The sequence below is a fragment of the Hippocampus guttulatus genome, chromosome 8 (assembly GCF_054856545.1).
Source record: "Hippocampus guttulatus isolate MCC_2025c chromosome 8, RoL_Hgut_1.0, whole genome shotgun sequence".
In the NCBI taxonomy this organism is placed as follows: Eukaryota; Metazoa; Chordata; class Actinopteri; order Syngnathiformes; family Syngnathidae; genus Hippocampus; species Hippocampus guttulatus.
Window position 1 is genome coordinate 22798387 of NC_141268.1, and position 255990 is coordinate 23054376.

At 52.2% G+C, this 255990-nt stretch overlaps 10 protein-coding genes and 1 non-coding gene across 18 annotated transcripts; 4 read left to right on the forward strand and 7 right to left on the reverse strand.

Moving 5' to 3' along the window:
• Positions 1-36474: 36474 nt before the first annotated feature.
• On the reverse strand, positions 36475-44043 carry itih3a.1 (inter-alpha-trypsin inhibitor heavy chain 3a, tandem duplicate 1). The gene is made up of 22 exons (XM_086118645.1): positions 43880-44043; positions 43748-43777; positions 43414-43437; positions 43154-43308; positions 42762-42866; positions 42524-42686; positions 42333-42443; positions 41860-41988; positions 41649-41765; positions 40862-41030; positions 40665-40790; positions 40390-40571; positions 39329-39514; positions 39030-39169; positions 38583-38743; positions 38407-38433; positions 38221-38280; positions 38031-38144; positions 37692-37896; positions 37364-37536; positions 36843-36954; positions 36475-36760 (listed from the first exon to the last, which is right to left on the reverse strand). The coding sequence occupies exons 1-22, from the start codon at positions 43994-43996 to the stop codon at positions 36622-36624; spliced, it is 2745 nt and encodes a 914-aa protein (XP_085974771.1). The 5' UTR covers positions 43997-44043; the 3' UTR covers positions 36475-36621.
• A 785-nt stretch (positions 44044-44828) lies between these two features.
• On the reverse strand, positions 44829-47151 carry mustn1b (musculoskeletal, embryonic nuclear protein 1b). Its single transcript, XM_086118647.1, has 3 exons — positions 46455-47151; positions 46254-46377; positions 44829-45752 (listed from the first exon to the last, which is right to left on the reverse strand). Exons 1-3 carry the CDS (start codon positions 46461-46463, stop codon positions 45640-45642), a joined length of 246 nt encoding a protein of 81 aa, XP_085974773.1. The 5' UTR covers positions 46464-47151; the 3' UTR covers positions 44829-45639.
• Positions 47152-47277: 126 nt separating this feature from the next.
• Positions 47278-54084, reverse strand: stimate (STIM activating enhance). The gene is made up of 8 exons (XM_086118646.1): positions 53234-54084; positions 52092-52140; positions 51464-51559; positions 51233-51354; positions 50430-50542; positions 49396-49473; positions 49141-49284; positions 47278-48475 (listed from the first exon to the last, which is right to left on the reverse strand). The coding sequence occupies exons 1-8, from the start codon at positions 53418-53420 to the stop codon at positions 48362-48364; spliced, it is 903 nt and encodes a 300-aa protein (XP_085974772.1). The 5' UTR covers positions 53421-54084; the 3' UTR covers positions 47278-48361.
• A 74-nt stretch (positions 54085-54158) lies between these two features.
• On the reverse strand, positions 54159-70590 carry sfmbt1 (Scm like with four mbt domains 1). 4 transcript variants are annotated; one of them, XM_086117662.1, is made up of 22 exons: positions 68765-68835; positions 66457-66550; positions 64693-64754; positions 64522-64616; positions 62946-63189; positions 62705-62793; positions 62230-62482; positions 61338-61435; positions 60770-60871; positions 60498-60657; positions 60319-60401; positions 59521-59647; positions 59176-59289; positions 58709-58751; positions 58559-58623; positions 58334-58473; positions 57781-57890; positions 57462-57637; positions 56506-56687; positions 56062-56286; positions 55796-55924; positions 54159-55712 (listed from the first exon to the last, which is right to left on the reverse strand). In XM_086117662.1, exons 3-22 carry the CDS (start codon positions 64715-64717, stop codon positions 55572-55574), a joined length of 2601 nt encoding a protein of 866 aa, XP_085973788.1. In that variant the 5' UTR covers positions 64718-64754; positions 66457-66550; positions 68765-68835; the 3' UTR covers positions 54159-55571. The 4 variants fall into 4 exon arrangements, with proteins under 4 accessions (XP_085973788.1, XP_085973789.1, XP_085973790.1 ...); XM_086117663.1 differs by lacking the exons at positions 66457-66550; positions 68765-68835 and adding an exon at positions 70295-70590; XM_086117664.1 differs by lacking the exon at positions 66457-66550 and having other exon boundaries at positions 56506-56684; positions 68765-68873.
• A 302-nt stretch (positions 70591-70892) lies between these two features.
• LOC147201894 (protein kinase C delta type-like) lies at positions 70893-80254 on the reverse strand. The gene is made up of 17 exons (XM_086117665.1): positions 80040-80254; positions 77473-77603; positions 76638-76910; positions 75829-75997; positions 75657-75688; positions 75460-75545; positions 75065-75194; positions 74858-74958; positions 74704-74785; positions 74490-74611; positions 74203-74376; positions 73980-74071; positions 73839-73901; positions 73579-73717; positions 73206-73394; positions 71976-72104; positions 70893-71857 (listed from the first exon to the last, which is right to left on the reverse strand). Exons 2-17 carry the CDS (start codon positions 77579-77581, stop codon positions 71699-71701), a joined length of 2049 nt encoding a protein of 682 aa, XP_085973791.1. The 5' UTR covers positions 77582-77603; positions 80040-80254; the 3' UTR covers positions 70893-71698.
• A 4044-nt stretch (positions 80255-84298) lies between these two features.
• fgd5a (FYVE, RhoGEF and PH domain containing 5a) lies at positions 84299-105945 on the reverse strand. 4 transcript variants are annotated; one of them, XM_086117657.1, is made up of 21 exons: positions 105817-105945; positions 101424-104016; positions 96913-97015; positions 96346-96404; positions 96030-96060; positions 94310-94461; positions 94054-94210; positions 92605-92695; positions 92434-92484; positions 92141-92199; positions 91462-91533; positions 91312-91380; positions 89843-89926; positions 89019-89098; positions 88629-88725; positions 88322-88459; positions 88067-88169; positions 87854-87990; positions 86851-86952; positions 85980-86268; positions 84299-85792 (listed from the first exon to the last, which is right to left on the reverse strand). In XM_086117657.1, exons 1-20 carry the CDS (start codon positions 105824-105826, stop codon positions 85993-85995), a joined length of 4464 nt encoding a protein of 1487 aa, XP_085973783.1. In that variant the 5' UTR covers positions 105827-105945; the 3' UTR covers positions 84299-85792; positions 85980-85992. The 4 variants fall into 4 exon arrangements, with proteins under 4 accessions (XP_085973783.1, XP_085973784.1, XP_085973782.1 ...); XM_086117658.1 differs by having other exon boundaries at positions 86114-86268; positions 86824-86952; XM_086117656.1 differs by having other exon boundaries at positions 86824-86952.
• Positions 87706-87777, forward strand: trnae-cuc (transfer RNA glutamic acid (anticodon CUC)). Its single transcript has one exon. It is a non-coding gene; the product is annotated as a tRNA-Glu (tRNA).
• Positions 105946-117653: 11708 nt separating the features above from the next.
• tmf1 (TATA element modulatory factor 1) lies at positions 117654-125910 on the forward strand. 2 transcript variants are annotated; one of them, XM_086118152.1, is made up of 17 exons: positions 117654-118190; positions 118263-119638; positions 119760-119863; positions 120188-120314; positions 120461-120566; positions 120849-120991; positions 121605-121771; positions 122043-122199; positions 122475-122567; positions 122663-122819; positions 123186-123378; positions 123747-123816; positions 123887-123979; positions 124063-124176; positions 124632-124790; positions 124928-125053; positions 125132-125910. In XM_086118152.1, the coding sequence occupies exons 1-17, from the start codon at positions 118055-118057 to the stop codon at positions 125270-125272; spliced, it is 3462 nt and encodes a 1153-aa protein (XP_085974278.1). In that variant the 5' UTR covers positions 117654-118054; the 3' UTR covers positions 125273-125910. The 2 variants fall into 2 exon arrangements, with proteins under 2 accessions (XP_085974278.1, XP_085974279.1); XM_086118153.1 differs by having other exon boundaries at positions 124069-124176.
• A 535-nt stretch (positions 125911-126445) lies between these two features.
• On the forward strand, positions 126446-133373 carry eogt (EGF domain-specific O-linked N-acetylglucosamine (GlcNAc) transferase). The gene is made up of 16 exons (XM_086118496.1): positions 126446-126520; positions 127737-128000; positions 128068-128171; positions 128284-128392; positions 128524-128618; positions 128695-128799; positions 129109-129215; positions 129451-129554; positions 130254-130346; positions 130720-130791; positions 130931-131017; positions 131413-131481; positions 131949-132010; positions 132146-132265; positions 132406-132508; positions 132594-133373. The coding sequence occupies exons 2-16, from the start codon at positions 127800-127802 to the stop codon at positions 132738-132740; spliced, it is 1578 nt and encodes a 525-aa protein (XP_085974622.1). The 5' UTR covers positions 126446-126520; positions 127737-127799; the 3' UTR covers positions 132741-133373.
• A 2093-nt stretch (positions 133374-135466) lies between these two features.
• On the forward strand, positions 135467-151447 carry tafa4b (TAFA chemokine like family member 4b). The gene is made up of 6 exons (XM_086117882.1): positions 135467-135472; positions 140398-140529; positions 141008-141123; positions 143093-143248; positions 148039-148163; positions 150984-151447. Exons 3-6 carry the CDS (start codon positions 141009-141011, stop codon positions 150993-150995), a joined length of 408 nt encoding a protein of 135 aa, XP_085974008.1. The 5' UTR covers positions 135467-135472; positions 140398-140529; position 141008; the 3' UTR covers positions 150996-151447.
• Positions 151448-168308: 16861 nt separating this feature from the next.
• Positions 168309-234139, reverse strand: tafa1b (TAFA chemokine like family member 1b). Its single transcript, XM_086118553.1, has 6 exons — positions 233578-234139; positions 231524-231648; positions 180787-180927; positions 174559-174683; positions 172878-172969; positions 168309-169594 (listed from the first exon to the last, which is right to left on the reverse strand). The coding sequence occupies exons 2-5, from the start codon at positions 231645-231647 to the stop codon at positions 172943-172945; spliced, it is 417 nt and encodes a 138-aa protein (XP_085974679.1). The 5' UTR covers position 231648; positions 233578-234139; the 3' UTR covers positions 168309-169594; positions 172878-172942.
• Between the last annotated feature and the right edge of the window lie 21851 nt (positions 234140-255990).

Here is a 255990-nt window from a genome sequence, read left to right on the forward strand (position 1 = left end):
TTGCTCTGACGATTGACCCGAAACGAACGAGCCGTGACTTGTGATCGCAAATGGAAGCGATGGCGCCAGCGCTGTGAATGTCTTGAGGCTTCTTGAAACCTTGCATGTCTGAAGCGAAACAAAAAAACCTTTGCACCGTTTCTGAAACCTCTCAAAGGTCGACCTCGAAAAGTCGATCCGCATTTCTGAGGCGAAATCAAAGGTCAGAACTTCATCGCGCTGACTTTCTTTCTTTCTCATTGGATGATACTTTGATGCCGAGGGGAAGAGAGAAATGCGTCTTTTCCGGTAATGGAAACTAAGACGACAAGTTGGCCCTCCTTTGCTTGGATGCCCCCCCCGCCCCCCCAAGTACGAATCCAGATCTCATCGCTCGCAAACAAAGGTGTTTTGGCAAAGCAGGAGGAAGCCGGCGTAAGCGGACAAAACCCACGCGGGCGAGCGGAGGAACGGGCTCGCTTCGAGCGGGAAGGCGGACGCGCCGGCCGGGCGGGCGCCCGATTGGCCTTTTTTCCAGCGAAAGTCGCAACCGGTAACGCGCGGCCGCCACCATACAAGCTCCGGCGCAATTTCTGCCGCCGGGGGTCACGCGCCCCGCCGCTTTGCCCTCTCCCAACTCTCAGCCGGGCCCTTTCCGCTGCCGCGCCGTCAGCCCGACACTAATCCGGTTCAAATGTAGAGCGACTTAGGCCCTCATTCCTCACTTAAAGCGTATCAAATGTATCAAAGCAGAGGCTCAGCGGCGTCCCCGGTTACAGCGGGTTCGGGCCGGGGTCAGGCGAGGCCACGCGCTCCGCTCGATGAGCGCAGCCGGATCGTCTCTCCGGGTACTCGCGCGAGCGAGTCGGCGAACGTCCGCGCCGCTGCGACGCGATTGTAAATGGTGGGTTCGTACGTCGGCTCGTGGCCGGAAGGGAATCCGCGTACGAGCGCGTGCGCGGCTCCGGCGGAGCCACGAAGTCTCAAAAGCGTCAACACCCAGAAGGGAAAATATGTGAAAGGTTGTCTGTGGGCTAAAGACAAATAATACAAGTCAGTGTCTGCGACAACATTTCTTCTCCGCTCGGGTCGGATGCCCCAGAGGAGCCTTTGATGGCCTCCAAAAGCATTTCGCCCAACAGCCTTGTTGTGCTTCTTTGCACGGCGCCCGTCCATTCCCAGAATCCACGCGCAGGAATTTCGCAAGCCGCATACGAGGAGCGCGGGCCTTTCATCAAGCGCCTCTTACCGTGAACAATCGGCAAGACGGTAGACTCAAGACCGACAAATGCGTGATTATTTCTTTCATTTCTGCTTCAATTGCTCTTTTAGCCTTGGAAAAACGGATCACTGAGCCCCCCCAGGGAGATTCTCAGCGTTGGCGATATAAACCCATTCTTTTTAGCCCTTGGCCCCTCCTCACCCGTCTCACTTTATCGACGGTCCTGGCCAACGCGTGGGAATCAACCGCAAGCCCGGCTCCCGATACGCCACCTAACGTGTCTGCGGGTCGCGTCCCGGGAGACTCGGCACTCTCGCCGCCGCCACCCGTGAGCGAAAGGCAACGATTCCATCCAGGCAAAAGCCCGAAAAAGCAAACAAACGAGAAGGACGGCGCCCGCATTTCAAGCTCATCAAGTGCTCCGTCGCGGAGGAGGCCTCTGAGGGTCCCCGAGGGCCGTCGGAGCAGAAGGGATGGCCGGGCCCATCGCTCCGCCCCGCCCCGCCCCGCCCCACCCGCCGCTCAAGTGTCACTTTGACCCCGATCTGGGAAGCCCCTCTTATCTGATCTCTCGGGGGCTCCCTCGGGGAGCCGCCAAGCGCTCGCAGCGCCGGGGAGCCCCAGCCAAGCCAAGCCAAGCCAAGCCGACGCCAAGCCGACGGTTACGGGAGGCGCCTGACCTCATGCCACGGAGGAAAGTGCGGCAACGACCTTTTTGCGGGCAGGGATGATGCAAAATGTCCAGCGCTCAAACGAAGCCTGCCACTCTGCCGCGGACCGCCGCTTCCCGGACAGCGAACGGCCATCGCAGAAGCCCGGCCGGCAACAGAAAGGAGAAGCGTCGCGAACGTCCGCGCTGCGATTCACACTTTTCCGCGGGCTTCTCATCACCGATCTTGCGGCCCTCCGCACGCAAACTGCATCGTCGATTACGGTCCTACTCGAAGGGCTGAGCTCCATTTGGGGACGAACCAAAGTGAGGCGTGCGGGGATGAATAGGGGGGGGGATCGATCCGGAAGGTCCCGGAGCGCGCCGATGTGATCGAGGCGGCAAAAAAGTTAGCGAGACCAAAAAAAACCCACAAAATACCACCGTTTTCAAACGATTTCTTAGTTTGAACGGCACGCCGATGACCGACAGCGGAAACCGCGGACCACGGGATCACTTTTCAAACACGCATTCACACACGCGCGCCCCCAACATCAACGAAACCAGTTGGGAGTTGGTGCAAAAAAGGGAAAGCGTCGCCTACCTTGGTCGAGACCTGACGCGCAGGCGTGGGACTTTTGTCCAATGTGGTCAAAGTCACCTTTTGACCGCATTGAAATATGAGCACAAATTTCAGTTCTAAAGCTGTTGCGTTTTGAAGAAAAAAAAAAAGAAAAGAAAAAATGGAAGCATGAAAACAAATTGCGGTCCTCCAAACCTTTGCCGGCGCCCCCTCTGTGTCCGTCCATATGCTGAGAGCACTTTTCATTTCCTTTCTCGAGCTGTTTATTAAACGTTAGTCTCCTGAAGATGTGCAGCCATGTTGGATTTGACTGGAAAAAAAGAAAAAAGAAAAGAAAAAGAACGCGATGACGTGTCGACAGCAACGTTTCCTGATAGACGGTCGGCATTGTTGTTGTCATTTTCTTGGCACGGCTACGCCGGCTCATACGCGTGTGACTTTGTGGCTCATCTGTCCCGCTTCCCTGTCATTGCATTCACCTCTTGGGGCACTCGCCGTTGTTCGAATGGAGCCCGGAATCGTCGGCCGGCTCATTTGCGCGTCGTTCTCGGCTGCGCGTCAGGATGGAAATGGGCCCGAAGCGACATTTCTGGCTGTAGCGGTGGAAGGGACGACTCTGAATGGTTGGATGGCAAAGTCGGTCGGCCAGCGGGGGATTTTCACGAGATGTTTCGGAGCTTCCAGCGCTCGGCGCTGTTGGTTTGCCGCACGTTGAAATTGAGAAGGGATTTGGATGTCCTGCTTGGGTCGTTTGGATCAAGAGAATCAACATGTTGAATTCATACCAGATTTGAATTTGGCCGGCTTTTTTTTTTTGTTTTGTTTTTTGCGAGGGCTGCCGTATTCGATTGCATTCTACTTGAACAAGTGCAGCCGATAAGATATCCTTTATTTGTTTACAGTCTACAGCAGCGAGATTGTGGGTAGGAAGAAGAAAAACAAAGTCTTCGCATTCACAAAATAAATGATCAAGTATGACCCGAGAACCTGTGACTTCATATTTCCCTTGGTACAGTGGAAACTTGTTAGTACCCCCCCCCCCCCGCCCCCCCCCCCCCACCTCATGACCTACTGCATCGATCCCGTCACATCCCACACGGCTGCTTTTTAGGCAGGCGTGTTCTTAAGTGCAGAGACAAGGGAGTTGTGTCCCGCGGCCCATCCGTTGGCCGGTTCCTAATCCAGTTAGCGCTGGGGGTCTGGCGTTTCCCGACTTGGCAGGGCCGCATGCGGTAAATGAGGTTTGGACTTGCCCCGGGCGTGCAAACTTGAATGGAGCCGGGCCAAGTGAACAACAACGGAGAGGGCGGGCAAAGCCGGGCCGGGAAGAGTTTACCTGCACGGCGTGCGACGTCAAGGCCCGAGGCCTTAAGTGAGGACTTAACGCGCCAAACTAAGCCGGGAGATGCAAAAGCGGCAAATTCAGAGCCAAACAAGAAGGAAGGAAACGCATGAAGGCGCCGCCTCCGCTTTGGAGTCACTTCCGCCGTTCCGCAGCCGTGAGAAGACTCATGAATGTATTTTCAAGGCAAGCGCGTGTACGAAAGCCGGAAGGCGGCTACGGAATAGCTCCGCTCGAAGCCCGTCACGCGAGGAGCGGGCCGGCTCCGCCCCTTCCCGCTGGGGTCCTCGCCGCGAGCGCCGGACTCCAACACATGCGCACGTTCAAATGAGAAAGAAAAGATTGTGGCAGTGTCACGCCATTCGGGCGATCGGCTCCTCCGCGTCCATCGGAGCTGTCAATCTGAGGACGTTTGACGTTGCCTCCCCTCTCACGCCCGAGCCACCTTCGGAGGTCTGGAATATTTGGTTCAGTCGGTTGCCATGGGAAACAGACAGATGTTGGCCTCTGATTAGCCACCGACGGTCAAATGAAATCAGAAGAAGCGAGATAAAAATCGCGCGGTGACACAGACTGGAGAGCGGGGGGGGGGGGGGGGGGGCTGCAAAGTGAACAGTGGCGGGAGGGGGGGGGGGGACGGGAGAGTCACACTACTAAACTCAATCTTAATGCCGCGAAAGAGCACATTTGAAATCTCTCAAGCATATTCAAAGCATGAGTTTTGGTGTCCCCCCCCCCCACCACACCAAAACGGCAAAAGATCAAACGTCGTAAAAGCGAAGAATCTTCAAAACCATGGGCCCCAAACGGCGAATAGGCAGATGTCGACTGTTGTTTTAAATTGTGATACCACCCGATACGACAACATGAGGATGCCAGAGCATTTTTTTTACCGATTTTGAATGATGTGCATGACAAGCCTCAATCATCTAACAAAAGAAATGGCGGGAGCGACATGATTTTTGTGCACAACATGAATTCTTGCATTTAACTTTGGTTTGCTCTCCGGTCGTCTTGAATTATGATTTTGATGCAAGAGAAGAAAGAAAAAAATCTCACTATGTGGTTATCTTGTTGCTTGCGCCAAAGCCTTTTCACTGATTGTAAAAAACAACAACAACAAAAAAAAAAGATGTATTAAGAGCTCGGATGTTGTTTTTTTTTGTAATGCATCTTGTTAGGAAGTGCGCGGTCCTACGTGGGCCCCCGCAAGCGCCGATGAAAAACGGTGGCCCCCTGCAGCCGCCCATCTCCGCCCCGCCCAACACACGAATTTGTGGCGAAGCGGGGCGGGTGGCCAGAGTGATGCGCAGGCTCCCACCCGTGCATTCAAATGGCTTTGCAAAGAGCGCTTCGATTTGATTCTGCCCCCCCCCCCCCCACCCCGTCCCACAAGCACCTCGTGACTTTCAAAGTCGCATGTCCGGCCAGTGAAACGACACGAAAAGGCTCGCCCTCGAGGCCCTCGCGCGAATGCAACTCGAGCTCACAGCGACCGATCAGAGTGGCAACGAGCCGAAGTCCTTTGTGAAAAGAACCCGGGGAGCTCGGCCCCGCCCCGCTCCGCCCCGCCGCGCTCTATTTTTCAATCAACTCCAGCAATCAGATCAGCGCCGCTTTAAAAGGGCGACTTGATGGCAGCGGGGCCACATTAGCCGGCGGTGTCGTCGCGATCCGATTAGACGGAGACAGTGACGCTTTCCAGTCCAAGGAGTCAGGTAATGCGCACAAATAGCGCGGCTCGCAAGTCAGACTCCAAACAGGCAAACGGAAAGCGGATGAACTCGGTTCACTCCCAGCCTCATCTGCTCTCATTGGATGGGGAGCTCTCATGGAGAACCCTTGCGAAATGACAGCCTGGCACAGAGTCACTGGCTGCAATGGTGGCAAAAAAACAAAACAAAAAAGAAAATGGACTTTGCGGCCGTTTGTCGATACAATGAGAATATTTTGGAACAGAAAGCAGAGAGACGGGGGGGGGGGGGGGGGGGGGAATCGAAATCGAAGCAAAAAGACGATCGCCGGAGATGAGTCTCCACCTTGAGCAGCCGTTAGCTGAGAAAAGCTTTGCTGTGCCGTGCGTTGCGCCAAACAACATTTGTGCAACGCCGCGCTCGCTGACGCCTTCTGACCGGCGGATGACGGACTGCGCATCAGCTCCTTAATTTGGGGCAGAGAAAAGCCTCTCGTCTCTGCCAAGGTAGATTACTGGAAGAGCAGCCTTTTCATCTTTGGATCTTTTTTTTTTTTTTTTTTTTAACGGCTGCATCTGTTCATTTGCATGTGTCGGAGATTTTTAGGGAGGGAGGAGGGACCGCAGATCCTCAAACCTGAGCGAGATTAGCGCTGACCCCATTGCTGTTGATGTGTCTTGTGACGCATCAGAAAGGCTCAACGCGCAGGTGCGGATGAGGCACGACAGAAAGTTATCATGGCCCTCTTGCCCCCCCCCCCCCACCCCCTCGCAATGACAAACAAACCGCGCTACGTGCCGGATGCCGTTGGCCCGGACCGTCTCTCGGGCCTCGGCCTGTCAAACCTCCTCTGGGGCCGCCTCGCCGCTGCAGATACGGTCGATGCGGGCGGGCGGGCGAACGGGCACTTTGTCCAGATCAGCCGCGAGATGAGATGAGACGAGAGGCGGAAGGGGAAAGCATTGTTCTTGCCGTGGCGTTAAGCCCTCGGGCGATTACCCTGTCAGGAGGCAGAAACTCGGCGCCGCAGCCGACTGCCACAAACTTGCGCTAAATCCCGAGTGATCGCGAAAGAGGACGCTTTTACACTTGGGAATCCTCCCATCTCTTAATGCCGAGGATCTTCTCGCCTCTCCCTCATCTTATCCGGCGCCGCTCCGCTCCTGCGCCGGCGGCGTCAGCCCCCCTAAGCTCGCGCCGCGGGGATAAGACTCAACGCCTTGTCAGGCCCGATCAACGTGATTCGGCAACGGCGGTCCGAGAGGCGGCCCGCGTCGCCAAGCTGCCCCCCCTGCTCTCTCACTCACGCACGTTCAAGCGCAGCTCAGAGGTGACGCGCGCTTTGCGGCGATGCGACGACCTCTCGCGCCGGGGCGCTATCTCCGCCGTTTCCTCCGACGGTTTTTCGTCTTACCCTCGCCGAAAAACACACCCCGGGACACTTGAGCGAGTTCCTCCAGCGGTCCGCTTGACGAGGCGTCCCGCGAAGGTGACGCGGGAGCCGAGCGCGCGGCCTCGATGGCGTCGGCGCCACGGCGCGTGCTACGGCGGCGGCTCTTTGATCGCACTTCTTTTCACGCCGCGTTCGGTGACGGAGAGGCAAAGCGATTGAAGGCGAGAAGACAAACAATCCCAACGTTTCCCGTGCTCCAACTGCATGATGACGTCCTCCCCCAGGCTTGATTTCCTGCTCGCGTTTGATTGGATGATAATAATAAGGCCGCGCTCGTATATCATCGGCTCTTCTCTCCCTCTCTTTTGGTTTTACGAGTGACACTTGGGAATAAAGCGGAGTGTAAATCTCTGGCGGTAATAAAGCCGCTCTGGTCAACGTTTACCGGCGAATGCTCCGTCGTCCCTCCCTCATCACCGACGTGGACTTTCTCCAAGAAACTGCCTTTCCTTTCTTTGGGAGTCACCTCTCAGTGTCAGCTCTCGCTCCGGTTTGAAGGACGCCTAAAATTGATGAAGCAACCGAAAAGGGAGCCGGATGAATCAAAAGAACGCGCCCTGAATGTCCAGCTCACGCGGACAAACGCGGACTTCATTTGCCTGACCGCATCCCCGGAAGGGCGATAGGGAACCATGGCGAGGAGCCCGCGGGCCGGTATGACCGAGCGGCGCTCCCGTCCGATCCGCAATCAACTCAGGCTTTGCCGACCGCAATCGGCCAGCGGGTGCGGGAACGCGTGCAAAGCGCTCCAACCGCTGTTAAAGAGGCTCGTCAATGCCCAAAATGACCCGAGCGGAGCCACTCGAGTCTTCCGAATCCAGACACGACCGCTGGCTCGGCTTTGGAGCGGTCTCGCTCGTGAACCAAACCAGGAACCGGGCAGTAAACCGGGTTGGAGGTAGTCCAAAACGAAGATGCAGTCCAACGGTTTGAGACGAAGGCCTTGACATCTTTCCTGGCCTGGGAGAATTTGTCCCAAAGCCTCCGTGGGCGACCCGCTTCCCCCTTGCCGGCAAAATAGTTGTTTGGAGACAACGTTCTTTTTTGTCCGCTGCGCCGTAATTACCCCGCTTTCATCTGCCCCCCTGTTCCCCTTGACCCCGTACTCCGGGGTCAGCGGCCAGGATATCCACCAATAATGTGCCTTTTAGAGCAGATGAAGAGGGGCATTCATGCCAGGGCAGACAGGAGCGTCATCGCTCCGTCGCACTTTGTCCCCCGTCTGCCCCGGCTCCCGAGCGAATAGCCAAAGCGCTCGCCCGACTCCTGACATCAAAGACCTGCACGTGGACCGCGGCGGCCTCGCCCCGCCGCTTCACACAGGGGGACTCTGTCGCCGGCGTGCCCGCCTGTAAAAAGCCCCTCATTGCACCATATCGCAACGCACTCCGCGCCCACTCGAGAGTCAACAATTGTTTTCAGTAAGGCCATAAAACCGGGAACGTTTTGCATCTCCAAATTTTCTGCCGTCGCCCGATTGTTGTTTGGTTGACTTTTTTTTCTCCAGCGATGAAGAGCTCAAACCCGGCGCTTGACTCGTTCCAACTTTTTCCCACTGGTGCGAAACTTCCCACTTGAAATGATTCCGATGTTTTGAGATGGAGGAAGTAAAAGCAAAACGTCGGTGGAAAGATACTCGCAGCTACACCTTGAAGAAATCCAAATCAAACCAAACTTGCCATTGGTGCCAAACGGAATGGGTGGATGAATGTGAAAAAAAAGTCCTTTGGGTGAACCGCAACAGAGATTTGCAATCGGGGCCTTTTGCTGGACCAACATCAGTGACCTACAAAATGTTCTTGCGGATGAAAACAACAAGAACGGCGATTGACGCCCTCCTTTCCCCCCCCCCCCCCCCCCTCCCTTCATTAAATAAATGCAAGAGACTGACTTTAGGCATCACTTTGAATAATTGCGAAAAGTGACACTCGGGTCAAACTTGTGTGTGGGCCGCTAATGCCGCAATGCCGTTTGGGCATCAACCAGGATGCCTGCAGCCTCCCAGCTTTGAGTTTTACGGTGATCAATAGTTGGATTAATCGCGAAAAGCATGGCAGGGGGAGGAGGAGCATGAGGAGAATGCGTGTGTGTGTGTGTGTGTTGACCTTCCGAGCCCCAGGCTTGGGCGGCCTTCAGGGGGCGGGGGTGAAGATGCCGCTCACAGCTAAGCAAAGGCGAGCTGGAGCAGAAAAGGCTGCAGAAGGAGGCTCCGGCCGCGAGCCCTCCCCGCTCACCTGGCGGCGGAAGGGGGCGGCGCGCCGTCAGATTAGGATCTGAGACGGGGAGATAACGGCTTTATTGCCCCCTGGACGGGGACGCCGGAGCCGGGCGAGCGGGAGGGCAGGCCCGACGCCGCCGCTGGCCGCCTGTGTTTGCTCTGACCTGGGGAGGGAGACGGAAGCAAGCCGGCGGCGTCTTCTTGATGATAGAGCGGCCCGGGGTGGGGAGGGGGGGGGGCTTCAAATCCCAGCCGTCGTAGCGATGCCTCCATCGCACGCCAACACAAACGGGCCATGGAGGAATCGCGCGCATCAATGCGGCACCTCGCTTCAGCAAGTACTTGTCGGTGATAAGCTTCACGACGACATTTATTGGGGGGGAGGGAGGGGAAAAAATGGAGGCTTTTCCATGGATTCATCTCCGCTAATTTCACGAGCACAGCGGCGCCATTGGAAATTGGATAAGCCTGATGTCATTATCGCTAAACGGAGAATAAGGTGGCAAATGTAGATGTATTTCACGGCCCTGTGATCTTCTGTCGGCGAATTCCGCGCACGTAGCGCCGCGCCTGTATTAGCGTTGCGTGTCTGGCCCAGGCGCCGGAGGAGAGATAAGGGGAGCGGATATGAGAAATATGAAAAATAGCGCCGCGATAGGATGATCAGGGAGAATGAGCAACACGGACCGCCGTGACAAATGGGACGCGGAGCCAAAGAGGAGAGCCATGCAAAAAGCACATTAGCGCCAAGGACGGGCTGAGATGAGACGGACTGTTCGGAGGACAAATATTGGAGCAGGCGCCTCCAATATGGAGTCCTCCTTCATGTTCACGTTCGGGCACGCAATCCCGAACGCCGCACCTTTTTTGCCAGCGCTACGCCACCCCTTTGGGTCCGTCATCAACTATGGAGCGAATGAGAGCGCGCCAAGGACGACTGGCTAAGGAAGCTCGTTCCTTCATCACCGCTCAACGTCGAGCGCGGCGACATTTGCGGCCACGCCAAAAACACAAGCGCGAATCTTTTTTGTCCGACCGTGAACCGTCTCAAACATCAAGAGGGATGCTCAAACAAAGTCGCGGCCGTCACTAAATGGTGACAATGAACGTTTTCTTGGACGGAGATTTAGATAAGCCGGGGGGGGGGGGGGGGGGTCCAGACTCTTTCCTTCGAGGGCCGCCTACAGAAAAAGATAGAAGGATGAAAGGGCGAGTCTTTCCAACGAGTCCGTTTTTTGAAAGGCGCTCAAGTCGGTCCAGAAAGCAGTTTGAGATTGTTTGGATCGTTCAGCTGCTTTCTGTTCAAGGTGTGAAGGCCAATCGGTGAGGACGTTTTGGGGGGTGGCCAACAGCCCTCTCCCCCTGAGCGGTATCCATAGCACAAAGAGAAAAGAAAAGAAGCGAAAAGAAAAGGCCGTCTTTTCGTCAAGCACGTGCGCGTTGGTCCCCGACGCACCCTTGGAGAGCTTTTGGGGCCCCGCGGAGCGGCACGCGAGCGGCCCTCCGTCAGCTGTGTTTGCTCAGAGGTAGGCGAGGGGCGCCGTGCATCTCGCTGGAAAGAGAGCAGAGAGGGGGAAATGGAGGCAAATGGCAGAAAGGAATCGGGGGGGGGGGGGGCTACTCTGTGCAAAGGCCAAGGCCCGGAGAGCAGAGAAAAGAGCAGGCGCAAACCAGCTTTGTGCAGGGGACAGGGAGAGGGGAGGGGGGACTTGGAACAATGCCCCTCCTTCAACTGCAGGTGCACGGGCTAAGGCTCCGTGTGTCTGCGTGCGCGTGCGCGTGCGCGGGCGGGCGCTTTCTTTTCCGTGTCAATTGCGCTGATCTGTTGTCTTTTCTCTGCTGCCAGTTGAACACGCGGCTGATTAACATGTGGCCCTCTTGTGCGCGTGTGTGCAGAATGACGCAGCCAGCCGCTTTGCTCGTGCAAGAAGAGTCACGACGCGGCCGTAAGTTGATTTGCACTTGTATGGAGCACAGAGCAATGGTTAACAGGTCCCAAGAAAGGCTTTGTGTGCTCCATGTGCGACAATTGCCGGCGCACGGCGGCGTCAGCCACCCGCTAGATTCGATTGCATACTCGCAGGATTAGGCGCTTTGGCATGGAACAACAGTCACGCAGGATCACAGCGCCACTCCCCAAATTTGGATCACCCACTGTTCAAGGCTCACGGGGGGTGCCGGAGCCTATCCCCAGCTGTCTTCGGGCAGCAGGCAAGGGACATCCTGAACCGGTTGCCAGCCAATTGGAGGGCACACAGAGACAAACAACCATCCGCGCTCACGCTCACACCTAGGGACAATTCAGAGTGTTCAATCAGCCTGCCATGCATGTTTTTGGAATGCGGGAGGAAACCGGAGTAACCCACGCAGGCCCGTGGAGAACATGCAAACTCCACGCAGGAAGGCCGGCGCTGGGATCGAACTACAACCTCTGCACTGTGAGGTCAACGTGCGTCAAACGATCAAAATATTTAATCGAGATTAAAACGCAACTGTCATAATTAACTCAAGTAACTCATAGTTAATCATTACTACTCACACATTTTTTATTGTTTCTGAATTTCCTTTTATATTTTTTTGTCCTATTTTTTTTTAATGCTCTCATCAACATGGAATCATGGATCCGTTTTCTATGTGCAAAATGCAAACATTTACTGAAATAACAATTTTGATTTTCAATTTCACATGAACATTTTTCACTTGGAGCAGTTATTCACACAATCTTACTGTCCATCAACAACAATGAAAAACACAACAGCTCCTTTAACAGCTCTTTTTAGGGAATCAAAACAGAGCAATCTAAAATTATAAAGTGCACATCTAAGTTCAAGTAGTACTCAGCCTATAGTGGATTTAAGCCATGGTTGCGTACTTCGTTTTTCTCAAGTTTGCTTTGAACACAGCAGTCAGGCTATTTTGATTCTGTTGGTCGTTCTTGCGCGGAAGTCTCTCTACGGTTTTGTGCAGACATCATTTCGGATGACTACACTTGGTTCCAGGCACAACACTGGAGACGTTTTATTTTCAGTGTGGTTGCTACGACTGCACCGCTGACTGATTTGCAAAAAAATGTTTGCACCAACAGGCGTCTGTGGAAAACAGCGTTGAAGTTCGCCTCATGAAAAGGGGGGCAAAAACAAATGTATATTTCCTTGCGAGGTGAGCAGGCCTTCCTTGATTGCATTTCACTCGAAAACAACAGTGGCGACTGAACCTATTAAGATCGGCGTCCTGCCGGCGAGGATCTGCTCCCCACCACGCTGCGCCGTTGCTCTCTCCGCCGGCGGGCCCTGTTTGGACAAGTGGTTCCTATCCACGGCTGACGTGAGCCCCGGCTGGCAGGAGGAGGAAGGGCCCGAGATCGGCCTCGGGCTGCCCGCGAATGTCACCCGCTGGCTTTTGCCAAGTGCTCCTCGCAAAGCAAACAGGAGGACTGGAATTTGGGCGCATGGGTGGTGCGGATCCATCGCACTTCACGGGGAGGGCGTCCCGTCCCGTTCCGTCCCGCGTGCACGCCCATCTGCACACCTCAATCCGTGTCCCTCTTCACAAATAATGGAAGGGAGCGAGTGAGGGAGGAAGGGAAAGCGAGAATAGAGGCGCGAGATGGGGAACGCTGATATGGACGCGACAAAGATGATGACTGAAACACATCTTTGCTCTCCGTCCCTCTTCGCCGATATGACCGCCTGCCTGCTTAATTAAAAGGGCAGCACGTGCTAAGTATTATTCCAGCCGAGATGGCTATCTCCGGTCCATGTAATAAGATCTTCGGCAGGCTTACAGCTACATTTTCCAGCAAATTTCCTTCCTATTTTTTCCTCTCCGCCGATGCGTTTTGCGTTGACACCGCCGTCTCGTGGCGCGCCTTATTTGCCAGCGTGACTCTTCGGCACGTTCGCTCCGCTCCTCCGGTGTGCTCCCGGAGAGGCGCGCGGCCGGCACGAATCGCTTCGGACGCGGCGAGATGAGCTTTTACAACTCGGACGTACTCGAGACGCCACGAAGAGCGTCAAGTAGTGCAAAGGCTTCGCGCGTTCTCGCTCGGTCGCCGAACGCGTTTTGGGATATCGGTGGCAAATAGGCCGCGTCGCCCCGTCCCCAACTGCTCAATATCCTGACGACGATTCGCGTCTGTGGCTCCTGCTTCAAATCCAGAGACGGTGTCTGGTTTTGGCGTCGGGCTGGCTGTCTGCTATTAAATGCTCCACATCGCCACAACCTGAAGAGCGGAACAGGAAAAAATGCCCAAGAAAAATTCTCTTCATCAGGTCGAGGCAACTTTAATTTTCAGTCAAATCACGGAGGACAACTCCTAATTGGTTGGGGGCGGGGGGGGGCACAGACAATAACAATACAAAAAAATAAACAAACAAACAACCACAGAGGACAGCAATGATGACATATTTACAGCATTGTGGGGCATCAGTGATTTGAAAATCAATAAATTGGCACACGAGAGAAGAAATCCAACGTGCAGATTGACACGAGACGCACAAGCGCGACTACCGAAGGACCAGCAGACAACTTCAAAAGCCGAGATGAAAGCCCCGTTTCTCATGAGGCAAACCCACATTTCCATACATGTGACACACTCACAGTACACGGCTCCACCGTGGGCGCCCCCCCCCGCCCCCCCCCCCACAAACAGTTTTTTCTTTTTTTGCATCCACTCCAAATCAGTGGCTTTGGACTCCCATTCAATCATCTGCTAAATTAGTTTAATCCTACGACAAATCTGTCGCTCTCCTGGGACGCTTCCAGAGGTGTCAATCTGAGATAAGGTCGGCGTGACAATAAAGCCACCGAAAAAGCAAGATGGGGGTGGGGCCGCTTCGGGCGGGACCCCTTTCACGCCATTTCATCGAACTGTTAGAGAAAAAGACCGAGATGACGAGGGCATGTCGCGTTCCAGGCAATGATTTCTCTACCGAATGCAGATTTCATGTCTTGGTGTAGACAAGCCATCAAACAATTGCTTTTGAATCTCCCTATTTTTTCATGCGGGGAAAAAGGCAGTGAACAAGTCAAGATGCAATTATTTTGGGGGAGTCCAAGTTGACGTCGCCTTGATGTGATTGGCATGGTTTTTATGTTCAGCAGGAGCCGCTCGCTTCATCCAGGCGGGCTCGGCAGCGCGCTTCTGCCCTCTGTTGACCGACAACGGGACTGCGTGCGATGACGTGTCGGGGGGGGGGGGGGCGATTGGGAGACGTCGCGGAATTGACGGCCGGCCCGGCGGCATTCGTGAGACTCAGAGAGCCACGCCTCGTAACCAAAATGTCGTTCCCGAGATTGCAAATCGGGGAGTGAGAGCGGCGAACAAACAGTGAAGGCCTTACACGGCGGGGGACACATGCGGACTTTAGAATTGCTCTGCATATCAATGAGCCGAAGTACCGTTGGATGTCATTCTCCCCCCCCCCCCCCCATGCTTTCAAGATAGCGCCTTTTAATTAAAATGTACACGCAGGCGGCTTTCAGAAGTTACAAGCCACTCAGATCGCCGAGGCTACCCCGGAGTTGCTTTTTTTTTTCTCTTTTACTCCATGAGCAAAAAGTGTGAGCGCTCAAAATGAATCTCACTCGTTTGAAAGTGTTCAACGAGCCATTTCCAACTCGTCAACTCTCAGCTCGAGAGGCACATTTTATTTTTGATTTTTTTTTTTTAAACGGACAATATTTTTATATTTCAGATGCAGCAGCACTTTTTTTTAAAAACGCAATTTGTACCGTTGTGGTTTCTCCTCGTTTTTCTTTGAGTATCGGTCGTTTTACTCTTTGGCACACGCACCCCAAACACTGGCTAATTCCAAGCCGCTGGATCCATGTCCCAAACGTTCCCAAAAAACAGCAGCCCGGACCAGCACAAAGTGGGGAGAGCGAAATCCGTCGAGCATTCAAACAAGCGCCCGACCCGAAAAGAAACAAAACCAGCTCAAAGGGAAACTTCAAAATGTTCTTTGAGGAAGATGAGATCACAGGCAGCAATTATATAATTCTTGTCAACTGATGGTGCCGATAGCCAGAGTGGAATGTGCGCACGCGCGCGGGGGCACAAGCGGCCCAACTCGAAGGAGAATAGCTCCCTTGACTGCATTTTAAACACTGGGAATTTATCGGCAGTGGGGGTGGGGTCACGTGGATGTCAAATACTGTACACACGGTCGGTGTGTGTGTGTGTGTGTGTGTGTGTGTGTGTGTGTGTGTTATCATGGGCCCTGACCATCAGGCCCAAGATGAAAGCAATTCTGATATCCTCCTTGGCATTGTTTATTAGGAGGCCGATTCTTGATCAGCGCTCGGAAAAAAATAAAATAAAAAAATCAGTGCCGCTACTCCGACTTTACAAAACCCCGTTGACAACACCAGTGAAACAAAAGGTCCCGGGCTGAGGTCGCGAGCGTGCACGCGCGAGCGGCGGGGCCAGGGGGTCTGCTGCGAGGTTCCCAGGGAGCCTCGCCGGTCTGATGGAGGCACTTTGTCTGAAGCCGCTCAGACTACGGCAGACTCCAGAGGAGATGCCTATCAGCTGCTGGCTGTGCTGCGGCCCCGAGGAGAGAGAGAGAGAGAGAGAGAGAGAGAGAAACGGGAGGGCAACAGCGGGACACGTGAAATGAAAAGAGAAGCGGCGTCAACAGAGGAATCCCAACAAACGGCTGCTTTCTACAGACAAAGAGGATGTCTCGCACCCAACCCTTCCCGTCGAGTTTGGTGGAGTTTTCAAACAAATGTTTGCAGTATTCGCCGGAGCTGATTTGAAAACCGTCCAGAAATCACCAAATACATTCACGGAATAGAAAAGCCAGTCGGGCTCGGGGCTCTGCAGATTCGGCTCGGTTTGTTGAGCTTTCAAAGCAAACGCGCCGAAGCTGCATTTCGCGGTTACGCCGCACGCAAATCCAAATTAAAAACCATGCCCCCCCCCCACCCCCCGCCCCCATTCAAGAACGATTCAAATTAAATTGACCACACGGTTGTTCAGTCATTTCAAGAGAGCTACTTTTTTTTTGGGGGGGGGGGGGGGGCTTTCGCTTTTGAATGTCTTTGAATGTTTTGGTGCTCAAATGTCTTTTATGTCCGTTTGTTCCCGATTGCGCTCCGAATGTCTTCACGCGGGTTCATGCGTTGAGACGTTGCGTCAAGCACATCGAGTTGAAATAAAGTAAAACTATCGCGGTCGATCGCGACACGGGCCAACGGCCGATTGCGATGCGTTTCCCCATAAGTAAATTGGACGAACTCTGGAGTGGCGCGAGGTCGGCGACACAGTGCGGGGTCAACGAGGGGCGCGGCCTCCTCCGGCCAATGTCAATGCCGCCTAACGATCAATTACAGTCGACGCAAAGTTGCAATGCAGACAATGTCGGCTATCGTCAGGTGCCGCGCAACGAGAGGAGGCACAAAAATCTGATGCAAGCGCCAACGTGCAATTTCTTTCCCTCTAATCTCGCTGATTAACCGAGCTAGGATGCGGGGGTGGGGGTGGGGGCTTGACAGCAACAGAGGTACAATGTACACCGTGGGCTGGATGGCGACTTCTTAGTTACAGTGTGAGGGAGGAGGGGAGGAGGAGGGGGGGGGCGATGATGCTGGAAGGGCTCGCACTGCGACCCGAGGATCTCCACGGCCTCAGCCAGCGGAAAATTAGATTACAACGCCGGGAGCGGGGAGTGACAGAGGATGGGGCGTCGAGAAGTCTAAATATGGAGAGCTCAGAGCACCCGTAATCACTTTATACAAGTTGGACGAGCAGAGAGACTTATCTCCTCCTCGCTGTCCAGATTGCCTCTGCTGGTGTCAAGCTTGCGCGTGGGTGCCACAAATCCTCTCCAACAGTTGCACCTCCGTGGTGTCCTTTTACAGAGAGAGAGAAAAAAAAAAAAACCCAGACAGGCGGATTCGATGCAGTCGCAGCCCAAAGCGGCCGGCGAGCCAATGGGAGCGCGACATTTCAGGACGGAAACGCCGCATGTGTCAAGATGATGGGATGGAAAACTGCTGTCAACCGTCATGTTGTTTGACTTTTTAACAAAAGCGAACGGCCAACACACACGTTGGATTGATCAATCGTCGTCGGGCTTTAGCTTCTGGTTTAAATCAGAAACTCAGCATTTAGTTGGCGCATGCAACAAAAGAAGAAACGTGACAGTGGCTGGGAACCAACGCTGGCGAGAATGGAAAAGAGCAGATGCGGCGACTGGGGGGTGGGGGTGTGGGCTGATGACAAGAGACAGAGCACAAAATTGAAGTGCATGAAACATGACACAAACGGACACAAGTATTTAGCTAATGATTTATTATTCAAGAGAGCAGAAGGCCGTTGGCGGCGCAATCCGCCGGCCTAGCCCGGGTTCCGGCCCTATTGTGGCGAGATCGGGGAGGCAGATAAGCGGGGCTCTAATGGTAGTCAGATGGCAGGTGGGCCGGCCGAATCCGGGGTTAATCACCGCTAAGTGCTGCGGAGAAGGGAGGACGCGGGGCCTGGCCGAGGGCAGCGCCAGGCCACCCGAGCGGGCCCGGGTAAGGTGACTCACCTCGGCCGGCCGCCCGAACCGGCCGCAACCCCCCCCCCCCCCCCTCGCTAGCGGCCGCAGGCATTTCGCCGACGCCCAAACGTCGCCGGCCTCTTTTGTGCGCGTGCCATTCCGCCCCATTGCCCGGTGCGCTTGCGAGCTTGCCGGTCACTTCCACGGGTGCAGCGAAAGCGGGTCAACTTTCATCCGAGGTGGAAAAGCAGCACGCCAACTTTTGGGTGCTTGTCATTCAGGGGTGGGCAGAAGATGCGCGGCGCCGGGCGTGAGGACTGGAAATTCAACGGTGCGCCGCAGCTCCGGCCTTTGCACGCCGACGATATCAATTCCGAGTCCAGACAGCCGCCGCTATGACGGCTTCGAAACAAAAGCTAAGTCGGGCAGTGTTATCCGTGCGCAGTGTGACTCTTCTTCTCTTTTCTCGCAGGTGTGGAAGGGGGGGGGGGGAGGCGGATGAGCTCAGAGAGGTAAGGTGGTTTTATTTTGAAACTGACCCACGCGCCGTTTGTCATAGCAGCCTATGAACAAAGGTGGCGGCGGCCATTCGCCATCGGACATGCGTGTCGTCACAGAAGGGCCGCCGGCAAGACCTCAGTCCCACCCCCCTCCTCTTTATCGCTATGACACGGCTTGGATGCAGCATCAAACTATGCCCTTAGGCGAAAGCTATCCAAGGTGCCCAAAAAGTTTGGGTACCGGACCGCTGCCTCGAAAAGTAAGCAAGCAAACCGATCACGATGTCCCAAGTCGGAGGTGTTCTCAGATTTTTTTTTCCCACCGGGGCCAGCCGGTACGGTTGTCTTGTTGTAATTCGCAAATAGCAACTGAAAACGGGGTCTTGAACGAGAAAAAAGTTGAGGACGCTTTATGAAGACGACAGAGCGGACGGATGCGGCGCGAGTCGGCACCAAATGGCAACCGCTGGCGCGCCGAATGTTGACGTGCGGGCCCGTTTATAGGAAACACTTGCCATCCGATCCGTCGGAGAGCCAGCAAACTTCAATAAGTTCAATAGCTCTGCATTAAGCTGGTTTGAGATGATGTCTGAGAAGGGGGGGCTGGGGGGGGGGGGCTGGCTGCGGGTGAAGCGAGCTGCCTCTGCTGCCAGAGCATGAAATGCAGGCTGCCGTGTGCCTAAATAGCGGATGACAAACCCATAACGAAGGCGGTAATTGGAACAACATTTCAAGCGGAGCGCGCACGTAGCGCTCCGCTATCCCCGCCACCATCGGGCCCCTGCCCTAAATCATTCCCAAACATCCAGCAAATCAAAACAAAAGCATGAGGGGAAGAAGCAGAAATGTAGCCAGCAGTGATTGGAGGCGGCGCGGAGGTGGGCTCTAACGAGAAACAGCCCGACGCTCGGGCTTCTTCGAGCCGGAAGGCCGGCGCTGCGGTGGCACTCCCGCACGCTCCGACTCTTGCGTTTGGACACCAAAAAAAAAAAAAAAAACGAAGGAACAAAGATCCCAACGGCATCCGGTCTCATCATCCCTTTGCCTTGGTTTGAAAAAGCGTCGCTCACGTCGAAAAGGAAAGCCACCGCCTTTGTCTTTGCAACTGCTCTTGAAGCAAGCCCCCGAAAATACCATCGATCCCGAGACGCGATGATCCTCGTGATCGTAATATTCGGCGCGACACTCAAGCGCCGAGATATGCAAGCGCCGGAGTCCGACGCCTCGCCACCCTGTGAGATTTGCCATATTTTTGCGGTTGAAGGAAAGCTTCGCCGAAGGTCCCCGGGATTCGAAGCAAAGGTCGCTCCTCAAAATGACGGCGGCGGCGCGCCTCGCATCAGGTCGCCAAAGCGCTCCTCCGATCAGAAAGCCTCATTTCGGGCCTCGATACGCAGGCCGGTAATGGCGAGCGCATTTTCAAAGCTCCGCAAACCGTTTGGCGCGCCGCTCCGCCGATTTACTTTTTGCCCTTCGTCTCATAGAACGCATTTGTTGCCAACAAATAAACAAGGGCGGCGGGAGTCCTCTGGTATTAGAATAATAAAACAAGGTCGCGTCGAAAGGCGAGGCCGGGGGGGGCTAAATCACCCGCTTGCAGTAAAGGCGTCGAGAGGAACATCTATCAGCGAGCCGCGCGGCTCTGACAGTATAATAAGCTAGCGAGAGCTGCGGTGTGCGCTGAAAACAGATGAAGAGAGACACTTTGGAAACAGAGAAAGTGGACATGGTGGGGGGAGGGGGGGGGGGGTAAAGCCACTGAGCCTGTCGACTCACATTGGTTTTCTGGTCACCCAAGGCAAAATGGCTTTTCATTTGACACTTCTCCAATGCCGCCGAGGAGTGCCACGTTTTCCTGGGCCCGATCCGAAGCTTTTTGCTGACGTATTTTTCTTCATGTATGGCCCCTCCCGCAAATATTAGAAGTCGTACAACCCCAGCAGCATCCAACACTCCCTCATCAAACTTTTGCGTGGCCTCGCAACACGCTGCGTGTTTTGTTCAAAAGTTAAAAGCCACATAACGGAGTAGACTCGCTTACACACGCGCGTGTACACACACGAACTCACACATGCACACGAGCGCACACGCTTACACACTCGCATTGAGCATGCATGGGCTCAATGTCAATCAAGTAGGTGTCTAATTAAAAGGAACAGGGGAAAGCTGCTGCTGGGGACAGCAATCGCTATCAGACAGCCATTTTCATATGAATGGCCTTTTTTTAATTAAACTCAAGCGCTAATAAGCCTCGGTATCCAGCCTCGTGTAGCGGTTGAACAGACAAAGCGCCCGAAAGAAAACAGGCACGCGCGCGTGCGCTTTGCTCACGCAGAATGTGGGAGGGGGGGGGGGGGTGAGCGCTAAAGACAGAAGGGTGAATAATGAGGAGTCCGAAGCGGGGGCCGCGCCGCGCCTTTGAACCTGTTGGCTTCCCTTTGTTTGGGCCGGAAAAGTTTCTTTGGCGTCGAGCAACAGAGAAGCAGACGGGAGTTCCCGTGGCCACGAAGCGGAGAGACGTGAACGGCGAGCGACATCGAGCCGTCCGCATCTTGCCTTTTGCTGGTCGAAGGCTTGCGCGGCGGACTTGACCGCCGAGCTTTCCGCCCCGCTCGCTAATTCTCCCGCCCGCTGACTCGTAGCCTATGGTGACCCCCCCCCCGCAAATATTGGCCAACTACAACAATAACAATAACACGGCGTGGCCAGGAGCAAAATAAGCGCGCATCAAACGCTCTGTGAAGGTGGAGCGCCAGCTTGCAAAGAAAGGGCCCAATTTGCGCATGACATGCCTCATGACCCAAAGTGAGAAAGAAACCACTCCGAAGCATTCTTTAAACTTGCGTAATGGAGACGCTGCGGGCAAGTGGGCAAATTTACCATGCAAAGAATCTCCATTCCGCATGCGGCACTTCAAAGACGAACGGAGCGGCGCTGCGGGGAGCCGCTGGGCACGTGGAGCAGTGGGAGGGGGAGGGAGAGGGGGGGGGGGGTACGAACCCCATTATTTGTCTCCCATCGTGACAAAAATTGGCATGCAGTGTTCAAATTGAGAGCTTTATCTGATCTAGGGCAGACGAGCACTTCAGTCCACGCCGCTGACTTCTGGGATGTCTTCGATACAGAGGGCGAGGCTCAACGCTGCGGCGGCGAGTTTGTGCAAGAGCCAAACGCCGAGGAGGCCGCTGGAGACGTTTTACCACGTACGTTTAACCCGACAGAGAGCAAAAGGTAGGGCCGGGGGATGAAAGGTGGTCAGGCGGAGGTCCTTGTTACGCGGTGGGCAAGGAGAGAGGGCGTGGCCACCGATCGGGAAACGGCCCGACGCGCGCCGGACACCGGAGGGCGTGGCCACGGTTCGGTGGACGGCAGCTCAGGAAAAAGGCCACAAGTGTCACACTTCCTCCCGTGCGCGCCTGATCGATGGGCCCCGCCCTGATGGGGGTGGAAATCGGGTCCAGGGCGCAAAGGGGTGGCGTCCACAAGGGGGAGCCTCATGACCTCCATTTGTGGGTGGCGCCGCGACGCCTTTTCCGGAGGGGGAATCCGAGTGACCTCCCAACGCGTTGCCCGGCACGCCGGCATTTTCTCCGCCGGCGAGCCCCTGCGGCGACGCGCGAGCGCGCGGGTCGGAAGGCGCACGCCGACGGGATGTGCCGATGACGTGCGAGCGTGCGCCCCGGGGTGGGTCGATGTCAACGTCCGAGTCATGCGGGTGAACGGAGAGGAGTGCGATTGCGGGCGATCGTCGTCGTCATCATCATCATCATCATCATCGGGTCCATGAAATGAGGCTGCGAGCTCCTGGACGATACCCGATAGCAATCATTTGTCACGGCTCGGAGGAGAACCTCGCAGTCACGCGTGAAAAAGTACCACAAGGCAGCGTCCGCTCGGCCGAATTGGAAGCTGAATGGACTTGGACTTTTGAAGCCAGATAGCGAATCTTTTTGTCTCCAGCTGACACAGCCTGAAAAGATGCAAAGTGGAATTCCGGCATGAAGGACCTAAAAGAGGGAACGTGTCCACAAGACAAATTCAGGAGCAGAATGCAGATAGCAAAGCCGTTGGATGAAAGACGCTTGCCCAAATGTGATTGTTGTGGTCGTTCACACACACACAAACACGCTCACGGGAGGGGGCGAGGTGAGGGAAGGTGGAGGGGGGGGGGGGGCGTGTCATTCACCTTTTGAAACAATGCCGGAGACACGGCACAGACATGACACGCCATTTCGCCAAGTCAAGTCAAGTCAGTATTTATAGAGCACTTTCAAACAGCCATCGCTGCATACAAAGTGCTGTACATGGAGCAATTTAACATGCACAATAAACAGTAAGACAAATCGGTAATAAAGGCGGTAGAAAGCACCAAACAGTAAAACCAAGAACAAATCTAAGTCATGCTGAGTCGAATGCCAAAGAATACGAGTTTTGAGGAGGGTTTTGAAGATGGGCAGTGAGGAGGCTTGCCGAATGTTCAGTGGGAGGTCATTCCAGAGAGAGGGACCGGCAACAGAAAAGGCTCGATCCCCTCTGAGCCTCAGTTTAGTTCTTGGTACTTCTAATAAGGTCTGGTCCACAGACCTGAGGCGCCGGGCAGGTGTGTAGGGGCGGATGAGCTCAGAGAGGTAAGGTGGCGCGAGATTATTCAGAGATTTGAAAACAAATAAGAGGATCTTGAAAATAACTCTAAAATGAATGGGGAGCCAGTGAAGGGATGCCAGAGTAGGAGTTATGCGCTCCCTCTTACGAGTACCAGTCAAGAGGCGAGCGGCGGCATTCTGGACCAGCTGAAGGCGCTTAATGGAGGACTGGCTGACTCCAAAGTAAAGGGCATTGCAGTAATCGAGCCGGGATGTGACAAAGGCATGAATTACTGTCTCAAAGTGTTCATGTGAGAGGAGAGGTTTTATTTTGGCCAGCTGTCTAAGGTGAAAGAAGCTGGATTTAACAACGGCACCAATTTGCCGATCGAGTTTGAAATCACTGTCCAGTTTAAGGCCCAAGTTTGAGACTGTTGACTTAAGATAAGGAGACAGGGGGCCCAAGTCTACAGGATGGAATGTACAAGGGCCACTGGGTCCAAACAATATCACCTCTGTCTTCTTTTCATTGAATCTCAAGAAATTTTGTGCCATCCAGGTTTTGATTTCTTCCAGACAGGATAGGAGTGGCCTTAATGAGAAGGCGTCTTTCTTGCTCAGTGGCACATAGATCTGGCAGTCATCTGCATAGCAGTGGAAGGGAGTACCATGTTTCCTTAAGATGGAACCCAATGGGAGCAGATACAGCGAGAACAGCAGAGGCCCCAGAATTGAGCCCTGTGGAACACCACATGACAGGGGAGCAGTGCGTGACTCAGAGCAGCCAAGGCTGACACAGAAGGTTCTGTCAGCTAAATAGGACCTAAACCACTCAAGAGCACTGCCGCCAATGCCCACCAAGTGCTGCAAACGAGTCAGCAGAATACTGTGATCCACTGTATCAAATGCTGCAGTTAAGTCCAATAAAACTAGACACACGTGGTCTCCAGAGTCATTTGCCAGGAGGATGTCATTAGAAACGCGTAACAGGGCTGACTCCGTGCTATGCATCGTCTTGAAACCTTGATTGTGATGATCCCACCAGGCCTTGATTGCAAGGCTCTTCCGGTTCCGGTTCGTGTCTGGAGGGCTTCCCCCCCCCCCCCCCCCCCAACCCCGGTCTCCCCTTCGGGAGCCGAAACGCACGCCAGGGTCGGCCGAGTGACGCGACAGTTCTGGGACCTTCCGCTCCCCCCCGCCCCCCGCCGATCAGGTCCTTGTTGGCTGCGTGTTTTCGGGTCATTGTCTTGGGGATGCATTTTTTTTTGCCGGACCAAATGATTTGTCGAGCTGACAATTCTGTCTCGAGTTGGGTCACCGACCAAAGACGAGCGCGCGCGCCCGCTCCGTCAGCAGCCCCGACATGACCTCGGAGATGAGCCGGTGGCCAGATTGGATCGTGATCGAGATGCCAGAGCTCAGAAACGACACGCGACGACAGTACGCCTTTCTCCCAAAGCAGCCGCGTGAAGCCGAGATGCCGGCCAGGCGCTAATTCACAACGGTTACGCTCGTCGCTTCTGTGCTTTGCACCGAGGGCCCGAACGCGAGCCTTGCGGGCCGCCGGCATCCAATCAAAGCCGTATTTGCGCTTTGTTTAATGACGCCGCCAAAGTCATTTCCCCTCCCCATTTATTCATTTGAATCCATACTCGAGCCGTGTCCGTTGCTCCGCTCCCTCTTAAGACCCCCGACTGGGGGGGAACTCGATGTCCAGGACAAATTGAAAAATCCGGCACGTATCAACGTTTCTGCTGTGAAAACAAATCAGAACGAAATTGTCAGACTCTTTGAAGACGACGACAAGAAGAAAAAAAAAATCCCTGTTCATTTCGGTTCGCTTAAATACACGTCGCCCGCACCCCAGCAATCAGCCCGGCATTTCCTGCGAGCGCTGGCGTTGCCCAAAGGCAGATCATCAAAGCACATTTCAAAAAGAAGTCCATTTTGTGACTTGCGCGCTTCTCTTTCAGTCCACGCAAGATAACCCAACATGAATTGCTGCCGCGCCGCGTTCTTCTCTCCACCTGTCCAGTTGGTCGGAAGTGGGCGAAAAATGGACACATGAAAGCGGTGTGTGTGTGTGTGTGTGCGTGTGATGACGATTGTTAAGTGTGCTTGACAGACAGCCAAGAGACAGACCCCCAAATCGAGCCAAAACAAAGCAGTCTGGATGCTGTGCGCAGTTGTGCAGATGTGTGTGCGTGCGTGCGTGTCGAGGTGCGGCAGGGATGGGAGGTGTCAACATTTTGCCACGGTGCCCATTTGCATACTAACCATTTGTCAATGCGCAACAAAGAAAAGGCAGACGTGCAGCAACAAAACTCAGCTTGATGAGAGAACAATGGTGGCTTGATGCGGATTATTCGGTGGGCGCAAACGTTGATGCTTGCTCGCCCACTTTTTTCAGGTCCTTTGAAAAAGTCAAATTCAGCTCACGAGCGCAACTTTGTGCGACTGGATGGGCGCAAGGTCGCGAGGGGGGGGGGGGGGGGGCCCGAACGCCCGTCCGGTCATAACTGAGGCAAGTATTGGGGTGAGGGGCCATTCGGGGACAAAACCATCGAAGCTCGGAATCCGATATCAAAAGACGTCATCGAGACTGAACCGACTCCGTCATCGCGTGAGCTTGGGCGATGCCGATCAATGTTTTTCGGGACGTATCCGTCTCACGTTTGACGTTTTGCGGGCGAGTCGTCGGACCGCACTCGCCCGTTGAAACCGCGCTCATCGACCTTGAAAAGAATTTCGGCCATCGCCGCCAAAGGCGCTTGCCGTGAATCATCCGCGGCTCGCAGCGGGAATCTGATTGGAGGGCCCTCGATCGCTCACGCGGCGTGACTCGCCGAGGGCACCAAACGCGCCGCGGCAAAGTACGAACGGCGCAACTCGAGTTGCCTGCGACCATGAAAGTAACTTGTTGGCTGCGATCTCACCGACTGACTTTGGAAAGCGAGTCACGAGGAAATGATTTTTCAGGGTAAGCCAAGCAAGACTGAAACTGAGCTTCGTCACCACCAAACGGCGCGAGTCAACATTGTCCCAAACGCCCTCCCAAGATAAAACCAAGGGGCCCCCCCATCCGGGGCAGCCGTTGACTTGACTTCTAGACACGCCCATCCGGTGTCTGGGGAGAATAAGGAGACCGCACCAACGCCCCTCCCAAATACGTCACGGGCCACATGCCGCAGAGGCATCTCGCGGGCGTCCGATCCTTCGCCGAATGGGACGACGGGAAGAGCATGCGCGCGCGCGGCTGGCAGAGGGGCCGGCGCAGCGGAGGAGTGCTGATCCCAGGGCGAATTAGAAGGCGCGAGCGCAGACACGGACGCGTGATGGATGGTGGAGATACAGGCGGCGGAAGCCGGGCCTTATCTGGGCAGCGCAAGCGAGACCTGCCCGGGTGATGGGTGGCCTGTCAGCGCCTTGTTTATGGCCACCACCCATCCTTCATCCCTCGGAAGCCCCAAAAGCTCAAATCACTCCAAACTTCCTCACCAGTCCTTGTCTCGACATCAGCCATTTTTTTTTTTTTTTTTTTTTGCTAGCTGTTGTTGTTTTGGTCTTTTCTTTGACAAACACGGTCGTTCGTCTCGGGCCGAGTTGGCGCGAGATGAACAGTCCCAAACTTCCGCAAGAGTTGATCCTTCTCGCCGGTGAGCGGCAAAGATGACACGGTAGCCATATTTGGAGCCGCGACGCCAATGACGCACGCCAAGAAAGCGGAGAAGCGAAGGAGAGCCCGCCGAGGGGATGACGAGCCTCATTGCGAGCGTATCCCCAACGAGTTGCACGCTTCCAATTAGCGGGCCGCGGGTTTATCTGTCCGCAATGGCTGATTGCCGTTTTTAATCATTTTCTTCCTCCCTGTGATTTGCTCTCCCTCTATCAGTCTTTGGCGCTCTTATCGTCTCGCCTCCGCCTCCCGCCTTACTTCTCGCCCCGGCCGCCGTTTCGCCGGCTTCCGATGAAGCCGCGCTCCGACAAACGTGAGGCAGGTCCGGGTGCGCGAGCAAAACTTCGATGAGCCCGTTGCCAATCTTGCCGATTGGCTCGGAAAGTTTGACAGTAACTACGCAGGCGCGGGGCTGCGTGCCAGCTATTTATTTCTTGGCCCGGAGCGCGGGGGGGGGGGGGGGGGGGGATTGATGGTTTTGTCGCCGAGGCCACAAAGGTGAAGAAAACCCACCAAATATCCATCGCCATTCTGGATGCAAAATCCAAAACGGAGAACCCAATGTCGAAAAAAGGAAATACCTTCGAAAAATGATCGGACCGTACGTTAAAATGAATAAATAAATAACTGAAAAAATAGGGCTCGGGCGGGATAATTGTCTGCACTTGCTCGACATTTAGTTTGTCTATGCATGTTCCAGCAGAGTGTCTGTTCTATACGGAGCGGCGTCGGACACCGAAATAAGTTGATGACGCCGGCTCGTGGTACACGCGGCGAATCGACCACCTGCTTCGAAGCGCTGGTGTCATTTTCTCAAATGCGGGTGCGGCATTTCCATCACTCGGGTAAAGGTCAGTCTTTGTCTCATCGCTGCATAAAAGCTGGTTGAAGTATTTAACCCCGCCCCCCAATTGGGGCCGCCGTCATCCCGCCCGGCACCTCGGCGGGACACCCGGCGTAGCGATGCGGCCAGCCGAGCGGCGCGGAAGAGCGGGTTGTCGTGAGCCGCCTCCTCTTGGGCGGCCAATAACTCATCTTGCGGGCAAGGACGGGCGGGCCCTTATCTCGGCGGCCCTCCGCACGCCTGCACGCCGGCCGCTCCGTCTCGGAAAAGGATTTTCCGCGGCCGGGCGCCTGACTTCCAGATGGGGGGGGGGGGGTTAAGGTGACAGAGTAGGCCCGTCACTTCGGGTTGTCTCTCTGGATTTATGTTTGGCTGTGCAGAGTAACGTCAAGGTGCGCGCACATCTGCCGTCTACGCACGCGTTTTTATCCCAGATTAATAGAAGCCGGTCGCGCCGGCTCATCTTCAAATATCTCATCTCATAAGGCCAAGTATTCGTCTCCCGTAAGTTCTTTAAACGTGTGAAGGGCATCTTTACAGTTGCATCTGAGCTTTGCCCCTCCCTCTTCCGCCTGCACGCACACACGCGCACGCACACACACACACATATATATATATATATATCTCCACCCTTCTATCCCGTCCACACCGCCTCTCTGTGTCATCCGGGCCTATCAATCAAAAATGTATTAAGTCCGGAGTCGGGGCCGATCAAAGGCAGAATTCCTGGGAGGAGAGCAGATAAGGCCTATCTCATTAATAAGTGCTTTAGCATGGTGGAAGCCTGCGCGCCTCGCCACACCCTGCCTGCCTCCCTTTGATATCTAATTATCCATCCGTTTCAGTCTGTCAGAGGAGCAGAGGAAAGATTCACAGTGTCATCGCGAGCAAATACGGTTGCGGGAGTGGATCGTGGGGCTGCGACCCCCCCCCCCCCCCAAAAAAAAAAATCGAGATGCGCAAAGACTGGCACGTGTAAACAAATGCAAACGAGCGAGCGGGCTTTCAGCCTCCAGATGAGCCGTCATGCGGGTCGAGAGCAAAATGAGCTCTTGATCCCATGTACACCCCAACACCAGACCGCGGCGAAAAGTGGGGGAAGGCAACAGAAAGAAATGCAACCGTAGCTCACAGAACGCTGCCTCGGAGCAAATACCGGGGGGGGGAGAGGCGGAAGAATCGTGGGGAAGCTGGCAGAAAGGAGGGAACTCGCGGAGAAAGTCCAGGGCGTTCTTTCGCCTTCTCTTCTGGGAAAGACGAGCACGGGAAGATAAGGCCAAAAAGCTCCGTCGGTGTGTTGCGGAACAATCCGGTCTGTGTCTCCTCCGCTAACTCCCTTTCGGTCTAATGGCACAACTCGGATTTCCAACGATGCCTCTCGTGAGAGGGCTCGTCATCCGTATCGGCGCGGCGCGCCGCAGCGCTTGTCCGGACGTGAATCCGGCCGGAGTAGGCAGACCAGAACAAAAAATGTACGCAAACGTGGACATGACCACACACATGAATAAATAAAAAAAACGCCCTTTCAAGAGCAAACCTTGCAACCGGCGTCATTTATTGAGACGCAGAATTCCAATTCAAAGGCGCATTAAAGGGGAGCTTTTGCCCAGCCGTCCCAACCTCGCTCTGTAATCTTCCGGCGCGCAGCGGGGAGAGGAGAGCCACACAAACCGAGGATTTAGACCGAGAACAAAAGGCAGACCCGAATGCTTCAGACAGACTCCAAAGTTGTCCTTTTCTTTTCGACGGACGGACGGAAAGCCTTCATCGCGTTGGAAGGAGGCTTGCTTGAAGAGGAGAAAGGAGGCGTGTCAAAGATAGGAGTCCCAATGTTGCCAAAGACGATCATAGGGCAGCCTTGTTTCAAGGGATTAAAAGAACAACAACATCCTAATTAATTTAGGAGTGAAGCGCTAACAAGTCTCAAGAGAATTGAAGGCAAAATGACTTTCTTTGTTGTGCTCAACAAGCCTTGAATTTTCACAGACTTTCTTCGGCAGTTGCTTTGGATTTGGAACTCTCTGCACCACCTCTCGTCTCGCTCTGACCCGCCACGAAGCTGCCTGGCAGGGGGGGGGGGGGGGGGGGGGGGGGTTGGTGCTCGAAGAACTGCCCGCTGCCAGGCGCCCTCACCTCAAGGCCTTTTGGGGGAGTGAAGAATCCGAACGGACGAGAATAGTGAGCCCGGGAAAGACGCCTTTCAGTCATGGCACCGCAAGACGACAGGAAAGCACATGGCAGGACGTGACACGAGACCGATTCCCAAAAGACGCGTGGAAGTGTGATTCCAGAGGGACAACGGAAAGGTTTTGACCGCCACGGACATTTGTCGAAGACGGCATGGGCAAAAAGTTCCAAATTGGGCATCCCGAGTGGCAGGGCACGGCGCCCTCATGGCGGCGGCCGGATGGACGGAGACCTCGGCGCGTTTGTATCGGCGCATGTGTCGGGGCTCCGATTGCGACAAAAAAGGTGATCCATTGAAGGATTTTTCGGTTTGTTTTTCATGTGCCATACGAAACCCCTCCAGCAGTTTTTCCGCACGACTCGAAGAAGACGGACCACGCGCGGCACAACGACGGCCGCCCGCGGCCGCCGAAGCTGCTCTGTCCACCCGAGGCCTCGCCGATCCGGCGTCGCGGGGTGCCGGAGAGGACTCGGCGACCTACGAGCGGATGAAAGCGAAGACGACCCGCAAGGGACCAAGCTCTTCTAAGGCCTGCCTGGGTGGCACGGCCCGCGGCCCCCACGTCGACGGGTCTGCTTGTGATTTAGTTTTTCTTTTCTGTTCCCGGGATACGCCGGCTAACGCGGTTTTGGAAGGGGGTGACGGCGAGGTCAGGGGCGGTGGGGGCAGGGGGGGGGGGGGGGGGCTCCTCCGCTCCACCGTGCCCCGAGGAGGAATCCTGGGGAGGGACAGCGGAGCGGTAGTCCAGGGAGGGAGGGAGGGGGGGAACCCCTCTGGGACCGCCGACCCCTCCCCGATGCAAAATAAACAAACAGAGTGGTCCTCTGATCTAATCTGGCCAAAGTAAAACCCTCCAAACACAGCCCCCCCCAAAGCAGCTACCACGCCGACTGGACAGCGGACCGTCTCGGGTCCCAAAGACAAAGGCTACAACATGGAGCCGCTTGACGGATAGCGCTCGGCTTTGAAACCGGTGCTGCCCGGTCTTTTTGTGAGCCCAGATCTACTTTTCGAGCGCGCGACCTCCCGCGACCCCCCCGCGAGCTACCGGTCCATCGCGACCGACTGGTTGGGCAGCCCCGGTGTCGAGGAATGTTTCCAGATGAGATGAAAACTACTGCTGTAAATTCCGAACAGATTCATTAACTGAAGTCAGTCGTGTTTGTTTGTGTAACGCAGAGGAACAGAGCCGGGCGGGCTTCTCGCCCCGAAACATCCCATCTGTGTGTGTGTGTGTTTCACAGCGTTTTGGGCGGCTGCGACATCAGACTAAAGTCGACTGAGTGGCATCCCCGCACGATGCCAAACAATTGGCCTTCTCATGGCGGCGCCACCTTCTGGCGGCTGACCGACGAGGGTGAGATTAGAGGCATCGGGGTCACGCTCAGGTTATCGCAACCGCTGCACAACTAAACCAAAACAGATGGAGAGCGTATTCCCGCAGCACGACTCCACTACATGGCCCGTGGGCCCGCTATCTTCGAGCCCGCTATTCTGCTTCACTGGGCTGCAAGAATGTCCGATTGAGCTCTGATTTGGAATTCCGGCTCGCGTTGCTTTCATGGCCGTTGTGACGATCATCTCATATCTTTCGCTGAGTGTTTTTTTTTTTTTTGGGGGGGGGGGGGGGAGTACATTCAAATATGAGACCTGCACACGCGCACGCCGAAGAGTCCCATAGCAAGCCACTCGGCAGTATTCCCAAAACAACCAAAACATTGCACTCACTTTGCAACAACTTGCTCGAAGCTGAAACGAAAAACCAACAAAAGAAACCAATGTTGAAATAGGAACGGGTAATACGCAAACCCAAGATGCCGCCAAATAATCCACAGCAGGGGGGGCCCCGTGAGCACCGGGTGGGGTCCGCAGCCCGCGGAACCGGTCTAAAAATAGCTCACAAGGGACGGAACATTGTGATTTGGCGGAACGTCTCCGAAGAAAGCGTGCGTAAACGTCAACGCTGGGATCGCGTCGCACGCTGCTCTCGTCCTTTTCCGAACCGTGTGAGAAATCCCAAACACCATCGGTGCCCGAAATGGATGGAAAGGCACCCGTAGCGCGCAGGTAGCCCCTTGGCGTTCATCAGCACGCCATCGGGAGCTCTCCGTTTGGAAAAGTTTGCAGAGGCCCGTTTGACACCGCGCAGAAGGACAAACGCCGCTCCGGCGAGTTTGGGCTGAAGCGCAACGCTCCCGTCCGTCGCGAGCGTGTCCGCGCTTGGCGTCTAGTCTTAGATGACGTCGTCGTCCTCGCCTGCTCGAAGGCGCGGCTTCTTTTGCTCGGGAGACTGCGATGACAAGTTGACGAGCGGCGGCGCGGCGCGGGGACGCCCGACGCTCATCGCGCCGGAAAAACGAACAAAGCGAGCGACGAGCAAACGGAACGCAAGCGATCCGCGGGTGGAAATACGGACGGCGTCTTATCACAGATGCTAATCGTTTCCGTGTGGGAAGGGAAGGGAAGGACAGGCGGCGGGGGCGGAGGTGGGGGGGGGGGGGGAGAGGAACTTGAGAATATCCCGCATGCGCCTTTGGCCCGCGCCTGACTTCAGAGCTAAGCCCCCTCTCAAGAGAGGGTCAACACCGGGTTCAACTTTTCACCTCGGCCGCACGAGAGAAGACGCGAAATACCCGGGATTACGCCGTGGCCCGCTGCAATATTGTCTGGCCCGAACGAAGAGTGTCTTTGCGTCCGGGCAAATGGACCACCTGCCTCAATATCGTTCTATTTTGGAAAAAAATACAACGCCTTGCTTTGTTTCCACCATTTGAAAAATCCCCGAAAGTTCGAGGGAGGTCAAGCGCGCGGCGGCCGGCAATCGCCGTGTTCATAAAAGCTGCGCGGCAAAAGTAGAAAATGAACAGCGGAATGCGCGCCGCGCATCGTTTTCCCTTCGGCTCGGAAAGCTTCGCTTCCCTTATGGTGGAAGACGAGCGGCGCGGAACCGGCAGCGCCTGCGCCCGCGACCAAACTGCCACGCCGCCTGCCGGGGCCCCGGGACCGAAGCGAGCCGTCGATGCCGCAGAGATGGCTTTCTCACGAGACAACGGTGCCATGCGGACAGGTCGGGCCAAAAATTCATTGGCGGCGGCCCGCCAGGGGTAAATCCGCGCAGGCGTCATAACGTCTCCTCGCCGCCGATCGCAAAATGCGAACTCTCGGCCCTTGCGACGCGGCCGATGGGAAGGGCGTCAAGTCAAACCATGAATGCGTGACAATCGGAGGAGTGGCAAACTGGCAGCATTCTCATGAAAGTGCGAGACACTTCGGCGTCATGGGTGGTTTTTGAAAACCAAAGCAACCAAACAAGCAGACGAGGCCCGCGCCCCCTCAGTCATGTCTTTCCAAAGAATTGCCGACACATCACACCTTCTGCCGAGGGAGGGGAAGCTTTTCGACGTGGCTCTGCGCCGGCCGTTTGCATTTGGGCGGCACGGAGTGCTCAGACCACACCGAGCGACGGATCGCTCGAATCAGGACGCATCTAGTATTCATGAACGTTATTCGAGGCGGCGAATCATTCCATTTCATATTCACACTGAACATGGTGTCAAAGAAAAATAATTACAAACCGAATAATATACTGGACGAATGGGATTAGGAATGGACAGATTATCGGATGGGCCGACATTTGACATTTCAATTAACGCAAATGGGCAGCGGCAAGGGGGGGGGGCAGTTGATACAAGATCATCTTGGAATTGGATAAACCTCGGGGAAATATTGTTTCCTTTCAATCTCCAGTTGACTTTCTGCTGAGCCCGGGGACTCTCTCAGCGTTTTGTTTCTGTGACAATGAAAACAAAGCGAAGTGAAACGTTCCCATTTCAGTTCTAGCGACATTTCGGACATCCGTATTTACTGCAGAGATTTTTCGGGACCCATCGGGATTTCTGTGTGAACGTTTTCATATTTTTCATTTGAAAACAAAGATGTCTATTGTCGGAGCCAAACACACACAAAAAAACCTTTGGGGGGGGAAAAAAAACTGTTGAATAAAAAATGTTGAAAGGCATTTACGTCAAGCGTCGGAGTTTGGACGGATCCAAATCTTGACAGCTATTTTCCTTTTGACTGCAAACGAATACCGGCTCCAAATATCGCTTGCCAGCCAACTCGACTACTACTAATTGCCATCGGCACTGAAAAAACAAAACAAAACAAACAAACAAACCAAAAGCGAAAATCGGTGTGGCTCTAAACGCTATAATGGAAAGGATGGCAGTTGGCGTCCAGTTTACTTGTCTCAAAATGTATTGATTTTCACCGAGAATTTTAAGAGGTACGGATGAAATTCTCCCCACAATTCACGTCGCGGCTCGAGCGCAGCAAAACAATGCAATTATTGCGTGATCTTGTTCATTCCGGGTGCCAAAAGAATGAAGTCGACGTGCGGTTGTGCCCTCCGACGGCTCTCTGGCGCCCTCTGCTGGAGAGAGAGGAGACGTTCGTTTTAACGTCTCCTCACCTTCCTTCGGCCCGGGCCACTTTTTTTTTTCTTCCCCCAAAGCTTCCTCCAACCCCGGCTGACCTAATGTTTCTAACCTTAGGGGGGATCAGGGGGATTGAACGGCGGAGATGTTAATGTCAGCCATGTGTGAAGAAGTCGCTCGAGCATTTGCAGCAAATACAGTGGGGCCCTCTCAAAGTATTGCCGACACCCTGAGCCATGCACATCTGGCGTTAATCACGAACACACACACACAGACAGGCAAACACTGTGCAAAGATCCCCTTAAGAAAATCCCTCTCAACTCCTGAACTTCAAACTTGACTCGGGTCAGCACACGTGCTCTGGATCTTGTCACACCACAGCAAAGTCATCAGAGCCCGCAAGGTCGACACAGCACTGGTTGCACACGCGTGCAGTGGGAGAGAAGATACTCGCTCCATAAGAAACAATCCAAAAATTGAGCTAGCACGCAGTTGACGACCGCAGCATGTTAGGCGCTAGCCTCCCGTCTCCCGGAATAAGAAGAGATCAGAATTTATCGAGTCCACCCGTCGGCTACTCGTTGTCACTCAGGCTGCAGGTAGGCCGGAGCGCCTGGACACGCTAATCGTTAGTCCGCCCTTCTGTCGGATATCAAACCAAGTCAAGGAAAACGGGGGATGTGGAGCGCAGGATTGAAACTCCAATTTCGATTGGAAAACGTTCATCCCAAAGGAGCCGTTGAGTTTCTTCTCGACTTTCGGAGCTTTCAGGGCCAGCGCGCGCGTGTCCGTTTGAGGCCTCCCGGCCGATTTGACAGCAAGTTTGTCGCTAACCGCGAGTCCACCGCGGCGCCCACCGCCAAACTTGAATGGCCTCCGCTTTTGGAGGTCATTTGAGGTAGAGGACAAACTTTCTGGATATATTTGCCTCAAAGTAAACTTGGAATGTGAGCGGATAGCACAGGCAAGGATGGAGGCTTCGGCCCAGTGAGAAGAAGCAATGCTTTTCAAGGTTGCAATTTTCAAAGCTTTTCTTTTTTTTTAAGACAGACGCACGTTACGCGACACTAAATGTCGCCATTTTCGAAACCGTCATTACAGTACGATAAAAACAAACAAACAAACACCGTCCCACATACGTCACCTGGAGTATTTCAGAGTCGACACTGATAACGTGTCACGAACTTGGAGAGTAAAGAATAAAAAGCATCAAACTCACCAGAGATGTTGATGATTGTGCACCTTTGCACTTGTTGAATTTGAGCTTGCTCGCTTTTCCAACTCATGTTGACGTTGTTGCGGTCCAGGACGTTGACCCGGTGAGGGGCATTTCAAATGTGATTGATGAAAGAAGCAGCCAGCACCATGCACAGCGCTACACCGGGGCGCGCGGGGGGGGGGGGGGGGGGGGGGGAAGACAACAACCCTTCAGAAATCTGTCTCGCCCCCCTTCAGCCAGGCCCCAGCAATTTATGGACTTCTTTCGGTTTTTCAAGTTCACAAGTAGGCAACGCAATTGGCCATTCCGACACAATTGGCGTTTCCGTGTTCGTGCAGCAGCGGCGTCCCACTTGGCGTGTGTTTGTTTGTGAGGGCGGGGTGACAAAAATTGCGGATTTAGGAGCGCGTTCGGAAATATCCCCCGCCCACGCACTTATTCGCTTGGACTGTTCGGGAACTTGGAGCTTTGCCCCGATTTGTCCTTCGGCTCTGCACCAAAAACGGCGCGGGGCACTCGGCGCTCCCGACGGGGAACCCCGTGTGCGCTCGAACCCCTTGGACACCCCCACCCCTTTTCTCTGCGTCGCGTAATGGCGTCCGAATAATTTTCTGACCCCACCTGAGGTTTGAGTTCGCTTCAAGTGCTCGCTTTGTTATATGGGCAAATAAACAACAACCCAGTCTCCAGGGGGGGGGGGGGGGGGGGTAAAGAAGAATTGGGCAATTGGAGAAAATGAGGCCGGCCCAACTCCCGGAAGAACACCAGCCGCAGCTCGTAAATGCGGAGGCTTCAAAATAGAGTGCAGCAATTTAGTATTCTCCAATAACAACACGAGGGGGGGGGGGGGGGGGGTAGGACAGGGGTACATTTTGGGCATTTCTGTCACACTGAGCATGTCCGAGTGCTTGATGTTTCAGTACCTTTTGCACAACTTCCTGTTTTATGGAGGTGGTAAAAAGTAACACTTCCAACGGGCGTTTGAGCCATGAATCGCCCAACACATTTCCCGGTTTCAAGTCAAACCGTCCTCATCTTGCTCTTCCTGTTTTGGCGTGCCAAGAGGTGGAGATCAATCTACCGTGGCGAGGCCGAGTCCCCCAGTGCTCTGCGAGCGGCGCAGCGCCAGCGATCATGCTTCATAGTGTTTCTGAACCGTCAAGACTTATTCCGCGCATCTGTTTAAGCTGTGTGATATCGACTTGAATATTCTACATTCCCTTCATTGCTGTGATTTGACATTTCGGACTCTGCCTGACATCTCGTACAATCTGCCGGTGTCTGCGCAGAAGAGGCTCTTCCCGGAGGAACTGGAGAAGAAAGGCAGCCGCCCCACGCCCATATGATGCAATCGGTGACCGGAAACATTTGGATTTGAAGAATTTTGGTCGGTCCGGCGTCTCATCTCATCGTCTGTGCGAGTGAGTGACAACGGCTTTATTCTGTTGGCTCGCTTGCTCGATCATATCGTGAAAAATAAAGCAACCACAAAGCATTGCAAATTTGATTTCTTCTCATCACAAACGGAATGAGATGGTTCGGCGTCTTAAACGGTTTTAAAGAGGCCGGACACGATGTAGTCCGAGGCCTCCCCGTCAATGAGGCCTGTCCCGTTCCGATGGATGAACCAGCAGGGCACGTTCTCGCCGGTCTTCACGTCGCCTCGGAAGTCTCTTTGCCAGCCCCTGCGAGGAGCGGGAAAACGCCGCGCTGAACAAAATGGCCGAAAGGGCAGCGCTCGTTTTCCGACGCCCGGCCGGGTCTGACCTGGTCACGTTCAGCTCTCGTCCCTTCACGTGCATGGTGGCGTCGGGTTTCTCCGGGACTTCTCCCGGACGCAAGTTGGAGACCTCGTACTCAATCCCGTGGTAGAACTGACCTGGAAAGGCAACCGCCAATCATTTGGAGGACTGTCTCGGCGCAAGCTTTTGCTGCTTCTTCCCGTCACTTTTGGGGTATAGCGTTACTCCCCCCCCCCCACCCCCCTCCGTCTGTCTAAATCCAAGGCCAAATCCATTCATCTTTCCGGCGCTCGTCCCCAATTGGATGACAGGTGAGTCGCGCACCTCACGCCGCCGGACACTCGACGTGCACGCTTTGGCAACGTGCGCCCGAGCACGCAGCCGAACGGATAAACTGCAAAAAGCGCCCGCCCTTCGCCCGAACAGAAACCGAGGTGGATGGTCACGGCGGCGGAACGGACACCATGACGATCGCTTCGTTTCCGTCGTGTGGCTCCGCCTCTCGATCGGGCGGTGGACTCGATGAGCGCGCGCGCGGTGCTCTACCTAGCAGACCGTGCACAGAAGGCGACAGCAGGTGGGTGTCCAGCGTGTAGAAGCCCAAATAATCCCGGTGGTACGGGTGCTTCTTCCACACTTTGTGCAGCAGGATCACAAACTTGACAGAATCTTTGAGGGTGACTGTCAGGCTGCGGTCTTTGGTCAAGAGAATATCCATCCTAGGGAGACAAGGAGAGACGGCACAAAGAGGATATCGGTTGCGTTTGGGGCGGGGGGGGGGGGGGGACAGGACGGCAGAGCTTCCACCGCTGCGCTTGCGCGATGGAGATGAGGACGCCCGAGGCACTTTGCCCTCGGGCGCACAAGCACTCACCCGTCTCCTTTGACGGAAGTTGCGTTGGACCACCGCAACTTGAGCCGACGAGTGCCGTCTTGGAAGACGGTGATGCCGTTGGTGCTCACCTCCATTTTCACCCCTAAATTTCGGTGAATGATGCCAAAGCGCCAAAAGTAGGTGTAGGTTTTCCCGTCGGCGGGGATTTGCTTGTCTCCGATGATCTGGCCGTTCACCAAAATCCCTGAGGAAAACCGAGACAAGGTTGCCGCGGTCGGCGTGGGGCCGCGGGCACCGGGACAAAGTTGAGGGGACGACGACGGTCGGGCAGAATTCATCCGCGTCGGGAACCGGATTTGTCCGCGCGCTTGCTCTGACCTGACTTGCTGTCTTTGACCAGGGTGAAAATAGTTCCCGGCTTGTCATTGATGTTGAAGCACAGGGCGTCGTCTTTGTCTGGGAGCTCGATCATGAAATGGGGATCTCCGTCCACTGCAAAAACCAACCCCCAAATGTCATGCCATTGATCAAATGGGAACCCCCTTTGGTAAAAATGGAGAGTACTGACCAAAATATGAGGGTGGAGCGTAGGCGTTGTGGGAAGGGACCATCCTATGATGATAACGTGCTGAGGTACAGCCCGGGAAAAAAAACGGTACGGCGGTTACATGCATTGTTTTCATTGTCTTCACAAACGCACAACACTGATGTCTGCCATTTGGGAAATTTGGGAAAAGAAAAACAAAGGTCTTACAGTCTCGTTCTGCTTGTTGTCTTTCCTCTGTGGGAGACAAAAGAGGAGAGCGAATCAATTGGGGAGACCTTGAGCGGCGCTTCCAGCGGATCTAACGATCGAAAGCTGGTTCGAATGAGCTCAAGAGATTTGTTGGGAAAAAGACATCACGAAATAAAGAAGCCTCCAGGTCTTACCCTCAGTCAGTTTGTCAGCGATGAGGGGGCTGTCTGGTCCCTTCTCGGTCTCGGGCTTGGTGACCACCATGGAGGTGAGAGGGGTGACAAAACTGTAGCGCAGGGACATGTCCAAGGCCTTGGCCGTGGCATTGACTTTCTCATCCGGGCTACCGCTCTTGCTGGAAGAAAGAACATGTCGAGGGGGCTTTCCTGCCAGGTTCCGAGATGCTGTCGGGAGTTTTTCCACGACATCCTCCTCGCTGAGACCACGCGTGCCTTCTTTTGGGGGACCTGACCTGAGTGCAGCGACCGATACGGCGTCGCTGCAGTCAGGTCAAGTCCCCCAAAAGAAAAGGCGCTTTCTCGTAAGAGCACTTTTGTCCTCTCTGGAGGAAATCAAAGCCTGTCTGGAAGTCGACTTTGCGAATTTGTCCAAAAGAAAGCAGAAGAGCGCAATCGACTGACCTCTTCTCCAGGAGCTGCTGGATGGTCAGGTAAGCCCACAGACGCTCTGTGAAATCCCCAAAAATGTACTCTTCATCGGGGTAAGTCGTGGCCCAATCCAGAGCGGCGCTCTTGCCCTGCACCTGGAAGTTGTCCTCAAACTGGAGGGAGGGAAAACAATTAGAGGAAGCGCGACCTGCCGCGGACCGCATTGAAATACGCAATATGGGGCGCGGCGGCGAACCCGAGCCAATTCCCTCAGTCAGCCCGCGAGGTTGCGTAGGGCTACGGCGTTCAACGAACGTTAGACGAGGTCTCACCCCCTGGCCGACCACTTCCACCAGGAAGTTGTCCAGGTTATTGTCCAGCAGCCGACCGGCCACCACAATCTCAGAGCCGTTAAACAACTGGCTGAAGTGGTTGGAGGTCAGGAAGTCCACTGCGTTGTCAGGGTAACGTAAATCCACTTCGGAAAGCAGCGGGCTGGACACCTCTTCGTAGAAACCCTGCAACGAATTCACCCACGCGCTTATTTGTCCGCCCCGGGGGGCAGCCGATGTCTATGATTACACGCTATTATTATTTCAACGCAACCGAACCAGATGTTAACGTGTCCGTTCATGCTTGGAGTTACGAGAGCCCCCGAGATGCCGCTTTTCATGTTAGCCTCGGTTGCTCCGAGTCCCTCTCTGCCACACTGCCTGCCCAATGGTGTTCCACAAGGTTCTATTTCAGACCCCCCATCGGTCTCACTGGATTTTCCGGCCCTGGACTCCATCTTAGGAAAACATAGTACTTCCTTTCTCGACTGTGCCGGATGACAGTCGGGTCTCTGTCCCGCCGAGGAAAAAAAAGGTCTGGGTTCTCCTCAAGACCGGTTTGGGAAATCAAAGCGTGGATGTCACAGATTTTCTTGAAATGTCCACGAAACCAAACACAAGTTATGGCGTTTGGGGCCATTGGCCCAAGAGGGAGCACGTCACCCTGATTCTGGCTTCCCACGACTCCGATTTTAGCGTCCGTTTTATGAAAGCTCAATTTATTTTTTCAGATCTTGCAATGGTCTGCCCCCAGCGTAGCTCCCCAAGCACCTCCACCCCTGCCGCACCCGCCCGGTGCCTCAGGTCCGCGGACCGCTATTAGTGAGAACTAAGCGGGGCCTCAGAGGGGGTGGAGCCTTTCCCGCCGCCGCTCCTTCCCATTGGAATGACCTTCCGTTAAATGCGAGGCAAGCCCCCTCGCTGTGCGTTTTTCAAAGTCGTTTGAAGACCCCTCTTTGTTCCTTGACTTTTGACCCCGGATGAGACTGACACGGATCTTTTGTCTGCGTGCGTGTGTATGGATGGATGGATAGAGTGGCATGATATGGTATGGCGGAGACCTTCAGCTGAAGAGCTGCATCTGAGCCTTCAAAGATTCTGCGAGCCAATCCCTTGTTTTTTTGACTCAGCACACTCAAGAAGCCGTAGTCCACATCGTTTCCAAATCCAAGAGAGAAAAGTGTCATGTTGCCAGCATTGGCGGAGGCCATATTCTCCTGGATCTTTTTCGGATCGGTCTCACCTGCGGAAGACAGAAGCGGGCGCCCAGACTTTATCGAAGCAGGAAACGAGAGCCCGCCCATCGGGAGACGCAAAGCCGCGCGCGCGCGCTAACCGGTATTGGGCATGCCGTCAGTGAGTAAAAGGATCATATTGATGCTTCTCTCCGGGATCCTCTTCTCTGCTCTGTCCGTCAGCAGCATCTTGACACCTCTTAGCAATGCGCCATTGATGTCGGTGCCTGGAAAGACAACAGACGATGAGGGAAGCCTTTGCGGGTCCATCATCGATTGCGGCTCTTCCGTTCCGTACCCCCTGAGGCGTATAACCCCTTGACGTATGCCATGGCCTGGGTCACATTCTCCTTTGTCGCTTTGGTCAGCGTTTCCTTCCACCAAATGATTTCGTCATCAAACGGGACGATGGCAAAATAGTCGTCCTCTTTCAGATCTTGAAGGATGGCTTGCATTGCCTCCAGGGTCTGGAAAGAAAACATTTGCGCATCGTATGCAGAAAGCAAAACCTCCTCAATCCTTGTTTGTTTGTTTTGTTTTGTTTTTCTGTTCCCCCCGCTGTCTGCGGTCGTTCTCACTCGAATCGGTCTCCCGCGGCGCCGCGGGCGGTGTTCTCTTTTTCGAAAGAATGGAAGCAAGACTACAACCTGTCGGGATGTAGACCGGGGAGCGCATCTTAAAGATACGTCTCGGTAGCATGCCTGCGGGGGGGAGAGAGCGCCGGTGGCTGGCTCGCTCACCGGGGGCCCAGATTCTGGGCCCGTCCGGCGGTCCAATACTCCATCCGACTTTTGCGTGTGCCGTGTGATTCTTCCTACCGCAGTATAATCTTATCATCATTGATATTTTTCAACAATGCTAACATAATAATAACAGCGAAAACAACAATGATAGCAATACAAATAGCTGGGTCGCGATTGGCGCGGTCGATTCCTCAAAATGTTCCGCACAATGATGACAATGTGCTTCTTGTTTCCATTTGAACCTTCCTCTTCTTTCTTCCTTGTATTTACGTACGCGCGCCAGTATTTGACCGAAACCGTCAGCTCATGCAAAGTGACACAAATGTTCCGACAATCTCTTACCTGGTGCATTTTATTTCCAGACATTGAGCCGCTACGATCAATCACAAAAACCACATTTGTTGGGACTCTCGGCAGACCGGGCGGGGCAAAGAAGTGCACAAAGTATCCGTTGACAATCTGGAGGTGGAGGGGGGCAGAAGAGGTCCGTAAGTCCAATGACAAGCAAACAAGCCAAGCCAAACGATCCCTCAAAAAGAAGTTCACAGAAGACCTGAATGTCCCCGAGGCTGGAGGTGCGTTTCACATCGTACGTGATGACGAAATCTCCGTCGATCAGTGTTCCATCACAGCCCGGACATTTTCTCTGCTGATCCAGACTGGGCGAGAAGGCGACGTGTGCCTAAAAGTAGGACCAAATCTCAACATCAACCAACTCCAAAATGACGAGCGGTGAGGAAGGCGTCCCTCTGAGGCTCGTTGCCATTGAGAGTTTGCGATATTAAGGGTGACCAAGGCCGCGCTATGCTGCGCGATTAAAAACAAACACGTGGACTCTGATAGTTTCAGATCGGAACGGGGCCTCTGCCGAAGGCGGATGCAAATCCGATATGTAGCAGATAGCCACCAAGCCAGCGCAACGTCACACGGCATATCAACTACGTCGAGGCAAGCTTGACGTCTTACAAATACTGCGTATGGGTGATGTAAAAAGAAAAATCCCATTTTGAGGGTCGCAAAACGTACCTTCTTCTCGGTGACGGTTTTCTCCACCAGGGGGAGCAGCTCATTGGAGAGGAACGTGGCGTGGGTCTCGACGTAAGCGATGCCTTGAGGCTCGTAGATGTTTGCGACGATCTGATTCAAAGACGTAAAGCGATTGTCACGCTTGATTCGGCAGCGGTTGCGGGGGATGGCTCAAGGAAGATGAGCCTGACCTGAAACTCCTGGACAAGTTGTTTGGGTTTCACCCGGGTCAGGATCTCGTACTGGCCCAGTTTCCGCTGAAGCAGCTCCTCGTGGGTCAAAACGAAAGTCACGTTACTTTTGGCCGCGATGTTGACAGACACCGAAAACGTCTCCATCTTCCTGCCGGAAGCCCTGCGTAGGAGCGCCACAAATCAGTCGTGGGCGACGCGATCGGGGAAAACCTTTCGTTTGCCCTCGCCGACTTACTTGACCAGCCCGGCCGTCTGTCCTGAGGAAACGGCCTTTTCGTACTGTTTCTTGGCTGTCTCTTTCTCCTTCACCTCTCCCACGTACACTAGACCATCGATTTCCCTGAGAAAGGTGAAGAAAGCGTCAGACCGAAGCGTCCCGGCTCGCGGCGGACATGAAGTGCGTTCCCGGTCACGTAACAGGAAAGCAAGGCTCGGGCTGGTTTGGCATCGTGCGCCGAACCGTGACCTATGACCCGGGGTCCGTAGCGCACCCCGATTTTAGGCCTGCCACGACACCCCGAGCGATCAAACATTTCGACCACGGCGCCCCTGAAAGGGGGGCTGGGTTCACCGGAACGACACGGGGTTTGACACGGCTCCTCTGAGATGGCGTCGCAAGGGCCATACATGGAGAAGTTGGTGATGAAGGCCGTTTTAGGGAGCTGCACTTCAAAGAAGATTTCCTGCGAGACGTTGGCTTTGTTCAGAGCCGTGGAGGTCATGACGGTGTGAGCGAAACGAGACGTCACGGCGCAGTCCACCTTCACGCTGAGCACCTCCGCCTGAGATGGAGAAATGATCACGTCGGGGACAGAAATACTCTTTCAACGAGATCCGTACGCATCGGGACAATACAGCGGATGAATCCTAGCGGATCCTTTGCTCACCGTGACAGCCTGCGCACTTCTTTTCTGGAAGGAAAAAAAAATGTGACGGTTTGAGAAGCAATGGCTCGATGGGGCACATGTGAATTGCAAATGGTTTTAAATGACATTTTTGTCTTGCACTCTATGTATGTTGTTCTAGTAAAATGAGTCAACCTGCTTTTATTTCAGTGCTTTGTTTGGAAATGTCTTCATAACACAAGCCAGTGCTATGTTTTTATTGATTTGAAATGCCCCCTCCCCAAAAGAAAATGCAGCGGAATCACAAACGACTCACTGTAAGCTCGGTTAAACTACTTGGTCAATGTACCACTGTGCACTAATTTCTGCCAAATACCTGCAGAGGCCTGGCAGAATGTCTTGCCTCCTACAAAAACAAACACAGCAGAGAAAGACGCAGGATCGAAATCAGAAAACATTGCTGCAAGGCGGCAAAATTGCTCAAATAGGTCAGAAGTCCGAACGTTACCTCTGCGCCTCCATCCGGCCCGGGGATGACCAAAGCGCCCTGAGCCGGGCCGGGCAGCCGCAGGCAGGCGGCGCCCCACAGTAGCAGCAGCAGTCCGACAGTCCGTGTTCCAGACATGACCAAAGCTCAACTGAACACCGGAGCGCTTCACCGGTGAGATTGGGGCTCTGGCCAAAGGGAGGGACAGAGTGCTGACCAATCCTGGTGCCTGGAAAAAAATAATATCAAATAAAAATCTAGCGCCAAATGACTCCACTGCCAAATGTTTTTTGCTGACGGGACAGTGGATTCCCATGAAACCACATTGCTGTTTAACTTCTGTACGCGCACATTTGCTATGCTAGGTGTGTTGAATGTCTTTTGAATGCTTTTCCGGCTAGATAGAAATCCAGCTTCTTTCATCTTCGGCAGCTGGCTAAAGTTAAGGCTCGCCTTTCTCATCAGCACTTTGAAACAGTCATTCGTGCCTTCGTCACATCCCGGCTGGATGACCGTCATGCATTTGACTTTGGAGTCGGCCAATCCTCCATGTAGCGTCTCCAGTTGGTCCAGAATGCTGCCGCTGGCCTCTTGACCGGTACTCCGGCATCCCTTCACTGGCTCCCTACACATTTTAGAGTTCTTTTCAAGATCCTGATTTGTTTTCAAATCTTGAAATGGCCTGGCCCCACTTTGCCTTGCGGAGCTCCCCCACCCCCCCGACACACTTGCCCGGTCGGTGCCTCAGGTCTGACCTCTTTACCTTTGCCGCCTGTTTGAGACAAACATTTCTGAAAAGGCACAGCTGCACTTAGTAACCTACTGTGTTACACAAAAAAAAAAAACAAGTGTCCATTTGGAGTTTGTGTTCGGCGGAAGGCTCGATCCATCCAAGTTCACAATTTGAGAGTATCTTGAGTCAATGAGTGATATTTAGGACAGCAGTAAGGGGGAAAAAAAACCACACGAGTTTTAAGTAATGGCAGCAATTTTTTAATTGAGTCATGCGGAAAAAAGTATGAACAGAAAACAAGTCGTCACTTCTCAGCATTGAGTGGGAGCGCAACAGTCTGTCTCATTTCATGTCATGTGCTTTATTGTCCCCACAGGGAAATTCATCACGGACACTCGACCGGTTCTGCAGTTTGCATTTGGCAGCATCATCCAAGAAACAGGTTGCACCCACATTAGGGAAAGAAAAAAAAAAAAAGCACGATGCTGGGTAAGTGAAGTCTTTCGGTTGAGTGCAAATTAGCCTACATATTTGCCTTGATGATCTTAACTCATTCAATACTAGCCAATTCTGAAAAGACGTTTAAAAACGTCTTTGGGAGTGAATGAGTTAATAGATGGAGAAACAGGAAGACCGTTGGGAAAGGTTGAGCTGGCTCAGAGAATCTTCGGCCAGCCCACACTCGTGCCGGTTGGGTCAGACGGCATTTTTCGAGCCAGTCTCATCATGGATTTGGATGATTGCTAAGGGCCAGCGTTTTCAGGGCATGCGGATTCATCCGAGTCCTCAGAAAGACAGATCGGTTGCGATTGCGTACCGTGCACATTTGACTCATTCGTCAAGGTTGAGACCTTGTGCAAATTGCAAAGTACAACTCTTTGAATAAACCCCCGCTGTGTCAACACTGACTCCCTTTTAGGTTTACTGTACGCCCACAGGTTCTGGGAAATGGTGGGGGGGGGGGGGGGGGTGGAGTTTGGAAATCTATTGAAAAGCGGCGACTTGACTGTACGGCGCATTTTCCGAACCGAATCCTGCAAACGAGGCGCTACTTGTTGAACACGCTGGCTCCCGGGCCTTTGGCAGCGGGTTTGTCCAGGGACGTCTCGGCCCCCGTCCTGACGTTGCTAAACACCGATGGCGCGACTTTGCCCATGCGCTCTGAAACAAGAGCGACAGATATCGAGGTGAGAGAGTCAAGCAAAAGCCGGCGAAACGGCATTCTGTAACGGAAACATCAAATCAAGCGTGAGCTCGTTTCCCGTTTGAGTTTCAGTGTCAGCTGTGAGTGGTTTGGGGTTTTGTCTCCGGTGAAAATGATTTCAATCGACAGCAGCGCTCCGAAAGACTCAGCGCGGTTGAATCGGGCCGAACGTGCCCTCGATACCGAATGAGTGCCGCATTCTGGATCGTTTGATTTGCCCTCGGACGCGACGTCAACGGTCTGACGACCGAGCCGTCCGGAGGGGCGCAGAAGAGGTCCGGAAGTCCAGCGACGAGCACGCCGTGGCTATCCAAACAATCGGCGGGAGGTCGCTCAAAGCAGCTGACGCACCGATGCCCAAGTGCCATCCTGGGCGGAGATCGTCCAATCGAAGAGGGAGACTCGCCGGATGGGAAAAAGGCTGATCGGGAGCGGACGGAACAACCCGCGTGACTTACCGCATTCGGCCATGACCTCGTAGGTCTTACTCTTGACTTCGCCCTTCAGGCCCAGTTTGCTGCGGGCTCCTTTCAGGTCCTCCTCCTTCATGGGCGGACGCTTCTTCTTTTTCACGTCGCCTGGCTTGGATGGACACAAGAGCGCTCGCTAGCCAGCCAGAGGAGACGAAAAGACGAAGAGTCCCTTTGACACAACTTTACCTGTGACATGTTGCTGCCGCTTGCAGAGTCCCTTTCTTTGCGCTGGCTCCGCTCCGCGCCCGGGGTGCGTCTCGTACCTCCGGCCAGCCTGGCGCGATGCGCGTATATATACGGGCTTTATTTTTAGACCGGCGACAGACCCGGCCAGTGACTCGGGGGGAGCCTCCGCTCACCGCCGCCTGTCGTCAGCGTCTATTATTAGCCGTGATGCGAGGGCCGGAGCAGCCACGCCGCCGCGAGCTGGCGGACCAAACTAAAAGTTGCTCTTCCCTCACCGAGCGCTTTCTACGGCAGCCGTTTCAAACGGGGCCGATCATCCACTATCAAATGAATTGCTCCAGACGCCAGCCCGATTCGAGCCAAGTTGAGGCACCGACACGATTCAAAGGAGACATCAACAATTTCATTGCTAGCAAAGACAAGAGAGCTCATGTTGAAAGCCATCAACGGGATTGTCGCGAGCAAGGAAACATCAACTCTAAATTAAACACGACTCCCCAAAAAGCTGGGAAAGGGTCACGTTTACCGCCGTGCGCCTTCACCTTCTCCTTTCACAGCGTTCGAAAAGCCTTTGGGAACGGTGGACGCGAGAATCGCGGAAGCTGCCTGGCCGGAATGCTTTGCCCTACTCGCTTCGACTGTTCGACGGCCTCCGTATTTGACGCCGCAGCGTGCGGCCCGCAGGCCTTTGCAACGGGAGACGGGTCTGGACCGCGGACGGTCTCGTCGCCGCGGTCTTTTGCGAGCAGGCCGCGCGCAGAACCCGCTTTGGCCTCGTCGTGCTGAAAGAAGCGGGGGGGGGGGGGCATGAAAAAGACCTCGCTTGGATGGCGGCGCGCGTTGCCCTGCATCACATTCTTTATTGGTAAATCGTCCCCAATGACCTTCCCCTCTCCTTCTGAATCCGTTTTGCCAAACAACAGACAAGGGTGGAGACAAACACGGCGCGGATTTCCCTCCTTTCGAATCAAAGGTATTTGACGTGCCAGCCTGGAATCCGCATCGTCGCCGTCACAGGAAACATTTTGAACCCAACCACTTTGAAAGGGTTGCGTCACTCGCACCGAGTGCAGACAGTTGCACGGGCGCACCCACACACAGGGAAATATTGGACCCAAACACCCCCTCTACCGACAGTTTGGTCCACAGTCACCAAACAGTCTTGAGGTCTATGCGCATCACATTCTTGGAATCAGAACGCCCCATCACGCCTGAACATCCGGAGCTCCACCAACATCCAAAGTCCCATCAAATAGAACAAACAAACAAAACAGCTGCTGGTCATGTCACTCGGGCACGCGGATGTGCCAAAGAAAAAAGAGAAACACTGCGGTGAGTTGTGCAAGGGAAGGACGGGACAAAGATCACTTCTCGCGCCATCAGACAGCGACTGACAAACAAGAGTGGAGCTGCAGTCCTGAAAGACACGCTGCGGCGGAAGGGGGCGCTAGTTAAGGACTTTGGCTTTTTTTTTTCTTCTTTCTTTAAGCTTAATTCTGCTGCATACCGCTATCGGCACGCGCTAACTCGAACACGAGCGTCATTTACAGGAGCGTGGAATGGTGCCCAAGGCTCCTCCGAGCCTGACGAGTGACCAGCAGAGCCCGTGCGCAGGTCCAAGGCGGCGCATCGTCAAATAAAATCCCATTCGACGAGGAGGAAGAAAGCGTTCGCATGGTGGCCGGACGCTGCCGTCACGCGCTCCATTTTCCTGCTCGACTCACACGGCCCTCACTCGGGGGGGGGGGGGGGGGGGGGGGGGGTGACGTGTCAAAGTGCAACAAGTGAGAACCGAGCCAAGTGCGCTTTAACCCGCAGGAGTCCTTTCGGCCATGAAAAGGGGTTTTCCTATGCTTGAAAGGGTTTTTGAGGAGGTCGCCGGGGCGCCCTTTCGCCGAGGCGCTCGGTCACACGGGGATCCCCATGCGCAACTTCTTCTTCTTAACCGCCTTCAGGCCCGCGAGGCGGCGAACGTCGTCCTCGTCCGACTCGTCCATCTCATCGTCTGCTGAGAAAAGGATCTTAAAAAAAAAAAAAAGTGGAATGCGAGTTCAGGCTGACGTGAAAGATTTGCAGAAGCTCGCGCGTGACCAAAATGAGTGACATTCCAAAGTTCGATGCGTCAAGATATTTACGATATAAGATATACGCACTTTGTCATCTGTTAAGACCGAGTATGTTATTGTGTACACGGTTCCGATATTTAAACCTTTTTATGCAGCATTCGGCGCCAACCTGAACACTTGGCAGTCACCTTTGCTGTCCGTACCGGCGCGTCCATTTTAGTTTTGTTTTGGGGTTTTTTTGAACACATATTTGGCCCATGCATCGCGACGAGTTCATGAAAACCAGCTCGGCGGTCACTTCCTCCTGCAAAGCCATCTCCAAATAAAGCTTCCCGCTACGTGTTCGTGACAACCTTTGGGGTGGACGAATTGCACTGCGCGAGGGGACGACGCAAGTAAAATGACATCGAGTACGTGAGCGGCGGTCGATGACGTCTCCTCAATTTGACCCCTTCCAAGCGTAAAAGAAGACGGAAAGATCCCCAAACGGGGGCGCGGCGCGCTACGCCGCAAACGACCCAACCGCCGCCAATGTCCATTTCGGATATGAGCCGAGGCGGCGAAAGGGATCTCGTTCAAGTGTCGGGACGTCGCGAGGAGGCGCAGCGGGGGACACTCACCTCCGACTCCGAGTCGTCGTGGGACAAAGCCCGCCGGTAGCGCACCTTGCCGTTACCCCGCGAGTCCTCTTCTCTCTCCTCCAGCTTGGCCTTGGTCCGGTGCTTCTTCATGAGGAAATTGTCCACCACCCAAAACATGAGGGCCTGCGGACGACGAGGCCGAGCTTCAGCGGGCGCTCGCTACATTTGCCGCCAAACGGGCGCGGCGCCGCTTCTTTGAAATATCCGCCACAACGGGAGAAGCGCCGCACTTACGTTGACGAAAAAGGGAACGATGAGCATGACGATGGCCAGTTCCAAGTCGGGATTCTCGATGGGGTTGAGGAGCGCCAGCTGCAAGGCACATTTTGCACATTACGCACACACGGGGAAAACGCGTCCGGCCGGGATTTTGCGACGGCTGCCCTCAGAGGGACCAACGTGAACGACGCTCGACGCGACGCTCGACTTTTCTTCAACGTGGCGCGGCTGGCACCTTTGGTCGGGCCTCGCGCTCGACGCGCCGGCTCGCAGCTGTGATTCGAACCGAGAACCTTGGTACTGCGCGACACGAGCTTCAGAACGCGACTCCGAGTGGCGCCCGGACAGCCCTCGACTGTTAAGCGCGTCAGGCGGCAAGCGCGAGAAGGTGGATGCTGCGTGACCCAAAAACTGGTTTTGAACTCCGAGCGCGAGTGAGAACGAGAATGAGAACGGCCACTCGACTCTGACTGAAGCGCTTTGTTTGAGGAGGCCCGCCTCGCGCCGAGAGCTCTCGCCGCTGGAAAAAGTGGCGTCTCTGTGCGCTCGGTCAAAGGCCGCTCTGTAGCGCTGCGAGCGAAACCCAAGAACATTCGGCCATTTTGCCCCCAGAAATGGAAAGCTCCGGGCTTCGGTCCCAAAATGGAAGGGGTTCTTCCTCGGGCCGGCGACGCCACACCCCTTCCCTTTTCTCGACAAGCGGGTCAGCGTCTGCGCAATGGTGCAAATAAATCCGCAGGAGCGACGACGTAACCTCGGGGGCAGGGGCACCACATGCAGGGGGGTGGAAGGTGCACGCGATGATGATTCTGAGGGCTCACGAACGACAGGGTAGAGAGCCGGGGGGGGGGGTTCCGGCGCGGGGCTCCCAATCCTGCTCCTGGCTGCAGGTCATAAAAGGAGAAGCTGAAAAGCCAACGCGCAGCCCAACGGCCCGCCTGGCTCGGAAAAGAGCGACGGCGCGTCCCGGCGACTTGACGAGCGGGTGCCCGGGGGGCATCGGCAACAAATGACTCTTCACAACTATTTCCGATGCGACCGAGACTGACCTTCTTCCACTGGGGAATGAGGAGGACCAGCATGATGAGCACTTTCTCAAACATCATGATGAGGATGTAGAGAAGACACTGGCCCAACCACGCCGTGCACTGCACAGGCTCTCCTAAACAGCGCACGGAAGGACATGACAAACAACAAGGTGAAGTTATCAGCCAGGCGATTGGATTTATTATTATTTTTTTAATCGCACAGTTTGCCGGCGCTCGTTGTCGCGGCATACGCAGGAAGCCAACGATTACGTTTTCCAGGTTTGGTCACAGGACGCCGCGCGTACAGCGCATTGGGGCTACAAACTTCCATCGACATGACCAGAAAATTCGCAGCTCATCACAAATCGACGCTAATCAAGTCATGATGACAGGAAGTGTTTATTTGTCTGAAACACACCCTGAGGCCCGACGTAAGCGTTAAGAGAGGTGCATGCAAAATAGGAAAGCGAAGAGCGTCCGCTCCCTTCGTAAACGACGGAATGAAGACGTCGAGGGAAGAAAATGCTTCCGATCGTCTTTCTTCTTATTTTGATGGAAACAATCCCGATCGAAAAATTCCGACACATGTTGTTTTCACGCCTTTGTCGTCATTGGCATTTGTTGGCGCTCGGACTTTCTGGGAGAGCTCCGCTGAAATTTCGAAATCCTAAAGTCGACGCGTGGTCATAAAGGAGACCGACACGCCGACAGCGGAGAAGAGACGAGCCTTGTCGCGCTCGTTGCCGCCCCCCTTTGGTCATTAGCGGCATAAACAGAGCGTGCCGGGTGACACGCGCGCCGGCGCACAGACGCGGAGAGCTCACCGTATTCTCCGAAGCGGAGAGACTCCCATTGCCTCCACTCCACGACCGCGCTGACGGCTCGCACGCCGGCGTAGATGAACAGCATGCCCAGCGAGGCGTCCAACAGGAAGTTAATGAGGTATCTAGGAAAGGAGAATGAGTCGCCGTGCGCCCGCCGGCTCGGAGGACCTTCGACGTCGGCTCGATCGACGCGCGGCGGCGCCAGCGGCTCAAATGAAAAGTGTGACTCACAGTGAGCAGGGGTCCTCCTCGGTCAGGTCTGACAGGTAAACATTAGCAAAGTGGATGAAGAGCATCCCGATCGCCTGTTTGGAAGTATCCAGGAACCTGCCATGGGAAGACGATCACATCGAGTCGTCACGTACTTCTTGGTTCGGGCACGTGGTTCTCGGTAGGACACGCCTTCTTGCATCAAAGCCCGATGGAACGACATTCTACACGTCGCATGGTCATCATCGATCGCGGGGCACACGTGGCCCGGGCGCACTCACCATCGCGCCCGGGGACAATTTCAGAGCGTTCAATCAACCTACTCTGCCCGTATTTGGAATGCTGGTGGGAGAGCATGCCGACTCCACGCAGGAAGGCCAGAGCAGGATTCAAACCCGCGACCTCCGCACAGTGAGGCGGACGTGCTAAACGGTCGCCCGCCCCGCATGCCCCCACCCCACCCAAGTTTGAGAGATTATTTTCTCAACTCTCCCTTTTTCAATCCGCCAGAAAAGTGCACCCGCATCCAAGATTTGGTCAAAACAACAAAACGATCGTCCTGCCTCGACCCCTCGTGGCATTCACAATCATGCTGTGCGTGCGGCCTCACGTGAAGACGGCAGAGGGATGGCGATTGTCAACAACTTACCAGATCCTCCAGGGTCTCCTTTCGTGTTTGGGCTCCCGCAAGCGTTTCACTGTGCCGGAATGAGAGAGGATGCCGTTAGTGTGACGATGCAACGGATCAAACGTGCGTGCGTTCGCGCCACGGCCCGCTGGAATTCATGAAAGGCTTTGCCTCACGAGGGGGCCGCGAGTGCGCGGCTGAGATCAGACGGGAGGCGGGGTACGCCCCGGACCGGTCGCCAGCCAATTGCCGGACACGCACAAAGACCAAGATCAGGGAAAATCTCACAGCTGAATGCAGAAGCCCCGCCTGTAACGAATTCCAACGGGTCAATGCAGTCCGACTGGTTTTATGCAAGAGAGTGCGCAGCCGGCAGCGAATGGGCGTCCCACCAAAATATGGTTTCCGCCGCTGGCAACGGCGGCCGTCTTGCCATAAAAACGCCCCCCCCCCCCCCCCGAGTGTTTTTGTCTTTCATGTGGGCAAGCTGCGGGACGTTACATCATGCTGTGGGCAAGAAACGCAACTTCACACTGAACACACCCAGCACACTCCCTGGTTGGGATGTGTGAATATTACGGGTGACCTCACGCAGACGGGCACAGACACACTCAAATGTCTGCTCACACAGTTTGGAGGGAGGGGGGAGGAAAAAAAAAAACATCGACAAGAGGCGACGCCGTGACGGGACACGCTCAATGAGGTCACAAAGCTGTCAGTGCCGTGCCAGACGCTGACCCAACGGGGTCCACTGTCACCTAAACGATAGCAAACTACCATCATTTGTAATTTGACCTAGCCTTCCACAGAATGTTTTTTTTTTTTCTTGCATCCATCTGTCAGGCAACGGTCGACTTCTCTGTTATCTAACTAGGAAGCCTCCGGTTGCTGGAGCGTTTTGATGCATCGATGAACGGCCCGGACGGGCTCTTTGGACGGTACATCGTGCTGTCGCCTGCTCAGTCAGGCTTTCACGGAAGCTTTTCTCGCGGGGATGATAAAACCATATCTGGCAGGCGCACGTGAATCTTTTCACATTGGAAGCGTTTCCCAGCTCATCGAGAAGACAGCTCGTCCCAAGAGAGGATGGATCTCATTTCCCCCTCGAAAATCGGGGGCGGGCCAGGGTGGCGCGTGAGTCCGACGCGCGTGTCCATACTCACGCATGAGGATGCTGAACGCCATCACGGCGAGGAGTCCTTGAAGGAAGATGCCGAACGAGTCCATTAGAGCGCCGTTCTCGCATCCGCCGCTATCAATGGCGGGGGTCGGGCCCGAGGACGCGTTGCCGAGGGACCAAGCGGGCGGCCCCGCCGCGTCCCCCGGCTTGGAGAGCCCACTCTCAGCCATGGTGTGAAAAATACGGAGCGGACGCAGGGGCGGCAGCTCGGACGGTCGCTTCCTGCGGCTGCGGCAGATGTTGGTCAGCTAATCGATGGAGAGAGCGGCACGACCTTGCGGGAGAGATGGAGACCTCTCATGCTTCATCCCCACCTCCGCGCATGGATGAAGTACCTCGAAGATCAAAGAGGGGGCGGAAACTTTTGAATAAACGCCGTCGCGCGACATCGACGCCAACTTCCAAAGGTTCGGCGGGTGACGATGAACATCCGCTGACTCGGGTCAGCAAGTCGACCGAGTCACCGCGCTGAACCCGAGTACAGCAATTTGGATGCAAAAAGCATGATTTCGTTTCACCAAAACGCCCATTCAACAAAAGAGCGCCACGCACGGAGAATTAATCGATAGCAAAAACAAAACGAATGATGCTGCTGTACTAGCTTAAGCACTTAGCTTCCAAGCTAACTATTCGGCACCGCCAAGCTATAAGAACAAAGGCCGTTTCTTGCCGTAGACGTCGAAGGCATTTAAGCGGCCACGCCGTCGTCTCGACGCCGGCTAAAGTGCTCGTCCCGTGGCTTCTAAAAACCCGACCGAGATGAAAAATTGCAGGTCATGACTCGCTTGCATCGCGCAGGTTCCTCACACAGCTTTCCGTGTTGACAGACGCTTGAGTCACGTGACACACCGCGAAATGTACTCTGGGAAATGAAGTGCGGAAAAGCAGGCCAACAACGACATCGAATGCATTGTTTTGTTGTTTTTTAATACTTATGCTCAAACTGCAGGGTATTGAGTGCAACAATTGATGCACGAGAGAACATAAAAATCGACATCCATTTTTTTTCTTGTTTCAAAAACACAAACAGCCCATGGCAGTCGATCACGCTATAAGGCCAGGTGAAATGAAGGGTTTTCTTTTTGTTACAATGCACCGCATTGCTCTTTAAATCTGGCGGTTTATTTGCTGTTCGCAGTGAGTTCATTGAAAAAAAAAATGGTGGCGCGAAAAGCATGAATACTGCTCCGAAGAAATTGTTTTGAAAGAGTAAACTACTGTCGTCTGTGCAAATATAGTGAATATTTAAGATAAGATAGGAAAACCTTTATTAGTCTCGCAATGGAGAAATTCCCAATTCACAGCAGCAAAGTTATGAAAGGAAGAAGTAGAACAACAAAATATAGGAGCTGCTGGAAAGGCAGCCACTCACGAGGCGCCATTTTGAAGTAGAGCATTTCCACATTGCTATTAGTATTTATCTTAATCATTTCTCATGCAATGACCCTGTCGCACTCCGGATATTTGTGGACAAACATGAAGCCACGTCAATATTGCGATACGGTGCATGATAGTACTTGTGCCTGCATTCGTGGCCATGTATCAGAAGGCAACTAGAAAACAATTAGCTCTGTCCTCGCTAAAATCAAGCCATGAAATAATTCCTTGCCCGCGATCAATGTACCGGAGCTGACCCGAATGCTTTGTATTGGTACATTTAGTTTCATCACTGTGACAGAATGCAATTTCGGTGTCGAAGGGTCTTGCGCCGTGCGAACTTTTCAAAGGAAGCAGATTTGGCTGTTTTCGAGCGCTTAGAGCCGTACGTGAGACTGACTTTTTTAACGCTTGAACTGGACTGGTGAAAGCCAGCGTAGCGGATTAGGGGGCAAAACAATGTCTGCCACGACACAACAACATCAAATATTTACAAGTTCTTGTGAAGCAATAGTTAGACAATAACTAAATCAAAGTGGAGGGACGGGGGGATTTGGAGCACTTAAAAGACATAAATACACTAAAATCCCTTCTCTGAAACTTAAAATGTAAAATTAAGTTTCACACCTTCAAAAATCATCTTGTATTCCAAACACTCTTAATTTATCAGAGGCTTCCGGGCAACCCTTAGTGGCCCGAAGAGAGCCTGTTGTGCATTTCATGAACCCGTTGCAGCTCTCTCTCTTTTGCACTTTTTTTTTTTTTAAACACCCAGAAGTCTCACCGTTGATGTTGCTCTTTCCATCCCTCTTCAATTGTGGTCGTGTTCTGGTGTCAAGGTGCTGTCCAGTGTAAGCAAGGTCAAAATGGGACATGACCGTGTTTTTTTTTTTTTTTTGGAAGGTCAGAATAAATAGTTTGCTTGTTTGCTTCTTGTCCTTCGGCTACGTGGCAAACTGTTGATAAAACGCCAGTTTGACCCTCTCAATGTGATGGCACAGCTTGATGGCCGGCCCCAACTTCAGGTCCATGCACTCCTGCACCGTCGGCAGATTGAGCAGGAGAAGAGCCTGTCCGTCGATCTCCTGCGGGCGCGAGTCGGAGCGTTGTTACGGCAGATCGGATTTACACTTGTGCGTGCGCACGCGTGTCGCCGTCTATCTCTTACTTGGTCCATGAAAATGCGCGCGAGAGGCGCGCAGTCAGTCGTCCTGATGAAACGAACCACGTCGGTCACACTCCACTCCAGGGGGCTGGTGTCCAAGCGCAACTTTTGAGGAGGTTCTGCCTTTGACGTCTGCGGAAGAAGATCAATCCGAGACACGTGGTCATCCGAAAACTCCCGCTTAAATGGTCATCTCACAATTAGTAGGTCTGCTAAACAAAACGTTATGATGATTTTTTTTTTTTTGTTTCGTTTTTCAAAACAACGACCTTTGGTGACGGAGGGTGGTTCTCATCGTCGGAGAAAGAGGGCGAGCGAGGTTTCCGCCGCCGCCGCGTGGGCCGCGGCGTCACGGGCGGGGACGGGGACGGCGAGGGGGGCTGAGACTTCTCCACCGATTGTTCCGAATCATCTTGGAGATCATCTTGCGCTTCGGAGCCAGAGTCTTCACTCAGGGAGTCGTCTTCATCGAGGTCTTCCTCTTCGCCGCTGCCCTGCGAGCCGCAGACGACAAGGTCAGTGAGGGAAGGTGATTTGAAAACCAAGAATAGGATCTTCAAAAGAACTTCATCATCTATCGGGAGTTGACTTCTTGTTTCACTCTGATTTCAATGGCACTCATTGATGTTTTGCGTACGGCCCTTTGTTCCGCCGCTCTTGAAATCAAGCCGAGGCGAGCGGCGGAGGCCGGGCGCGGCGGGAGGAAAAGTTACCTGCGGAGAGCCGGCGGGTGTGTTATCGACGGACGTCGACGAGCGTCTCTTTTTATGGACAAAGAGCTGTTTCCTTCTCTTCCTCCTCCTCCCTCTTCTCTTCACTGCGGCCTCGAGGTTTGTGTGGCCTCCGGGCGGGCGGCCCACACGTTTGCTCTTCTTCTTCCCGTAGTAATACGCTGCTGGGAAGACACCAGACCACTGCCGCATGCATTCCTGACTTCCGATTGCCACCGTTGAGCATTTCAATGAAATTGCGGAACAAAGGCATCTGACATCAATGTGATCAGGAGATGAGCGCTCATGCGAAACCAAGTGCAGTGGAACCTCCAACTTTCAACAATGCCGTTATTGAGGACGGATGAATGGATGTTTTCTACACCGACGGTATATAGCCAGATATAAACAGAACTTTCTCACACACACACACACTTAAAAGACACACTATTTAGTGCAGTGGTTCTTAAACTGGGTTCGATCAGACCCCAAGAGTTCGGTGAATCCGTCTCAGGGGTTCGACGGAGCTTCTGCCATGGAGGTTATAAGACGTACCTGACTCAACATGTCAACGAGTTATGACACGCCCACTTGGCCATCACATTTACATTGCTTGTCCAACCAGTGCCGCGAAAAATTTTGTTCGCTCAGTGTGACTGTCGTGATAGAACGTCGTGTGATTTATTTATTTAGAATGTTTTAATACATGCTAACGATGGTGAGCAAAAAAAGTGAACCTAGCATATGCGCACGTTGGGAGCGAGGGCGGGCCTTTTGAATCCTCCCTGAACTAAACTCTCACGAGGCACGCCGACGTCTGCCTTGAAGTCACGCGTGCCAACAGTTCCGACTGCGAATGCAATTTCCACACCGAATGTTCAATTCCCGACGTCAGGGGCACAACGAGACTCGACGTCAAGGCCCGAGCACGTCTCCGGCCGCGTGGCCAATCCACTTACTGTATTTGGTCTTGGTGAGGACGGAGCAATTTTCCGAGCAGTGCTCCAGAACCATGCGAGGCCCGAAGAGGTTGGGACAGCACTCTAACTTGATGCAGGTCTTCCGGCAGAAGTCGGCCACGCGGTCGGCCGTGCGCACTATTTCCACCGTGGCTCGGTAGCTCTTTCCCTTGTATCTGAAACATAGGAGAAGCGCGGGTTGGCTCGCGCTTGTCCTTCGGGTCGCGGCAGCGTTGCGCGTGAGTTCTACGAGCCCAGCCGCCAGCCCTTGCGCCGTCGCGGGCCGGGGAGCTGTCCGCAACACGGCGTTTCCTCTCACTTGGCTTTGAGAGTCTCTCCGTTGCCTTGCCAGCGACTCTCCTGATCCAGCTGCAATTCCCTCAGCACGCGGCTCGGCTTGTACGCGGAGTTGATCAGAAGAGTCAAAACCTGCGCAGACAGTCAAGACCACGCAACACTTGGCGGTTATTCGCAAGTGGGCGGCTTTCGTCTTGATCGGTCTCCTCTGCTGCGGGCGCTGCCAAGGAGGCACAGATTTGCGCTTTTGTTGACCGGCCATTTGGTACTTGGTTGAAGAACGGCAACCCGATGGAGCGAGCAAGTGCCCTCGCCGACGAATTCACCCGGAGTACATTGCGGACAACTCAGAAATATGAGCGGTGATTCCCAACAACTGTGCCACAGCACATTTCGAATCCTACCGACTTTCCAAATCTTTTTTGGAGGCTTCCCGATGCCTCATTCAAATTCCCCGAGACAATGTCGCCCAGCTCGATGTGAGCTCTCACCCGGAAAATATCAAAAATGGAAGCATGAAATATTTCAGCGTGTGTCGCGACGCCGGCTAATATGTATGCGTGAAAAGAAATGACCTCTTTGATCACAAGGACACAGTTTCCGGGCCCAATGAACTGCGGCAGCTCAGCGATGCGGCCCTTATTCAGGTACGGCCCGGAGAAACAGCGATGGTTAAAGTAGATCTTGGGACAGCAGTATTTCCCATTTCCCTGGCCTGCAACGAGGAGAAGAACACAAGGCGTGCGCACGATGAGACCGGGCAACGCGGCGCCGAGACTTGTCGAGCTCTTTTCACTGACCGGCCTCTGGCTGATTCGCCATCTGCGGCTTCACCGCGTCGGGCGGTGACGACTTTGGCGGAGCTCTGCCGCAAAGCGACGCAAAACGAGTTCAAACGGGAAGGCCCGATTCGGCTGGAGAAATTCCTCCACGGCCATATTCGTACTCACTGTTTCTCCGGCTGCACCACGGCGATCTTTCTCTCATTTTCGACTGGAAGACAAGGAAAGGTTTGTTCAAAAGACATCTTTGCACCTCAAACACTGCACGCTTGACTCGATGGCGTCACTTCCATGCGACTCTTCTTATTCTTATGCGCGGCCGCAGGTTACTCTTTCTTGTGAGAGAGATGCTGATCTCGGTGCACTTTTTTTTTTTCTGGTCAAATGTCGCTGAAGTACATTGCTGCAATTAACACAGCTAGATATACAGGTATGTATACTTATATCTATCTCCATCCATCCATCCATCCAACACTCGGTTATCTCAAACCGCTTATCCTGCCTGACAAGGTCGTGGGCGTGCCGGAGTTCAAGGTCGAACGGAACGCAAGATCAATCGCCGCAGTTGTGGATGCAATTTGCGTAAAATGACGGTCGAAGCGCAGCCGCACATTGGCCGGCGAAGGGATGCCGACCTGCGAGCTTGATGGGGTGCACGAGCGGATAGCCGTTTGTCTCACACCAGCTGACGGGGAAGATGTCCAGAGAGTCCACGTGAACCGTCAGCTCAGGCATGGGATGTTTCAGACCTGAAGAAACGGCACCAAAAGGTATGAAAACAGCCTTTGCAAAGCCGAGCGAGCAGTTTGCCCCAATCGACGGCTCTCGGATGTTTTGAGCCGCAGTTCTGTTCTCCTCCAGAAGGGGGCTGGGCTTCAAAGCTCATCATTTAAGGTTGCCGGACGCGGCACGTGTTCACGCAGACTCATCAAGGCATCGACTCGAAGGGCAGGAAGCGTTCTTCGGATCCTGGCTCTCACCTTCCAGGCTGAGCCAGATGTATTGGCCTTTCACCCTGGTGACCGTTGCCACGTGAATGTTCTCCGGTGACAGCGGGTTGACGGCCTCCAGTTTCATGGACTCTTTAAAGCTGTGCTCGCACGTTTCCTGGCCGTGTCGAGAGAAACCAAAAAGCCGCCTTAGGCAAGGGTTGGTAACCCACCGCCCAAAAAATGACAAGATATCCCCCATAAAAAGTGACTAGCGCACTGGCCACAACACAATCAGATAACATGCATGGGGGCGGGGGCCGCACTGCCTTCAACATTTTCAATGGTGGGATGTCATGAATGACACTGCAGATTTGATGTTGTCGGTACGATGTAACATTTCTGAATCCTGTCCACGATTGTGAAGGTACTACATGTAAAAAGTAAAAAGAAAATTAAGGTTTTGCGCCAAGCCACTGTGGCCTTTTCGGATTTCTCCGTCCGGGTCATCATTCCAGCCAGCATACGGGGATGTACGCGCCTGAATCTTTTGACCCGCCAACAATGTGGATTTGTCCAGCAAATATGTGAGCGGTTCACAGCAGGCGAATTTATGGTGGTGGTGGCGGTGGGATCAAGACCGTTTGGTTACACCAAAGAAACGGATTCTTATTTGCGCACGTCTACACCCGAAAGAATCTTTGCAGATCGGGACGCTTGGCAGCACGCAGCCAGCTGCATTTTGCGCTCGTGACTTCCATTTTTATTTCTGCGAACATCTCATTCAGCGGGAGCGGCGAGCACGACTTTGATTGGGACCGGCGGATGCGAAAGGGGATTCGGACTTACGGCGGGGAAGCAGTGCTGAGGAGCCGCCGCGGCCTCACATCGTTTGAGGTAATCGGCCCAGTCAAAGTCCGGACCCTGGTACCCTACGCGCGGCAGAAGGGAAGCAAAAAGGCGAATCCCCACGAAAAAGCACGAGTTACTGGAGGTGACGGCGCGGGACAAAAGGGGAGCCAACTAACCTGGTGGCGGGCTGAGAGGGAGTCCATTTTTAAGACTCCATTGAGCGGGAAAGATCCCGGGACTGTCCCTGTGGCACAGGAAGGAGCGCCCGGAGGCGTCCGACTCCTCCGTTCCGCAAAGGTCGTCCATGCTCACCAGGAAGTAGTGCTCGTCGAACACCTGGAGGGGGCCAAAACAACCAACGGGCTTTGAAAAGCTTTTCTCGTCTGGCGAAAGTCCGCGTCGAGCTAAACATGAGGCGGGAGAGCGATTTGCGAGACGGCTCCGTTACCTTGGCGACAGTGGCCGGCCTGATCGAGATGGGCGCGGCGGGGTCCGCGGCTTCCAACTTCATCCCTTCTTTGAAACAATGCGGAGCCACTCCGGGCTGCTCCTGACAACCACACAAGCGCACATTTCGGCTCACGAAAGCCAAACCAACAAAGCGAACCAAGTGTCGCGCTCTAAATGCCAAGTCGAGTGTCCTCTTTTTGTTACTCTCTCGCCGTCGCTTGCTCACGTCCACGACGGTGGGAGGCACATTTTTGTTTGAGAAAAAGGTTGCCGCGTTACGAGAATAAAGTCACATTTTTTTTCGGGATCAAGTCGCAGCATTCTGATTTTAAAGGCCAACATTTAACAAGGGGCGGAGGTCGTAGTTCAACAAGTGCATTTCAAAAATACAACTTTATTCTCGCAATATGACACCTTTTATTCTGGAAAATACCCCCCCCCACCCCCCAAAATGTCCTGAATGGAAGATGTGGAATGATATGAAACAATCTGTCGCCAATTCTATCCAAAACTCTTGCAGAAGGCCAACGCGCGGAAAAGCAATGAAAGGTTGACGCTGTCGGCACCTTGTTGAGCTCCGCGCTCAGAGCTTCGTCCTGAGGAAGCGCGCTGATCCTCCGCCTCACCTCCTCCCATTCTTCTTCTGTTCGCAGGGTCAACAGGTCTGAAATAGGCACAAATACATCAACTCCAGAGAGCAAAGTGCTGAGCAAGTGTCATTGATATCATTTCGAACGGCGGTCCCCAAGCCCCGGTGCGCGGCCCATTTGGGATGTGTTCGGGCGTATGCTAATCGGTCCATTTCTTTGTCGTTCGGCGTGCAACTTGATTTTATTCTACATTTGTTTGTACAGTAGAATAACACTGAAAGAAATGAGAAGACAAATCTTCTTTCTGTTCATAAAAAGGTGAACGTCTCTCTCCAATTGTCTTTTGTTGGCAGTAGCGGCGCTTTCAAACCGGCAGCGACAACAGCGCTTGCCGGTCCGCAAACAGCATGCGCTTGAGTCAACTGCTCCGTGACACAAACAAGGTTGAGGACCAGTGATTTAGAACGCAGACGTCAATCGCCAAACCGAACCCAACAGAGTCAACTCAAAACATTGAGCGGAGGACTGCTCCGAGCGCGTACTTCTACTAAGTATGTGTCTTCAACCCTTGCTTTTTTTCTCCCCTGCCTTGTAAGCCTCATCTATGGTCGCCCCCCCCCCCCCACACACACACACACACTTTTTTTACAAGTTGTCTTTTTATCAATTCACGACTAGAACGTCACCGAACGGAGTCCAAAGCCCCGCCTTTTGTTTGTGGACAGTGTCAATTCAGCCTTCAGGCATTAGTGGCCTCGGTTACCTTTGGCAGATCTACAAAATAGGAGCGCCTCGAATCTCCTTTCGTCTCCATGCGTACGCACACCCACAGGACCGTCAAAGGCAGAGCGAGGGCCGATCCACTGACCGGAAGGAGGCCCGAGGGCGCGGCCGTGCTCTCGAGCCCAGCCGGGCGGGCGGAGACGCGGGTGGAGGTAGAAGAGCCAAAGGGTGGCGGGCGTGTCCGGGAGGCCCTCCGTGCCGGCCAGCCGGAGTTTCAGCCTCCCGCCGACGTTCTCCTCCACCTCGGCGGCCCAGGCCAGCCCCGGGTCAACGGCGTCCTGCAGCTCCACGTAGCGGCCGGCGCCGAGTAGCTCCACCGGGTCTCGACCGCGCTGAGGCTGAGGGGAAAAAGTGTCAGCTGCCATTTTCCCTGCTATTTTGCCACAGATGAATGCAGCCCTCCAGTTGAAAGCAATTGCCCACAGGTCGGCAAGCTTGTCCGCTCGTCACTTGCAGTCAAACGCGCTTCGGCGCGGGCGCGGGGCAGGCGAGCCAAAGGCGGCTCGGGGCTCCGCCCAGCTCATGTTGAAGAGCGGCAGGCTGCGCTTCCCTTGCCTTACCAATTCCAGCAGGTGGGCGGGCGCGCTGCACTCCTCAGCCAGGACCTTGTCAAGTAAAGCCTCCCAGTCTTGGTGCCTCTCGCGCACACCTGTGATGGATCACGCGCACAAAAACAAACAAACAAAAAAAACATTAGGACCCGACTGACAAGGTTTGGACTCGCTCTCGTCAGGAGGGAAAATCAAAGAGCGCTTCAGGTAATGGATGGATGGAGGGACGAAGGTTGTAAGCGGGCCTCACCATCAGGGGCTCTCATGATCTTGCCGTGCCGCCGGCTCCAGCCAAGCGGGTGCAGGTCGGCCGTCATGGTGTCGCACCAAAAGTCGGCGCTGCGGTTGTCCCGGTAGCCTTCGTAGCGGAGCAGCAGCAGCTGGCCGCACGTGGCGATGATGCCGGCCACCCAGTAAGGACCGTCGGCCTCCGAGCGCACGCGCACCTCCAGCTTCATGCCTGGGGTCAAGCCCGTCTGCAGACCCTGGTCCACCTGAGACGGGCGGGGACAAATCGTGAACAACGCTGGACATTGGCGGGAGCTCGGTCTGCGAGGGGGGGGAGACGACCAAACGTAGCTTCCTGGAGAGGTGCTATTTTGCTCCTCGAGCTCTGCCAAGCTGCCCCGAAGCAAGGCGCTCCTCAGAGGGCACGACGCCGTCTGCTCATGCTGCCCGAGAGCTGAGCGTCCACGCTCGGGGAGCAAAAATCACCGACTCGGAAGGCTAATGACTTGGCCTTCGGAGACAATGAGCGAGTCTTTCTCCGGTTGCCTCGGAGCAGGCGAGAGAGGGCGCTTGACCCGTGAACGGAAAAGAAGGGGACGGACGGCACCCTCGAGGTGATGAAGGGACATTCCGATTCGGCACGAAATAACATTCCTTACTTTCACTTGCGCGGCAGTGAAAGTAAGGAATGTTATTCTGAGGCCCTTTTCTCTCACAGTGTCATTTGAGATTTCCAAACGCTCATACGCGGGGTTTTCAGATACGTATTCGGACCTTCCGACTTGCGTTAGCGCCGGTGCGCCAGAGAGACTGCGAGCGACTTGGCTTGGAAAGCCCCCCTTTCAAAGGGCTCCCCGTGCTCCCCGTCTTGTCGCGCACTCGACGGACAATTGAGCGCGCGACGCCAACAACTGTCCTGCCGGTCACATTTGTCCTCAACTACGATTAAACTCGACTCGGGATTCGTCGCCAGGAACAAAGCGCTCCGTCTCCCTCGTTAGCGGATGACCCGCCGGTGTGGTGCTGCGTCTCGATTGAACGGATGCCGTTTCTTAGTAACCGATTCCACCGCGGAGTTTAAAAATATATTGCCATGCCAACACGGCCGAGAGCATTTTGCTTCGGAGCAAACCCCGCACACGTCACCCCGACGTGCCCGGCGAATTTGAGTTTTGGGCTGCCGCGCTCACTTTGCTTCGTGATCGAGAGTGGCGGAAGGGAGGGCGGCGAGCTGCTGGAATACGCGGCGCGAGGTCTTCACCGCCACACGGTGGCTTCTTGTCTTCATTGCATGGCCTTCGTGAGTGTGCGCGTGTTTTTGTCCAGTCAGATTTCACCTTCTATGCGTTGCAGTGTACTTTGCCCGCTCACTGTCTTAGCGACGCGGTCTGCGTTTTTCTGGCCCCTGTTCGGTACAATCTATGTTCGTGCCTCCGATCGGTTGAGCTTAAAATAACAACCGCGCATACTACGGACGGACGGACGGACGGACAGACAGGATCGCTGAATAAAGAGATGGCTTTCATTTGAAAAGAAAGGAACGACTTCTTTTGAAAAATGTTCATCTTCAGTTTGAGAGGAAGTGAGTGAGGGCTCACGTGTTTAAAGGCGTGATGAGGCACCGATGCAGTGCCAGTCTCCTCCAAATATTCATCCCAGTTGAAGTCGGATGCATCCTGTGCGCGGTCTCCATCTGGACTCAAATGCGCTCAAAGATGATCTTCCTCTTTTCATTCCGCTGTTTACGAGAGAAAACCTCAAAATCTTACCGGACTCGGGCGACTCCTGGTTCATGCTGATGTGATGTCCTCTTCAACCGAGACCAGGCTCTCTGGAGAAGAATAGAAGAGGATTGCCATCTGTCAAATGAATGAGGTCAGGACCTAGAACCAATCTCCACCCCCGCCCCCCCCCCCCCCCCCACAAAAAAGTCACAGATTCCTTATTCAGATGGAATGTGACGTCGTCAACATTGCGCCAAACCAGCAACACAATGACAAGTGGCAAGTGTGCAACTTGGAACCTTAAACACGTTTTCCATTTTGAGGGCTTGTCAGGAAAAAAATGAAGCAGTGAAAACGAGAAATGCATCGCCGTCGACGACCGCCAAGCACGCCACTTATCCCCCGATCGTTGAGGGTAGATGTCGCCGAACAGTCAACGGAGCAATCAAGTTTCCATTCGGGCCGAGATACATATTATGGTGAAGCGGTTGTGAAATTGCGAAATGTTCACTCGAGGCCAAACTCGACTTTGAAACATGCTTTCCAAATTCCAATATGGAATGGCCCTTGAAATGAACATTTCAAAGCGAGCGTTAATGCGGACACAGATCAAGCGTTGACACATCTGCAGCATTGGGCGACACACACACACACACGAAATTGAGTTCATTCAACGAGGGCCGCAGCGTGAATGAGGGGAGCGCTGGGCGGGACGGCGGCAGCAAACGGGATGCGGCCCGTCACGGCAGCTCCATTCAGGCGACCCGTCAGCCTCGTCTTTGTCACGCGGGACGTCTCTATTAAAAGCGGGCGCCCCGCATCACACGCATCCCCGCCCCCCTCAGCCACCCCGCTGCCACGGTGACCCCCCGCGCCCCGTCGGGATCTGCGCCGCCTTTCGCGCTTGACCCCGCCCTCTGTCTTTCCAGCCCCCCCCCCGGCAGCACATGCATAGACACCGGAGGATCTCATTGTCTCTGGGGTCACGCTCTCCAACGCAAGAGTGGGGAAAAAAAAGGGGCAAGGGAACAGAACTCAAGTTGACAGCCTCCCACTCTGACGACTGATACCGATCTCAGTAAGGGAAGAAAAGAGACTTCCGCACACATGCTGCTCCCATTTTCTCTGAAACTGAAAAATTGGCAGTGCTGCAAAAAACAAAACAAAAAACCCCAACAACTTTGCACTATGTTCTCATCCATCCATGATCTGAAGCGCTTTTACCGCCGGAGGGTCGCGGGCGTGCTGGAGCCTCTCCCAGGCGTCTTCGGGCAGCAGGTGGGGAGCACCAGCCAATCGCAGGGCACACACAAAGACGAACGAGCATTCGCGCTCGCCGTCACACCGCTTTAGAGTGTTCCATTCACCTGCCGTGCGTGTTTTTGGAATGCGGGAGGTAATCGGCGAAAACCCATACGGGCACGGGGGAGAACATGCGAAAACGACACACGGGAAGGCCGGGGGACGGCTTCGAAACCGCGTCCTCTGCACTGCGAGGCGGACGGGCTAACCAGTCGACCGCTGGGCCGCCGCAAAACGCCACGCGCATCATGAATCAATCAATCGAGCAAATATAAAAAGTGTCAAATATTAGCCGGTGGGATTTTTTTTCCCCCCACATAGAAAATCAAATCAATCTATTTCATCTACTCCTATAGTAGCGTTTTTTTAAAATTTCTTTCAAGCATTCTTCATGTAGCCTTCTTCAGCCCTTTGCAGAGCAGTGCCACTTTGGCTTGCACACACTCACACAGAGAGAGAGAGAGAGAGAGAGAGAGAGAGAGAGAGAGAGGAAGAAAAACAACTTGCCTTCTTTCATATACAGCCCGGAAAATGGTGTGCATGGAGCATGACTACCAGCAGTCTCCCCATCTCAATCCCTCTACACTACCTGAGACTGAGCCTGAAAGAAAAAATAAAATAAAATAAAAAGCAAAGGCAGCCGCAAAGACGCACTTCTTTTCCCTTCTTGACTTTTGGCTTGATGTTGAACATCTGACGCGCTTAGCGAATGTTAGAATCAAATTCTCATTGGCACTTGGCATGCGATGAAGCACTTCTGCAGAGTTTCTAAACCTCCGAGATTGCTGGGCAGGAAGCGCGGCATGCCAAGCGCTACCATTACTGACGGCCGCAGCCTTTATGGCAAAGAAAATGAAACTAAAATCATCTCATTACCATCACGTTTCATCGGTGGTCGGACAACTGCTGCCGTTAGCCCTGCTCCAATGTCAACATGTCCTCTTTTTTTTTTTTTTTAAGTGAGTGCCCACTTGTTTCCTCTTTTCATTGACACGTCATTCTTTACAAGAAACCCAATGTAGCTCATTTCGGAATGAAAAATCTTTGCATGTCCATCACTTTGACCTTCCCACTCGAATATCACTCCATTAAAAAAAAAAAAAAAAAAAAAAAGAATCTACGTTGTCATCTGCGTGTTTAGAATAGAAGGGCGATTTTGACATCATAGCTAACGCGTTAATCAACAGAATGCCGATAATTCTTGACTTTCTTTTTGATTTCTTACGTCTTGTGGGTATTTTGCTCGAGGACACCTACGGCAAAAAAAAAAAAAAAAATGGGTTGATCGTCAGATAAAAATTCTGACGGTAGATCGTCTCTGGCTGCTTGCTTTTACCCCCCACTTTGGGCTATGTGTGATATCGACAATATTTAGGGATGTTGGGATATTTATATTCGACCTCACAGTGCAGCAGTGGTGGGTTCGATCCCGGCTTCGGCCTTCCTGTGTGGAGTTTGCGTGTTCTCCCCGGGCCTGCATGGATTTTCTCCCACATTCCAAAAACATGCATGGCAGGTTGATTAAACACTCCAAATTGTGCCACGGTGTGAGTGTGACCGCGCGTGTTTGTTCATCTCCGTGTGTCCCTGGCAACCGGTTCAGGGTGTCCCCCGCCTACTGTCCCGAGACGGCTGGGATAGGCTCCAGCGCATCCCTCCCCCACCTCCCGCGCGATCCTTGTGAGGATGAAGCGGATTGGAAAATGGAATCTTTATATTTGGGATGGGATATTTCAACAATAACAACAAATTATTCTAGCCCCGGGAAGTGTTGTGAATTGTGGGGGGAAAAAGTGATGATATCCCTTTTAGTTCCCAAGGAAGGCACTATTTTGCACCACTTCCTTCCACAGAGAAATGCGCTCAGAAATAAAACAAGCGTGCGTATCACAATCCAACCCGAAATTCGCGAGAGGACAATGGAAATGTTTACAACCTTGTGGGTGCCAATACATTGAGAAACAATTCGACATTAACGGCTGCGAGTTGCGTTAGCTTGAGGGGGAAATAGACGTGCACAAGCGGTACACACACACTTGTCGGACTCCTGGGTGTCATTTGATGAGCGTTGGTCCACGAAAAGGACGGAATGACATCCTCGATTTGCAAAAATGTGAGGCTCGTACTTCCTTTTGGGAAATGATTTGAACGGACCAAAAAGTTTTATTTCACGACGTTTTCCCCACTCTGCCCTTCAGTCAGGTTGCGCCCTGGGGGAGGGAAGTTGGAGGCCGCAAGGCGGGTGCGTTGCAGTCAAGTCAACAGGGCAACCCGAACATTATCCGCCACTTTGCAAGCGCCGACGTGACATGTGGAAGAAAAACGAGGTGATTTGCCGAACACTGGCTCGGCTCGCGCGACATGTCGCGTATTAGGGAAATCCCCGTTGGAGCTATTCTTGTGCAAATGTCCCTTTTCGCTGTCTTCGGGAGGGTGCACCGTTCCCCTTTTGCGCCGCCGTAACTTTCCCACTGACGCGTGCACGGCGCATGGCTGCTCACGGACGTCTCCGACCTCGCCTCGGCGAGATGAGTAGACGTGTGCGCGGAAGCGCGAGCGTTTTACATGTGCGTACACACTCGTGGAAGGAGCGAGTCAAGTTACCGCACGTCACGGGCTCCCGCAGCAATAAGAGCGAGCAGCCGAGCACGGGCTGACGAGCAATAAGGAGGCGCTTTACACGACCGAGCGGGACTCGTCTTTTTGAGAGGCAGGAAAAAAGGCGAGTGCCGCACCGCGGCGCTAAACGCTGTCGGCAAAATGCAACAAACTGTGCGCAGTACGTGAATATTTGGTCGCCGAATTCGTCTCTTACCGTTAAGTAGTTTTTCCAAGTCGCTTTTTTAGATGCCGATCCTCTCGCAGCCTGCCAGCTCGCTAGCAGTTGTGAAACCTGCGCGAGTCACACACTCGCATCCGGTCTTTGACTGTCAAAATAAAAGTAACGTGCGTGCTTAAGTCAGCTGCCGCCGATTTATTGTAGGGGATACTTCCGGGACGACTCGCGTGACGTCCTGCTCTCTTGACGCACTTCTGGTCCCCGACCTCGTTCCAATATGGCACGAGCGGCGGATGCGCATGCGCACTCTGATACGCCTGCGAGCCCGGCTACATCACGCCGACTTCCATCTTCACGCACAATAAAATGATCACACAACCGCAATCCCCGGCCACATCTGGAGCACTGGCACAAATGAAAGGGACGGACGTAAAATAAATCAATGACCGAGGCTTTATGTTCTTTCTCGTGCTGAGAGAAGTACTCCCGTCAACCACGAGTACCTTTATTCCCCAGCGGAATCCCGGTAATGATTGAGGTGTATGTAATAAATTAGCCATAGAATCGACCTACTTTCGAGAACAAGAAAAGCATGTCGTTTCGGTTCGAAACGTGCCCCATAATCGCTCCGTTTCTGTCACCTCACCACGTGATCGCGAGTTTCTATTTCCGACACTATTGGACGAACTAGCCAAATGTCGCGCAAGAGGAAAGCTGTACGTGACCAACGAGTGGAAATTAACCCAAAGTAGCTCGTTATCAATGGCAAATGTTGCACTTGTGCTGCACAAAGATCTCAAGTCGGGCGGGGTGGGCGAAGGGGAGGGGAGAGAACAGACGTGCGGGAGGGAGAGACTGCTGGAAATGGTGCACGGCCGCCGCCAATACAGCGCTCCAAGTTCACTCGTTCTGCGTCACAAAATGGACTTTCTTTGTTCGCGACATACACGCAAAGCAGATTATTTGGATGTGTGTAAATTTACGGCGGAAACTGGTTTTGTTGTTCACTTGGACCACGCAAGGCCGCCATCGCTCCCTCCCGATCCCCCTCAATTGAATAACCCCGAAGGATGCCGATTACAAACCAAAAAAAAGGGTGGGGGGTGACTCCATATCGCATTTATCACCCGCTGAGATGGAAGCGCAATATTGTCATAAACTCGAGCTTACTGCAGCAAAAACGATCCCATTTTGCACCATGGGGACAAACAACGACAGGGCCTTGAAGAATTCATTCCCCAATTCACTCATTTTGCGAAGAGTGTTTTGGTGAAAACTACTACGAGGGGCAGTGATTTGAACTGCCATTTTAACGCAAAAGGAAGTCATCGACTTGATTTATTTTAAGACGGGTGGGGGTGGTCACCTGACATTTGTTCGCGGTAACTTCCAATTCAAATCAATGAAGCAAGAAAGGTAAATGCGCGAAAAGACGGATGAAATCAAATCGAGTTTGACAAGTTTGGCTTTTCCCTCGCATGGCCATATCTTTTCATTTCCACCCGCACGCCAGACGATCGCGCGTTGCCGACGACGGAGGACGGGTCACTGCAGGAATGTGCTCACCTGTCATCGATTTCACCTTGAGCCGGCGGGTGCAGTCGCAGCGCCCGACCGCTGGGTGGCAGCAGAGCGCGTAAAGGCAACAACGTCAAAACCCGTTCGGGAGTTGGGGATGATCTTGCCTCTCCGAATACGGTGAAGGATCTGAAACGTGTCCTCCTAGTAGGCCTTTTACCCGTTCCCCGCAGCCCAAGATCGCTATCAAAATCTCATGGCAGTTGGCTTGACTTCTCTCTAAAGACGTCTTTTTTGTCGTCCTCTCACGTTACAACAGGCTGGCAACTTCTCTCTAAGTGAGAAGTAGAAAGTTATCTACATTATTTTCAAAAGCAGGGAGCCACGTTGAAGTTGTGTGAAAATGAAATACTGTACTTTGGTGCAGAAACCCGAAACATAGACTTAAAGGGTAAGTCAAAACTTTTCTTGAACTCTTCAAGTTGCTTACCTGGCTTCCCCTTTAAGTACAATGACGAAGTCGAGTTTAGTTCCCAACATTGACAAAACAAACAAACAAAAAAACCTTCAAGATGGCGCCCAAACAACTGACAGTCTGCGAACAACACCGATTGAGTCAAGGAGAAAATACGATCCAGGAAACGGATGGATAAAAGGAATGTTTATTTATAATCAGACGTCAGAGTATCATTGAAGAAAAAGTACAGCCATAACTCAAAGGTAAACACATTAATCTCCATATTTGCTTGGTGAGAACGTTCCAAGTTACCGACGCACTTTAAATGCTCATTCCAACACAAAACAGGACAATACAAACAAATATTGACTGCGGGTACTACTTCTCCAAGGCTGATTTTAACCACCGGGTGTGCTTAGAGTTCTAAGTGTGCAGATTTAAGACAGCGGAAAACTGACCAAGAATAAAAGAATCTTTTATTTGTTTCGGAGGACATTCGTGCATTTACGGTGAGACGTTTGCCTACAGCATCTCCAGTGTTATAGTCAGAGTAGGAAGTCAGCATGTTTCAAGAGATTTATGTAATGTGCTTTTTTTTTTTTCAATGAAATCATCTGGGGAAGGATTATCCATTAGCGACTGGAGTAGTACTTTTATTTTGATCAATAATAACGGCATATTCACAGGATGTGGTAGAAATGAAAAGTGTGACTATTTGTCAATTTCAGGAAACGGTACCGGTACATCGATGATCGGGTTAGAAGGAATTGTATGGTTAAAACGATCAGACAAATGTTACCAAAAAACCCCAAAACAAACCCTTCACATTTGATGATAGTTACAACGGTGTGTAAAGTATGTCCCTTCATTACACGTGACAGGCCTGAGTTCTTTTCCTCCGAGTGAGGTATTCGGGAACCATGAAAACAAAGCAAAAAAAAAAAAAAACAGAGTGTAAGTCAGTGACGAGGTCCCGGTGCAGCTGGTTTGGCTTTTCATTTGCTTATCAGATGTTCCAGTTTGGGGTTGACAAAGGAAAAGCCAGAAAAAGCCGACTGGTCCATGGAGTCGATGAGGTTCTTGTCAACGTGGGAGAGTCGCGGCTTTTCGCTCAGGAACTCTCTGTCAAAGTTGCTGCAGTCACTGGGGGATTTCTGTGGACGGCGGGAGAGTCAGAAAGTGAGTCGAGAATACACAGGTACGAGCCGGGGCCACCGTACGGGGGCGCGGCGCAAAATGAGTCGAGAACATCGCAACGCTCGGTTCCCCCACCACTTTGGGCTTGAAAGGGGGCTCCACTTCTCTCCTCTCCAGAGCTCTCCAGTTCACGCTTTTGAAGAAGGGCTGCGCCCGGATGTCTCCCACCACGCCGAGTCTGCGAGTGGGATCTCGCTCAAACAACTGCAAAAAGGAGGGAGGAGAACAAGACGACCGTTAAGACAGTGCAACGCAATCTCGCAGAACGTGACGGGTTGGGACCACTGGACCAGAGAAGAGGCCAAAGAACTTGTTCGCCGTCCGGGGGGCACATGTTTTCCGAGTCAAACCTCTGTTCAACCTTCCCTTTGTATGGGTCACCTGTCACCCTACGCTCCGGCCGGGGCGTCGTGCTCAATTCACATTTTCAGGCCCGCAGAGCTCTGGCTGCGTTCCACTCGCACAGAAGAAGAAGTGTAGGTAAGTGCGGTCCAGCCGGCAGGGGCTCATCTCTTTTTTTTATCCTCTCTTCTCGACAGAGGAGCCGTGCGAGAGGAGAGGAGGTCGAAGCATTCGAGGGAAATGCGGCGAGGCTTTTCGATCGCCTAAAAGCGGACGTGGCGTCATTGGCGCGCTGAAATAAACAAAGGGTCTCCTCTGTCCGTCGCGGTGGCTGAAGGACTACTTTCACCCTTGGCGCCCACTTTGCGCTTCATGTTTCAAGTGGGAATGAATTCAAGTCAAATATAACGCCGAGATCGTCGATTCCAAACGGCTCTGACAATTGTCAAGTCTCCGCACGAAGCGCCGTCTTCCGCCCGCGCCGAGCACATTTTGGGCTTTTGAATGACGTCGAGGTTCGATGTCACTGTGGTCACAATTCCGTTCTGGGGAGAGGTTCACACGGCGGGCAAATCCGACCCAGATCAGATGTTTTTGTTTTTTTTTTGCCCCTATGTAACCGGCATCTGAATTATTTTATTTTTTTTAATGACAGTGAACGCATCACTTCGGATGTTTTCACATCCAACCTGGGCCACTTTCGCCGAGGTTGGGGGATGGATGGATTGATATTGCTCGTTTTAAAGCAAGTTGGCAGACTCTTTGCGTTTTCAGTCGGAGGTCCACTATTACACGTCACCATCATCGGTGGCGGTAAAGAAACCAGGAAACACACCTAAGTCCTTTATGGTTCGGCTAAGCTGAAGTCTGACAAGACCTGCCGCCACTTTGCGGTGCATTCTTCCCGAATGGCAGCCCTTTTGCGCAAGGCCCATTGAAAGAGAAGGCGTGGAGTCCAATCACCAGTTCCAGCAACTTCCTAGCCTCCTTGGGAATCCAGCGAGGGTAGTGAGGGGTGTCCGACCGGATGGACTCAAACAGCTCATCTTCATCATCGCCTTGGAAAGGCGACTGGCCAATCAGCATTTCGTAGACCAGCACACCAAAAGACCACCAGTCCACCGAGAAGGTATACTTCTGCCCTAAGAGAATCTGCCGGGGGAGATGGAAGAGCGAGACCACTTAGGAGGAAGCACGTCGGTTCCCGAGCCCGCGAGAGGGGAACCTCGAGCGGACCAGTGCCCGTTGGGTTTTTGCCACGCCGCAAATATCGCCGGTGTTAAGAGGCCCGTCGCGGGCTGCGGGCAAAGGCTTTGGTCTCGGCGAGCTTCGATACCTCGGGGGCAATGTAGTCCGGTGTCCCGCAGAAGGTGGAGGCTCGGGCGTCTCCAAACACGTTCTCCTTACACATGCCGAAGTCTGCAATTTTGATGTGCCCGTCCTTGTCCAGCATCACGTTGTCCAGCTTCAGATCCCTGCGGATGACGACAAGACCCGTCGGCGTGAGGCCGAGGCTCAGCTGCCCTCGCCCGGCATCCGCCTCGGACGTAAACGGGCCGCTCGTTCCATTTGCCGTGGCCCTCGACGAGTGTTGACCTGTAGATGATGCCCTTGGAGTGGAGGAACTGCAGGCCCACGACGATCTCGGCGGCGTAGAATCTGAAGCACGGTGATGAGGACGCGTGGGTGATTTGAAGCACGGCGCACGAGCCCGGAACCGACGGATTCCCCACTCACGTGGCCCGGGTGGGCGAGAAGCAGCCTTTGTCTTGGATGTGGAACATCAAGTCGCCGCCGTTGAGATACTCCATCACAAAGAAGAGGTGCTCCTGGGCACACGGCACCACCTCATCAACTTAAGAGGCATGGGAAAGCGTGCGCCGAGGGACCGGGCGCGGCCGAAAAGGACGGCGAGGGGCCGCCGGGGACGATGTGCGACGTCGCGCTCGGCGTTGCTCACTTTGGACTGGAAGGTGGAATACAGGTGGGTGAGGAAGGGGTTCTCCCAGGCGAGGGCGAGGACTCTCTTCTCCACCATCGTACACTCTACGTCATCATCCATGAGAACCACATCCTTCTTGAGAACCTTCACGGCGTAGAACTGGTCCCGGCCCTTCAGCTCAGCCAAAAGCACCTGAGGGGTCGTAGCCGTAAAAACCGCCGAGATGAGACGAGCGTCGGAAGGCGCCACCTCCTGCCGGCGGAAGCGCGCTCCCCCGCTGTCGGTCGATTCGTCGGCCCACCCACCTTGCCGAAGCTGCCTTTGCCCAGGACCTTGTGGAAGACCAGGTGGTCGACGGTCAGCTGCGACCGCTTAACAGAAGGCGCGGCAGAGCTCGGGCCCTCGCTCGCTTTGCCATTCTTGTCGGCTGCGAGAGTTTGCGCGTCACAATATTAAAAAATAAATCAAGACATGCATGTGAACCTTTAGCAGTCTTAAATCGCAATGACAACATCTTACCGGCAGGGTCTGCCGCTGCGCGGACGTCTTGGTAAATCCCAATATCTGCCGTGCCGGAGCTATCCGACTTCTTCAGGGATCTCTAGGATGTCAAGTAGTTGTCATGGCCGGCCGGCACAAAAGAGCGAGCCATCGATGATCCGTTCGTACAAACCTGCGAGACTTGTGAGAGCGCTTCGGCCAGTAGCTTCTGGTTGATCCCGCACAGATTGGCCACTTTTTTCTGACAGTAACTGTGGACGCTCATGCCGCAATCTGACGTGAAAAGCACAAAAGAGGGATGGCTGCCGTCGCAAGCGTGGAGGAAAATGTCGTCCTTCTCCATCAAAACGTGGCAAGACAACGGTTGAGCGGAAGCCACCTTCACACTTCAGGCCCTGCCGGTAGAGACCCCACAGCAGGCTGCCGCAGTGGTCGCAGAATGTGGGGCTTCTGTAGTTATTGTACTTGAAGCGATGCGGCATGTCAATCTTGAAGCGCTCCTTCTGGAACTATACGCAGATACGCCGTGTTCAATGTTTCACGACATCGGCGGAATGCGACTCCCCGATCGTTTACAGAAACCCTCGCAACCTTCACCCGCAATCACATCGTCTTGTTCATTCCTAATTCGTTTCTGGCACAATCAACAGTCATTCAAATGAGGAAAAAACAGTTTGATACATACACATAAACAGAGCTATATGAAAAATATAGCGATATCGATATAGATATCTATAGACAGGCAGACCGACCGACACGACTTTCACTACTCACCATCGTGTCCCGACTGTTTGCTGCGGTTCCGGTGCACCTGCCGATAATCTTGTCAATGCATTTCTTGTGAATTGCTGCATTGCATTCTGGGTGAAACAAAAGAACGTGTCCCAATTTGAAGGTATTGGGAAGTCAAATTGCAAAGAAGATCAACTAGTGTCATTGTGAAAAACGGTAGGGGGGGGGGGGGGACTCACGTCTGCACTTGTAGCCTTGCTTTTTGAGTCCCCTGAATGGATATGCCGGGGGGGGGGGGGGGGGAACACACACACACACACAACACAAATTAGTTTCAGAGATTAGGACCATCCAAAAATGTTGTCGTTGCTTTCTTTTGCATTTCGGTGCGCTGACCGCGTTCGGACTCACCAGAGAAAATCTCTGCACACCGAGCAGAAGGTGGGCTGGTGGAAAAAAGTAGCGGAGAACTCGTGGTTCTTGATGATGTGAAGCTTGGGCTGCTTGAACGCTCCCCTCCTCTTGTTGAGGGTTGCCAGTCCATCCTCGGGAACAACTCGCACCGAGGTCTTGTTTGCCGCTGGAGGCATACGGCGCGCCGTAACGAAGGAAAGAAAGAAAAACGTCCGACATTTCAGGCCGCGAAGCAAATATCTGTGGATTGAGTGGCGCGCGTGGATTTGGGGCAGCGCTCGTAACCTTGCCGTGCGACACGGCCGCACCGCGGCGGGCGGAGAGCGGCTCGAAATATGGCGAGTGCCTCTCTTGCAGAGTCAATGACCTCACCCGGTACAATATACGACACATCGACAGTCGATTGGCGCTGGCGACGGCGCTCCCGGCCGACACATTCCACACTTGGGAGGATGAACGCAGAAAAACTCAACTGTGAAACAGGTCAACCGCGCGGGGGGGGGGGGGGTCAAAAGTCACTTGGGCGTGAGAGCGGTAAACAAAGCGGGCGGAGACCGAGGCGATAAGCCAACCGTGCCGTTTCTAACCTACGGTCGCTCTTCACAGCTGCGGCTTCGGTTTGATTACAGGCCAAGGGTCACTACTGGGCCCAGTTTTTTTTTTTTTTTTTTTTTTAAGGACGATTTTCAGCAGGGAAAAAAAGATGTATACACATCCTGTATATAAATAAAATAGTGGGATGTTGTTGGTCTCAACTTTGCCTATGGGCCATTTAAATTGAGAAAGATAAGACGAGGCCGCCTTACGTGCGTCAGTGTCCTCCAGCAAATATTGCACAGCAACTTGGACCTTCCCAGAAGGGATCAAGTCCAGCCAGAACTCAGCACAGCCGTTGGTCTTGGACTTCTTGCAGCGTTCGGCGAGCGCAGAAATGCCGACGGTAGCCTTGGCCAAAGGCTCCTCGGCGCTCTGCATCAGAACCACTTCGAGAACGCGGCCCTCGTAGATGTGAGCGTCAAAAGTGGACTTCCACGAGGCGTAAATAGTGGGCTTCTTCTGGATCAGCGTCTTCCCTCGCTCTGGCGGGAAAAGAGGGGTTATAGTTCGGGGAGAGAACAAACGACATCAACAATTTGATTGAGCAACTCGACGAGGTAAGCGTGGGAGCCCCCTTTCACGCAGCAAATGCTTGGAATTGGACTCACGGTGGTCCGGCGCCAGCTTTTGAACCGAATGCAAAGGCCTGCTTTGAACCAATTGGTCAGATTTACTGTAGAAAGAAAAAAAAATAAAAATTTGACAGGCCGTGGTGACAGATGGGGGAGGTGGGCTCCAAAAGGGGTGTTGCCCCCGATGCGCCCCCCCCCCCCTGCGCTTGACTTTTAAAGCCAACAACCTCCACCGACTTGGGAGACTGCAACATGTAGAAGGAGGTGGCCAGTGCAGAAAGTAGCAACATTAAGAACACCGACGGGTGGCATTTGGCTGGCTGCACAATAGTTTTTTTTGGGGGGGGGGGTTCCGTACATGACAGATATTCCCGTTTGCGTCATGCCGCCAAAAGCATGTCCCTCCCGAGAGGCCGAGCCGCACTGCTATCGGATGGCGGAGGCAAGGGGCCGTTGCGCTCGCCGCACGTACCCGTGCTGACCGACTCCTTCATCTTGATGGCGCAAAAGGGCGGCTCGGAGGGAGGGGGCAGCTCCCCCACGTCGTACGCATTGAAGGCGATGCGCAGGAAGGGCGCCATGGCGACGGCTCACCTCAGCCTCCTGCAAGGGAAACGTCACATCGGCCTTCACGTTTGCCGGACGCAGGCTGCGCGCAAGTCACACAAACAAAAAAAAGAGACAAGGAGGGAAAGGTTGCCGACAGCCTCAGCAGACGGGAACAAGCGAGGATGGAAACGACCTCTTGGCTACGGTACACGGAAAACGTCAAAGTAAGAGAGTGGAAATCCCAAAACGAGGGCAGGAAGTTGTCCGAAATTTGAGCCATCGCGCAGGTTTCACTTGGAATTTCACCTCATTTCATGTCCCTCACGGGAGGAAGACTCTCCAATCGCCACCTGATCTCCAACCGTCCGACTTTGCGACGGGGACTTCTGGTGAAAGGACCAGAGAAGCCTTTCAAATCACTCTGGTGATGCAAGTGCGGTGGCTCAAACGCCATTCAAGTTCCAAAGTCCATCTCGGAGCATCGGAGCCCGCATTCAGGCAGATCGCCACCAAACCCCACCAGCCGTCCTCGGCAGCGCCGTGTCTTTTTCTTGTATTTGGGCGTGCTCCAGCTTGGAAGGAGCACTCCGCGTCAGTTGCCGGGAGATTCGCGGTTGAGGATTACGCCGCGAGAACTCCATTCGGGGAAGTCGACCAAAGCGGCTCCGCGCTTTAAATTCTAGCCCCGCCCCTGCCAAACGCGAATGTTCGAGAGCACTATCAGTTATCTTTGTTGAGGCACGGTCGGTGTTGACAGATTCACCATTGCTCCGTCACGGAATTTAAAGGCAAGAAAACGCACCACACACACACGCACACACACACACAGCTAGAGTGTATTCCAACACAAACATGATACAAATACTGTAAAGACTACTTCTGAGTTCTCAATAATCAATGGCAAAAATGAAGACATGCTACTTTGGAAAAAGAAGAAGTAGCGGGGGCGGGGGGGGGGGGGGGGGAGACCTTTGTGTCCCCAAGGGGACTGGAAAAACAGAGCACAGTCCATGCAAATGAGGAAGGAGCAGGACCGGAAAGCATTCCGGCGGGACCCAAGACGAAATGAAAATGTGACGACGCGTCATGAGCTGCTGCCTTTTTTTTTTTTTTTTTTAGAGGTAAATATCCGTGACCCAACGCCCGCTGACACACAATTCGGCTCTCCTTGTTTGCGCGTGCACGCGGAGGGCAACAAGGACAGAGCCGCGTCCATTGTCGCCTTCTAATTCTACGCCTCGAGTCAGCGATCGGACTCCTGCGCTCATCTCGCCGACAGGACGTCAGACCTGCTCAACCGGCAGAGCGGGAATCCTTTCTTCCGAGAAGGGTTTTTTTTTCTTTTCTTTTTTTTCTTCCTGCCTGTACATCAACAGCACGGCGCATTTCTTCCTGCGCCGGGAAGCCTTTGGACAGCGCGTGTGAGCTGTGAGCGTGACTCTCAGCATGTGGCGAAATCACCGCAAGTCATCCTTGCGCTAGCTTCTTTTGGCGGCGCGACTTTGGCTTTCCAAAACTGCCGATGAATGCGAAGGCGGCACATGGGCGGCGACTTGCTCAGCTGCTGTCCAGAGGGCATCCTCAAAGCAAGCCGTGATACCGCACAGCTAATACTGACACGGCGCTTACAAGAAGTATTCCTGCCTCCAAAAGCATCCAATTGAGGAGCACGAGTAGGGGGGGGGGGGGGGGGGGGTCAAAGGTAGGGATCATTTCAAACATACGGGATGGCGATGATAGTCACGCTACACTCGCCTGACTCGCACGGGGGGGCAGCGGAGGATGGCTTCCCACTCAATGGTGTGAATGCGGGTTTCTCGCGTGCCCGGCGACTGACTGGCGACCAGTTCAGCGTGTGGTATGGGACATGTTGAGAATGGATGGGATGGGAATGACCACAAGAAGGCAACATATTGAAAAGATGCCAGGATTAAAAATGGACGATTTGTTTTTGGGTTTTTTTCGGGGGGGGGGGTGTAAACAACATTCTATATGTCAATCAGTTGACGACTCAAATGTTGGACAGGGTTCATGATCAAATGAAAGTGAGGGCAACAATTCGTGGTGGGGAATCTTTTGCCTCTGTGGAGGGTCCCAAATGTACCGTGCGACAAATGTGTCGCGTTCTTTGGCCCAGCTCAAGACGTTTGCGGTCCAAAGTGAGCGTCACCGGCTCGGTTGCCATAGGCGACGACCCGGCAATGGCCGTTTGTAAAGCCAATGCCCTCGTCCTTCTGTCTTTTCGTGAACGTTCAAAGGGCCGTCTGTCCGAACTCCACAAGGAAGTCTTCGGGCGGAAGGCGTCGAAAAGCCGAAGAGACGCGGAAGCGCCTCTCGCAAGCAACGCCGAGCGGGATTTGTTTGCCTGCGTTGCGTTCCCCAAAGCGAGCTCAAAGCCAAAGTGGCACGACCGCGTCTCTTTCGCGCCGACAATCGCGCGGCGACCTCCACTGTGACCTGAACGAGTTCGGCGAGAAAATTGGGACTTACGCGCTTCCGCCAACTCGCCAAGTGTCTCGTGAGCGGAGAGTTTCCACTTCTTGCCCCCCGGCGCAATCGCGACTTGGCTGTCGCACTTCTCCGCTGCTTCCGCGGTGCGTGCGTGCGTGTGCTTGACTGAGAGAGTGAGTGAGCCTGTAAATGAGTGTGTTTGGAGGGGCGGGGGTGGAGTGTGACTGACTCGGTGTGTGTGTGTGTGTGTGTGCGTGTGTGGCACGGTGGCACGCTGCGGCGAAGTGCTGCCCCACACGGCGGCTTTGCGCGACAAGTACACGGTATGACGTCACACGGGTCGTTCCCTTCTCCTTCCATGTGTGACTGTGCAGGTGGATTTTTTGTCATTGATCGTTTTTTGGGGGGGGGGGCAACTTTGTTTCATATTAAAGGGTCACATGTAACCAATGACTGATTTACCGATATCATATGAATAAATATTAATCGTTAATCCACGATTCTGCGAAATATTCTGTGCGCTATATTATGAGTCTGAAAAGAGCCAAACGTTGGTAACTCCGTTGTGCACAAATATTCTGGTAAAGGTAAGGATTGAATTTCTGTATTGACGTAAAATGTGCCGTCACTTTCAAAACTTGACAAAAAGCAACGAAAACCAGTCATCATCTTGACATGAAGAGGAAAACACTCGACGTTGGCTCGACTTTTTGCCAGCATCTCTCCCGTCCGAACGTTTCCAACGGGGGGGATCGGTATCGTAAATGGGGTCGGCTCTTCTGCTTTTTGGCCTCGCGACTTTGCCAGCGCGAGCAAGGGATGGATGGATAGCTCCTGTGCGCACTGACTCGTCCGATGTTGACTCGCAGTCAGGACGAGGCCGTGTTTTCACAATCGACTCAAAACGACTGCCCGTCAAACTTCTTTCAACGCGTCGCGTGTGACGACGGCGGCCACGCCCACATCGTTTCGTACAAAGCCGAGCGGCCCGCCCAGTGCTGAGTTATGGCAAGCCATTTGACTGAGTCATCATCCCCCCCCCCGCCCCCCCACCCCGAAGCGGTCCGTTTGGACGGTCTGCCTCAGCACCGAAAGAGCTATTTCTGTCTGTCAAACAAAACAAGAGCACAACAATGCCATCGAGAGGCCTTCGCTTAAGCTGCAAATCCGGAAAAAAAATGTCACTCAGTGCGACCAAAGAGTGACTCATCGCCACCAGAGAGACTTTGAACCCGCCAACGTCATTGCTGGCAGCCAATTTCTCTCGGTGAATACTTCAGCGGCGGACGATTCTGCTTGCACTTTGTCCACTAGAGCGTCCGGACGACGGAACTCAACTATCCGCACGCTGACGGCATGACGGCACTTGCAAGGTTGCAGGAATGCTTTCTTGTTTCCACGAGTGCTGCATCGTGACGCTTTTCTTGTCAACACAAATAACCTGTCGTGACTTCGGCAATTCCAAGCGGCTTTAGGCCCAACCGGTTCGCTCACCTCCAAACTCGACTCACAATCGATTCTTGGCGCTCATTCTTTGGGAGCAATCATTCGCTCACCGCTTTGGCACAAAAACTAAAAAGAAGTTACTTTTGGATTTGTGGTTAAGGTGCCGACAAACTTTGACTAACAAGTTAGCTGGACAGGACTCATGTCAGTCAATTGGCATTTTTGGGAGGGGGGGGTGTGGCTCTTGTCCTCCATTCGTGAATTGATCAGGAGCCCATCCCGGCTGGCTTTGGTCGCACTCTGGACTGGTCACGGGCCAGACACGGGGGCACCTGCACCAACATCCCATCGCGCTGAGGGTACATTCGGAACAAATGGGCAATGCCGAGACCACCGTGCGCTTGACTTGGCACGGGAAGGCCGGAGCCGAGCTTGCGAGCCCAAATCTCACAAGCCCGAGGCAGATGTGCTCACGGTTAAAAGACGGACCCCCTTCTTTCATTTCTGACCAGTTCAAAGGAGGCCTATCTCGAAGGTCTTTGCGCAGTTGTTAGCGCCGTGGAACTGACGGGTGTTTTAGATGATTATTATTTTCTTCATGTTTCTGGTCAATGTTCCGCCAAGCGCTTTGTTACAGCTGCAGCCGTTGTGAAAAGAGCGCCACTTCAACAAAAAATGGAACCGGGTCGTACAATCGCTTCGTGCAATCATTTGCGCAAACAAAGGCGGGCTATTTTAAAATAGCACGCGGACATCGGCATCGCCGACGGCAGCGACCTCACTTTGCCTCACCTCTGACCGTGCGCAGGAAAAGAAAATCATTTCTTCAGAAGCCACGCGACTAAAGTCGGTCATTAAGTTGATAACATGCATCGAGGTGACAAATTAGCCCGTCGGCTTGCCTGGTGACCAGCCACCTCAGGGCAGCGTGGACGTGAAAGGTTAACGCGTGACCAATTTACTCTTGAGCTAGCATGCGTGCTTTTGGAATGTGGAAGGAAGTCAGAGTAGCCGTTCCGACAGCGCACGATCCAATACAAGACATTACAACAGCTTCAGCCGGAACAACAGTTAACATACAAAGGGCCAGAGCATAGTTGTGATTTGGATTTTTTATTTTTATTTTTTAAACGCAGAACCTCAGAACTGTGAGGCAGTTGTGCTTGTGACCCCCACCAGTACAAGGAGTGCAAAAACTTGCTTGCACTGATATGACAGCCTGTGTTTGTTAGCCACAATTTACCGGTAAATCTTGCCTGTTCCAACCCCCCCCCCCCCCCCCCCCCGCCGCTGTATTCACTTGTGTTGCCGACGCAAGCTGTTGAAATGGCACCTAAATGACCTCGAGATCATGTCACTCGACTCTCGATCGCGAAACCGGTCATTCCGGCACCAGCCCGTGAGATGCTGTAAATAATTCCAATCGATATCCAATCGCCTTTTGTGTGGATGTTATTAAGAAGCGGAGCGCCAAAGGAGAACAAAGAGCAGCCAGCCAGTTGTTCTTGAAATGCCACTTTTGAAAACAAGATTTGGAGATTAACGGCGTGGAAACTTTCCAGCCACACTGGTTCCCCGTATGGGGGACGGACTCTCTCCACGTGTTTTGCTACAAGCGCGCTCCCCTCAAAATCCAGTCTTTTTCAACCTGGCGGTCTTCCCTTTGAGAACACTTTGAATGATTCTCCTTCTTGCAGATGTTGCCAAAGTAAAAAAAGCCCACATATTGCCATGCCTTGAAATCTTCAAAGCAATTTTCATGAGCTGGGCGCAACGCAGTCTGACGTTATCGCGCGGGCCTTCTGCGGTCCGGAATTCACTTCTCCGAGCCGGGTCGCGTGACGCGGCGTTCGGGCTCCGGGAGGGCAACTCGAAAAGTCAAACTCGGATTACAGCCCGTCGACCGGACGAGCGTTGCGTCGCTCTCGCCGCTTGGATCAAACGACTCGTTTGAATTCATTTCGACAACTACATAAAGCATACTTGACAATAATGATGACCTTGACCTTGGAGCCCATGAACGGATTCGTTGCTCCAGTCACACCACAGAACCAATTAATTATACACAGGACATAAAAAAAAAAAAAAATCAATGCCCCCTAGATTAAGTGGCTGCTCCTATGTAGTGGGTTTAACAGGGACGCGCGCGCGCACACACACAAAAGGTTGCTTTAGGTGGAGATGTTCCAGGACAGGTGATCGTATCTCTGAATCAACACACGACACGGGCGCACGCAAGATGACGTCAAAGGAATTTCCCACTTCTCATCGATAAAATGCTTTGACAAATGATCTCAGGAATGTCACTCGGCGGTTACGAGCAGTTAACGAGCAGTACGAGTTCTGAGGGCCCGAAAACAAACGCCGACGGTTAATAGTTTGACCCATAGCAACGCGCCTAACGACGAAAAATGCTTTCGTTGGGCAATTTGCGGCGAGTGACCTCACTCATAAGAATGCCGAGTCGCCGGTCAGCCTTTGCTCCTGCGTCGTCGATCTTCCCGGAACTGCTCTACGCCTGCCGAGATATTCTGCAGGGTGGCCTGCAAACGTGACGGAACGTTTGGCTCCGACACGTTGGGTCCAACGACCTCCTCTTTCGACACCGGGATGCCTTCAGAGAAGTTTGAAACGTCGCTCTCCGAATGGATTTCCACAAGACATATTAAACGGGCGTTTACAGCGTCTGTGTGTGCGAAAACGTCATTTTGAGCTGTTGAAATTTTGAGCTGAAATGTCGCAGTCGTGCGAGCCGCTCAACGCTTCAAGTCGCAATTTCATTGCTTTGTTTCAAATCTGCCGTGGCAAATATGTTTTTAAGCGAGGACAGAGAGGCATATCGAGACCCTTGCTTATTTTTTCACAGAGTTTATTTTTATATGCATCCATATATATATATATATATATACTGTATATATTTACATTTCCAATGCACTGTATGCAAGCGGTACAATCTCATGTCACACTTAATGTCTGGAAAACAAAAGAACAATTGAAAACTTCACTTGGACTCCGACTGCCTTTCTTTGAAGTTCTACTCCGAGATGAAAAAAATACTCGAGAACACAATATAAGGTTGTCGTATTTGTCAAGAAGCCCGTGGATGCCGGATCAATAAAGCTTCAAAGTATGATGTGTGTGTGTGTGTGTTTTTTTCTTTTCAATGAAGAAATGTATAACTTGGCAAAACAAATGTGCATTTATTAAGAGCGATATTGAGCATCCGTCTGCTGACAGTGCGTTGAACTTATCAAGTGTGAGCAAAACGATCCGTTTGAAAGGGTTGTCTGCATATCCATACCAGGGGACGTGAGGTTTCTGAACTTTGCGTGAACAGATATCATTTTCTGTGTTCAAGAAATCCACAAAGGTTAGAAACTCAGAAGAAGTGCAAAGCTTCAGATTTCAGATATGTGGCATTGGCAGTTTCCGTCATGAAAATCAAGTCCCATTTCAACCATCGGTAGTATATTTACAGCGCTCAAACGGCGCGATATTACCTTCATAGTTTACTTCCGTTGGAACTGAAAACCTTAAAAAGACAAAGTCATCGGGAGCTCAAAGAGGGGGGGGGGGGGGGCGAGCGCAATTCTTCCATAAAAGTACGGCAGTATTGTCTAACATTGTAACAATTCTCACTCTGGCGCATTTATCATGAAATGGAAATTGCACCGAATGCAACGGGACGAAATAAAGTGGCACTTGCTCAACATTTGTTTCTTCAACTTAAATGCAAATCCGTTCCCGATGACAGAACTGTTGCCGCTGCACACACGATACAGAATATGGATCGCCGACTTCAAAATATTGAAATGCCCCCCCCCCCACCACACACATTGTTTTTTGTTGTTTTAGCTTCTGCCAGCAAGTTTTTTGTTTTTTTTTGTTTTTGTTTTTTTGCAGAGCGGTAACACCACAGAAGGCAGGCTGAAAGGTGGCCAAGAGCGCGACCCACAATCCCTAATCCAATGGCACAATCACTTTCAACAGTAGAAAAATACACAGAACAAACCCTTTTGGCTCTCCGTGGGCAAAATGCGAATACAATCCAATCTTAACGCTGTCGTAGCTGCTCTTGAAGAGTGGACTCTCAAGTGAAGGCATTGAGGGAAAAAAAAAGATCAGTCGCCGAGCGGTGACCTCCTTACCGGGTGGCCGTTTGAGCTGCTGCCGAGATAACCTCCCATGACATCGATGTTGGGATATTGGGGATAGGGATGAAAGGTGTGTGCTGAGACCACGGGTCGACAGATCGGGTTTCCGCTGACTGTCCGTTGTCGGAACGGCTTGTTTTTCGACAAAGCCGCCGCTATAAAACTGTGGCCTCCTCGATGGCGTCGACCCACCTGAAACAAAACACGTAGGTAGAAAGTCAGACACCGGCGCAGCCGAACTACAAGGATCAACCACCACTTGTGACGGCGGCTGTTGCCGGGGGGGAAAAAGTAAAGCGCGGTCGCTTTATGCCAAACCAAAACGAAGCCCATAGCAGTTGCGGTAGAGGACGCTTTCCCTTGCAGTTTGTCCACCCACATTATCGTTCCGCTCACGAGCCACCACGATGCTCTCGCCTCAGTAGCCTTGCCGGGGTTGACTCTTTCGACTCGGCGCGCTTCATTTCCACGCCGGAGATCATTAAAAGCCAGCTCACAAAGAATGATGCTGACCTGCGCGCTGTGTGATGATCATCAGCCCTGAAGCTGCAGTACAGGCTTTTCTTGTGGTAGAGATGGAACACGTTGCCACCGTCATCCGCCTCGGGCCTTTCCGTCAGCTTGACGGTGAAGCCTCGCAGAGGTAGACTCTCGGAGGCCACTTCGTCCTGAAGAAATATTCCACCAAGTCAGAAAGATACGGCAATGCCTCGGCGTTTCGCAGTTAGGTGGTACCGGACACCTCCCCCCTACCCCTGCGAAAAGCGAAAAAACGGTGACCCCCCCCCAGCAGGAATTTTCACGTTTGTATGTGGATAAAAGGTTTGCCTTCAGTTCAATGTGAACGGGAATTTTAGCGCCCTCTGTTGGCGAAGGTCTGCGACTACAGGCGGTTGACAACAGACCAGTTCGGTGATTGCGCAAGGAAGGCGGATTGGGAAGAGCCGCCGTCCACAATGTCGTTTGTCTGTCTGATCGTCGACGCCATTGCAAGCGAGAAACGTCGCGGGTATCGGGCACGTTTCAAATATGCAAACCGCACGTTTGCCGTGCACGGTTGAGACGACAAGAGCTCGCCGCTCAGGGCGCGGCGAGGGCAAAGACGGGCCCTTGCGAAGTCGCAGAGAGTTTTCGGAAGGGACCGTCCGGTGACGGGTGAAAACAAAAGCAGTCAGCGGATGAAGGAGAAGAGGGCTGCTGCGGGAGACTCTGCGCCCCCTCACCTCGCGGGCCGTGAAGGTGTAGAGCACCTTGTCTTTGAGGAGGAACCACAGCCGCTTCCATTTCCTCTTGCTCTTCTTTCGGCGCTGTAAGACGCCACTCATGGCGGAGCCGTCCACGCCGTGAGGCAACTGCGAGTGCACACGCAAAGGGCAAAGGGTCAACACGGCAGCATGGCGCAAAGGCGAGCAAAAGCGTGTCGATCGGAGCGCAGGGCGGCCATCCGGTAGCTCGCTGATTCCCAACCGCTGAAGCGTGACACGTCAGCAGGTGGCTAATTGTGGTCCATTCGGGTACACTTGTGTCGACTTTTATGGGTATTTGGTGATGTGCCGGCTGAGATTTTTGTTTTTAAATACAAAAAAAAAAAAAAAGAGTAGAGCTGGGATTACATGCACACCGGAGAAAGACCCCCTCCCTCCACCCCCAAAAAGATCATTTGACTGAATTTGAACATGGACATCGGTTGCACATGATGGAAATGTGGTAAACCGATGTCATTGTCCCTTGTTTTGCTCAAAAATAAACAAGTGAAATGCATTGTTCGTTGATCGAAAAAAAACAAACATGTAATCACGCGCAATTGAAAATCAAGAACTTTTTTTGGTTTGTTGTAAGTGCCAGGGTGCTGAAGTCTGGTCCTGGAGGAACCCCGACCCAGCCTGTTTTAGACGCCACCCTCCGCCAACACACTTGATTCGAACGATCGGGATGCCGATCGGGGCTTCGCGGAGTTTGATGTTGAGCCGTTTGGGGGCTCTTGAAGACTGGACTTGGGCAACACTGCGACAGCATAGCAGAATAGCGACCTCTACTGGCAAGACTCTGTCAACGCATGCTGGGCCCGTCTCGGGTGCCGGACATTCTTCGGCGGCACTGTCAGGTCCCTGGTGGTCTAGTGGTTAGGATTCGGCGCTCTCACCGCCGCGGCCCGGGTTCGATTCCCGGTCAGGGAAGGCATTTTGTTTCAGTCGCCCTAAGTCAGCCCCCGGGACCGTGAATTTGTCCACGACGAGCCCAAACGCGCCACACCTGATTGAGGGACGCCGTGCTCCTCCTGCTCTTCCAGAGACTCGGCGTCTGCCAGCTTTGGAAGACGGCAGAGAGGGGACGACTGGCCCGATGAGTGGGCGGACTTGAGTCGCCGCACGCGCCTGACTCGCCGCCGCCTAGAATCAAGCCCGAAATCACTTTTACATGGCCACAAAGGAAGTCCTCGTCCGCCCCAACGTGCCGCCGGGTCACCTCTTTTCCTGAGCTCGGCGAAGCAGCGGTCGCACACTTTGGCCGGCCTGTCTTTGAGGTACTTAAGCGGGTATCTGTTCCTGGAACAAGCCCGGCACACGACCTGCGGGGCCAGAATACAAAGAATGCCGCGACGTTACGTGAACCGTCCGAAACGGAAGCGAGGAAGAGCCGCAACAAACACGAGTCCAAAAGTCCGAAGCGGAGCAAACGAGGCGTCGCGACCCGGTCTCGGAGCCGCGCGGTCCAGCCAACCTTGCCGCAGGCATTGCAGTGGTGTCGTCGAAGAGTGAGGCTGAAGTCCGAGGTGCAGTTCATGCACATCATCGCGTGAGACGGCGGCACCGGAACCGGAGCGGCTTCACCCAAGGCCATCCACAGCTTCTCGCGGGCCTGTTGGCGCATCCGGCCAATGAAAAACAAACACGCGGCGGCAGTTTATATATAAAACTGGAAAATTCCACCTTTGGAAAATTGAAAGGTGGAAAGAGCAGCTATTCTTCTGATTTTAACGCATGCCCCCGCCATTCATTGCCGCGACGAATCACTTGCTCGGCCTCACCTCATTACAGGCTCCTCCAAAAGTACAGAGTCCCGCAGCGTGGTCAGCGATTGCTCGACTCAATGTGTGGAACCAGTCCTCTCGCTCTCCAACCGAGCTGAAAAAAAGACAACGATGTCAAAACGCAGCGGTCACCGAGCGAGAAAACCGCTTCGAATTTCACGTCATGTCAACCTGCGCCACAGCATACACAAGGGAGGCGTGAGCGCTTGAATCGGGTCATCCCAACTCGGCGTGATTTGGGCCGGTCATGAACGACACGCGCGCTAACGAACTCATTGCTAAAATTTCTACTACTGTCCTGTGACACTGACAAAACAGTTAAAACCAAGCCAAATTTGATTGCTCAAGGCAGAATGTTATTATTATTTTTTTGTCTGTTTTATTTACCTGGCAGAGAGTGTAATGGTAATATCGGACACTTCGATCTTCAGGCAGTTCAGGACGTTGTCAAGGACAGGTTTGCTCACCTGCGTGTGCGTGGAGGGGAAATAGTTTTGTACAACAACCTTCATCCTATGAAACTCGTAACTGTACGGCATGCTGTCACACGTTGGTCCCCAACCTTTTTTTTTTTTTTTTTTTTTGTCACGGGGCAATTAAATTGCCAGCATTAAGCCCTGGTTCTGACAACAAATATAATTATGGAGAAATAAAACATTTCACCGACATCGTTTTTTTCTTCATTCGTTTCAAACAGTGTTTTTGTACTCGAAAGCAAATGTAGAATACATCCGGCGTTAGCATCGTTGCTATTTGCAAATGGACTGATCAAAAAAAAGCACGCGATCGAACTGCTCGCGTTGTCACGCTTTCCGCTTGATCACTCGGGTGTTATTTGTTCAAATGATTCAACGTGTTTCTTGTCTCGCTTGGTTTTTGACGACATAGCACGCGCGCCGGCTTCCTCCTCCGCGGCGCTAAGGGAGGACCTTCTCTTGTCCCAATCGCTTCATCTTCTGAAGTTACGCGCCGATAAAGCGGGACGTTCGCTCAGTTGTCTGCTTCTTTCATGGATTGGCCGATTCTGGTTCTATTTTCAAACAACCCAATGTAAGAAGGGGCACTCCGATTGGCTAGTGAGTCGCGCACATTTCCGCCACGTCTGATGGAGTACGTTTGCTCGTCCCAAAGGGCGCCGCGGGCCGGCCGGACCGGGGGTTGGGGACCACGGGGACCGTTCCGCATGGAAAAACGAAGGTCCCGTACGGTACCTTCATTCCAGACAGGGATAACGTGTTCTTCAGCCTGTATTTCCCATCCTGCTGCGGGTAGGTGTACAGCATGATGTCATTCATCTGGCGGAGGACACACATGGAGCCAGATCGGCGCCTGTTCAAAACCACCTCGGAAGAAGACAAGTTGTTCCCGATGCACTGCACGGTTGGTCAATGACGAGGTGGGTTTTCCCAGCGGTGCAGTACCCCCCAGTCGCCACCAGATGACGACAAAGCTCCAGAGCTATTCGAGCAAATCGGCGCACACCGTGGATCATCGATTCCTTTGGCCCTTGCCACATTCTTACGGATGAAGCCGTTTCCTTTCCCAGCGTTCACGCGACTTTGTGCAACTATGCGGGGCCCCGATTCCCACCTACACGCAAGTTGCACAACAAAATAAGCCAATAAAGGCGTTTATTTGCACGGAAGAGCAGAGTATTGTTATTCCCTGAACACACCGAGCGCCCATTGTGTTGTGCGTGGGAGGTATTTCATTACTCAAAAAAAGGGATGACATCATTGGTCACACCTAACGTGCGTTCTAAACATCCTCCGGGGCGTCAAGACCGCATCCAGGAATTCTCCACCCTGTGCTGGGTTCTGGGCCTCCAATTGCCCTCCCAGCGCTCGCCCCGCGTGGGACAGGCCACCACCTTCAACAAACAAACACGGCAGGGGAAATGTCGAAGGCCCTGGCGCACGGCCTTTCAAACGTGACAACGCACGACGGCCAATCCCGAACCCGGGCCTGTGAACTCTGAGCCCGCGCGCTTCACCTTCGCCGCTCATTTCATTGGAGGACGACTCCAAACCCCGAATGCAGCAGTCGCCGTCTTTCCCCATCGCTTGCTGCCCCTTAAATCCATTAATATTGAGCGAGCTTCTTGATTTCACGCGATGCCTTTGTGTTAACGCTCCACAGGCCTTCAACCTCTTCAAGGGCACCCCCCCCCCCCAACCCCCCGCCTGCATTCTACGGGCTGACTGGCCTTCGCTTTGCTGTCAGTCCCCTCCCAATACACAGGAAGCCAGCATCCAATGACCCGCACCAAACATCCTGCAAGGAAGCGGGGGCCCTGCTAAACGAGCGCCGAGAGGGGAGGAGAGTGCAGGGGGAGGCCCGGGCTGCAGGCGGGTGCGCCGCCCGCTGGACATTTTTCAACTTTGGCCATGTGCCCTTCCGCCGTGGCAGACGAGGCTCCGCCCCACCGTCCCGCAGATGACGAGGCCCAGCGTTGCCCAATCTCACGCGCAAACGCGACGCGATCCTGCTCAAAGCCTCGGTGTGTCGTTGCCAAGCAACCCCCACCCAAGGCCGCGTTCTCGAGAAAAGTGCAAATTGCCTTTCGGCCCGATTGCGATGAGGTGTTAATGAGCGAGCTCGAAGCGGAGCCGGGCCGGGCGCCGCGTCGAGGGCGAGCGAAGGTCGAACGCCGGCTGTGATGAGGTTGGAGAAGAGTTACCAGAAAAAGGTGTCGGGGCTGTCTGCTTTTCCTCGAGACCTTCATGAGTGTTCCCTCTTTGACGAACATCTGCCAACAGAATCAATTGTCAGCACGTGAGACGCGGAAGACGAGGTGCCCCGCTTTTGGCTCGCCGCCGCTTTCGCTCACCCTGCCGGCCTTCAGGAGGTCCCGCTTGCCTTTCAAGCTGTATTCGATGTGGACCATACGCAGCAAGTTCTCCTGAGACATCGGAGGGAGCAGAGACATTGTGCGTGTGAGTATCCGGAGGAGAACCCCAAATGCCACCGCTCGGCGCGCCGATCCAGGGGGGCCTGCCCGTTCAACGCCGAGGAATCCGCTTCTCCCTCCCGCCGGGTCGATGCCCAAAATGTGAGGCTTTCAACCGACGCGCAAAAGCGAGGCGTTAGCGCACCGGGCGACAGTTGCTGCGCCGCTCGAAGGTGACTCACGAAGCAACCGGCGCCGGCACGGTTCATTCTTCGGGTGAAAAGTTTTGGGCTGTCACTTGAAAGAAGGATCTCGGGGTCGCGTTTGGTTGCCCTTCTAGCGTCTGTTTCGAAGAAAAGCGCCAGTCACGTACGACCTCTCGCATGTTAGATTGCGGCATTCTTTGAGCAGCCGCATCAGGACCACAAACATCTAAAAATACAGATCGAGTTGTTTGTTTCACGGAGAAACACATCATCTTGGAACTCAACAATCATGCGACAATCCATTTCGAAGAATAAACTTCTCGCTCTCTGTGGACGGACGACTGAGCGAGTGTCTTCGAAAGACCTTTTGCTAGCTGCCTCATCGACTCGCACTCAACGCATCCGCTGCTTACCCCCTGTTTCAGGTTATCGTTGGCCTGGTCCGCCACCTCGGACACAATCACCAAGGCGGCTGCAACACACACAAAAACAAAGTCGACGCGTCACCAAACAAGGCAAAAAAAAAAACCCCAACACAAAGTACGTTTTCTGAAACGTCATCGTCTCGAGGGAGGCGGGTCACACAATAGAAGATCCAAGTGGCAACAAACGGTTTCAGGACTTCATGGATTTGGCACTGCGCTTTGAAAATCTTGAAAAAAGCGGCTAGGGCGTCGGCGGCTCAGACACGGGGGGGGGGGGATACCTTGTGTGTCCTCATATTCTTGAGAATCGGGGGAGAGGTTGTTCAGGTAATCTGCGGAGGCAAGTCAAGCAGAAAGAGCGAGCTATTGACCAGGTTCCACGGCGGCGACTTTCTTGAAACCGCCGCTGTCACAAAGTAGCAACTTGCCGCAAAGATGCCTCCGTGCGTTACCTGTCAGGAGCATGCCGTATTGCAGGACTCGGACGAGGACCTGCAGCAGCTGCTGTTTCAGTGGCACTTCGGCATCCTTCGCACTTATCCTCTGCAAGATCCAAGCATCCAAATGCAAAACATCAGAGTTCTTCCTGCGTTGGAAATGGGGCGGCCGCCTCCGGCCGGGCCCGTTGATATCGCTCGGCACGGCGCCGATTGAGCGATTCGTGTAGCTCTGCGGGAGCTTTGTATTTTACGTGCAGTTGCAGCGTCGCGCCACCCTGGAGCCGGAGCGGCGCGTTGACTAGGCCGTCTAAAAATAGATTTGGAGGCCTCACTGGGATCTGATCAGGGTCCGGGCCTCCTTCATCGCTGTCAGCGCATCCGCGGTGAAATGATCGCAACCACCAACATTCAAAATGGCGACGGCGCCAAAGGCGCGAAAATATTGACGATGTTCCACTAAATTGCGGATGGAACGTTGTCGCCCTCGGCGTCTGCAATATAGGGTGAACGCGTGACCCGTAGGCTCCCCCGTTCCGGAAGGGTCGCAATCTCCACGCAAATCCCATCAGGCCGCGCTCCGGCGCAGCGCGGCATCCGTTGCCGTGCGACGCGCATGGCGTATGTGGTGGCAAGCGTGCTCGCTCTAAAATGGGACGAAAAAGAAGGCGTCCAATCTCATTTTGGCACCTTCCGCGTCGACAGCTTCATTGGCCGGCGGTGCCAAGGAGTGTCGCTCAACTCAAAAGTGGCCCGGTTGGGCTCATCTTCATTTTTACGGAGGCGGCCAGGTGTTGAAAACACCAAGCATCAGTGCCCAGACCGGATTTTCCGATGCCCGACCTTTTTCTTTTGACGCAGATGAGATCATCTCGCACGGAGGAGCTACAAGGTGGTTGCTGTTGTTGATGTTGGCGTTGGTGCTTTCCTCCACCCCCCCCCCCCCCCCACCTCCCAGGACGGGGCAGCTGCTGTTAAATATTCATGAGTGAAAACAGTCGGTGCACTGTCCACTTTCTTTCCAAACTCGAAATACTTGGAAGCGCCGCGTCAACAAGCATCCTGTAAATCAAAGTAGGGCCGAGGCGCTGATGTGAGCAGCTGAATGCACTTGGCCAATCTCTTGCGCGCGCCGGCACGCAGCTGCATGCAAATGAGAATGCCACGCGCCTATCTCTGCTCATCGCATTCATATCCTATCTTTTTATTCAGTGCTCTCAATGTTTCCACACAAACACCGGTGAGCGCATTTACTTTCAAATGTTGTGAAGAAGTCACTCGGGAAAACAGACGGACTGGCCCCAAGTCTATCGTGAGGGGCCTGGGGGGGTGGAAAAAAAAACGCGTGCGCGTGCGGTAACGGTTGGATGGCGGGAGGGTGGTTTGCTTGAAAAGTAGATCTCGGCTCAAAAAAGATCGAGCATGCAATGGATGTCAAAGAGTGACTCGCTTAGGAGATTTCACCTCAAATTTCTTGACAGTGCTGGCAAAGGCCGGGTTGACCTTGCAGCTCTCCTCCAGCAAAGCCATGCTGCGCTCGTACTCGGAGATGAAGGTATCAAACACCCTGAAGTCCTCACGATGTGACAAGATCACATCCGCCACTCTTTGGCCTTCCTCCCTAGACGTGAGAGGACAACGGACTCTACTTAAAAAAAAAAAAAGAAGAACCCCCCCCCCCCGAAACAGCACACTAGGTGCCTTTGCGACCGCATCGTACCAGTGATGAATGCGCTCCTCCAGCTCAGCGAGGATGTTGCTGTGGAGAGTCAAGACCTGAGGAAGGACACCCAATATCTCCTCCAATCTCTGAGCGTCCAGAAGCGGACCCCCATCCTCGGCCACGGCTTGGCCCACTGCCGGCCTGAAGCCCTTCACGAGACCAAAAAAAAAAAAAAAAAAGAAGTAAAAAAACAGGATACGTTGATTCGAAAAGGATGATGAGAAAAGGCTGGAAGAAGCAAGGGGGAGAGCGTGAGTATCCACCTTCCAAGGCATTGGCTGCAATGGGAAAATGATGTCGTCAGAAAACATCTGCCTGCCTGTAGAACACTAAACTTCTAGCCCAATGTGAAAAAAAGGATATCCCCTCCACCCCCCACCACCAAAAAAAAAAAAAAAAAGAAAAATGGCAGAGAGAACTATGACACAGACACTGTCAGAGAGGAGTTGCAACATGGTGCTGTCAAGTCAGCGCAAATTAGACCACAGTCGTCATGCAGAAGTTTTCACATTCGGAGAACCTCACGCTTCACGTGGTGGCCGGTCAACGTTGAAGAAGGAGGCTTGAAAAGGAAGGAAAATGGCCTCCCTAAACATCCTTCCTGCTGGAGACATTGGCCTCCGCGCAAACATTCAGGAAAGGAGGAAGTGAGCGTCTAGCATTCCACCCACGGCCGGACGCCGTTGCATCACGGCCCCGCGCGACGCACGATGGCTTTGCAGAAACGGCCGCTTTCGGATGAAGAACAACGATGACCAAAATGAAAGCAACGGCGTCAAAAAAAAAAAAAAAAAAAAAAAAAAAAAAGCCAGACAAGGGATTGACTTCTGGAGCCAGTCGATTGTTCATCCGGCACATGCACGCGCTGGATTTTCGATCAACGAAGGCGGCTCGAGCGGTAACAACGGCGTTTCTGGAGGAGCTCGCCACGCAATTTGGCCGGGGGGGGGGGGGGGGGGGGGTCATAGGTCACAAAGAAAACCAAAATCGGGAGCCGTTGTGCCAAAAATGACTTGAAACGAGGAGCGCGGCCTCCCTCCCTTGGCGCGGGGACGGGCCCCTGGAAATTCCTTATCGGACAATGGAACAATGGCTCCTATAAGTCGCCAACTCCTCCCCCAAAACGAGCCGGCGGAATGCTTCAAAGCCGAACGCGCTTCACGCGTCGGTCACCGACCGCTTCAGACTTTGTTACGGAATTGCAAGAGCTCGCCGCGTTACGGACGGAGAGCGCTTCCGCGGGCCTTCCATTTCCCCTCGCAAATGTCGTACCAGCGGTCAGTGTTTCCGTTTGCCCTCGGCGAGGCCCCCGCTCTCACTTTTGCTTTCATCAAATCCAGCCGCGCCTTCTAAATTCAGGTCCCCTCTGTTCTCCCCACTTGAGCTAGAAATGACCATTCGTGCCTTTTGATTTTTTGCTTTTCTCTTGACTTTTGGAGTGCACGGAGACGATCGGGTAAGTCAAGCTCCAACTCGGGACAATAATATCAGAGGGCGCCTGTAAACACACCGCATCACTTCACAACCGGCCACACCGTGCGTGTTAACTTTGTCAGGACAGGAAGTCGCTCTTGCTGCAACAACATTGATAAACCTCAGCGGAGCTTGGCGGCGGAGGGTGGGGGCGGTTGGTGGGGGGGGCGGGGGGGGGGGGGGTTGCAGGGAGCAGACTCACGTGACAAAACATTTCAGGAAAGTGGGACATGCAAGCTTTTACCTCTTGAAGGTACTTGAGGGCGCTGACGTGTCTGCGAAAAGACGGAAAAGACACCATGAAAGCAGAAAGGACGACTTTCTCACAAATGCGACGTGAAATCTTGAGAGGTGGCTTTTTGTCTCGTAGCGTTCACACAATTGGAAACGAGTTCACCTATCGACGACGCCTCCACATTATCTATGAACCACGTGAGAGGATTAGCCGAGCGAGGATGAGATTGGCGCTGCGCCGGAGAAGCTTCCACGTGGGTGACACTGGGGGGGGGGGGGGGGGGGGCGCTCGTGTTTGGGTGGGATGACACCACGGCGATACTCACAGTCTTTCCGAATCCACGAGCTCCTTGGCGACGTAGAACGCTCGGGATCGCCCGTCGGTCTGCGTGAGAGCAGCGACAGATGAATGAGCGCTTGCGGCGCAATAACAGCAGCGGCTAAACGCTAGCCGAGGGCGACGGATTCAAGAAATCGAGACGGGGGAACCAAAAGTCAAGCGACTTTGTTTGTTTCTTTTCCTTCGGTCTGCTGTCAGAACGAGACGGATGATTTCATTAAAGTGCAGCACAGGCACGAGGGCCCTCTGGAAGATGGCGCTTTGAAATCCCGATGCATTATGTATGAGCGCGCGTGCGCGGCGACGACAATGGTTTAGAGGCTAATCAAAAGGCCGCGGCACATGGCGTGCAAAGCGTTCAGAGCTTTCCCGGCGAGGCCGTACTGTACTCTGTGGCCGTCGTGTTTGCCGGAGAGGGCCATCCCTCGGATGAAAAACGCATTTCCATCGCCTCCGATTCCACCGTCGCGCGACGTAGCGCGGATAGCCACGCCGCGGCCGGGAGAGAGCGATGCAAGCCGCGTTGCCGTCCGTTTGTTTCCCCCGAACTCACCGGCCGATCACAGCTTTGCTCGGCGGGCCCTTCTTCCTCTTCCGACGTGCGTCCGTTGTCCTCCTCCTCGGCTGAGCTCAGCGGGAAAGGTTCGGTGTAGGCGCTGCGAGACCACAGGAGAGACAAAGTCCAACATCAAAACGCAGGGAATCTGGTGCGCAGCCTTTCCAAAAACAAACAAACAAACACGTCGGGTTCATGAAAGCGTCTAAAGTGTCCTCAGGTGTGCTCGTGAGTGAGACCGCTCGCTTGTCTATGTGCGCCGCGCACCTCGGGCCTTGAGTCAGCCGGGAAAGGCTCCGGCACACCTGCCACCCCCGGTGAGGAGAAGCGGAATCCGAGACGGTGAGGTGCGCGCGGCACCACATTAGAACCAATCCATCCTTTTATCCATGACAGAGTTGTGTATGTCCAGTGATAATCCTTCCGTCTCGAGGGCTCGAGGGGCTCGCACACTCGCTCGGTTCTCGTGTAATCCCTTTAATGCGACCTGAGGTCAGTATTCCAATTCTCCCAACCATTAAGGCCCACTTAGTGTGTTTGACCACTTTCCCCGAACAAGGAAGGTGATCTAAAAGCCACACTTTCTTTTTTTTAATTCACATCCTGAGGGGGAAAAAAAAACACCTGCCACATTGTAAGGTACCCCAGCACCTGCCTCCACAAAGCTAATAACGTCGCACCTAAAAAAAATGTTCACTTATTACAGTGGACTAAACCTGCACGGCATCGTCTTGGTTGTGACAATTCCGACACGTGAGAGGGCCTCGTCCTTTGAACCTTACATTCTTCGCCCGTTTCTTCCAATTTTGTGGCCTCAGAATGAATAGGAGCCGCGGTCTTTTTTTTAACGCTGCGCTGTGTACGTCACGCAATGTCGTGTATCCAAGTCAGTTTGAATCCCTGATTGCGACACACACGCACGCACACAGACACACGCGGGCCATTGGGTGGGCTATTATTCACGGTGGACCTCACTGAAGATCAAAGATTTCGGTCTCCAGGGGTGACGATGCCGAGGTTACGCAATCTTCAGTCGTAAACAAAATGAGATGCGACGAGGCTCGTCGACTCGGGGAGGAAAAATTACGGGGACGCGTTTGTCCTTCACCCGGTGAAGAATACACACAAAGAGAAAAAAAAAAACAGGTTCAGACTTCCATACGATGCAAATGACATTTCTCAGAAGTTTTCGCGATTTCGACAAGCAACCAGCCCCGCGACATGAATTGAAATGTATCTTCGATGCAATCGAGGCTTTTTTTAAAACCACGTCTAATGGCACTATTACAGGAAAGAAGTACAAAAGAAAAGTTATTTTTTCCTGCCTGTATAAAAGGAAGACTGATGGGGGGGGGGGGGAATGTGAGAATTGAACGCTTTGGTTTCAAACGACTTGTTGCGTTTGATAATGATGACGTGCTGCTGCCCGTAGCGGCGGTGCTTCGAATGCGACGTCGCATGATGCTAACACGACGCGCGACGTCGTAAGCTAGCAGCTTGCCGCTTGTCCTCGGCTGCGGCGGTCCCTGACATTTTTTCAGGGTGTCGCGGACAGGTTGAGACTAGTACGTGCTGTTCGCATTTTTTTTAACCGCGTCAATCAGCATTTGATTAGCACCGATTTTTTTTTCATTCCTTTCAAAAAAGATGATTCTAGGGTCTAAGAAATGTAGACGAAAATAAAAGAACACAACAAACGACGAAGAAAAGGACCGATCAGGAATCCGAAAGACGCCTTCTCATGTCAATATGGTCATACTGAAGTGATGATCCGCTCTATATTGTAAGCGCCCGAGTAAAAATGGCCATAAAAAGGAAGAGAATTCCTCCAAAAAAAAAAAAAAAAAAGCCCACCCGGCAATATTAGCAAGAGCACAGCTCAGAGCCTGCGTGGTGACACATTGATGCTATCTGTCCGGTCATGTCTCGCTCTCGCCGTCTCCTGCATGCCGCGGTGCGACCCTTGTCCTGCATTTCCTGTAAACAGCCTCCAGGCTGGACATTTCCTCCCCAGGGCTGACCTGGCAATGACCTAAGAATGGCTGGCACGGGGCCCCGCCCGGGGAGCCGGCGACACGCCCTGTCCACCACCTCAGCACGGAGCCACCGCCCAGCACAACAATACGCGAAAGGGAACCCACTCCTTGATTCCGGAGCGTAGCGAAGGCCCACGACGGCCACCGCCAAAAGCTTCGCGCCACGCCGATAATGCCATTCCCTAAATGGAACCGTGCGGAACAATATCAAGGCGCAGCGACACATTGCCTTTGTCGAATGGAACAGACTTAAAGTGACATGTGGGAACAACGGATGCTCTCACACTTGAACGCCAGCACATCTCCTGCGCTTTCTTTGCCAAACGCTGTTCGCAGCTCATTCGTTACCGCGCTGCTAATTGGCAAAATAAGAGTGCGCTCTCAGCAAGGGCGCCGTCTTTGACAAAGCACTTGCACACTCTGCACACACGCGCGCTCAGACACGCAAATATGCTTGGACCCCCCCCCCCACCCCCAACTTTTTCGTTTGAAGGCCGCGCGCAGAAAAACGCAAGCTTGAAAGGGCCACTTTACAATTGGTCAACGTTTTGAAACCGACGTCTCGTTCAATTTCATCAGCTTCCTGTTCAAGGTGTGAAGGCGAGTCGTTGATGAGCCATCTCCACATTCAGAACCCCCAAAAGAAAGAACAAACTTTCACGAGGTGAGCATTTTTCCAACAGTCGCTTGAGGATCATTCAGGTGACGGCTTTATCAATACTGTATATATTAAAAAAAAAATAATAATAATAAATATATATTTCCTTTTTGCCCCCCCCCCCCCCCCCCAACAGGCCATCATTTCAAAGTGACAGCGGAGACAATGCGGCAGCAGACGGCATCCGACGATTGGCTCACAGGTTTGCTGTCTAACACGCTCAGTGTTAAAGAAAGGGGGAGGGGACGCGAGGCTGCACACGGGCTGCTCTCTAGTTGTCTGCAAAGTACAAGCCGCAGCCGATCGGCAACGAAAGGCATCTGTCGACATGCGCCCATCCCCCAATTCTTGGCGGAAACGGGCCGATCTACAATCGGCGGCCGATCGGCGGCCGATCGGCGGCGGCACCGCTGCCAATTTATGCTGCCGCATCTTTTCATTGAGTCAACCGTCTGTCTGACTGTCTGTAAACAAAATTCTCACATCAATTCCCAACGAGAGCTCGCAAGCTGTCAACACTTTTCTTCAGTGAAGAGGTTTGGTTAGGCCCGGGCCTGATGAAACGAAATAAAACGGAGTCAAATGTATTCTGTAGTCTAAACATTTGGTGTAAAAGCACTCGCACGCGCTCAGGCTCGGCAACAACGGCACCTTCTCTCTCGACGCATCGACCTGAAACGACGCCTCTTTTCGCAACATGGCTGCCAATATGGCTGCCTTGTCTTTTTGGTTTTTTTTTTATTTTTTATTTTTTGTAAATTTTGGGGGGGGAAAAAAAATGTGAAATGCTGAAGCCACAAAACTTGAAGCGCCAAGTGGCAACTCAGTAGTCTGTCCTCACCGGCATTGTTTGCGATCCTGTAAGAATCAATCCAATTTCATGCTGCGTGTTTGAGACTGAGTGAGCTCGACCTGCTCCACGAGTCCGTTCAGTGAGAGACGGCCACCCGAGGAGAGCCCTTGTGGGGAAGCTCGCTCATGTTTTGTGGATTTAGAGGTCACCGTAAAAATCCCCCCCCCCCCCCCCCCGTTGTTCGGAGAGGGATTTTTTCATGAAAAAAAATGCAAAGGGGTTCTCATACTCCAGTTTGTAAGAGCGCTCAAAGACGCAGCCGCGTTTTTTGAGCGCGCAAGTGAATTCAGAATGGAAACGCCTCGTAGCAACCGTAGCTGCTGCTCAGGCTGAGGTCATTTGGCCCCGCCTGAGCGCGGCGACTGCTCACTCCATCACACGCTGCAGTAAAGCCCGCGCACCCCCCAGGGTGCAATCAAGCAGCGAGAACGAGAGAGACGCCCGCGAGAGTGCTAGTTTCATAAAAGCCCTTGGAAACTCCACCAGAAGTGTCGGGTACAGCCGAGCGGCTTTCTGCCCTTTTCTCTTGTCTCGGCTTAACGCTTCTCTTTGTTTTCTCACGCCTGCGCTCCATCTACTAGCACGGCTACCGCTCCTCCTCTCTCTCCTTGCTTATGCCAAATGTGCTCTTCCACCTCTAATGACTCCCCCCCACTCCCCCATCCCCACTTTTAATTGCCGCTAACAATGACTATCTCATGTGAATAATCTCCGCTGACTGAGCTGTCGCTCGATCATTTCTAACCTCCCCAAAGTGACCTCTAAATCCACAAAACATGAGCCAGCTTCCCCACAAGGGCCGTCTCTCGCTGAACGGACTCGTGGAGCAGGTCGAGCTCGCTCATGGATAGAACAAAAAGGATCCAAATCACTTCATTTTGCATAAATAGACCCATTGAGTGAAAACACAGAGGTACAGGTGGAGTGGTTGAACAAACGAGTTGGTTAAAATGGACCATACCTCTCAGGGTCCGCTTTGGAGGGTTTGCCGTCTATCCCAGGGAAACTATTCATGTCCACGTATCCATCATTCTCGTTGCAGGGAGCTGCCGCGCGATGGGGATCGTCGAAAAACTCGGTTACCGTGTGCGATCTGGCGGGTCTGCCCGGAATTTGGATGTTCTCGTAGTCCGAACTCATAGCCGGAATGTTTTCGTAGTCGCAGGTGTCCGCACTGGGGAAGGAGATCGAGCGGGGTTTGGTTAAAGGCAGCGGCGCGGCGCAGCGATGCGAGCGCTCCTCGAAAGACTCGACTCTGGAAAGGCCTCTGCCAAAAGCTTTGAGGTCACTTCTCCTCCTCTGAGGATCTTTGTAGAAGACAAACGTCGACGGCAGTTCCGAGGGAGGCCGCTGGGGGCTGACGATCGGCGGCCGCGGCTGCGGGGAGCCGGAGGCGCCGCGATGGTCGAGCTCGATGACCCTTGCGGCGCCGTGATGACTGGACTCGGAAGAGGACCGAGAGGAACGGACGGAGCCGTCGCCGAGGCCTTTGGAATCGGCCTTCCTCTTGAACTTGAGAGCCAAAAGGCGTTTGAAGGAGATCTTCTTCTTCTTGAGTTTGTCGTCGGCATCGTGCTGGATCAAGAGGGAGGGGGAACTCTTGGTTACCGGTCTCTTGGTGATGTACGCCAGTTCAAAGGGTGGAGGAATGTCCACCAGGGAGGTCGGGGTGGAAACGCCGCTGGATGATCGCCGACTACGTTGGGAGAAACTCCCGGAAGACGTCCGGACGCACGGAAGCGAAAGGGCGTCATCTCTCCTCTTGAACTGGAGCTCATCGGTCAGAGATTGTTTGGCCAACGCCGAGTCTGGGCTCCCCGCAGAGCGGCCGGACGAAAGGAATTTGGGGGGTGGGGTCGAGCTGCTGTCCCCGGGCGTTTGCGAGCGGCCGATCGGCTCGCCGTTCCGATCCGGCGACACGGCGCGGTCGTCGTGCGCTTGGTATTCGGCGCCCGTCTCTTCCGGCACGGTCTCCGGGACGTAACCTGGGACTTTGCCGGAATAAGAGCGAGAACGAGTCACGGCGGCCTTCCTGTCGAGGTTCAAAAAGTTCTCGCCCTCCGAGTCAAAGCCGGCCTCCTCGTAGATGTGCTCTTCGCTGTCCGAGTCGGTTTCCTCGTGGAAAGGCACGATATGGCAATCCAGTTCCTCGATGTCTTCTTCGAACGCCTCGGTGGTGTGGGCAAATACCACCCGGTTGGTGAGCTCCGGGGTGCGGCCCAGGTCCAGGTCTTGCGGCACGGTGATGTTGCACAGCCGCAGGCGGGGCTGGCAGCTTCTTCTTTGACCGAGGAAAGCCTGCTCTCGTTGAGCCGTTCTCTCTTTTGCACTTCTCCCTTTGGCCGGTCTCTTTTCGGGCCGTTCCTCTTCGTCCTCGTCGCCTATTTCCACATAATCTTCGGACGAGGCGCATTCCGGCCGCTCGAGGTCCTCGTCTCTCCGGCGGCAAGGATCCTCAATGTCCGCATACTCATCCGCGGCCTCGGCGTCCTTTGTTTCGTCTCCGTGCGGATTCCCGTGTTCGGTTCCCTCCTCAACCTCAGCCCCATCTGCGAGGACTCGCTCATCGTCCGCGTCGTCCGTCGACACGTAGAAAGGCTCCGGGTCGGCGGGCGCCGATGCTGGCTGAGCATTTGCTCGAGTTTCATCTGCGTCATCCTCCCCCCACTCGGGGTCGGCGGTGCGACTTTGATCCGACGGAACGGATTCGATGACGGAATACGGGCCGAACGCGTCCTCGGTGCCGGATGTGAAACGAAAGCAGCCGGAGACATCTTTGGTGGCCCGTTCCGGTTGCCACACTTCGCCATCGCCGCTTTCGGCCGGGCCGCGCGACTCGCGTGCGTCACCGCTGTCATCCGCGGGGCCGATCACATCGTAGGGGTACTCCTCGGTAACGGTCGGGAGCGTGCGGAACCCAAAGAGGAACCTTGCGTTCTCGAGCGCGCCGTCGTCCGAGGGCAAGTGAAACTGAACGCACTTTGACTCTCCCGGACTGGGCGAATATATCGGACGCAGCTTTTCTTCACCGGAGTTTTGGTCAGTGGGCTCTTGATCGCCGCTGTCCGGCTCCTCGTTTTCACTCGCAGCGGGCGTGTCTTCGTTTTGGCCGACGTCGGGTCGGGCTGAGTTCTGATCAGGATCCTCACCGTCCGCGGCCGAAGCGTCGTCTGCGCCGACCGCGTCTTCGGAGCCGACGCGCTCGATGTCGTCGTCCAGCTTTTGATGCGCTATCGCCCCGCGATCCGTTTGGACCCGAACCTCTCCTGCTGTCACACCGTTGAGCCTCTCCTCCGTCTCAGTCTTTCCCTCGTTGTCCTTCTCCTTCAGATCCGTTTCCTCATCGGAGTGAAGCAGGTCCCCGTTCGTGAGAGCCTGTGGGGAGCGTGGCCCCCCCTGAGCTACAAACGCACGGACGCCTTTGGGTTTGGGGGCGACAGGAGGTTTTGACCCATGCCCGGGGGGACGAGGCCTCGGCATCCGTCTGGACTGCACTCGGATGGTCAAATGACTTCGGACCTTCGCTCGAGGGACTTGCGGCGGATTTTGGAAATCTGTCAAAAGAATAAAAATGGGGTCAAGTAAGGTGCAATGACAAAAGGGCTACTTGGAGGACTGGTTTCTCCGTGGAATGTGAAGGGAGAGACCATGTCCTGTCCACCGGTCTGTGACACGCAGAAGGCTGCAGGGAACATTATCGGCAGGAAAAACAAGAGAACCGCAGCGTACTTAGAGGAGAAACAATAACAGCTCCCCGTCTGGGAAACGACGCATGCCTTCACTCGATGGGAGTGCGCACGCGCACGCGCTTGTGCTTGTCTGTGGACCCACCTCGACATCTGTATACTTGGAATTGTAAATGTCCATTTCTTCGTCCAAAAAAAAAACAAAACACACACACTCACAGAGTTAGGCGCTAACTGTACACGATGACTGCTTATGGAGTTTTGGAATCATGAAACACGCCCGTTCCTGACAAAGTGTGCACACCCCTTGTCGCTTCCTGTTATTGAGCACCTGCCCTGACGCACGTCCTATCTGTTAGACACCGCGTCTCGACGTGTGCCTCACTCTTTTGTGAAATACTGTTGAGATCTCATTTCAGACATTGAAATAAATGGTTCGGTTTTATCCGTGCTTATTTTGTTTTTGTTTTTTTGGCTTCCCACACAGGATTTCCACGGGAAGGACATTAGCAGCCCCCCAGTCACCACGGACGTCTCAGAGTACACACTTTCACAGCACAAACGGACTTCCTTTCTTGTCATTCTTCCACCGAAAGCACATCAACGCACTCACGTCGGTCGGGCGCACGCTGTTGCTAAAAAGGCTCTTGGACGATGCCAAAGAGGAGGAAAGCTAAAGAAAAACTCGGGCCCCAGCCTGACAAAGCAACTAACTGCAAAGAACAGGATATGAATGATGCGGCAAGAATTCCACTCAAGCAAATGTTTGAAAATCAAAAGAGGTGACACACGGTCGGACCAGGGCAATTCCAAACACGGGACGTGAGTTGTCCACATGGTGAAAAGTCCCACCTGAACAGCCGGAACGGGGCGACTGCGTTCCGAGCTTTGGCAAATGCAAGCTCACAATTACCGCTCAACAAAAAAGGACGATTATTGTCGACTCCTGTCAGATGACTTTCTGCGGATTCTTCTGGTTTGACGGTTTATAGTTATGCAAGTTGAGGGGTTGGTTGTTTTTCAGTGGATGGCTCTTCTTTACGAATGACAGATGGAGAGATGGAATCCTTCAATGCAGTTTAATAAAAGGACGAAAAAAAAAGGTCCGCAACGCAGCACGTCCGAGAACACAACCGCCCCCCCCTAACTAAAATCACTTCCTGCTTCTTTTACTTTAACAGCCAATCAGAACCTATCAACATAAAAAAAATGTCTAAGCAATTATTAAACAACAGAATATAATTTAGGCATACTTAACATGAAATAATATGATGCTCAAACATGAAAAATTAATAATATAACATAAACTCACACTTAATTAAAACTAAAAAAATACATCTTTTCCAAATGTGTTGTGACCTTGTCTTGAAATAATGATGTCATCATGAACCTCCCAAGCATTGACACAATACAGTTAGTGATCACACAATCGTCGCTTCGTGTTCACTTTGACTTCTCTCTTGGGGTTGGGGGTTGGGGGGGGGGCACAAAATCTTTTCAATCACCCACTAATTTCAAACACCCACCAATTTGAAATTCAAGTCGTCCACCCCGGACCAAACATAAGCAGGCGATCTACTTTATGAAAGCCCCGAAGATGCCATTTGACGGTGAGAGCAAGACAGACGAGCGAGAAAAAAAAACTCTCGCAGCATCTCAGCAACCAACCTGTGTTCATCGTGGGACGTCGTCATCCGCGGGAGCCGAGAGGAACGCTCATTTTTCGCCGCCACGCTAACCGCATCCTCCGCAAAGTGAATCCTCGCACAAAGGCAAGGGCGTCGGTGGGGGGTGGGGGTGTGGGGGGGGGGGATCAGGTGTCACGAGCCGAGTTGCGCAGCATCTCGTCTCGGGTGCTCACCGGAGGAGCAAATGCGCGTGTCGAGCGTCGCGCGCCGGGCGCCTCCTCCGCCTCCCCCCCCCCCCCACCACCCCCGCCCTCTTCTGAGTGAGGCTCGTCTTGGTTTCCTGCCTCGAGGCAGGACTTCATGGAGCGCAAACAGCCCACACGGCGCCGTATTCCTGCACACGAAATCAAGCGTCCGAGCTCGGTTGGCTCGCGCCCCCCCCACCCCCCCCCCCCCCCCCTCGTCTCCAACCTGCAAACGCGCGCAGGGCAACGAACTCTAACCCGCTTGACTTCTCACACTTATCGTGAGCGAATGCACTGAAGGCGGCAAACAGCCTCACGACCGACGCAAGCCTGCAAAGTCCTTTTTGTTCCTTCTGTAAATGCCCGTCTAAAATAACCCTAAAATAGTTGATCAACATTTTGGGGGGTCAAAAACAAATTCTCCCAAACTTTGTTGTGCACACCCGTACGTCTGGGATGTCCAAAGGTTTGCCTTTGCGGACGGCGTACCGAAAAAAAAATGGAAGGACGAAAGGGCCGCTTTGAAATCCGTCCACTTTTTGAAAGGCGCTCAAGTCAGTCAGGAGAGTATTTCGATCTTCGATCTCCCTTGTATTGTGGAGCCCATTTGACCAGCTTTGCGTTCAAGGAGTCATCGGGGTGACGGTGATTTGTGTCTTTCGCCAGCGCTGGGCAGTTGGCCCCTGGAGTCGCTGTGGGCCACGGCCGGGCTTCCTGGCCCAGCATCTGTTGCCCGATTGAAGGAGCGCAACCCTCGAAAAGGCTCTCTTCATAACAGGAAAGCGCTCTCCCAGTTTCCTGCGCAACGGGCCGCACTTCCTTGGCAACAGATGGGAAAGGTTGGCGCCGCTAACCCCTCGGGTCACCTTTCTCGGAGCCGATTGATTGATGCTGCGCGAAGGCTGACAGCTCCAGGAATGCGCAAACGCTGAGCGGCTCCAACGGACGCATGCTCTTACTTTTTGGGGCGGCTGGGATGCTCTCGCCCGCTCGGCCCCCGTAGATTTGATGGCCCGTCCGCGCCGACACGGGAACGCTTCTCCTTTTCATGCGCATACTCAAAAGTCAATGGATGCGGCCGAACCGCAACCCGGGGGAAGCGGCGTACGCACACCTTGCGAGCCGCTGTACGGGCGGGCTTTGGACCGCGCCTACAGTGTACGCATGCGGTGCATCCTGGTCAAAACTGCGCCTTTCGCATGGCTCGCGGCAGGATTAAGTTAAGATCAATCACAAAGACGCGAGAGTAGGGGGAGGGTGCGTAGACACCGCATTGTGTGCCCCTCGCTGAAGGTCATCCCGTTCCAAAACAAAAACGCTTTGGTGCGACGGTACAATTTTAATTTGCAGTGGGAGCGCGCAGGATCTTAAAGGGGCCGCACGCCGCGCATTGCAACGAATCTGTCCCAGTAACGGAAAGAAAGATCGACATCCATGACGGAGCAGAACAAAAAAAAACGGGAAAGTGTGGGAATACCTCCCATGCGTTTCGGCAACAGAGACTCTCCACGATTCACTTTCTTATCTACATTCTGCGGTGGTATCATTCAGTAGTATTGTAAAACTCAACATCCTGTGGTGTCTACGAGTAGACGGTGGAACGTGTTTCTGGTCTGGCTTGGCAACAGCGCCGGCCGCCCGAATCTCACCTCCAACCACAAACGTAAATGCGACGGTGGCCGACGTGGCGAACTCGGCACTCCGCACGATAGTTCGGACCCATTCGGCCGCGTTGTGAGCCGTGTGGCAAAAGCAAAGGCGGGGACATTTTTGTGCTGGGCCAGGTCATTCATAGATGAGGTTTTTAAAAAAAAAAAGTGTCTCTAAAAGGTGTTTATATGAACAATATGGAAGAATGTTACTCCGAATATATAATTCAAACAATGAATTATTGACTCAAATAAATTACAACCTCTGTCATTTGCATTTTTTTTTTTTTTTTGTTCTTCTCATTCATCACATGTTGTGGTCATGTCCAAAGATTATTGGTCTTTCTTTTGGGGGTGGGTGGACCGGATTGAAGAAGGGAGCAGGCCACTCACGGGCCACCACGCATACCTTGCACACCGCTGATCGGAGGCATAAATAGCAAGCTGAATCTACTGGCGCTTGCATAACACATGACTCTGTTGTTTTGTTCTCACTGTCTGCATTGTCCTACAGTCACAAACCGGCTTGCAGAATTAAGTGGCCGACTCGTGGCACATTTATGACTGCTTTTGTTTTGTTTTTCATGGGCGACTAAAGATAGCTCCTATGTTTTTTTTTTTTTCTTGTCTTGGATTCACGGCCGCTAACGGTTGACCGTTTTCCTCTCATTGGTCCAAAATGTGTTTTGCTTTTGCAGGGCGTGCAAATAGATCCTGTCAAGCATATTGTGTCATGCAGCCGCCCAAAAGAATGGCTTCGGGAGTAAATATCCCCCCCAGATGTGGCGCAGACGGTCAAAACATGTTTTGAATTTTTTTTTTTTTGCACAGAGGACACACATTGGAACATGACATGACTAAAATCGGAGGGGGAGGGGCAAATTGCGACACGAGGAAAACAGGTTGCGGTGGCACGGGACAAGCCAGCCGTACCTCCGCTCTGCTTCCAAACAGGAAAGGGATCAGGGAAAAGGGTCAGCGACTCGTTCCCAGAGCTGAGGCGATCCATCCACCTGCTTTGCCAGTGCCCGCCCGCGAGAGCCAACGGATGCGCCGAGTGTTTTTGTCCCGCTCCGAGGCAGCGCAAGTGTGACATCGCACTTTAGTACCGCCGCTGACCAGAAAGCACATTCTCGCCCGCGCGCGCGCCACGTCAAAGTATCCCCTCGCCAGCTTTTGAATTCCGATTCATATCCAAGCCGGAGGTACGCGGTCAACCCCTTTCAAAGCTCGGCCACCGATACGCCGGCTCGTACCATCGGGTCGACTCTTGAGAGCGACCTGACCGACCTTTGTTATTGGACGGGCAAAGCCTTTGACTCTTGTCATTGTTGGCGTGCGCTATTGATTTTCAACCGCGGCGCTCTACCGTCCGTGTCGGTTCCTGTGTGAAAATTAGAACGTCGAACCCGTGATGTCTGCCGGGCCGTGAGCTCATATCAAAGCAGAGTTGTCCCGACGTGACTGTGACGTCGAATGAACGCGCGGCACAGCTCGTGGCAGACTTGAAACGCATCCCTGAAGGAAATATTTTGTTTTAGAATACCACAAGATGCTCCGAGTTTGACATTTGTCATATGCGTCGACACACAAAAGGGCGTAGAAGCATTTTACTGGTGAAATAAAAAAGATGTTGCGCTGCCGCACAAAATCCACGTCCGCTGCGAGACTCCCCCGGCGGGCCTTTGCATTTATGCGCACGCATGCACCCGCACTTTGTCACAACGCAGCAAATGAAGCTTTGACTCTCCACTCACGGTTAATCAATGACGGGCGACCGTTGCCATTTTTTGCGGCAAGCAAAACGGATGGGATGAATGTCATTTAATCTGTTGACATGAAGGTGGGATTTTATCGTGCCGTTTGTGTCCCCTCGACACGAAGGAGTGTTGATGCTCGGTAGTAAAAGGCCACATTTCCTTTGTGCAACACAATAGTTGTCATAAGGCCATTAATAGCCCCAAAGCCCTGAAGTAGGTCGGACTCCGACAACACTCGCACTTGTTATTCTTTCTCATTATTAGCGCAAAGACAATCCCAGAGCCTGACTGTAAAAACAATGACTTACTGGTGTCGCGTTGCGAGGTGGTGGCGGACCCCAAAAAGCAGGCAGGAGGAAGGAGCAGGGTGTACTTGACGAATTGTATTAAACATAGAGAAAACTAAATCCAAAACCAACAAAGTCCAAAGTATCAAACAAAAATCATGATTGAAGATAAAACATAACAGCAACAACAACATGACTGAAACAAACCTGATTGCAGCAAACAAACATGACAGTAGCCAAGAGCAAACAACGACCCGACAATGAGTGGTCGGGCTGGGAGTCCTTTTAAAGCACTGATTACCTAATGACCAACAGGTGTGCAGCTGCAGGGAGAGCCCTACAGTGCCACCTGTTGGTCACAAACCGAATCATGACAACTGGTCCCACGTAAAAATTCTCAAGATGCCCTCTGTAAAAAGTCCTTTTGTCCAAACAACGCAGTCAAATTAATCACGGCTTTGCATGGCGTGACTTGTTGCCATTTTCATGTGATCACAGGGGTCCGTGGGTGGGCAGTGGGAACCTGTGCTATCCGTTGACTTCTGGACAACAAAAAAGATTTTTTTTTAGGATTTTTAATCAGACAATGGTGTTTTTCGACCGAGCCGACAACCGAAACCGAAACCTTCCGAATCAGGCTCCCCGATCGGGTCGAGGCCGCCAATCAACAACTTTCAGGGAGACTCGCGCAAGTGAAAAACACGGCCAAGCGTTCCCTCGAGACAGAAGGCCGGCAGGACGTTGAAGCACATGGTCTGACTCCTGCAAGAAAATACGGAAGAAGTATTGGGCTGCGATCAGCCTTTCGTGACTTTGTGATGACACTCCATCGCTGTAAAATGAATTGACCTCGAGACTGTCTGACAGGAGCATGAAATGCTGTCATTCTCAGCAGTATCGGCGTCAAGCATCGGTCAAAGCCTCTGATAAAGCGCTTCTATTCATTCAGGGGAACAAAACGCTCATAAATTGCAACAGAGACAAAAACAATACTCGTCATGCGAGCAAGGAGGAAAACATATCCGGGGGCTTTCCAATGCATCTTTTATCATGCTGCCTGTGCGCGCCGATATCAGTGAATGATGTGATGGCTGCATGCGCGCGTGTGCGTGTGTGCGCGTGTGCGTGTGTGCGCGTGTGTGTGTGTGTGCGTGTGTGTGTGTGTGTGTGTGTGCGCTCGCGCGCGCACAGATTGTACATATTGCCACGTATCCATTCGGCACTTCATTCTCATCGGTCCGGCGGCAACACCTGATTCGCGCGTCTGCCGTCAGCGCTCGGAGACTCGTGGCTCCAAGTTCAAACGGTGCTCTTGAAATAATTGCGTCCACCGTCATAAAGACTGACAGGAAACGAGAACCAAGAATGCAGTTTGCAACCGCAAAGAATTGTGGGAGCAACTATTTTATGTATTGAACAGTCATTCTAAATTGGCTGTTCACTTCCCTACTGATTGCTGTTTTTTTTTTCCCTCTAAGTTTGAATTGTCATAGAATGTCATCGCTGGCACCAAGCAGCCAGCGATGGTTGTGGTAGCGGGCAGAAAAACCGATGCGAGCGACCCAGTGTGGAGACCCCCGACGGAGCGAGCCGAGCCAAGAGGACACTTGCGACGCGGTGATCTGCAAGTCACGTCTGCCCCCAGGTCACGGCGTGAGTGTCCGTTCCAAGCCGACGTCAATCGGCAGCGATGGCCCCGAAAGGAAGGCGCAATGGGTTTCCATGGGAACCGGGAGGCCAAAAAGGTCAGCTTTGATCAAATAAACCTCAACCGATCGTTACTGTCACCTCAAGCCATTGGCAGGTTTATATTGCCCGCGCCGTCATTATATGTCTCGGCGAAAGCCATCCCCCATGCCCCTCGCCCGCCGCCCCCGCCCACCTCATGGGACTGCCTCGCTCACTTTGCCCGTCATTGACTCGGCGGCCGTTGTCTGCTCAGACTGTCACTCTGTCCTATTCATCCGGCACTGTGGCGCCGTGGGGGCGGGCATGTCCTTTTTTTCTTTCATGACAATCGGTGAAGGTGAAGCATGGCTGAGGTCGCAGCCACAACCAGAGAGAATAAGGAGCATCGCTTCCAGATATTTTCCATTCGATTAAGTTTGGTTGCAAAGGACTGTGAAGAAGAAATACGATAGCGGCGGCAACAATAACAATGTTCATCTCGCAGTGTCGGGAGAATAAAGTCATTTTTTTTCCCCGAGAGAAAACAAGTGGCACTCCAGTGGGAATTAAAGATGCTTTGCTTTCGTTGTTGTTGTTGTTTGAGGAAATCAAACGGAGTGAGCTCAAGGCACCATTTTCTTTTTCAGTGTAGGAAGGCCATGCTACGGGATATGCGCCGTCTTTCCAAGGAGCGCGGACTCACCCTGATCCAGACCGAGCGCCGCAAGTGCGATTAAGTGACGGCGTCTTCGGGGCTCACGACTCACAAATGCATCGATGATGAGAAGAAACGGTGACAGCGATGCCCATTCTCTCCACATTCGGCTGGCTATCGCTGCGGTGGGCATCGCCATGTACTGCGACTGGATTTGTGTACAGATGAGAGCACGCAACACAGCCCTGGGCAAGCAATCTCAGTAAAATCTGTTGTGCGCCAGGCCGCACCTGAACGCTGCGCTGCGGAGGACGAGGCCGTCCCCATCTCATCGCCGATGTGCATTCATTACCGCCAGGAATGACAATGCAAGGGCACATCCAAACACTAACGTGATTATGCTCGTGAGCGCCAACGGCGATGAGCTGGCAAGTGGCAATTTCCGACAATGAATCCAAACTCATAAATAGCAATAATGTCATTGACTTTCGCAGCTGGCAGACGGGAGCTCGGCCCGCGCCGTCGCCGCCATTCGCTCGATTTAATAAGGGAGATGCGCGCGCGGCTGGACGTTGACGCGATCGTGCATCACGCCAACCTTTCGTTTTTCCTGAGGCGGCAGCAAATCTAATTCGCCACAATTTACCCGCGGTTCACTTCAGCTTTCATCGACGGCAAACTACATTCAAACATTGTGGTGGCCGTGTTTACTAGTTTTGAAATCAGCCAACTATCTGTTTGTTGTTTGTCCAATTATGGTTCAAGTGAGTGTAAACTGGGTAATCAAATGAGTGAAAAAATAAACAAAGTGATTTATTGCACGCGACAGTTTGACATTTCGGTACAGGATCATGGACACGCCCGATTTGCTTTCGTCGGCCACATAAAATGAGGCGACGGGCCGGATCGATGTCATCAATGCTAATTGTTAGCGTGCCAATCAACACAAAATCTGATGTCAGTTTATTGCGCAATGCTACCTTGCGGCGGCGATTCCCAACCGCCGTGACGTGGCACATTGTTGCGCCGCCAGAGATCATCAGGGTAGGTATCGTAGAAATGCGAGCCTTTTTCCCCCCCCGCCGTAGCTGCCGTATACAGCGGTAGGCTGAAATGCGTCCATCTGAAAGCGCCGTTGTGCTGGGTGGACCCTCGGGCCTGTGTTGCCTTCTTCAGAGGTGATTTTTATACGTTCCCGCTAAACTGCCCTTGAGGGACATCTTTGTCGATGTTACTTCTCCTAAGCTATATGAACTCTTTTCTTGTGTTGATAGCGAAGACGAAAGAGAGCTCCTATCTTCAGGTGCTGAATGGCTGCATTCTGCATGTCGGGTACAGCCCAGGAAGCGTTGCATGCAATACTCGTGTCCATCAAGGAGCTTACACCAAGCCCCTCGGGGATATCTAAACCGTGAAACATTTCAGGGATCTCATCGATAATCCGACATTTTTTGTGTCCTGGTTTATGATCACCGACAGGCCCGTTATCCGCCCCTACACGGGGCGGTAAACTTAATGGCGCGCCGTCCTTTCATTTTCCACTTCATTATTAATCTGTCGCTTGGCAGCTGTCATCGGGGCGTGAAACTGGTTTTAAAATGACTTCTGCAGTCAATAATCCGACCTGCAAATGCTCCAGGTCGGATTACTAAAAGTGTATCATTGAGGCAACGGTCCAACGACGCTTGCAGATGACCCTGACACGGACCCAGAAGTAGAAAGCCGCGCGCGAGAAGAGAGCGACACGTCATGTCGGCAGCTTCCTGTGAAGAGCTACCTGTAAATCCCCACCAGATGGGGTGTCGTGATGAGGTTGGGAGCTCTGATCCGCTCTCCTCGGGCTTAATAGGGCAAGACCCGCCCCCTCCACACCCGTACGGTCGTTGGAGAACACAGAGAGGATTTACTCTTTTTACTAGCTCCATTTTGCTAAGGTAGGTGTTATTATAACATGGCTTCGGACTAATGTCAGCATTTACTGTCTCCCGCGTCTCCCTTGCAATATTTCTTGTAAACACCCAAGCTGTCACGAAGTCTGAGATGTTGCACATTCTTGATCATGTTCACTGGAAACAGAGAGAGAACAGGAGAGAGAGAGAGGGGGGGGGGCGGTGGAAGGAGGATGAATGAAAAAACAACAACGACAACTCTTCCTAACTCGGTTGGACATCAAGAAAGTAACATTCTGGGAACGCATTTCTTTTCAGCAAGGAGCAGACAATGGTGATGCAGGAACGGCAAAGCAGGAAGCATGCTGAGGAGGACAGGAAAGAGGAAGCGCGAGCCGGAATAAACGCCGTTGAAAAAGATGGGCCGGGAGTTCCTTTCCTCTGACTTAAGATTCGGAGGCTAGAAATGCCTTTCTTGCTGTTCTCGAAAGACTAAAATGTCTGACAGAAGGAATGACAAATGACATGCTTAAAAACGGGTGCATTTTGAGGCTTAATTCATTTTCCCCAAATGCAGTCTTCATCAGAATGCCGTGTTCAGACGAGTGCGGCCACATAGAAAATATGATTGTCAAGTCAAACTTTGACAAGAAATGCGTCGGTGACATATTTGTTTTGTTTCTGAATCTCAAATGTGCGCCGGACTCGAACCGCTTGAGCAGTTTTCATAACAAGAACGGCACCTTTTATGGTGGCTACAGTTGCCTTGGGGGCGGCAATTGGGTTGTTTTTCTTGTTAATAATGAAGAGGTTCAAACGTGAATCGCTGCCTGGTCAACTAGTCACCGTTCGTTTGACAAATTGCTCAGGCGAAAAGGAAACGTTTGTTTTCAAGGCGGCCACTTCTTCCGGTTCCAACAACTCCTCCTGCATCTTTGAAAAGCTCTTCGGGCCCAAATGGCAGGAAAGCAAAAACATGCGGAGCGAGGTCACGGGCGCTCCTCCGCCCCAGCGGGCGGGAAGTGGCGAGCGAGCACTGCAGTCTGTGGGGCTTTGCCCATCCCAAACAGGAAGAACAAAGTGCAAGCTGGCAAAGACACCGCCACGCCCCTCGGAAGAAAAAACGCGCTCTTGTTGAACGCCTTGGAGATGTTGCGCTAGCTGCGCTCTTGACATCTGACGATATTCGTGGCGACGGCTAGGATATTGATTCGACGACTCGACGCGGGTTCAAGTGATTCTCATTGAAGAAAACATACAAATGGACCAATGGGTTCACTTTCGTGAGTGATTGTGCTCTATTTACACAGGATCTCAGCTCGCGTGAAGTGAATTCCGCCACGGCCAATTCGGAAGCACGTTTGAAATGATTTCGGAAATATCCCTCCCGAGTTCCATTTTTGTCAGCAAAACCGAAGCCGCAGATTTACCGCACGTGTAGCGAGAACCCCTTTGCGGGCGCTACGAGATACGAAGTACAGCCTGGGATAATGGAGCGAGACGGCACCGTTATGTGGAGTGTAAATAGATCAGCTAATTATCTTGTGAGCAGTGCTCATAAATCAGCCGCATCTTCATCAAAGCCCCGCGGCGGGGAGACTCATCAATCACGTTAGTACGGAGCAACACCGATTCAGCCATCTCGCGGCACTGAATTTGGGGCACGGCGCTGTGACACATTGTCGGGAGCGCAATCGGAACCTCTTTGGACAGGCCGGCCCAAAGATGCCGAATGGCAAATGATTATGGAGGCACAGAGCGGCGCAAAGTGGGCCGGTGAGAAAACGCGTCAAGGGAAAACGATTGGCTCCGCATTTCCCGTGAGCTGAGCCGAAGGATGCCGAGAAGAAGTCGGCGGCGTCATTTCAAAATGGATGTCGCATCGAGTCAAGCTGATGACAAAAGACGTCCTTTACAGCCCGCGCTCCTCGGCGGCCGCGCCCACCCTTCGTGACGGATGGCAAGGTCATCTCAAAGGTCATCCGTGACATTCCCAATGTCCCCCGTTAAAAAGAGAAAGCCTCGAGAAACGTGTGTCAGCACTGAAGGACTTCTCTTCCTTTGACTGGCCTATATCAGAAACCTGCGTCCATTCAACACCTTGACGCCAGCACAAGTCATTAAGGTCACGGACGTGAGATCGACAGCAAACACGTGACTTTTCAAGAGTCAAGAGATCTCCTGCGCTGCCATGTTTGAATCCAAGCGCATGATCTGCAGACAAGCGTTTGGCCAATGTGTCATCATATAACTCACGGGAAGTGAAAAAGGGTGGGGGGGGGGGGGAAAGAAGAAATCCAACGGGGGCGAACGACATCGATCGATAGTTTTCAATCATGTGATGGGAATTTGTTGGTCCCGCGGACACTGAGGACATCACAAGCAAAAACGTATGTCACCCTTGATCTTGGTCCAAACCTGCAGACTACAATGTCGTTTGGCGCAACCAACGTAGATCCACCAATATGACAAAAGCACGAAAACCTGAAATGCAACACATCATACTCACCCGAAATGTTGATTATTTATGAAGAACTTTCCACCACAGAGCAAGCAACAAGCCGAATAAGTCTTTTCCGAGTTGAAACAAGCCAGGCAGCCACGCTGCGGGCGGACAGTGCAATGTCAATGGATGGAGCGAAGTGAGTGCTGTCTCATCTGTGATTACATTGGCATGACAACACATAGAAGCTGAAATCTGATAGATACTGTAGATAGATGTGCGGACAACAGAATAACCATGTGTAAAACGGACTGTAGAAAATACACGACTGCTAATACTACATCGTTGAAATTGTATGTAGGTCGGTGCTTGTGATAGTGTTTAGCTCGGCAGAAAAAGGCCGTGCGGTGGCTGTACAACACTGCGTGAGAATGACTCATTACGTTTGCATGGCGGCATGGAAGTCCCTCTCAGCTTCATTCATCATTGTGGAATGAGAAATTAAACGCAAAGGTTCATTAACTCACTGCCGACGTAGTAAATCACATACTTGTGGGAGCTCTCCTCCCTGCTCAAGCCATTACGCTTCATCACAGGTTCTCAATTTGATGTCTTGCGTTCACGCTAAATGCCCCGTGTAATCGTACACTCTAATAGCAACCTGCCGCAGTCAATCAACATTATTGTGCCTTTTGATTATTTTGCACAGCTGTTTTCTTTGTTACAAGAACAATACAGCACTAACGCAGGCAGAAATGTTTGAACGGTTTGTTTGGACAATTGGGCAACGGTCTGTTCCAGATGTGAGGAGCAACAATGGTCTTTTTTTTTTTGTCCTCTTGCGCAGTCTACCTCTGACTGTTCTTAATTGTTAAGGCATACAAATCATAGAATTATTGAGACTCGCAGCCTACTACGTGCAATGACCGTATGTGACCGTATGCCAGTTTCCGTCAAGACTGCGACCACAGTAAACAACTAGAAATATGCTGCCCCCTATTGCTTATTTTATGGAAACACTAGAGTCAATTGATGGTGAGATTAGAATGTAGCTACTTTCTCGCAGCTGGTAGGCAGGATGTTCTCGCTTGCACTTGCATGGTGATTGGAGCAAATGTGTTATTTGGCAGCCGCTCAGTACCCGCCAAGAGCATCCATCTTCCAAAAGGACGGTGAGCCCCCCCGCCCCCCCGATCGAGTTTTGAACGGTCGGGATGAAGCAGTGCGCGCTCGAGGATCATTTCCGAGCGCACCCAGTCAGCCACACACAGCCGAGACGCTGACGTCACGAGCTACGTTGGCCGGAAGTAACGACGTTGCTAAAGCATCAAGCTCACCAGCTGATAGCGACCAAAACAAACGAAAAGGCCGCAATATTATGACGACTCTTTATTTTCGGTGACTATGGTAGCCCACTCACGGAGTATCCACACTTCACCGAAACTATCGGGATTCCCGCCTGTCCTTATCGCGAGCTCGGGACTAACGCTCCTCCACGCCAGCTTTAGCTAGCTAGCTGTGTTGCGGTGTGTCAACAAAGCGAGTCTTACTCAAACTGTTTTGTTGTCACGTCAGGCGATCGCTCAGAGCGACAATGCAGAGCAAGTTGAATCGGCCGTGCTTTGCTGGTTGATTTCTTTTGACATCCGCGGCACAACTTTGGAGCTAGCTTTGTGGTCAAGATGAGTTGGTTCAACGCATCTCACCTGTCCACTTTCGCCAAACAAGCGCTAACGACGGCCCAGAAATCAATCGATCGTGTCCTGGACATTAAAGAAGAGAGCCAATGGAGTGACACAACCCTAATGCCTTATGAAGGTAGGTTTTACGGAACGGCCGTGTAGCATCTCACGTTCGCAGTGTGTTCAAGTGCACTTTTCTTCTTGTCAGATGTGACATTGCCTGAAAAGTTGTCATTAAGCGGTGGGTGGGGGATAACCCAGTGGGAAGCGCCACCTGAAGAAGAGGTTTCAGCTCCAGCTCCGTCTGTGGCCATAACTACACCGGTCACCCGCACGGTGGTGGATGAATCCGAAAACTTTTTCAGTGCCTTCCTGCCACCTGGAGATGGTCAATGCATCACCACATCCCAGGTAGTGTCCGTACCCCCTGCTAAATCTCAGAGGCAGCCCCGGGCAAAAGAAAAGAATCGCAAAAATTCCGCGACGAAGGAAGAAGTGGAGACCCAAAAGATGGCGTCTGCTGATTCGAATCACCAACATCAGACAGCTGGCGATGGCCAACTGGTGGCGCTGGACTGCTCGCACCAGGACACTATTCTTCCCCAGCCGGTTTCTCCGAGTGAAAACTGTGGTGACCTTACTTGCAGCCCAGATGACACCAAGACCAATACCACCAGAGGGAAACCTGACTCTGTCACCAATGTTTCTGGCGACTCCAACGCAGAGTGGCCACAGATCCAAACGGAGTACCCTGTTGGGGGCAACCCCTCAGCTTCTTCTGAACCTGCTGCAGTTTCTTCCGAATCCAAAGACGCGAAGAATTCCCATCCGCCAGCCTCCCAATCCTCCAAGGATGTACATTTAGAACAGAAGGATTTAAAAACGGAAGACCGCCAGAGCGACACCCCTTCCCCTCCCGTTAGTGCCTTCTCTTCAGGAACATCCACCACCAGTGACATTGAAGTCCTGGACCATGAGAGCGTACTGAGTGAGAGCTCAGCCAGCTCCAGACAAGAGACGGGAGAAGGAAAGTCCAGCCTCCATTTGATGCATGGCTCGTTCCAACTTCTTTCCACCTCCGCTTGTGGAGATTTCCCTCGCCTGGAAGACTATCCCAAGCTCACCGAGAGTTGCGGTTCCTCCTCGGATGCCTTTGAGCGCATCGATTCATTCAGTGTCCAGTCGCTGGACAGTCGCAGCGTCAGTGAGATCAACTCGGACGATGAGATCCCTGGCAGTCGGACGCTGGCTTCCGTGACTTCGGCCGCTACGCTTTCGGCGGATGCTCCGTGCGAGAAGCAAGGAGGCGGACTGGCGGAGAGTACGAGCGAGCTCCAAGAAGAGAGGGAAGAGTATTTGACTGGAAGTGTGAGGAAGCAGTCCGTGGACGAGATGGAGGAGAGTGGACGGAGCGTGACGCCGGTGAATTGCGAACAACCCGAACAGCTGGCGGAGATTGAACACGATTCGGGGGCGGACGTCGCACAGTCCGATCCCAGCTCCGGGGCAGTCGAGGAGCTCCTTACACCAATCGCCGAGGAGACGAAAGGTGTCTCAACACTTCAGGTTTTGGAGCTTCAAAAGGTGAGCTTCAAAAATAAAAGTATCATCTGTTTTTTGGGGTTATTTATTTATTTATTGGGGGGGGGGGTCCTTGAGTGAAAGAAAATCTTTCTGGCGCCAACACACATTTGTGCCATTGTAGGTTATCAATGAGCTGTCGAGCCGCCTTGAAAAGAGAGAGGCTCAGCTGCTGGCGGTCAGCAAGGACAAGGCTGGACTGGAAGAACAGTGTGACAATCTTCGAGAGTGAGTATATGACATTGACCCCTCCAAATTTGGTGAAATTTGGTGTTTCATATGGCTCGAGCCTCCTGTGAAGGACCGGGGCTCTTTTTGTTCTCATCAATGACTTTTCCTTCGTGTTTTTGTTTTTTTTTAAAAATAATTTTCAATTTTGCAGTGAGGCAAAACCGTCATTCAATTTCTAGTCTGTCATGGCAATGTCCAGGAATGGGGCTCAATGAAATCTTTGTCCCCAAAATCCTGCGCATGCATTCGTCTGCAAAAGTGTCCATCTGCTGAGAATAAGCTTTGCGCCTCATGGGTGTATTTCCCCCCCCCTGCCCGCAGTGACGTTCTAACGCTGAAGGAGGAGAGCACCGCAGTTCAGTCCTTAAAGGATGAATTTACGCAGCGCATTGCAGATACTGAGAGGAAAGCGCAGCTGGCTTGCAAAGAGAGAGATATAGCCAAGAAGGTAATTTGGATTTGAGCTACCTCGTGGAAACGCATCGACACACTTTGTTCAGGGCTCATGAAATAATGGCCATATTCATGGGGGGGGGGGGGGGGCGTCACCAGCAGGTCCCGAGTGTTTGTTTCAAGGTTGGCATATCTTCGCAGGAAATCAAGGGCCTGCGAGAGGAGCTTGCCTCCAGGCTCCACTCCAGCGTTTCGTTGGAGCTCATCAAAGAGAAGGAGGAACAGATCAGAGGCCTGCTGGAAGAGGGTGAGACGTGCAGTCAACGCCAAATGCAGCGAGTGCAGCTTTGACAGCTGTACGGCTTTAAGTCGCGATCCGATCTTGTCTCGAATGATTATTCGGTCGCATCCGTCCATCCGTCTTTACGGCCTCCTCCTCGTGAGAGAGTAGAATGCGAATCGGCGCAATGGACAGCGACTCGAAAGGCGTGGCTGCGCGGGTGCCGGGGGTACTCGAGGCATTCTCTGCCTTTTGAGGGGGACGCTGCTCAGGAATCAAGTGCTGGCCTGTCTACGTTTCACTTTGTAGGTGAAAAGTTGTCCAAGCAACAACTTCAGCACAGCAACATCATCAAGAAACTGCGCGCGAAGGAGAAGGACAGTGAGGCAAGACTCGCCAAGCAGCAGAGGAAAATGAAGGACCTGGAGGAGGAGCTCGGGCAGCTGCGGCAGGTTAGCGCGCTGCAAAGATGGGTGACACTTCTCAGCAGGGTAGAACGGAAAAGACCGACAAGCCACTCGCTCTCGTGAGCGCGATGAAATCTTTTCATGTCGAAAGGCAAATCAATCCGAACCAAATGTCTGATTGATTCTGAACAAAATGCATCCAAAGGTGTGAGCGAGTAGATGCGGTGATGACTTCATTCCTCGTACTCGGCTAAAGTTACAGGCCGCCTTTAAAGGCCCTTGAAGGACCCAGCCTGTGAATTGTCTTGGTTGAATTTGGGAACCGCACAGAAGGTGTCGAAGCCTCGTCCAGAAGGAAAGCGGGGCTACTTTGCTGCCCTCTTGTGGCATCGAGGCTCTTCAACTGATGGACGGTTCTCATCCCCTTTGCTCGGGGCATGCCTTCGTACATCATACAAAAGAAGGCAAAACAAAAATACGAATAGACCCAAGTTTGGAGAAACGATACGTGCTATTTGTCTTTTTTATGTCGTCCGTTTCTCGCGCCCGGGTTCCTTCAAATTCATTTTGACTGACGAGATCAATATGGAATCAAATGAACCACCTTGAGGGAAAAACGGTGCTGTCGTAGTTTTTTCGTTTTGGAATCCGTCTTCAGGTTTTGGAGGGGAAGGAAGAAGTGGAGAAACAGCATCGAGACAACATCAAGAAGCTGAACTCTGCCGTCGAGCGTCAGGAGAAGGAGCAGAGCAGGCTGCAGACGGACTCGGAGGAGCTGCTGGAGAAGAACAGAAGTCTCCAGGCAGCTCTGGATAACTCTTACAAGTAAACGGCGGCTTCGTCTGATATTGATCTCGTGGAAGCGATGACCACGGGTGGGAATTAAGCCAAGAAATCGCGTCGCAGGGGGGGGGGGGGTTCAATCATGGGCCAAGCTCCCGTTTGCTTGTCGTTCAGCTGCTTCTGAGATTCGTTTTCAGACTCGACGTGCACGTCAAAGATCGAATGCATTTTAGCTTCCGCGAGCCCTATATCCGGAAACATTTTGGGTGAGTGGCGCGTACGCATCTTGAACCTTTTTTTTTTTGGTTTGCAGGGAGCTCGCAGAACTTCACAAAACTCACGCCAGCAGGGCCAGTGAGGTGGAAGAGGCGGCGCTGAGTCGGGAGATGAAGGCCAAGGAGCTGCAAAGCCTGGCCCTGGAGAAGGCCCAGGAGGAGGCCCGCACGCAGCAGGAGCTTCTGGCCAACCAGGTGACGCGCCGCCTTGCGCCGCACACGCAGAGTCCCGCGTCAATGCCCGTCCGATCATCGGCTCGGTCGCCGCCGTGTCGGTGTCGACGAGCCGCCGTTTGAAATGAGATTGCATCTCCAATCTCAGAGCAAGAGTTCTCGCATGTTCCGGGGAAAGTCGCGTCGCTTATCTGCCCCGGTTTTCCGCCGGTCCTTTCTGCCCCGAGCGAAGGGGATGAGCCCTCGAGGGCTTCAAGTGCCACCGCTCATTCGGTAACTCTCGACGCGGCGTGCAGGTGGGTGACCTGAGATTGGCGCTTCAGAGGGCGGAGCAACAGCAGGCGAGGAAAGAAGATTATTTGAGGGAGGAGATCAGCGAATTGCAACAGGTAACGCCGTCGTCTTGGCTCTCGTTCCCCAACTGCAGCTCTCCCGCCACGCCACTTTTCTCCGAGGGGGGGGGTTTATTTCCGCCCTTCCGCAGAGGCTCCAGGAGGCGGAGTCGAGGAACCAGGAGCTCAGCGAAAGCGTGACTTCAGCAACGAGGCCCCTGCTGCGTCAAATTGAGAACCTGCAGGCTTCGCTGGGTGGACAAACGGCATCCTGGGAAAAGCTGGAGCAGAGCATCTCCGATAGGCTCGGTAAGAGCCGAATGTTTTCCTGACCTTGTTCCAGCTGCGGCTGTTGCGAAAGCGCCATCGACGTAGAGATGCCTCGTGTCGTATTGTCCTGTTTTGCTGTCTCTGTTTGCCCTGAATGTCACACTCGTGAGAACGCCTCCGTCATACGAACCCGTTAACAAACCCGCCGTCGGATTGTGGAGTGTCCGCGCGCGCGAGATGACGGGCCGCGTGCGTAGATCGATGGCCGGTTACTTTCTTCCGCCACAGTTTGACGCCGCCTATCGCCTTGACGGTGAACGACAACAACATATGCGGCACGCAGAGCAAAAAGCGCTTTTGTCCTAAAACCGCCACCTCTCGCTCTCCTCTCGTACTGTCTGTCAGTCGAAGCCCAGGCGCAACTCGCCGCCGCGGTCGAGAAGGAACGCGCGGCCACAGAAGACTTGCTCTCCGTTAAGTGCCAGTTGGCCTCGCTGGAGTCCCAGAATTCGCTTCTTCGCCAGGAGAAGGTTCGGCTCCTGGCGCTCGTGGAGGCTGAGAAGAGCAGACGAGAGAAATTGGAAGATGAAAGCAGCAGGTAGTCGAGCGCCGGTTAAAAACGTTCAAACCTACGAGGTTGACCGTCAATTCATCCGCTCGGCAGCAGCGGCAGCATCATCATCATAACCACATCTCGACAACTCGGTGGGGGTTTCACGAGCACGTGCTTTGAAATGTTGATCTGCATCCAAAATGGTCTCAAGTAGGCCAATGGGAGCCAGTAGCTGAAAAAGAAACCACCACACCAACTCATTTGCTCGCAAACCAAATCGTACGATGACCGCCGTGGTCATGCGATTTCTCCCTTTTTTTTTTTCAAAATGATGGTTGGAATCAACTCCAACTCTTGAACCGGTTCCCAGAGAAAAAACTTCCGCCGATCTCTCGTGCCTTACTTCACCGTAGGGAGCGTATCGAGTTGGAAAATCTGCGAGGACAACACAGCCGCGTGCTTGAAGAGGCAAAGAAAGAAAAGGTATCGCTTTGCTCCCCGCGCTTTGTTGCCGTTGCCCTTCCTTCCTCAAAGTTGCTGTCTCCTCCGCCAGCTGCTGCTCACCAATCAACTCGAGATGGAGAAAATGAAGGTGGAACAGGAGAAGAAAAAATACTACTTGGCGCAAGAGGCACTCAAGGAAAAGGTTGGCGCTCTTCAATTTCACCCGCGTCCGTGAACCGCGCTCTCAAAACGGCGTTTGATTTCGATGTTGTTCTTCTCGTCGAGGCGCAGAGGAGCATAAGCCACGACCCCCCGGCTTCTTCCACGCCCTCGCCGTCCCGCTCCGGCTCCATAAGTGGCGCTGACGCCGCCGCTTTGAACTGCTCGATCTTGTCACAGGTACGCGAGTTCCGCAAACGGTGTGGCCTCGTCTTGATGAAGGGCCGCGCCTTGGAAACCAGTTGGACGCGCAGATTCAAAGGGGATAGAAAGGGTCGATGGCATCTTTTCCTGTCGGGATGTCCCCAGCACATTTTGTACACAAGTCCACGGCGCATGTGGCCATACCGCGACAATACCTTGCATACATTGATGGCCGGTTACTTTCCTTCTCGGTTACGTTTGACGAAGTGCAATTATTGAAAACCTACCTACTTATGTCATTGTGTTAAAAAACAAAGAGAGAGAGAGAGATAGCTTGGACGCACTGTCGAATGCTGTTGAATGAGAGTGTGTTCATACATTTTGACTGGCGGTGTCGTGGAGAAGTGAAAATCAAATGAAATCAGTTGGCCGCCACTCTCGATGGCGTGGGTCCAGCTTGACCGGTTCCGTTTTTTTTTTTTCCTCCACAGGAGGATTCTTCAGACCAGACGATGGCGGGTGGGACCGTGTCCGTGTCAATGAGCGGCACCAACTTGTACGAAGCGGCCCGCCTGTCCGGTGGCTCCAGCGTCGTCGAGAATATGCAGTCTCAACTCAAACTGAGGGAAGGGGAGATAGCCCAGTTGCAGGTAGAAACGATTTGACGCACGCAAGCGGTTCTCATTTTTGAAGGGCTTCGCTAAACGGACATGAAGAATTACCGCCGGCACCCATGTGATCCCCGCCGCCGTCAATCACTTTGCTTTGCTTCCTTGGGTCACGTTAGCTTGAGATTTCTAGTCTGGAGAGGAGCCGCTCTGTGATGGCGGAGGAGCTGGTACGACTCACCAATTTAAACGAAGACATGCAGGAGCAGCTTACGGAGATCTCCAAGTTGAGGATTCAACTCAAGGTGAGGACGAACAGACGCGCAACCTAAACTCAAAGCCGCAACATCGATTTGGAGATGCTGACGTCATTTGCGTTTCAGGATTTGGAGCAGAGGCACAACACCATCTTGCAGATGTATGGAGAAAAAGCTGAAGAGGCAGAGGAGCTCAGGCTGGACCTTGAAGATGTCAAGAGCATGTTCAAAACACAAATTGATGAACTGCTGAAGAACCAGAAATAAATCGGCTGCGCTTTGATTGCACGTCGGGTATTCACAAGGTCTGACTCCACCGGAATCATTCGTCTCGATCACAAATCATTTGATTTGAGTTGATGAGACGCGATTCCGTCAGGTTTGTGAGCGAATTTGCCTTGCGGACTTGAAACAGGACCCAATCAGCACGAAGGATACACTGATTGCTCCGTTGAGAAAAAAAGACAAATCACACGAACATACTGAAGCTCCCAGGCAAAGCAGAGGTCACACAAAGGTGCAAGGAGTTCCAAAATACTGAATCGGCTGCAGCTTGCGCTGGCCTCAAGATCTTATCCCGGTTGAGCAACTGTTTATCGAGCAAACTTACTCCTGACACCATATCAGGGAAATCTTTCGGGGAAACAATGCCCTTCATCTGCCCGTCTGTTGGTTTTTGCTCCATTTTCTGCTGTGGACCAGCTCATGGCGGCCCAAGACACACTTTACCGTACAGTGTATTTTGCCCCCCCTCACCCGGCCGGTCCTTTTAAGTTCGCCATCCATGTTTTTAGCTTCTCTTGAATCTATCTTTGCGGTTGCATTTGGATGCTAAAGGTTTATGCACTGCAGAGTTTCTTCCACGTTTTCTTGTCTTCAATATTAAAAGATGTACATTACATAGATATTATATGAAGATTGTTTTACGGCGTGCGCTCTGGCTGAGAACTAAAGGTGTGCAATTTCAATTGTATACATGTATATGAATAAAGATTTTGAGGGGCGGGGTAAAAAAAAAAAGGCATTCTTGATCTTGACAGCTGCGGAAAATACTCGACAGTAAATGGTTGCTCGACCCCAGCGATCAGTGCCTTTCCGGTGATAACAATTTGTGATGCGATGATCAGTTTTGACGGAGGTATTCATTTACCCAATGGGTTGCGGTACGTGATCCTGCGTTCATCAACTTTTGCGAAGAGGCTCGCGTGTTACATCCCCAAAAAGGGACAACTACTGAAATGGTGATGGTTGTCTAATCTCGACGTACCCGCGAATCGACCAGGCGTAAAATACGAGCATGTAATTTAACTCCTGGCTGATAAATTGCAGGAAGCCAACCCATCCATGATCTGATCGAGGAGGAGCGGCTGGGATGTTGAACGGATGGATGAATCCATTGTGAAAACGCGCGCCCCTAGCGGGAATCGCGATTCACTACACACAATCATCCGGTGTTATGGCGACCACCGGCGAAAGCGACGCTTCCCTTCGGCGAAAATTAAGTTGCGCGTACAGGTAAACGTGACCTCCCCTTTACAACTTATCGCTACACATTATTAGGTGGTGACGAGCTTGTGTGCGTGGAACGCTTATCCCAACAGCGCTACCCCGTCTTTCCCCCTACCGCGGTTTATCGAAACCGAATTAGCGTCCCGATAGCTTTGAACGCTCCGGTTGCCATCCACGTGAAACACCGCGGAACAGCTCGGAACACGCACAAACAACGACGCGGGACTCCACATTTAGCACACCAGCTAAGGAATGCGTTCTTGCTAACGCATTGCAAAGTCAAATGTAATCGCAAGCGAATGTTAGCACAAAGTTTGACAACGTTTGCTACAGCGCACCAGCGACTACTAAGGATAAACGGGCGACAAAAAAGATGCTCTGGGGCATTTGTACTAACTACTGTTATGTTGTGAATCCGTTTCTAGATAGGAGAATCTCCGCGACAGTGAAACGACGCAATATAGCAAGTCCCAGACGGCTACGTTAGCCGCTTTCTGTTTTGGGATCCACATTGCAATACGAACCGCGCGGTGGTACCAAAACGTGCTAATACTGACCGACCTGCCATATTTACAAATGCTTTACTGTAGCCAAGTTATTATTAAGGTGGCAGGTCGGCGGTGGTGACAGTCTACACAACGGTTCATATGGGGGGGCTCACGACGCTTAAGTAGGCAGCTGATGATGATGACAATGACACCCAGAGAACAAACAAACAGAACCCCGACAGCCCCATTTCATGGACAGCAGGCCTTTTCCTCCGCATACACATACAGAAAAAGATGTCCAAAAAACTAGAACTAATCACGACCCAAAAATTGTGTGCGCATCCCTACTCATGCCCATTTCAATCTCTGAAACTATGAAAAGAGTCAACCCAAGAGTTGAACTCCCTGAGATGTTTCCCTCGCATTTCTTGACGTCAGAAAACAGTCGGCAACTTTTTTTACTTCGGCTCACTTATGCCGCGACAACTATTGTATCAGTCCCCCCAATATTTTTAATTTGTCAACTTGAAGCCTTTCCTTCCGGTGAGCGTAGACTGAGAGCAAAGGGCTTCACCGTACAAACTCCCGTCTCAACTCCCAAAGAAAAGTCGGAAAGAGCCGGCCGGTATTTCCTGCAGCGGCGGGCCGTTTCCTGATGTGGTTGCTCGGCTCTGCTGGGACTGTCGTTTCCGCGCAACTAACGTGCCCGCCTATCGCTCCGTTGCGGTGTGAAGCTCCTGCGCCTCAGCAACGGTGGCTTTGCTTCTCTTTTTTGGACTCAGGTTTCAGCAGCCCACATGCGCCCCCGCGTGATTCTCGCCGCGCTGCTCTCGGCGGCGGCGGCTGCACTCGCCAGCGAGAACCGCGACCGCCAGCCGCCCGCCGCCGGATTCAACTACAGCAGCATTTCCCTGGCGCCGGAGCACATCCCCTACTTCTTGTACAACAACAAGGAGGTCGCCGAGCAGTGCAGGCTTGACCCCCTCTGCCCTTTTCAAGTAAGAGACCTCTGGCATGCGCTTTTTTCCTCACAACCGGATTCGACCTTCCCGACTCTTTCAACAGCATTTTGCCCTGCTGAATTTGTCTTCCTGTTGGGGTTATGAGAAGAACTGCGATCCAGAGAACCGCTTCAGCTATCCCGATTGCAACCAACCGGACTCCGGATGGTAAGGCTCATTTCCGATCACCGTTTTCCGCAATTGCGTTTCCCGGGAGAGAGCGGATGGCGCGGCGGCTTTTGCGGAGCGGAATCCGGATTTGCGGCGCGTTTACTCTCAGGGTGGATTCCGTGGAGGCGGCCCGGGATCTTTTCTGGAAGCAGGCTGATTTTGGCTACGTCAAGGAGCGCCGCTCCGAGCTCCAAACGCTTTGCGAGGCCATCAAGCCTGTAAGTCTTGCGCGTGGGAACCGGGGGAAAAAAAGTTTTTTCACCCGAGGGCCCCCAGGAAGCACCTCGACTGGATCGGCACGTACATTTGAGATGCAAAGAAGAAAAAAAAATAAGTGTCATTTGTCCAGGGGGACTCTTCTTTGAGATGCACGAGCCATGCAAGATTCTGTCAAGCAAGCGGCCTTTACCTGGACTTGCGGAAACCGCGCAGAGGCCATGAAAGGTCATTATGATGATGATTTTTTTTCATGGCGAAGACAATCTACTGACCGCCAATCTGGCGCACATTTATGCCGCAGGTACCAGGAGGGCTTCATTCAGAAAGGTGAGATCGGCGGTCATTGCCGACTCAACAAGCGAGCGCTGGCTGCGGCGGGACAGCACAAGAGCCCGTTGCAGTCTTGGTGAGAGAGTCACGCGCGCCCACCGCCAGCTTCTTCTCCCAACCGACGGCTCATGAGTCAGTCCGAAAGCCCCCGGCACTTTTTCAACTCGGCGGGCACGCGTGCGCGCAAGAGTCAGGACGGGCGCTCGGCCGCTCGCCGGCCGCTGCTGCCTTTCGATGGGCCCGACGGTCGATGCTCCGAAGCGCCGCTTGTCGCCGAGCGTGTCGTCCGGCGCCGGCCGGGGCCTCGCGTGCGCCGCCGCAGAAGAAGGCGATCTCGGAACGCGCGGCCATTTGGAAGCGAGAGTCACTCGTATGCTTTTCCCAGGTATGCCGAGCTGCAAAGCTACACCGAGCTGGACTTTCATCCCTTTCGCTCTAAATCCTGTGACATGGTCATCGAAAAACCCACCGTTTTCATGAAACTGGATGCCGGTAAGACTTTTGAGACCAGCGGCTGTCGGTCGCAGGCCTTGGCCAACTCCTCATCCTCCCGCTCATTGAAGCCAAATCGAATCTTGACGAGCGCTTTCCTCATTTGTCGATCTCAAAGGCGCCCTCTGCCGCACGCGTCGCCCGGTTGTCTCTCGCTGTCGACGTTGTTGAGCGTTTCCGTTTTTGTCGGTCACGTGGCAAAAAAAAAAAAATCCTCTGCGTCTCTTTTCGCCAGGGGTGAACATGTACCATCATTTCTGTGACTTTGTCAACCTTTACATCTCCCAGCACGTCAACAACTCCTTCAGCTCTGACATCAACATCATCATGTGGGACACGGTGGGTACCCGCCTCCATGGCCACGCGGCCGTCACTTTGGCTTGTATTTCAAGTTGACCTTCGCAACGCAGGGGCGGCCGACCGCCCGATGGATTCGCGCGTCTGTGTGCGTGTCATTCATATTCGAGATTTTGCCGCGCGTGCAAGCTGCGCCCTGAGCATCCGTTTGGCTTTCACGGTAACGGCTCGATCGCGGGAGGTCGGTCGATCTGGGCTCAAAAAAGCAGCTTTCATCATCATATTAAGGCTTTTTATTGACAGGCACATTTTCAACCCATAAACGATTCGATAAGATAAGATAACCTTTATTTGTCCCACACATTTGCAGTAACAAAATGGGGGGGGGGGGGTAGAAAAGAAAAAACGCCTCAGATATGAAATAAGTCACCAAAACAGGAGAGATGGTGCCCTTTTAGGCTTTTTACTAGGAAGGGGGGGGGGGCTGCCTGAATGAACTCACTAGTTTGGGGCTGCTACTCACAACTATTTTCATGGATTTTTTTTGGGGGGGGGGGGGCTTAACTAACAAATCAGATTAAAAAAAAAAAAGGACTTCCCATCCCGGGCCATTTTTTTCCAATTCCATTCCTTCACTTGTGCAAGACGACAATGTTGATGAAAGCGCGGCACCAACAACAAAAGGCATTTTGCACGATTGCTCACTTGCAAGATGCTCTTTTCCTTCTGTGCAATCAACAGAGCTTTCACGAATATGGAGATTTGTTCGGTGAAACATGGAAGGCCTTCTCGCAATCGGGTATCGTTCACCTCAAGACCTACGATTCCAAGAGAGTAAGTCAAACGTTGCGTTGCCCGTCAAAAGCTGGTCGAGTCCCGACAACGATCCCGAGGCATCCGTTTTGTTTTCAGATAGCTCGCTTTCATGTATTTTGATCGATCAGGCAAATGTCTGCCCACTTCATTTGCGTTTCAAAAATGAACTTTACTTCTGGGGATAAAAAAATAAAAAATAATCTGAAGTCCTGTTTTTTTTCAACTCTTAACTCATTCACTCCCAAAGACGTTTTAAAACGTCTTTTCAGACTTGGTCTAGAATTGGCTGGTACTGAATGAGTTAATGCCAAAATGTCTCTCCTTTTCTCTCTCTACCGCCAGACATGCACCCCAGTATCTTGGTCTTGTAACGTTTTTGATGCTTTGCTAGGTCTGCTTCAAAGACGCCTTCTTCTCCCTTCTCCCGAGAATGAGATACGGTCTCTTTTACAACACGCCGCTCGTAAGTCGACCGACAAATGGCCCCGTTTGTGTGAATGAAGACTTCCCTTTTGGCTTACGAACAGCGGCCTGTCCATCGTGGCTTGCGCGGCAGCACGAGCAAAAGCAGATGTCATTGACGGTGCCGTATTTGACGGCAGGTCTCCCGTTGCTCCAGCGAAGGGATGTTTCGGGCCTTCTCCCAGCACGTCCTCCATCGTCTGAACGTGCTGCGGCGCGGAGCCGCGGTAAGAAGGCCCGTGCAGCCGACCCACTCTCCTTCAGAACTCGCGGCGTCCTCGGAGAACCGAGACCGGCCAAAGCTCCGGAGAAGCTCCGCCATTGAATCAATCTCCACGCAAAAGCGGCCGGAGCGGTCGGGAGTATCTTGCGCCCGAACGTGGACCCATCAAGCTCGGCGGGGTCTTTGAATGAGTGCTTTGCTTCATTTTCCTCCGTGTATATGCGCTTCCCAAATTGGATGCATCGGTTCTGCTTCGAGAAAAAAATTTTTTTTTGAGGAATGACTGCAAAATAACTTGTTTCAAATTTACATTTGGAATACAAACATCGGTACTATTTTCCATGGAGCCGTTTTGTTTCGCTTCACATTTCTTGTTGTTGTTGTTTTTTTTTTTAATAGGCGGGACGCGTTCGCGTTACCTTGCTGGCACGCAGCACAGAATACCGAAGAATAATCAACCAGAACGAGGTGAGTCCGACTCCTTCCGCCTTCTCTTCCTTCTCTGCTTATTTGAGGCACTTGTTCCTTTGCTCCCTCGCCAAACTCGCCCGATCTCACGGTGGCGCTCGGGCATCAGAGACGCAAAAGCTCGCGTTGGCTTTCTTTTGCCACCAAGGCATTTGCCGACCGCGCCAAGAAAGTCTCTCCGCGATGAGCGAGAGGAGCGCCGGCCCCGGCTCGCAATTGAATCGAGACGAGACGACGTTGTCCCTGAGCAGGAGCCAAACGAAGAAAAAAAAAAAAAAGGGGGTGACTACTGGTCTGAAATTAAACGGCCGTGACTGAGAGTCACAGTCAAGAGGCCGGGGAGGCGGAGGCGTGTCCGACTCCAAAGCCAAGCGCGTTCGACTAATCCGGCGGCGAGGTGACGCGATCTGACCCCGACTGTCCTCGCTCCTCCTCAGTCTGACTTATTCCCTTTTTTTCTGTCGCAGCTGGTAAATGCCCTGAAAACGGTGCCGCGGCTGGAGGTCAGCGTGCTGGACTACAAGTACAAGTGAGTGAGCGCGCTTTTTCCGGCACTGCGGAAATGAGCCGGCGGGCCTCAGGAGCAAGTCGAGCGGCGTTTATCCCGTCTCGGCCCGCGGCCGAGCGCTGACGGTGTTTTGCCGACTTCCTGTGACTCCTGCAGGCAGGTTTCGTTCCCGGAGCAACTGAGGATCACCCACAACTCGGACGTCTTCATCGGAATTCACGGGGCGGGACTGACGCATCTCCTCTTCCTACCCGACTGGGCTGTGGTCTTGGAGCTGTAAGTGGCTCCCCGCTGAACCGCCAAGAAGGAGACGCGGGCCTGCGAGCTCGTGATTCACACGTTCCGGGACGAGCAATATTTTGCAAGGAGGAGTGAAAAAGCGCCTGAGATCACCGTTGCGCTTGTGCGCCTCCCAGGTATAATTGCCGGGATGAGGGTTGCTATCGAGATTTGGCGCGGCTGCGGGGCGTTCGCTATATGACTTGGCAGAGAGAGGACAAAGTGTTCCCCCAGGACAAGGTAAGGGAATGCTGTTCCGTCAAGGCCATATTGATCCCGGTTGTTGTCGTCGTGGAACGATCCTTTGTGTCTCGACCTGCCCCAGGGTCACCACCCGACTCTTGGAGACCATCCCAAGTTCACCAACTACTCCTTTGACGTGGAGGAATTCGTGCGCCTGGTGCTGGAGGCGGTGCGTCACGTCACGCGGCATCCCAAATGGCAGCGTTGGAGCCTGCGCGATGAACTCTAGAGTCACCCCAAAAAGAAAAAGCCAACATTCTTGGTGAGGTTGAGGGGGGGGGGGGGGGCGACATCTCCGTGGATCCGAGCGGTCAATCAAAGAATTCACCGCGTCCGTGCCGAGTGACATCTGTCGCATCTGGCAAACAACGCTTCTTCGTTCCACGCCGAGAAAGTTGGCGAACGAGCAGCTGCGCCGGCGTCCCGTAAGATGCGGCCCGCGGTTGCTTTTGATTCGTTTCGCCTCCAATCGAGCTTCCTGCCGTCTTCGTCTGACAATCGGAATTCTCCCGCGACGGGCCGGCGTCATAGCTTCTCGGCTTCTTCTCAGTCAAGCGGACCCGCCGCCATTCGCCCTCAGCGCCTCACTTGGTTGTTCCTTGGCACCCAGTTGCCAGCGGATGGCGCCAAAGCAGTCCTTGTTCTCTCCACGGCCCGAGCGCAGAGACGGCGAGTAGGTGACTTTTTCAGCAAGTCGCGAAAACGGCCAATGCCATCGCCCGCGCCGATGATATCGGCGTCTTAACTGACCATCATATCGTGTTTGATCAAATGAGCATCGGTAACCTGGAACGAACTGTGTGTTGGACTCAAGTTGTCAGGGCCAAACTGCAGTCTTTTCAAAATATACAAATCAAAGCGCCTTCTCGTGTCTCGTGTTGTCGTCGGAGGCATCAACGAACGGACTCCGTCCTCATTAAAGCCATGCTCTTTTTGAAGTCTGACCTTGGGAGGGGGCAAACAAGCTGAACTTTCTTTCCTGACCGTTTTTGCTGATGCCAGGCATCCCTTTCATGATTTTAGTGAGTGTCAGTTCAAGGGAAAAGAAAGGGCACGAGTTCGGTTTTTTTTTTTTTTTTTTACCGTCACCATCATAAATCTGCATGACTTTAAAAAAAAAAAAAACCTCAGCGCTCATGGCTGCATACAAGCCACGTGGGGGCAGTACAACCCCACAAATGAGTCAAAGTCCAAACCCTGCGCGTTGATCGACCCCAGGAGCGTACTCGGAAAACAAAAGAAAACTGCGAGTTGGTGGCGATTTCCAGGGGGGCAAGGGCCACCCGGGTTTGTCGTCTCCAATTCGGCCCACGTTTGCAGCCTGCTCTCGTTGCGCCTGAACTTTGGGCCGCATCGACGTCCTCTCCGCGGATGGACGCCATTTGTGGCCCGGCCGGGGGTGACTGCCAGTGTCCCCGTGAAGAATGAAGAACCCCTCATCACGTGTGTGCAGTCAACCACGCGAACTTTGTCTTGGTTCCAACCTGCACTTCCTGCATTTATCTCCACTCTCTGCTCTGGAGAATTCGAGCTACGCGTCAGCGTTTCCGGATCCGATTGAACCAAAGTCATGGGTGCCGACCGCTTTTGCCCTTCTGAGGTCACACCGAGTTCACGGGTGGGTCCCCAGAAGGATTTTCACTTTTGCTGTCGTCTGGTTCGGACAGCATCAAGATCTTCTTCGAAACACCTGAAAATGAATTGGAATGGATTGCAAACCCACAAGCTTGCATCGATTGCCTTTTCAGACTTCCTAGATGAAAAAAAATAAGAATTTGAGGGTGATTAATGAAGGAATATCGATAGAGTTGGTGGGAGGGGGGGGGGAATAATTCCTCCAGTCAATAAGAGTTAACCCGCCACTCTCCCTCAGGGTGAAAATTGGGTGATGATGGCAGTGTAGGAATGAAGCTCTATTCCTGATGGCGGGGGGGAGGGGGGCTTCAGCATCCAACCGTGTCACCCGATTAAAAAGAGCCATTTTTTTAAATCGGAGAGTTGCGAGGGTGCGAATGGGTTTCTTCTTCCATGGCGGCATCGAGAAGCGTCGCTTTTTTTTTTTTGGTCACCATTTTGATGTGCAATGCTTGGAGTTCAAAAGTTTGACAACTATTGTTCCGCCGCACGAAACTCTCCTTCGAATCACGACGTTGGAATGCATAGACCAGGGGTGTCCAATGTCGGTCCTCGCGGGCCGCCGTCCTGCCTTGTTTTGCAGCTCTCCAAGGAACAACGCACCTGAATCAAATAACCAGGATCGTTCTCACGTGCTTCGGAGCTGGCCGGTGAGCTGATCATCTGAATCAGGTGCGTTACAGCCCCCCCACCCCCCCAGGCCCGAAGCCTCAACCGTTCGGTAAAAAAGAGGCGTCAAGCGCTCACTTGCTTTCTCCACATTTAGAGGACTGAATTGTCGCCCCCGCCCCTTCTAAGAGCCAACTTCAAGCTTCGTGGGGGCTCCGTGATAAGAAAAAAAGGGGGGGCGGGGTTCGCTTGCCGTTCAACTGGGCGGGCACTGTTGCGCGTCCTCCGAATGGGAAGGACCGAGGACGCGTCTCACTTCTCGCGACCAATCGATCCCGGCGTGCCAGGGTGGAGCGAAGGGGGTGGGGGGGGGCGACTAATCGCCATTGCGGCGCCACCGTAGCGCCGTCACTCCTCTCGGCAGGTTGCGCGAGGCGGTCGCCAGGTGAGCCGAGCAAACTTGTCACGAGGACTAAAGACGCGTTCCCTCCCGCTCGAGCGCCTTCCGGTCCGCATTCTTTTTGCGTGACTTTCAAGGCAGCTCGATGCGATGTGGAGATGGGACTTGGCGAGTTGAGCGCATTTGGAGCGCCTTGCCGTTCCGACCCGCGGCGGGGACGCCGCAGAAAGGATTGTGAGCGAGACACGCCGGACCTTCGAGAGGACGCGCACTCCCCGACAAGCGGCACTTTCCCGATATCCACTCTGTAAATTGAGGTAAGTTTATTTTTGCCATTTTTATTGTGGTTGCTTCGGATGATTTTGACTTTGAATGTCCACTCCAACGTTCTTAAATGATGAAACGGTGGTGTTTACTTATTTTGCGCTGAAGGACGCGATTTTGTCGGCCGTCCGCGCGTAAAAGCGCGCCGGCGAGATGGCTCGAGTTGAACGCGTGTTTGCGCGCGAGTGTGCACTTTCACTCAACACTCGAGCCCGCCGCGCACTGATTGAGTGGCGGGGGCCTCGTGCCAGTGCCCCGCAAGCTCCGCGGAGCGAGCTCGACCGAGATGGGCTGCTTGCGGATGGAGACTCTGCGAAGGACGCACAAGTGCGAGAGAGAGAGAGGGAAGGGGGGCCGTTGCAGAATGGAACGGTCGCATTCCTCTGAGTGAAAAAAAATTGCACACTCCTCTTTCTTTCTCTGGCTCTCAATGCGCGTTCGTAATCGTGGTTTAATGGTGAGTCCCCCTCCCGACCGCTGCCCATTCTTTGCCCCGTCCTGGCGCTCCACAGCCCTCTGCAATTTGTACTGTGTTGAGAGCGAGACCTACTCCACCGAGAGCGGCGTCCCAAAGTGGGGAAGGTGCTGGAGATGAGGGGCGGATGGGAGAAGAGGAGGGAGAGGATCGGGCCAGGCAGGGACCTCATTCTCACTGACAGTCAGATGAACAGGGGGGCAGCGCTCTCAACCCCTGTGCCCCCCCGTGCATGAGTGAAAGGCTCCTTCCCTTTGGCCGCCATCTCTTCCCACGCTGCGCTACTCCCGCTCGCACGCTGCTAAACTCAATGACTGCATTTCCTCCATTTTCAATCTGGACCCAGATTGGGTTTTTTTCAGTCGACTACGCAGGAAAGTCTCTCGATCGAGATGACTCGATTGTGTTCGGCCATTTGACCAAATCAAAGGGAGTCAATTCAGCACCGCCTTTTGGGCACTTGGCACTGAAATGAAAACCGAGAACCGCAGTCGCACAAATCCGCCAGTCGCGATTGCCACGCCGCGGTGCCAAAGTACTACTTTTTTCTGAACGCCTTCTTGAAATGGTTCGCTTTTGGCGCCAGGGATGAATGCGTGTGCACCAAAACGGCGAACGCGTTCCAGCGGTAGGATGCTGAGCTGCGTGTGTTTTTCCTTGCTTGCGTGCCTTTTCCCACGTAACCGAATCGGGACCGTTTGGGTGTGGCCCTTATGCGTGCGCTGGGCTCCATTGTTTCTGTCATCCAGACGGGCCTTGGCTTCGGCTTCGGGACTGTTGACTTTGCCAATGTCTCTTCTGATCAGGATGACTTTTCAAGGTAACGCCAACACTGACGTGACCCCATTGCGGGGGAAGAAAAAAAGACATGCAAGGCCACAACGTCAAGATGATTTCTATTCACATGGAAAATGATGGGGGGGGGGGGGGGGGAAGGAGGGCAAGCCACTTCCTGTTGTTTTGACTTGTTTCAAAAGTGCGACTTGGCTGGAAGAGAGAGTGTGTGTGTGTGTGTGTGTGTGTGTGTGTGTGTGTGTGTGTGTGTGTGTGTGTGTGTGTGTGTGCGCGCACACAGGCCAATAAAATCAAAAGTGCCTTCAAGTTCCAATCTCATTTCGGTAACGTCTCTGCTTCTCTGCGATTGAGTGGAAGCGTCTTGCTTAAAATTGAAGAATATTTTTGCTGAGTTTCAACTACGCAAGACTTACCGATTTCTTTTTTTTATTATTATTAAATCTTGCTCGCAAAAAAATACACAAATGGGAAAAAAAACCCTGAAAAATTTAAAACTGCAGACTAGACTGAAATTTTTAAAAACCCCAATAAAAAGTAAAACAAGTCACTTTCCTCCAGAACTCAAAGTAATCCAGACCAACAAGCTCATTTAAACTCACCACATTTCCATAACAAACCTCAAAAGGTAATGAGAAGGACCTGGACTGAACATTGCCAAACTATTCTAACCGTGGTGTGCTTGAGAGGGAGTTAGCGGCCCCCCCATCGTCTCAGGGGAGCCGCACGAACAAGGTGTCATGCTCGGGGGAGCCCCAGACAAATGAATTCACTTCTTGACAACCAATGCGAGACGCACGCCGAGGCGACCGGCAAAAGCAAAGTTGTATTTTTTTTCCGAACCCGCCATGATATTCGAGGGCAACTGTTGCACGTTGACCAATCGGTGACAAATGAAGAGGTCACATACGTGTTAGCCAAGAATGTGGAATGCGTCGCTCAAGGCGACAGGCTCTGAGGCCGGATTGAAACTTACGAGTGTCAGAAAAAAAAATCTGTCATCTGAGACAAATTTTTGACTCCCTTATTTTTTTCCTCTTGTGCGAAAGCAATAAGTTGGAGGACTGACCTTGAGATGCCAACAGTATGGTGAGCTACAACAATATTTGCTTGCTTCTTTGGTGGCACTTTCAATGAGAAAGCCGCTTCTTGGTTTCTGCATCGCCTTGTGCATATTTACGCATTTCGGGTGTTGGGCCCGCCGCCGTTTGCCGAATCAATAGCCACGCCGCGTGAAACTTTTGCATCAGAAGAGGTGCGACTGGTGACAGTTGGTTGTTTCACCTTGACGCTGCTCTTGCTCTCAACGCAAAGAGCATCAGACAGTTCCTGGCCAAAAAGAACACGAAGGAATCGCTCGACCCGTCACTGTGTGATTCGGATGGGAGCGGGGGGGGGGGGGGTCTATCTGATTCCATGTGACTTTTCCAGCTTGCATAAAGATGAAAAAGAACAGTGCCTAAAATTGAGTCTTGAGGAACTCCACATTTAATTTCACAGACTCTGGAGGAACAAGTATCCCAACTTAAAAAATAGAAATCTGTTATGTGAACTCCCTCCACTCGCCACGGTCTACGTCTCGTGATTTGGGCACTCGCCCTATTCAAATGTTGTCAAACGTCCATCACTGCTGCACTCAAAAGGTCATGGGCGGGACTACAACTTCATCATGTACATTTGGTTTCCTGTGAGCTGATTTCCATTCTTAGACATTTCGAACGTGTTACCGGCGTCATTGTGATGTTACTCGGCAGCGTGGCTGCGCCGGCAAAAGCATGGCTGGAAGGGGCTCTGGAAAAAAAGAAGCCGTTCATTTTCTGAATGCGGATATCGTCATTTTTCATTTCATTTCATTCATTAAAAAAAAAAATCTCCATCCTGTTATTCTCATCTCTTTTGCTTCCATGCTCTCATCCTCACCTCCCGCCTTGCTCTCCCCCGCTCGACGGCGATGCTGTCACAATTCCTCCCGCTCATCTCCCTCCCGCGGTGTCACGCATCAATATTGAACCACTGTCACACTTTGTATGCACTCGGCGATGCTGTGTCACTTTCCTCTTGCTGATAGTTTGGACAAGGATACTTTCGACACCAACACACACACACACACACACACACACACGCAAACACAAGCGCACACACAGCTTGTGTTGTCACCCAAGTCGGTTCTCTTCTGTTCTCTGCCAGCCAGAGTGCACGCGGACTACAAATGGATTTAAATTACACGAGCCGGAAAAAAAGAATGCCTTGGAGAGTGGTCGGCACATCTGCCTCCCAGTTCTGAGGTTCCGGGTTGAAATCTCGTTCACGTTGTTGGCGTGTTCTCCCTGCGCTTGCGTGGGCTTTTTTAAAATTATTATTTTTTATTTCATTTTTTCATTCATTCATAAAACACGCGTTGGGTTCGTTGAAGACTTGGAGTTACCTTTCGGAGAGAAATCGAGGGTGTGTGGTTGTTGATCCACTCCATCTGAGATTGGATCCAGCTGCCGCGTGACCCCGAAGAGGTCACGGACGGCCCAAGGATGAGCCTCGGAAGCCTTTTGGTCAAAGCGCTGTTGGAAAAGCAGCTCCGCTCCACCTGTGCGAGTCGCCCCTCCCCGTTTACATTGAAACGTCTAGACTTGCAGTGTGAAGTTTGGAACTGCCTTTCGAGGGGGGGATTTTGTTGTCAAGCGACCTTCTGTATATGTGACGTGCTGCTCCAAATAAAGCTGCCTCGCCTTCGTCTGAAACACGCGGGGCGTACCGCGGAGTGATATTACAATATTTACAAACCAAAAAAATGTCACCTGAAACCAATAAAAAAAATGAGCATCAGATCAATTCTACCTATCGATCGGTCATCTTACAAGGAGGGACCACCCCGCCAGCTCACAGTGTCAGGCTGTTCGATTCGTTCGCCGCTAGGGGGCAGTAGCACGACGCGGACCGCTCCCGACCGGGTTCGAAGCCGGCGGCCGCTTTGCATTTACAGAAGGCAGAACTGAATTGGAAGGGCCCACGATGAATACTGAAGGATGAGAGAGGGGAAGACATTTCCTTAGGAATGCGAACCTGTTGTCTTTTACTCCGTATGCTGAGTTAGTCGCTTTGGAACGAGAGGTGTGTTGACACACACTTAAAAGGACGGATTGCAAATTCACCCTCCTTGAGCGCGCCCCTCGGATTTATGGAAAATCGCTCCCGTTGACGACTGTTTCTCTGTTCGAGTTGACCTTGCAAGCAGGATGTGTGTAAATGTGTGCGTGCATGCCTGCGCATGCCTGCGCATGCGTGCACGCGCGTGTGTCTGCGTGCGTGTGTGCGCACGCAGCATGTCCAAATGTTTATGAGTGATGAGAGTGTTTCATCATCATCATCATCATCATCACCGTCACCATCTGTGGTTTTGGGGCCCCGTGAATGATGACGAGTCTATTTTTTTTGGGGTCAGGCGCCTCCGTTTTGATGAAAAATGTCGAGAAGCACACATCCATGAATGGGTTTGTGTGTGTACCGTAGCCACTGTATGTGTGTGTGTGTGTGTGTGTGTGGAGTGTGCAAATGTGAATGAGAGCTGTGCGCACCTTCATGCGAGGCCATTGGAGGTTATCCGGGAACCCAAGGGCCTCTCTCTGACCCGCTGTCTGTGTGGCTTGCTCATTCCAGGGGCGAGAAGCAGGAAGAGAAGCGGGAGGAAGAAGAAGAAGGCGGGCCAAAGTGTGAATGGAAACAGCGATGGCCCCGTCTTCTTAGAGAGGCCGCTACTCGGTGGAACCGCCCCATTCACGAGGCAAGCAGGTAAATGGCAAAGGCCGCAGTCGGGAAGGGATGGAGAAAATGCTGATTGCGTCCATTTGATCGAGTGACGCGATTGATTGCCGCGCCTACGAGATGTTGCGATTGAGTGTCCGGCTTCCTCTTGGAGTTCCTTATTGGACAAGCGAGCGTATTTGGAAGCTTCAATGTACGCGCCGTGCCTCATGAAGGAGGTCATGAACGACCAGCCTAACAATGCACCAACGTGATTATCGATGCATGAAAAAAACAGCAAATGTGAGATAAGGCTAATGAAACGGTCATATTGCCAAGGGGAGATTCCTGCTTTTCACTTTTTGACATCTGCTGATTCCCCCCCTCGCGTTGTTGCTATTTCTTCCCAAAATAATGCCGTGTTTGCCGTGATGTTTCGCCTTCAGTGTCCAGGTTGTAATGTCGGCTCGTGCCCTGTTCCCCTCCTCTCTTCCTCCTCCATGGCTTTACTCGTCCCTCCTCGCAGGATGGAAGTGTCGGGGCGGTCGGTGTGGCCTTTGCGGTTGGCCTACCTGGTGGCCTTGGCGATGCTGTGCGTTGGCCTCGCGGCCGCCGGCGACCGCAACCATCGAGGATCGACGGGTACGCATGGCGTCTGAGTCCTTTTCGCAAATACCGCGCCAGGTCGATCGCACCCATGGAGAGAATATCCGGTCCGCTGACAGAACGTCGAGTCGGGTTTATTTGTGGATGGCGGGGTCCACAGTTCCCAAAGATGGTCGAAAGCCCAAAACCCAACACGGGAAAAGCTGAAAAGAAACTACAACAATAACAACAACAAATAAAAAGACGCGGGCGAGCGGGGAAGGCGGGGGGCGACCTTGAGAAGGAGCCACCTCGAGTATGGAGGAAGCCAAGCTCAGACCTGTGAGGCGGATGTGCACGGCGCTTGGCGGCCACGCCGAATCAAGCGCGTGAAATTGTCCAATTTCCTTTCCGACTGGCTGTCGCGTCGGTTGGAGAGGATCGACGGAAACGAGTCCTCCTCTCGGGCTTGGATACAAACGGCGAGTCGGGCAAACGCCGCTTCAGCCCTCAATGCAAAAATCTCAGCGCGGCTGGGATCTGATCCACCCCAAAGGTGTCTGGAGACGTCCGGCGCTTCAGGGAACCCCCGACGCTTTTTTCACTCGGCCCCTTGGCGGATGAGTGCGATTCCCATTCGAGACTCTCCCAGCGGCTTCCACGAAGGCGCATGGCAACCCCCCCCCCCCCCCCCCCCCCCCCGCTCCTCCTCGCCTCTTCATCAGTAAGGCGGTGCAAATGGAGGAATCCGAATGAAGGCGCGCTGGCTTGCTGGCAACAAGCTCCTTGTTCCATTCAATGAGGACAATTTGCCGAGCGGTCTGTGGGCTTCCTTCCTCCCGCCGCTTGTGTTTTGCACGGTGACCTTCATCTGCAGCCGAAACGCGACGGCGAGCCCGCTATGACTTTTCCTTCTGATGGAGAGGAGGCGGCGGCCCGCTTGCGGCAGGGACGGCGCTAATTGCAGGCCTTGCGTCTTGTGAAGGTGGCGGGTGGCCGGGCCCTCCTTCGCCACCCTCGCCGTGGAAGGAGATGACGGAAATTTTGAATTTGCTCGAGGTCGAAAGCGTGTTGGCTGCAAATATTAGCCTCAAACGCAAAGTGTTTTCAGCCTAAAAAAAAAAAAAAAAAAGGTCATTTTGGGGGGCGGAGGAGGCGGGGGAGGGGGGGGGGAGCTTTCGCTGATTATGTCACAGAAGACTCCGGATCAGGGCTCTTCCATCCTGTTCCTCGAGGGCCGCTGTCTTGCCACTTTTCCGTTTTCGCGCTTGCCGATGAGCCTCAATTCCTCAATTGTGGAATGGCCTTGATCATGACAAGTGGCAAGTGATGAGCCAAAGAACACCGACAGCCCAGACGAAATGCCGGCCAGGAGAGATGAGACCATCTTCTCCAAAAGGCACACACGGCGGATCGGGGGACTTCTGTTGGCTTCACGCTCCAACTGAAGTTCTTTTAGCCGCCACAGGGTGGCTCCGCAGTTCAGAAGATGCTGTGTGGGACGAGTTGGCGGCGTGCCATTGATTCTGGAATCGCCACCGGAGAGGCCTCGTGGTGTTTCGTGAACCACATTGAGTCAAAGTCAAATATAAAAGCGAGCTCGTCTCGCAGACTCACTGCGAGTCACCTGTCCCCGAACAAGGTTGTGCCAAGCGCGCTCGCCACGTGAAAGCCACGCAGCAGACGGGGCCAAGATTCCCACGCCCGATGCGCGGTGCAAACACCAGGCAAGACATTAAAACAAAAACAACAACAACAACAACAACAACAACAAAAAAGAAGCGTCTTTTCAGGTGGCGGGATGTGAAAGAGATGATTTGTGAAAATGAATGGATTGGTGGCCGCGTCATATGCGATCTGTCATCGAGTGACGCATTCTGAGAATTGGCGGCCGGTGATGCTTTTTTTGCGGGCTGTGAGTCGCGCCGCTTCGCGAATCGACCGGACTCAACAAAGCAAGCAAAAGTGAAAGAAGAACGACTGTGTGTGGGGTGGCTAATGCCCGTCCGTCTCTCTCGACGTCCAGTCTCCTACCAGGTGAAGCAGGGGACGTGCGAGGTTGTGGCTGTCCGTCGCTGCTGCAATAAGAAGAAGATCGAGGAGCGCTCCCAAACCGTCAAGTGTTCCTGCTTCCCCGGCCAAGTCGCCGGCACCACCGGAGCTCGTCCCTCGTGTGTGGAAGGTCAGCAACAAACGCAAACGCCTGTTCACAACTTCTCTTTTGGCCGAGCGGAAATCCTCGTCCGCCTTTGCACTCCGAAGTAAAACAGACGCCGTTGACCAGGAAGGCCACACACCTACATATCAGCAGGCTGCATTTGACCCCCCCCCCCCCCCAAATCGGTTGATGTCTCCGAAAGCTCATCCCGATCGATGAAAAGTACGCTTGTGGTACATCCGATCTACTCTCAGTCATGTTTTTTTTTTGTCACTTTCCTCCTGCATGGGAGTGCTTGGGTGTCGCTGTGTAATCTGTTTCTTTTCGGGTTTCACTCCACCCGTGCGTAGTCTTGTCAAGCACATCTGGTTACTAAATCATAAAGTCGAGCCATCTCCAACTAGGTCACGCAGGATCACTGCGCGGTCCAGTTACGATTGCTGGAGACTTTGATGTTGGCTGCTCGTCTCGTGTACCGCGGAGGTGTGTTGTTTGTGCACGCGTGTGTCGTCTTTCTTTTCAATCGTAATGACCTAATGGCAAGGTTCCGCCACTCATCTTTTTGTTTCCACACCAGCATCGAGCCTATCGACGACACACACACACACACATGAGCCCGTGTAGGCCCGTTGCGTGCAGAGTCCCTTTCTAAAGTATTCATGGGCAAACACTCAGGCAGTCTGCACCCTCGTGCATGCGCGCGATTGTGTTTTGCCTTGCGCCGGTCCTCATCCATCCGCCGAAGACGCACAAACTATTTCAATGGCTGTTTTGAATGCGAATGAAAGGATTCTCGTTGTGTTTTCCCGTCTTGCGATAATGAGGCTTTCCGGGTCACGGAAGCCCCCCGCCGCATTCAACTCGCGGAGCAAATGAATCACACGACATCTTCCATTTTCCGTGTGGCCGTTTGAAGCGAGAGCAAACGGTCTGACCCTTGACTCGCTTCCACACGCTGGCGTGACTAATTGTTCGCTTTTCCTCATTCACATCAAGCACTTGGGGCCAATCGAACGCAGGCTCGTTTTTTTTTCCCCTCCCCCCCCCCGAGTGGTGAGCCCGTGTGGCTCGCGGGCGCTCGAATTTCGGCAAAGCCCCTCGCGGCTGCGGTTTGCCGGCGGCCCCGGCGGTCGTCTCGCCCAACGTCAGCTGCAACAAATGAAGGCGGGGATGTTTTTATCGAGAGCGTCGGTGGGCGCCACGGAGGAGGGGGGGGGCGAGCAAGACCGATGCATTCGTGAGCGCGTCCGGAAGAACAGGCGGACCTTCGCCAAGGTTGCGCGCAGGCCTCCGAGAGGTCCGCGCGGGATGCTCCCACTCAAAGCGACGTTCGCTCGAGGTGAAGGCAGAGGCCGTTGCGCGACGTGACAAACACAAGTCGACTCGATGGGCCCGCGTCTCTGCCGTTCTCGGGCCCCAATCGGTGCAATCCTTTGGTCCTCGCAAGAGGACTTTCGCTCTGTGACCTTGTGGGGTTCACTGCAACTTTGCCGAGCAATTTCAGTGGAGTGAGCGAGCCCACAAGGGTCGAAAAGCGCTTTGACGAGCCACTCCCCATGAGTAACTTTGAACGTTGGCTTCGATTTGGACTTGACCCTCATCAATCTGCCCTCCGACTAGGGAGGAAGAACGTGTCCGCTTCAGGAAATCGACCTTAATCCTTAAACGGACTGACCCAAGATAAAGTGGAATCGCAACCTTTTATGACATCGCACTCACGGGAATATTTGCCATTCATTGATTTCAAAAAGTCGACCTTATTTGCATCGGACTTATAATCATGAGAGACCAGCTATCGGTGTTATCTTCATTGATTGTGGCTCAGACTTCCCTAGTAGAGCTAAGACCAGCCTGTCATGTGTTTTCAGAACTTGCGGACGGGGTTTCCCATTTTCGAGTGCAGTCCGTTAAAGTGGATTTGCCGCCGCAACCCCCCAAGGCAAAAGCGCCTTATTGGTCCCTCCGTCCTCCGGGGCCAGGCACGCGGCTGCACTCCTCACTTTGTCCGCATGATGTCACAAACGGGACAACGAAAAGGCTGCTTGCAAATTCCACACGCTTTCCCGAGCCGCGCGAAAAGCAAATCTCTCCGTGATTGACATCTCGCCATCAGCAGGTGGAGGCGCGATGCTGTCGGCGGCCCCGTGGCCGAAAACAGCTGCGCGCCTCACTCGGAGAACCTTGAGGCATTCGTGGAGGCCCTCCCACCAGGAATAAATGGCTCCATTCAACAGCTGCACCCTCGGCAAAGAAGTTTCCTGTGCCCTCGTTTGGCACGCTGAAACTTTGAGCGCTACCTTCACAGCGAAAATAAAAAAGAACCCCCCCCGACCAACAACAACATGACTGTGCCATCGATCCCCAACGTCGCTGATTGATGCGTGTTGAATGTTTTGACACGGCGCATCAGGTCTCGGCGCTTGGAAACGACCCCGTCCGATTATAATGCCGCGACCAGTTCAATGAGCAGCCACAATTGATGACGGCTCACGTTTGCATTCTCGCCTTTCCTCGTTCAACGTTACGAGGTGCCACTTGGGGCGCCCGACTTGCGTTCCCTTCCCACTCGGCAAAGGTGCGAGCGTGAGCGCGAATGCTCCGAGATCGAGGGGTGACCGGTCGCGGCCTTCGGCCTGAAGTCGGTTCGTACGAGGGTCATTCCGGTTCAGGAAGAGGAAACCAAATGACTCAAAACGTTTTCATTCATCAATTCAAATGAAAACAACAATAACATACAGTATAACAACAAATAAACCTCAGACTGACGACAATGATGGTGAAAACGTCCTTTGTTTTGGTCTTTTTCAATGAATATCAGACGGGAGCTTTCGGGCTTCATTTTCAAATGATTTGCTGTCGCGTTGCTGTGCGTCCGTTCAGAAGAAGGAAGACCAAACCGTGGTTCCAGAATCGAATTCCCTTTTTTTTTCCCCCGACAAATACTCTCTCTCTTAACTCATTCAGTACCAGCCAATTCTGGACCAAGTCTGAAAAGACGTTTAAAAACGTCTTTGGGAGTGAATGAGTTAAAAACCTCAAACTAAAACAAAGCCCCTTTTGAAAGAAAAAAAAGAGAGAAAACTCACAAAAACGAACAAACCCGCAGTCAAAACGAATTAAATGGTTTTTAATAGATTAAATGGAGAAAATAAAAAGTGACTATGATGGATGAAATGCCAAAGTATTCCACCCCCCGGTTGAGACGGAGGCCGTTCCATCTCCCCCCACGACCCGACAGTGTCAGTCAGGCGCAGGCACGTACAGTCGAAAATGTCACGATGCACCGCGGGGACGTGAAGCCATGATACAAACGTGTCACGTGTTGAGGCAATGCTGCAAAATGACATCACGGCCAAATGTTACGTCACAGGCAGAGGGTCGTTTCGAAAGGCAACGGCAACAACAACCGAAGAAGACTTGACCACACCGGCTGAGCAAAAACAATCCGATCGGGATGCCGCAGGCCGAGCTCCGGAGCGCATCTGTTGTTTTTTCGGGCCTGGAGGGGCAGCGGTTGGCCGACCGCGCCCACCCGCTGCGCTCCCGCCTGGGAGAAGTGGCGAGCGCGCACAGGCCATTAGCTCTTAATAACACTCAAAGCGCCATCATCGGCAGCATAATGGAGACGTTAACAAGCGCGTTACACAGCCGTTGCTTTTTACAAGCCGTCGAGCTCGCGCATCAGAACAACCCGCTTCCACGTTCGTCTCGGTGGCGAGTCTTTGATTTCGGCGCTGCGCTCCCTCTCCTCGATTTTCAGTGGAACACTCCACGACAGATATTCAGCTTCACTTTTGAGCGCTCCTTTGCGGAATAGCCGTCCTCCAAAAATCGTTCTTCATTTTCCTGCTACCTCATTTTCCACTCGATATGTTTTGGAGTCACACAAGTCCGAAGCTGAATCTCCCTCCCCGCGGTCGCCCTCATGCAACCTTGACTGCCAGGGCAACGTACACTTCAACAAATTTGTGGCATAACAACAAGCTCAACTCAACTCAAATGTATTTGGAGAGCACTTGAAAACAACCACCGCCGTCTCCAAAGTGCGCTACGCGGAGCAAGACTTCACACGACAACAAACAAGAAAACAATCCGTTCACAACCAAGGCAGTAGAACTAAAACTCAAGTCTCATGCCAAGTCAAAGGCCAAATTGTGAAAATGAGTTTGAGGACCAGTTTGAAAGACGGGCAGGGCGAGGGGGCTCGCCGAACGCGTTCACTCCAAAGAGAGGGAGCGGCAACGGCAAAGGCTGCGCGCCCTCGGAGCCTCCCCTATGTCCTCGCTCCCTCTAATGGTGTCCGTTCTGCAAGACCTGAAGCGCGGCGCTCCGAGAGGTCAGGTGGGACATTTCAAGATTGCCAAACAAATCATCGGATCTTCAAAACAACTCAAAAATGAGCCCGTGAAGGGGATGCCAGAGTAGGAGCGATGTGCGCCCTCTTTCCGGTACGGCCCAAAAAGCGAGCGGCAGCATTCTGGCCCAATTGGAGAGGCTACACGGAGGATTGGCCCACTCCAAAGTCAAACGCATGTCACAGTGATCCAGCCGAGATCATCCAAATATTTTGAAGTCGGCCCATTCAATCATCCGCCCATTCTCCCAAACGTTTTACCTTACGAGGGCCGGAGAGCCTTTGCCAGCCGCCAGCAGGACGGGGGAAGCCCTCAACTGGTCGTACGACTGTGAAAACTCAGCACGTACTTATTTAAATGGTGAAATGTTATTGCAGTGGTGCGTCTAAAAATCGGCCCCATGACATTTCCTATCTCTGTCTTCTTGTCTGCCGCTTTTCCCTGCGTCTGCTTCTTCAGCCTCCATCGTGGCCCAGAAATGGTGGTGCCAGATGCAGCCGTGCATGGCTGGAGAAGACTGTAAAGTCTTACCCGACTTGACCGGCTGGTCCTGCAGCACTGGCAATAAAGTCAAAACCACAAAGGTGAGAGGGTCTGTGTGTGTGTGTGTGTGTGTGTGTCAAGTTTGCATTTTGTGCGCCCTTACCTCCCTGTCCCTCTTTTGCTTGTTGTCCGTCAGTGTAAGGATGTGACTGTGCGTAGAGTAAACGGGATTGAACAGCATTTGGCAGGACAAAACGATCCTAACTCACACAGCTTCCAAAGACAAAACGCATGCGTGACATCACGTCTTTTTGCAGCACGTCTCGCAAATCCCTCCACCCAAAAGGTGGTGTTTCTTTGAAAGGATATAAGTCAGACGTATTACTTCAGCCTAGAGGTGTTCCTCAAGGATCAACCTCGGGTCCTCTTCTTTCTTTTATTTTTATGAAAGTCCCTCCCCCCCTCAATCTGTATGTTTTCATGTTTTCAGACCATTCTGTCCAATTAAACCTGATGATACTGTTATTTAGACATCAAAGCGTTCTACTTTACAAATTCAGGAAACTTTACAGCATGACTTGTTTTTTTTTATTTTTTTTTATTTATTTTTTTTACCAAAGTAAAACACGTATGATGCTTCTTGGTCGAAGACAGAAAACTTAATTCTGCTTTAACTTCTTTGCTTTTGGCAGACTGATTGAACACTCCAAATTGTCCCAAGGCGTGAGTGTGAGTGTGAGCGCGAATGGTTGTTCGTGTTTGCGTGCCTTGCGATTGGCTGGCAACCAGTTCAGGGAGTCCTCCGCCTACTGCCCGAAGACAGCCGGGATGGGCTCTAGCACCCCCCGTGACCCGTGAGGATAATGAATGAATGCATTTTGGTGCAGGTGTTTTGTTCAAAGCGTTATTTCACATTTCACGTCGGGGGGGAAAAAAAAACAGACCACCTACTGTACGTCCAAAATAAGTCAACAATAGTGATGGAAAATGAATAGGATACACAGCGGACACCTGAAAATCAATGTCGAGTCTTTGACCGGACTAACCTGGGAGGCATAGGTTTGAATCTTCCTCGGCGCTCCCTACGGAGCGGTTGGCTGAACCTGGGTTGTAAGGTGCCACCGACAAATGCAATCGTTTTAGTGTCAAGACCTATCGGTATCCAGTAACCTCATCTAACCTCGAAACATCCCTTCAAAAATAGACTTCATAAATATATTACAGACGCCCTCTCGGCTTGCACCAACATTTGATGCAGCACAGACAGGCCTTGATCTTGAACGCAACACTTTTTTTTTTCTTCCTTCTTTGCGCAATAGCTCGTCGGAATTCATGTCTGGTAAGCGGAACCTCTTCAAAATTTCATGACCGGAGCATCATATTACATGAGCGCTCATCTTGAATGAAAAAACCCAAACCTGCACAAAAACCTATTTTGGAGGGGCCTCGATGATTAACACAAAAGTCGAACATCAGACCACATTCCACGTGCGACGCCAAATTGACAAAAAAGTGATCGAGTTCCAAGGTGCCGACGTGCGGGAGTTAATTTGGGCCGCGAGCGTGTCTCTCGGCAGAGCGGCTGCACTTGATTTACACCGGTGCCGGGAGAAAGACTTGCGAGGCCAAGAAACCGTGCCGGCGCCATCAGAGTAATTGCTCACGAGATGGCACAACAGCACAACATCTGTCACATTCATTAGAACGCGTTATGACCGGGGCCTTCCGCGGAGCTTTTACAATTAAGGCTCGTAATGAAGTTGCTAAGTAGGAAAGAACGAGGAGCGGAGGCGGCCGCAGGCGCAGGATTTAATGACCGCGGGCCGAACGACAACTCCGGGACCCGGAGGACAATTCTCCCCGTCCTGCGTCCGCCTGTTTTGGCCGAGCGGGGAAGGGGAGCCGATAGGCGGACATTCATTTATAATTGTGAGGGGATTTGGGCTCACTCAACTCCTGCTCGTGAGACTCTGCGACGGATGCCGGTGACGATTGCCGCAACGAGACGTGGACTCCATGGCAACCGTTTGCAGGCCACCGCTCTCGCCCTCTCCGTCTCTCGTTATTGTCCGGCATTTCTCCTCCCGCTCCCCTTTGCAACCGCAACGATGCCTTCACGGCCATTAGCAATTGTCGCGCGCGTCTCTTGACTCCCACGCGGTGTCGGTGCGCCAGCCGAAGATGTACGGAACGTGGCTGAGCTGAGCGCATGCAAGAATGCGGCAAGGCTCTTTTAATAAGGATGCGCTGCGAGACGGCACATCTCATCAACGTCTCTGACGAATCGTTGCTCTCGCACGGTCCCGGCGACGCAACCGCAAGCATTCTTCGGAAAACTCGGGAACATTTTCTGTAACCCGTGTACATGTAAATTAGCCAAAGGATTTTATTTATTCATTTATTTCTGGTTCCGAACCGGCATTTAAGATCGGTGTTGTTGTTGTTGTTGGTCTGAGCAGGGAAAAAAAAAGACATTTATCATCAACAATGATGACAATTTATTTTTCTTTGATACAGCAAAACTATTATTTTAGTGTCAAAAAACAAACAACAAAACCAACTGTAAAGTTTTTAAAAAACGGCCGCAGGTGCACTGATCCATACTGTACAGTGGAGAAAGAAAAACATCCTTCGGTTCCTTTGGATTTGCTTAATTCAGTTGCACGCAATGCGTATATGTATTACAAACACACACACACACATATATATATATATATATATGTATGAGAGAGAGAGAGAGAGAGAGAGAGAGTTGGAAAATGATTCCAGTTGACCACTTTTTAATCATATGTAACTGAAAAAAGTCACTTGTACATTTCTTCACAGCTTTTGCTGGTAAACGAGCTGTGACAAATGTGCATTCATTCCATTTATGGCCAAATCGCGCTAACCTCGGCTATTGTTTCCTTTTCTGCCTTTAGGTCACACGATAACAAGAGACCCAGTGGAGCAACAGGGAAAGTGTGGACGACTTGTATCAATTTACAATAAAGGGGGGGGGGGGGACCTAAGCGCTATCATGCCGTACCCGTGGCCGGCCAATAGGGTTGCCCAGGGTGTACGAGGACCGCAAGAAGTGACTGGAATGTTCATCTGCGGAATTCAATTGTGAAGACTGAGTGAGCATTTCAAAGTGCGTCTTTCAACAGAGCGTTTTGGTGGAGAGGCCGGCGCCGCGCGCCGCGCGCCCTGCAGACCTTTTGTCAACTTGTAGAGCTCATCTAGCGGAGCCAAGAGATAGCGGCTCGTACCGAGCAAATTAGGCTCCAATGGCTCCCGTGGGCCAAGTCGCTGCCAAAAAGACTGTTTGGCGAGAGCCAATTTGCAGTTCTCATTAGCAATTGCAGTGTAGCAACATAACTGCGTATTAAAAATTCATGTCTGATATTTGCACTAGTTGAAACCTTTGGCTGCTGTTTGCTTATTGCCAGTCTCCGGCGATCACCCGGCGGAAGTTTTCTCAGACCTCGAAAATTTGGCGTCGAACATCTGACATTGCGGGTAGGCAAATCCGCGAGCTGGGCCGGAAACGTTCGGAGCGCCGCCGCCGCCTAACGCGCCACGAGGCCAACGAGTAAATCGGCAGCGTCTTGTATTTTCGCTCGGGGTAAACGTCCTCCGCTGTCATCATTGAAAGAGCGATCGGTCAAAGGCCGAAGCGTCACCTTCGTTTGGCCGGCGGACGCCTCGTCGAGCTTCCGAGCAGAGCAACTTGGTCTACCTTCACGAGAAACCGGAGGCGTTGGTGCGCCTGCGCTGATTTGACCCCCGGAAAGCTTTTCCGCATCAATATTTCAGTGAGATGTGGTGAAATAATTGCTGCGGTTGAAGCCTTTGCAGGCTTTTCCCCGCAGGCTCCGTCGCCGTCGCTGCAATGAGGACAACGGCAAAAGCTATCTCGCATCTCGCGCTTCATTCCCTGCTCCTCTTCCTCGTCCCTTGCTTGCCCCCCCCTCCTCCCTTCCCACTTTGACAATGCTCACCGGTGAGTTAATTTTGCGCTGAAGATGCCCCGGCTCGATGGTCGTTCCTCGCGTCCAATGGCGAGGCTCTCCCTAAAAGTGTGGATGCGAAGGCGACGGGTCATCGTGTCTCCCGCTTGGCCCGCTGGGGACCGCCGCTCTCCGAATGAGACTCTCGCCTTTCAGTCACGCCGCTTTATGAGCCGTGATAAATCTGCAAGAGCCCACTTTGTGCCGTTGCCTCTCCTCTGCTCGTCTCAGCTCTGCGCCAGAGGGAGCTCGGGGGAAAGCCGGCCTGCGAGTGGCAAGACGGCGCCGCGTTCTCATTACTGAGGGGCCGGCGGAGCGCCCGGCTTCTCTCGGGAGCGCTGACACGGAATATTTTTAGGCCCCTCTCCCCTTTCCAGCACCGCAGCTTTGCCACGCCGGCCGCCGTTCTCAGCAACAGCTGTGCGTTCGCAAGCGGAAGAAGGCGGACTTTCTGGAGTCGGCTCGACACTCAACGATCCGCGGGCGGCGTCGGGGTCATCCGCGCGGTCGGAACCGTCGCCCGCGCTGTAACGACGCAAATGGAGGACATCTATGGCGACCAAGTGAGTCAGCACAGTCAAATCAATTTCTTACAGTAGACTTTGAACAGAATGGGCCTCTAGAAACGTGAACCCCTGTCGAAAAATACGCAAGATGGAACAAAGTACAACAAATGACAGCGGTGACAACCCCCCCAAACAAACAGGAAAACCAGTCAGACCAAAAGTGTCCGCAAAAGGCACGGACTGTATATGCGTTAATAGCTTGACGCCAAACCACGACAGATATGAAACCCAAACTAGATCCACGCCACAAACACACTTGCTATCAAAATGCAAAAAGGAGGCGAGCAGCGACATGGCATGAAGCACAAAAGAGAATTCAACACAAAAGTCATGAGTGAAGTGAGGAACAATCGAAATACAACAGGTGCGCCGCTGGAGGAAACGCCCACCGCTAACGGCTGGAACTGAGAAGAAAAAAAAACAGCAGAACAGAATCATGACGGTTCAATCGCCCAACTCAAATATTTATCGAGGTTTGTTGCGTTCGCTGTTAAAAAATACAAAGTTGAGTGAACAAAAAATGTCAATGTGAACACGGCGATTTTTTTTTTTTTTGGGGGGGGGCAAGCAACTTCTTTCCTTTGTTGTGCTAACATTGTTGCCATCAATCTGTTTGGCCTGCTCATTTAGTGAAATACAATAAATAAGAACAATTCGATTCAAAAATCTATTTGGAAATATATTCGAATCATTCTTTTTCTGATTGACATTTCTTCAACTTGAATGACTGTTTTATCCCCCGAAAAGTACAAGTTGTGATTTTGCTTCGAAAGCTAAATGCGTCCGCCCTGACCGTGGAATGACTCCGTTTCCTGCCCGTAGCTTCTCTTCCTCTGTCTGTGCTCTTCTCTCACTTTCCTGCCCCCCCCCCCCCCCCCCAGAGGTTCGAGGGCGGATGGCGTCTCATCGCCTTCGTCCTACGCGCTCTCTGCAGCAAAATCAATATTTGAGAACAATTTGCAGCGCTCCCCGGTGGCTCGAGTATGGCGTCGCAACCTCGGCTTCGGCTCTTCCGGACACGGATGGTGTCAGAGAACCGTTTTAGCAATCGGCCCCGAGGTCAAGAAAGACTTCACCATCGCATACGTTGGTGCGCCATTGCCGGTACCGCTGATCCTCTTTTTGCCCGTTTTTTGGGAGGCATTTCGGATTAGACAGCGCAGCTCAAAAACCTGCACCGCCTATACATCCGTCCGCTCACTTGGGCATCAAACGTGAGTTACCGCTATTCGAAATGTGAAAAAAGATGTTATTTACTCCGAGCAAGCAGACCGGCGGCTTTCATCTTCACGGCTGGGCGTCTGCTGTGACCCGGACGCCGGAAGACACAGAAGCAATCGCGCAGCAAACGACGGCGCGATAGCATGCTAATGAGAGGGGAAAAAAAAAACAGTCGACAAAATCAAAGCCACACAGCATCACTCCCACTGAAAGAAAGTCCAGGAGCGGAGTCTTTATTCAGGAGCGAAGCCTTCCAAGAGAGAACTTGCATGGGCACACTCCGGTAGTCTATTAGCACATTGGTCCAATTTGTATCCAGATCGCGCTCGTCCTCCATCTCGAGTCAACAGAAAGCACATGATATGAAAGGCGACCTTCGAGAACGGTTGAATGAAGGAAGGAACAAGCGCACGGGATGGAATCTTTTGGTCTGCTCAAAGGAGTGACATTATTGTTTCAAAAAAAAAAACAGTCATGTGGTCTGGTCAGAAAAGATCCTTTTTCTTTGAGCAACCCAAACGATAAATCAGATTAGAGAAAACCTTTATTTGTCTCACGATGAAGAAATTCCCGGTATAAATAAGCACCCGACATGCATTCGTCGGTCTGTAAAACTACCCGATAGGACTTTTGAGCATTGCCACAAGTAGGGGCCCCCCCCCGCCTGACTGCCGTTTTTGTTTCCTCAACGAGCAGCACACATTGAGAGACGGTTGATGTTGTTATTGCCGACTTTGAAATTTCGTTCATCCCTTCCAGGTCCGGATTGCAAATCAACACGAAGCCAGCATAACCCGCAGCGCCCCCCCCCCCCCCCCCGACCCCCACGCCATGGAGACTCAACGGCATTTTCACTCGCAACGGGCAGGCCTTTGGAGTCGAGGCGTGGCGCCACGACGGAGCGGACACAAACGGCAACCATTCCTCGGTTGCCGGTCAGCATCTCCAAAAACGGGGCATCTGGGCAACTCCGAGTTGCATTTTGTATCCTTCCGACAGCCGAAATCGACAGATTGACAAGTGCAGTCAAAGATCTCGAGAACCCGGCCCGCTCCCCCAGCCGTTGACCCGCGACTCCGCAAAATGCGCTTCCGGACAAATGTGCAAAACCCCCCACTTACAATGCTCAAGCATCAAGAATCAAGAATGGTCCGAGCAGACCTATGGCGGATGTTCGCTTCTTTGACGTGATGCCAAGGCTTATATGCACCATCGCGAAAGCCCCAAAGACGGCGGTGGCGTCACGCGTGCTCGGATGGGAACGCGGCAAGGTTGAGAAAAACATCATCTAAAGCAAACGTCGGCGCATTCACGGCTTTTATCCTCATTACGCTCGCTCAGGAGCGCGATTCGGTCGGCCGCTCGAGCCGCGTAACGGAACGGCGGCCGCGCCGATCCGAAAGTCGTCAGCTGAAGCTGCGAGGATTAATTGCACGAGCCGCGCTCTCGCGCTGCGCCCGATGTGACAAAAGCCCATTAGAATTCAATGACACCCAGCGAAAAAAGAAACAAAAAACAAAACAGAAACAAGAGAGAAAACAATCGGAGGTGCCGTTCTTATGAATTTTGCAGGAGGCCTGCAAAGGGCTGATATTGATGGCGGAGCGAAAAGGGATTGTTGAACGTCTTCCTCGGAGCGGCTCGCTCTGGCCTCGCCGCGTCATCAAACTGGCTTATCTCTCCCAAGCAATTAGCCACTGGAGGCTCTATTGACCGGCGTCTTTGTTCGAGCGACTGGCTCCATTAACGCGGCCGCCGCCCGGCAGTCTTGGCGAGGCGGCCCGTGTCGGCGCCCATGTGAACGGGACTGATAAACAAGGAGCCCCGCGGTGCGCGACACGGGAGCCGCGCGCGTGCGTATCAAGCGGCTGTTATCGTCGGCGGGGTCGGGCGCCGGCGCCTTGCATCCCCGATCTCTCGCCCGTCTTGCCGCACGTGTCGTGAAGGCCGCCGGCCCTTCATTTGGCAATTTCACATCAGCCGAAACCCGCCAACGCCGGATGCGCACAAACGTGGTTGAGATCACATTGCAAGACGCTTCCCGGAGCTGACGGGAGGATCACGCTCTCGACGAGTTGACAAATCGTGACACTTTGTGCTCTTGGTGGATGCAAGGTGAGGGTGGGTGTGTGTGTGGGGGGGGGGGGCTGACTCTCCGCTACCCTGAGAATAGGTTGTGATTTTTCATCGGAGCGCTTTTGACTTCCTTTTGACTTTTTCAAGGTTCAATTAGTCGTTTCGGAGCTGCTTTGTCAGTTGTTATTGAGATGATTTCTTGTTGTATCCATTCATCCGGTTTTGGCTGATCCTTGGAGAGGATCGCGGTGGGGTGCCAGGGCCTGACTTCGGGCGGGAGGCAGACCACATCCTGAAGTGTTCGCCAGACAGTCGCACGGCACATCTCGGGACCGACGACCAACGCCAGCCAGCCATTGCCCCGCCCAACAAGCCCTCCAACGAGCTCCAACGAGCTCCACCTCCGCGGGGCTTGTTGGGCTTGTTGGGCTTCTCTTCTTGCGCTCTGCCGCCTTGGCGGCCAGCGTGACAGATCCTCCATCAGGCGAAAATGCGAGCGGAGCGGCGGCAGCGCAGGATGGTGGAAGACGGCGAAATTGCTCCGTCATCAACGTGCTGTGATGGAGGCTCAGCGGACACGCTAACAGTTACAACTGGCCAGGCGGCGCTTGTAAGCGGGAATGCTCGGACAAAAGCGGCCGCCTGAATAATTAATAAGCTGGAAGAGGATCTGTCTCTGGGGGATCTGGGGACATCGATTCAGCAGGGGAGGGACTGAGCGAGGCTTGAGAAAGAATGGCTTTTTTCTCTTTTTATAACGGCCTCACATGCTCACGCTCACGCGTGGCGTTTCCTGCTGACTTTTTCCGATGTGAAATGTTGTCAGGCAACATAAGGCTGCACACTGTCACACAAAAGGTGAACAGGAGGAGTTCATTTCAGTCCCGCATGTCCAATGTAGCCCATAATGATCTGTCGCGCAGGCTTTTTCATCCTTTTGGCTTGCCCCGTCACTTCCACTCAGGTGCGACTTGTGAACATGACAATGAGAGCCCAAATTGGCAGAGAACGAGCTGCGGCCGGATCCGAAACGTGTTCCTCCCTCCCTCGCCCCTCACCACCATTGCGATTCTTGGGCCTGGCTTTCCCACGAGCGGACGGACGGAGCCGTGCGAATGCTCGCCCTCCTCTCGGCAACCTTCTTCGGATTTCCCTGCCGAGCTTCCGTTTGGGAACCCGCGAGGCCTCTTTGGGGCTTTGGCTCCTTTTGCGCCTGAGGTAGTAGTCAGAGAGATTAGTGGGTGGCCTTTCCCTGACGAGAGACGTGCGCTTGTTTGGCATCGGGTGGGCGGGTTACATCATCCCGTCGTCCGCCTTACGGCCGCGCGCTCCTTTGTGCTGACACGGGGGACAACGCGCAAAGACCGTCATCAGAGGAAATTAGCTCAGTCGCCTTGAAAGCGCTCGCTTCTCACAATAGCCACTGGCCACGCTAAATCCTGAGCCTGTCACTTTGCAGGGGTTGACTCCGATTATTCTCTCAATCCGCCTCCGAAGCAAATTGCATTATTACAATTATATCCATTGCGCCACATATTGTGGATGACGCGAGACAGGGAAAGAAGGAGAGGGAAGAAGAAAGATGTCAGCGAGAAGGGCTTTGGGGCACGATCAAGCTCCCCAGCGTCTTTTGCTCTTCCTCTATCTTCAAAAAATAAATAAAAAAGAAAGGTATAGTAAGGTTTTTTTAGCCCAAAGAAACGACCATGTATAGTAAGGCGTTTTTGGATGAAAAAAACGACCATGTATAGTAAGGCATTTTTGGACGAATTTTTTTGCCGAAAAAAACGACCATGTATAGTAAGGCGTTTTTAGATGAAAAAAACGACCATGTATAGTAAGGCGTTTTTAGCCGAAAAAAAAAAGGACCATGTATCGTAAGGCGTTTTTAACTGAAAAAAACGACCATGTATGTATAGTAAGGTGTTTTTGGATGAAATTTTTATCCGAAAAAAACGACCATGTATTGTGAGGCGTTTTTAGACGAAATAAAAACGACCATGTATAGTAAGGTCGTTTTTAGCCGAAAAAAAAAAAAAACGACCATGTATAGTAAGGTCGTTTTTGGATGAAATTTTAGTCGAAAAAAACGACCATGTATAGTAAGGCGTTTTTAGCCGAAAAAAAAATGACTATGTATAGTAAGGCGTTTTTAACCGAAAAAAACGACCATGTATATATAGTAAGGCGTTTTTCAACGAAAAAAAAACAACCATGTATAGTAAGGCGTTTTTAGCCGAAAAAGACAACCATGTATAGTAAGGCGTTTTTAGCCGAAAAAGACAACCATGTATAGTAAGGCGTTTTTAGCCGAAAACCCCCCCACCATGTATAGTAAGGCCTTTTTGGACGAAAAAAACGACCATGTATAGTAAGGCGTTTTTAACCCCAAAAAACGACCATGTATAGTAAGGCGTTTTTAGCCAAAAAACGCCTTACTATATATGCACGGTCGTTTTTTTCGGCAAAAAATTTCGTCCAAAAACGCCTTACTATACATGGTCATTTTTTTTCGACTAAAAGCGCCTTACTCTATACATGGTCATTTTTTTCGGCTAAAAATGCCTTACTATACATGGTCGTTTTTTTCGGCTAAAAATGCCTTACTATACATGGTCATTTTTTTCGGCTAAAAACGCCTTACTATACATGGTCATTTTTTTCGGTTAAAAACGCCTTACTCTACATGGTCGTTTTATTTCGGCTAAAAACGCCTTACTATCATAGTCGTTTCTTCGGCTAAAAATGCCTTACTATACATGGTCATTTTTTTCGGCTAAAAACGCCTTACTATACGTGGTCGTTTTTTTCGGCTAAAAATTTCGTCCAAAAATGCCTTACTATACATGGTTGCTTTTTTTCGGCTAAAAACGGCTTACTATACATGCTCGTTTTTTTCGGCTAAAAATTTCATCCAAAAACGCCTTACTATATATACATGGTCGTTTTTTTCATCCAAAAACGCCTTACTATACATGGTCATTTTTTTCGGCCAAAGAATTTCGTCCAAAAAGGCCTGACTATACATGGTCGTTTTTTTCCGGCGAAAAACGCCTTACGATACAAAAAACGACTTCAAAAGCCTTACTTATCATGTTGGTCAAAGAAAGAGGGGATATGTTTGCAACATCTGGGGATTGAACACCCAACCGCTAGTTCGGGACATGGTTTCTCTACCCCTGAGCCACACCACAGGATAATTTCTCATTTGTTTTGTGTTTTCTTCAATAAAGCTGCAAATGGTGGTTAAAGAAAGATGTGACCTTGTTGCAAACACTGGGCATCGAACACCCAACCGCTGGATTTGGGACTTTAGCTTTCTACCACTGAACTAACCCACCACAATGAACATTTGGGTTGTTTTGTGTTTTTCCTCAAATAAATTGTCTTTGGTGGTTAAAGAGTGGACATTGTTGCAACAACCAGGGATCGAACACTCAACCTCTGGTGTGGCACTCCATCACTCTACCACTGAGCCAAACCACCACATAAGGCAGTGGAGTTGTGTTTTTTTATTAATCATGGTCGTTTCTTTCGGCTAAAAAATGACTACATGGTCGTTTTTTTTCGGCTAAAAACGCCTGACTATACATGGTCGTTTTTTTCGGCTAAAAATGCCTTACTAATTATACATGGTCATTTTTTTCGGCTAAAAACACCTTACTATACATGGTCGTTTTTTTCGGCTAAAAATTTCGTCCGAAAACGCCTTACTATACATGGTCGTTTTTTTCCGACTAAAAATGCCTTACTATACATGGTCATTTTTTTCGGATAAAAACGCCTTACTATACATGGTCATTTTTTTTGGCTCAAAACGCCTTACTACACATGGTCGTTTTTTTCGGCTAAAAACGCCTTACTATACATGGTTGTTTTTTTTCGGCTAAAACGCCTTACTATACATGGTCGTTTTTTTTTGGCTATAAATTTCGTCCAAAAATGCCTTACTATACATGGTCGTTTTTTTCGGCTAAAAATTTCATCCAAAAATGCCTTACTATACATGGTCGTTTTTTTCGGCTAAAAATGCCTTACGATACATGGTCGTTTTTTTCGGCTATAAATTTCGTCCAAAAATGCCTTACTCTACATGGTCGTTTTTTTCGTCCAAAAAGGCCTTCCTATACATGGTCGCTTTTTTCGGCTAAAAACACCTTTCTATACATGGTCGTTTTTTTTGTCTAAAAATTTCGTCCAAAAATGCCTTACTATACATGGTGGTTTTTTTCATCCAAAAAGGCCTTCCTATACATGGTCGCTTTTTTTCGGCTAAAAACGCCTTACTACACATGGTCATTTTTTTCGGCTAAAAAATCTTTACTACCAGTGAGGTTAATAATCCGACAAGGCAAAGTATCTGTCGGAGCCCTTCGATATCCTGAGAAACAGGTGCGCAACGGGAAAGCAACGTCCTCCTCTCCAACCGGAGCTGGAAAAACAACCCAAAAAAAATTAGCATTAATGATAAATCTGAAACTGTTCAATGGCATCATATGCAGGCATGCATTATTCGCAGTACAAATCAAGACGAATGGAGATGCAGATTGTCCGCAGCCGATAACACGGAAGTGGATCTTCATCAGGTGTCATACGCGTCACGTTTTACAGAGTCCAAAAGCCTTTCGCGTACAACTTGATGATGGGGTTTACAATTCAGCCAGGGTTCAGGTTTGTCCGTGGCTGAAAGGAGGAGAAGCGGAGGAGAAAATGGATGCATGTGGCCGATGTGATCTCATTGCCACGCCATTAGCGGCACTGTTCTTGTTTGCGAGTATGCCCTTGCGTATGTGCTGAGGCGTCTGTCTGAAGTCAGCCCATGGACCCAATTACACTTGCTAATGATGTGGCCTGTTTACAGATAAAGCCCTCCGCTAACGATGAACGCGGTTGACGGATGCGGTCCGGAAAAGCGATTCCGGGCCTCGCTTTGTCACAGCTCAAAGGATGGATCATTCGTTTTAAGCCCGGCCGCCGCTTTTACAGCCGAGTAATCACTCCGAAAGCATCGTTTTGCTCAGGAACCCGTCGGAATGATTTGTCTGCAACAGACGCGTTGGCAGCTGTCACGCCTCTTTGCCGCCTTGTATTTTCCTGTGGGCGCCTCTCGGGAACAAAGCAACTTTTGAAGCAATGGAAAAAAGTTGCTTTGCTTCCCGAGATGCTCATGGCACCGTCTTCCATCGCGTGTGCTGGGATCTCAATAAAAATGTCAGCGGAAACCGAGGGCAGTGATGGGGACCATCCGACATGCTTGTTTGGTGGCTTTTATTACAAGAAGAAGACGAGCTTTGTTTGACAAGAAACGTTTGTTTCACATTTTCTTCCCCGTTGCACCAAACACACGGTCGACGGTCTGCTTTGGTGTCCGGCTTCACTCTTTCAGGATTGTGCCAGCATGGGCGCAATGTGGTTGGAATGCCACCGATAGAAATCTGTCGCTAGGGGCTACGCTGGAAACATAATTGAGTCACTGCGAGTCGGTTGCTCGGGACAACAAACCATCCATCCAGTCAGGAAGCAACAATGATCGGGACTCATTTTCACCTGTCTGCCTGTCCGTTTTGTTCAGAGGTCGTTTGCAAGGCAGCCACTTTAGAAGGTGGTGGCCATGATCTCCAGGGGGCGAGATACTGGCGCCGTTGTCGATTGGGACGGTGCTCCAGCGCTATCTGCTGCCCTTTTGCTTCTGTCCCATCTGACCCTTGACTCTCTTCGGGTGTTCCATGACAAAGACGTCCGACTCAAAGCCCGACAGGGCTACGACGACCACAGGCGGAGGTGCAGAGTCCCATTCCGGCTCCGGCCTTCCTGTGTGGAATTATCCATTCGCCTGCCATGCATATTTTGGGAAGTTGGGAGTAAACCGGAGTAGCCTGAAAACACCCCCCCCCCTCCCCCAATAACGCAGGCATGGGGAGGATCTGTGCTGTGTGTTACACATACAGCACATTTGACAATAAAGTTGTATCCAATCCAACTTGGTTCAGAAGTGACGATGTCACCAACGCACGGCCAGAGTCAAGCCTTTGACGCTCACTGAACTGATGTCGATGAAGGTTGCCGCTCCACTGGGTGCATCCTTGGATCAGGATGGAAGAGGATGCGGGAGATTTCCAGAAAGTGTCGTGGCACGTGCGTACATTAGAGTCTGTCTCGTCGCCGCCAGTCGCAAGAGCGCCGACCCGCCGAGAGACCGCTCTCATCTGACGGCTCTTCGTATGGACGTTTGTTCCTCAGGACCGGGGCTCCTCGTGTTTTACTAATGCCACGCGCCGCCGAGTCGGGCTCTCCTCACTGACTTCGCAAGTCATCCCTTTCCTCGCCACAAATCAAATTAGCCCAGGCTCGATTAATCATCAGACGGGGCACCCTGTGAAAGGGGGCTGACACCTTATTAATTCCCTTAATTACATCTTGTAGGAGGCTTCAGAATGGTCCTGTCGAATTATGCCGCCTCTGACTCCCAACTCTTTCAACTTGGCTACACAAATTATTTGTGCAAGCGGGGGTGTTTTAAATGGATTTGATTTGGAATCAGCAAGTGTGATGAATGCGATCAAAGCAGAGGTGAGCTTTCAAGGTAAGCTTGTCGGCGGGTCGGAGTTACGATTTTGCTCAAGGTGATGCTTGAGGATGGTTCCACCCTGATCTGGGACCGAGGCGCCGACGAGGATGGAGATTCCTCTCCTGGGAATGAACGCCCGGCCCTCGCTGGCCGCCTTTCAAACTCATTTTTATTCTTTGGCTTTTGACGAGACTTCAGTTTTACTTTGACCGTTTTTGTGCTTTCGACTGTCTTTGTGTTGAATCGATTGTTTTATGGCTGGTGGTTGTAGGACTTATTTTGGCTCGGTGCACTTTGTAGACAGCGGTGGTTGTTTTCAAGCGCTCTCTGAATGACAGGCGAGCGGAGATGAGAATCGTTGCCTCGAATATTACGGACATTCATTCCATGGGGATGGGCTCCAGCTCACCCGAAACCCCGGACTTGGAAATTCAGGCTCAACTTTGATAAAATGACATATCGTGTCCATTTGGACACCCGAGGCCATTTTCCCATACGCTTCCATCACGTTCATCGCTCATTTGGGGCGATCGACAACGCCGACGGAGCCGTCATGCCGTAACAATATGTCCCATTTGTATCGTCAAAGCAATTCTGCCGGTGCTCAAATTGGGGACGGAGGCCTAAGCGCACCCACGCTGCTATGCGCGGAGTCTTCGATGACGCGGTCTGGACATTCATTTAGCGAGGTACGGGCAGGCCGAGTGCGTTTAAATGCCCCGAGCGCTTGAGGAAATTGGCACGAGCGCTGATATGTGAAGTGAAAGCGGCGGCGTGGGCCCCCTGCATGAGCAGCGTGTTGTGTAAAAGCATGGCAATTTCTCACGTGGAGAAGCTTTTCAAATACATTTCTTTCCTATTCGCTTAACATCCAACACAAAGGCCGCTTTCATGTGTTGTACGTCAAACGGCGTTGTTCAATGTGGCTGCATTTGACAATAGAATAGAATGCGTGCCCCGAGGGACATTTTGTATTCATGCCCGACGCAGTTCAATATGAAGTCAGTCAGTCCGAGTGGAAAGATACGCCGTGACCTTTACTGAAGTCAATGGTGTGCCAAATGGTGACATATTATGGGCTTTGTGCACCGGACCTACTGGGATGGGAATTATGCAAGTAAGTAAGTGTGAGGAAAGACAGTACGAGAAACGTGTTGCCATCGCTGAAGAAAAAGAAAAACAAACTTCCAACTGGCACAGCGCTGAAAAAAAATCAAATTACGAATGCGCATGACCTTTTCGAAACCCAACAAGTCCATCTTGGATCTTGCATTGACCATGAGATTTATTATGATTTTTAGAGTCATTTCACAATGATCTCGGTCATCCGAAAGCAACGCGCTTGCTATTATTTCACCGCGTTCTAAGGAATACAATGATGACCTACAGACTAGAGCGGGTGTAGGGAACTCGGGTTCCTCGAGAGCCATGTCCCGCCTGTTTGAGACCCCTCCCTCCTCCAACACTCCTGATTCAAATCATCAGCGAGCCCCGTCGAGGCCTGAAACAATCATGAGCAGTTGAAGCAGGTGTGTTGGAGTAGGGAGGGGTCTCAAACAGGCGGGACATGACTCTCGAGGAACCCGAGTTCCCTACCCCTGGACTAGAGCGTTAACAAATTGTTGAAATTGTTCAGGTACGGTGCGCATATCAAATACAAATGGTCGTTACATAACAGGTAAACCAAAAGGGTGATGCTTGTGTTCCGGCATACATTGTAAAAACTCTCACGTAGACCGAGAGCGATCGTTAGTTTCTCCACCGGTGACCGTCATCACCGGATTTGATGTGAAAATTGCGCCACGGCCACAGAAATCAGACTCGGCAGAAAGCAGACCTGTGCAGAGGCTCAGCTGCTCACAGAAGAGAAAACCAATTGCGGAAGGCCGCGGGTGCGCTTGGAGTAAAAAGGAATGCGCAACCGCTTGTTCAGACCACCAAAATCCGGAGTGTACGTACACCTCCGTACAGATCCAAAAAGTGACCAAAAGAGGAATTGTTTTTTTTTTTTGTTGAGAGGGAAGAAATTTCATCTGTGCTGTATGTAAACATGCAGCACATTTGACAATAAAGTTGTATTCAATTCAATCCAATAAATAAGAGAAAACTAGAGTTGGCGGGCTCGTCCTGGCAATGGCTGCCAAAGGTCCCAATGACGTTTCATTTGAAGTGCCTTGAACAATGTCTCCGCGACGCATCAGAACTAACGAGCGTCGTCCGCCTGTCCGCCGGCACTCTAGCCGATCGCGACAAAGAAACGGTTCGGATGGCTCGTGCAGAAGTCTTTCACCGCCAGCGTCTTGAGCAAACCACCATTGTGTTTGGGATCAAGGCGGCAGGGAGGGAATACGAAAGAGCAAAGCTCCGGACAGTCACACCCAGCGGTGCTGGCGAGGGAATGGCATCGAAATTGCTTTCTGCTCCGTGACATTCTCGCCCGCGGAGATGAGGGCGTTGAGCTGCCCCGCCTCGCTTTGTTGCTCAAATCCATTTGCGTATTAGCACCTGCGTAGCAGATTACGGTAAGCCACATCAAATGTCACTTCGGCAGTCTTAACCGGATACAAGCCCAGAACAGCTGTGGCGCCCGTTATTTATATGGCGCCCGTCTCGGTCAAGCAACGGCGCCGAATCCGTACGACTCTCCCGCGTGGCTCTCTCTCTTCTGGGTCCACTTGAGGAATCGGGTCACCCTTCTGCCTCCAAAGGGAAATCAAACGAAAGCACTGCTTGGTCCCGCCGTCCTCTTCCAGCGCGTAGGCAAGCTCGTTTCTTTCTGGACGTTGTCAAAAGTTTCGACTTGACAAGAAGTTAACTGTTTTTGCTGCGTGGGCTGCTTTGGACTGACGGTGATGTTCTGTTTGCAGAAAGCCGCCCGAAGGCCAGCCTGTTGCTGCGGACTGGGCTGCACGACTTCTACGATGTTCTGACCTCTGGAAAAAGTACACTCTACCTCCGTTTCTTCTTCACCACGCTGCCAATGACCAGGAATGCGATGCCGGGGTCGTACCGAAGCTCAGTAAAGGCATACGAGACCGAAGATATACACAGCAGAAGACCGACTGCTTTTGAGAATGGCCAAAAGCGCTTCACCAATACTCGGGAGAACTTCCTGAATTAAAACTCATTCGCTGCCGAGGATTTTGTGATTTTCTTTTTAAAGAATCCAGGCATTCGGTCCCAGATACGTCTTTATGTATTGAAAAGCACAACAGCGAATGACACGATAAAGAAGGGTCTGAAAATGGCTGGCGCTGATTGAGTTCCTTAACAAAGCGTGCGGAGCGCAGATGGCTTAACTTTGACCGCTTTTCCAAAAGCAGCTCTGTCTTTTCCGTCAATCATTTGGCTGTGTAGGGGGAGCCTCTTTGATTGGGGACGGGCGAAAGACCACAAGCCTCCCGTCTTCCCGCCTTTGCATTTGGGCTGTAAAATGATGAGCTCAAACATGGAAGAGGAGTGGCGCGGGAGCTATTCTTTACATTTCATCTCAAGACCTTTTTTTTTAGCAAGCACTTGGAAACGATTTGCTTTCAAGGGTGCTCCATTGATGTCTGATGTGAGCAATTCGACATCACGAGAGTGAGTGAGTTATTTTGCACAGCGGCCAGATTGCGTGGCGGTTTTCTTCCTCCGCTTAAGATTTGGAGAGTTTGCCGGGAACAAGAAAGTTGAAAGGCGAGCGGGTGCGGTGGGACCAATCAAGAGCGACACTTGTGGGATTTCCAGCGGTGGCAATCAACTTCAACGCAAGCCTGTCATTAATTCCCAGCCATGTCCTATGCCACTCATGCTCATTATGGTCGTGGGTGAGCTGGAGCCCATCGTGGCTGATTTCGGGCCAGAGGCGGCGTAAACCCTGGCACGCGGTTGCCAGGCAACCGAGGCCGTTCTTCTTTTCCGCGCGGGAAAGGTTTCCGGTCATGCGACCGGATGATATCCGTTGGCCGGGTCCTGTAGATGTTCTTTGGAAAGGCGCCACGCGCAATGAAGTATGAGCATAATGACTATAATTGCACAACACAACTTTGCCAATCATGCGCTCGCCTAAATTACAGCTCGCGTGAAGCAGCCGACGACGACGAGATAATGACGTTTGGATGGGAAGAGCGGTCGAAGGGTGAGGGAGGTGGCAAAAGCTCTTGAAGTCAGCCGAGCATTTCATATCCGCACGGGTCGACACGCACGCGAGTCGCCTCTGGTTCTGAGATCGCGCTTAACCGCTGCGGCCGGCGGAGGACCGTCGACCGCATTCGCGTCGACTCTGAAGAAAATGGAGCAGGGCCTCCGTCGGCGGCAAGCCTCCGTCTTTTGGGCATCGAGATCAACAATGCATCAAAAATTCACAGAAAATTGGGCCGGAAGGAAGAACACGGCTTGATTTCTGACACGGGCCCCAAACGCTTGCATTCAGCCTCGCAGCGAGACATTGGCCAAATGGTTTCTCTGAGGCTCGGTGGCCAAATTCATCTTTTGATATGAGACGAGAAAGAGTCAACGGGCCACCGTTTGGAACCCCCTCCTACTCTGCCGACTTTTGAGCAGAATTTGTCACATTAGTCTTTTTCATAACAATCCAGCGAGGTTCTGCGCTGCACGACAGTGGCCGCCTTCTGCAATGATGAATGTATAGAAGCCCATCCGCTGGGAAAAATCGAGCGTCGCTCACACGTGAGCAGGCGAGGGCTCGATATTGAAATCATCTCGTAGTTGGCCCGGCACCAGATTGGAAATCTTGATTCTAAAGGGGTGTTCACACGGCAAGATTTGGTCCGGTGCTACGCCGGGGCTGCCCCAGTAGAGCGTTCACACGTGCAAATTAGCTCCGGCGTAGCCCCGGAAAACAGCTTACACCGGACCAAATTTGATCCACCTCAGGGAGGTGGTTTAAAAATTTGCTCCGGAGCAAATGCTCGTTTGCGAAGCAGCACCGGTGTACATTTGCACGTGTGAACGCAACTGGGTTAAATTTGCTCCAGAGCAAATGCTTGTGAAGAGTTTACGTACGGCGAGAATGCGTTGCTTTCGCGCTCTGTCGGACTTCCGTCATGTGTTTGTTTAATAACGACACAAGACTTGGCTGGTAACATCTTTCCTTTTGTAGGAGACTGGACCGTCTCGGAGTTGTTTGTGTAGTTTGTTCCTTTGTCGTGTGTTCACAACCCCCCGCCCCCCATATAATTTATTTTGTGATTTCCTCTCTTGATTTTCTGTTTGGCGCATTACGTATTTGCTTTTCTGAGTGTCATTGAAGTCATCGTTGATTTACGTTTTCGGGGGCGGTCACTCTCGAGCAGAAGGTACGGAGACCGAGAAGGGGAAGGACGTGCCTGTCCAGTAGTCGCTTGAGTTGTGTATACGTTTTTAAAAAGAACCAACACGACAGCTCATTTGTTTTCTGTCGTTTTGCTCCGCTGCAGAAACTGCCGTGTGAACGCAAGCGGGGCTGCACCGGCTTTGTACGTGTGAACGCTCCACACAATTTGCTGCGGTGCAAAATATATCGCAACAAAATACATCGGCGCAGCGCCGGAGCAAATGCTTAATTGCCTGAATGAATCGGACGCGCCGTCCTGATAAATGCGGCCTGCTAGCAGGGGAGTCGCCTAAGTGAAGCGCGACTGAATTTTGGTGTGCCCGCGACATGTTTGTCCGCCCGCAAGCCACACCGCCACGTGTTGATGCCGACTGCTTATTCGTGCGAGCAAAACGCCCCTTTACAAGGTTCACGCGTCGTACAAAAGACGCGATGCTACGACCCGTCCCGTGGTCATTTTCGTCACGCGTCGGTCGCCACATGTAAAGGAAGCCGGAGCCTGCGAATCGCAATGGAAAAGCATTTTTTATTTCTCAGGAGGTTCTCTCGCAATGTCCTCGAATCTCTCCGAGGGCATAACGGGGCATTTCTGTCTGCGCTTGTCAATACCAGCGCTCTGTGTTTGGGAATCTTTCACCTAAATTGTCCCGATCCGGCGCGTGAAAAGTCCATTGACGCCGTTCACAGATGACCGACGACCACGTTCGGCAGCGAGAGACACGCTCAAGTGTTCCCGCGCGGTCTGCTCGCCAGTCTGAGTGGAAAGCTCACACAATGTCGTTTCCAGAGGCGGTCCTACGCAGTACATTGTTTGCTTCACATTTACTCGCACGTTGACGCTGGACCAGCAACACTGCAAAAGGACCAGTGACAGACGGTTATTTTCACACTTATTTTCATCTTTTTCAGGACAAATGAAGCAGTCGCAGTTATACACGTCAATGTCGGGCTTTTCACTTGAATGAATTGCACTTTTACTGCCGTATATGGATTTTATTTATATCGTTAGACACACACACACACACACACACACACACGTGCGCACACACGCAAACGCACACGTGTCCTCCCATAGAAAGAAAAGTAGAGCTGTAGAATGAATGTACATGCCTTCAAGGTCAAGGAGTCAAATCAAATGTTCGTGAGTGGCCACAAAGGTGTTGGCCATCAGGGCAGACCTTGGAGTCCCCCCCCCCCCCCCCCCCAAAAAAGAAAATCTCAATTCACTCCTGATAGGCTGCTCATGCTTCCCCACTCGGAGGCAGTCCCGAGAAAAGCCGCCTCGGAAGCAAGTCCAACACAAAAGGCAGCTCGAGAGAAAATGTCGTCTGGGTCATTTCTCGCCTTTGCGCTTTTAGTTCCGCGCGCAGGTCGGCGCGAGCTATTCCGCCTCTTTAGCCTTTCGACGGACGTGCGCGGTGAAAGTCTTCACATGGTGTTCAAAACGACCTCAGAATGACCCCGACAGGGCTTGCCTCAGTTCACGCGCGCCGCACCGAGTGAGCGGGAAACGGGAAAGAGTCGGTGGCGAGCTGGCCGCGGCTGTGTGGACCAACACGGGGCTCCTCCATCAAACAGGGGGGATTAGTGTGGGTTGAAATCCTTGGCGCCGAGCGAGCAAAGCTGTTTTATCGAGCCGGGTATCCTTTCTCTGGTCCCGGGTAATCCGGTCTCCGGCGTTCGGATGTCATCGTTTTTACGCCGGCCGTCAGGAAGAGAAAGGGGAGCTGAGGAGAAAAGGGCTGGCGCAGAGTCCTGCGAAGGGAGCGCCTCGTTAGGTCCTGGGATGAATCTGCAACGCAAGGGAGCAAAGGAGAAGGACAGAAACACGCACGTGTGCTTAGCTAGAACAAAAAGGACAAAAGTGTACACGGATTAGGCCCCGAGGAATCGCTCTCACAAACAACGGGAGTCTTTTGAACCGTTTCCTGCTTTTGCGGCGCCCCGTCTCGCCTCCCGCTGCGTCCCGCTGTTACTAAAAACAGACGGCTCAGACAAAAGGAAACAATCCAGGAAAAAAAACAAAAAAAGAAACGCACAGGCCGCTTCCACTCGGTGCTGCGCGCACAAAGGAACGTCTCGCGGAACCGTCGCGCTGTCCAGACAAAGTCGATGTCCCGCTCGTTGAGTTTGGCGCAGCCCCGCCTTCGCCTGCGCCGTCTCGTAAACCAGCCAAACGCAGCCGAGGCTTTTTCCAAACGGCTAAAATGACTTCGGACTTCTTCACGAAATGCCATCGGGGGCCCTATGGAGGAGCGGGGGCCCGTTCGGGCACTCTCGTTTCGCCCGGATCGCACACCGCGACGCCTGGCAATGGGGGTGTCGCGACACCGTTTGATGATTCGAGAATTCGCCGATTGCCGGCTTTTTGCCTCAAGCCAGAGATTGGTATGACCTGCGAGTACATCTATCCGAGTCCCGCATCAGGACGGATTTTGGATGAGAATGACACGAGGGGCGGAGGTTTCGCGCAAACACCGGCTAGAGAATAGAAATGGAAACGACTACTTTGACGATGCATTGTCTTCTTTTCACAAATCCTTTCAAGCATGAGATCAAGACAAAGAGTACTTTAACTTGGACCACAAAGTATTTTGTCGAAAAAAAATCGGTGCAGGTTTCGGCGTCAGGGCTAACGCTGCGCTGCGTTGTAAGACGGCTACTTCGCAGGGATTTGGGCACATTTCCATGCCCAGTCATGAACGTGCTACTGTTAGCATCTGCGAGGCGACTTAGCTTGGATCTAAGAGTCAGCCAAGACTGATGCCTTTCTTCAGCGCCGGTTTCAAGCACCGAAGCTCGAGCCGGTTCCGCAAGGCGGGAAAAGAAAGAAGTGGCGCAAACGCGAGTAGCGGCACGAGCACTAGCACTAGCACAAGCGTGGTGGAAAAAAGGGCCACCCGTTGGCACGCCGCGTACGATCACATGATATACTCCAAGCTCGGGAAGGCGGTGCAATGAAGGTGTGTTTTCACATCGCTCTTCCCGCAAAAAAAAAAAAAAATGGAAAAAGCGTGTTGCCATTTTTGGGCTGAATCCCAACTTGAAGGATTTCAAGGGGGTTGAGCTTGAAAGCTTCCATTGTATTGATTTTGGAGTCACTTTTCACGTCTTTTCTTTTCTGTACTCATTCTATTAAGAACGCACCTGGAGGCCCGCGCAAACGGAGCCAATTCTAAATGTCATGATCTCAAACAACAACAGTGCGGCAGTGACATTTGGAGCAGGCTTTGGCAGGTGTGCGGACGTGATTGAGCGAGGTGACGTTTGGGGCGCGTTGAGCTCTCTCACGGAGAGTAAGCCGCCGAGGCTCAAATCGGGGTGCGTGCAGACGTTAAACGCCAAACCCGTAAGCGTGGGGCTCGCAAACGGAGTTTTAAGCATGTGACGGTCAAGATTTTACGGAAGAAGAAGAACACAAGATATCCCGATCATCATCATCATCATCATCATCATCATCGTGCTCAGGTTTTCAAACAAAGAGGTTGGAAGAGAATTTCTAATGGAAGCATGGCTACTTTGCTGAATTTCAACCCATGATGGGCTGTGTTGGCTCTCCCACTTTCAAAAAAAAAAAAAGCTCCTCTACGGTTGTACGTCTGCCGGCAGGTCTGACAGCCGGGCTCCATTTCATCCCTGAATGCTTTATTGCATCAACATGTGCCCTCTGGTCCTCCAAAGAAATTTGCACGTTTTTCTCAAAAAGAAACGCAACCCAACGTATGACTTGCAGAAGAGCGAAGTCAACTGCGACATACTGATGGGGGGGTTTTTTTTTTTTTTTTTGGTCAGCATCAAGGATCAGACTTCCAAACACCCCGCAGACGGTCGAGCTACTTTGGTCTCAAACTTTGCCACCATCTTATGCGTTGTAAAATAGTCCTCTAAGATTATCCTTCGGTGTGAAGCGTGTTAAGAATGGGCGCGTCCCCACAGCCGTGTCCGAAACACGTCGGGGGTGGATTATCCTCGTTGTTCCGTATCTCCCGGAATCTTCATAAGCGCAGGGAAAGCGCATTTGACTGCGACGACAATGGATTGCGGCCATTCGCGGATAAATCATGAAAGGTTTTGGAAGCTGCTCCACAGCCTTTCCGTGCACAAAAAAAAAAAAAAAAAAAAGGGTCTGTTTTGTCTTGTCTGTCTGCTGCTACGGAGCAAGCAACGAGGCAACGAGCGACATCCAGAAACAGAAGGAGAAAGACGGATGTCGGCCTCTTTGGAGGCCGTGCCAATTTCTAGCAAACGAGCGCCGCCGCACTTTGCGCGCTCGCGTCCTCGTGCTTGCAACCTGCCGCTCGGTCAATTCTCTTGTGAAAAGAAACAAACGCCGCTTTCGAGCTCGCGACGGAACAAACGCAAATGAGTCCATTCGGTTTCACAAGGAGGGCGAATGAGGAAATTGGATCAAAGAGGAGAGCGGAGTGTCGGATCAAAGGCCTTGGGCGGAGAGCGCGGCCTCGCTTCGCGCGCTGATTGCTGCGCCGGCGAGAGCCACGTAAGAAGGATCGCTGTGTCAAGAGGCCTTTAACAAGAGCCCAAAAAGTCAAACCGAGCGGGCCCGCCCGGGCTTCTTGAGTACACATTGGAGCATTCGTGCGCAACAAACGCAGACGGCGCTCTGTTATCCGACGCATCAAACAGGAGTGTGTGTACTCACAACTGGCACATGCGCACAGAGAACAACAGGAAGCAGCACGTCGCAGATTACCTCCAAATAGGATTGGCGGAGCGGCGCGCGCAACCGCGAGCAGACCCCGCGCGGTCGCCAAAAACGCCACCGGGACGCGGAACAAAGGGAAAGAAAGCAGCCATCGTATTGCGCACTCCGCAGCGAGAATAAAACAGACCACGGTGCGGGTGCGCCGTGTGTTTTAGAGGCGAGAGAACGGCTGGCAGCGCCGCCTTCGGGATTTGCGTCACGCCCGCCCGCCCAATCGTGCGCAGCCTTGATTACTTTCACGCGGGGGTATTTGGGTCAACGGCGACGGCGCCGAACATGACCCGGTCCCACTTTCACCGCCTGACGGTGGGAAAAAAGAGGAAATACAAAGAACGGCTTGAGACAGACTAACCTTTACAGAAGCAAGAATGCAGCTCGGTTTCAGTTGACGTTTCCTCTGCATTTTGCTTCCGGAGGCTAAAAAGGGGAGTACGGCTGGGTGTTCTGCAAAGAGAGGGCCGAGAGAAAAGGACATCTGTGTATTGGACAGAAAAGCAGCCTCAAGCCTCACCGTTTGGAGACGTGTCACTCACAGAATTTTCAATACAATGTAGAAAGTCACCAAACAATGTGCTCATAGGGGCTCTCGTAGTGAACGGGTGATGCAAAGTACCCTAAAATCCTGGCGACCCCCCCCCCCGGATGAAGTTGCACTCTGGACTGGACATGTAGTCCCGACCCCATCCGGTCAAATCCTTTTTGGAGCTTTCACGCTTGTGCAAGTCTACGGGACAACCTTGAGAATCCCCGCGTGGTGTTGACTTCACTGGCTGCCGTCAAATTCGTCTCGATTTTAAAGTCATTGTCACCAGGCATTCAACAAACAAACAACCCCCCCCCCCCCAAAAAAAAACAAAACGCTGATCGCGTTTAGGTAGCTAGCAAATTGGTTCAACCAATACAAATCGGGCGAGCTATCTATCGCGGTGGGCTGGACCGCTGGCTTGGTGGACTTAACGCCCATCATTATTTTTGCACGGTGAGCTAGCTTAGCGACAGCTGAGCTAGCCGCAGGGCAGCAAAGAGGAAGGGTGGCCGTTAACTTGAACCGAGCGAGGAGTGCGGCCCGAGACGCTGCCGCTCGCAAACGTTTTACGTGAGGCCAAATGGCGTCTCTTCACTTTGCTAAAATAACACAAATCGACAATCTTTGTGTATTCATTTGTTGTGCTTTTCTTTTCAATTATCGATCTTCAAGACTGTTACTGTCTCGCGTGTTTGTTCGCGGGGCTGGATTCAATGCGAGCCGGGTTGCTTCGGGTGACTGGCCGTATGCACCAACGACCTGTGATCCTCCAATGTGCCCAAAAGAAGAAGAAGAAGCAGAAAAGGAGCATTTAAGGACAGGAGTTGGCGTGGAAGCTACCCGGATTGGATTCGACCCTTGACCGCAATGCGGAGCTGGATTCTGGTGAAGGTCCGACATTTGAAACTTAACTGGGAATTTTTGGGTGTTTTCGGGGTTAGCGCGTGACCACCAGTTCAACAGAGCGCCACCTACTGTAAGTGTATGTGCACTGTACGGGTATGTGAGCGTATATGTTTCTACGGCTCTTTGGGAAGACATCGTACGACGTCCATGTGCACTTTGTTTACCGTTCGAATGACATTGGAATTTGCCTTTTGTTGTTTTTTTTTTGGGGCACGACGCACTGACTGAGCGCTGAGAGATGACGGAAGCGCGGTTAAAATGAGCCACTTTCGGTTGGGCTTGAAAAACGCGAGGGACTGCCGATGACGGACGGCTACCCGGACCGCTGACGGATGACGAATGACGAACCGGCGTTTGGTTTGACGCCAACGTGTCTTCCGTCCGGTGTTTTCATTTTGAAGTTTGGTAAAAAATCTCATTGAAAAGGAAAGAAATAAAAAGAATCCCGTGTCATGGAAATTTCACCGCCAGGATGTGTTTGGCCTGCGTGTGTACAAAAACGCGTGGCTGAAATGTTTGCTCGGAGGTCGACCGCATGGCGGCGTTTTGGATGCGTCCTGCGCGCACATGTGCGCTGCTGACTCATGTGTGGAGGTCTCACCCTTGTGGTCTTGATTTTATTCCCGGAGGAGCACATCCATCCGGAATTGTCGGGCAGAGTCTTGCACTCTTCTCCCTCCAGACACGGCTCCATCTCACACCACCATTTCCCAATCACGATGGAAGCTGGGGAAGGTGAGCAAAGACGTCAAAGGGTGGCTTCGTTATATTGCGGAGAGATTCGAGAACACATCTACGGACAGAATTGGGACTCCGACTATGACGGACGGAGAAGGTCAAATATTAGATCCTTTCTCAAGGAAAGTGGTACTCCAAACAGCTCCCCCCCCACGCCGAGTTCAATCGTAGCAAGCGGGGAGGATTCCTCCAGGTTTCATACGCATGCAAATGAATCATTTGCTCAAGCCGTTGCGGGGCGGGTCAGCTCATTTGGACTCGCGTCCAATTGCGTTGGCGTAACATCGGGCTCGGTTCGTCCTCCGGGCTAGTTGACTAAAAAAACAAAGATGTTCTCTTCCTCTTCCTATCACGGGGGACGCACTTGGCCCCAAGCCGTCGGTGTCCGTGTGAGTCCAGCGCACCGCGTACGTACGCAAGTGCATCGTCAAAGCAAAAACCAACATCCATGTAAGTCGAACAGGTCGCAACTCAACCTTTTTCTGAGGTTTGAGCTTCGCCGGGTACATCCCGGAAACATGCGTGTTGGCTTCATTGAAGACCAACCTTTTCCTCCATCTTGAACTCAGTCTGAACGGAATCTTTGCTCGCTTTCACGCGTGAGGGTGAAATGCCGCAATTTGTCCGACTCTAACTCTCTTCAAGGTTGCTCGGCGTGAGCGGTCACGGTACAGCAAAACACGGTACGGCAAACAAAGGATATTTGAATGTCTGAAGGAGATTTCCCCGTGGATTTTTACCTGGCTGGCTAATTAGCGCATGTCGCCCCATCGTCCTGTGTGTCTCTCTACCGAGTTTTTCCCCACCGTCTCAGTTCTCGGAATGAACATCCGTTCGACAGCGCTCCTCATTCGGCCGTCGAGGAGGCGCCAAGCCCGCCATATGCAACACGTCCTTGTTAAGTGTTAAAGTGTTTCATCGCCGCATCAAATGTTACCAATGAAGAAAATGCTGCTGCAGCTGTTCCCAAGAGAGCACGGGCGAGCACGCACGCGCCCACACAAATGAGCAACTTTGGGGAATTTCTATTAAAAAATGCGAACGCTTATTCGAAATGAAATAGAAAATGACTATAACAGCTGCAAACAGCCTAAGAGGCCAAGGGAAGAAAAATGTGAAATGACGTCGTGGCTTCATCATGAATTTCAAAATTGAAGTGGCCAGAAGACGACAGAGCGGACGCCACGAGATGCTTACACAAAACCAATTTGAGAAACGATACGTCATGAGCTCTTTCGCGCGTACGCGTTTGTGTGGATTATTTGGGACGACAAAACGGGCGCCGCGCGGACGTGACAAAGGATGGCCGTGATCCTTTCCCAACACGGGAGAGCGCAGATTTGATAACCGGTACCAACTGCAAGTCATCTACAGTATTGAAATTGATTTTTGTAAGCGGTACGCCTTAAGGACCAGTAAAGGCTCGGACAATTGGAATGCTCGCTCAATTATTTAACGGCGCGGGCTTTATGGAGCTACGATGTTACCGTGGGTGCCCGTGAGCCGGATCCTTTCGAAATAGCTCATCAATTACAAGGCGGCGTTTTTACCGGGGACGGCGGCCGCGTTCCGTCCGAGACGGAAACGGAGAGAGATAGGAAAATTCGACGAGGAACCGAGACGGCCCGAAGACAGTCCTTCCATGCGTCCGTCCGCCGCTTGGGCATTATTCACGAGCTTTGCTCTTTCTTCTCGACGACAAACATTCAAAGTCCGATAAGCCGGCTTCCTCTCAGATGTTGCCGAGCGGTTCACATCACGGATCGACGGACGATTGCCGCGCACCCCGGAGGAAATAAGAGGAAATGCTTTCGGAGCCGGTCCTGCCGCACATTTCACCGGAGCGCAAGCAAACGTGTCGCAGCATCTGCTTGACCGGCAACGTAACATTTGCAGCGCTTCCCCTTCCTTCTTTCGCCGCTCGCCCGCGGATGCGTCTCTCCCACACGGATGTATCTTAAATGTAGCGTGACAACCCGTCGCGCTCGGCCGCGCGCACCCGCGGCCCGGCAGAAGGCTTCATTCCCCATCGGTGATCAGCGACGGGCGGGCCATCTGCGCGCTACGCCTCTTCTGGCGGGTCCTGGCGCTACGGCGGCCGCACGACAAGTTTCACCCTTTGGGCGGTGTCCAAACTGCGGCCGGGGGCTGAAATTTCACCCGAGCCGGTATACGTGCGTCGACGAGCCGAGTTGCGGAAGAGATGAGCGTTTGACTTGTTCAAAGGGATGCGCTTCACTAAGAGCTTCGTTGGCTGTGACATAACTGGGACATAGTTCTCCCCGTCAAAGCTGATAATCGAGTCCCGCTAACGGGGATAATCTGACAGCGGACCCCCGCCGAGCGTGTCGCTTCCCTCCCCGCGCACGCCGTCGTCGCATCTTCAGCCCAAAAGCTTCACAGAGCAACCGAAACGAGCAATCGCCACTCCCCAAGAAAGCGTGCGCGTGAATGCTGAGAGAAGACGGCGCATCGGCGCCTGAGGACGACCGCGCCGGTCTATGCTAGCATACGCCGCGCACGGCGTATGCTAGAAATCACAGCGACTCGGGAAATCGCTCCCTTCCTTTTGGGAACAGCGGACCGTCGTCACCGCCGCCGGGTCCTCCGCTCGGCTCGCACGTTGCCAACACGTTCACGTTCGGGGACCGGAAGAATCCAGAGGGTCTCCCGAGTGACAGGCTAGAAATGATCCGGCATCCGCCGGGTGGCGGATAACGCGCAACCGCGCGAATAACTTGTGCGCTTGATTTTTAGCATTTGCGCAACGAGCCGATGGCGCTGGGGAGCAAACGACACACAACAACAACAACAATGGGATCCGTGTTCACCATCCCTGCGCTTTGATGTTGGATTTAGATGCTAAGAATTGATAAGAGCGCCCCCTAAGGGGTAGAGCGCAAATTTGGCAAAGGATAAAAACGAGCGCTCTCCTTTGGGCTCTGCCTATGCGGCGCAGCAAATGACCCATGAAAACAGATTTTTTTTCCCCATCTTTTCCTGAGATAACGACGACGACTGACTTTCCGAAGATTCTTCATCTTAGTGGGCGTGCGCATGCCAGAGTGGCGGCGGGTTTGCCCCCGGCAGGGCCGCCAACCTTGCGCGACCGCTCGCCTTTTTTCACCTCAAAGTGCTCGTTAACGGATTCCGAAGATTTCTGGCTGGGGGGGACCCAAACCTGCTGTGGCGGGAAAGTGTCTTTGTGAGGTACGCTTTGATTCGCCCGATCTTACCCGACTTCAACTCCAAACTTTCCTCACGACGCGGTGAAACAGAAAAAAGTCCCACTCTGCAAGATGTTCTTACGTTCGGCGAGCGCGGCGACGAGCGCGAGCGCCGAGTCATCTTCTTTTTCCGACGGCGGCGTCAAAATCTCATTGCCCCGTCACTGTTTTTGCGGAATGGTACTCAGTGATGTACTTGCGGGGCGAGTCGCACGTCACTTTGTTTACTGACGTGAATCTGGGAGGATTTTTCACTCAACATGGCTCGTGCCCATGAGAGCCAAATGACAAAATAGGTACCGGGATGTTTTCATCATCTTCCACCGCGTGTCAAAGACGTACACAGTGGGATGGCGTTTTCCAGAGCTGTGATGGTCTTCCAACCATTCTGTTGCTCTGTTCGAGTGAAATTGTTGCCAGCGAAGTGAAAGCGCATCCCTTTTTCATTTGCTAATTGTGCAACGGGGGCATTGACGGCCGTTCGCTAGCATGGCCGCCGCGCGGCTCGTTCAAGCGAAAGGCAGTCGCGCGGCTGGAATTTTGCCGGCTTCTCCCCGGAACGTACAGATCGCAGGCACAATCGCCGGCGACCGTGGGCGTCACACTCGAGGCGCACGGGTTCGTGACAACCCGTGACGACATTTTGGTGCACCCGCCAAAACAAGACGGGAGTGTCTGTTTCACGTGTCTTGTGAAAATGATTTGTTCTTTTCATTTTGGAAGAAAAAATACAGAGCGAGGTTTCGATTTCACCTCACTTGAACTGGCTTGAGCAACGGAGAGACTTTGGTCGAGGTTGGAGTTTTCCCTGCATGCGTGCATCCATCGCAAGAGGCTCCTCGGCCAGCTGACTTTGGGCCCTGATCCATCTTTTTCGAAATAATTCTTCCTCAGCACGGTTGATAATTGCACTGTCAAGGCTCCAATGATGCGGGTCATCATGACAAGGAGGGGGGGGGGCACGATGACACTTGCAACATAAGCTTTGAATTCGCGTTTCTGAAGTGTGCTTGCTCATTTCATTTCTTTCGGCATTCAAATTGGCTGATGTCTCCAACAGAGTCAAGCTATTTGAAGAAGTATCGAAGGAGATCGCGGCAAGATGAAGAGACCGTGGCAGCTCATTTAGCTGGACAAGGTCTACTCCGTTAAAGCCAGTTTCCATTTGCGACCCTTGGCAAAAATGTTTCCGGCGAGTGCTGCCATGGAAAGATCAGAACGCCTCAAGGACCGAGGACAATTTTTTTTCTCTCTGCGTCCTTCGTTTCACAAAGGGTGAACACTTTGACATTCGGCTGGGGGTTGAGGTCAGAGGATCGCCATTGGGGAGCGAAGAATGAGCTTTGTAACGGGAGGTTTGCCCCCCTGCCCCCTAAAGGTGCCTCAGTCTGATTGTTTTCTTCAGCTGAGGTAATTCAGGTGCACTCGCCTGCAGCTTCCCCGACTTGTCGGTGAGTTATTCATTTCCATCAGCCTGATCTGCCGTGGGCAATGTGATCTGCGCCGTGCTCCTTGCTCAGGTGCTCACAAACTCTGGATCAAGCACTTGATGCCCAGGAGCACAGAAACACTTCCTGCCTAATGGTTGAATGCATTTGTACGATTAGTGCAAGGTTAAAAATAAATGCACCGCTTTAAAAAAAAAAAAAAACACTCTCTCGCTCTCTCTCATAATTTTTTTTTTTTCCTCGTCTCACCCCCCCCCCCCCCCCCCCCTCGGGTGGTGTCCGTCCCTCATTCAGCTCGGGCCAGGAAGCTTGAGGGTTCTGCGCAGTATCCTCGCTGTTCCCAGCACTGCACATTTCTGGACTGAGATGTCCGATGTTGTTCCCGGGATCTGTTGCAACCACTCATCTAGTTTGGGGGTCACTGCCCCGAGTGCTCCGACCACCACAGGCACGACTGTCACCTTTACCTCCCAGGCTCTCTCCAGCTCCTCTCTGAGCCCTTGGTATTTCTCGAGTTTCTCGTGTTCCTTCTTTCTGATGTTCCCATCACTTGGGACCGCTACATCCACTACAACGGCTTTCCTCTGCCCTTTATCTATGATCACGATATCTGGTTGGTTCGCCATTACCATCTTGTCAGTCTGGATCTGGAAGTCCCACAGGATCTTCGCTCTGTCATTCTCCACCACCTTCGGAGGTGTTTCCCATTTTGACCTTGGGGTTTCCAGTCCATACTCCGCACAGATCTTTCAGTAGACTATGCCAGCCACCTGGTTATGGCGTTCCATGTAGGCTTTCCCTGCCGGCATCTTACACCCTGCAGTTATGTGTTGGATCGTCTCAGGTGCCTCTTTGCACAACCTACACCTTGGGTCTTGTCTGGTGTGGTATATCTGGGCCTCAATGGCTCTGGTGCTCAGGGCCTGCTCCTGAGCAGCCAGGATGAGTGCCTCTGTGCTGTCCTTCAGGCCAGCCCTCTCTAGCCACTGATAGGACTTCTTGAGATCGGCCACTTCAGTTATGGTCCGGTGGTACATCCCGTGTAGGGGCTTGTCCTCCCATGATGGTCCCTCTTATATATATATATATATATATATATATATATATATATATATATATATATTCATGTATGTATGTATATTGCATATATTGCACAGGGTAAGCTCTTAATCACATTCACATCTGTTGTTTTCATATTGCACTCATCTTGCAGTGGATTCGTGTCTTATATACTGCAGCAACGTTTTGTTTTTTTTCAAACAAGATGAACTTACATTTCATCTCATTTCTTGTATTTATTCAGTGATTTTATGGAGTGCTGTAATCAAGTGAGAAATCCCAAAGCATCCACTTGTCCCACCTTTGGCTTACTTCATAGTGAGCGGAGGGAAGACGTGGTCAGGCGACTTTGCTTACCATCCACGCAGGAGGGTTTGTTGCGTGTTGTTCCTGCCACTTTGCCTGGTAAACAGGAGCACTTGACGGTCTGAGAGCGTTCCTCGATGCGATTCTTGTTACAGCATCGGTGGGCCGCAATCACCTCACACGTACCTCCCTCTGTGGACAAGAATTACACGGGAATGCCTCATGTTACACTGGGCAACATGTTCTTTTTTTTTAAATGCAAGTAAATTTCAAACGGTTTTTTTTCCCACACTGGTTCCGAATCTGACGCATTTTTTTTTTCTCTCTTCCTTCCTTCCTGGGCAATCGGCCCCCGTCAGGGACTTGCCCCCCCTCCCGGGTCCCACACCCGGTACGACTCTCGCTGGTGCCCCGCGAGGTTCACACTCAGTGCGGGCCCCGGAAGGGCCCTCGCCTGATTTTTGTTTAAGGAGGGTTGTGGGGCGGCTACTCCCACTTCCCTCCGTTCCAGCGGGGTGAGCCCTGGGCGCCTCACCTTCCGGTGAGGCCCCACCTCCTCCCCCCGCCGGCTGGTGGGCATTTAGCCGCAACTGGGGCCCAAGAGCCCCGGCGTTCCCCCCTCGCGCCACTTGGAGGCATCCCACCACGCGAGGTTTTTTCTCTCTTGCACATCAGGTTTTCATCATCATCATCATCATCAAGTGACCTCTAGGATTCCCTCAGCTGTTCCAGATACCGTAGTCATCATGTTGAGGAATTACATTTGCTCAGTTTGTCTACTTTGCGTATCCGTAACAGAAAGATGGCGGCGAAACATGGCAGCCTCCGAATGCCCCGAGACAGCCGCGATAGGCTCCGGCACACCCGTGGCCGTCACGATGAGAAAGTGGCGCAGTGAAAGGATGGACCGCATGTGCCTCCCCCAAGTCCCAGACACAAACCACAAAAGCAAGAGCGAGGCAACATTCCGGGTATCTCTCAGTTGCCTCCATCACTTGACGGCATTTTGGACAGTTTTGGTATTTCGAGCTGACGCGTGGCGTACCTAATCAAGTGACCGGCGGCCAATGTATTTTTCCCGGACATTCTCCGCGAGACTCGCCACGTCGCGAGATCCGAGCGTCTGAAGCCTCTGAGGTTCAGGACGGGACAAGGCAAACACAACAAAACATGAAACGTGGGCTGGGAAGGGTGTACAATGGGAATGCTGGCTGATGAAGGAGGGTGTCGAGAAATGGATGATTTTGGGAAGAAAAGGCAACGTCCGCCAATGAGGGGACGGGGTCAAAATAACAATAAGGGGGATCGAAATAAGAGAGAGAGAGAGAGAGCGAGTGCCAATATGAGGACGGGGTGTGTCTCGCCTGCCAGGTCGCGCCCACGCCAGTGAGTAATGGGGGAGCCCTTGCAAGTGGCCCCTTCACACAATTATAAAGCGGCGGGCTAATGCGGCCAGCCGAGCTGCGGGAGCGGGGCGCTCCATCACCGCACTCGCCTTTCCTCGCGCCCGGGGAAAAACCCTTAATCTTTTCTTGACAGGCGCAGCAACAGACACCTGCGTCCAACAATTAAAGAGGGAACCCATCCCGGGAAGGGGAGAAAAGAGGCGAGAATAACAGCATGTGACATCTCGTGGTGACCAAAAGGCTTCGGGTCTTCGACGGACTCGGCGAGCTCCGCGGTGGTGGGGAAGAGATCCATCGACACCGACTCGCAACAAGCGGGGTTGCGTCGCTCTGGCTGAAATGGGCCCTTCAAACGCGTGGAAGGAATTCCGGAATTAGCCTCGGAGCAGGTTACGCAAGCCGGGTGAGTTTTCTTCTCCCGTTTCCATCGACGGCTGCCGCGGTCAGACCGAAGGCCACCGCATCGCGGATGAAGAGGCAAACGTTTGCCGTCCCGCTGCGTCATGCACTATTCATGCACCTCTCGCAACACTTGTGAGGGATTTTTTGGCAGGACTAGCGCACGACACAGACTCTAAATGGAAGGGGGGGGGGGCAAAACAAAAAAAAAAACCCTCCTGTGAGTGCGCTCGGGCCCAGCATGTTAAATATTTCACCGGTGGCCCTCTGACATGCGCACTTGCTTTCCGGTCAAAGCTGAGGAAATGAGCAGTTGACGCTGCATCAGAGCCACTGCGAGAGCTCACGTCTTCCGAGTAACTTGGCAGGGAACCTCGGCTCTTTGCCAATACGCACAGGTGCAGACCACCCGGCCGCCCGCGGCCCTTCGTCCCCCCCGCCGATTCAATCCTCTGGACATTTGTCATTTGCGACACATCCTGACCTGCAAATGTCCATCGAGGACTTTTGGTCTTGATTGATCTTAGGCGATAGAAGCAAACAAACACTCCAGCGGGAGACAGACTTCTCGTAGAACAAAGTGGGACGATAAACATGGATTGAAATAAATACATCATGAAATAGCTTCCATCAAAACTCCACACATTCTACGGGGAGCAAGAGCCGGTTGAAGAAGTAGGGGAGCGCTCATGTTTTTTTGTTGTTGTTGTTTTTTGAAGAGGAGCTACAAAACTTTAAAAGTTGATAAAGCTCATCAACTTTGCGCAGTCAAAAGAGAACCGATCAAGCTCGCTGCCTTGACTGAACTGCTGACTTTGAATTGACCGCATTGGTAAAGTAAAAAGTTTTCCAGCGAAAGCCCCGCCGTCCAGTTGATTGATCCGACGGCGGGGCCTCATTTCATTTGCAAATGTCCCGAGCGCGGTGCTCACTGCTCAGCGGCCACCGTCCACCGTTTGCGCCGTCGGCGCGTGAGCGTGGGGCCGTGACGGATGCCGTCCTCTGAGTTTGCGAGACGGCCAAAGGGGTTCGACCGACCCGCTAAGATGGAGTGGGTGGCCGCGCACCTCAGACTTGACGGAGGGGAAGTGAAAGGCATCGATGGGGCCACCGGCCGCTCATTTTTCTCTCGGCGGCCCACCGTGACAGCGGCCATTGGACGACTGGATGAGGTGATTATGTTGAAGCAGATCAATGCCTCGTTGTTTTCACCTTGCTCCAAAGGCCAATTAAAAGCTGCTAATGAGAGGAGCTGGTGAATCTCGGGGGTGGGCGAAGGAGAGCGATCCATCACGCCATACGTTCAAGCATGCAAATGTTGCATTCACTCTTCGCCAAAATACATCCAAAGAAAATGAGCAGAACACTGTCAGGGGCCAGCCTCGCTTCTTCAGAGCACATCTGGAAAGTCAAGATGACGGCTCTAAATTGTTCCGGTGACGGAAAGGGGAACCCGCTCATTGGTCACAAACGCAATTGCCTGCGCGGGCTCGAAAGCCCGCACACAGGAAGGCCGCGATTTGAACCTGCAACCTCCTGACTGGCAGCCAGATGGTTGCTCAGCTCCAAACTCTGTCGCAATGAGCAGCCACCGGGCCGATCAGATCTTGTTCTGCGGTGGCATCACAAATGGAAAAACTCAACCCCCCCCCCCCCTGGACTCCCCGAACGCAAGACTCTGTCTTTTGAGGCAGATTTTTTTTTTTGTTCCTGCATCCATGCCATTTACACGTGGCACATCAATTTCGAGCACAATTTCATCGCAATGAACTGATCTGTCTCTCTGTACCAGTAATGCAACAAATGACAACTATTACCTCTCATTAATCCTTTTAACATTTCAATTACAAGATTTCCACACTAAAAACGAACAAGCACAAGACGACAAGATAGAATAGGATGCATCTAACATGCTGCATTCGAAATGGTCTCGGCTCACAGGCCCACCACATTGTCGCCAAAGTACAAGCGTTTTTGGTCACTACAATTCCCCAGGCACAAAAGATTTCCATCTTCCAAGTGACAAAGAATGCGGCTCAGCAAGCGCCTGCTGTCTTCTGATCTCATTGCATATACTTTTGGAAAAAACTCTCCCCAAAAAGGAAGGAAAAATAATTGGCTTGAGAATCCGCAACGCAGTCTGTGGCCGTGAGCTTCTCAGCTTGCAGTTTTCAACCATTGTCGCTTATCAATCTATTTACATTCTGTATGGCCACGGGAACAAACAAAGCAGACGGGAAAACTACAGACGCCCGAGAACAATTGTTTTACTCCTTAATTGGTATGCACTCCAGTGGAAATGAAACGTTGCCACCTGCAAGCGCAGTTTGGGTGGGTTTGTTTTTTTCAAAACTAACAGATGCTGCTTCAGTTGTCCCAAGTGTCTTTTGCAACTACTGTATCTGGATCACAACACACACACTGCTAGCTAGCTGTCGAGCTAGCTAGCTAGCTGTCGAGCACCACCTTAATTGGAATTTGGCTTTGTATAGCATTCAGTCCATGCCCGAATGCAAGAACCACCTATGGACATGTTGAGCATCAATCCAAATTCATACATATTGGCCATTGTAGCTGTGCAAAGTTGAGTCAGTGTAAAAATAAAAAAAATAAAAACTGAATGAGCATGTCCGCAGTGTTAGTTCTGTTTTTTTTTTTTCCCCTCTGGTTTGCCAACGTGGATTTGATCACTGTAAACGGCCCCTGTCAGTATGACGGTCAGCTAATGTTGACAGTGGCGTTGCAAGCTTTGCTCCATCAGGTGTGTTGCCTTTGAGATGATGCTATGTTTTCACTCAATTAAAGGCGGTGATCCATTTGTAATAAGACTCTCTACCCATGCATCTTTTTGCACAGGCCCCGGAGTGGAGTCGCGGGCGCGGCAGCTTAAAAGCGGGCAAGCCCAGAGCTCCTTCTCCCCAGCCACTCCGCCGTTACACCAAATTAGCTCCGAACTATCCATCCATCCATCCATTTTCTGAACCGCTTGATCCTCACTAGGGTCGCGGGGGGTGCTGGAGCCTATCCCAGCCGTCTCCGGGCAGTAGGCGGGGGACACCCTGAATCAGTTGCCAGCCAATCGCAGGGCACACAGAGACGAACAACCATTCGCGCCCACACTCACACCTAGGGACAATTTAGAGCATCCAATCAGCCTGCCATGCATGTTTTTGGAATGTGGGAGGAAACCGGAGCACCCGGAGAAAACCCACGCAGGCCCGGGGAGAACATGCAAACTCCACACAGGGAGGCCGGAGCTGGAATCGAACCCGGTACCTCTGCACTGTGAAGCCGACGTGCTAACTCCGAACTAATTCTTGAATATTCTTAAAAGAGCGTTACGGTCGATGAAAGCCAGGCGAAAATGAAATGACCAGACCCGACCGAGTCCACTCTCCACGCCCCCATCCTAATTATTTATGGTGAAGCCATAACAGGCACTTACACGGTTATCGTTCACGGGTGTAAAGTTGGCATCGGGGGCGGAATGGGTGCCGCATACAAAACGAGTGCTGAAAATGATGCGCTGACCAGGAACGAGGAAGTGAGCAAAGATGCTTTCCGGTGTGTCCCTCAGCGAAAAAAAGGCAACGATCGCTCAGTGTTCTTGTCCTACTCTCTTGCCTTTGCTCTTCGAGATTTGCACCATGAATTTATGCAGGCGGTAAATGTTATTTTATTTGTTTGGGGACTGAAGAGCACCGCCCCCCGATTACTTTGGATAATGTTGAAACACGCTACAAAGCATTGTTGACTGTTTTGCAAATGAGGGCCTCGCAGGCAGTGCAAGAAAACAACTTTTCACGTTCCTCCTCTTGGCAGCTAATACGAATGTATATTTTATCAGGAATTACACAATCCTCATTTAGGGATGCCTACTTGTGTAACAGCAGCAGTTAAAATGAATAGTGTAGGAAGATAAATCCCTGGGAGGAGCAGAAATAGACCAGGCTGGATAATTCCAATTCATGTGTGGCTCAATGACGTTTGACACTCATCTCTTCAGTAATTATGCGAAAGGGAGGGCGTGACAGAAGGCATATTTCTGCGTAGAAGGCCAACTGCCGCTATTTCGGTATGTGCTCTTGACAAATAGCATCCACCGATGAGTAGACCGTCAATTCTACCTCCTGGTAAAATTGAAAGAAATTCAGATCATATCAAATAAAAGCAGAATTGTTTTTTTTTTTTATATAAAATAAAATCATGATCATAAAGGTGGCGGGCATCTACGCGGGTGTCCAAGCCAAAGCATTGTTTACCGATCCACATTCTCAATGAGGTGAATACAGTGGAAATTGTGAGCTCACACAAAATCTATTCTGGGACAGCTTCGGTTTGTTTGGATGTGGAAAGCAAGATTGGAAATAGCAAAAAGCGACGGGCCTTTATTAAATGTCGGCTAGTTAGGGGATAGGTTAGTGTTGATTGTAGAAGATAAAAAACAAAACGACAACGAGCTGCCTCAAAGACACGATTCAAAGGTGAGTCATGCCACCGATGCTACGTCCAAATAGGTAGCCAGCAACCACCACTTAGCATCCCGTTTTGGGGACGCTCTCTTTTTTTTTTTTCTTCACAAATGCATTCAGTAAAAAGGCAGATGAAGGCAAATTGCAAAAGGAAAGTCATGATTTGACGCTTGCCGACTTGAGCCCTCATGCGGCGGAGGCTGCATTATTATTTGGTGATCTTCTTGTGACCTGCACGAGGCTTTCCCTCTCTACCGTCAGCTCGCAACCGCTTACCCGAAGCAGAGCAACATGACCCGCACAGAACAAGCGTAAGCAACCCCAAAACCGGGAGGCCTCCGTCTGAGCGATGAAGACGGCGGGGGTCTTCCGGGGCGCCGCTCGACCGAAAGGACGACTGATCCGGTGAGCTGAAGTCAGGCAAATGTTTCTTGAGACAACGCCGAATGCCACCCGTAGCCAAATCAGCATTTGAGACGCGAACGGATCAGCGAGCACGTACGGCGTATGCATTTCTTTTGGTCGTGAAAACGAGCGGCGGTTGAACGAGCGCGCAAGCGATGGCGCTGCGGTCTTTTACAGGTAATTTGATGAGTATGAATAAGAGATGCGCGGCCACGCTGGCCAGGGCCCAGGTCGATTCTTAATCACCCGTATGGGCTTCCCCTTGCGGGCCGTGCCACCCCATCGCTCACATCTTTATGGGTCTTCAAGTTAACGATCGCAGCGTGCCTCATTTACCGAAGCTCTATCGATACCAGTTCAGCACCATGAAATTACCCCGGTCCGGAGGGAGCGGCGTGACAAAGCGGATTCAAGACGGGCTGCGGAATCGCCGGAACATCGAGAACGCTCGGCGTCACGGGCTCATTCGGCACCTCGTCAACGAGGGCTCCTCGCGGCTGAAAACTCCATTGCGGCTTTTCTTACGTTTGCGGTTTGGACGGCAAAGTGGCGAAAACAAACGGCCGGCAGCAACACTTGATTCAAAGCCGCCCCAAACATGAATAGAAAAAGCTGGCCATCATGGTACCCGACCGTGATGGTCTTCAGGTGGGCAGATATTCTTGTACCGGCGCGGCAGTTCTATTATGTTGCGTACGGACAAAGCCGCGGTCAAGACAGAAAACCGCCGCGTGCCGTCGTAGGCATTGGTGCACCCGGGACGGTCTCTGAAGAGAGATAGACAGTACTGGATAGACACCGAAGACACGACGGCCGCCGCTGGCGTTTTCCCTTCACTTGCTTGCAAACAAATGGGCAAAAAATGCAACACCACCATCACCTGGCAAGACAAATGGGTGGAAATCATCACTGCGAGAAAGCGAATGACTGATTTTAGCGGCATAAATCTGGCCTCGACACTTTAGTACACTGCTATCGGATTTTATCCATCTGAAAGATCATTTTAACGTCATCTCACACAAAACGTAGGAGACCATAATCTTCGGAACAAACGCAAAAGGCTTTCTCCGGATGCCTCTGCGAAGAACGAGCCCAAAATATCGCAATGCTGAACACAAACTCAATAATGGTGCGCCACAATAACAAAACATTTTGTAAGAACTTACAGTTCGTTTTTGGCAAATTTTCACTGCAGGAAAAAAAAAATGCTCCATCTTGGGTCGGCACGGCCTGAACTCGTATCCGAGGGCCGTCGGACGCGGGTCACTGCGCACCGTAAAAGAGAGCCGCATGGCGAAATGAGCAACTAAATTGTCCATTTCAAGTCACAGAACGCACCCGTTGGAATGACACCATTGAGTAGCCTTTGGAAATTGGCATTTATTTGGAAGGGAACATTTCAGTGTGCGCACTCGCTCCAATGCGAGGATTGATTCTTTATATCGCCTCCAGCAAAAAGTGAAGGAGACGAAATGAAAGTGCAGAAAGTTTTCCCCGAGAATGTGTTTGATAGTTTGCTGTGATGCAGACGTTGGAATTCGCTGCCATTTATGAGCCCGCCTCTCGGGGGGGGGGGGGGGGTTCCTTTTCCGAATCGAGGTTCTAGCAACGGGGGAGGTCGTAAAGTCCGGCGTGCAATCTGCTGTAAATTTGGGAAGACCGGCCCGTGAAATAAAAACCAACATGACTGGAATATTTAGTCAGAAAAAAAAGCCGCCACACACAGGCGCCGACATCGACGCGGTGCTGACGAGCTATCATTGGCGATGACATGTCGGGCATTTCAGGTCAGACCGGGTGGATTACACGCCAAAGTCCGGGAAGTAAAGCTTCGGCCGACAACCCGCGCTGTCAACGTCTAAGACCACAACGACCACGAGTGATTCTTTCAAATGCCTACCGCCATCCACGTTAAATATTTTTTTTCCGCCAACCTGCAAAAGGGGCCCGCCGAGCTCCATTACTTAGCCGCTCAAGTCCTTATTTGGGGGGGGCTTTGGGAGGCAACTCACGCTGGAGCCGAGTGCGTAATAAGGGTGCCTTTTTCCTGAAGAAGGAGAGGGTTCAAGCTTTCGGTACGGGCTGCGCTTCTATCGCCAGAGAGCTCGGTGTTCTGCAGGCCGACGCCTCATGTCACAAATTCAGAAGCGCCGCACCGCAATCTGCCTCGCGATTGCAAGTCCATTTGGTTTCCGGTCAAGTGTGTTGCGCAAATGTGTCAAGACTACCGCGTGCGGGGAAAAAAACCCCGCAGCGTTCTTGCATACGTCGCACCTTTCACCGCATCATTCCTCTTTTTCCGCCGAGCTCACTTGCCGTCTTATTAACATGGATATTGGCTTTTCGACGGTGCATTCAGGAGCTTAGACGCTATCGATCACTTTGCCCAAGACTCACTTCCATGAGATGATCAGTCTGAGTGAGAGAGGGAAGGAAAAAAAAAACAACAACAACAACAAAAAGGAAAAAAAAACCAAGAAAAATGTGTGTGCGAAACACGAAGAAGCGGACCCCGTCAAATGTGCCGTTTGCAGAGCGACCTTGCTCTCAGTTGCGGCAAGGACAGGAGACTGCTGACTGAGGGGAACCGAGTCCCATGAAACAATCACGACGAGCGTGAAGGACACTATTAACTATTCAACTTCATGTTTCCCGATGAGTGTCCAAAGTGACATGATGACTTTCTTTGTTTATGTCCTAAAATAGTCCAGGTTGGCGGTGTAGCTCCTTAAACTGTGAGGCATGTGAGCTTGCCAGCGAGTAAACTACGCATCCACGACTAAATGCAGAGGATCGTCTTTCGTGAGACGACTTGACCAAATGTTTCGTTTTTGTCAATGTAAAATCGGTATCGCTAGCCACACCGGGTTTCTCCATCCGTGACTTGTTTGCTTGACTCGGGCCGAGATCCGCCCCTTTTTTTTTTAAGCGACGGCCGAAGCTCGCCGTCTGCAGCCGTGTCAAAGCCCGCTCCGAGCTCATCTTATTCCGAATCAATCAAAAGTTCAAATGTATGTGGAGACAAAATCGCAATGACACAAACCCAGAGCGTCGACTCCAAACCATTGCCAGAGGACACACAATGGCTGGCTTACATTCCGACGACCGGAGCAAGGTATGAGAAACGCGGGCTCGCTCACTCACAGCGATATCCATCCAAATACAAAGCAGTCTCATTCGCGTCTGCCCGATAAACTTTCAAGCGGCAGATAATATCTTGATGCGGCAACATTAGAGCCGCCGTGTCATCTCTTTCGATCGAGGCCGCAAAAACGAGAAAAACGAGCCTCGCTCGCGCCGCAACGACGTGCGAGAGGACGCAGTCAAGAGATGATTGATGACTCGATCATCAGACGGAATCCATCTCGGTTCCCAACGGACGTGACCAAGACAATCGCGGTTCCTCTCGACTCGCATAACTTTGCAGTTTTTCTTGATTTCTTTTTCATTTTTTTTGTTCAACCCTTCTGGTTCCCAAAAGAAGTCACGTATCCACCGGTGTCCACTCTGTACAGTCGGCGGACAGAGGCAGGAGACCTCAAATGAAAGACCTCAAGTATTTCATGCGCAGCCGCTAAAAATAAGCGCAAACTGCGTGCGGAGGTCAACGCATCAGTGGCAAATCCCGTCAATCGCAAACTAAATCTCTTGTCCTCTCGAAGCTAAAGGGCGCTCGGGCTCCGGCTCACACGCCTGCCTTTTGGCTAACGCTACATTTGGCGTTGGGGGGGGGGGGGGGGGGGGCTGAGCTTGATGCGCGCGCCCCTTCTCCGGACGGCACACATCCATCTCACGATGAGACAAAGAGAGAAGCGACTCGAATGCCATCGATCGCCTTTGCCGTGCCCTCCGCTGAGACCGAGATGAAGAGGTGTTTATTCCTTCTCTCTTTAGGAATGAGAGCGTCCGCTCGGGTAAATAAACGCACGATGCCGACTCATTGATGAAGGCGCTTTGAGGAAGAGGAAAAGTGTGTCAAGCCCACAACGGCATCGTGATGATGATTATTGTCATCCATTTTCCACCACGCTCGTCTCGGTTCAGGTTGCGCTTGCCGGTTAACTGTGGCTGAGCGTTGGGGAAAATGTGAAGGTGGGGGTCCGCCGGCCACGTTGACCACTCCTGACCTGCGCTCTGCCGAGTGGGCAGAATTTCATTCAATTTGACTTTGTCCCTTTTGCCCGTGCCGGCCTCGTCACGTCATCGTGTCCGAGCTGACCTTTGCGGGTGACCGCTCGGCTCCCTCGGCCGAATGTTTCTCGTTGTCTGCTCGGTCGCTGATCCGGAAGTTTCCTGCTTTCTTCATTTAGTTATTTATTTTTTTAGTTTGTGTTTTGGACACGGTTGCCAGTGAGGAAAAGACAAAGAAGGCACATGCGGAAGGTTCGGGGTCGCTGGTGTTTGCAGACTACATTGCGGTGGATTCAACGCAATGCCCGAGTGCTCGGTGGAACATTGCATAGGACGCTCCACTAGAAAAACAGTCGTTAGTGACTTCCCTGACACCATCACCCACTTTTTTCTTTTTTTTGGGGGGGGGGGGGCAGGGTGGTACATGAGTATGAATGTCAACACTGTTGATTCCATTTGACGAAAATGTAAAGACTGCCCCCCCCCCCCCCCCATTTGATCTATTAGCCAGTTTTGGGTGGCAATTTATAATAGTTGAACTCAAGACAGGATTACTGCGGAGCAAATTAATTGGACGTGTGACATTAACTATGAAAGTAATCCCCACGTGAATTTATGACATCATCAGCGCATTTAAAGGGCAGCTGAGAAGTAACTTGAACTACGTGCTTCATTTCATTTGGTGCGTGTGGTGACGCGCGAGGCTTTGCCGAAGACGTTAGAAATACGCAAGCGAGATCCGTCAGCCATCCAGTCGCGAGTCGCAGTCTCACCGACGGGAAACTTTCAGGCTTTGTTTCCAGCATACCGAGGAAGGAGACTGCGGCGCGCCGGAGCATTCAGTTGTTGGTCCAGATGTTTCAGTTGGCTTGTTTTGAGCCTCTGGGCAGAAAAGTAACGGAAGAGTTCTTCATCCGAAACGTCACAAACCGAGACCTTCTAATTGGCCCCCGAAGAGCAGTTTTGGCCTCTTCCTCATTATTGCCACCTTGACGGTGCTCTCGAATAATTAACGAAAAATAAATGAGATAATCCCTGAATTTATGGGCTGCAGAAACGGAAAGGTGATTGCTCTTGAATGACTTAGGAAAGGTAATGATTAAAAGGCTCTCCTATCGTGTGTGTGTGTGTGTGTGTGTGTGTGTGTGCGTGTGTGTGTGTGTGCATGCGCATGTCTGGCTTTGAACTTGGAAGAAGGTATCCAAAGCATCCATCTTAATATGCATCGGAGCTCTCGTTTGAGTTCAAAGGTCGCCATTTAATTATACCGCAGCAAACACGTGATTATGATGGCGCGGGGGAGGTCACCTTGAAGAAGGACAACTTGGAGACAGGCAGACGCAACCCGCGCCGACCTTTCCAAACTTGTTCTTTTGCCTGTTTTGTTTTTGTTTTGTTTGTTTTGGTTTTTTAAGGCATGTGTTTATGACACTGGTTAAGTTGCGCAATGTGTATTTCAACAGGTCAGTTGGCAGGTCAGACAGAGAAATATTTCAATCCGTTTTCCTAATACACAAGAATAGTCCTCACGCCGGAGCTACCCTGAGAGAGAGAGAGAGAGAGAGCCGAGATGTAGTTCAGCGGTGCTCAACCTTTTCGGACATAAGATCTACTTTTCAAGCAATCGACTGACCCTTTACAGCACGCGCGTGCGCACCCACGCACGCGCCATGATGAGCAGCGGCCATCGTGACCCCTTACATGAATGAAACAGAAAAATAAACTGGCTAACAAGAGTTTGTGAGCGTGTGAAAAGGAAAAGATGGATGGAGGGAAGGCTGAAACTGATAGGATGCTTAGGGTGTCGTGTGCACCAGCACAAAAAGATATCATATTCATGACCACCATTTTCTTTTTTCCACCCCCCCCCCCCCCCGACAACCCTCGCGATCGACTTGGGGACCAGTCCGCAGACTACCGGTCGATGGCGAGCGACGTATCCAGGAAACGGGGTTGCGACACAGCCAGCAAGCTGCTGTCTAAGTCCGATTCAAATGTCCACCATTTCGGGTGAAGACTCATCAGATGGAGGCCGCGATAAATTGCGCCGTCAACCTCAGCCGGAAAGTTCAGAGGTACGGCAAAACGGCGGCGACGGAAGGCCTGAGATGCCGCGCTCAACATGACGCCCAAGTGAAGAAAAGTTTGAGCAAATGCAAAAGGTCTTTTCATTTGGCGTCACATCCCATCACGTCAGAGCGGCTCTCGACAGGACGCTCTCCTCCGAGCGCTTGGCATCGCTGCGCCCGAGCTTCGGCGCCGTCTCACAGCACAGTGTGTGATCAAATGGCCCACAGAGCGGGCCGTCGCCTCCTTCGCTTTCTCTCGGTGTGTTTCGTCCCTCCCGCGCTCTCTCTCTCTCTCACCAAGTCTTGAATAGTCAAAGTGCTCCTTGTTCTCAGCGTGGAAGAGCAGAGTCGGCTTGAAAGGGCCGTCTGTCCCTTCATCTCAGCGAGAAACGAACCTGTGTTTGGCAGCGGTAGACACGGGCGTCTGTCACGCTGGGGACATGTCCCCTTCACTTTTGGAGAGACTTCACTTATTTCAACTTCATAACCAAGACCGTCACGCCAGTACAAATGGTGCCGAGCGTACGTGCCGTCCGGTTAAATCCGAGTTTGCTGTCTTTTTCGGAAGATGCATCGACCCGTCTTTCCTGCACCCACCCGAGGGAGGGAAACGACACGACCGTTTCTCAGCAGGCTTTGTCAATTCTCCAAGTTTGCCGGTCTCAACCAGAGTGGAAGAAAAAAAAAAATGGGGCTGGAAACAACTTGGCGGCACAGCACAAACCTCAGGCGATAAGAGTTGCAATGGCTGCAATTTGAGCTATTCAGAGATGAAAGGGCCATCGTGCCACGACCAAGGTACAGATTTGATTTGGCGGCACCATTTCATTCATTCATCAAAAGAGCAGAAAATTCAAGCAATGAAAGCATCACGTTACACCTCTCTGACATTATTTTATATATATATATATATTGCTGCTGTAATATGTGAATGTCTCCATTGTGAGACAAATAAAGGTTTTCTTATCTTAATATGGCCATATTTTTTTTTTTTTACCGTCCACGATGATATTCTCATGAATTATCTTTCAATGTTGTCTCTGCAAGCATGGTCAAGGATAGCAACGCAGGTCAATTTTATGGCGCAATCCTCTGAGCTCAAATCACCGCAGGTGTGGATAAAAAAAAACATTGTCATCATTCTCAAGTCCGATTGAATTTTGGCACCAGATTGCGTCAGCCAACAGGTGTAGCGTGTTGCCACCCTCGTCCGTCAACGTGGGTCTCCAACTTATGACCCGACTGTCCGGCCGATATTGCCACAGTCTGTCATGTCTTTTTTTGATATGGCAACAGCGTAGTCGTAGTTGAGCTCAAGCGTGCTTGAATAGTTCGAGACAAGTCATCGGACGGTATTTGGATGCTGACGGTAAACAAGGAATCAAATCGCGTGGACAGGATCATTCCAGTGGCACTGCTGCGGTCAAATATTCTCAAGCTAAACAAATGCCGTCTGTGGCCAGTATTGCCAACACCTCGATTTGGACCTCATTTTTTCTGTAGCCAATCTACATGAACAATCGAACCAAAAAGAGACAATAGAATGCATCTCGATGCCACTTTAGAAAATGGTGGCCATTCAAACTCGGCCCTCATTCAGTCTCATTGTTTCTTTTTAAAAAAAAATTTCTTCAGACCCCCCTTGCCCCCTTTTCATACTGCGAGAGAACCGGGCCCGCCTGCGAGCGCTCCGGGACGGTGGAAAGGCCGACGGGAGCGCCCGCCGAACTTCGGGAACAAGAACGAGAGACAAAGGAGTCTCCAATAACACCAGAAAATGTTGTCGCCAGTCACTAGAAGAGTTCTAAAACTCGCTACATGTAGCGAGAAAGTCGCTACATTGGCAAACATTTTAGCCGCATTTGTCACACGTTTCCAAATGCGTTTTGACAGATGGCGAACAGGTGGAGCTCAGTCATTGCGGCTTGAAGTGAAGAACCAGATGATTACAAGAGCTAAGCTCCATATGCAGACTGACATTTCCCGGAAACAAACTCGACTAATTCAATCATCCCCGTATTTTTTGGGGGGGGGGGGGGGGTCGCCTGAACAGTCAATGTAAAACTTCAAATTTAGAACAATTATCGATGTGGGAAAATGAAAAAGTGAAGGTGCACATCAGACTGTCCCATAAAGCAGAGTGCGTGTCGCGCCGTCCTCGGCTGTGTTCAGAGGACACCTTGAGCTGCTTGCTTCCACCTCCAAGCGCCAGGTTGTCCTCCGATAGCTCGACAGCATATGAAAGTCCTCCTGCAGTGCGGAGACAAACAGTCTGTCTGATATTTCTAATTTGACAGCTACTGAAGATGGGAGGGCATTGACGGAGGCCAGTGAGCTTTGGCCGCTGCTCAAAAGCGGAGCGAATGAAGACATCGGTCGGGCCAAATCTCCGTCGGGCTACAAATTGAAATGCGCTACTTGATCTCATCAAAGTGAAAAGTTGCCGTCATGACTCCATTCCAATCAAGCGAGTAACATTAAGCAAGTGTCCAAAACTCAAGATGAAGCCGATGAACGGCGGCCACTCTTGGATTTGTCTGAGCAGACAAACCCCCCCCCCCCCCCCCCCCCCCCCCAAACAAACTGCAATGCAAGCCTCCGAGCGGGGCTCCGACACGCTTCCACTGATGTCGTGCTGGTCTACAAAGCCGCGGCAGTTGATGTTCTCGGACCTGAGTGACGACGTACGACGAACTGACCGTGACTGACTGAGCAAAAGAAGACTCAAGTATGCTCGTCATGGCCAAGGAGACAGAAAAGTTGCAGAGGAAAAAAAAACAAAAGGGCTTAACGGAGAGAGGAATATGAAAAAAAAAAAAAAGTTCACGGGGAGGTTTACAGCCTCAAATGTATTAGAATTGTAAAAATATATATATATATTGCGGGTTATGTTAGGAACATAACACCGGCGGTAAATGAGGCACAATTGTGCAATTCACAAACGTGATAAGATAAGACAAGAGTGATGATACTAATCCCTCGTTTTTCACAGTTAATGGGGACCCGAGTCCCCCCACCCCAGCCCCGACGCAACCCCGTAAAAGGTGGAAATCCATGAGGTGGGATTTTCACCCCCGAAGAATTTTCATGTTTGTGTATGTGGGTGCCAGCAGTTTGAAAATATGGAAAGAGTATTTCCACGGATCGGCTCGATTCTGGGGGCTGGGGACCAAAAAGCTTCCTGAGGCCGCGCGCCTTTGAACACTCCCCGAGTCCAACTTGTTTTTCTGTGTTCCCAAACGTGTCAAAAGAGAAAACGCCGTGGGAGGGAGGGAGAGCATTTTTTAAAAAATGACAGCATTTTTTTTCCCTTGTCATGCATCTTAATGAAATCTCAGCAGGCATAAGTGGACTCCTAAGTAGTGCCAAATATTCACAAATGGAAAACATTGTCACCATCGACGACAGTCGCCCCAAAAGCCCGAGTATGAAGTTGGACATTTGTTTTTGCTTTGTTTTGAATGCGCATGAATCGTATCATGCGATGAATAATGATTTGCCGCAAAGGCGAGCGCGCCAAGTTGCCCTCCCGACTCCTTCTCCTCGATGCTTCTGTCCCGTGGCCGCAGTTCAGCAGGCCGTGGCCCTTTGTGGCCCTCTGAAATGACATTGCGGCGGCGCGGCGACTTTTCTTAAGCTCGGGAGGCCGTGATCCGTGATCAGCTGTGACTCAACTTTTTTGCGCTCAGCTTCTCCGTTTTCTGCCCAAACCGGCCCGAGGCGCCTCCATTCAACGGGGACGGCTTGGGAGCCCGGACTGATTGACGGACTCCAAAACGATTCTGACTTTTCGGGCTATTTCAGGAGCCACATAAGCCCAAGCCAAGGCATTCCCATTCCCAAACACGCTGCGGCTTTTCTGAAAACGTAAACCTGTCAGAGTGGAGAGCCCGAGCTCCTGCCTCCGCTCTCCTTTGGGGCATTTGCTTCGTCTCTGCGGTGCCTCAGAGCGTGCTTGGGCGCATTACCCACGGGGTAAAGCTGCAGCCGACGCGGCGGGTCAAACTCGAGGCTCGCCTCGAGCCCACAATCGTCATGAAAGGAAAAAAACAAAAAACATCAATAGGCGGCCAAAAGACTCGCGGTTCAGGTCAATCATTGTCGTGGGCTGACGGTCTCCAAATAACAGGGCAAATTCATCATGGGGCCTCATCACATTGAACAAGTCCACACCTCGCCTCAGAACAATATCCGCTAACAACATTAGCGTTTGGCTGGTAATCCGATGTGATTTCCCGCTGTCACGCCGAGATGAAGACCGAGGCGCGACTCAGGCGACGGCTGGTCAAGCGCAGCGAACGGAAAATCCCACGCGTGGGCATGACGGACCGTTCCGCCGTTCAGCGAGTGCTAAACAAGAATGCCTCGGGTATCTTTTGACGCCGAAGCATCGCTCCCTCGTCTGGAATATGTTGCTCATTTTGCACTTTGCTCCAAGGGGAGACTCATGTGTTTTTGTCTTGAAGGAAAAGACTGTGTGACATATTTGAGAGTTTCGATGAACCTTGGAAACAAAGTGCTATTGATTAAAAAAAAATAATAATAATAATAATAATAATAAAAAAAGTAGGATCTGCGTCTGCAGCCGCTTCATACTGAAGCACTTCCTCTCAGATCACCGAAGCCCAAAGTGCACGCACGGTCCTGCCTGTTTTTGTTCACGCGGCTCATTTTGCATGCGCCAACCTGTCCACTCTGTCCGCTCTTTCTCCAACAGGTGTCGAGACGTATCGCTCCAAGCGCTCTAGTTTTTCGATGTCCCGTGGCTGGGAGGCCTGACCCGGCTCAGCGGAGCAACCGTCTGCTTGCCGGCTACCTCCACATTCCTTTCCTTGCCGTCTCATCGTTTCTCAGATGGGGTTTTCGGACGAGCCGGCAAGCTTTGATTTCGGGCCGATAGCGGGAATAACAGCTCGTCCATCTGCTACCAAGCAAGGCCGGCGGCCCGTTTTACAGACAAGGTGACCGCGCCAACGCACACGCACTCCTGAGAGACGGACGGGCGTGTGAAAACGAAAGCAACAAAACATTCGGTCATGAAAGGAAGGCCACGGTGAACTCAAACGGATGGGAAATGGAATTCTCCGCCGACCCTCTTCACAGCTATTATTGTCTGTGACGGCATGTAATTATCGCATCGTATAGTTACAGCATCCCGCAGAAGGGAAAACGTGGCCGCACTCTTGCACAATGGCGACAGTTGAAATGAAATGAAATCCACCTCGGATCTTTTCGGCACGGAGCGGGCAAGTGTGGAGCCAGCGCGGTCAACCTGGCACGGGTGTCATTGAAAAGTCAGGGCAGGCCATTTTGGGAGAAGGTCTTCCAGCAGAGGTTCACGATATCATCGTGCACCATAACGCAGTCCAAATAGGTTCTGGTGGCAGTGAATATCCAACCATGAGCACTATTTTGGGGCTTTGCCAGACGGACAGACTCAAAGGAGCATGAGATGAAAAAGGCAGAACTTTGTTTGCTGTTGATTGTCACACTGACGCTACATTTCAATTCCAACGCGAATCTGATTCTGAACAGCTAAATAGATACCGTATTACGCTTTCACAAATGAATCAACTTTTCTTTTTGAAAACACACACACACACACATTCTTTATGTATCCATCCACCCACGATCTGAACCGCTTTCTCCTCATGAGGGTCTCGGGCGTGCCGCAGCCGATCCCAGCCGTCTTCGGGCAGTAGGCGGGCCACACAGACGAACAACCATCCACGCTCGGACTCACACCTGAGGACAATTCAAAGTTTTCCATGAACCCGCCGCGCATGTTTTTGGAATGTGGGAGGAACGTCCAGAGTACCCGAAGAAAACCCACACAGGCCCGGGGAGAACATGCAAACCCCACACAGGGAGGCCGCGGCCGCAATCGAACCCCGGGGCCTCCTGCGCGGTTTGACGTCCCGTCCCACATTGAAGCGGACATGTTTCCGTCTAAGGACACGTGAAGGATGTTGTCGGCGGCTCCGACATGGACTCGGTTCCGGTCCGATTTCCGGCTCTCCTCCAGCTTTGTGCCGTCAGTTGAAAGGGTCAGCCGGCGGGCCGGCAGCTGGTGGCGCGGCGGCACGGAGGCCCGCCGCAGTTGAGCGAGGCGCCGGGCTTCACACTTTTCCATCTTGGCCGGCGGCTCGCTCGGCTCAGGTCTAACAGCGAACTTGTCAAAGCCCCGGTGAAAGGGCAGCCTCGACGGAGGAGGCCCTGCGGCGGATGCCGCGCGAGGATTGGCCAAGGTTAATGCGCTCCCTCTCGCTTGGGGCGCATCGGCTTGTCAAAAATGAACAGAGGACGCGGCTCCACAGAAACTCGCAGCTGCTGGGCTGAAGAAGTGCGGTGAAAGGTCCACCCGGGCGGAATTTTGATCCGCGCTGGCTTTTGTCATCGTGCTTTGAGTACATCCGCGCCGTACGTCGCGTACGCCTTTCGTGATTCCAGGGTTCAGCTGTGCGGAGGTGAGGCTTTGACTTGTGGTCTTCTCTGTCGGTTTGTGCGCAAGAGTACACAATGTCAGCAACACGCTTTCCCCTTTACGGTCGGTCCTCAACTTCCATGTCGTCCTGACGCCTGCTGTGCATGAATGACGTGGCCCAAACACCGCAAGTCTTCATTGCAAGTGTCGCTTGCATCTGCATCTTCGATCTCCTCAGGATCTGTTGATAACCCCGCTGCTATTGTTTCAATCCTTTGGTTGGAGTCAAAGTCTGCTGGAGCTCAAACCTGACGAATAAAACCCATTTGCGCAGTCTTTCATTGTCATCTTTACGCTTTAGCGCTCCGGCACGGCGGCTGTCAGGAGAATTTCAACCACAATAATACGCCAGGCTCTTTAAGAAACACCATTCCACTGTCAAGACGTCCAAAGCCGTATTTTGCAGAGAGCGCTAAAATGACATGGTAAATATTGCAGCGGGCGGGTCAATGAAAGGGATGCCGCGGCGAGACGTGACGCCGGCTCGCAGTCCGAAGCTACAACGTCAACGTCCCTCCACTGTTACGGGAGGTCCAGCTTGCTCGGCATGAGCACCGCCTCGGTGAAATCCTCTTTGGCGGCAACACGTTTCCCTCTTTTTCTTTCCTAGGGCGCCATCATCCCGGGGGATCATTTATAGATGAGCTGGCGGGAAGCGTGCGGCACAAGGTGAGAGGGCAAGATCGCCGCCGATTGTGGCTCGCCCGCAGTTTTCTCCGGCAAAGTGGCTTGCGGCGAGGCCTACGAGGTGCTTGGAGCGCCAACGGCCGGTAACCTTTTTTCTTGCACCGCTTTTCAGCGTGAGATCCACCGGCAGCGATGAGACGGGCTTGTCGTATTTGGACAGCAGCCATTCAGATGAGTGCTTCAACATAGCAAATCAGTGGGCAGTGCGCCGCGCTTCTCCACGTTCGAGGTCCTCCGGGCGTGATATGGTCATGCCGGTAACGGGCTCAGGACCGAAACAAAAATCTTGGCCGATGACCACCTTACGACCGGCTACATTTCAATTCACGGACCGTATATACTGTAATTCAGCTGATAGCGTTAAAAAAGACAAAAAAACAAAAGCTCATTCACTTCCAACGGAGACAAACACAAAATTTGGCAAACGCACCTCGCGAGTGGCACACACTCGTTCATGGTCTTAAAAACAAAGCGAGCAGCCAAGTGATCATCGCGCAGCGTCCGATCCAGTAGTTGGAGATATCATCAAATGAAGGGGCTTGGGAAGAATCATTTGGAAACGCTTTCGGACGGCGTCAGTTCGAGCGACCTCAAGGTCGTGCTTTGAGGATCGCGATGCGCCCCTCCCTTCATCAATGACCTCCGCCTGCGGGCCGTCCACCCCACCTCTGACATTCACTGCGTCCAGGGAATTTCACGCTGGTGGGCTCAAGCCTATTTTTGCACCTTTTCAACGGTCAGCATATCCGACAAACTGCACGGCCGACGTTTTTGTGTTTTTTTTTTTGAAAATGTGGCTGCTCGGCTGGCTCAGGGGAGCTTCGAGGACATGTGAATACATCTGGACATGCAGCTGCCATCGTGAAGGTGCTTTTGGGGTCAGCCCATTGGGGTTGAAGTGTTTGTGGGACAACAACAAAACAGGGCATCTGAGTTGAGTCATTTGCACTCATGAGTGCGAGGAAAGTGCCACTGCATTTAAAATGAGCGATAAAGTGCTCAAATTCTTCTTTCGCTCCAATAAACGCATGAAAAGAAGTGAAACCGTTGCATAGCAGCTGATCATTCCAGTCGCCGAGTCTAACGGGAGACTTGGGACACATTGTGAGTGGACCAGAATCCTAACCCCCCCGCCCCCCTCCCTTCCTCCCCATGATCGGGGACCATGGGCTGCTCAGAGCCTCGCTACAATTTCTCTAGTCCTAGTTTACTTTCATCTTCATTATTTATAGACTTTAGAGCAAAGGAAGCGTCTCCCCGGTGGCAGTCGATGGGGCTGACAGTAGGCGCCTGTTCTTGCTGCATTGCAGCGGACTTAACTTGACCCAGACGTCACTCATTAATCACGGGCCTCCTTGGGCTCTGTGGATTAGCCTTCGATTACAATCGACCACACGACCAATGGCGCAACGAGGTTTTGCGGTCTGCGGTCTTGCAAACGTGTGCGATTCCATATCGTCGTCTTGCAGATTCGTTTCTTTGGAGAAATTACACGAAAGAAGGGAAAATAGAATTAGCCGGTGTTTTATTTAGAAAATGTTTCCTTCCTTTCTTTTTGTCATCCCGATTCTTCTCGTCAAAGCACCCACAGGGTTTTACTGGGCACGAAGTTCCACGTTCAAAAGGTCGTCTTGTGCTGTGATTCTGTGTAATGATGAGACATGAAGCCGAAAACTTTGGACTTGGAATAATCGGGTCGAGTTGTGTGACGTATCGCTTGTCGACTTCATTCCATTTGACTCTGTGCGGCGGAGGAGCGCGGCAGCGCCCGGTTGCCCGCATCTTCTACAGAAAGTGTCAGTGGCGCAATGTGTTTAACCGCGTATGAAAGTAATTACTTCTCAAGAAGGAACGCACCATGAAAAGAAAAAAAAAAAAAACAACTTGAGGATGCAATTATGGCCCTATTGAATAAGTCATCCTTCCCGGCAAGAGCTAATTGCATTAAAATGGATTGCGTAGAGTCCTCTGGCATGAAGCATTAAGATTAACGCCAGGAGAGTTAATAGCGTGTCATCTCTTGGGCCGCAGACCCCTTCAAAACTAGCCCCCCCCCCCCCCCCCCCCCCAGCTCCCAACACATCTCACATGAAATTAAAAGTAGGCAGGAAGAAGTGAGAGCGGGAGGAAAGAAAAGTGTGTTCCGTCCTCCTCCCCCTCCCGGAGCATCTGCTCTCCCAGCTGGGAAAAGACCAAAGCTATTCATCAGGCTTCGCTCCGCTGTCTGCATGTGTTCTAGTCGCTCAAAGGTCACGCAGCCGGAGCGCCAATCTGAAATCCACTGGCCTGTTTTTCGAATCTCGTCGCGTCAAACGAGACCGATATTTGAAGACAAACTTATTTACATACCGGAACTGCGCGGTGGTGGGGAATGTATCCGTTGCTGTATCATTTATCAACGGCTCCGTTCGGTGTCCCGGGGCGCTGATGAGGATGCGCCTTCTCGGGCTTATTAGGGACGACATACTTTGTTAGCGCTGCCAAGAAGGTCGGGTTTTTGGTTGCGCGCGTCTGCGGGACGACGCAGAAAGCTGCTCGAATCGTGCTTGGAAACTTTGCGAGAGGGCGGGCCAAAAAGCCATGGCAATTTGGCATGAATCGCACGCACGCTTTTGGCCGCTGTTCTTCTTCCAGTCAAGCGCTAAAATCCTTTCTGGCGTTTCTTTGGCCAAGGCCAACCTCGTCGGCAACATTCCGCAGGCCGCAACATCGACTCAGTGGAGTCGATTAAAAATGTTTTTCCATTCCAATGTCCGAGTCCAAGGACAAGAAGTCCCAGTCCAGTTTGAGAGAACAACAACAACAAAAAGCGTTGTCATGGCGAAAGCTGACTTCTGACACAGATTGACGTCTTCAAGCCAAGCAACTCCAGTCAGTCGAAAAAGTTGCAGAGCCCGAGCGCTGCGGCTTTCGATGCCCGATTGCTTCGTGTCCGTTGATTGGTGCTGGCAGGTTGGATCTTTGAAGCGGGGCAAGAAATGTATGCGATATATTTCTTGAGAAGGAAATTCAGATGCAAACGGTCAGCGGCGGCAAAATGAGAAATGTGAAAAGCGCCGAAGTGACAGACGTCCTTTTTACAGAAGTTGCGTTCGAGGACGCCGCGACGGCTTGCTCCTGGACATTCTTAACCCGGTTCCGATGACGTCAATTAAAGATGAGACTGAACGGGACTTAAAAGCTATCGCACGAGTCCGAGAACGCGTGAGCTTGACTGACGTGCGGTAAAATGCACTCGAGCCGTCTCAGTGTTGAAAGCGTATCGAGCGCAAAGCATCGTCCGAGCGATCGGATCAGCGGACCGCTCCCTTTCCCCGACAACGCGCTCGGATTCTCAACGAAGGCTCGCCGGTTGGAACCGGCGCCGCGCTCCCTCGAGCGAAGCCTCCTTGGAGCCGGAAGAGCTCACGCGTTTGGAGATGCGTGCGTTTCACTGGTTTCCCGTGACAGGATAAATGCAAATTTGAAAATTAATTTGTCGCCCCCCCCCCCCCCTTCCCCGTATGAGAACATTGCATGCGAGACAGCAAAGTATTACTGGCTGATCGAATGAGATTTAGAATTACATTAGAGTTGCAAACAGGCCGAAAGAGGAACAGAAGACGCGTTTGGCTTTCGCACGCGTTGATTTGAATGACCTGACAGCCTTCACACCCGAGCCGACACACGGTTGCACTCTTGGCGAAGTGTGCGCCGAGTGCAGGCAAGACGCTTGCGTGCCACTGAGGCGGAGGTGCAAGTGAATCTTATCGGAATTTGACTGAGGGGATCTTGCCGAGAACATTGGCTTTGCATGCGTTGATTTCAATTGTGTCTTTTGGGATGGGACGCGGACTTGGCCGAAGAGTCCGCAAAGAGCCTCGAGGAAAGGCAAGCCGGGATGCCGTTCTGAGGCTCCGACCGACCGCTACTTGGGTTGACGCTTGACTAGGCTCGGGGTAAACGATGATGTCGGTCGGTGCCACTCGGAGCGTTTGGACCATCAGTCATGCCGAGCAGGCCGATTTGAAGGAGAAGACACACGTTCTTCAACACGCGGCTCCAGAGCCGCGTGCGGCTCTTTAGCGACGTCTAGTGGCTCGCTGGAGCTTTATAAAAAAAATGTTTGAAAATGGAAAAAGATTTTGATAGTAGGCTAAGATAGCTCAAATAGATATACAGTAGATACGTGTTGCAGCTCCGAAAAAGGAGAGCTGTGGTGTTGGTTTTTTAAAACGTACACTTTATTTATGCTTTTAACGGTCTCGACAAACACACACACGTCTGCGTCCGACTCCGTGCCTTCTCTCTTCTCGTTCGACTCGAGAGGCGTTCAAAGACAGCCTCAGAAAAACAGAAATTAACGATCGCTTCACTAACACGAGGAAAAGCGAAAATAATGAGGAAATCACAAAATAAATTCTATGGGGGCGTTTGTGAACACACAACAAAGGAATGAATAACAAACAATTCTGAGGCAGTCCAGTCTCCTACATACGTACAGCATCTGTTTCCTTCATTGTTCAAGTTTTATAGAAGGCTTCTATTTTTTTGCGGTTTGTTTTTAGTTTTTTTTGTCCTATATGGCTCTTTCAACATTTTGGGTTGATGAAACGCAATGAAACGCAAATGTTACTGGTCGACTTTAGGGCTTATTGTACCGGACACCTACAATGGAAACGCGAGGAGAACAAGAAGCATCGTATTGCATCTCAACAAGCTTATTTGGCTGGCTGCTGTCTTGAAGAGGAAAGCTTGTGGGTTTTTTTTTTTTTACCTTTCAAAACGAAAAAGAAAGACTATTTGGCCTGTCTCACACGAGCTTTTAGAGAGCCATTAAGCCCGGGGCAAACGGCTGATGGCACAGGAAGGACTCAATAATTCAGCAACTATTGTTTCCTCTGATGTGCACTGTGCTCCCAATTGACTTCTGCTCCTCTGCTGTTTTTCCTCTGCCATCTTGATGGATCCCCTCACTAAGAAACAACTTGAGAGACTCTCCAAAGACCACACGAATATAAATAAAAGCAAAGCGTCAGGCCCGCAATTGAGCAAGCGGGACTCCATTGTATGCCGAAGCCCGTACGTACGGCACGTGTCCGCGAAGACCGGAAAAATAAAGAACTAAATAATATAAGCCAACAACAACAAAAAGCGGACTGACACGCACGCCCCGGACGTCTGCATAAATCAACCCTATCCGTTTATCAATGGCTGGCCAGCCTCTGCCGCACAGCTCAAGCTGTCACTCGGTGATAAATGAATTACTCGAGCCCCGCTACTTCTCACTCGCTACGGGCTACGCGGTGAATCTGTTAGCAAACACAAACTCCCGCGCTGCGGCGGCGTTTCAAAGTGCTCCAACTGGGAGCGCGGCGGCGGGTCGAGTCGGCTCCGCCGCCCACAAAGACCCGATTAAAACGCCGCGTGCGCTCATGTCTCCGGATGACGCTTACTTCAACGAGCCGATAAAGGCGTCGTGAACGCGAGCCTGCGGGATGTGCGCCGCGAGGTCCGGCGGGGGATACGCATCGCCCAAACATCCGCCGGAGCCAGTTACTAAAGGAAGCTGCAGGAAGGCCAGTCGGGACGGATACGACGCGGACGGCACTTGGGGCTCGTTTCGATTTCACCCGCCGTCACGTCGGCTTCACGCCGAGCGTCCGAACAACGGCAATCCCGACGGCCCACCGACGCGTCCGCTCTCCGCTCGTCCTTCCGGCGAGCTATTCATTCGCTTCGACGCTTGTCCAATGAAATTGTGACGCGTTGAGCACTTCACCGCGGGACTAATGTAATTATTGCTTTAATTACAGCTTTGAGTGATTATTTCTCTCCAGTCGGAAAAGACTAATCCATCCTATTGACGGTCCGACCGGATCCCGGCGGGGGAGCCGCCGCGACTGAAAATTTCCACTCTGCGGTGAGCCGCATTTCCCGAGTCCTGGATTCAAGCTGCGTGCGGTTCTTTTCCTCCGAGCCGGCAGCTTGAAACAATGTATTTCTCTCCCCGCCGCCCGCCTCCCAGTAGCACCCCCCCCCCGCACCCCGCCCCCCGAGGCTGTGTATGACTCATTGAAGTTTTATCCCAAAATCCACCACCGAGAAATATAGGGTGGCTGTCCTGTATTTTAAGCTTAATAGCAGCGTTTTTAGACTTTGGGGAATGATTTTTCAAGCCTGCTCATAAAACCGGACGCAATGGATGAAAGCAGACCAAAAGGCTGCGCCGATGACGATCTGAGCTGCGAGACGCCGCAGACACGCTTCGGCTTCAGCCCATGCATGGCCAATAGGATTAGTCGAAGGAACGATGAACTAGTGAAGTGAGGGGCTTTTTTTTTTTTGCCGAGTGCCAAAATGAGGAGATGAAAATAGAACGGCGATGAAAGGCAAACAGCAGTCAGAGAGTTCAAAAAGAAGCAAATAAAAGCCCCTTTTTTGCCAGAGAGGCACGGGCGGTTCTTTTCGTGGCGACGAGCCCGCACAAAACCACTTGGCTGCCAATACATCATGTAAAACGAGCTTGTTATATCGTGGGAAGGCGTCGCACGACGGATGGAACTGCGGCTTTGGCGCGGAGGCCACCCTGCCCGTCAAAACAGCCGTCGTATGCCGCTTGACACGTGGTCGCTACCATGCCTGCGGTGCAAAGGAATACCTTCAATGGGGCGCGATGCTGCCGACGGTGTCCAACTCTTTCATCTCCGCGTGAAGAAAATCCATTAACGCTCAGCGGAGGAGAAGAAAGGCAGCATTCTTCCGCCACCGTGCCAGTCGGCTCCGCGTGCCTCGGCGCACTCTCGAGCGTCGGCGGAATAATCGGCGGCAGTGCAAAAAGAGCGCAAAAAGCCCTCTCGGAGACACGCACCTGCTAACCGGGTCTTTCGGCGTGTCGTCGTTCGGATCGTGAATTCCGGGCAGTGATGATTTCTTACAGCAAATAAACGGGGCAAAATGCGGAATCACGCCGCCATTAAGGGGCGGACACAAAATATCCAGCCAAACGTGCTCGGACCGCAGTCACTCTGTTGTCTTGGATCAGATCATCCGCAAAGTAGCTCCAATTTTTGCTTGGATACGGAATCGTTACTCAAGAGAGAAGGTGCCAAACGATCGGGTTTCTCTGGTGAGCACTTCGTCACATCTCGGCTGGATGACTGTCATGCATTTGACGTTGGGAGTCGGCCAACCCTCCATGACGTGTCTCCAGTTGCTCCAAAAATGCTGCGGCTCACCTCTCGACTCCTAAGAGGGAGCGCATCACTCCGACTCCGCCTTCACTTGGCTCACTTTAGAGTTCATTTGAAGATCCTATGATTTGTTTTCAAATCTCACCTCTCCACCTTCGACCGAGCCGACTGGCACCAGGACGCATTGGTGCTGCTCATAATCCAAGGGAGGGGCTCTCTTTTTACTCTCCGTTTAGCGGGGCGGAGGTGACTTGGCCGCGGGAACAAAAAAATGCCCGGCTTCATTAGCGACATGAGCAGCTGCCCTGCCAGTGGTCTCCGCGGACTAATTAGCCGGCGTCGGAGCCTCACCTAGCCGCGGCCTCTTGTAGGGCCAGGTCTTCAATTAAAAGGGAGGCAAAAGTCTTGTTTCAGATTCTACCATCGGCGTGCGCAGCGGTCTGATCAACGCTTTCAAATTGATCAACAAACGGTGGCGTGCGTCAAGTTGATGATGTGTAAAGGGGGAAGGGGACATCGCTGTTCAAAAGCAAAACCAAACAAACATAATTGCACTAACGGCGGTCTGCCTTCATTATTCACGGCCCGTTTGCCAACATGGCAGCCGCTAAGACGCGGGGGCCAGGGGCTTATCTCTCTGCTCGTGGTGCATCTGCCTCTGTATGATTTTTTGCAATCTGTCGTATTATTTTGGCGGGGCTCGCCAGAGCAGGGTGGAGCGTTGGCAACAGGGAGAACGGGGGAGAAACGGGGTCGTCGGGGCAGGACCGTTGCGGCCTCCTTGACGTCAAAAGCCCAAGGTCGCTCGCTCATCTCCTCTTCCGAGAAGAGCGGGGAAAGCGCCGAGCCACGACAACATCTGAATTTCACACGCGCTGGCTGAGGTTTGAAGATCCGACCGCAGCCCTCGACACCACGAGCTGCCTACTTCCTCACTTTGGCAGTTGAGAAGCGCAAACGCATCGAGAAACACGCGGCGGGAACTTGCGCGCACCCCGACAGAAAGGAAAAGAAGAAGAAGGCATCAATTGGTTGAGTGAACGCTGGCGCGTTTTGGCCGCCGCTGCTCAACCCGTATTGTTTTGTGTTTTTTGTTATTGTAAAGTGTCCTCGGGTGTCTTGAAAGGCGCTTATAAATAAAATGTATTATTATATTATTATTATTATTATCAAGCAGATGAAGACAAACATGACTGCTCCTCTCCAGCTTAGCTTACTTTCAGGCCGCTCACCGCATCCAGGCCCACGTTACCGATTTATTTTTTGCATTCTGACACTTGTTATTTTCCTTTAGCGCTCTTCATTGCAGTCACTTTACCCCCACTGAGTTAAGCGGAGGTGGACTGCAGAGTGCACAGCTTGCAATGTATCCAAACACACGGGTGCCGTAATCGGGCTCGTCTTAGTTTCTTGGCTTGATACACAAAGATACCATATGTGCAGATTCATGCACATATGGTTTAAAAAAAAACACAGAAGGATATCAAACACCCAAATGGCCCACTTTCATGAAGTCATTAGTCATTGTGAGTTGTAAGTGTGACGTGCAATTATGCTAATGCTAGCACAAAAATGTCACTCTGCCAAGCTTCGCTTTTTTCGTTCTTGCAATATATAAAGGCAGCATACCATGCGCTACTTGGGGGGGGGGGGGGGGGGGGGGGCATGCAAGGTGGTGTCGCTCGCAAACGATCCGCTTCTTCGCGCCAACTCTGAAGTGAACGACCGAAGCCGGCCGCTGATTGGGAGTCGATTTCGTGGCTATTGTCGTCTGGTTTCTCTTAATGTCGCAAGTGGTTCATCGACACGCATTTGAGAGTCTGCACTCGACGCAAAGAGGGCGGGTGACAGACACAAAGCACAGTCAAGTGTTGAGCATGGAAAACAAAACAAATGAGCGCAAAAGAACAAAGTCACATTTTAACGACAACAGATGGTTGGAAGGCAGCGTGCCGACTCGGCAAGATGACTTTTTTCATCGGGGCTAAGCTTCACGAGCAACCTGCGTCGGGCGCGCGCGCACCTTTTACCGACTGTATCGCTTCTGCGAGTCGAGCAGAAGAGACAAGCAAGGGAACGCCTTTTCTGTTCTTCGGAGTGACCCTCCGCTAAACATTATTACAACTCATCTTAAAACGTGTGTTTATCCACTCCGCATGAGACTTGGCTTTGCTTTGACTCTTTTCTCACCGTCTTCATGATTAATGTATTGCTTCGACCATCTTTGCTGTTGTGCGACCATTTTTATTGTATTTTTTTTGCGGTGCACGTACTGCACATTGTATATGGCGGTGGTTGTTTTGAAGCGCTCCGTAGATACACTCGAGTTGGGTCGAGATATCTCTGATGAACTCGGCGTTTCACTTCAGGACTCGGGAAGCAAATCCTGAAGTTGTAAACTGCCACGGTTGTCAAACGCCGTTGCCGCCGCTTCATCCCACCGCACGCGAAAACGGCGCCAGAGTGAAGCGCAGCCACCTTCAATCCAATGCCCGGAGGGAGGCTAAATTTAGGCTCCACTTTCCATATTTCCATTCACCGATTGCCACGTCGTTTCCTCGTCGTGAAAACAGCGATGGCGTCGGGGCCGCGTCGGCTGAAGGCGCCGCAGAGGACTCCATAATTATGCAATGTCATCTGAGAATTAGCCGACGGAAGTTAGGAAAAGGCGTTTGACTTGCGGGTGAATTCAAATTTCAAACGCTAAACCAGCAAGCCTCGCCTGGACGAAACGGCTGAACGATTTCGACCAACCGCCGCGACTCGGCTGAAGGGATACTGTATCTTACAAAGCGTGAATAATTCATGTGCGCCTTGCAAAAAAAACGCATTCCACACATTACGTATTCATCTTTGGCGAAAGAAGACAAACTCCCGCCAAAGTGCTGGAGGCAGTGAAAAGTCTCGTCTGCGTGCAGCCAAGAAAGTAGAGAACATTAAAAGGAAAAGTACTCTCAGGGTCGGCTGCTGACAGAGGGGGTTCGCAAAACATATTAGAACCTCAAGTTAAATGGGGAGCGGGCTGCAATATTATTCATGAGACACACTCTCAAGGAGGTGACTCCCATCGGGATTTACACCAGCACTTCTGAACTTGGCTCTTAAACTGGACAGTCGTTTTTTTTTTGTTTTTGTTTTCATAGCGCCGGCAAATGGGCGCCGTTGTCAAGTCCGGCTTCTTTCATCAACGGCAGCTGCCTAAAGCCAAGCCTCCGCTTTCTCTGGTGAGCACAACCAGTTGAGGACACCCTCAACTGGTTGCCAGCCAATCGCAGGGCACACAGAGACAAATTCACACTCACGGTCACACACACTTCTGGACAATTTATAGCATCCAATCAACCTACCGCGCATGTTTTTGGAATGTAAGAGGACAGCGGAATACCCGGAGAAAAGCCACGCAGGCACGGGGAGAACATGCCACCTCCACGACGGGGTGGTCGAAAACGGGACCTCTCACTGTGAGGCGGACGTGCTCACCGGTCGAGCGCCGTGCCGCCGCCCCGCGGTAGTCACGGGCCACAGAAAGAACGGCGTCCTTTCCTTCGGAGCCGATTTCCTTTGAAGCCAAGGGGGGCCGCCTCACTGCCCCTTCCGCAGCTCGACATTGGAAACGATCACGCAAGCAGCAGTCTGAACTCGGAAGCCCAGTGGCAAATATTCGAGTAGCTTAGCTTGACTGAGCACAAGTCTCGCCAGCTCGAGCGGTGCATTTCACACGCTGCCCCCCCCCCCCCCCCCCCAGGACTTTGTCTTCTCCACGAATACGATCGGGTGCCATTTTGCGATTGCGGCTGTTCGACGTCTTCATACATTGTGACACTCACGCTCATTGGCTCCTAATTAGAGGGAATATAAATCTCAAGAAGCAATCGCCAAGCTGTTCAGCAGGAGAGGCGAGGAGAGGCGAGGCGAGCTTCGCGGAGACGTCACAGACGCTAATTAAATGGCTGCCAACGTCAGAGCGCATGTCTTCAAGATTGGAAAAGTTGACTTGGCATCATCTACGCGTGCGGGGGGATCAAATGCAATAAGTGGCAATAGCGATGTCGCGACAAGAATCTGTTTGAAGTCGGCACTCAATCGCTTGTGCGTTAGCTTCCGTTTTGGACGACAGAGCGCTGTGCGGTGCGAGCGGCGGCGGCGAGGTCAATGAGCCGGCAGCAGACGGACAGCGAAGGAGAAGCGGCCGCGTGACAAGATTGCAAGCGGACGAGCGCTTTGCGATTTTTCAGTCGGAACTAAGTACGAGCGGCGTGACTACGCACGGGTGAGCGGGATGACACATGAGGAGAATGGCTCCCGAGAGCGCCCGGCGCGTCCACTCGCCGGCAAATGAAGCGCTAAATGCCTCGGCGCGTGAGCGCGTCGGTGTTAAGCGCCTCTCTTTGGCGGCAAAAGTTCGCTTACTTAACTCCGAGATGAGCTCCAGTGAAATTCCATGGCGTCAAAGAGCAGCAATTTTACAAGAGCAGCAGACGGTCTCATCGTGCCGCGACGCACTCCTGACTTTGGCCAAATCTCACGTCGAGTCACGGCAATGCGAGCGTCGTTTAATGCGCCCGTAAGCGAAGACGAGCGGCAGGACGATGGAGCCCCCCGCTGGCATCTGTTCCTTTACGATCCCGGGCTTTGATTGCGTCTCACTTACTAGCGCCAATCAATTCCCTCCGAATGACTGCTCTCATGAGACAAATGTGAAACGCAAGGCGGCACCAGTGAAGCGGCGGCGCAATTACTTGTAAAGAGCCACATCCGCGACACCATAAAAGGGCTTCGCCAGCCTCTTCCCGGCCCGGCTCGTCGGTTCGGCCCTGCGAGCGTCCGATCGACACGAAAGCAACAGGCTGCGCGGCAACTTAGCTCCCTCGCTGCGGCTTAAAGGGCGATTATGCACATTTGACGAGCCTGAGACTTGCCGTGTCGGGACACCACCGTCTTTATAGCCAGGTCCCCCCCCCTGATCGGAATTGCTCTTTCGCTCTCTCGGGTTCCCCCCACCGCCAAGAGCCTCCTCCTTTCGTCTGTCATTTAAGGGCATGAGCTAGAGAGGGGCCTATGAAATAGAAAGCACTTGCCTGGACCCCTCCCTCACAAGATAAAAAGTCTGCCCGCTTCCAAAGGAGTGCTGTCGGTTTGCCATCATTTGAAAAGGAAGACTCGTGGACACATACTCGTGGATTCCCTTATTAGGAGACTATGACGAGTAGAATTTTTGATGCTTGTGATGTTTTTTTGTTTTTTTTTTTCCTTTGTACACCCGTGAATGCGCAGTTGTGTCACTTTGGCTAAATTGCTGTAACGTGACTTTGACAATGCCGAAGAAAGTAGTTCAATACTTTGGTGTTGTAAGGCTAATCATGGTGCAATTATGCCAGAGCAGGAAAAAAAAAAAAAAAGTGTAACAAGAGGGGGGAACAAGAGCCACAAAATGCGTGTAATGGAATCAGCAGCACTTTTCTCAACTTCCATCCAAAATTCTCTCAGAGAAAGTGGAACCCGAGAATCCCTTTTCGGAACCGGTGGCTTCCGTGAAATTTCGTGTGCCGTTATCAGTCCGACCAAAGTTACGAACGAGTCAAACTTCCCTTGCGTGAGCCAAAGTCAGGTTGCGCGGTCTCGGTGGAGGTCTGCACTCCACCGGTTTGCAGTTTCCGCGCGTGTGCGTTTTTGTCTTTATCTCTGAGGAGTCCTCACAGAGATGGCACGTCTCGACCGCGACAGACGCGACCAAAGCGGTTATCCCGACATCCCGCCGCTGCCGTCACATCATCATGAAATGTTGATGGTATGACAACGGGCGAGTGGAAGGCCGCTTGGGTCGGCGTGGCCCTTGCAAGCGGCTGCGCTTATCGATTTCTGCTTTGCTTTGAAAGGGCTTGAATTTCCTGGCGATTCAACCTGCGGTTCTTTTCCTCTTTGACCAGAAGAGCGTTACCCCGGGGACGGACGGTCGGTCTGCTCGGCCAGACATTGCGGCCGCTGCAAAGCCGAGGTACTCTTCGGCGCTGTCGAACGCAAGCTCAGGCTGCGCGAAGCCAACAAGCCGAACATGCAAAAGTCAAATTCAGCGAGGCCACGTACTGTCGACACAATCCTAACCATGTAAAGCAGCAAAACAATCGCTAATTTGTGCACTTTAGAAAGCGCTTTCTCATCTCGTAGGAGTGAAAGGGGAGTCATATTTGCCAAAACGGTCTGTCGTGCAAGGTTAGGGCGCAGTAATCAGTTAAATGAACTGTGAAAACATCAGCCGTCTCCGGCTTGGTCCTGTGCCTCTAATTAGATTCCTAGGAAACCACCACACCCAAAGAAAAACAACAATTAAGAGACAGTAACTGATGAGGTGTTGCTCCTTTGCCATCCATCACCTCGCGGGCACACACACAGCAGGGCAGCGAAGAGCTGACTTGGATCTCTCTCGACCTTGTTTTACGGATACTTGATCCATCCATCCGGTATCCCAAGGTGTTTTCGGGCGGTAGGCGGGGTACACCCTCACCTGGTCACCAGCCGCTTGCAGGGCACACGGAGACTAACCGCCATTCCGCATTCACAATCGAACCGAAGGACACGATAGAGAGTCCGATCAACCTAGCGCGCATGTTTTTGGAACGTGGGAGAAAATGGAGCAGAAAAACCACGCGGGCACGGGGAGGACATGCAAATTCCAGGCAGGACCTCTGCACGGTGATCGCTAACCAATCGCCCCACCGCGCCGCCCGACTTCTCGCCGTTTTCGGTGTTCAGAGTTCAATACTTTCGCCGACACACATTCTGTTTTTCTGCCCAGCGAATATCCTCTCTTAACACTCCACACACCCAGATTTGAATTTGCTCATTGAGCCTCTCGGCGACCAAATAGTCAATCTCAGTGGAAGAGCTGAGACGAGTCTCACGGCAATGATAGTGCTGGACACGAAGCACTGAATCATCATCCGCATTCTAATCAGACTATAGAGCAAAATACTTACCCCTCCAAACTGAGTGGAAACGGATCCGGCCTCCACCTGAGACCGTGGAGGGCTCTTTTCCGCTGAATGCGATAGAGCTCCATTTTTGTAATGGCTTGCCGCCTCAGGGACACGGGCTCCTTCTGTGGAAATCTTAAACAAAGCACAACGTCTTTTGGCCCTGATTTGGGAGTGCGGGGAGCGGGATTGGCTATTATCTTCCGAGGTGTGCGGCTGAGGAGCATTGGGAGGCTGCAGACAGAGCCCAGGTGCACCGATGTACACAGAGGAAATTGAGCAAACACAAGATAAGCGAGATGGAGGGCTGCCCGCACGTAGAGCGGCACCACTGAACCACCCCCAGGCTATTAACTTTGCACTCCTCCCTCCCGGTTCCGAACCTCTTCTCAGCACTATAATATCCTAAACAGGGGCTAGAACATCAGTTTTGACTCCGCACTTGGTGGTGAGGGAGGTCTTTGGAAACCATTCAGAGACCCTCTCGTTCCAGTGCGATATATGACACCGGTGCGCTTTAGCGGCAGACCGAATCTCAACCTGATCCAAAGCGCCAGTGCGAGTTTACAAAGGAGTGTTAAACTGCATCAAGAAAAACTCAAGCCAACTCAACTGTATTTCTCCAGAACAGTCCAACTCAAAATCAAGTCTCGTGCGGAGTCCAAAGGCAAAGAATGAAAATGAGTTTGAAGACAAGACCTGCGGCGCTGGGCAGGAGCTCCGAGAGGTTAGGTGGCCATTTCAAGATTTGAAAACAAATACAAGAACTGTAAAATGGAGAGGGAATCAGTGAAGGAGTGATGCGCTCCCTCTTACGAGTGCCAGTCGAGAGGCGAGAGGCGAGCGGCGGCATTCTGGAGCCGCTGGAGACGCTTGATGGAGGATCGGCTGACTCCAAAGTCAAGGCCATGGCAGCAATCTGGCCCAAGTGTGACGAAGGCATGAACGACCGTTTCCAAGTGCTCGCCAGAGAAAGGGGGAGCCTTGATCACAGACAGCTGCCTAAGATGAAAGACACCGGATTGGACAACGGCGCCGATTTGCTGGTCCAATTTCAAATCGCAAAACAAATACTCCAAGATCGGAAGAAAATAAAGTCTCAACATTATAATTGTTAAAAAACAAAGATGTACAGTACATTGATGAGAACAAAGCCAAGACGCCACAAGCACACAAAGAATGAATTAGCAGTTGTGAGCAGGCGAATGTGATGTGATGATCCAATAAGCCGCCAGAACAAGGCTTTACGACTTAGAGCACTAAAAGTTTCCAACAGGATTCTTCTACCTGTGGGATTCCAGTGAAGGAAAGCCATTTCAAACCCCACCTCCCCAAAAACTTTTCCAACATGGTTAGAGAAGAGGCATTTTGGGAGCAAGTCTGAGCTCTGCTCTTGTTGGTCTCGTTTTTTTCTCAATTACACCCTTCCCCCCCCCCCCCCCCACCCCAAAAATGTGACGTATAAAGTAAGCAACTTACTGCATCGATGTTTTTTTATTCTCCGTGATGCATTTTTTTGCGGTCGTGTGACTGATACTTGTGACTTAAAGTGGGAAATGTACGGCACTCATCGTTGAGTGTCATTTTGATTCCGAGGTGTTACTCATTTGATTGATGCTTCTGGCCATGAACTGCCAAACACATTTCATCAGGTGGTACTTGGTACGGGTTGCTTCAAGTCTTTCTTCAGCCTGATATTTTTGCTGTATTGTGCTCGCGTAGATCCCGCGTGGGAAAACAAAATGCTTCACGGAGAAAAGGAGAGTGTAAGATGAGTGGTGATGTGCCCGTAATTGCATCGACATGCTCGTGGATGTATTTTTGTTCCCGAGGGAACACGGCTCTCTCATTACGCTTGCGTTAGACATAAAACGAGACCCGCTCTCTGCTTTTAATTCAGTCCTACCGACAGCAGACGGAAAATTTACGTTGCCATCTGCACTCTTGCTACCATTTATGCGCTCGAGCTGGACAACGACGCGAGTTGGATTTATCGGCTTCCTTTTTAGTAGTTCTACCCGTAGCACACATGAGACAGCGGTCAGCTCTGGCTCGAGCAAACATCCTCCCGTCAGTGGAGAAGATATCTTAGCTCGGGGATTTGAATACATTCTCTGCACGAGTGCCCGGCGGCGGAAGAGGCACAACTCGCGCACGCTTGCATGCAGGTACAAAGTTCATGCAAAGTTCATGCACAAGTGCAAAATTGATCATGCAATCAAAGTGACCTTTTCGGTGTTGCTGTTGTTTTTTTTCGTTGGAAAGCATTGTTTAGATCTTTGAAGTGTCACCGCTGCATAAAAAATAAAAAATAGCATCAGAGTGAAAGTTTGACTTCAAATGCATCCTTTCACATGAAGCACTTTTTCCTCCGAGTCTAAACAAGAAACCTACCGATGTTAAACTGCTGTTTATTCCGGTAAAAGGTACTAACGGACTTTTTGTTCCTGATGAAAGAAGAGGGTGAGAGCTTTCTTTTTGCTTGTATAGCTCGAGAACTCGATGTTCTGCAGGCCTTCAAAAATGAGTCAAAATGGCTCCCGAGTTGAGAAAAACGGCTGGCATTGAATGATAAAGAGGGGGGGGGGGGTTGTTGTTTTTGTGTTTCTTTGGGGGTTTTTTTTAAGAACGAAGACGACAGTGGTTAAGCTCCGCTTCCAACTGTATGTATGTGTGTACCTTCGACATCGCCTGCGCATTTAAGAAAGCTTTGTATAATTTGGTCTGTGTGACGCGACCTCCCGTCAAGGATAATTGTATGGCGGATATACCGAGGCCAATGCTTTTGTCGAGTCTGTGCTACCCGAATGTTAAATGTAATATTTGCGCTGGATCAAATACAGACCCGAGGCACACTTTGGAAAGGGGTGAGAGAAACAAACAAAGGAGACTCGGTGGAACAACCTTCCTGTATTTTCTTTCCGTGCACTCCCCCGCTGGTGTGATTGAAACTCGGTGATGAATGAGCCCGTTTCTCTTTGATTGGCCCAAATTAGCTGGAGCCCTTGCCATATCTTAATTAGTGAGGAGGGGAGGGGGGGGGGGGCAAGTCTTCTCCAATAATAACGTAGCCTTTATTGTAGGAGCCCAAGCATGTGCTTGTTGTGCTTGTTTTCATCTCCTGTGCTACGTTCTTCTTAAACCAAAGCAAAGGTCCAGTCAAGGAGCGGAAAGTGTCAAGGAAAAGCGCAAGGTCGAATCCATGAATCTTAACTAAAAGTGCCATCGATATTGCATAGCCCGTAGACCGCCAACAAGCGTCGGAGTGGATTCGGCGGGCGCAGGTCCCGCGCGGCCACGGCGCGGGCCACACGCACTCGCGGAGAGACCCGATGCGTGGCCTACCGCGGTGGCAGATGGCGGAGCGGTCCACGCGCGTGGGATGTGGCCGCGCATGTTTGTTTCCTCACCGCGTGTGCCCTTTGACGACTTCGGGGGCTCTTCCGCCTTTCGCCAAAAGTCAGCCGGGAGAGGCTCCGGCAACCCCCGCAACCCTGTTAGGAAAACCCCCCTCGCCTCACCCTGCACCATAAGACCCAAGCTGGATGCTTCGCCGCACAGGCACATGCGCCTTACGATGCTTGTGGATGAATTTGAATTGCCAACGTAGTGGGAAATGCGACATCGACCCCGCCTCCGACATCCCCTTCTTCCCTCTCATTGGCTTCTCCCCCTCAATGGCTCCTCCCCCAAGCATAATTACTCCTCGGTCTATGAGGCGAGGACGGCTTCCCGCCAAACTTAGGAGCAGTATGTTCATCGTTCCCCCTCCATCATTGTGGACCTCATCTCCCGATCAACCGCAGAAAGCCTTAATAAGCTACAATCAAACGGGATATCTATGTGGGGGGGGGGGGCTGCGTGGCGCCTCCACAGTGGTGTGTGTGAGCATTCGTTGGCGCATGCGAGCCTTGTTCTCATTTGCGTAAGGGCGCGTGAGCGCATATGCCTGGTTTCCTCCCTCACACGCTCGCTATTGTGCATTAGATCAAAGCCGCAAAGCCCCGTGGGCTTGACACACTCGAGCGAGGCTGTTTGCAGCGGCGCAGGAGCGCCGCAGTCATTTCGCTGATACAGTACGCGGTTGTAAAAAAGAAGAAAATAGGAATAAGAAGCGGAGTGGGGGAGTGAGCTCTCTTTGCGCAACGGGGGATCACGGAATATATGATCATTGTTCTGCGGAGGTGGCGCGTTGACAGAATACAGCAGAGAAGCTTCGGCAGAAAAGAAAGTCAGATGTGGCCGGCGCCTCGCTTGGCTGAAATATTTCCCAAACCGCAACGACAACAGCAATTGGAGAGAGCCCGGATCGCTGCGGCTCACCGATATGAAAGCGCCTTGCCGGCGGCTCGCGGTGAAGCAAGCGTTTGGAAATCAGAAATCAATCACGTCGGGCACGCTGTACGACGCTCCCTTGGAAACGGCGTCCGAAGAAGACATGCAAAAATCCCAAATCTTTCCATTTTGTGGGCAATGAATGCAGAGTACTCTTCAACGGCATTTACATTCCATGTCACTTGCCGCTTTTCTCCGCAGTATATTACGAGAGCACCAGATAAGATCGTGATACTGCACCGATTTGGACTCACGGTGATGACCTTCAACTCATTTGAATCCGTTTTTTTTTTTTTCTCTTTACTGACAGCCATCAGCATTAAGTCAGCAGAAAATGAAAAAGGATTTCATTCACATTTTATTGCAACCGTGCTCGAATGATAAATGACAATTTTACGCCACGCCAGAAGCGTTTATTGTCTTTGCGCGCGTGCGTTAAACGCATCGCGTGTTGTTCTGGTCCAATTTGTCCGAGCACCACCATAAGGATGAGAGCTTCAGAAAGCTGATGGATGTGTTGTGTGACTTGCGAAAAAAAAACAAAATAAAACTTTAAGCGTCCGCCCCCGCACCTGACAATGGGTGCGCACGGGCATTGATGCATGACATGATGATGTTCCCAGCGATATGAACTATGCCTGGATTGCGTTTTGCGCACCCCCCCCCCTCCCCTGTCACAATGTATGACCTTTTTTTTTTAATTAATCCACGAGACAATGCAATACAATCCACCTTTATTTAGATAGCGCTTTCACAACCGCTGCAGCTGTGACAAAACGCTTTACAGAACATTTAAAATACTGCATCCAATAAGTCATAATATTAATCCATATATAAGGCGCATCGGATTATAAAAGTCAGTCGCCTTTTGAGGAACTAGAATGCTTTTATGTGCGCCTTATGGTGCGGAAAATACGGTACATCAAAGTGAAAATTGGCATTTATAATGGGAGTCAAGGTGTCCAAAATGGGACATTTTGACGCAAAATCTGTTTCAAGTTAGGATCTCGTACATCCAAAAATACACGGCGGCACCTCTACTTAAAAAAATTAATTGGTAAAACCTCTGGGATTTTATGGTCATTCTCTTTGTTCGGCGTGTAGCTTGACAGTATTGTTCAACTGAGAGCGTCAGAAGAAGAAGAAGAAATATTGCTTGTTGTGAAGTGAGTTTGAGTTTTCACTTGCACGTCTAAGCATTTTTTTTTAAATAAAAAAATGTCAAACGGTCTCTCAAAACCTTCGATCTCGAAAAACTCTAGTCAGGTCACTCGTCTCTCAAGAACTCTACAGTATATACCAGAGGTGTCAAACATACGGCCCGCGGGCCGGATCCGGCCCGCAAGGAGGTTTGATCAGGCCCGCAGGATCATTTTAAAGTGAAAAAATGCATAAAAGACACGGAATGAATATTTTTAATGAGGTGCAATTCATCAAATATCCGCTAGGGGGACACACTGTTTTGATTAGAGAAAAAGACAACCTTGTTTTGATCAGAGAAGAAGACAATACCAGCCTCAGTCTGTCACTGAGACAGACCCAACACAGCAGACGCTATCAAGGATATGTGAATACTTCTTTACACATATTATAGCACTCTCCTTAGTTTGTAAGGTGTAGGCAGGGATTACATTTAGAATTTATATGCTCGTGTAAAATTCCTTTCTTTATAAATCTCGTTTAATCTTAAAAGTGCATTACTATATTTTTCAATACCAATTACTTGTTAAGGTTTGGTGCCTTTGTACAGTCAATGGGATCAGCTGCAATGCATATATGTGAATGATAAAAGTAAATTGCATATTTGTCTAAGGAAATCTAAGGTCCTTCATGTAATGTTTTGTAAAAAATATTCCACAATGTGAAATGAGTTTGACACCCCTGGTATATACGATCCAAAGTTATGTGGTCGACAGTTTTGTATCACACAATGATATAAAGCCCCGTATAATGGAATATTGCACAGCGCGAGTTGGTTGCATCACGATAGTGGTTGATTCGATTTAATTTCTTACCACACCCGACGAAGACGAGCGCTATGAAGAGCCCGCAGCTCGCCGGCGCATTGCCGGGCGAGGATTTCTCGCCCGCGTGCTGTCCGCACAGCGGCAGAAAGAAAAGATTTTTAGCCATTGTTGGGACAGTGACAGGTGCTACTCATAAACGGACTAGCGAAGTGGGTCGGTGTCACCGGATGCAGTTCTACATCAAGATGCCATTTCCTTAGCATCGGGCAACACGGTTGCTATTGGCTAGCGATGGCTGTAACAGTTGCGACCGCCAGGACAAGCATGTCACCCTCGAGGCCATCAATAGCGTCTGTCAATATGGGTGCCTCCAATTATGAGAGGCGCAAGCGTTCTCCAAAAGGGGGTCTTTCAAACACATGAGTCAGATCACACAAGAGAAGGTCATGTGCCCTTTACGTCTTTCTTTTTTTGTCGCCCCCTTTCATTAGGTCTTCGGTCTCACGAAGGCCTTTTTTTTTTTTTTTTTTTTCCCAAGGCTGTCTGTATAAAGAAAAAGGGGCCACCTTTTTAAAGCAATCTCTTTATCGCCACGTCTTTTCTTTCCCAACACTTGCCAACTTAGGTATGGCTGACTCGATGAATAATGGAGGCAACTGTGACCTTCACATTGTGAGTTCAGGCCTTCTTTAGCTTCGCTCTGATCCGATGAGCGCTTTTGATTCAAACTACACGAGAGACCCGTAGCGGTAAAAAAACCTAGGGTACACTTTCCGTACGCCGAGCGACCTAACCCACCTACCTGCCTACTTGCCTACCCCCCCCCCCCTCCCCCAAGTCAAAGCTTTTCCGCTTTTGACACCGAGTACAGTTCTGCACCGTCTGCTCATGTCTGAAATGGCACACTTGTACCCCGGGAAAAAGGAAGTCGCCGGTGGAAGAGTGATGAAATGAGAGCGTCTCGGCGTGACACGAGCGGCGGGAAAATGATCTCCTTACGAAGACAAGACGAAGAGGCACAAAAGCTCAGCTCCCCGAGTGCCAAGATGGAAGGGGAATTTTTTTTTAAAAAAACATGAAAATGGCTCCTCTCGGTTGCGCCAGCAATGGAAAAGGTAACGGATGGGGGAAAAGTGTTGCTGCCAAGTGAGGCGTGCGCTAAGGTCAGGAGACACGCATGCAATGGCGCAGGCAAGGGAGGATTCCCTCGCCGCAGGACGGACGGGAGAGGCGACCTCTCGGTCAACCGCCCTCGACCCGCGACCGGCCGATTTCAACGTAGCGTTTGTGACCTCCGTGTGGGAAAAGTGACACCCCGATGAAAAGATTCCGCTCTTGGCTCAAACCAACTTCATTCGCCACTCACCGGGCCAGAATATATTCCCTGTTAAATCTCAGCGGCGCGTATTCAAACCGCTTTCGCTTCCCGAAATTCCCGCAGGTGCTTTTTATGAAATGAGCGCCGTGTCACCGAGGGCAAAAGTGCGAAAAGCGGCGGCTCCGTCTTTGTTAAGGTGTTTGCATCACGCCCGAGCGGCGCTGATGAAATCATTTGAAGGGGATGCGCAACCTTCCCGTTTGCGGAATAAGCGCAAAAATTCCAAGGGAGCGAGCAAACTCCGCACCAGCGCTCGATATTTTGTTGCGGCATATTTGCCCACGAGTGACATTCGTTTAGGAGCCACCGGATTGTTTGTACAGACGAATGGCGGTGTTCTCAACCTTGACAAAGGACCGACAAATCACTTTGCCACAGATGGCTTCATTCTCTCCCACTTCTCCGTTCCGTCTAAAAGACAGAGAGGGACGCGAAAGTGATCAAATGAGACGTTCTGCCACCTGTGTTGGTCTTTTTGCCAAATTGTGTCATTAAGTCATGAGTTGGAACGCGCTGGGGGCCGTTCGACAGCGAGATGCAATGCAGACTGACCGAACGCTGCTCTCGGGGACAAGCCGGTTCCATTTTGGATGAACGTACATCCCGTTCAAAGTTCGATTCAAACGCAAGAAATAGACGTGTCATCTCTCCTATCTGAGAAGCGGGAGGATGAGAAGGAGGGAATTTGCGCCACTAATGTGGAACCTTCCAAAAGCGCATTTGCCAGGCGGACGAGATAAAGGGCTGAAGGGGAGTCCAGCCCGTGACAAGAGAAACAAGCCCAGACAATGACACCAAGAATGACGTTCAAGGCGCTATTCTTGCCCTCATCTCGCCCAGGGGCGTGCGCGCAGGAAGCTTGGATCGCCCCGGTCCGTTCCACGCCGGTTCTCATGCGAGACTAAATAAATCCATTCCCCACCCGTGGCATTGACTAAACGAGTGTCACTTGCCAACTTATTTCTTTGGAATAATGACACATTAGAAGTGCAAATTAGTCATAGCCGTGAATTCCAATTCCATCGCCATTGAGCACCAAAGCGATCTGACGGATGTGTTGGAGGTGAAAAAACAAGAGAGAAGGCTTGCTGACATATCTAGTAGGACGTACCTACTCACCACAGAACCTTTCCCGAAGCATCAACTTTCTACCCCCCGCCCGCCCGTCCTCATTCTCAACTGTTGCTGATCAGCATTCGCGTAGCAGTGGACGCATTCTTATTGCTTAATGGCCGTGCACCATTGGCACACTTGTTGTTGTATCATTATTACCGCACTACTGGGCACTCGGCAATGCCTAATGACTCTCTTTACTTTTCTTTACTACTTTTGTTTTTATCTCCTCCAAGTATATTTTAGTCCAGCGGCTCGCTTGCTGCAGCGGCTCTCTCTGGGCGGCGGCTCCAGCGACCGGAGACAAATTCCGTGTGCGCGCGCGCGAGCTTTAACACCCTTGGCTCATGAAAAGCAACGCGGCTCTGTTTTACCGCTCCGACACCAAACGCAAAGAATCTAATTCGAGTTCCCCGGCAAAAAGCAGCCTTGACGACAACGGGGGAATTACGAGGTCTCGCGCTCATCTTCTAGCAATTCGCCTGGGAATGACACGGCTTGTTCGGCGAAGCTTGTAAGACCTTACGAGGGCCGAGCGTTCACCTTTCAATTAAAGTGTACCGATAGCGCCGACGTTGGCGCGGCGCACCTCTTGGGGAGGAAAACTCAGAGCTTTGCTCCGCTCTCCAGCGGTGCCGGCCGGGGTTTAACCTTGTCAAGTTCAAGAAAGTCTCTTGCCATGGATTTAAGGCTTAAATAGTGCTGGCTTCATTTTCGTATGACTCTCGAAAAGTGTGTTGTGGCCCTTTTTGTCCACTGCTGCACACCATAGTTATCTACTTTCCAACAACAGTGAGCGCTCCTCGTCAAGTCTTTCATGAAGTACGGTAATCCGGCGTTTATCACGCGGCGTGACGTTCCAAAAAGAACCTGTGATCAGTGAACTCCGTGAAGTTGTCATCTTTATTTTTGACGCTTATAACAGGTACAATACAGTACTGTCTTCGATGAAACCTTTTTTTCCATTTGGAAAATGGAAACATTTTCTTCCAAACAGCTGCCAGTTTTTGGAAACGACGTACAGAACGTTTCGTCGACAAATTGAAAACAGTGATGCCGAGCCAAAATATCGCAGGTAGGTGAGGTCCAGTTGCCAATCATCGGGTCAGTTATCCGCTGGACGTACACTGCGCCGTCTGCGAAAGCGGGCTACTCCGACTTTGCATTTGGCATCAACTCAAAGGAAAACTTGACTTCCTGACGGAGTGGCCATTGCTTGAGGCATACTCGACACGATTAGCACCAGGAGACAATCCGAAGTGGGCATTCGGTGTTTCCCCTTTCACAATCCTCCCCTTCAGCCACCGTCTGTATGACTTGCCCTGCTTCTTATCGCCGGACAGCCGGACTTTATCCCAGCTGACGATTGGCAAGCACCGGGCGCCAGTCAGTCAGATAGAGAGCGTACGACGCTTCTCAAAAGTCTGCAGGTTTTCAAATGATCACTTCCACCGTATTCCAAGGAAATCACAATCGCTCATAACCGGTCAACTATTTTCAGAACAAGCCCAAAGGCTACTCACGTGGGCGCCTTCGCAGTGACCCCAAGACAAACCATTCTGAGTATTGACTGGACATTCTCTCTCTCTCTCACACACACACACACACACACTGACAATTTAGACTCTCCGTTTAACCCAAGAAGCATCTTTTTGTTTTGGGAGGTGGAAGAAAGCCAGAGTCCCTGTCGAGTAGCGACGCGAGAACATGCAGACTCCACCCAAGGGAGACTAATCCGAGATGGTAAAGCAGAGCCTCTCGGCTGCGAGGCGGACACGCTAAGCATTTTCCAAGCGGCCTCGCGGCTTTTGTTTTTCAATTGGTTCGGTCGCGCTGTGTGACCCTCAAGCCACTGAGAGTCAGACTTCCAGCTCGCCTCGTTACGTCCCGTCGGTTTCACTCGGGCGAGGAGCGGTTGCTGACCATCAAAGCCAATAACGACGAGATGTGCAGAGTATTGTTCATGTGTTGCGAGGCGCGCGACTTTTTACGCCAGCCATCCACATGAAACATATCTGCACGCTGATTTCACGATGAAATCAAGGGAATTCATTGGACCCGCATGCATTATTGGGACTCGGAGTCGTAAAAACGCGGCTTTCGTGTCAATCAAAGCTCAGTGTCCAGTTTCTGAAGTTGCCGGCACTCGATTAATTCCAACACTTGAGTCTTCACGGTATTATCTTCGTACACATCGGCCGACGTGTGATGCTGAAGAAGTAAGGAGCTTCAGATTGTGTGAAAGGTGTCCAAATGTTAGCCTCGAACATGAATCGCGAAAGAGACCGCTTTAAATAACTTGCGTCTTTTCTTTTGCACCTACGGTGCCCTTTGCCATCGGCCGTGAGGAAAATATGGCTGCCGCGGATTGATGTTGAATGGAAGCGTCAAAACATCTTTTGATCAAATCAGCGGTCCGGCTCGACTACACTGCAGTGGCAGTGCCGTGGAAAACGCATTGATGCCATTCGTGCCGTGGAGAGACATCCATCCATCCATCCATCCATCCATCCATGCAGCCAGAAAGGGGAAAATACGGACCGTGAAAGCGATTCGACTCTGTCAGCTCTCGATAATAATCGTGTCTTGTGCACAGACGCCAATCGGGAAATTCAGGGAAATATGCACGTTTCAGAGAGAACGTAGTCATTGTGACTCACAGCCAGTCAGCACAGACTTAACAGCGGGTATCAAAGCCTGGAAACTACGGGAAATGACGTGGAGGGGGCAGTGAGAAAAGCCATACGTCAGTCACGCGTTCATACGTTCCCTGGCGGACCCGAGAACAACTTTCATCTGTGCTCTGCTCAGCTCACAGGGAACTGCAAAGATTCGTTGTTGGCGGCGTCCGCTGACAAATCTTTGAAGGACTAAAAATCTGTGAGGGTCAGAATGCACGCAGGAGAGGAGGCAGGTTAGGGAGATGGACAAACGCAGAAGCGGGAAGCGGCCAAGCGGACGTGCGCCGCGGATACGGGAGCAAACCAAGACGTGGATGCTAGATTTGCCAGTCTGTCGCCGCGGCGTCCGAGGACCGCGCAAGTGACTGGCGCCCGCGCATCATTTTCAATCACATTGGGAATTTCTACCATTGTGAGACAAACGGGCGAGGGCGGGAACGCAGATCAGCTGGTAAATCGAAGGCTCCGCCTTTTGGCTCTGCATCCCCTTCACCACGACGGACCGATACAAAGTCCGCATCACAGCAGCCGCTGTAACCGATCCGCCCGTCCTTCCTTATGAACGAGACCCCAAGATTCTTTCCAGCCCTCCACTTGGGGTAAGATCCCCGCCCCCACGCGGGGAGGGCACTCACCCAGTTTCCAACCGAGGACCGTTGCTTCAAATTTGGAGGTGCCGGTTTTCGTCACAAGCGCCTTACACTCGGCTGCAATACTGATCATCTTAATTCCAAGCCCAATCATCAATGTTTGCCCCACGACTGAAGGATTGTTCGCTTGGGGCGAAAGTCACCGTGGCAACAAAGTGATTGGACGCCGCTAAATTTCAACATCATGACAAAACACGACTGCAAAAAAGTGTACGCAAGTGGAGACGTCATTTATCGCGGGGATTCCCATCGCGAAATCAACTGGCTGGCACTTTTCCCATCACCCTGACTTTATGCTTATTATTTGCTGTGCAACACTATCAGGTGAACACACACACACACACACACACACAAAAAAAGAGATTGCAAAAAAAAAAAAGAAAAGAAAAACCCCGCAGAGATTTAGGCGTCTATGAGAAACGTGGCCAAGACAACCCAATTTGACGACCGCGGAGTAAATGAAAAGAAAGTGAGTCGGCCAGAAACAAAAGCGTCAACGAGGCCCATTTTTCCCCTCCAGAGTGGATTTAAATGATGCCATTGCATCGCGCCGCCGCATCACAATTACCTGCTGGAAAATGTCCTCACCCTATTAACATAAGCTCGCTATTTCCCTTTAAAAAGCAGAGTTCTCAAGGACTTTCGGGACACCGAGGTGAGAAAGAACTCGCATATGTTATTGTGTAAACAAAGATGGTAATGATGCATGACGCTGAAGGCAAATAAGACGAGGTCGGTTGCAGAAATACACAAGCAGAACCTCTTAAAATAGAAAGTTCAATGGTGATGGGGCGCTCCCGAAAAGGATCGTTTTACAAAAAAAAAAAAACCCCGAAAAAAACGCAGTGAGACAGAGTTGTCGCTTGAAAATAAAGAAAATATCAACTCGGAACTCGTCATCGAGATGATGCTAATCATTGGTGTGTGTATATGGAAATGAAAATCCGCCTTTTATGCCGCCTCGCTGTTCTGAGTGCGGATTGGCCACCCGTCATAAAACGGGGCCGTCCGTGTGCAATCGACCACTGGGTCTTGTAATCCAAATTTAGAGCCGTCGATGCCGCTTCTCTCTTTGATTAGCGCCCGCTGATGCGCGCGGGGAAGAGTAGAGAAAGTGTTCGGCGGGCCAAGAAAAGCGCCAATTGAAGCCCTACTCCGCCTGTCGTCTTTCTGGCCATAAAAGCGCAGTGTAATAGGATTCCGCAGCTTTTCCACTGACTGCTCCCGCTATCACACAGACATTTAAGCGCACTAATCCATGACAAATTGTCTCATCTGATCCATGACAAATGGTCCGAGGGGGGGGGGGGGGCCCCGATAGCACCGGGGAGATGGAGGGAGGTTGCGGGGTCCCGGCGCAAAGAGAGCGTCGGTCGGCACCTGAACGATGATTGCCTTGCTCGAAAAGCCGCTTTGGTTATCACGTAGGGGCAAGCGATCACGTGACGCCGGTCTGGCCGGGCGAGGCCGCTCGAGTGTGTCGGCAGATTATCGAAAGGCACAAAGGCGTCCCGTGCGACGTGAGGTGGCCGGAAAACGGCGAGCCGAGCGGCTCTCTTGAGGAATCGCTCAAGATGCCGGCTCCGCGCCGGGTCGAAGCGATGCCGCGGCCGCGCCGACTTTTCTGCTATTGGATGAATAAGAATGGCGGAGAGGTATTCATCCGTTCATGATTTTTGGGTCGGCCTTTGCAGTCTTTCTAATTCGCCGCCGCCTCACGTGGCCGAACGCCTTCATCGAAATCTGACATGGCATTGCGCAAAACGCCACGACGAAAAGCATTCGCTGAGTCGAACGACTCTTGAATCACTAAGTGGCTCTCCAAAAGCTGAGAAACCTCACGAGGCATTCGAACCGTAGCCGGGAGGCACCACAAGAACCGTCTTGACGCTCGGGGGTTCTGAAGTTCAAGCGTCCCGTTGGGTGGCGTGACACGTGCTTCCGCGGAATATTCCAAAATGTCCTCATAGCGGCAACGCCAGCCTGACTGGCGTCAAGTCACGTGACTCTACTTACTGGAGCAGGTGTATAAAGCGTCGGCCCGGCTCGGGCGTGTCACGTCACATTCGGCCCATCTGTCAATGAACTGGATTATTTCTAGAGAGAGCGAAATTGGCCGCGTAGAATCAGGCCACCATCAATCTTGAGGCGGGCGAGCAGGACGTGAGGGAGGTGAGAGGCTCGCCGGCACCGGCGCCGCTTCCCCAACAGGTGACCAAGCAGTCAAGCGATTGCTTACTCAATCTCTGCCTCGGTGCACCCGTTTGTCAGGGAAACATTGGGGAGCGCAGAAAAAATAGATCTGTTTACATATAGGTCTTGAACTCATTTTTTTGTGCTATGCGGTGTTGGCGTTTTGCTTTGCATAGGGTGATCTGTCCAACATCATTCATCGGGAGAAGACAACATGTACTCTCAGCTCCAGGTCACCTTGACAGAACTCCCGCAGATAAGCACCCTTCCTGTCAGCGTTTGTGTCTTTGTCCTCGGCGGGGCATGGTCCGCGATGCCCAAATGTCACAACATACCCTCGGTTGCATTTTAACACTTGTGTGACGATGAAGAAAGTGAAGTACTTCTTGCCAGGCATTTAGCCTCGTGTCATTATATGTTGAACCAAAACTCCGATGTACAAGGCACAAGATTCTTCACCGTCACCGGCAAAAGAATTGCCCACGGCGACACTTTGGCACCGCTCACCGTTGGCGCCAGAGCACAGAGCGGGGGGGGGGGGGGGGGGGGGGGGTAAGTCAGCCCGGGGTTCACGCACGACACGCACGAAAAGGTTCGAAGGCAACGCGTCGACGTCAACGGCTTTTCCAAGAAGGCCGCATCATCATCACACAGTCACGTCTATTTCTAAGGGAGGGTACGCGCCGCGGTGAAACTGGAGCCGCTCTCCGATTACAAAATCAATTGAAATAGAAATATTCATCACAGCATTTCAATTGAGAGAAAGCAGTTCTGGTCAGTGGCACTCAGCGGCCGAGTAAGATTGATGTCAAAAGACGGTAAACTCGACAAACGCTTCATTGCACAGCAGCATAGAATATATATTTTTTTAAATACATCCAAATAAAATCAGCAAGCACCAAACACGATTGGCCATCATCTCTCGGACGCCAGCAGATGAGGAGGAAGAAATATCACAATTTATGATGGCCCCACAAACATGTGAAAACTGTTTTGTTCCAAGCAGGCTAAAATGCGAGACGAAGCGCCCATGGCCGCCTGAACGAATGCTCCTTCTGCTGCCATTGACGGCGTGTTCAGCCCCGAAGTTGAAATCAGTCTAGTGACATATGCAACAAATTTGATCTTTAAAATTTTTTTAAAAAAGGATCAAATTGTGTCCTGAACGAAGCTCCGACATCCTCGAGGGGTCCACGAAAATGTCAAACTGCCGTCGGGAGGAAAATTCTGCCTGAATGAGCAAAGCGTGTACAGTCGACGCCTTCACGTTTTCAGCGAGGCTGACGGTACCGCGCCACTCTTCAAAAGACACTGGACTCGTTCACTCCCAAAGACGTTTCTAAACGTCTTTTCAGACCTGGTCCAGAATTGGCTGGTACTGAAGGAGTTAATGAGGCTCGCGCATACATTGTGGGCACCAAAAGCCAAATGGCCACCAGTCACCCCCCCTCCCCCCACAAAAACACTCCACTGGGAAGGAAAGCTATCCTTTCCAAATTCCTTCCCATCGCTCATCCGCCAAGCCAATTAACAGCAACGAGACACTTGGAAAGCTTCCTGTCATCATTTGGATTTTTACGCGTCAGCGAAGAGCTACTGTAAGTCAATTTTCTGGCATGCTGCTTAAAGTCTCGGGCACACGAAAACAGGCCCGGATTTGGCTTTTTCTTTCTTTTCGTCCGCGCCTCAAGCGCAACGCGTGAAGGAGAGGGGAGTAGAAGATCCGGCGGAGTCTGTTTAACAGCCGCTCGGCTTTGCGGAAAGAAACCCCGCCAATGTCTGAGGGTTGGGCAAAGGGCCGGAAGACTCATTGTCGGAGGCTTAAAGCGAGCCTTTTTGCCTTGCGACTAAAAAAAAAAAAAAGAGCACCCCTTTGCCAGAACTTAGCCCATTAGCGACGCTCGTAAGCTTTTTCATCATCGGAGAATGAAATCTGCCCGGGCCGCTTCCCTCCTCGTCGGCCCCTGCAGCGCAGAAGGCGCCTCGGCTTAATTGCTCGAGGTTTTCGCGACAAAAGAGGGAAAACATCATTGTCATTTCCAGCCCGGGCACGCAGATCAAAGCTCCCTCGGCTACCGGCGCATTCACGGGGGCTCGTGCCGCCGACTTCTTGTCGTCATTTGCCAAGAAGACTCCGTGTGCCGTTGTCGTCGCTTTTCTCACCGCGTCCCCGCCAACTCCCCCCACCGCCACCCTCACTGGAGGGAATTCACACCTGCCATCCCGACGCCACAAAGCCACAAAAGCTCAAAACGGAAAAATTGCGGATGCTTACCCAGGGTGAGAATGTCGGTGCGGGCGGGCCGGGCCACGTGGTGCTGCTGGATGGACTGGTAGAGCGAAGCCTGCGACAGCAACAGGACGCTGAGGCTGACCCACACCGCCAAAAAACAGGCCATTCTGCGGAACGCCACACACGCTGGTCACATAGGGAACGGAACCTACACACAGCACATCGCGCTGCGTGTTCACCACACACACACACACACACAGTACACCGTGCTTCTCCCGGCTCCCTGCTTTTTGAGTCCGCGGTAGCATCGCGAGCAAACGGTTTTGACACGGCCCCCCAAAAGAATCGGGATGGAGAATGCTTCAGAGGCGGAATGGAAACAAGGAATTGTGCAGCCCTCGTTTCCAATCCTCTCGGGTGGGCAAGATTGTCTGAAGCTAAGAGGGCTGTTTTTCTTTGCTTAATCGGCATGCATTTTTAATCGCTTCCTGTTGTGTTGATGCGAACGTCGGCGGAGTTGCCCATCGATGCCTAATAATATGCATTAACGCTCATGTTTATCGTTGCCCGCCGGCTGAGTGATTTATATTCGTTGCGGCTCATCTTGTAGAAGGGGCCTTCGCTCTGCACGGGAGGCGCTTCACGCCGGATGGCTGAGTCTTTGCTTATTTCAATCGCCGTCGTTGTTTCGCGTCGGGTTTTTCGTACCATTAAAAGCAAACGGACGACTGCTCTTGCAGAGCCGCCAACTTTCGAGGAGCAGCGTTTAGCGATCGTGACCCAATGGGGGGGGGGGGGGGGGTACAACGCGACTGGGCGTCGCTTCCAATTGGCCGATTCGAAAACTCGAATTTTGGCCTCGTTTCTCGCGGCGGGCTGACTGGGAGAGAGACAAAGACGTGACCGTGGCAACAATGTCCACAATCCTAGCGAGCTCGAGGAGCCCACTTCGGCCCGGCGGGTGATCGTGAGCCTCACCTCGCTGCCTTTGGGGACACCCTGGACCGCTCAACGTCAACCCCCACCCCCTCCCGCTTTTAGACGGACTTTCGTGCACACCTCAGAGTCTTCGCCGAAGAGGGCGTGCGCGTTTTGGGGACGTGGGAGCGCGGTGGGCAAATGCAAGCCATCTGGACAAAGGTCAAAATATCCCGGTAGAATTCACTCTGTCATTTTTCTTGCATAACAACCGATTCTGTCGACGTGTCATTTCATCCGAGATCATTTTGAGGGTCTCGCTTAAATACAGCTCAGCAAGGGTGAGGAGGAAGACGAGCAAATCACTTGCCGCAGTTCCGGACTGAACATCAAGCCAAAGCGTTTCACAAATGACCATGAATGGAAAAGCTGTGAAATGGCCGCCATTACAAAGACAGCAGCAAAGTCGACCTGAGTTTGCTGTCGAAGCCCTTTGATCTGGATCTCTGACTGAAGGGTTTGACGTTGACATTGTTCATTCGTCCAAGAAAGTTTTTTTCACATGTAAAAAAAAAAAAAAAAAAAAGATACGCGACATTTTTCACCTCTTAAACACAAATTAGAGAATGACTCGCCGTGTTGGTTCTTCGACATGAAACGGGAGCCTTTGTTGTCGTAGCCAATGAATGTGCCTTCCAACAGTCACCTGGTTGTACTTCTTTTTCATCGAAAAGCATTTTTGGGGCAATGGGATTGAAGATGCTCAAATCTTCACGTGCGGTAGAGCACGTGAAGATACCCGCAATATCGAACAGAAGCTCGAATTAGCCGTGCCGCCATCATGATGAACGTCATACTAAGGGAGAAGGAGAAACGAAAGCTTTCTCTCAAAACAACAACAAACCTTTACTTGTTGTTTTTGGATTGTTTGTTTTTAAGCTGTCAGCGCCCCACCTCGACAAGAGGGCGGCTTTTTTTGCGTCACTCCGGCGTGAAAAACGACGAAACTTTTTGCATTTGAACGCACGTAACATATGGCACCTGAATCCAATCGGTGTGACCAACCCAACTCGACGTTTTTCTTTTTGTTTGGTTTTTTTAGCTGCAGCAGCATGTGTCAAAATGCTGGTCAATTTCTAGGCCTCCCCGCGCCAACACCCCCCCCCCCCCCCCCTTACCTGAAGAGCGAGTTGAGGAGGACCAAGGCTCGGTTGAAACGGCGGACTCAGGCGTCTTGAAATTCGCCCATAGCGGAAAAAAAAACCTCCCTGGGATTGCAGACGAGCGCGACCCGGAAGAAAAAGAGGGTTGGGAGGTCTGCTCTCTTCTTTTCGTGCCCGAATAGTCCGTCCTCTGGATCTGCGCCACACACCTCCTCGCAAAGAGTCACCAAAGCCAGCGGAGCCTCGGCTCGGTGTCACCCGCCGGACGGAGGAGGAGGAGGCGGCGGCGGCGGCTCATCTCGTCACTGCCGCGTCGTCGGCTTCGCGTGTGCACTCTTTTGCGCCGCCGTGCCTTAATCTCTCTCTCTCGGTTTTGAGGCCAACTCGTATGATGTGAGGAGCGGGAGCTTCTGCCCCTCGCGCGAGTCTCACTCGATGTCAGGCGTGCGGCGGAAGGCTCCCGAGAAACGGCTGCTCTGTCTTCCCTCGGCCGCGTCGCCTCGGTCCTCTCTCCGAGACGCCAAGTTACAGCGTCCGGATCGCAGAGCCTCGGCGCTCGTGTGAGGGAGCGTGTGCCGAGCGCAAGCGAGCCCAGCTGGGAAGAAGGGGAGGGAGAGACAGAGAGAGGGAGGGAGGGAGGGAGAGTTTTGACTCACATGCCTTGGAGCAAGACTGCCCATTTCTGCATGGACTCTTTTCATCCGCAAAGCAATGCTTGATGAAGCCGCCTTCCATTCTTGACATCCGAGCCTCCCGTCGGCAATGGCGGGAGCCGCCTGCAAGTTTTGGCCGTCGGCTCCGAAGCGCGTTCGAGCGTATCCGTGCGCAACGGCGTCGAGGAGGCTGCGGGATGACGCCCTGGCCGCCGCCGCCCCGCAGCACTCGAGGCCCGAGGGTCCCGTTGTAGGTTTGCATTATGAATTGCAAATGCAAATGAATTCACTCGTGATAAAGACTTTCCAAAATGAACCCCTGTTGCCCACAGGGTGGATGAAGTATTTGAGATGCGATTGCCATATGAGGCGGTAACAGCTCAAGGCGTTCGCGCCCAATCCGCAAACCCGAAAGGGCACTTGCGCTCGATGAGGCGGAAACGCCGGAAAAACGGGGGCGAGAGCGAGAGGGGCCTCCGATGGACGATTGACATCCTCTTGGCGAGGTACCGATTGTTGATGATTGAATCTCGTCAGGTCAAAGCCATTCGCGGAGCGCCGCCGACGAAGCGCCGGCGCTCATTCATATTCACGGTGGGGAGCGACGGAGCGCCGTCGGTGAGCCGAAGCCAACTGGGCCACCGAAGCCGCTCGCAAATGTGCACCAAATTCCCTGGCTTCGGTACGTCCGTTCAATCGGATCGCCAATTGCGGACGAGCCACGTCAACGCGAAGGCGGTGAACATTTCTATTTGAAGCTCGTTCTCATCCTCTGTCCTTGCTTGTCGGAGGAAGCCGCCTCTCCTCGCCTTTGTCTTGCGACACGACCGCGCTCGCCGGCTTTTTCCTCGGGGGCGCTGTCTCCGTTCACTTCACCGCGCCGGAAAGTGACTCGGCGACAAAGGAAGGTGGAGAACGGCGGTCCAAAGCTACGAGATTGAAGCAAGCGGCCGCTGCGGAGGAGAGGCAGCCTGAAAACGGCTCTGATTTATTCACGCGTCGACTTTTATGTCTCATTTTTTCCGGAGACGCGTGTTGTCATGTAAACAAGACCCCGCTCACCTCGCCGGCTGCGCCGCGCGTTGCGCCGGCGCCTCGCGTTGCTTCGTGTTATCATGACGACCGGGGGGCAGGGCCGCTCTGAATTCCAGGGGGTGCTCATGGATGACAATGAGAGCAACCGTTGAGCTTTTACCCCGGGAGAGTCGCTGCGTGCAGTTGTACACGTTGCCAAACGCAAAAAGAGCGTACGGCAGCCAACGACGCAAACGCTTCGACCGGTGGGGGCTGTTCGACCCCGGAACGACTCGTCGGTTGTCTCATCGCTTTGACGTCGGATCGGCGTTCCCGCGAAGATGACTGCGATTCTGTGGACTGGTACCGGACCTCGAGAAGAGTTCGCCTGCCCCCGTCAACCTTAGCGGTTCAGTCGCTAATAACGAGCCGGCAAGCTCTGCGGAAGCCTGACATTGAACCCGCCCGTTTGAATGAGGTGCGTTGCAACAGGGAGACTCGGAAAAGATGCGGGACAGAGGCCCTCCGGGACCGGAGTTCGGGCACCCCTGGTCGATTGCGTCCCTGAGGGTCAAGACTCACCGAAGGGATCAAGTTCTGCCAATTAGACGGGGCTGATTGGCAGTGAGTCTCCCGGGTCGTACTCAAGTGACTCGTGCAAAAATATCGCCGGGCCCATGGATTTGATTTAGGCGGCCGGCTTAATGCTGCCCATCGACTTCTCGATGAGGACCAGGATTCGGTCAAATATACTTCACTCACTAATGTACGCCTGATGGCTCCAATATAGATTTGCCATAAAAGTAGATGAGCATAAATATTGCTCGATTTTAAAACATTTATGAGTGAAATCTAATGCCCGGCTTCAAACAATAAAGGCGACTGCGCGATGTTGAAAGTGGGAAATCTTCCAACTCGGCGTAACAGACGGCTTTTTTTTTTTTTTTTTTTTTACTGGCATGCTTGTAAATCTGCTCCTCATCTAGCCTGGCAGCACAACGACGGAGTGAGGAAAATGAATTCATGAATGTCTAGCAGTCATCACTGACCCTTTGAAGGAAAAAAAAAAAAGTGGAATGGAAGCAAGATTGTATTTTCACCAGACAGGAAGGAAAAACGTCCCGGCATTGGACCAGCGGTGTCCAGACTACGGCCCTGGGGCCATTTGCGGCACACCATTCTTGTTTCGGCAGTCCGCGACATGAACCCCCACCCCCAAAAAAAAGACATTTGACATGGACTGCATGGTTAGCCAAAAATGTGAAGGTGGGCAGAGTGAGAAGGAGGGGGGGGGGGGAGTCGAACATTTCTCCCTATTCAAAGCCAGCAATGAACCATTTATGATTCAAAGAAGAACACTGTTTAGCTTCGAAACACTCTAGAGCAGGGCTGTCCAAATGTTTTGGTTTGAGGGCCGCCGAGACAAAAATCGGAAGGATGAAAGGCCACTTTCAGTTCTTCCACTTTTTGACTCAAGTCAGTCAAGGAAGCAATTTGGTATTATTTGTATTGTCGAGTTCATTTCATCAGCTTTCTGTCCAAGGTGTTCAGGCAAATCGGTTTTTGGAGGGTGGCCAACAGCCCTCCGTCTCACTGAGTTGATGCGGCTCTGGACTGAACAGCAGCCCGATCCCTTCTCAACATTCGGAAACCCCCACAAAAAAAGAACAAATTGTCATTCGTCGAGGAAACAATTTTGGCCTCTAAAGTTGAATGATCCTTTATTCACGACAATGTTTTGAAGTTGAATTATTCTTTGAATCCCACATGGCTTTATTTATGTCAAATACAGCGAGAAAAGTTCAAGGGTATCTAAAGAAATGTATTGGCACCTTCCCTTCTCACTCTGCCCACCTTCACCTTATTTAATTCACCTTTTTTTTTTTTGTCTGTCATGTCGCGGGCCGCTGAGAAATGGAAGACCGCTGCTCGAGTGGAGAACAGTTCTTCCACTTTGTGGTCTATGGCTGATTTATGAAGAATGATCCTCGAGTAAGTGAAAATTTGTTTTTGGGAAGTTGTGAAAGTGGACGCGCTGGCAAGTGCGGTGCTGGTGTTAGGGAGGGGCCGGCCGGGGTGCTGTGCACCTCACACCCGAGACTCGTCGGCTCATCACCCACCTGTTGCCTATCTGCTGGTTTGGACCGGTACCGATTGACTCACAGAGCATTCCTCGGTGCCGTCACCACGCCAGCGGACTCTGTTGCCATCTCCGGCAGCTCGTTGTGCTATTGGGGTCACATCCAAACCCTAACAAACCCGGCTCTCTTCCGGTGAGATCGAGAGCTGAGAAAAATGGACGATTTTGCCGAACACCTTCACAATGGAAAGTTGACGACATGACCCAGACAATCCAAACAATCCGGAGCCGCTTTTTGAGCGCGTTTGAAAAAGCGGACCAATTTGAAAGTGGGCCTCTCATCCTTCCCCTTCTCTGTCCGCGGCCCTGGAACGCAAACCTTTCGACACCCCCGCTTCGGACGCTTCGTCCTGTCTTAGTCTCTCGTTTCCTGTAGTACACGTCGGGGGGGATAGAAACAAACGGTGTGTTTGAGCAAGAGCTGCTCTTCCGATAATATAGCTGGGATTGGGGTCAGGCAGAGGACGTGCGCCCGTGTGCGTGTGCGTCGCATGCATGAGTGGTCAGGAGTCAATGAGGTAGACTCGGTGCGAGAGAACAGAACGCGGTGGTAATCAGCTCCAATTTCCTGCGAAATCCCGTCTCCTGACCCATCGATCCGAGCCAGACGCACAACCGGAGTGCACTCCACTTAGAAGGCTTGATTTCGATGAGCGACGCGCACCCGGTTTTCGAGAATCGAACCGACGGTACGACGGACGGACGAAACGCGGGCATTTGGATTCATTGCACTTAGTTTGCGGCAATGTGAGGCGCCAATCCAGGAAACGCATGTCGGCGGTTGGCCTTTGCCTGTGTTGCGCAACCGACCGATGCCGTGCAAAGGTGAAATACGCTCGTGCTTGACACACACGCGCATGCACGCACTCATCACAAGCATGAATGCGCAGGTTGGATCTTTTAATGAGTGGTGCTGAAGGCTCGAGAATGAACTTCCACGAAAGGGGAAGTCGAGTACAACAAGAATACGTTGGATGCGTCTAAACACAGCAGCACTTTGAGTCACAATGCCTTTGCGGAATCGGAGTCGAGCAGTAAGAGCAAGTTGTTTGTAGCGATCTCAGTGGGCGGCCATTTTGCCGCTTGCTGTCCACAGTCGCTCAGGTGCCGGCCAATCACGGCTCGCTCGGTTTCTCACGCTGAGCCGTGATTGGGCGTTACCCGAGTGACCGTCGGGCCATTTTCAGCCGACGACAAGTGTCAAAATGGCCGCCCCCTGAGATGGACAAGAACAGCTGGATTTGATCGCCGAACTCATCTTCCGCATGCGCGATCTGAATCGGAATGCCGGGCGGAGGCGCCCGGAGCGTTATGACTGATTTGGGGTTGGCTTAGCCTTTCGGTTCTCGTGATGGCTGCTGCAAGTTTTGGCCGTTTGTTCGACAGCGCTCGCGGAGCTTGACCGCGACTCCGAACAGGAGGAAAGGCTCTGGGAGATGATGGCATCTCCGAAGGGTCGACGCTCACTCCTTGGCGGATGCGATTCGCGCTGCATCTCACCTTCCCCGTTGCCACCCGTTGAATGATTGCGCCGCATAAGTAATCGATGCCTACGTGCAAGGCCGCTCGACTAATCGTGTGATGTTGACTCGACATGAGGTCTGACTAATCAGCAGATGATCGACCGTCTCGCGAGTCACCGAAGGTCACTTCCAAATCAACTCGTTGCCCCTCCCCCTACTCTGCTAGCGGCGAAGTGTACAGCAGCGAGTTATTGACACGTGCGTCTCTCAGACGGACGCCTCGGTCCCTTTCGCAAAGCCTGCATTTTCATGATTCGCTCTTTCCGTGGGTCGGCGGATGACGTCGGAACCCAGCGAAGTCAAAAAGACATCTGCAGATCAATGAGCCCGCTGTCAAGTGGACACCCCGATGACATCAGCGACGAGCGGCCATTTACACCGCATCGGTCTAAGGGCGTTCTGGATGTTTGAGTCGGGGCCAGCTGCGCAAAGACTGATGGCGTACAAACAAGGCATTTGTACCGTGCCCTCGTATCTGCGCAGCCGTAAAATTCTGAATTCATGTACTCAAATCTGTAATGAGTCATTAAAACCCCCCCAAACCCCCTCAAATGAGAAGCCTGCACTGCAAAGAGCCGGGGATGAAAAAGAACGACCGCCGTTTTCAGAGGCGCATTTTATCGCTTTATATTTCACGCAGTAAATGTGGCGGCAACCCGTCCAGGGCCGGGAAAATTTAGGGACGCCGAGCAGTCACCCCATTTCATTTGAAGTCACGCCTGATCTTCTCCGTGTCAAATCAATAGAAAAAGAAGAGACCGATTTATGCTGGCCGATGTTTGATTGCTGTGGAAAATTGCGTCCGCGGCCGTGACGATGCGAGTCCTCACATTTAGCTCACTCAGGTTATCAAGTTCTTTCAATGCTTTTTGGTTTTGCCGTATTTTAGGAACGTTGTCATTTCATTGAAGCTTAGCTTCTGGTAGGCAGCTTCCGTGCAGCGAAGCATCATTTCAAGCGGAACAATTTGCCCGACGCCGATATTATGTTATGCTAGGTGATATTTTATTGTATGAGGCTAAAATCGGGCACGACCGAGCCAGGAGTGGAGAAGCGAAACTGATTCAATTGCCCACCGAGAGGATGTTATGGGAGAAAGAAATCCAAGCTGAAGACTCCCCGGGGTGCCCCATCTTCTTTTCCGCTCGCCCTGCACACTTAATGGCCGCACTTTTGCCTGGCGCTGTCATTGGCGCTCAAGTGTCGGAGGAGCACTCGGACGCGCCCCTCCTGACGCCGTGAAGGCTTAATTACAGATCCCAAATCCTTCCTGGTGACGGCACGAGCCCCCACAAACAAGAGCTCGATGAGGATGTTTTGCTTCGGTTGTGACTATTTCACACACCCCCCCCCCCACCCCAACTCCCCTCCCGTCACATCGCAGTTGAGCTGCGCGAGAGTCATAAACCGCTTTTGTGCTCTATTTGCCACGAATGATGTCTGCAGCCCACAAATGTCACTGCTAGATTTGCGGTGATGAAATGGGACGCGTGATAGATGACGACAAAAAAGCACCAATGTGTTGCCGTTTGGCTTCTGCACATCGGCCAAAAGCGCACTCGTGATGATTTGCGGCCGTCGACAACCTGTTTCCAAACATCAATCTTTGTGCGGGTGAGTTCTCCGATGAGATTTGCTCGGGGAGGTCGGGACGGAAATATTGCTCGTTTTATCCCAGATGATTCATCTGCGGTGCCTTTCAAATATATTTTCCCCCAAATCTTCCTGAGCAAGTGTGTGGGTTTAAACGGAGTAAATCATTGAAATGATGAACGAGCAATAAGAATTACGATTGTTTGTTCGGGTTTTTTTTTTTCCTTTGGGTTTGCTGTTGGCTGACGCGGACCTTGATGCTACAATCTTCACGCTTGCGACTAGCCGGTGAATTCCAAGCCGCATCGACGGCCTCGCACCCACCGGCGCCACCCGCGTTCAGGAGCCCTCCGAGCGCAATGGAGCAGCGTCAAGCTAAAATTGACTGGCGCTATCTAAAGCTTCTAGCGATTAGCCTCCATGCCAGAGGGTTCGTGCCGCAAAGACTAATTAGCTTGATTAACCTGCACTCCAGATAAAAACATTTCACATATCGTGAGCGGGGGTGATTGTTCGTCCGCGTGCGTCCCTCCGATTGGCCGGCGACCAGTTGAGGATGTACTCGGCCGACTGCCCGAAGTCATCTGGGGTGGGCCCCGGCACGGCCGCGACACTCCTGAGGATGAAGCTGCTCTTCCTGAAACTGACGCGTCACCTTTCAGTTCTTGCCATATTTCGAAGCACACGTTGTTACTGTTGTGTCGATGGGAATGCCAATGAAATTCCAGCCGCCAGCCCTCAATGCAACATCTCTCCTCAATCAGAAGAGGATCCGCAACTGTGACCGATAGTTGTGGCATTTCTGAGAACATCGACGGCAAGAACAATGAGCGCCGTCTGCGTATCATCGTCAGAATCCGATAAGCGCCGTCAAAGCATTCTGACTGGTTGAGGGTTTGATGTTGCGAAGACGCGCTTGGGCGGGGATGTCGACAGTAAATGAAGCAGTCGCTGACAATCATCGCTCTCGTATCCCACACACTCCTGAATTTGTTTTCTTTATTTTTATGTCATTGTTTTTCTCCACACCCCCTTCTCCTGACCTTACTAGGCTTTTTTTTTTTAATTTTCCACATTCAATCCGAACTTGTCTGTATAGATCCAGTCTCTTTTCCAGAATCGGATCTGCTTTTCTGAACCTTGCCTCTCACGCTCACAGCTCTTTTCGTCCCCTACGAGTGGTCAAATATGGCAGAACGATATCGTTGCCATCGGAAACACGGTCGCGGCTTTGTCAAAGCAGCCGTGCCCCGTTGTCAACTCACTTTGCATATTATTTCACCTTTTACCCCCGCAGTTTGGTTCTCCCGGGCATCAGGTCTTTAGGATTAAAATAAATGAGCGCTGACGTGATTGGCTTTGTTTGGTATCGCTGAGAAAGTGACGGGCTGCGGGGTTTGACAGAAAGGCGCCGCGGGAGCCGTTTTAGGCCGGTTTGCCCAATGAGAAGATATCGGCGTTTCACCCGGAGGGGTCCGAGCCCGTCATGAATGACCTTTTCAAAGGCAGAAGGTGAATTCATTGTGTCGAAGGCACAAAGCGGGCTATGGGCGCTTTGTTCTCCAACGTGTTCCGGCTGCATAAATCAAAGGGGTAAAGATTATGATATCGGCCCTTTCGCACAAATGACAAGCCCGGGTTGGGAAACGGCTGGTAGGCGGCTAGTTACTGCATGTGAGGACATATTCGAGCCACTCGTGCCATCTCAGGAGATGGTATCAACGCAAGTCACCGTCTTAGACACTGCGACCAACAATATCAAACCAAAGCAGGCATGAAGCATTCATTGCCTTTCGGACAGCCGAAAGGATCGATATTGCCCTTGTGTTGTCGTGCCTTTGGATCGATTGGGCAGGTGTGCATAACGAAGTGGCTTTCTGAGTCTTTACTTAAGTTATCTGTAGCTTGGTCACTCGAAATGGCAAATGACCGGCTCGCCGTAGCGTGACGCGCCCCGATTGCAACGCGCCGGACCTATTTCACTCCTCACGGCCCGTCTCTCACTGAGCGGCAAAAGTGCTTGCCGACGTAGCAAATGTGGCGTTCAGAGTCCTCTGAAAGATTCTAGCTCAGAGTGAGCACTCTGTGGCTTCTTTGGAGGTGCCAGGATGGGAAGAGTCCAGCCACGTGCCCAAAACAGACTATGCTGCCTGGAGAACAGAAGCTAACGCCAAAAACGTCCGTGCCTTGTTTCTTTGTAGGGTCATTGAAGTTGCCCTTGGAAGTAGACCTCCTATTTCGGGGGCAACGTAGGCACGGACGGGTCACGTGAGGCTGCAAGCCATCCAACCGTGAATCCTCATTTCATGTACGTGAAAGCGCGGAACCCGTGCTTGAGGAGGCAGAGCAGCACCGTGAGTCTGGAAGCGGGATGCGCTGATGCTCACTGACAGAAATAGGTCCAGCGTATCGGGGAACACATTGCCTGCTTTAAAAAGAGCTCGTGTCATTTCTCTCGCAGCTCCCGTTGTTGTGCAAATGCACTTGAATGTGGACAACAACAAAAAAAACCATGTTTGAATCGTCTTGATTCACTGCAGTGTTTTTGAAGAGAATTGGTGTTCTTCATCTTTCAAATCCTTCATGGTTTATTTGTATCTTCAAATATCGAGAAAAGTTCGACAGTAGAGAAACAGATGTAGCAGTCGTGACGGCAGCCATTTTCCTGCCTTCTCACTCTGCCCGCCTTCACCTTTTTTAACGAAGCTTTTGCGGCCCATGTCAAACGCCATTTTTCGTATTTTTAAGGTGATGCTGAAAAATGGATGGCGGGACACCAAAGAATGGGCCGATTTCTCTTCAAAACACGGCCGTGAATCAAGGATCAATCAAGTTTAGAGGCCAGAATAGTTTCCTCCCCTTGGTGCTGATTGAGGAAGACCTCGCAAGCATGATCCTCAAGTAACTGTTTGAAAACTGCTCACCTGACTACAGTTTGGTCTTTTTGGGGGGTTCTGAAAGTGGAGATGGGATTCGGTGGCCGTTAAGTGCAGAGCCGGATCCACGCACAATCGAGGGCTTTTGGGCACCCCCGAAAGAAGCTTCCTCAACAAGTCGACAATCCAAACAATCTGGAACTGCTTTCGGGACTGACTTGAGCGCGTTTCAAAAAGCGGAAGAATTTGAAAGCGGCCCTTTCGTCCTTCGGTTTTTCTGTAGGCGGACGGTCCTCCGACGCCAAAGTTTGGACAGCCCCGGTCTCTGCTGTCACAGAGCGCATCTGCATCCAATCAATAGCGGACTGCGATTGTTCAACAGGCTGTCGCCGCACCCCAGTTTGGTTCCGTGCGCCCGTGTGCTTTGACGGGGAAATGAAGCTCATTCATCTTTGTTCTTTGGGGTCTGGGGCTTGAAAAGAGCAGGGCACAAATTGATCCCAGGTCAGCGGAAATCAAATGTTGCAAAATAAATAAAACATGGATGGGCAGGGGACTCCTCTCCGCATTGCGCTCTTCCATGTATTATCCATAAGCCGCCGTCAAGGTCGAACACAGCTGAGAGTGACGCTCATTCCAGTTTGACAAAACACTCATCTATGTTTTACAAGGTATCTTATGAAAGTGGATTGCTCCTTTCTTACGATGGCTCATGAAAGATTGGGGGGGGGGGCCGGGGGGGCCGGTCTCACAGGTGCGTCTCCCCCATTTTGAAGCGCTCCTAAAATAAATCCGAGCACCACAAAATTTGAGAGATCTGGACATGCTGTTGACGCAATGGCCTCTTTTTTTTTTTCTTTTTTCTTTACAAGCCAAGAGTCAACCACCATACAGGATTTGGTAGAAATATCATATTTTCACATACACGCACACAAACGGTGTCCCCCTTTTGTCTTGATTCCCCCCATTTTTCGTCCTGGCTTTTTTTTCTTTTCCATCCACTTTCAACAGCCACCATGTGCCACGACAACGCCCTCATTTTATGGTCAAAAGCAAACATGTGCACAATTCCCCGCACTTCACAAAACGTTTTTCTTTGGCGATATTTCATTTGAGGAATGAAATCCGATCGCTACGCCGGTGGCGCGGGAAGAAGAAGTTTCATCGTTGCGCACCAACGGCAAAATAGAAGGATGGCTGAAGGAGATGGAAGTCAGACAGCCAGATGAGCGAGTGGGCGGACCCGCGAAAAAGCAGCGGCACGATGCGGGCGGGTTCACGGGTGCGGAGCAGGCCGCCAAACAGAAGGCGCGTGAGTGGGTGATGAGACATATGGCAAGAAGGGTGCGGGAAAGAACATTACTCACAACAGACGAAATAAAGGACATGGCTAACGAGTGGAGCAGGCAGTATGGCTAATGCAAAACGGGGCGATGAAAAATAGACTGGAGGGAGGTGTGTGGGTGCAGAGCTGCTGGGCGGGGTGAATGATGTCATAGATGAGTTGCTGAAAGACACGCAGCAAGTCTTAGAAAGCAAAAGTCTAGAGCGTCCTGTTTTAAGGACATCCTGATCATGTAAGGCAACGGTAAGTCTCCAGCTCACTCCAAAAATCTGAAAAGCTATTAATCTATCAATCAGCTCCCTCTCTCTCTATCAGTCAGTAGCACCGGGTATGGTAAGGTAGCGTTAATTGAGAGCGTGTGCTCTGTGAAAGCACCTCGCCGCAACGCAATAAAGCAAGTTTATAGTCCTCCGCCGCCCTCATTCTTTTGATCCACTTTTCATCTCGATGACCAAATGCCCTCTCGGAAGCAAAGGTGGTAACTCTCTGCCCACTGACAGCTCCAGCATTACGACTGTGGGCAAGCGGCCGAGGTGAGAGAGTAGTTCTAGGAAATGGGAGGTAACACCCGGGCTCCTTCAATTCCTCGTGGCGGTCATAGATTCCAGACTTTCCGACTGACTTGCTGGCAGGCGGACCGCCGCACTCATCAAGATGCATGCCGATCACTTTAGGTCGGGGGTGAAGGCGGCGGGACAGCAGACGCCGAGATGAAAAGCCGCCGGTCAACACAGCTGCAGGTGCGGCCCGCGGACCGCGGACCTCGGCGCGAGGTGACCGATAAGCCCGGAGCGGGGACTTTGCATGCCGGTATAGCCGTCGACGTCATGGAAATAAACTCCAGCTGGAAAGTGCGTTAGGTGACTGGTCAGTTCTTGTGACTCATCCATACGCTTTTTGATATGGACTGTTAGGAGGCTTCACTGACCCTCCTGAAGGAAGCTGGAGTTCAATCATCCAAAGCAGAAGGAGAACATGCAAACTCCACGCAGGAGGGCCGATGCCGAGATTTGAACTCGGAAGCTCGGAACCGTGATGAAGACGTTCCAACTAACCACTTGGTCAGCACGGTGCCGGTCGTCATTCGTCAGAACAGATGGTCTGCCCCTGACGGTAAATATCCGGAACCTCAATGACCGGATGAGATGGCAGGCTCGGCCCAGACAGGAGTCCAATCACCGGACTCGTCTCTTTGTGTCTCCTCACAGTTTCACCTCGATCATTTCCAAATGTAGAAGACAAATGTAACTTCCTCCAGTGTATTGCTCACTTGTTTGTTTGTAGATTGAAGACAAGTAGCCCAGATGGGTTCTTGTGGCCAGCCCACTTTGTGAAAATCAGCCCAGGGATTGTCCCCGGGGCTGCCATGAATCACACAATAAAAGGAGTGAGTTGGCGCGGCGTTTCATAGTTAGCCCCATTATTTGAACATTAGCCATCGCCGATCAGCTCCGTTGTCATTTTCAGCTCCATCCCCGATGAACGATTTCGGGCCATCTGCTCTCTACGCCGCGCCGATCTGAGTTTGTTGGAATCAAATGACGTCATCGGTCCAAGACTGGAGTCACGTTGTCATGGGATACGTAGAGTTCTGCCATCACAGGGTTGTTGATTTGCACGTCTGTAACATGTACCTAGAACTTGTCCGCTGTTGCAGGAAAAAAAAAAAAAAAGATGCCCCCCCCCCCCCCCCCCGCTCTTTCTGTCAAATTCTGAAGGCTTTCAGCTGCGACGTGAATGTGCCCTTGTCTTTCCATCTGGCTGTCCTGGCTCCATCTCTCTCTCTCTTTCCTCCGTCGGCTCTGCCCGTCTGCCTGTTTCTGCACACGCCTGTCACCTTTCCGTCTCTTTCTCCTCCGCCCGGGCAGAAGCAATTTCCTTCACTGGTGCGCCTCTTTCATGCTGCCTTTCTCCCCGCAAACGCCATTGTTTGGCTCCTTTGGAAACTGGCTTTGCCCTCCCCGGTCCCAGAAGGATGAACATGGACTGCGCATTTCTTGGCGAGCCTGCGATACAAGGCTGCATTCACTTGGTTTCCCCCGGGGAGCGATGAGCGGCAGCGGCGTGGGCCTCTCCCCAAGGTCATGACAGACAGGAATTGTCCACCTTCATTCCTTCTGAGGGGGGGGGGGTTTGCCAAGTACTCCTTGGCATCGCCGAGTAGCCCAGGTGTTATTTCAGATTACAGCGTGCGCTCACACAGGCAAATAGGCGCACGCTAATCAGGTGAGTTGAATGGAGACACATCTCCTCCCCCACTTGCCCAAATGATCACCCTCAGGGCCACTCTTCCTCGAGGCTCTGTGACAAGAAAGGGAGCCCAAGTGTGACTTCGAAGTAACAGGACAGCCGGCTGGAGTGAAGATAGTCGGCCCGAATCCCAATTCAACTCCTTCGACGTCCTGGATAAATCTCTCTGGGGACGTACGGCGGGTAGAGAAACGTAGACCGCGTCGGCCTACTCTCATTTTCAAACACGCACAAGGAACAAGAAGCTGCAGGAGATGGCAACAGAGTCCACCGGCGTGGTGACGGCACCGAGGAATGCTCTGTGAGTCAATCGGTACCGGTCCAAACCAGCAGATAGGCAACAGGTGGGTGATGAGCCGACGAGTCTCGGGTGTGAGGTGCACAGCACCCCGGCCGGCCCCTCCCTAACAAATTCAAAGCAAGGGCCGAGGCGCCGTTTCGCCCACAATCGGGAAATATCTCATGCCGTCGGAGCAAGCGTTGACAATGAGCGTTGGGTTTGCATTCCTGTGGGTGGGAAGCAAACCGTCGCCGGAAATCTGAAAGGCTTCACCGCTCCCTAAGAAATAACGCGAGCCGCATTACCCCGGAGCGCGTCCTGTCCGTCGAAGAACATATTGAGGTGGATTTACATCGCGTTGTCTTGAAGAAAATGCCGCGCCTTCCTTCTCAAATAACAATACTGACGCAAGGCAAACGCAAGTAAAGCCTGAAGGATGGCTCTAATTTATTGCAAATGCAGTCCTTTCACCTGAGTAGATTGTAAATCAAATGTTAGCACCCAATCTTGCGGAAATTGCTCTGCAGGCTGCCGCGTCCCCACCGGAGTCATGCGGGTCTCGCGTACGGCGGCTCCATTCCCAATCACATCTGTGCACGAGGGCTCTATCGCTGAAAGATGGCAGCGCCGCTCCAAGCATTAGTTTCTTTTTTTTTTTTTTTGTCGCATGAGGACGTGTCTTGCTGTATGTAAGTCCCCGGCGTCTACCAACTTATTCATACATACAAAGCCACACATTTGTATACGGCATCATATAAATATACAGTGGCTACCTGTAGTCAATTTTTGTTTTGTTGGATGACTTGTCGTGGGACGCATGATCGAGTGGACAAAAAAATAAATAAATAAATAAACAACCGGCCTGCGTTGACTTCCTCTTGCCGTTGACGATTATGCACAGTGGTCGGCACAGAGTCGGAGGAGAAACCGGGGCGGCATCATCTTTTCTGAACGGCTAAATAGCTCCCTCACACAGTCCTCCAAAGTCCTCATTACATGGCACATCTTGAAAGGTCACTGAAGGGGGGCGGGGGGGGGGGGCATCATAAAGAGCGCAGGGCAAAAGATGAGATGAAAGCCTTGGTGTCAGCATGCTCGGAAAGGTCCGACAAAGCGGAGGAGAAGAGAAACATGCTTCGGAGGACCTTTGACTTTGCGCCCACAACTACTACTTATACATATGTTTGCTCACTTTAATAAAAGGTTGCATGTTTTGTTTTGTTTTTTCCTGGTTTGGTTCTCGTCCATGCTGTCTTCCAAGTGATATGCTCCATTCCAATGTTTGCAGTGGTCGGGAATGTGAAAGTAAAAGTTGCAGAGTCGGAATCATTTCAGACAGCCTCTTCTTCGGCCGCGCAGCCATTTTCTACTTTGGGCATCTCTCAGCCTCTCCCAGCTGACCGGGCGAGAGGCGGGCGACACCACCGAGTGGTCGCGATCCAATCACAAATTGAAAACAATCGTCACACGCTGGCGGTTGCTTCCCGCTTGGACTTTCCAGGCGCCGGTGGACATAATGAAGTCGGATTGTTTTTGGGGGGTTTTCCCATCTCCAGTCCCCTCGTCTCCCCCGAGGAAAACGAGCAACGTGGAGGCGGAGTGACTAATTTACGGCTTCCCGCAACAATCTATCATCGGTTTACGCTCAGCGAGGGGTCATTACGCCAAGAGTCAGAGCACCACAGCTCTCGACGGGCCGTGCAGTCAGAAGTAAGCCCTCGATCACACTTAAATGGCAGCGGGGGTGCGCGGAAAACAACAGACGAGACTCGCAGCAAAAAGTCGCCCACCCTGCCCAGAGTCGGCAACAGACTCTGGGCAATCTCCGTCCTCTCTCGCACTCCGGTATCAAGTGTCCTTCACTTGCGCGGCTCTGCCGATTCCACGGCCTTTTGGTCATTTCGCGCGGTCTCTGTTTTAGCTCGGCTTCCGGACTGACTACGAAGCACATTTCACAAGCTTTGTGCTCAGAAGTCGCCATTTCTTGACATCGGCGCTGCCCGATACGGCCATCGTGATGGACCGGAAGCCCGTGGGAACGGAAGAGCAACTCGGGGGAGCAGGATTGGGAATGAATGCACTTAACTTGCCGAGTCAACTCCAAGGTCTGCGACAGCTCGGTCGGATCGCAAGCTCGGGCTCCTTGACGGATCGAGAAATGAAAATCGGAGAGGAGGAGAGGAAAGAGAAGGAGCTGGTGGCTCGCTGCACATCTTCAGCACATCTCGCGACACGGCGGAACTGACGGCAAACATGCGCGCTCATCATTTTTTGGTGCAAACCTTTCAGTTTGCAACGTCACTGCGACGTGCATGCGCATGATCGAGACGCTCCTTTGATCCTCCCGCCCGACTCCAGAAGAAGACTTGTGCAGATGAGGGCAGAGGGGTTGATGATTCTGCTTTTGTTGAGCTCAGATGAGATTTCTTTTGTGAGCAGCGAGGCGGCCTTGGAGGGCTTCGCCTCCAAGCGCAGCACCCGTCGGACATCGCGTCATTCGCTTTTTCTGTTTTCGGCCTCGGATCGTTGTGCTACTGTCACGGGTCTTTGTTTCTTTCTTACTTGGAGTTTTGAGGGGCTTTTGTGGCTTTGATTTAGTTTGTCCAGTGCGTCCCAGTAAGTGTTTTGGTTTGGTGCGCCCGGCTTCTCCCGCCTTCCTGCTGTCATGATTCGGTTTGGGACCAACAGGTGGCACTGTAGGGCTCCCCCTGCAGCTGCACACCTGTTGGTCATTAGGTAATTAGTACTTTAAAAGGACTCCCAGCCCGACCACTCATTGTCGGGTCATTGTTGCTGTTTGCTACTCTCATGTTCGTTTGTTTGCTGTTCCTTTGCTGCTGTCAGGTTTGTTTCGGTCGTGTTTTGGTCACGGTTCTGTTTTAGCTTCAGTTGCTATTTTTGTTTGCTACTTTGGACTATGATTGTTTTTGGATTTTGTTTTCTCTGTATTTGATCAACACACTTCTTCAAGTACACCCTGCTCCTCCCTCCTGCCTGCTTTTTGGGGTCTACCACCACCACGCAACGTGACACCTGCTCTTTTGCACCCCGTGACATCTGCAAGAACATTTGGTGTATTGGGTTCTATGCACCAGCCACCGCAACCTTTGCATAGCTGCTCCATCTACAGTATGTACGCGCGCGCGCGCGTGTGTGTGTGTGTGTGTGTGTGGTATTGACTGTTACAAAGTAAAAGCCATGTTTAAATGAGTCTCATACAGTTTGCTGCAAAATGAGAATGCTCCAGTCGATATGTTTTCTCAGCATGTTCAAGCAAGGAAACAATGACGCATACCATGCGGCGATGACACACTTGAACAGAAAGAAAAAAAAAATGTCATTTGACGGTAAAAGGTGCGTACCATTGCCGCACGCGCACATGCAAGCCCGACAGCATGAAATGGGGACATTTTGGCGAAGTGTTTTTGCGATATTCTCGGCGGAGTCCCGACCGAGGTAAGCATGAAAAATGCATGCAGGTGGGGAAGTAAGAAATGTCAATAGAGGAATCAAAGCAATCAGGAAGGTGCTGAAGGGGATATTGGTGTGATAAATCATGTTGTTCCTGACGGAGGTGGCATTGGAGGGGGGGGTTGAAGAGTTTTGTCGTCAAGGCACAGCTTGCTTAATCATCCTCAAGGAATCGCTCGAAGATGGACTTTGGTAGAGGTTCGATTGAGGGTGTATGAGTGTGTGCTAATGTGTTATTGTTGGTATTAATAATCCGAGAAATACATTTACTCCTGCCACAATAGCAGAGAAGGACATCGCGCTTATCAGAAAGCTGACAAACAACTTCAGCACTGATGGATGAGGATGATGACGACGACGATGATGTTTATTTTTCCATTCATAATTGAAGGCGGTAAGTAATAGGCCATTTCCAGAGAGGGGATATCAAACCTTTTCTGCACATTGACAAATGACGCAGCCCCGGGCTTGCAGCTGCAAAAAAAGTTTACCGCGCCGCAAACGCAATCATAACAAAATAACGTCACGTCAATGTAGGTCGTCAAAATCGGTAACGCGTCAACGGGAGCCCCACCCAGCGGCATATGGTCGGCCCGGCGCAGTCGCACGCGCGGACGGACGAAAGGGAGGCGCTTGTCCGGGGGCTCCGTTAACCTTGCTTGACGATGCCAAACAACATCCCGCATCGCCGGAGGGACCTCGGGGGGGGGGGGGGGGGCCCGCCGCTAATTAACCTTGCCGAGGCATCCTCAGCAAAAGGAGGCCGGGGCCAGAATAATGAGGAGGCCTTTGCCTGCCCCATTAGCGCCGAGATAAACACGTCCGACTCTCGAGTAGCTTTTTTGACAGACGGGCAACGGTGCCCGAGATTCATTCCAAGAAAAGCAAATCATTGTTTTCGTTCAACATCCAAATGGAGCTTCCCCTCCAGCTGATGTAACCTAACGTGACTATACATCAAAAATAAAAATAAAAAAGTCAAATTCACATCTCGCCGTGCGCCGCTTTTCCCTTCAAACGTACGTTTCTGGTTTGAAATCACTTCCCTATCTTTTGGTCCCACTTTGAACCAAATTTGACGGTGCCCAGAAAAACCCTCGCCGCCATTCTAACCGTTTGCGGATGTCTTTGCAGCCTTTGGCGACACGGAATGGACCCTGACAAAAAAAAAAGCAGCCGTGGCGACGGCCGCCGCCGAGACCGGCGAGGCTCGGCCGCTCGAGGAGATCACGCTTCGAAGCAAAGTACGCGTACGCGCGTCATTCTCCGGCCGTGACGCGAGTTGATGATGTGCCGATTGAGAGCGGCTGATTGAGAGCTCCGTCGGGGAGCCATCCTTTAAAGTGTGTCGGATCGGATGATTGGTGCCCACGGGCGGCCTGACGGGAAGAGTCACCTTGTACGCGTGTATACTAAACGCGCGGGAGACGAGACATAATTGGAGGTGTCTGAGCCAAAGCGAGACTTGTCTGGAATGGTGACGCGCCAGCTCACTTTGAACGGTCACAACCGGGCCGACGAGACAACGAAGGGAGAGCGCGAGAAAGTGAACGTCTTCATCCGGGATGGAATTGGGATCGATGAACGTTCGTGGATCCGCCCCAGCGGAAAGTACGGCTTTCTCTTTTCATTCTCTTGAATCCTTGCGCGTTTGGCCTCTTCTGCGAAAAGGTTTGATGCGCTTGGCACAGCCCAACCCTGCCCCACTTCACTGACTTTTGCAGCATGTTTTGAACTTCTCCGCAGGAGAAAAGCTGCGAAAACTCTTCCGGCAGCACTTTGAGATTTTGCCACGAAAGGACGCGAGGCGCTTTAACGTCTTTTCTCCCTCCCTCCCCGACACGTGCTCCGAAATCCCTGCCCATAGGGGAACCCACGTCGGATCTGAAAGGTGCTTGGCACTCACTCGCCTGTCGTTGGAAGGATTTAGGTCGCGGCCATGGATGAGAGTTGCGAGTGGCGACACCTCCGGCGCGCCGCGCGGCGTATGCAGGCCGGACTTTTTTCAGAGCGAGACGACAGCGTGGCACGTGCTCAGACACCTTGTGGGCTTCATGCATAATGCTCTTTGTGTTCCCCGGGAAGGATGGACCAGTGACAAGGAGGACTGAGTTGCTTCCAGAATCTTTAATGCTTTCCGCTGGCTTTCTTCCTCTTCTGGCTTTGCTCGACCGCATCTCCCCCTCGCGAGGCGCTTCCTAGTCCCTAAACATTTATTTCTTGAGCGCGCTCCTTTCTCCGAATTTGGTTTCCCCTTGGTCCGGTCCCTCGCTCCAGGAGAACTGACAGACAGTCATCACGTGATGAACAAGCGGCGCCGTGAAAAGGTGAAGACGTGGAGACCCGACGGGTGTACTGTTGGACCGAGATGGTGTCAAGCTCAGACGTATCGTGCGTCGTCTCCGTCGACCCGCAGGAGACCAGATAAGGGAATGCAATGCCTTGCTCTCGTCGTCGGATATGTCCGATTCTCTTTGAATGAAAGACGCCGTTTCTCCGCTTTTCAATCTAACGCGTATGCTAATCGGGTCCGTGTTATTTGGGACGATTCCACGACCGGGTCCACAAAGGCGCTGCGGGATGTGTTTGGAGTGGAAGAAATGCCCCGAATTCAACCTCATCAAACACCGCTCGGAAGAAGAGCGATCGTGAGCCGGGCCCTGTCGTCCAAAAGCAGTCACCTTGAAGCCCGCTCACCTGATCATTAGCTGGAGAAATGGACCATCCCCCCCCGAGTCACAAAATCCCGTTCAAAGTCTCCCCGCATGTGCGGAAGCTGTTGACCAACTTTAATCTGCCATTTCGGCATTTTTGTCCATAGAGCAGAAATGATGCATGCCAGTGGAAAATGAGATCAGTTCGTCATTTCGAGAAGGCTTTCGTGAATGTGGCCTTGACTCCATACGCCGTGATGATTTTGGAATTCAGCGCGTCGGCCTCACAGTGCAGAGGTACGGGCTTGGATTCCGGCTCCGGCCTTCCTGCGTGGAACTTGCATGTTTTCCACGTACCTGCGTGGCTTTTCTCCGGGTGCTCCGCTTTCCTCCCACATTCCAGGTTGTCGGAACGCTCCAAATAGTCCCTGGGTGTGAGTGTGAGTGGAAAATGGTCGCTGGTCGATGCAAGCCCTGCGATTGGCTGGCGACCGGTTCAAGGGAGTAGCCCGCCCACTGCCCGAAGATCTGCCCCGGCACGCCCGCCACCCTCGTCAGGATTGAGCGGTTTCAGAAATATGGATGGATGGATGGGTGGATATTGAAATTCTCTGTCAAGCGCCTCGAAAGAGAGTCGCGTCAGCTCGCTGCCTTGAGCATGAAACGGGAAGGGGTCAAAGAGGGCAAACGGTGGGCTCTCGCTTCTCAGATGTTCCATCGCCGTGTCAGCAAGCTCCCGATGCGTTGCCTGAACGCGGCTTCGAGAAGAGCGCGCCTCCCGCGGTGCTTTGGCGAAAGAGCGCTGATGAAACGCTTTTGAAATTCAAAGAGGTACAATCGGTGCTCATCTTTTCATTTCATCAAATCTGCGATCGATAAAAGTCGAGCCTTTGTGCTTAAAGACTCGGTCTGATTTGTCTCCGTTCCGAGACGCGGGGCGAGCTGGATGTTGACGTGCGCTCCAGTAATCTCATCGGACACGCGGTTCCACCTCGGCGCCCGCTTTTCACTCCCCTTCGGCATGGCTATGATTAGGCCTCGGAATTGGATTTTGCGCACTTCGATCATTTTTATGTCGTGTTTGTGTACTTAATGCGCTCGCTTCGCTCCCTCCTCCTTTCGCCACGCATTCCATTTCCACCGAACATCGCTGTTGTCACTCGAAAGATGTTTGATACCTTTTCTCCGACCGTGAATCAAAGCGGCTCCAAATATGCTGTCTCGGGATTTTGGTCTATGTGTGCCCTGCGAAGGGCTGGCAACCGGTTCGGGGTGTCCGAAGACGGCTGGCGTTGGCTCCGGCGCGCCCCGCGACCCTCGCTGTCATGAGTTGAAGGTAGGTGGGGTTCAACTCCAACCGGAGCCTATTTTGCTTGCAACTGCTGCACACGGCATCATTTGCTCATAATCCTATCAATGCATTTACGAATAGCTGGTAGTTTTTTTTTTTTTATTTTTTTAGCTGCTCCAAATCTGTCTCTTATTTATGTCCTGACGGTCCTGTGTCAGCCCTTGTTCAGTGATTGGAGAAAGTGTTTTCCTCCTCATATTCGCTGCCCATGACAGCTGCTCTCAGGAGAGAGAGTCATTCGAGCTTGTTGGAGACACAGCAGAGGCCAGAATATCCTTCCCGCACGGACTGAAGCAGACTATAGACAAGGGCCACGGAGACAAGTAGCTGACCTTGATTCGACCTTGTTTGGACTAAGTCGCTCTCAGCAGGCGGCAGCCGTGTGCCGACGCTCCAGACAGAAATACTCGGCGAGTGGCGCGGCACCACGATGACAGCCCCGCAGCATCTGGCAGTTAACTCTGGGCAGCTCTGACGCCGGCAGCGACGCAGACATCCCTTCGGGCTGGATGAACGATATCATATTACAGGTGGCACTCTGTTGGGTATACATCAAGCGTTAAAGCACAGTAGTTGCATAAGAACCAAGCTGTGAGCAATGTGACGCCTTGAAATGATGCCAATTGCAAGCCATTAACACAGGCAGGCATTTGAAGTTTACCAGGCAAACTTTTGGCGCGTTATAAATATATTACCCTCCTGTGTATATCATTTTATGATAGACTCTTGCCCTCCCTGAGTTTGAAGCTAAATGTTACAAATATAATTGATGCTTGTGATAAAAGAGCACCTTTAAAACTGTCAAGTCAATTTTGTAATTCAACTTTGGGTCAATAGAGTCAGATTTATAAAAAAAATATGTATATATATACTCGCACTGAACATTCGGCAAGCCTCCTCGCTGCCCATCTTCAAAACCCTCCTCAAAACTCACTTGTATTCTTTGGCATTCGACTCAGCATGATTTAGATTTGTTCTTGGTTTTACTGTTTGGTGCTTTCTACCGCCTTTATTACCGATTTGTCTTACTGTTTATTGTGCATGTTAAATTGCTCCATGTACAGCACTTTGCATGCAGCGATGGCTGTTTGAAAGTGCTCTATAAATACTGTTGCCTTGACTTGATATTTTTTTTCAGTCAGGGTTCGGTGAATGTGCATATTAACTGGTTGGGTTCGATACCTCAAAAAAGGTTCAGAACCACTGCACTGGAGTCTCGTCTCGTGACTAGACACAGCAAGATATGTGATAATGTGCACTGTGGGTGGGGGAGAAGAG

Bases quoted from the DNA above. Each gene is read 5' to 3' on its own strand.
- itih3a.1 (XM_086118645.1), bottom strand. From the start codon at position 43,996: ATGTCTGGAACACGGACTGTCGGACTGCTGCTGCTACTGTGGGGCGCC. The intron at 43,778-43,879 runs GTAACGTTCGGA...TTGTTTTTGTAG, and splicing joins GGCCGGATGGAGGCGCAGAG to GAGGCAAGACATTCTGCCAG. The intron at 41,766-41,859 runs GTCTTCTGTGAA...CTCCACCTCCAG, and splicing joins CCAGCCTCGGGGACATTCAG to ATTGTCAACGGATACTTTGT.
- mustn1b (XM_086118647.1), bottom strand. The intron at 45,753-46,253 runs GTAAGTCACGCG...CTCTTGTTTCAG, and splicing joins CGAGGTCATGGCCGAATGCG to AGCGCATGGGCAAAGTCGCG.
- stimate (XM_086118646.1), bottom strand. From the start codon at position 53,420: ATGGCTGAGAGTGGGCTCTCCAAGCCGGGGGACGCGGCGGGGCCGCCC. The intron at 49,285-49,395 runs GTAAGTGCGGCG...CGTCGTCCGCAG, and splicing joins TCGTTCCCTTTTTCGTCAAC to GCCCTCATGTTTTGGGTGGT. The intron at 48,476-49,140 runs GTGAGTGTCCCC...TTTTTTTTTAAG, and splicing joins ACGACGACTCGGAGTCGGAG to ATCCTTTTCTCAGCAGACGA.
- sfmbt1 (XM_086117663.1), bottom strand. From the start codon at position 64,717: ATGAACCAGGAGTCGCCCGAGTCCG. The intron at 64,617-64,692 runs GTAAGATTTTGA...ATTTGAGTCCAG, and splicing joins CCAGGAGTCGCCCGAGTCCG to ATGGAGACCGCGCACAGGAT. The intron at 60,872-61,337 runs GTGCCGACAGCG...TGTGGTTGTCAG, and splicing joins TGAGCGCGGAGCTCAACAAG to GAGCAGCCCGGAGTGGCTCC.
- LOC147201894 (XM_086117665.1), bottom strand. From the start codon at position 77,581: ATGGCGCCCTTCCTGCGCATCGCCTTCAATGCGTACGACGTGGGGGAG. The intron at 73,902-73,979 runs GTGAGTGGGGAA...ACCGTGCTTCAG, and splicing joins TTCTCGCCCACCCGGGCCAC to ATTCTACGCCGCCGAGATCG. The intron at 71,858-71,975 runs GTGGGGGAACCG...CGCCGTCCACAG, and splicing joins CCCCTTTCAAGCCCAAAGTG to AAATCCCCCAGTGACTGCAG.
- fgd5a (XM_086117656.1), bottom strand. The intron at 92,696-94,053 runs GTGAAATCTCCT...TGGATCTTGCAG, and splicing joins GCACTGTCAAGAAATTTGAG to AGGATAAGTGCGAAGGATGC. The intron at 86,269-86,823 runs GTGAGGGGGCGC...ATATTTCTTCAG, and splicing joins ACACCTTCACGGCCCGCGAG to GACGAAGTGGCCTCCGAGAG.
- tmf1 (XM_086118152.1), top strand. From the start codon at position 118,055: ATGAGTTGGTTCAACGCATCTCACCTGTCCACTTTCGCCAAACAAGCG. The intron at 120,992-121,604 runs GTTAGCGCGCTG...ATCCGTCTTCAG, and splicing joins AGCTCGGGCAGCTGCGGCAG to GTTTTGGAGGGGAAGGAAGA. The intron at 124,177-124,631 runs GTACGCGAGTTC...TTTCCTCCACAG, and splicing joins ACTGCTCGATCTTGTCACAG to GAGGATTCTTCAGACCAGAC.
- eogt (XM_086118496.1), top strand. From the start codon at position 127,800: ATGCGCCCCCGCGTGATTCTCGCCGCGCTGCTCTCGGCGGCGGCGGCT. The intron at 128,393-128,523 runs GTAAGTCTTGCG...TCATTTGTCCAG, and splicing joins TTTGCGAGGCCATCAAGCCT to GGGGACTCTTCTTTGAGATG. The intron at 132,266-132,405 runs GTAAGTGGCTCC...TGCGCCTCCCAG, and splicing joins TGGGCTGTGGTCTTGGAGCT to GTATAATTGCCGGGATGAGG.
- tafa4b (XM_086117882.1), top strand. From the start codon at position 141,009: ATGGAAGTGTCGGGGCGGTCGGTGTGGCCTTTGCGGTTGGCCTACCTG. The intron at 141,124-143,092 runs GTACGCATGGCG...CTCGACGTCCAG, and splicing joins CAACCATCGAGGATCGACGG to TCTCCTACCAGGTGAAGCAG. The intron at 143,249-148,038 runs GTCAGCAACAAA...CTGCTTCTTCAG, and splicing joins TCGTCCCTCGTGTGTGGAAG to CCTCCATCGTGGCCCAGAAA.
- tafa1b (XM_086118553.1), bottom strand. From the start codon at position 231,647: ATGGCCTGTTTTTTGGCGGTGTGGGTCAGCCTCAGCGTCCTGTTGCTG. The intron at 174,684-180,786 runs GTAAGCAAAGTC...CACCTTCCCCAG, and splicing joins CAAACCCTCCTGCGTGGATG to CTTCCATCGTGATTGGGAAA. The intron at 172,970-174,558 runs GTGAGACCTCCA...CTCTCTTTGCAG, and splicing joins ATAAAATCAAGACCACAAGG to AACACCCAGCCGTACTCCCC.